General features: G+C 37.0%; 4 protein-coding genes and 2 long non-coding RNA genes across 7 annotated transcripts; 4 read left to right on the plus strand and 2 right to left on the minus strand.

The window, feature by feature from the left end:
* The first annotated feature begins 44696 nt into the window (after positions 1-44696).
* Positions 44697-151074, plus strand: LOC141614364 (uncharacterized). 2 transcript variants are annotated; one of them, XR_012529333.1, is made up of 5 exons: positions 44697-44764; positions 149126-149201; positions 149590-149669; positions 149761-149843; positions 150751-151074. It is a non-coding gene; the product is annotated as an uncharacterized LOC141614364 (long non-coding RNA). The 2 variants fall into 2 exon arrangements; XR_012529334.1 differs by lacking the exon at positions 44697-44764 and adding an exon at positions 148722-148788.
* Positions 136884-138434, plus strand: LOC141614308 (expansin-A23-like). The gene is made up of 2 exons (XM_074433083.1): positions 136884-137066; positions 137679-138434. Exons 1-2 carry the CDS (start codon positions 136922-136924, stop codon positions 138296-138298), a joined length of 765 nt encoding a protein of 254 aa, XP_074289184.1. The 5' UTR covers positions 136884-136921; the 3' UTR covers positions 138299-138434.
* Positions 151075-239819: 88745 nt separating the features above from the next.
* On the plus strand, positions 239820-241345 carry LOC141614419 (expansin-A23-like). The gene is made up of 2 exons (XM_074433182.1): positions 239820-240002; positions 240626-241345. The coding sequence occupies exons 1-2, from the start codon at positions 239858-239860 to the stop codon at positions 241243-241245; spliced, it is 765 nt and encodes a 254-aa protein (XP_074289283.1). The 5' UTR covers positions 239820-239857; the 3' UTR covers positions 241246-241345.
* Positions 241346-255247: 13902 nt separating this feature from the next.
* Positions 255248-256324, minus strand: LOC141613215 (B-box zinc finger protein 32). The gene has a single exon (XM_074431957.1). The coding sequence runs from the start codon at positions 256129-256131 to the stop codon at positions 255394-255396; it is 738 nt and encodes a 245-aa protein (XP_074288058.1). The 5' UTR covers positions 256132-256324; the 3' UTR covers positions 255248-255393.
* Positions 256325-262846: 6522 nt separating this feature from the next.
* Positions 262847-263860, plus strand: LOC141588657 (uncharacterized). Its single transcript, XM_074410091.1, has 3 exons — positions 262847-263221; positions 263321-263539; positions 263606-263860. Exons 1-3 carry the CDS (start codon positions 262847-262849, stop codon positions 263858-263860), a joined length of 849 nt encoding a protein of 282 aa, XP_074266192.1.
* Positions 263861-282221: 18361 nt separating this feature from the next.
* LOC141614469 (uncharacterized) lies at positions 282222-283610 on the minus strand. The gene is made up of 4 exons (XR_012529340.1): positions 283508-283610; positions 283296-283418; positions 282558-282656; positions 282222-282457 (listed from the first exon to the last, which is right to left on the minus strand). It is a non-coding gene; the product is annotated as an uncharacterized LOC141614469 (long non-coding RNA).
* Between the last annotated feature and the right edge of the window lie 4748 nt (positions 283611-288358).

The following is a 288358-nucleotide window of genomic DNA, read 5'->3' on the forward strand; positions in this document are numbered from 1 at the left end:
CGATCGAGTGCCTGACTACTCGATCGAGTACCCAACAGGTCAAAAACTATTTTATTTCGCCACTTGCCCTTACTCGACAGATTAAGGGCTACTCGATAGAGTACCCCCAAGACTATAAATACGGAGTATTACAAAGACAGCTAGGAAGAAAGACCCCATGTGGCCCGTCACTTGTAATACGGTTTCTGAAAAGAAATCTTATTTTATACTTCCTGATATGCCTGTCTCTATTCCTACTTCTATTGTGACACCTCCGCCCCAGATTGGGAGCAAAGTGGAGGAAGATTCTTCTGTTTTAGATATTGCAGGAGCTGGTTTGGGGAAGGGAGAGCCATATGTTTCTCCAGCTGTGAAGGAGCCGATCGTTCAAAGAGGTGGTCTAGGATGCCTTAGCTATGGCACTAATGAGGAGCCCGAGGATGAGCCAGTCAAAGAAATGGAGTCCGATTTAGATTCCGATGAGTCAGAGGAGGTCATTGAGTGGGAAGATATCCGACATATTGATCCGCGGAGTTCTGCAGATGCTGGAGTTGAGAAGAGTGCAGCTGAGAAGATGAGCACTGTTGAGGCTACCTCTTGTAGCCAGAAGCCGGCCAAGTGGGCTATTCCGTGGCCGTTCTTGATCAACTATTAGTTGATTGAGACTTTTTTCAAAACATTTACATTTTATTGCTTTCGTTGAACCTTTTATTTTATTGTTTTGTGTGCGCGAGACTTCGCAGTTTAAGTTTGCTTAGGATTTTTAGCACTTTATACCGTTACTTTGGGTTTTGCGCAATTTTGGGCGCGTTATTATGTGTGTTTGCAGGTTTATAGACCTTGATAGCTCAAGTTCTCGAGCTAATTAAAGAAATCAGAAAGTTACAGCAGTATTTCCAGTCGATCGACCGCCTGACCTAGTCGATCGACTAAGGTGCGACTTCCAGGAGCTTCTGTTCCTGTTCATTCCGGTCGATCAACTGCGTGCTATGGTCGATCGACCGCAGCCGCTACTGTACTTGTTTTTGATCATTCCCCTGCTGAGTTTGATCGTTTTGCGGGATTGAGGGAGTCTTTTCTCCTCTTTAATTTCCGACATATTTCTGTTTTCTTCCATTTTTCATCTTATGCACATAATTACCGCTTCCACATTGCTTTATCTGTTTTATGCGTGGTATTGTTGTCTTTTCAGGTACCTATTAGTAGCACTGCTGGCTACTGAAACCTCCTAGCTCACGCTGGTTTGGGGAGGTTTCCTTTTGCTGCGCTTAAAGTATTGTGAGTTCCTGTCCTTGCTTCATGTCTTGTTTACTTAATTTTCTCGCAAATTCCCGTTATCTCTTTTCCTTCATTACATGATTTTGCACAATGGGGACATTGTGCGATTTGGTTTGGGGAAGGGTTTTGCGTTGCATTTCATTTGCTTGCATTCACATTTTGTCTTGCATTGTTGTTTAATTTCTCCATATATACAAAAATTCAAAAAAAAAATTGAAAAAATTGAAAAAATTTCAAAAAAAATGCACATTTATTTTAGCATATAGGTCGAGTCGGAACGGTAGTATTTCAATGATGACATTGCATTTGCATCTGTTTTATCGCCTAAGCCTTGCTAACTGACATGTTATTAGTAGAATCATAAATGCATATCTACGAGTTTTCGTTAATTTCTTGCTGGACTTGAGACTTGACTTAGAAATTTGGCAAACTACTTATATTTTCTGAGTATTAGAGCCTTATAACTGGTGTCATTCATGACCAGTTTATCTAGGATGTGAGTAGTACTCCTTATGAGACATGTTACATAAATATGCATAAATATGAACTTAATCTGCTTAATACATGTGTGCATTCGGTCTGTGGTTAGTTGACACATGTGGAAGAGGTCCCCCTTTTCCCATTTTACCCATAAGCTCCACACTGCCAAAAATAGCCTTTTGTCCTATTAACTACGTCCTACATTTAGCCTGCCCTTGTCAAGCTAGTAGTTTAGTTTTGGGATTGTTACTTCGTTTTTGGTAGCTATGCTCATTTCGAGGTGTCGTTGGGAAGATGAAAAAGGAAAGAAAGAGACAAAAGGAAAAAAAAAAAAGAAAATAATTCGAAAAGAAGGGAAAAAGAGAGAGTGTTGTACTGTAGAGGCAGTCGATCGACTGCTCTACGTGGTCGATCGACCGAAGCCCAAGAAAGAAAAGAAATCAATTCGCATGATTCAAGTTTTTACTATATAGCGATTTTTGCTCCCATGTTGCATTTATATCATATGGGGAGTTGATTTATTACGGAGAGTTTTGTGCTTGCTATAGCACCGTTTATTGTTGAAGATTTTGAGCGAGAATTGGATGTTGTCATATGGTTTTGTTACGGTACTAGCTTGATCACCTGTACCCTCACGTTCCCATAAATGTTTTGCCGCTTCCTACCCATTACCTCACATATCCCATATATACCTCGGCATGTGTCATGGCCATTTGTTTGGTTGGAATGCATATGTACGGTTGTAGAGATTACTTTCATATTATATTGCAGGCATGTTCTTATAGGTCGTAGTTAGGTGAGTGTCACTAACAAAAATTACTTCTTTCTATCTTTCACATATATTCACCTGTATTTATTGAGTGATTTGAGCGACCCGTGAGAGTCCAATTTAATAAGTCTCTATAGTTGACGGTTCAGCAGTTTTTGACGACTTCATAACTCGTTTGCATGATTCACATTACTAATTGATTGTTAGTTGCATTAAATTGGTTTAGGCTATTCAGTGTGCATTTCGCTCTGAGATTGAACTCGTTCCATTTGGTTTTAGGATCGAGTCTAGTTCTTACTTGGGGACAAGCAAGGGTTTGGTTTGGGGAAGTTTGATGCGTGTCCTAAATATGATGTTTTACACCCCATTTTACACGCATTTCAGAGCTCATTTATGTAGTTTAAGGCTACTATTTTCCCCATTTCGTCTACTTTCGTATTTCTATATAATATTGCAGATTTATGCTGAAATGAGTAGATATTGAGCTAAATCCGTCCCCGAGTATCTTGCATTGCATTTGACGTGAAGTATTTGCTCAAGGAACGAGCTTGGTGCGCATTTCGAGGCCCGAAAGACAAATTCACGAGAATTTAGAATTCAAGTATCAGCTACTTCAGTCGATCGACTGGCCTCCATGGTCGATCGACCAGCCTACGAGTTCCAGTAGCCACTGTTCAGCATTGACCAGTCGATCGACCGCCTTGCATGGTCGATCGACCAAAACGCTCTTTCAGACGTGAATTAAAAGATCGAGAATAAGCAAGCCCATGGTAGTTAGGTTTTGGCAATAAGAACTACGTTGTATTCTATATAACGTACGCTAGGTTTTGAGAACATTGATTCAGTTTTCATCAGTGTTAGATCACGAAATTAGTTAGGGTTCTTTAGTTTATAATCTTTCCATTCAATAAAAGTCACTTTGGCATTCGGGTTCTTGGATCTTTATTCTCTGCAATTTTCGTTCGGTATCCTCCTACTCTTATTCAGTTTCATTACTTATATTTCGTTAATAGTATAGAATTGCTAGTTAGTTTCCCGAAGCCGATTATTGTTTATTGTTATTCGTTATTTAACGATTTCAAGCATGAATCCAGTAGTTTCATTCATTAATTTTGTTGTTGTTTTTATCAATATCATGAGTAGCTAAATTCATCGTGCTAGGATGTAGGGAATCTGTAGGTTAGGCGGCATTAAAATTGGTACGACCTAAATCGCATGCCGGTCGATCGACTGGGTTCCCTAGCCGATCGACTGGCCACGTGAGCTGTGTTTCGTTTTAATTGTTTTAATTGTTACTTTTGACGAATCGAATGCATGCGACTAGTTGAATGCTTAGTATATGACTGACCCATTAGATCGAAAGATAGGGAAAGTTGTTAGACTACCAATTAAAATGACTAAATTATGCTAAGATCGAAAGATAGGTAAAGTTTAGAATCTTTAGTCACTTTTCAGGACGAGAGTCAGTACTAGTGATATTAGGGACCCGTAGCGAGATTGAAAGATGCTACTTGTTAGGAGTGGACCGAGAGGACCTCTTATCTTCCCGACTCACGTGATTTGTTTTAGACCTACCTAGCCGTTGCCGCCGAAACTACAATGAACCGACCATCTTAGTGCCCCTTTTTATATTTGATTTTATACATTTCTTTAGTTTATTTCTCATTAGTTATAGACCAATTCAATCAAACCCCCACATCATTGTTACCTTGGACTGAATTTAGACAACTAATAATTACATATGTCTCTCTGTGGTTCGACCATGTTACCACTAGCTTCTGTTAGTCTTAATAGGTTTTATAAATATTATTTTTGGTACTCACAACGATGGGTATCAGGTGCGGTGGTAGTAGTTTCTTAATTTGATTTTTTAAAATTAGGGTTTCTAATTTGGGTTTTTTTAATTGATTTTTAATTGTTGTATTATAGGGTTTTTTTGTGTATCTAGATCCTATGTTTGTGTGTCTAGAATAATGTTTTTTGTATCTAGATATTTTTTTTTTATATTATATGTTTGGAAAAATTGTATCTAGCAAGAAAAAAGATGTATCTGCAGTGCTATAGAATGTATCTAAATTTTTGTAAAAAATGTATCTAGATTGACAAAAAATGTATCTAGAATTATGAAAAAAAGTGTATCTACGATAAATTTTAGTGTACCTGAAAATTTGTTAAAAGACAAAAAAAAGTGTATCTAACATATATTTGATGTATCTACTTCGTTCTCACCGAATGATCGTTCTCACCTGATCTTGACTATATATGTGTGTGTGTGTGTGTGTGTGTGTGTGTGTGTGTGTGTGTGTGTGTGTGTGTGTGTGTGTGTGTGTGTGTGTGTGTGTGTGTGTGTGTGTGTGTGTGTGTGTGTGTGTGTGTGTGTGTGTGTTAGGCCCGATTTAGCCTGGTGTGACTCTAGTTTAGCCTGACTTTATTAGGCTGACTGGGGCAACCAGGGTTCAGACAATTGCAGCTATTATTTGACAGGAAAAGAATATCAGAGGATGATAAAGCTGCTGGAGAAGCCTGATAGCAATATTAGAATAGCCTGACGGAACTCTCCAACAGGATATTTAACCAACAGATCAGCAAAGCAGTTACTTGCACACCCTATTCTTACGGAAGACCAAGTCCAACCACAAGAACATATAATCTCCACAAACATCAATGTGCAAGAGGAGAAGGAGGGGAGGTTGTTGAGTTTGAATAAGTCAGCCGGATTAATAGGAAATGTGCCATATTAATCAGGAGACGGTTCCAACGGTTAAAACATTTGTGTAATTGATCGTAACGTTAGGAGAAAAAGACCATAAATAGAGAAGAAGAATATTTGTAAAAGGGACGAAATCATAGACAAACATTCTTATACAATTAGCTTATTATTCTTCCATTGTATTCTTATTTTTCTTTACCAGTTAATTGATCCAGGATACAAAAACATCACTATTCTCCCATAAATTATTCCATCCGTCACTCAATATTTTCTCAATAATATTAGAACTAGATACCCACACAACTTAATCTTTAGGCCGGATCCTTTCAGGAGAATTCAGGCCAAAACAATTGGCGCCCCACCGTGGGGCATCTAGTTCATTAATCGAAACAATCTTCCTCATCACTTTCTCATTCAATTCTTACACACGAAAATGACAGAACCTACTCCAGTACAACAATTGGCAGCCGCCTTGGCCAAGATCAAAGAATTGGAAACAATTCAAGAGCAGGCGGCAAGAGCAGAGGCTGAGATCACAAGACTTAAGAAATATGAGTCTAACCTGAGAAAGAAATTGGAAAGTCAGGCCTCAGGCTCCAAAACCAGATTCGAGCCAGGAACCCCATTCTCATCAATCATCAAACACATTGACTTCTACAGTTTTGGAACCTCAGAGAAAGACACCTCATCCAGTACACAAATCATTCCCAACAATGAAAAAAACAAAACTGAGGCAGCAATAATGATGGCTATGCTTTAGGAAATTCAAAAACTTCATAACAAGATAGAAAATATACCTGGAGTGCCAGGTCCTGTGGTTGAGGTGGAAGTTGATAGCTTCGCCGACTCACCCTTTGCAGATGAGATTGCAAAGATTGATCTCCCCAAGAAATTCACCGTCCCTTCCATTAGAACTTATGATGGGACCTCTGATTCACAAAATCACGTTGCTATATTCAAACAGAAGATGTTAGCCGCCTCAATACCCAGTGAACTCAGGTAGGTTTGCATGCGTAAAGGTTTTGGTACAACCCTAACTGGAGCAACATTGCAATGGTTCATCAACCTCCCAAATGGAAGTATCAAGAACTTTGCAGACCTGGTCAATGCCTTTAATCAACAATTTGCAAGCAGCAGAGACACGGCTAAGAGACCCAGTAACTTGTTCAGGGTAAAACAGCTCCCTGAAGAATCTCTCAAATAATTCCTGGCAAGATTTGTCAAAGAGAAGGTAGTCATTCCCAGGTGCGATGAAGAAACAGCGGTAGAAGCCTTCAGGCAAGGAGTCCTGCTTGACAGTGACATCTACGCAGACTTAACCAAAAAAAGCCTGCCTAACCTATGCCACTGTTCAATCCATTGCCTTCGAACATGTCAGATTGGAAGAAGACCTCAACTTCAGAATAAACTCATCAGGAGGAAAGCTAGGCTACGGACACACTATCAGGAAAAGCTCCTACCAGAAAGGAGGCAACCCCAGATCAGCACCCTATTCCAGACCTGAACGATCTCAAGTCAACATGGCACAGAACAAACGGTAACCTTTCTAGCCTACCAACTGTTCTGAATATAACTTTTCTATAAATATCGTAGGATTAATCAAACGCCGGAAAGCTTGGGAGACATGGTCGATGGCCCAAGAAATCGAAACCCCAGGAAAGATCCAACAAGATGGTGTGACTTCCATCGGGATATCGGACACACCACGAGAAGAATGCATCCAACTCGGGAAACAAGTGGCGTACCTCCTAAAGAAGGGCCATCCGAAAGACTTAATCCAAAGGCCAAAGAACAAAGATGAAGGGCCAAGCAAGAGAGATCCAGAAACAAAGCAGAGATCCTCCTCCTCCTCCCCCATCTATGAAGTCAAGTTCATAAACGGAGGCTCGTAAATCGTGGCTTAACCAGCTCGGCTGCCAAAAGAATCTCCAGGGAGTCTAAACTTCAACCCCTTTTTAGGTCTAAGTCATTACCTGCTGTTAATTTTGATGACTCAGACTTGCAGGGAATATCAGATCTACACCATGACAGCCTGGTAATTACCATGCAAATTGGCACGGCTAAGGTATCAAGAATCTTGATAGACAGAGGCAGTTCAATCAACTTGGTGATGCTCGGCGTCCTCAAAGCTATGAAGATAGATGAAGGGAAAATCATCAAGAAATCCAGCGTCCTAGTCGGATTCAGCGGAGAAACAAAGAACACCCTGGGGGAAATTAGTCTGCTAACCTATGTGGAAGGCGTAGCTTCCTATGAAAGATTCGGGGTAATGGATTGCCTATCCTCGTATAACGTAATCCTGGGCAGACCATGGATCCACAACGTCAAAGCAATCCCGTCAACATATCATCAATGTGTGAAAATACCAACCGAATTGGGGATAACCACCATTAGGGGAGAACAGAGGATGGCCCAGAAATGCTACACCCAGGCTTTGAAACCTTCAAAGTCAGGTAAGTCCCTCGCATAGCAACTAAAGTCGCCTGTCAGGAAAGAATATATTGCACAATCACAAATGGAAACAGGAGAGGTCATTCTGGACCCAGAATTCCCTGACAGGAAGGTACTTGTAGGGTCAGACGCACCTGACTCAGTCAGACCCAATCTGGTCAGCTTTCTCAAAACTAAAATATCTTGTTTTTCTTGGTCACATTTTGATATGACTGATATAGATGCTGATATTATAACCCATAAGTTAAATATTGACAAATCCTTTAAGCCTGTACAGCAAAAGAGGAGGAAATTTAATGCAGAAAGAAATGAAATCATCAACCAAGAAGTCGACAAGCTATTGGACATGGGAATGATCAGGGAAGTGATGTACCCCTACTTGCTTGCAAATGTAGTAGTTGTTCAGAAGAAAAATGGCAAGTGGAGAGTCTGTGTAGACTACACTTACCTGAACAAGGCCTGCCCTAAAGATCCATTTCCCCTGCCACATATCGATGCAATGGTGGACGCCGCTACAGGCCACGAGATGTTAACATTCATGGATGCCTCCAGCGGATTCAACCAAATAAAGATGCACCCCGCAGATCAGAAAAATACAGCCTTCATTACTGAAAGAGGAGTATATTGTTACACTGTCATGCCCTTTGGATTAAAAAATACAGGTGCAACCTATCAAAGGTTAGTCAACATGATGTTCAAAGATAAAATTGGAGACATCATGAAAGTCTACATTGACGACATGGTAGTCAAGTCAAAAAAAGGCAGAAGACCATGTCAGAGACCTGGAAGTAGCATTCCAAATACTGGAGAAATTCAACATGAAGCTAAACCCACAGAAGTATCACTTTGGAGTCTCAGCAGGCAAATTCTTAGGCTACATGGTGACAAAAAGAGGAATAGAAGCCAGTCCTGAACAGATCAAAGCCATCCTGGAGCTAGAACCACCAAAAACGGTCAAAGACATACAAAAGCTGACAGGAAGAATAGCAGCCCTGAACAGGTTCATTTCAAGGTCATCGGAGAGGTGCAAATCATTCTACAACCTGCTCAGGAAAAATAAAGACTTCCACTGGACCCCTGATCACCAAGCTGCCTTTGAAGATTTGAAAGCATATCTATCTTCTCCACCCATGTTGGCAAAACCAATCAAAGATTTAACGCCCGACAAAGATAATTCGATCCACGGAAATCTTTGTCAGCATAGATTCAGTCAAAGAAGTGGATGGGCAACAACACCCTGTCTATTACATAAGTAAAAGTCTACTAGATGCAGAGATCAGGTATGGCCTACTTGAAAAATACGTTTTAGCTTTAATTATGAGTTGTACCAAGTTAAGACCATACTTTGAAAGCCACCCTATAATAGTCAGAACCAATCTTCCTATCAAGTCTGTAATTAGGAAACCAGAACTATCCGGACGAATGTGCAAGTGGTCAGTCCAGCTAAGCACCTACAACATAACATTTGACCCAAGGACAGCAATTAAGTCACAAGCACTAGCAGACTTTGTGGCTGATTTTAGTTCAGTCCTAGAACACGACCTGATAAAAGAAGTAAACAGACTGACCAGTGACCAAACAGACCTAGAATGGACCCTGTTCGTCGATGGTGCAGCCAACATGAGGGGCACCGGTCTAGGGGTAGTACTAAAATCGCCACAGGAGGATAAGATAGTACAAGCTATAAGTTGCGCATTCGAAGCTACCAACAATGAGGTTGAATATGAAGCCCTAATAGCTGGATTAAAGGTATGTATTGACCTTGGTGTACAAAACCTAAAGGTACGTACTGATTCCCTTCTTATTTCAAACCAAGTAAGTGGAGTATATACTGCAAAAGACTCAAAAATTATGCTCTATTTGGAAGTTGTCCAAAATTTAAAGACCAAATTTCGCAATTTTAATATTGACCAAATACCTAAGGATTTAAATACCCAGGCCGATGCCCTAGCCGGCCTAGGATCCAACTTCAGTTCCCCTGATTTTGATAAAATCCCAATCGTACATTTATTAGAACCTGCAATAAACAAACAAGACGAAAGTTTCCCAATATATATTGCCAATTCATGGACAAAACCTTACTATGATTAGCTTCAACAAGGAATCCTCCCTCTGAATAAGCAAGATGCTAGAGCACTCAAAATAAAATCTGCTTCATATACTATTATTAACAACGTGCTTTTTAAGAAATCGCAGGCAGGACCATACCTCAGATGCCTGGAACCACAAGAAACTAAACAGATACTATCAGAAATCCATGGAGGATACTGTGGAAATCATAAAGGCGGAAGGAGCCTGGCAAGCAAGGTACTCAGAACAGGTTATTATTCGCCCACTCTAAGGGCCGATTGCCTGGAATTCAGCTCTAAATACGAAGCCTGCCAGATTCATGGACCATATATCCACTAGCCATCTGAGGAACTACATTCCATATCCGCCCCCTGGCCATTTATGAAGTGGGCCATGGATATAGTAGGAAAACTACCTCAAGCACCCGGGTAAAAAGTTTTCATGCCAACAATGACCGACTACTTCTCCAAATGGATAGAAGCTGATTCGTACAGGCGAGTCAAAGAAAAGGATGTCATAGCATTCATCAAACGCAACATCATATGTAGATATGGCATTCCTTCTGAAATAGTATGCGACAACGGCACACAATTCGTGGGAAAAAGAAAAGCAGCTTTCTGTGCTCAATGGAACATCAACCTGGTGACCTCCACACCAGGATATCCAAAAGCTAACGGCCAGGCAGAATCTAGCAACAAAGTAATAATCAGTTGTCTAAAGAAGAAGCTAGAAAGAAGGAAAGGAAGATGGGCTGAAGAACTTCCCTTGGTTCTCTGGGCTGGCCGAACCACGCCTAAAACATCCACAGGCCAAACCCCCTACTCCTTGGTCTATGGATGTGAAGCAGTAATCCCAGCAGAGGTCGACATCCCATCAGCCAGTTGCAGCCTGAATACAATAACGAGCAATATACCCCTAATGGAGAATAGCCTGGACTTAACAGAAGAACTAAGAGATGCAGCCAGCATTAGGATGGCAGCCTATCATCAAAAAGTAGCCAAAAGCTACAACAAGACTGTCAAAGCTAGAGTATTTGGGGTAGGAGACCTTGTTCTCAGAAAAGTTTTTCAAAACACAAAGGAGAAAAACGCAGGAAAATTGGCCCCAACCTGGGAAGGTCCCTATCTGATTGACTCGATAGTCGGCCAGGGTGCTTATAGGCTACAAACCCTGGACGGCGAAATGATCCCCAGAGCTTGGAATATTACACACTTAAAACTATTTCACATATAAAATGTATCCCCCAGCCCAGGTATAATCTTTACCTTACCATTTTCTGCCTGACCTAATATGCAACTAAATGTATGATACTTGCCATTATATGAATAAATGCCTTATATGATTCTTTTCAATATGTGCCTAAATACTTGTTAATATTCTCGTCTTTCTATTTAACAAGTAGAATCTTCAATATTTGTTTTGAATATTGTACCTTACTTAAAACAAATTTTTAAGATTGAGGGCCACTCCACTAATATCCAACTTTCAGTTGCAAAAATAGGCCTTAAAATATTGAGCTCAATTTAATATACAAACCTGGGAAAACTTTTCCTGGATTGTATGTCATAAATGGGTCATAAGCCCTCCAGACAGGCAGGGGACATAAGCCCTCCAGACAGGCAATAACCCCACCCATGACACAAAGAACTAGCCAGATCCAGCGCAAAAAAGTCTGGCCGATCGATCGAATAAGCGGCGGATCCAAGACACATCCAACACTACAAATATGCCTTATCAAAACACAAAAAGAAACCATCAAAGATCAATTATTTAAAAACCGAAACAAAATGTTCATTCAAAAAATATCAGCCCTACCACACACCTAACAAGTATTCATTCCAGGAACATCCCCCCTGGATGGGCCAAAACAAAAAACAAAAACACAAATCTAAACAGGTTTCGAATCAGAAACCGACTCACAACCTTCCACCATTTCCCGATCAGCAGATTTCTCCTTGGAAGGAGGAGAATCCACTTCTTCTTCATGACCCATGATGGGGCATATTCTGCACCCGCTGACCGAGTCAACATATTGAGCAAGGTCAAAGATATCCACAGCAAGTGAACATATTAGACAACTTAACCCTAAAGCGCGACCTATCGGCTGTCACTTGGGTCTCGGTGGCAACTAGCGCCCGGGAGGCATATCCGCGTACTCACATCCAAGTCCCCTCGGCATGGATTCAACCAGGCCAGCCGGTCTGCCATGGGTCCCTCGGCCGAGGGTAGAACAGTCTTTCCACCTGCTCTGCCACTTGGCCACTTGGCCACTACGTTACAAAAGGTGAAAGTCTATAAATACTCCTGAATCCTCATTGAGAAAACGATCAAATAATCCACAATTCATCCATAAGCTCACTATTAATCTGGTATAAACTCCCTTATCTCTCTACAATATACTTTGCCAAGTAACACACAACTTAATCTCTTTAAGTTTACTGACTTGAGCGTCGGAGTGAGTACGCTCGGTACCAAGCCGAGCCCTCAGTTTGTTCATCTTTACAGGAGAGACCGAGAGGAAGAGACGAGCAAAGACACCATTCAACAAGCTTACGTGGTAACAAATCCTGCTCCGGAATTACACTCGGAACAATTTGCGCCGTCTGTGGGAAACCATACCAAAAGCTGGTCACCTACCTTACAAAAAAAAACCAAAAAACCATTCAAAGAGCTAAGAAAATGTCAAAACAGCCAGAGCCTGTGAGTGTAGAAACTGAATTCTACCAGGACAACACGTTCCCTAATTCTGAGATCGGGCAGTCCCCCACCGGCCGAATCACTGAGCCGGTAAAGTACGGGATTCCAAGAGAGCCAGAAACACCGCTGCCCACCGGCCAGGTCACTGTCATGGGACATGTGGTCGATGCAGCCAAACTGAAGCTATTCCTGGAGCTGATGGGCGGTACGCCGGTCACCCCTGTCACGACGACGGTGACGGCAGCGCCTCCACTGGTGACCAGGGCCCACAAAGTAACTCCGAACAACTTGACCGGAGTAATACAAGGAGCTGGGCATGCAGGACGCGGCGGTGCCCGTGGTGCCGGTGAGACCAAAGTCCTTCCCCACTCGCGGAAGGACGGCGTCGCCACGGCAAACAACGAGGCCACCCCGAAGAAATGAAGAAAGAAGTCCGACTCTCCAAAGTCGGACAACAAGAAGCCCTTCCCGCCACGGGGAGAGAAGCCGGACTAGGATTGCGAGGAGCCGATCGCCGCGTGTCATTCGGCACGTGGTCAGACAGCCCCTCAATGCCATTGTCCTCGAAGTCCCGGTGCCGTCCAAACTGAAGTTGCCGCCCCTATCATACAAAGGAGATAGCGACCCAACCGACCACGCCGAGGCTTTCGAGTCGTACATGTCGGTATGGGAGCAGCCTGATGAGGTGTGGTGCCGAGTCTTCCCAACGACCCTCCATGGCATGTCTCAGAGTTGGTACAAGGGGCTACCTAATGGCTCGGTGTACTGTTATGCCGACCTAAGGGACAATTTCATAGCCCAATACGCTTGCAACAAGCAAAGGGCCGTGGAGACATCAGATCTCCTGACTATCCGACAGGGGGAGGACGAGTCCCTTCGGAGCTACGTCAAGAGATTCGACGCTAAGGTTCAGTAGATTCGTGAGCTGAACACCGAATCGGCGGCTTCGGCCTTCGAGGCGATGAAAGGCCTGCCGAAAGGCGAGTTCAAAAATGAGCTCATCAAGTGCGAGGACTTCAACTTAGACTCCGCCAGAAAGATGGCCGACCGAGCCATAAAGGTGGAGGACTATCACAAGACCTGGGTAGGCCACAGTGAAGCTGGGCACCCAGAAAGGAGGGGCCGCCGGGACAACGTAGACGAAGGACGCCGTGACATGAATAGGTCACGGCCTGAGAGATTTAATAGGAAACAGAACTCGGCGGGCGCCGGGGGGAGTTCGGGACCATACACCCCGAAGCGGTGCAGCGGTCTCACCCCCTGGTTAAATCACCGGCCGAAGTCTTCGCCCTAAGCAAGAACGAAGGGCAGAAATGGGCAAGGCCCCCCAAGGCGAGGGGGGACGGCGACCTTAGCCAGTTCTGCGACTACCACGTCCAACCCGGCCATAAGACCGAAAACTGTCGGCATCTGAGGAACGTCATCGAGGAGCTGATCCGAAAGGGGGCCCTCAGCAAGTATGTAGCTGGAGGCCCGAAACAAGCTCCGACGGGCGAATAGAAAATCGTATTCCGAGAGGATGGGAGTGATCCAGGTTGTAACCGGAGGAAACGAGAACGGTGGGTCTGCTAATGGGCACAAACGGCACCTGAACGAGCTATACCAAGCCATCAACTTTGTGCCCAAAATAGCGATCGCCGCTTCCACCGTCCCCGATATAACCATCGGAAAGAAGGACTACGAAGGAGTCATCGCTCCGCACAGCGACCCGCCCGTAGTCCACTTAGACATAGCCAACCACTTGGTCAAAAGGTGCCTGATTGACACAGGCGCCTACACAAACATCATGTTCAGGGAGTGCTTTCTCAATCTCGGTCTGAAGATTGAAGACCTGAGCCCCTGCACCAACCCGCTATATAGCTTCTCCGGGGCCGGCCTGGTACCCCTGGGGTCAATCAGACTGCCGGTGATGTTTGGCCAAGCCGATGCGGCCAAGAATGTTTTATCCGAGTTCGTGGTCATCGATGGTTCGTCTGCCTACAATGTTCTCATAGGCCGAGTCACTTTGAGCGAGGCCGATGCAGTGATGTCCATCCGGGCCCTGACATTGATGTATGTCTTGGACCGGGGGGAAGCGCAAAAGCTCGTCTCAAAGGACGAAAGAGACGAAATTGTCAATGTCCAAATATCTGCCAGAGGGTGCAACATGCAATCCCTTAAAGTGGCAAAGAAGTCAGAGAAAGGGAAGAGCCCATCCTTACAACAGGAGGGTGATCCGATGAACACCAACAACGTCGGCATGGTCGAAGGAGCCCAGACCGAGGAAGTGGAAATTGACCCAGGGCGCACCGTAACTGTCGGTGTCGGCCTGGAGTCAGAGCCGATCTCCTAGACCTGCTGAGGAAGAACAAAGACGTGTTCGCGAACTCAGCCGCCGAGATGCCAGGCGTGAGCCGGGAGGTGATCGTTCACAAGCTGAACGTACTCTCCAACGCTCGCCCTGTCAAGCAGAAGATGAGGAACTCCTCGGCCGAAAAGGACGAGGCCATCAAGGCCGAGGTAGACAAACTATTAGAGGCGGGCTTTATCATGCCTTGTACTTACCCTGAGTGGCTAGCAAATGTTGTAATAGTAAAGAAGTCATCAGGGGGGTGGAGGATGTGTGTTGATTTTACAAATCTTAATAAAGCATGCCCCAAAGATTGTTATCCCTTGCCTCGAATAGATAGTTTAATTGACGCAACGGCAGGCTACACTATGATGAGCCTGCTAGATGCCTTCTCAGGATACCATCAGGTATTCATGGCCGAGGAAGACATGCCTAAGTGTGCATTCATCACCATACACGGCACATACATGTATAAAATGATGCCGTTCGGTTTGAAAAACGATGGCGCAACTTACACTAGGCTGGTGGACAAAGTGTTTCAAGATAAAAAAGGGCGAAACATCGAGGCTTACGTCGACGATGCTATTGTAAAAAGCAAGTCTGACAGCGAGCACTTGGCCGACTTGAGCGAAATATTTTGTTCACTAAGGAAATATAAGATGAAGCTTAACCCAATGAAATGCAACTTCGGTGTCCGGGCCGGCAAGTTCCTCGGTGTGCTTGTCAGCGCCAGGGGAATTGATGCCAATCCAGAGAAAGTCCAAGCAATACTAGACCTGCCGGAGCCGAGGAATCGAAAAGAGGTTATGATGCTGACCGGGAGGATGGCGGCTCTCGCCCGCTTCATCTCTCGGTCGGCCGACAAGAGCACCCCATTCTTCAAAGTGTTGAAGGGGAATAAAGACTTTTTCTTTGGGGAGGAGCAGAGTGCGGCTTTCAAACAACCGAAAGCCCACCTACTAACTCTCCCGACCCTGTCCAGCCGACGCCGGGGGAGACGCTATACCTATACTTAGCAGTTACCTCGGCCACGGTCGGTCGTAATCGTCGAGAAGAAGAAAACAAGCAAAGCAACACCCAATCTACTTTATCACCATACACTCGCCGCCCGCCGAAAGGAATTACCCACGATTGAAAAAGCGGCCTTCGCCGTCGTCGTTCGTAAGGAAGTTAAAACCCTACTTCGACGCACATCCCGTGTGACGGTCTTTTAACCGACCAGCCATTGGAGAAAGCCTTAGAAAAATTCGAAAAATCAGGCAGACTTATCAAATGGGCAGTGGAGCTATCCGGCTTCGGCATTCAGTACAAACCAAGGCCTTCGATAAAGGGGCAAGCACTTGCAGACTTCCTAGCCGAGTGCACATACCAAGAAGATTCACATCCTGGTGTGTGGGAAGTATACACCGACGGGTCCTCCACGGCAAACAGCTCAGGAGCCGCCATCCTTATCTCCAGCCCTAACGGGGACGAGTTTGAGTACGCCTTGAAGTTTACCTTCTCGGCCTCAAACAACGAATCCGAATATGAGGCGGTGATAACTGGAGTCGAGTTACCTAGAGCTGCCAGGGCGGAGCATATTGTGTTGAAGACAGATTCACTCCTAGTGACCAATCAAATCAGAGGAGAGTATGAGGCTCGAGACGACGGGATGGTGAGATACGTGGAAAGGGTCAAAGCTGACACTGCAAAATTGAAATCTTTCCAAATACAGTGCATCCCCAGGTCTAAGAACAACCGAGCCGATGCTCTCTCAAAACTTGCCAGTTCAAGTATCAAGAATGTCAGTCGAACCGTGCTGGTGGATATCAGGAATGCTAAAAGCATCACTGAGACCGTCGGCATGGTGGGCGACATCGAAGCCGAGACGACGTAGATGACTCCGATAATGAAATACAAACTGACAAAAGAGTTACCGGAGGACCGCAGTCTCTCTCAGAAGATAAAAAGAATCGCCGCAAGGTACTTGGTGTTCGAAGGAGAACTATACAGAAGGTCCATGATAAGCCTACTTTTGAAATGTGTCGGCCCAGCCGACGCGGAGCTCATACTGACAGAGATTCACGAAGGCATCTGTGGACATCACATGGGGGCAAGAACGCTAGCCCACAAAGCTCTCCGAGCCGGCTACTTCTGGCCCACCATGCTTGAGGATTCCAGAGCAAAGACCAAGAAGTGCAAGAATTGTCAGATGCATGCTCCAGTGATACATGCTCCTTCCCGAGACCTGCAACCGGTGCTTAGTCCCCTTCCATTTTCACAGTGGGGGATGGATTTATTAAGGCCATTTCCGACGGCCTCCGGAGGAAGGAAGTACCTAATCTTCGCCGTTGACTACTTCATCTAATGGGTCGAGGCTGTCGCGGTACCTGCCAAGACCACGGCGGCCGTAAGAAAAGTGATTTGGGAGAACGTCATAACTCGATTTGGGTTGCCCCAAGTCATGGTATTTGACCACGGCCGGGAGTTTTGGAGCGACATGGTAATGAACTGGTTGGAGGAGCTCGGTATCAAATTTGCATACTCCTCCGTCTGCCACCCTCAGAGCAACGGGCAGGTGGAAGCAGCCAATAAAACAATCCTAAACGGGCTGAAAAAGAAGGTTGAAGATCTAAAGGGAAGGTGGGCTGTTGAACTACCCGGCGTCCTGTGGTCACTTCGAACCACGGAAAAAGAAGCAACGGGCGATCCATTCCACCTTGTCTATGGGTCCGAGGCGGTCCCGCCAATTGAAGCAGCGGTGCCGACATTCAGAACGCAAACCTTTGACCCAGTTGAAAATGAGGAAGGCCTGAGAGCCTCCCTAGACCTGGTCGAAGAAAGTCGAGACACGGCACGGCTCAACTTGGCAGTCTATCAAAACCGAATGAGAAGAGCATACAACCGAAGGGTCCACAAAAGGGACTTAAGAGTAGGAGATCTAGTCCTAAAAAAGTCGGCCGCAACAAACAAAGGAAACATCCATGGTAAAATGACGGCTAACTGGAAAGGACCCTACAAAGTGGTTGAAGAAATGAGGCCGGGGACATACCGGCTGACAGACATGGAGGGTGTTCCTCTAATGAGCCATTGGAACACAGACAACCTAAGGAAATGCTTCGTATAGCGGCGGAGGTGTCCGAGACTATTGTGGGCACCCCAACGCTTGATTATACCTTATGAAGAGTAATCCAAGTTTTCCATCAAAATACTTGTCCCCTCCATAGTCATGCCAGAATAGACGCCACGGCCAAAGCCGGGCAGTCACGCCAAATGCAGTTGATACTCGCGAAAGCGACCAACATGCTTAGGAACGTATGAGTACAGTTGAGACGCAATTCTAGCCACCTCGGCCAACCGAAGGCCCGGCAGAGGAAGCGATCAATATGTCTACAGATACGAACGCTGTCGAAGCCGTAACCTCGATTGCCTCGGCCAAAACCGGGAGTGACGGGGACACAACGACCGATACGCTAATAGGAACGTATAAGTACAGTTGAGACGCAAATCTCGCCGCCTCGGCCGACCGAAGGCCCGGCAGAGGAAGCGATCAATATGTCTACAGATACGAACACTGTCGAGCCGTAACCTCGTTTTACCTCGGCCAAAGCCGGGGGCGACGGGGACACAACGACCGATACGCTAACATGTTCACAACGGTGGTTGGGAAGCGCAAATCTGACCGCCTCGGCTAAGACCGGGGGTGGTGGAGGAAGCGACCGACATGCCAACATGTTTAAACGTTTAAGTACAATTGAGATGCGCCTTCTAACTGCCTCGGCCAAGCCGGAAGTAAAAACGAAAAAGCACTCAATATGTTGAAACGTAAGAAGACAACTTAATGGAGGCAAAATAAAGAAACTTTATTAAAAATGTTTACAGGATGAGGCAAAACAAAGTCGACGGTCGTCCCCATAGGGATAGCCTAAACACAACCTACCAAAAGTTTAACAAAAACAAAAAGTACAACAAAAGGTTACAGACATAAGACTTGAAGCGCCAAAAGGATGGCAGGGAGGAAAGGCTCAATAGTTGGCCCCCGAACACCTGAAGCTGTCTGAAGGACCGGGTGAATCTAGTGACGACCGCCCGTCTCCCTATGCTCGTTTTCGCTCACCACCGCATCGATGCAGCAAAGACATCACCATCAGTGGGCGACCCAGAAGCCGACTTGGCAGCTTCACCTGCCTTTGCCCTCTCAGCTTCCTCCCTGGCCGCCTTCACCTTTTCAGCATGGGCCGCCTTGGCCTCAGCCTCCTCAGCGGCCTTCGCCGCCTTTGCCTTCTCCGCCGCCTTTGCCTCCGCAGCAGCCGCCTTCTCATCAAGAAGCCGGTCAAAATCTTTCCACGGGAAGGGGCCTTCAGGAAAGAGCTCTTTAATTACATCCCTGGTAGCATCTTCAGCCTGGTCCCGGTACTGGGCACACATGTCAGGGATGATGACAGTTTGGAGCGTCTCAATGTCCTTCTCCCTACGAGCAAGGATGGCCTTTGTGTTCTGTGCTCCTTCGCCTCGGTCGGATGCGGGGACTTCCATTTTTCCCTCTCGCTCAACCATAGCATCATAATCGCCCTAAAGCTTCTCTCTCTCCTCCCAGACTTAGCGGCGTCGGCCAACGCACCTCAACCTTGGCTCTCTCGGCTAGGACCCGCTTCTCGCCTTCCTCCTTAAGCTTTCGCCGAGTGAGGAGGTTCTCCATGGTGGCGACGAAGTCCTTCTTCGCCTTCTCGGCCTCTTCCTTAGAAGCGCGCAAGCTTAAGCCTAAGTCGTTCGAGTGCGGTGAGGCGCCTCGGCCATGAGCTTTTCTTGCTCCATAATGTGAGCTGGCTATTTGATCCACTTCGCCATGACCTCTTGGACAACCTTGCACCCTCCGCCGCAATCTGAGCGGGGGAAACCTTCAGAGATGAGGAGTCGACGGTGACATTTTGATTGCCCGTCTGCACAGGCCGCTTCTCCAGTTGTCGTTCAGTGGGACCGGCAGCCGGCGGTGGTTGATCTACAAAAAATTCAGACAAAGCATCCATGTCAACATTCAATGACATGTCAGAGAGCCTGTCATCAGGAATGCCTAAAGAGCCCGCTAAATCCGAGCCGTAGGTTAGATCCGTACCAGCCTTGGCCTTCTTGGTTGGACGGCCGGCTGACCCCTTTTCTTTCCCCGGCATCGGTAACAGCAGCGGCGAAAGGCGTTGCCTCTTTTCTCTTGTTTGAAGGAGGAGGACCCTCCGCAACGGTGACCTCCTCTTCAACATCAACGATGACCACCTGCTTCTTTTGGGTTACGGGTATTGAAGGTTGAGCTGGAGCTGACGCCATTGTCGCCGTAGACGTTGTCTTCGGTTTCTGGCGCGGCACGTTACCGGCAATCTGCGCTTGAGCCGCCGCCACATCCAGTGCCTTCAACTGTTGCTCCATAAGTTCGTGAGGGGCCGGTCTGCGATCACGTGGCGCGACCTTAGGATGAAGCTCAACAACTCTCCCGTTCTCGTCAAGTCCCAACCTCTTGAGGACGGAGTCAGGCAGTTCCGGGCCAAATCGGTCTGCAAAAGAAACGAAGCAGGAGTTAAGTAAAAGAAATAAATCAAGGTTCAAATACAGAAACATAAAAAGCAAAGATGGGCCTCATACCGACCCCACTCACCCTGGCTGAGGGCCGGTATGAGGCCGACGTGGCAGAGCAAAGCGACTCATCCTCGAAGAACGATCTGCGTCGGGGCATCCATCCCTTCGGCGTGCCATCCTTCTCACCTCAAATGCCTCATTGCCCGCTTTTCGTCCTCATTAAGATAGACCTGTGGCGTTCATCTTAAGCTTACTCCGGGAGACATATTTGTTATGCTCCCCTTGGTTCTCACACCGCAAATTGACGCGGCTCACGAAAGGACCTGGGCATGAGTAGTCCTCCGGAACCTCAACGTATACCCACCGCCCCTTCCGGTCCTTACAAGACGTCGGCTTGGAAACAGTGTGACGGCTCGGCTCGGTCGTATGTTGTACCACCCGGGCCGCCTAGGGTAGTCTGCTTAAGATGGTGGAGCCGGCGAAAGAGGTTCACCATTGGGGCCTCCCCTTTAAAGAGACATAACCATACAAAGCCAATAATCGTCCTGATGGCCAACGGATGCAGTTGAGCCACGGCGACATTCATGGCTTTAATTATGGCCACGACGTATTCATTCAGAGGAAACTGGAGCCCATACTCCAGGTGTCTGATGTATACGCCGATACAACCCTCGGGAGGGCAACAGACGGCCTGACCCACCTCAGGGATAACAATTTTATACCCCTCGCCGAAGGAGTAATGATCTTCAAAAAGTTCAGAACCGGAACAACTAGCGAACTTGTTCGTCCAGGCACGATCAGGACTGATCGAGCAGGCATCACCGTGCCACGAAATAAGCGGCCTCTTTACGACAGAAGGGGTCGCCTCATCATTGTCATCATCAAAACCCTCCAAAAATTGAGGATCAATTCCCGGAGAAGGCGACTTGGGACCCCCAAACCCTATCGGGGTGACAACCAGTGCCTCCTCTTCATCAGGATGCGACGGTTCGCCCCCCGGCGCAGAGGTACTGGGTCGAGCATCCGCAGAAGACATAGTGACAACAAAAACTTAACAATTAAAAGTTGGAAAAAAAATTTTGTTTACCTTGGAAAGAGTGCTACGCCGAGTAACGCTTTGAAGAATAGAGAGAAATTTCTTCGAAAAAACTAAGAGAGGGAATTTTTTTTTTTTTTGAGAAAATGAAGTTTGATGGCCAAAAAACGGGGCACACTGCTCTATTTATAGAGCAAAGCCCATGAAGCGGACCAATCAGGGCAAAGCCCATGAAACATCGACCAATCAATGCCAAGCCACGTGTCAAGCATGCAGCCATGGAATGTCAATCGACATACAGTTACAAATCTTCTTCAACACGCTCCTTGGTATTACTTGCTAATGGCCAGCTAATCAACAAAGCAAAGACAGCACCGGCCGGGGGCAATCAAAAGCACAAACGGCACTCTCAACCTTGGTCTCGGCCAGCGCCACTTTCTTTTCCACATAGGATGTCCATTACACATCCATGTGGAGGGGGGATATGGTACGGCCTGAACAGAACCAAGCCGAGGAAGAAGAAGCCGGGGAAGAAATTCAACTTGCGCAGAATACGCTCAACACTCATCGAAGGTCCATACCACGGCATAGACTACGCTGGGGGCATATTCTGCACCCGCTGACCGAGTCAACATATTGAGCAAGGTCAAAGATATCCACAGCAAGTGAACATATTAGACAGCCTAACCGACGCAGCCTGTCGGCCTGTCACTTGGGTCTCGGCTGGGCAACTAGCCAGCCGGGAGGCATATCCGCGTACTCACATCCAAGTCCCCTCGGTATGGATTCAACCAAGCCAGCCGGTCTGCCATGGGTCCCTCGGCCGAGGGTAGAACAGTCTTTCCACCTACTCTGCCACTTGGCCACTTGGCCACTACGTGACAAAAGGTGAAAGTCTATAAATACTCCTCAATCCTCATTGAGAAAACGATCCAATAATCCACAATTCATCCATAAGCTCACTATTAATCTGGTATAAACTCCCTTATCTCTCTACAATATACTTTGCCAAGTAACACACAACTTAATCTCTTTAAGTTTACTGAATTGAGCGTCGGAGTGAGTACGCTCGGTACCAAGCCGAGCCCTCAGTTTGTTCATCTTTACAGGAGAGACCAAGAGGAAGAGACGAGCAAAGACACCATTCAACAAGCTTACGTGGTAACAAATCCTGCTCCGGAATTACACTCGGAACAACCCATATTGGCCAAATCAGGATACTGGGTGTCCAGAGCTGTCTCATCCCGATCCGGATCCCACTTAGCCCGGTCAGATTCCGGATCCCTCATAGCATCAACCCGTCCATTCCCAAAGAAGTACTGAGCAGCATCAGCAAGCCGCGCTTCCACCAGCTCCTTCTCAGTACCAAGATCTTTATTCTTCCTCAGCTGATCCTGCATTGCCTGCTTCTCGGCAGCCAACTCTTTCTTGACGACTTCCAACTCTTCCCTTACAGCCTCGAGTTCTTGCCTGTCAACTTTTTCAGCATTTTTTGCAGTCACCTCACAAACCAAAGCAGCCCTAGATGCCTCCCTGGCCGACCCCAGCTAAGATTGAAGTACTACCTCATTACCCTTGGACGTGTGTAAATCATGGTTAACTTTATCCAATTTCTCTTCCAAGACAGTAGTTCTAGCCCGGGCATCCTTGAGCTGACAAGCAGTAGCCAACCCAGCATCCAAGCCCTTTAGAAAAATGAAAGAAGATCAATTAACCAAACCTAAAAAAAAGGTAACACAAGGATACACAATAATAAAGCCCTTTGTAACTAACCTCCTTAGCTTGAGAAGCAAGAGCGGCAGCCCTTGTCACAAGAGAAGACAAGATAGACACTACTTTAGTAGAAGATTCAAGGGCATTGTCAGATAAGAGTTGGCCGCTGATATTGGCAGAAAAATAATTTATCTGTCCCCGGGCAGCATCCATATCATCCAACCGAGTAGCCACTTCCTTGACACTCCTGATTGGTTGAGCCTAAATGGGCTCTTTCTCTCTCCCTTTTTCTTCAGAAATGACAGCTTCTCTCCTCCTTTTAGAAGGCTGAACAACCTTTGGGGACACTAGCCTGGGCGGTTCCTGGGGAGGCTGGACATCAGAAACTAAAATGTCAAGAGTCTTGTCGCTCCCACTAGTCTCTTGACTCTTGGGACTGCTCAGCCAATCCTAGCAACCCCAGCTTTCAAGTCGGCAGCACTAAAACTAGCCAATCTAGCAGAGGATCTGTATACTAAATGTATAAAAAATACATATAAGTGTCAGGAAAGAAGTAGCAGAAAGACAACAATCAGCACAAAGACATAAAGAAGACATACAGGAAAGAGCAGTGGAACTAGGCTTGCCTTTAGGTACTTTGACCACACTCAGCTTAGGCTTCATATACCGGGGCAACAAATCCCTACCCAGACTAGCAGGCCAAGTCCTCTCTTCCTCAGGAAGAGCGAGAAAGGCCTCTATCCTTGAAATAGATTCCTCGTCAAGAGGATCAGAGTTCCAGTCAGGAGCTGCATATATCCCCAAAATACACAGGTAAAAATTAAATATTCCAAATTCATACAATATAAAATGCAAACTGAGAATACAGGAAACCTACCACTCTCCAGAGGAGGATATCTCAGATAATCCAAACCTGACCCCAGAGTGTCAGTCCGGACAAACAGGTAAGTCTTCACCCAGCCTTTATCCTCTCCAGAATCCAGGTTAGTAATTAATGGAGACATTTTTGATTTAATTTTCAAATTGAAACGACCAGTAGAAGGATTTTTCAGATGATATACTGCCTTGATGTCATTAACAGTAATCACCAGTCATCAATAGAGTGGACAAGTTTCCAAAGCATTGGCATAATTTAGAAAGGTGATACTTCCATGGCGCGAATAGTATCAATCATTAAAGGAGTAAAAGGCAACTTACAACCTGCCTTGAATGCCCATTCGTAGATGCAGAACCAACCAGGTGACACCCAGTTAGCCCTGACTGGACAAAATTCAGGAATCCAAACTTCAGCTGAGTCAGGGATCAGCTTTTTCTCCCTTAAAACCCCATCATAGTTCGTTTTCAACAGATTTTCTTCAAGGAAAGAAGAATCGAGAGACCGGAGAGCGGAGAAAATAGAATCTCGGTATTTAAACGCTATAGCATGAGCAGGAGGATCAACTTCAACAACCTCCTCTTCATGGATGTCTGTTGGTTCAGGCTCAGCCGCAGCCTTCTGTGAAGCAGGATGTTTTTTGGCCCCCATATCCTTTGTTATTTTATTAATTTTTGTGGTGAACTAATAGAATTTAGTAAGAAATCACAAGTAGCAGACTAAAATTCCTGGGAAATAGGAAAGAATTTCAGAGAAAATATAGCAAGAGAAGTAGAAGAATTTTGGTGAAGAATGAACTTATCACAATTACCGTATTTATAGGGGAAGAATAACGGTGCAAAAACCCTAGAAAATGCAAAACTGTCAGCATGACATCATGTAGTTAGCCGTTGCAGTGATTAACGGTCACTAGAAGTCTAAGAGTCATTGAGTAAATGTGATTCTTTTTTTATTTTTGAAGCCCGGTAAATTGACATCTCACCCATGGCCTGATCCAGCACGGGTAAAATGTCAAGGGGCAATTGTTAGGCCCGATTTAGCCTGGTCCGACTCTAGTTTAGCCTGACTTTATTAGGCTGACTGGGGCAACCAGGGTTCGGATAATTGCAGCTATTATTTGACAGGAAAAGAATATCAGAGGATGATAAAGCTACTGGAGAAGCCTGATAGCAATATTAGAATAGCCTGACGGAACTCTCCAACAGGATATTTAATCAACAGATCAGCAAAGCAGTTACTTGCACACCTTATTCTTACGGAAGACCAAGTCCAACCACAAGAACATATAATCTCCACAAACAACAACGTGCAAGAGGAGAAGGAGGGGAGGTTGTTGAGTTTAAATAAGTCAGCCGGATTAATAGGGAATGTGCCCTATTAATCAGGAGACGGTTCCAACGGTTAAAACATTTGTGTAATTGATTGTAACGTTAGGAGAAAAAGACTATAAATAGAGAAGAAGAACATTTGTAAAAGGGACGAAATCATAGACAAACATTCTTATACAATTAGCTTATTATTCTTCCATTGTATTCTTATTTTTCTTTACCAGTTAATTGATCCAGGATACGAAAACATCACTATTCTACCATAAATTATTTCATCCGTCACTCAATATTTTCTCAATAATATTAGAACTAGATACCCACACAACTTAATCTTCAGGCCGGATCCTTTCAAGAGAATTCAGGCGAAAACAATATATATATATATATATATATATATATATATATATATATATATATATATATATATATATATATATATATATATATATATATATATATATATAGAAAGGATCATGTAAGTCCACCTATTTTGGTTGAGTCCATAAGTCCCAATCTAAGCCTTTAGATCTAAGAGATGAGTGGTGAGGATTAAAATAAAATGGAAGGCTAAGATTAAAAGCTCCCAAATCCCACCCAAACCCTAATCACTCTCACAAATCCTTCCACCCCTCTCTCTCTCTCTCTTCATTCTCTCTCAACTTCTCTCTCAATCCCTCTCTGCCGCCGCCACCCTCCACGCCGTCCTCTCACAAATCCTTCCACCCCCTCTCTGTCTTCATTCCCTTGCCTCCATTTTGCCGCCGCCGTCCTCCTCCCCTTCTCCTTTCTCTCTTTTTTTTGTCAGATCTGAAAAATTGAAGCCATGGTTTTTTTATGGTGGTGCCGTGGTGGGTTTGTGCTGGTGATTTTTTTTTTTTTACTGATGACGCGGGGGCTGGAGATGGGGATGGTGGTGGTGGTGGCGGCGGTGGTTATGGTGTTGGGGTGCACGCGTGGTGGGTATGCCGTCTCCTCTCCTTTTTTTTTATTTTTTTATTTTTTCAGATTTGATCATAAGTGATTGGTGTTGTTGTTTGTTGTGGTTTGGAGGTGGTGGTGGGACTGGTGGTCATGTTGTGGTGGTTGGGTTAGGAGGTCGTAGGATGGTGATGGTGGTGGGGTTGAGAAAGAAGAGTTATTACTATGAAGTTACATTTTCCGTGACTAAAGTTACAAATTCAAGGATTAGAGTTACAATCGTAAGACAATAAAATTACACCTCTAATGACAAAACTTCCTCCACGCTAAGTTACACTTTTGAAGGACAGAAGTTACACTTAAAAGGACTAAAGTTACAGTAGTAAAGTTTATTAATTTAAATTTTTACATACAAACCACTATACGACTAAAGTTACGACTCCAACGACTAAAGTTACACTTAAAAGGGGTAAAGTTACACTCGTAATAGTATATAAATTCAAATAAGCCATCATACGACTAAAGTTACACCTAAAACGACTAAAGTTACATCTAATATGACTAAAGTTATACTCGTTAAACAATAAAGTTACATTTACTTTTGTTAAAATTATATAAATTCAATTTTATAAATTCAATTTTTCATATACACAATGACGTTAAAATGAAAAAAATACACTCATGAAGCTAAAATTACACTCCTAAATCAATAAATGAATAAAATTACACTCATACAGTAGTAAAGTTACACTCAGAAAATGATTGGCTAAGAATAGGACTTACGGACTCAACCAAATTTGTGGGGTTCTTATGAGTCCTCCATATTTTTTGAGTCCTTACGTCCAATCTTCTACCACTAGATCTTCCAATATGGATGATTGAGATTGAAGACAATAAATACACTTAACACTAATGAGTTTCTTATGCTCTAATTAATCTCACTTTCTCTCTCTAGCTTTAATTATACATTTTGCAAAAGCTATATCCAATTGGGAATACAACAAGAGATGGCCATTAAAAATTAGCCAACACTAGCTACTTAGCTGCTTATACTTAGAAGAATATGGCTTTGATCCACCTTATATGATTTCATGAGCAGGCTAACAGCCACTATGTACTTAATCCTTCTTATAACCACCTCTAAACTATTGTTGCGCTGCCTGAAAATTCGGCCATTCCGTTCCTGCCAAATCTGGTAAACAACTGCAGCTAATGTAATGAAAAACCAGTCTCATCTCCAACCTGCAGTAAGAGGAGCATGTATGGTAGACCATTCCTGCATAAGATTGTTTCCTGACCTCTGCAACTCCATCCAGACTAGCATTGCAGGCCAAGTAGCAGCAGTATAAGAGAAATTGAAAAACAAATGAGCATGAGACTCCTCCTGTTTTTCACAGAAAACACAGCGATTTGCCAACTGGAACCCCCTAGTCTTGAGATTATCCACAGTAGCCAGCTATATCTATCTATCTACGAAGCGGTTTTGACGGATATTATTTTGACATTTGTAATTTTGAAGAAAGTTTACGACAATTTTGCGTTTTTACGAGTTTAACTTTACTCTTTTTCGAGTGATTTTGACGAATAATATTTTGAATTTTCGTAATTTTATCATAACTTATTGTAACTTTAGTCTTTTACGAGTGTAATTTTAACAACAAAAAGTGCAACTTTATATTTTTAGAAGTGTAACTTTAGTCCGTCGAAAGTTTAACTTTAGTCCAATGAGAGTATAACCTAGTCCATTGAGAGTGTATCTTTAGTCCATATAAAAAGTGTAACTTTAGTCCACTGAGAGTGTAACTTTAATCCTTTGAGAGTGTAATTTTAGTCCATTGAGAATGTAACTTTAGTCCATATTAAAAATGTAACTTTAGTCCATTGGAGTATAACTTTAGTCATTGAGAAGGTAACCTTAATAGAGATAAGTATAACTTTAATGGAGAAAAGTGTAACTTTAATAGAGAAAAGCGTAACTTTACTAGGAAGAATTATAACTTTAATAGAGAAAAATGTAACTTTAATAGAGAAAACTGTAACTTTAATAAAGATAAGTGTAACTTTAATAATAGAGAAAAATGTAACTTTAACAAAGAAAAGTGTAACTTTAATAGAAAAAAGTGTAACTTTAGTAGAGAAAACTGAAACTTTAATAATAGAGAAAAATGTAACTTTAATAGAGATAAGTGTAACTTTAATAGAGAAAAATGTAACTTTAATAGAGAAAACTGTAACTTTAATAAGGATAAAGATAAGTGTAACTTCAATAAAAATAAGGGTAACTTTAATAGAGAAAAATGTAACTTTAACCGAAATAAGTGTAACTTTAATAGAGAAAATTGTAACTTCAATGGAGAAAACTGTAATGTTAATAAAGAAAAAGATAAGTGTAATTTTAATAAACATAAGTGTAACTTTAATAGAGATAAGTGTAACTTTAATAGAGATAAGTGTAATATTAACTTTACTTGAAGATAAAAATCAACAAATAAAGAGAAATCTGAAAAAAAAAAAAAAAAAAAAAAAAAAAAAAATAGATCTAGGTTTAATTTTTCAAAACTAGATCTAAAAACTAAATCGTAATTTCATTTCAAAAAATAAATCTAAAACAAAAATCACAATTTATTTTTAAAAACCTAGATCTAAAATTTTAAAAATATATCTAATGTCATACTAACACCTGAAAAAAAAAATTGCATGTAACAAGACAAAAAAATATAAACAAGATTTAAGAATAAAAAATATAAAAAAAATTAGAAAAAAAATATAAACAAAAAAAATACATGTAACAAGATAAAACTACAAAGATTTAAAGGAAAAGAAAATATATAAAAAAATATACATGTAACAAGATAAAACTACAAGAGATTTAAGTTAAAAAAAATTAGAAGAATACAAACAACCAGATCTGAAACTTAAAAAAAAAAAAAAAAATATGTCCGATAGCCGTCTTTGGAGGTGTCGGCGTCGATGCGTGCAGTGGAGGAGTGGAGGTGTGTTGGTTGTGGTGGCGGGGGAGGTGGTCGTGAGGGGTGAATGAGGGTGGTGGCCGTCGGAGGTAGAGATGGTGGTGGGTTGGTGAGTGAGGAAGAGGAGATTTATTTGGTTTTTTGGAATTTTGATTTATTTGGTTTTTTGAAATTTTGATTTATTTGGTTTTTTGGGGATTTTGATTTATTTGGTTTTTTTAGAGATTTGAGTTTTAGAGAGATGAGAGGATTGAAATTATGTGAGATGAGAGAGAAATGGGTGAGTGGAAAAGTATATGTATTAAATTAGTGGTTAATTAGGATGTTGTTAATTAGTGTGGGTAGAGAGAGAGAGAGAGGTGGTTAAATTAGCTCATTAATCATCCTTTTTTGCTTTTGATCTTAGCCAACCATCTTCCCCATCCAATGGCTTGGATGAAGACTTGTGAACTCACACTTAGAAGGTGGACTTACATGATCCTATTACTATTACTATTACTATTACTATTACTATTACTATTACTATTACTATTACTATTACAATATATATATATATATATATATATATATATATATATATATATATATATATATATATATAGAGAGAGAGAGAGAGAGAGAGAAAAAAAGGGATATTCTCACTTGTACCCCTTAGGTATAAACTAATCCCACTTATACCCCTACTTTTCCGCAAAACCCACTTGTACCCCTCAACTATCTAATTATACATAATCTGTGACCATTACCTTACACCGTTAATATTGACGTTAAGTCACACTTGGGTAATTAAAAGAACATTCTCTATTTTACACTCCAAAGTCCAAACCCTTACTCACCCATACTCTGCTTCAGAATTTCGAAAACCCTTCAGCTTCCTTATTCCTCCTTCTCACTTATAATCATCCTATCATCTAACAATCTGCCAAATTAGTAGTCAAGTTGCTCTTGTTGTTCCTTTTTTGCTATATTATGTAAGTAATCTCTTCTTTTACGTTTTTTCCCCAATTTCATATGATATATCGTTCATGACTGCAAGATATTATGAATTTATTCGGTTAAAAATCAATTAAATCAGAGTATTTTTTGTTTATATATTGTTGTGTAGTCGTAAAGTTTGAATCTTTTTTCATATTTGTAATGAATATCTTATAGTGAATCCCAAGTTTGTATGATCAATTTTGGCTGTTCATTTTCTCGTATTTTTGGGTGAACTTTTTGTCACTTTTTATTGATGATTTATACTTTAAATTGTGTGTATTACCTGTTTTTTTTTTTTTTTTTTTGCAGAATGGAATCAATTCATATCAATATGAATTTTGCTGGTAAAAGTGTTGTAATTAGGGTAGAGGACACTGATAAGAGTCTTCTAATGGATGTGATAAATGACTTGTATGATGAGGCGGAGAAAGCGGATATTCGTCTGCCAAAACATTCATCTCTATGGTATGATTATAAAAATAGTTCCGTGATTTTGTTGGATGATAGGGGTTTAATGGAGATGTTTAGAAGGTTTGAGGATGAGGGCAAGAATGAAATTGATATTTGGATAGGTGAAACCCCTACCCCGTCCCATGTTCTTACAATGGCTAGACAACTTAGAAATAATAGTATGAACAATGACAAAAGCATGGCTGAACCAAATATCCACAATACCATTTCTTCACAAGTTATGTTGGGCTCTCTGACATTTAATGGTGTTATCGGTAGGCAAACGTTACAAGTTAGGAGAAATCAAGTTAGTGTTAAAGGTGCTGGTAGTAGTGATGTTAGTGTGACTCAATCAATTGTCAATCATGAGAGGTATAAATTGCCCAAGGCTACAGCAAAATTGAAGGGAATTTATGTTCCTAAGACCAAATTGTCAGAAAACAGAGAAGGGAGTGATACAAGGGTAGCAAGGAGCGTAAGAGTATCTTATCAACATGAAGAGGATGGTGATTCTGATGAAACAGATCGACATTATGAGCCGTCAGATAGTGATGATGTAGAAGAGGAGGACAACATGAATGATTTAGTGGAGGAAGATGGGTGTATTTTGTCTTCTTTGAATTATATAGATGACGGATATGTTCCTTTTCAACAGAATGAGTGGATAACTGAGGATGAAGGTGAGTGTTCTCGAGTTTATGCAAATGGTGCAGGGAATAAATGATGTTAGTGGAAGGGGATGAGAACAAATATACCAGCTAACAGTGTAACTTAACGTCAATATTGACAGTGTAAGGTATAATGGTCATGGATTATGTATAATTAGATAGTTGAGGGGTATAAGTGGGTTTTGCGGAAAAGTAAGGGTATAAATGGGATTAGTTTATACATAAGGGGTACAAGTGAGAATATCCCAAAAAAAAAAAGAGAAAGAGAGAGATAGAGAGATGAGATCTCATAAGTCCACCCTTTAGTAGTGAGTCCATAAGTCCTCTTAGAGGCCCCCTCTTAGATTGAATGGATGAGATCAAAGCAAAAAATGGTGTTTAATTACACACTCTCTCTCTACCCACCCTAATTAATCACTAAACCCCCCTAAATAATCACTCCCTTCCCTCATTACTCAGAATCCCTCACACACTCTATATTTCACTTCTCTCTCCATTCTCACATCTCTCATTCATTCCCTTCTCCTTCCTCTCTCTTTCTTCACTCCCAACCTCTCTTCTTCCCGCTCTTATCCCGTCTCACAAACCCCAGTCCACCAACACCACCGTCATTCCATCCCTATCACGACCAGCCTACACCACCACTCACCTTTCACCACAACCTCACGACATCACCACTACAAAACAATTCCAGATCTGAAAAAAACCTACCACCACCAATAAAAAATAACCACCAAATCTCGAAAAAAAAAAGATCCGTTGGGTTAGGTGGGTCTAGCGGTGGAGGAGGTCCGTGGGTCGTGGTGAGGGAGGAAGAGATCTGTTTGGTTTTTATTCACTTTTTTTTTTTTGGTTTGAAGTAGTGGGTGTACAGTGTATGTTGCTTGTTCTTCTTTTGATTTTTTTTTAAAGATTTGCTTATTTAAAATCATGTCTTAATATCTGTTTGTTTTCAGATCTACTTCCTCCTCTTTGTTTTTTTTTATTTCAAATATCGTCTATTTTATATTTTTTCTAATCTCGTCTTGTTAAAATATGTTTTGTTATATAGTTTTTTTTTTTATATTTAGTATTTAAACTTATAACTTCAGTGACATTATGGGCAACTTCAATAACCATTATATGTAACTTCAGATTTCGTATTTTAAATCTCATCTTATTATTTATTTTTTCAAATATCGTCTTGTTAATTCGTCTTGTTATATATTTTTTTAGACCTTTGATTTAATAAATGTTAGATCTATCAAATAGATTTGGTGTTATTAATATGAAGTTGCACTATTTAGGACAAAAGTTATACCATTATGAACTGAAGTTACACTCATAAAATACAAAAGTAATCGGTTTATTTTATATAACTCAATTTGTTTATTTTTATTTTATTTTCTTGTTTTAGTATTTATTTTCTCGTTTTAGTATTAAATTTCGTATTTTAAATCTCGTCTTAGTATTTATTTTTTCAAATATCGTATTTATTGACGAAGTACAGTTGTTTAAGATCTTTTTGGTAATTTTTTTTAGATTTCCTTTCTTTTGTATTTCAAATATAGTTTTGTTTTATAGTTTTCAAATCTCTTATTGTTTAAATTTGTCTAGTTGTACATATTTTTAGATCTAGTGTTTTTAGATCTACAAAATTTGAACTTTATGCTACTTCAATGGCATTATGTGTAATTTTATTACACATTTTATGTAACTTTAATGGCATTATGTGTAATTTTAATGGCATTATGTGCAATTTCAATGCCCAATATCCGCAACTTCAGTGCCATTATGTGCAACTTTAATGCCCAATATGCACAACTTCAGTAGCATTATGTGCAATTTCAATGCCTATTATGCGCAACTCTAATGCCTATTATGCGCAACTCGAATGACATTATGTGACTTCAATGACCATTGTACACAACTTCAATGGCATTATGTGCAACTTATATAAACTTGTTATACAATTTTGGACTAAATTTACATGATTTTGGACTAAAGTTACACAATTTTGGACTAAAGTTATACAAAAATGACTAAAGTTACCGTAGGACAAATTATATAAACTTGTCTTAAGATTAAATAAATTTCAAGTAATTTTTAACTAAAGTTACACAAATTTGGACTAAAGTTGCAGAATTTTGAACAAAAGTTATACAAAAATGACTAAAATTACAATATGACTAAACTATATAAACTTGACTTAAAATTCAATAAATTCCATTAATTTATCAAAAAATACTAAAGTTACATAAATTTGGTTAAAGTTATACTCGTAAAACACAGAAGTTATACTCTAAAAATTACTAAAATATCGTAAACTTGTCTTAAAATTACAAAAAGTAAAAAAAAAATATACTTCAAAATCATTTTTTAGTATAAAGTTGCACTATTTTGGATTAAAGTTATACTCGTAAAACAAAGAAGTTATACTCTTAAAAATAATGAAATGTCGTAAACTTGTCTTATAATTACAAAAAGTCAAAAAATATCTGTCAAAATCTCTTTTTAGTATAAAGTTGCACTATTTTTTATTAAAGTTATACTCGTAAAACACAGAAGTTATACTCTAAAAAAGTCTAAATTGTCGTAAACTTGTCTTAAAATTACAAAAAGTCAAAAAAGTATACTTCAAAATCACTTTATAGTATAAAGTTGCACTATTTTGGATTAAAGTTATACTCGTAAAACATAGAAGTTATACTCTAAAAAATACTGAAATGTCGTAAACTTGTCTTAAAATTACAAAAAGTCAGAAAAATATATTTCAAAATCACTTTTTGTATAAAGTTGCACTATATTGGATTAAAGTTATACTCGTAAAACACAGAAGTTATACTCTAAAAAATACTAAAATGTCGTAAACTTGTCTTAAAATTACAAAAAGTCAAAAAATATCCTTCAAAATCTCTTTTTAGTATAAAGTTACACTATTTTTTATTAAAGTTATACTCGTAAAACACAAAAGTTATACTCTAAAAAAGTCTAAAATGTCGTAAACTTGTCTTAAAATTACAAAAAGTAAAAAAATATCCTTCAAAATCTCTTTTTAGTACAAAGTTGCACTATTTTTTATTAAAGTTATACTCGTAAAACACAGAAGTTATACTATAAAAAAGTCTAAAATGTCGTAAACTTGTCTTAAAATTACAAAAAGTCAAAAAATATCCGTCAAAATCACTTTTAAGTATAAAGTTGCACTAATTTGGATTAAAATTATACTCGTAAAACACATAAGTTACACGATTGAATATTAAAGTTACACTCGTAAAAGTGTCATAAATTTTGTAAAAAGTTGAAAGCATAAGAAGACAAAATTTTAGTTTTAAGTGGGTAGAATAATAGATTATTGCATGTTTAATTAAGTCTAGAGAGAGAAAATGCAATTAATTAGTGTTAAGTGTGTTTTTGTGTTTCAATCTCAACCATGCATTTCCAAGATCCAATGGCTTGAATAAGGACTTATGGACTCAATTTCTCTCTCTCTCTCTCTCTCTCTCTCTCTCCCTCCCTCCCTCCCTCCCTCCCTCCCTCCCTCCCTCCCTCTCTCTCTCTCTCTCTCTCTCTATATATATATATATATATATATATATATATATATATATATATATATATATATATATATATATATATATATAGGGTCAAGATCCGGTGAGAACCACCAAGATAATGAGAACCGTGAAAACCTGTTAAATAACAAGAACCCTCAGATCAAACTTGATCCAACGACGGATATTTATTATCATGCTCTATGAAACAGACGCGTATTAAGTTAGACTATTTTATCTAATTTTGTTTCTCTCTCCTCGCTTTCTTGTTCCCCAAATTCTCTTTAATCTCCAGAAAATGACTATGCTACAAGAACACACCGCCTTCGAGCACGGTGATTTCCTGCGACAAATTCGTAGATAATCTTCTCCATTCAATGAGGTTTGTGTTCTATTCAACTCATATTTTCGTTTGCTTTATTATTTCCCCAAAATATGAATGATTAATGTTGAGATTTTCGGTTTTATGTGCAAATTTTTGGAAAAAGACTTTGATTTGTATCCTAATTTAATGAAAAAAAAGCTTTGATTTGTATCCTAATTCATTAATCTATGAAAAATTTGGGTTTAGGTACATTAGAATCTGAACATGGATTTTGACTTAATAGATAAGTGTTTCTCTTTGTAACAGTACTCTAGTCGAATTCAATTTTTTGTTGAATCATGTAATGTTGACGTTGATATAGTTTTTTATTGAAGCTATACAATGGAGTTGGACGATTTGATTTTTAATTGTGACCTCTATTCGATTTTTGTTGTTATTTAAAGTGTTCAAGAGTAAACATGCTCTTATAGCTGAGAGATATGCCACACTATAACCTGAATACGATATTTAACCTCGCACATGCACCATTTTATAGCTTAGATGCACCAAATTAACCTCGCACATGCACCATTTTATAGCTTAGATGCACCAAATTATAGCTTTCTCACATAAACGCCAAATTATAGCTCATACACACTATTTAATTGAATTTATTATTTTGTGTATTTACGAGGTGCACTAGCGCATTTGAGTTATAATTTGGTGTATATTTAAGGTGAAGTCGTACATCTGAGCTATGTTTTGGTGTATCTACAAGGTGAACTAGTGAAGAGAACTCATGTAATTGAGCTATATTTTTGTGTTCCTATGAGGTGAAATAGTATATCTGAGCTATAATTTAGTGCATTTGTGAGGTGAAATAGTGTATCTAAGGTATAAAGTGGTATATATTTAAGGTGAATTCGTGTGTACGAGTTATGTTTTGGTGGATCTTCAAGATGAACTATGAAGAGAATTGATGTACCTAAGCTACAGTTTGGTGTTCCTGGGAAGTGAAATAGTGTATATGAGCTATAATTTAGTGCATTTGTGAGGTGTGATAATGTATCTATGCTACAGAGGTGGTCTTAACCAATTTTTGCATCCTATACCGCGGTGTGGTCTTAACCAATTTTTGCATTCTACACTGCTCTAGGAAATAGGAATACTTCTCGTTGTTGATAACTATCTGTACTCAATGGGGCTCTTGTATCTTTCAACCTCTGCATATTCTCTCATTTGCGCTGCCCAATTGGTTTTCAATGCCATCTTTGCTTTCTTTATCAATTCACACAAGTTTACTCCATTGATTCTTATTGCTGTGGTTGTTCTTTCAATTTCTGCTACTCTACTCGGGGTATACGAGGATTCTAATGCACCTGAAGGAGTAACTAAGTCACAGTACGTTGTAGGATTTATGTGCACTCTTGGGGCATCGGCTATATATTTGATGTTGCTTTCAGTAATGCAGCTTACGTTTGAAAAGGCACTCAAGAAAGAAACATTTGGTGTAGTCCTAGAGATGCAAATCTACACTTCAATAGTTGCTAGTGTAGCTTCTTCGTCGGGGGCTCCTTGTGAGTGGACAGTTGAGTAGTTTGTTGGGAGGAATGGATAATTTTCATGCCGGGAAAGTTTCATATGTGATGACTCTAAACGGGACAGTGTATCTTTGGCGGGTGGCCTCCGTTCTTATTCCATCGTTCTTTACAATTCTAACTTGGCTCTCCTGTCTGCTTCATATGTAAAAAAAGAATCCAAAAATATTTTGCTCGCTGTCACTTTCTTGAAGTCGTTGCTTTTCAAGTAAAATACATGAGATCTTCTTTCTTCTACGTTTTACTTATTTCGAAAGCCAATTAGCTCAAACGGCAGAGCATTGTGCAATGCACAAGATGTGGGTTCAATTCCCACATTGGCTAGGAAATACCGATGCTTCTTTTATATTCTTTTACATTGTGATTGCCAAGGACCGGTAGTTTCTATGTATAAGCCTAAAATCCCTTGAAAAGGCCGATAAATACATCAAATCTCCTTCACAGTCATTTCCCTTATTTCATGCACATAGAACCTTATTTCATGCACAAAGAACTTTATTTCATGCACATATTATGAAAATTAATGTCCTTAACCAACAGTAATTAATAACATAATATAACGAACTAGTGCAACTGAAGAACTTTTTAATGTACATAGAACCTTATTTCATGCATATAGAACCTTATTTCATGCACATAGAACCTTATTTTATTGCACATAGAACCTTATTTCATGCCCATTTAACACTTATTTCATGCACATAGAACCTTATTTCATGCACATAGACTCTTATTTCATGTCCATATAAAATTAACGTCCTTAACAAACAGTGATTAGCGACTTCTTTTCATCTTCTTCATCACTCTCGTCCTCATCAGATGAGTCGTCAAAACTGTTGCTTTTCTTTGAATCATTTGCCTTTTTAACAGGCTGAGCCTTAGCAGGCTCATCAGAGTCATCATCAGAGCTCTCCTCAGAGGAGCTGCTGTCAGCCTTCACTTGTTTTGCAACCGGCTTTACCGCAGGGGTACCATTTGCTTTTTTAGCTTTTGGCTCATCCTCGTCACTATCAGAGCTATCTTCTTCCTCAGAAGAACTGTCACTTGATGATTCAGCTTTCTTTTTAGTGGCAGCAACAGGGTGCAGTTTTGACGACTGTCTTCACATCTTCGTCTGAGCTCTCATCATCAGAAGAATCGCTAGATTCAGCAAGTTTCTTTTCGACCATCTTAACATCCTTAATAACCTTTTCAGCTTTCTTTTTATTGGCAGCAACAGGTGCAGTTTTGACGACCGTGTTCACATCTTCGTCTGAGCTCTCATCATCAGAAGAATCGCTAGATTCAGCAGGTTTCTTTTCGACCATCTTAACATCCTTAACCCTTCAAACTTTAGGGTTTTGCAAATCTTTGGCCCTAATGGCCTAATATCCTAATAAATCTACCTTGTTCTATTCGCATGTTTTCATGAAATGCAACTACTACCTACACTAATCAACTTCCATGTTGTACAATTCACGTTCAGTTGGCCCATCCTCGAATTGAAACACCCTGCAGGAACGGAGTTCGTACAGAACTAGGTCGCCAAAGTGATTTATACTTGAATCCAACAACCTGCTATGAAAACGATCCCGTCCCAACTAATGTTGCTTGCTTAATCGTAATTGTAGTCTATTGCTTGCTTTTTGACAAGTTCCAATCATGTGATTTGCTATTTAATAGGCTATATGGGACTCGAACCCATACCTTTGTGCAAAAATTGCACATCGCTCTACCATTGAGCTAATAGCCTTTAAAATACGCTAAAATAAATACGAGTATCAAATAAGGGGCGTATCATTTGTTTATTGAACAGAGCAAATTCTCTTTTATAACATTAGCCCTTTTATACCAAACCACTATAACATTGCAAAAATAATAAAAAGCTTTGTCTCTGCAGTAAGAGTAGAGTTAGTTCACTCATGCAGAAAACATAGCTAATTGACCACCAAGACATTTAGTTCCTCAACTTAAAACATGTAGTCAAAGGTGTAGCAGGTGCAAATATCAGTTCATATAAAAGAGGTTAACTATCAGATCTGTGAGAAGCTTAATTTATGGCACAAATTAGAAATATGATCAGAAATTCACCATTCTAATAAAAATTAATCACACATATCTGGACATAGTTGACACACCTTATGAAGAATAGAGTTTAATAAGACAATGAAATAGGCATTACAAAAATCACACATTTCCCAAAATCATATAATCCACTTTGCCAACTTACTATATATGAGACGTATCTTCCATAATAACATCGTTCTAAAGGCTAAAACCAAACCGATCAGCAATAAATCAACTACTATTATAAAAGGAAACTCGAATGAATAGATGACATCTAAGTACACTCACTATTCTACAAAAGGCTGACGCTAAACCTGTTTAACAAATTGGGTAGGAGAACAACAGTCCAAACTAAATACAGAGGGAAGCCAGAGCAGGCTCTCGCAATGAACATTAACAAATTTATCGCATTTTTCAGGTTTCTTTAATTGCCTAATATATGCACTAAATAGCGTTATATGTGCATGAAATAAGCTTGTACATGCACGACATAATGACGCCAAGAAAACTCGCGTTTTACATTCTATAAATCCAAAATAACATTTTGATCTTCCGTGCTCAGGCCATCAATTCTACAATCTGTACTAGTCCAAAAAACCAGAGAACTCACTTTACATTCTTTAAATCCAGGAAAAAAAGTGTTGTTCAAATGATCGAGTCGAGAAGCGCTAGATCTACCAAGTTCAGCCTGCATTAAGCCTTAAATACAGTACCAACCTTTAACAAAACGGAGGGAAAAAAATAGCTTATTCGTTTGTACTCTCTACTCCCTACGTCACAAATATTTGTTTACCTTTTTTTATTTCTTGTGATTGGTATTATAACTAAGGTAAACAAATGATTGATGGAGGGAGTAACAAACAAATGTAATCTACGCTACCTCACACTTGCAAGAATATCAGGTCGCCCTATCTTGATTGTTGCTTAACCGTTTGCCTATCATAGATTCAGTGGCAAAAACAAAGACCAACTTGTACCCCAATTATACAGTAATACAACTAACTAACTGACTTCACCCCTAAAAACTAAACTCTTTCCCTTATTATCGGAACGGGTTTAATACACATAGAACCTTATTTCATGCATATAGAACCCTATTTCAGGCACATAGAACCTTATTTCATGCACATAGAATTAAAATTAATGTCCTTAACCAACAGGAATTAGTAACACAAGATAACCAACTGATCCTATTGAAGAACGTTTTAATGCACATAGAACCTTATTTCATACACATAAGACCTTATGTCATGCACATAGAACCTTATTTAATGCCCATTTAATACTTATTCCATGCACATAGAACCTTATTTCATGCACATCGAACATTATTTCATGCACATATAATGTTAAAATGCAAATGCTTGCTATTGAAATTAGAACTCAGTTGCGGATAAAATGGCTAAATCTATAATTGTTTTACAGTCAGAGGCCACCGACATAGACGGAGTCTCGTGCTATATGCCTTTCTGTTACATTTTACTTTGAAGACGAAAGATGAGAGACTAAAATAATAAACGCACAAAGCAAGATAATCAGTGTACAGAACGCAACTACAGAGAAACAGAGATAAAATTAGCAAAATGTGAACGAATTGAGACTTGAATCAATACTCACAGTTGAGAAAGTGAAAATGCTATCTGAGAATCATTGAAGAACATAATCATTCATTAATAATGATACTGAGAATTTTAAATTACTGATGTCAATAATGATACTGATAATTTTAAATTACTACAATAAAATCCTAGTGTCCAATTTTAGCATTGCTCGATATTGCAAACAACATAGCCAAGTATTCAACAGGAATCCAATCATAATAATTACGAAACACAAAATTAGAACTAGGATTCTAAATAAAGAAATCGAACTCAGCAATGAACACAAGAGATTATAGTAATCGTGCAATACTTCAATGATTAACTACATAAATTGAAGTAATTAATAGGTAAATACAGTGGAATGCAAGTAAGAATCTGAACGGCATTTGAAAGCAGCGAAAACAACATAAAAGTAGAACAAATCAGAAATGCAACTCTAATCAAATTAATTTGTATAATTAAAATCGTAAAATTGGGGAATAAAAGAGAAATATGGGAAATCAATAAATTACCTAAGTTGTAATCTACTCAAAATCAAAGAAATCATAGTTGAAATCAGCGAGAACAAATTAGGGGAAGTATGGAGTATAATAGCCATTACCTAAATCAGCAGAAAATGGTGGTGATCGATGAACTCAACCCTAATTTGTGAAGCGGTTTGAGAAGAGTCGAAAACATGGTGATCGGAGAGTGATAGGATCAGAGAGTGATAGGATCGAGAGGATGATTGGAGGGGATGGTCGAAGAGATAGAAAAAAGTATTGTGAAAGTGACCGAGTTTGGAGGATTTGAGGGACGACGATGACTCTGAATTTTCGGGAACATATTATTACCAACAATCAATCGTCAAATTTCAATTACAAAGGCTATAAATGATTCTCATGGTTCTCATTATCTTGATGGTTCTCATAGGGTCCCGAATCTATATATATATATATATATATATATATATATATATATATATATATATATATATATATATATATATATATATATATATAGAGAGAGAGAGAGAGAGAGAGAGAGAGAGGAGTTCTAATGAGTCCAACATGTGTCATTGAGTCCATAAGTCCCTCTAAGGGCCATTGGATGGCCTCAATGGATGGTTGAGATGAATTTGATTAAAGGCCATTAAAAAGAAAAGGAAAAAAATGTGGATGGTTGGATTGAGATGGGTGGTTGAGATTGAAAATTACCAAAAAAATTTACCACTAATCAAATTTCTATACACTAATTAATTTTTCTTTCTCTCTCTAGCCCCTAATTAATCAGTTTTGAGTTTCAGATTTCAAAAGTGTAAATGTAATGTTGTATGAGTTTTACATGTGTAAATGTGATGTTTTACGAGTGTAAATGTAACATTTTAAGAGTGTAAATTTGTTTTTTGTGACGAAAATTTTGAATTTATATAATTTTAACATTTTACAAGTGTAAATGTGATGTTTTACGAGTGCAAATGTAACATTTTTAGAGTGTAAATTTGATTTTGTGTGACGGAAATTTTGAATTTATATAATTTTAACATTTTACAAGTGTAAATGTGATGTTTTACGAGTGTAAATGTAACATTTTAAGATGTAAATTTGTTTTTTGTGACGGAAATTTTGAATTTATATAATTTTAACATTTTACAAGTGTAAATGTGATGTTTTACGAGTGTAAATGTAACATTTTTAGAGTGTAAATTTGATTTTTTGTGACGAAAATTTTGAATTTATATAATTTTAACATTTTACAAGTGTAAATTTGATGTTTTACGAGTGTAAATGTAACATTTTAATAGTGTAAATTTGATTTATTGTGACGGAAATTTTGAATTTATATAATTTAAACATTTCACAAGTGTAAATGTGATGTTTTACGAGTGTAAATGTAACATTTTAAGAGTGTAAATTTGATTTTTTGTGACGGAAATTTTGAATTTATATAATTTTAACATTTTACAAGTGTAAATGGGATGTTTTCCGAGTGTAAATGTAGTATTTTAAGTGTAAATTTGAAGGTTTAAGAGTGTAAATTTGGTCCTTTGAGTGTGACTTTGGTCCTTTATAAGTGTAACGTTGGTCCTTTGCGAGTAAATTTTAGTCCGACTACCAACAAACACCACTACCGTCGTCCTCCACCACCAACTCATATCCACAAAAATATATTAGTGCAAATCTATATAAATTTAACGAGTGTAAATGTACAAATATACGAGTGTAAATGTAAAGAAATATGAGTGTAAATGTAAAAATTATGAGTGTAAATGTAAAGAAATACGAGTGTAAATGTAAAGAAATATGAGTGTAAATGTAAACAAATACAAGTGTAAATGTACAGAAATGTGAGTGTAAATGTAAATAAATATGAGTGTAAATGTAAAGAAATGTGAGTGTAAATGTAAATAAATATAAGTGTAAATCTATATAATTTTAACGAGTGTAAATGTACAGATATACGAGTTTAAATGTAAAGAAATATGAGTGTAAATGTAAAAAATATGAGTGTAAATGTGAAGAAATACGAGTGTAACTGTAAAGAAATACGAGTGCAAATTTATATAATTTTAACGAGTGTAAATGTTAAGAAATACGAGTGTAAATGTAAAGAAAAACGAGTGTAAATGTAAAGAATATGACTATAATAAATATATTTGTTAGATCTAAGATTAAAAATCATCATTATACGATTTTTTTTCAAAAATCTAGTATATATTAATTAGATCTACGAATGTAGATTTAATAAAATACGAGTGTAACTATAAAGAAATACGAGTGCAAATCTATATAATTTTAACGAGTGTAAATGTACAGATATACGAGTGTAAATGTAAATAAATATAAGTGTAAATGTAAAAAATACGAGTGTAAATGTAAAGAAATACGAGTGTAAATCTGAAAAATGCGTGTAAATGTAAAGAAAATATGAGTGTAAATATATAGACATACGAGTGTAAATGTAAAGAAATTAAATATAAGTGTAAATGTAAAGAAATACAAGTGTAAATGTAAAGAAATATAAGTGTAAATGTAAAGAAATAAGAGTGTAAATGTAAAGAAATATGAGTATAATAAATATAATTTATTAGATCTAACCATAAAAATCATGATAATACGATTTTAAATATATAGACGATATTTGAAATCATCAAAAAAAAAAAAAAAAGATCAGACACATTCACGTGAATGTTAAACCCCACCCACCAACCACTTCACATTTCCAAAAATAAAGAAAAGGATAAAAAAAATAGAAACAAACACTACCCACATTCACGTGAATGTTGAACGCCAACCACCATCTACTTCTTATTTCAAAATCACAGAGAAAAAAAAAGAGGAAAAGAGGAGGAACGGCAGTGGTAGCCGTGAGTGGTGAGTGGAGGAGCGGCAGTGGTGGCCTGAGATCCGGTTTAATGGAGGAAGAGAGGCAGATCTGGTGAGGCATTGGGGTATCGTGGTGTTAGTCGTTGTGGTGGTGGACAGGTGATGGTGGTGCGTGGGGTTGGCGTCGTGAGGCAGATCTGGTTGTCGGGGAGTAGTAGTGGACGGGTGGTGGTGGTGTTGTGGTCGTCGGGAGAAGGTGTCGTGAGTTGTGGGTCGTGGGTCGTGGGGTTTTTGTGGTGGTTGTCGGTCGCGGGGTTGTCGTGGATCTGGAAAGAGGGGGACTGCAGTTTTTTTGGGTGGTGGTGGTGGCGGCGGTGGATCGGGTTGATGACGGCGGCAGTGGTCGGGTTTGGGCGGTGGTGGGTCGTGGTGGTGGCGGGTGTGTGAGTGAATGAGGGGGAAATTTTTTTTTTGATTTTTTTGAATTATTTGGTTTTTGATTTTTGTTGGATTTTTGAGAGGAATTGATTGTTCTTGATTTTTAGAGAGATGAGAGGAATGATAATTGTGTGAGATGAGAGGGAAGTGAGTGGAAAATAAATGTTATATAGTAAAATTAGTGGTTGATTAGTGGAGGTAGTGAGGGAAAGTGATTAATTAGCTTCAATCCCCTCCATTTAGCATTAATCCCTCCCTTTTCCCCTTCAATCTCAACCCTCCATCATATCTTTTCAATGGCTCCTAAGAGGACTTAGGGACTCAATGCTTTTTGGTGGACTCACTTGATCCTTCTTATATATATATATATATATATATATATATATATATATATATATATATATATATATATTATCAGCATACTTGCCAAATTTATCAGCTGAAATTTGATTCGATTTTTAAAAATTTCTGAATCTTTCCTAGTTCAATTTGATACTTGAGAAGTATCATCGTACTTGGTGTCATTTGATTTTCTTAAACTTTCCTTACTTTTTTTAATTTAAGCTGTTTCTTAAGAACAAGTCATGATATTTAATGCGATTGGATTTTGATATTTCCTTGTCAACCTGAAGGTAAAATCAAGGATGGTAGCAATGGAGACTTGCTGCAGATTTTTATCACCGCTACAAACCTACAAGGTATACAGTTAATACTGCATACAACTTAAGCGAATGCACCCAAATATCAGGGAAGTGAGCCATCTGAATGAGTCTATTCAGCCTTTTCCGTGGCATATACTCCAATCCCTTCGTCCTAATTATGTGTGTACCTTTAATTAAAATACCCCTCACGAAGAATAAAAAAGGTAAACAAATGACTGGGACGGAGGGAATATTACCCTCTTTGTCTGATTTCTATTCTGAAGTAACTGAACCCAATAATGTCGATATTTATAAACTATATAGTGCATTGTTAACTACAGAGTATTAAATTTGAGTATCCTGATCTGATATCTGCATCCCTTGATCGTTATTACAGGAAGATGTAAATATTATCAAAGAAATGGGATTAAATGCTTATAGGATTTCATTTTCATGGTCAAGAATATTGCCAAGTAAGAGCTTATCTGGCAAGTAATACTGCTATAATCTTAATTCTTGATTTGATGCGCGCAGCATTAAAGGATTGCACAACTAAGGAAATAAGCTTCTTGATAAACCCATGATTAATGATTTTCAATTGTCATCTCTTATCGTCAATTGATATTTGGATGAACTCTTAATACAGTTGTCTTGAATGAGTGTACATTTTCATTTTAGTTTATCAGTAAATTGTATAATCGTGTTGGAAGCCACTCGAAACGGCGATTGTAATAGTGTACAACGGTTTTATTCAGTTATTATTTATCAACAATCACTGGACTACGGCAATCTTAGTTCTCTGGACAAAATTTTTCGGCATTAATATTTTTCCTAGTGGTTGCGAACAATTTTGTTTTTCAGAAGGCAAGCTAAGAGCACGTGCTAACTGAACGGAATCAGATACTACAACCACCTCGTCGTCAAAGATGAAAGTTGTTAGACTTACAAGTCCAACCCAAAAGCTCCATAGAACAAAATCCCATCAAAGTTTCAGATGATCCCTTACGAGATCCCAACGACTCTTTTTCAAGAACCCAAATTGCTCAACCTTGAGTCTAAATCGCCTCACTAAGACGCAAAAACAAATGTAAGTTTGTCTTGAGGATCCATTAGCTTGACCTGGAGAGTAGCAAGCTCCACCTTACCATCAACACTACCATCCTTGCACAAACTCACCAAACCCAAAAGTATGTCAACTTTCAAAATATTCGCTCCCCCCATCTTTCCACCCATAATTCAACAAACCCAAACTAACGCCTAAAAGACAATTACAGCAGAAGCAAATTCCAAATCAGAACTCTAACTCTGGTGCCAATTGTTGTAACGGAGGCGTCCCGTTACGCAATAGTTAATTGATTTGGGTGATAAGAACAAAATATATCGAATGTAAATAAAGATGACACACATATATACGTAGTTCACCAGTCAAATAACTGGCTACGTCCACCCTGAAGGAGAGCAATTTTACTATTGTGGAGATAATAGTACAACAGTAGATCGGTACGCACGCGCTCAATAAGAGCCAAAAGTATACCCTATTCTACCAACAAAATAGTAATCTCAAAGGGACAAAAGAGACTAACCAATGAGATGAAGGACAAACGATCGTGTGGCCACCAAGATCCGAACAGACTTCTTCGATCTCCAAATTCAGACGAACGCCAATTTACTTGTGTCCGGAACAAACGGAAGCTTCCTCCCGGAGGGAATCTCACAAATCGACTCTCATAAGATTGTACTCACAAATATTATCTCTCTCTCCTAATTAACCTAGACTAATACAAAGGTCTTTATATAGATTTATTCCACCCTAAATAAGAGATCTAAACTAATTATGAAACAAAGATTATTAGAAAATTAAATAATTAATTCCATAAAACAACCGAACTACCGAAACTTACCAAAGAACCCAAACCTACGTGAAAGACGATTAACATGGAAGATTAGCTAAATGCAAGTAGGGCCCAAAACCACTTACTTCCAAGATAACAAATCATGTAGCAATTCACGCATACATGCACTAAGACAACTCCAAGGATGACTCGGACCACACACGGACCGGTCTTCCTTTGTTCTTTGATTCGTTTCTTCGTCTCGTTGTAGCTTAATCTGTCTCTGACACAAATTCAAGGCACAAATTCCTAACATTACCTTGGATAACAATATGTACTAATCACAGTATTTTTACACACCTCTTCTATTAATCCTCAAAGCTTTTTATATAACATTACAATGAAAAAGTTTGACGGGAATTGTCTTGAGCATCGGATATCATAAAAAAAATGGTAAGAAAAATGGAATCTCGATAGAGAAAAAAAATAGTAGACATTTCTTTCGCAATTGAGATGGTAAACCCACTAGCAGTCTCTGATTTGTGCCAAGTTAGTTTTCTTGACGAACTTTGTATATAACATCTACGACCTACGGTAGTTTATTCGCCCAAAAGTTGCTACGAGTTTAAGTCTGATTGGAATTCAATTTGTCCATGAACTAGCGTGAATAACAATGACGGAGCTAGGATTTTAAGTCTGTGGCTGGGGGTGAAAGGGCAATACTATATGGGGTCTTAAAAATTTTTCGAAAATTTTAATTAAAAATTTCGAAAATTTCAAAAATCAACGGGGACAGAGGCCCTGCTAGCCCCCTAGCTCAACATGCGTGACTATGTTAGATATGGACCTTACCCATTTTACTATTGTTTTATGAATGTGGATTGAAGTTTGCAAACTTGTACGAGATGTTGACAGCACCGATTTTTTCATTTACTCTCGGATTTGAATATATGGATATTCTATCCCATAAATTATGAACCAAATAATCCTTTAAGATTTCTATTGATTGTGACGATTATGTAAACATTTGAATTATCTCCTTGGATTTTCATATTCTAGCACACGAGGCAACATAGGCACATCGTAACCTATCAATATAGTCCTAGTTTTCTTATCATAAAAACTCTGATCCTAAATAAACCTCATTTATGGTTGTACTTACTATGTGTTCGTAATCTTGGTGTCAGAGCCATGTATTAGAGAATAGTATTAGAGAATAGTCTAAACCTTGGCTCTTATCTTCCAAAAAAGTATTAGAGAATAATGGGTTATCTGTAACGCCTCGTAAACAACGGGAGTACAAAATAGTATATTTTTTTAATAACAACGGAAATTACAGAGCGTTACCGCCGTATTTCCCAATACAGAGAAATACAAGGCTTACATTACTTCTTAGTACAACGCACAACATACTTCTGTGTAGAAGCATCATTGTATAGCTTAACTTCTATTCTTAGGAATAGGCGCACTGAATATTATGTTTAAACTCATTTCCTCTCTCTTTTCCTTTATACATTATCACTCTATATAACATATTTTATTGAGTGTATAAATAGACTGTCTACTTATTTACGATTCCACCGACACTTACTGTTCACTGACGCAACAGTACCCACTGACGCTACAGTAGTACAGTACCCACAGACACTTTTTTTATTATTATTTTTTTCTATAAAAACCACAAAATTAATCATTTTATCCACTCACTTTTCATTTACTTCTAATCCTAAATCTCATAAAAAAATATTCTCTCTAAATTATGGATAAATCATCCGATAATTCATCCAATAAATCACCCGATATCTCCTCCGATGAACTTTATAATCCCGTTACAAAGTCTCTTAGTGAAGTGAAGACACTTATTAGCTTGCTAATGATATTAATATGTGTATTAGTAGCAGTATTTGCAATAATTATAGTTTATCTTACGAAATAAATAACTTTTGCTTGTAATCCTCTCTTTGTTATTATTAATCATGTTACTAATCTAGTGATTTGTATATTCTTAGAAGTTTTATTATCGCCTTAATAACTTGTTAATAAATAAACACATGTGAATCATGTTTAAAAAGATAAAAATTGGATTTTTTTTATTTTTTATTTTTTGCTTTTATTAGAAATCGAACCTCGGATTTCTTAAACGATCTGAGATTCTCGGACCACTTAGGCTCCTTTCCCAAGTTGACATCTCAACTACAAAATATTACGATATTGTTTATGCTAAAACTGTTTCAACACCGATACTTTAAAACGGTAAATGACCATCTCATCTCAACTGGACTCTTTCAATTTGGGCTTTATGAAATGTTCAAATATTCCCCAATTAAAACATCATAACTCTAATCCTCAACATTCCACTAATCCACTATTATTCTTAGTAATCCACATTAATTATGTTTACAACACCACAAACCCCTTATATACTTAATCAGGCCTACTACTTTACAATCCATGGAATAATGTAATCACTTAATATCATGATCTTATTATCTTAATCGCAAATAACTTACAAAAATGTGCATTCACTAATCTAATACTTTCTTTGAAACAAAACTCTATAATCCAAATTTCACCATCACCAGCATATTTCCTAATTACTACCTAATTATTATTAACAGCCAACAACTTCCAAATTTCAATCCCTACAAAAATCAAGATTATTCACCAAATACAAATTATCCGGCCAAGACATGAAAATATTTTTTTTTTCTCCTTTCCTTTACCCTCTAATTAACTCAATATCAATCTCATTAGCATAACTCAAACGACTTATGTACAGCTCTATTAGTCATAAGTCCCTTTATAATAGCATTCATATCCTCAATCCACAATTATCTTCAAAACTCTAATAAGACTATGTGACACTCACTGATTACCTCCAAAGATATTCATCCAACTGATTACCTTTAAAGATCAGATTCATCCAACTTTATCCATAACTGTTATAACTATTTGACTTAACATATACAACTATACAAGTCCCTAAAGGCTAAAACCCAAGTTTTCTAACCTTCAATCTCTCTTTTCACTAATATCCTCAATTTATAAAATTGAAACCACAGTATTCAAATCCAAACTTTAAAATTCTCCCTCCTTCACTCCTTGTGTCTACTATATATAAATGCTTCTAAAATTCTAACTTCATAAATTTACTCAACTTAAGTTCCAACTCGCTTCTTATTTGTTTTCTCCCCTTTTCCTATATGCCTCCAACGATAAACTTGTCCTCGAACCGTAAATAAAATTCGCATTATTCACTTCCTTTCTGTACTCCTAACCCTTGCCTCTCCTTCCTCCACAAAGTTAGGCAAAACCTTCTTCTTCTGTAACAAATACGACAAACTCCTTTTCTTTTCCTTTACAAGTCAGGAATTCGAAAATCGTGACAGTCACTTAACTCAGTTTATCTATATCCTACATATATCACACCTTCTTAGTTAATATAAACTACAAAAAAACCATCATTTTCTCGAACTCGTTCAGACATAATATTTCACCATTTCTTTATTGAAAAACATCGACATTTGCTACGTTGCTGTCGTTAAGTGAATCTAGTGCACTCTACTTTGGACTATATCATCAATATTGGGCAATAAAATAAATTTATTATACCTCTATAATATTGTATATTTCATGGTTTGGGAGTCTAAATGACTAAGGTATAGTACTTCTATTTCACTCTGCATTTATGGAATTAGACTCTATTTCTCACACATCCTCTAATGTCTCTAACCCAGTGACATGACAGTATGTCTGAACCTAGTAGTTCTTTATACTTTTTTTTTCTTTTGTAAGCTATGATCTTAAAATTGTGCACATATATAGAAAGATATGTCATCAGGACCATATCAAATAGTACACTAACGATAAAGACTAAATGGACACATAAATAATATCATTAAGACAAATAACGTAATCACATAGGTTAACAAGCAGATAAATAAGATAAAATCTTATACGCTACCCATGATTCCTATGACGTCTACCCATCTCTCATTCAATTTATGTTTTTTTTATCCATATAATTTATTAAATAATTTCTTTTTTTTTTTCATTCTTTAGCCTAAGCTCTGATACCACTTTTGTAACGCTCCGTAAACAACGGGAGTACAAAATAGTATATTTTATTAATAGCAGCGGAAATTACAGAGCGTTACCGCCGTATTTCCCAATACAGAGAAATACAAGGCTTACATTATTTCTTAATACAACCGAATAACTAGTAGCAGATCTTATTGATTATATTTTAATATTATGATACATTATTCTTATTCCATTTTCTTGCGTCAACCTCACTCATGCCCTTCTCTGTTTCCTGTACCTGAAAAAGATTAATAAAATAAAGGTCAACCAACCACAGGTTGAGTATATTTCCCATAACCTCCAACGCAAATTAATATAATTCGGCTCATTATTATTGAACAGGGCCACATTACGGAGTCGAGACTCCCTTAGGCTATGCCCTCCTCCGTGTATACAGGATAACAATCTTTTCCTCTTTTTCTCTTTTTTTCTTTTTCTTTCTTTTTATCCGGATATAACGGGGCGGAGCCAATTGCCGAGCCCCCTGCCGAGCTTACTTCAGAGCTCACGTCCATGTACACGGGATAAAATAATAATGTGGTCCGGTCCCTTCCAATAATAATGTCCCCGGATGATACATTGGCCAAATGTACATCTTAGCAGTGGTATTTTAGCATTAACATTATCGTGTTAGCATTATAACATCAATTATTAACACAAACAGTACCACAGTCATATCTCACGTAAACCACATTACGTAAATTATACAAGTATAACATAACTTTATCACATAAACAATCATTCACGTACATTATAATATCAGTTGAGTAATTATAACGATAATAAACTTACTCATTATATTAACTTAAGACGAAGGGGTAGGAAATATCTTATATATATATATATATATATATATAACTGGGTTGAAACGTTGTGGATGCGCCACGTGTTAACCCAGCCTTAAATACACGTATTAATTACAGCTGAAATTAAATACAAACATGATAAATGCTGTATAAATCTCAGCAAAATATTAATTATAGTTTAATAAATTTTATTATAAAATTATATTAAATAATTATGATGATTTGATTCTAAATTTACTAAAAAGTTATTTTGATACAAATTCTAAAATGTAAATAATTACGTTCATTGTGAAAAATGCTTTCAATTGAGTATAATTTTCATTATATTTATTGAAATATTTATTTTGATATGTAGAGATGATTAAAGTGAGTGTCTCACAATATTTTACATTTACGTAAAAAAATATTTTGAGAAAGTTACAAAACTTAGACTATTAAATCCATGAAGAAAATATATTTGAAAGCGTCATTGTTTATATTAAAAATACAACTTTAAAAAAACTACTAAGAAGTTAAATACTTCGTATTACTTTTAGTTAAATATTTAATATGTTATCTTTTAAATACTTTGAAATTAAACATCAAAAAATAATATTTGTGAAAGTTCAACCTATTATATTTACATGTAATAAACTCTTAAACATCATTATATATAATTGTTTAAAAAAACAAAAGGTGCAAATTTCTCATAGATACGTTTGACACGCACATATCACATGTAAGACACAATCATAACATTTGAATAAGTTGAGTTTGAACTCTATATATATGTTTGATAGATAAATGTCACATGTTATACATCAAAAATTAAAAATTACATAGAATTATGTTCACATCATTTTGAATAAATATTAACTGATCTGAGACATAAAGTATCGTGAAATGATATAATTTGATAACTTATTGTTGATTGTTGTATAATTCGAATAAATTTTATTTTGATTAGTATGATATTTCACCAGTCACACATTTATTTATAAAACGTTGATCATGCATAATTAATTATCATTTATTAGTTTTAATTAAAACTCTTATCTATTTTATTTTAAAACATTGAAGTTAAACCTAAAAATATTAAATTTGAAAAAAAATTATTTATTAGAGAAAATATTAAAGGTCATATATGAATTATATATTTTTCTTCCATTATAATCATAAAATATTAAAACAGATCGCGCGAAGCGCGGGATACTACGTACCTAGTACCTTATAAATCTCACGGCCTAGTTAATTAACTGTATCGTAACTTGATGGCTTAGTTCCCTCCTACATTTATTTTTTAACTAGCTATTTGCCTTCGTTTTCTTGTTCGAGTGTAAATAAAATGAGCATGTATCCCTCGCTATTTATAGTTTTCTTATGTCGATTTGAAACACTAGCCTACATTCTCTATGTTTGTACGTGGCGTTCTTACCACCAAAAATGTCAATCCCTCCCCCCTAGGTTTACACGTGGTTAGTTAATTACCATGTTTTTTTTTTCAATTTTAACATGTGATACAAAAGAATAAAATACATTAAAGTTTGTAAAATATCTAGATATTTCTTTTTACGGGTTATTTTCTTTTAGATAGGTCTGGTAAAAATTCTACGGGTAAAGTTATTATTGAGTCGGATTCCAACCGAACTATTTTATTCTTAATATAGAGTCTTACTTTTACTAGATTATCATGTCTTTTGAATATTAGTAGGTCAATATATCTCCCTCTAGGATGGATTCATTTCACTTGTATACCTTTTTCGACTCTACTTGATAAAAATTCTTTTCCCTTTCAGCGAATAATTTACTTAAATCTATTAAATAATACTTTTATTCGGGGTATCACATTCTACCCCCCTTAAAATAAGTTTCGTCCTCGAAACTTGGATTATTACCTTATTGGAACAAATAAGGATATCGGCTTCGCATTTCTTGTTTTGTTTCCCAAGCTGCTTCCGTGTCATCGTGATGTGACCATGAAACCCTTACTAGTGGAATAAACTTATTCCGAAGAGCCTTTTCCTTATGATCTAAAATTTGAATCGGTTTCTCTTTGTAGGTTAGGTCATCCTTAACTTTAACTTGAACTGGAAGTAAGTTAATGAAGTGACTATGGTTAGGGATATACTTTCTTCGGAGTGACGCATGAAAAACGTCATGAATTCTAGAAAGTTCTGTTGGAAGGGATAGTCTATATGCAACATTTCCAACTCACTCTACTATCTCAAATGGTCCTATATATCTTAGACTCAATTTTCTCTATTTCTCGAATCTACTAAACCCCTTTGTAGAGGAGACCTCAAGGAAAACGAAATCACCTACTTGACATTCCACTAGTCGTCTCTTAAGTCCAGCATAATTCTTTTGACAACTTTGAGCAGCTCTCATTTTCTACATGGCATGGTTTTCACTTTATCCATGGGTTATTGAATCAAATATGGTGCAATGCCCGTTGATTCATCAATATTACTCCAACATATTGGAGATCTACTGTTTCTCCCATACAAAGCCTCAAAATGAGTCATTCAATGCTAGCATGATAACTATTATATGAAACTCGATCAAGGGCAAATGTTGTTCTCAAGACCCCTAGAATTTCAGAACACATACTCCTAACAAATGTAGGTTACTTCTCCAAGTAATCTTGTTACTTACACACTAACAAATATAGGTTAGGTTTTTGTTCCATAAAGAGCTTATTTGGTGGTATTCACGGGAACCATAAACATTGCCAAATTTGTAAAAGTAATCAACCCATTTTTGGTAAGTGTCTTTTTGTGTAAGAAAACTCTTTTCCAAAAAAATCAAAAGCTTCCTTCTCAATTTAAATGAGCAAATCATTTTTTTATTGAAGTGTATAAGATTTGTTGAAAGTTTGTAAAGCCATTTTCAAGAGTTGAAATATTTTTGAAATGTTTCTTTCAAAGACGGGTCTTCTTAAGTCACAGTGAACTACACAGTTGTTTTTTTGTAGTTAGACAATAACCCAAATTTAATGATCTCTTATAACACCCTGACTCAATCTATGACATTCTTCATCTTTGATCATCCTTGTGCAATCTTCTTTGACAATTAGAGCTCTTGAACTATAAGGTTAAAACTTAAGAGGCCCACAATTCAATAAACAATGAGATTAATTTGACTTAAGGCGTCATCAACACTTAAATAATTAAATTGGGTCTCAACATCTCTGTTTGTCCATCGATTGTAGGTGAAAAGAAGTGCTAAAGTTCAAATGAATTTCTAGGGCATTTTGAAAACTTTTCCAAAATTTCTCTAAAACTTTTCCAAAATTTCTCTAAAACTTTGTGTCACGATATGACGATATGACACAATGGTCTGGGAACTTCGTGTAATCTGACAATTTCTTTTAGGTATTTCTTTGCTAACTGTTCATATTTCCACCTGGTCTTGGTTGCTAAAGGTGTGTACTCTTGGTTGGTTGGTCTAAATCATAATATCTCGTTCATTCATTTGTGTCAAAGCCAATATTGTCACAAAGTTCACTCTTATTGACTCCCATTTCCATGATGAAATGTCCAAAGGCTGTAAACTTCCTCCTAGCCTTTAATGTTCATTTTCACTTGCTGACAGGTTATACATTTTGTGACAAATTCTAACATCTCGTACTTTCCTATGATGCCATCACTAATGTCAAATGTTTTTATACTAATTCCCGTAAAGGGTGTACTAATATAAGGTACATGAGTATTATCTTCTCCTTCTTTCAAAATTTTCACTATTAGGTACACTCATTGCTCTCACAATCATAAAACCCGTCATCATACATAATAAGTCAAACTATTTTTTTTCTAATCCCGTATCTTTTAAAATCTTCTAAACATACAATACTATTTAACTAAACCTAATTTCCTTTATCATCATATTAATCACGAATTTTCTAACTACGGGTTGGTAAACTATAAAATAGTTACCACTAAGTGCCTCTACTACCACATATGTCCTACAAATGGGATATTGAATACCTATATTACAATTCATGAGAAACTTCGACTATTTTACCTCGTCTTATGAGAACCTCTTTTTTTATTTTATCTATATGAAAATCTAATAGCCTTTCCTAGTTTGTCCAACGCACAACATACTTCTGTGTAGAAGCGTCACTGTATAGCTTAACTTCTATACTTGGGAATAAGCGCACTGAATATTATGTTTAAACTCATTTCCTCTCCCTTTTCCTTTATACATTATCACTCTATATAACTTATTTTATTGAGTGTATGAATAGACTGTCTACTTATTTACGATTCCACCGACACCTACTGTTCACTGACGCAACAGTACCCACTGACGCTACAGTAGTACAGTACCCACCGACACTTTTTTTTTATTATTATTTTTTTCAATAAAAACCACAAAATTAACCATTTTATCCACTCACTTTTCATTTACTTCTTATCCTAACTCTCATACAAAAATACTCTCTAAATTATGGATAAATCATCCGATAATTCATCCAATAAATCACCCGATATCTCCCCCGATGAGCTTTATAATTCCGTTACAAAGTCTCTTAGTGAAGTGAAGACACTCATTAGCTTGCTAATGATATTAATATGTGTATTAGTAGCAGTATTTGCAATAATTATAGTTTATCTTACGAAATAAATAACTATTGCTTGTAATCCTCTCTTTGTTATTATTAATCATGTTACTAATCTAGTGATTTGTATATTTTTAGAAGTTTTATTATCGCCTTAATAACTTGTTAATAAATAAACTACACATGTGAATCATGTTTAAAAAGATAAAAATTGGATTTTTTATATTTTTTTTTGCTTTTATTAGAAATCGAACCTCGGATTTCTTAAACGATCTGAGATTCTCGGACCACTTAGACTCATTTCCCAAGTTGACATCTCAACTACAAAACATTACGATATTGTTTATGCTAATACTGTTTCAACATCGATACTTTAAAACAGTAAATGACCATCTCATCTCAACTGGGCTCTTTCAATATGGGCTTTATGAAATGTTCAAATATTCCCCAATTAAAACATCATAACTCTAATCCTCAACATTCCACTAATCCACAATTATTCTTAGTAATCCACATTAATTATGTTTACAACACCACAAACCCCTTATATACTTAATCAGGCCTACTACTTTATAATCCATAGAATAATGTAATCACTTGATATCATGATCTTATCATCTTAATCGCAAATAACTTACAAAAATGTGCATTCACTAATCTAATACTTTCTTTGAAACAAAACTCTATAATCCAAATTTCACCATCACCAGCATATTTCCTAATTACTACCTAATTATTATTAACAGCCAACAACTTCCAAATTTCAATCCCTACAAAAATCAAGATTATTCACCAAATACAAATTATCCGGCCAAGAAATGGAAATATTTTTTTTTTCTCCTTTCCTTTACCCTCTAATTAACTCAATATCAATCTCATTAGCATAACTCAAACGACTTATGTACAGCTCTATTAGTCATAAGTCCCTTTATAATAGCATTCATATCCTCAATCCACAATTATCTTCAAAACTCTAATAAGACTATGTGACACTCACTGATTACCTCCAAAGATATTCATCCAACTGATTACCTTTAAAGATCAGATTCATCCAACTTTATCCATAACTGTAATAACTATTTGACTTAACATATACAACTATACAAGTCCCTAAAGGCTAAAACCCAAGTTTTCTAACCTTCAATCTTTCTTTTCCCTAATATCCTCAATTTATAAAATTGAAACCACGGTATTCTCATCCAAACTTTAAAATTCTCCCTCCTTCACTCCTTGTGTCTACTATATATAAATGCTTCTAAAATTCTAACTTCATAAATTTACTCAACTTAAGTTCCAACTCGCTTCTTATTTGTTTTCTCTCCTTTTCCTATATGCCTCCAACGATAAGCTTGTCCTCGAACCGTAAAGAAAATTCGCATTATTCACTTCCTTTCTATACTCCAAACCCTTGCCTTTCCTTCCTCCACAAAGTTAGGCAAAACCTTCTTCTTCTGTAACAAATACGACAAACTCCTTTTCTTTTCCTTTACAAGTCAGGAATTCGAAAATCGTGGCAGTCACTTAACTCAGTTTATCTATATCCTACATATATCACACCTTCTTAGTTAATATAAACTACAAAAAAAAAACCATCATTTTCTCGAACTCGCTCAGACATAATATTTCACCATTTCTTTATTGAAAAACATCGACATTTGCTACGTTGCTGCCGTTAAGTGAATCTAGTGCACTCTACTTTTGACTATATCATCAATATTGGGCAATAAAATAAATTTATTATACCTCTATAGTATTGTATTTTTCATGGTTTGGGAGTCTAAATGACTAAGGTATAGTACTTCTATTTCACTCTGCATTTATGGAATTAGACTCTGTTTCTCACATATCCTCTAATGTCTCTAACCTGGTGACATGACAGTAAGTCTGAACCTAGTAGTTCTTTATACTTTTTTTTTTCTTTTGTAAGCTATGATCTTAAAAGTGTGCACATATATAGAAAGATATGTCATCAGGACCATATCAAATAGTGCACTAACGATAAAGACTAAAAGGACACATAAATAATATCATTAAGACAAATAAGGTAATCACATAGGTTAACAAGCAGATAAATAAGATAAAATCTTATACCTACCTATGATTCCTATGACGTCTACCCATCTCTCATTCAATTTATGTTTTTTTTATCCATATAATTTATTAAATAATTTTATTTTTCATTCTTTATCCTAAGCTCTGATACCACTTTTGTAACGCCCTGTAATCAACGGCAGTACAAAATAGTATATTTTATTAATGGCAGCGGAAATTACAGAGCGTTACCGCCGTATTTCCCAATACAGAGAAATACAAGGCTTACATTATTTCTTAGTACAACCGAATAATTAGTTGCAGGTCTTATTGATTATATTTTAATATTATGATACATTATTCTTACTCCATTTTCTTGCGTCAATCTCACTCATGCCCTTCTCTGTTTCCTGTACCTGAAAAAGATTAATAAAATAAAGGTCAACCAACCACAGGTTGAGTATATTTCCCATAACCTCCAACTCAAATTAATATAATTCGGCTCATTATTATTGAACAGGGCCACATTACGGAGCCGAGACTCCTTTAGGCTATGCCCTCCTCCGTGTACACAGGATAACAATCTTTTCCTCTTTTTTTCTTTTTCTTTTTTCTCTTTTTCTTTCTTTTTATCCGGATATAACGGGGCGGAGCCAATTGCCGAGCCCCCTGCCGAGCTTACTTCAGAGCTCACGTCCATGTACACGGGATAAAATAATAATGTGGTCTGGTCCCTTCCAATAATAATGTCCCCGGATGATACATTGGCCAAATGTACATCTTAGCAGTGGTATTTTAACATTAACATTATCATGTTAGCATTATAACGTCAATTATTAGCAGAAACAGTACCACAGTCATATCTCACGTAAACCACATTACGTAAATTATACAAGTATAACATAACTTTATCACATAAACAATCATTAACGTACATTATAATATCAGTTGAGTAATTATAACGATAATAAACTTACTCATTATTTAAACTTAAGACGAAGGGGTAGTAAATATACCTTATAAATCTCACGGCCTAGTTAATTAAGTGTATCGTAACTTGATGGCTTAGTTCCCTCATACCTTTATTTTTTAACTAGCTATTTGCCTTCGTTTTCTTGTTCGAGTGTAAATAAAATGAGCATGTATCCCTCGCTATTTATAATTTTCTTATGTCGGTTTGATACACTAGCCTACATTCTCTATGTTTGTACGTGGCGTTCTTACCACCAAAAATGTCAACCCCTCCCCCCTATGTTTATACGTGGTTAGTTAATTACCATGTTTTTTTTTGTTTTTTTGTTTTTTTTTAAATTTTAACATGTGATACAAAAGAATAAAATACAGTAAAGTTTGTAAAATATCTAGATATTTCTTTTTACGGGTTATTTTCTTTTAGATAGGTCTACGAACTATTTTATTCTTATTATAGAGTCTTACTTTTACTAGATTCATGTCTTTTGAATATTACTAGGTCAATATATCTCCCTCTAGGATGGATTCATTTCACTTGTGTACCTTTTTCGACTCTACTTGATAAAAATTATTTTCCCTTTTAGCGAATAATTTACTTAAATCTATTAAATAATACTTTTATTCGGGGTATCACATTATCCCTTCTACTAATACCCTAAGTATGGATAAGTATGCTCTTTGGTTGCCATTCTATGGATCCTCCACATCAGAAAATTCTTACTCTGTGAAATAAGGTGTAAAGAATTAAACTATGATGTTTTTAAAAGCTTGTACCTTGAGATAAAAGTTAAGGTTATATGTTTTCTCGGTTTAGTAATTTAAGAACAAAAAAGTTAATCATTTATCCCTTCATGTTTATAAAAAAGGGAGGATAACTCATTACAATTTAAAACTTTGAAGGATAAATAAGAAATAAGGCATTCTGTTATGGTTTCGGATCTCATATCAAAAATATGGAAAATAATTCTAATATCTTACCACGAACGTCTTCTTCTCCTTTTCGCAAATCAAATGCTTGTAAATAGATTATCTTTATGAAGTAGAGTATGTAAACGAAAATAATAAAGTCCCTATTACCCAATTTCCTTTGTTAAATCCATATCGAGCCTTTACGAAACCAAATTCCACATTTCCAAAAGTTATCAAACAAGCACTTGGCACACATAAAAATACAGTTAGAGAAATTATTCTGGCCTCACAGTTAGAGGAACATTTTGTCCCAGCTACGGAAACAGAACAAATGATTCCCCTCCGACTCAATGAAGCCATGCTTCACACATGGAAAACAAGTGGTTACACCCACCTTCATTATGGAGCAGTACATTTAGCACTAGCTCTCCATGGTAGGAAGGGTCTTTCTGTTGTAGCACGAATAGCTCTACTTGATATAAGGTACAAAGAATACCAACATGCTTGTATTGCAACCACCCAGACAACACTCAATGCAGGTACTGTATTTGTCACCCTATTTCCAAATTTTAACATGGCATTAGAAGATCCGCAAATTCTTCAAAATCTTCAAATCCAGCTACAAATAACCGGAACTCCGCAAGTTGCAAATACATATGCTAAAACTCTTCACCGCCAAATGGCATATAGGGTCCAAAACCATGCAATGGATCTTAGTATTCCAAGAGATACAAATGATGCTCTCTTTATTCAACTAGAATCATAACATTGCCCATCTTGTATTCATATCCCTAGACAAATTCCTAAAAATGAACTCATTAAACTCCTCCTAGAGTCTTGGATTACCAATTATGAAAAAAAATACATGACACTAACACTCCTCTACAATCCCTAGACTCCAAAATTACCAAACAAAAACATGGCACCATTGAAATATTTTTTAAAAAAGAACTAAGTAAAAATTCTTGTGCATCAGTTTTCTGTACCGAAATAAATACTATCACTCCACTTTTCATCCCAATGAAACAAAATGAGAGTTATCTTAATATTCCTATACATTCTTTTAACTCTCTTGGAGACCCGGTATACGTATTTAAAGACAAATCAGGACACAAATTCTTTGATGTATGTGACTGTGAGAACTGCCTGATGACAGACTCAGATGAATATGACTATCCAAGGAAAAGAAATAGAAACAAAAAATCCTTTCAACAAATCCTTAAAGAAAAATATGGTCAGGAGATCCTAGTGTTGGCCTCTTAGGAGAACCAATTGGGAAAACTTTTGAATATTATGTACAATATTCAAAACAAGAAAAGTCTGCCAATTCAGAAAAAGATACCCCTACATGTTACATGTTTGATCCATACTCTTCTCAAGACACAAATTTTCCACCAACAGAGTTTAAGGAAGAAAATTCAAAACATTCTTGAAAAATCAAAAATCCAGTCATCAAAAATCCATATGGTTCAACAAAGCAAATAAGTGCTGCAGAAGCAACATTAAACTGGCAGTCGAAAAATGCACGAGCCCAAAGTAATCTGTTGCAACAAAAAGATCAGAAGATGACAATCATGGATCTTGTAGTAAAAGAGATACATCAAAAAATCTCTTCATTACATCAAGAACTCCTGCGACTTGCAACAACAGCTTCTATAGCCTCTCCACTCATTTTCCAAAAGGAGTCCAAATTAAAATTCTTAAAAGCACAATTATGCTCCTTACAAAATCCGTCAAAAACACCACCAAATATGTCATGCGGCATATTTACCCCATACCCAGTTTATACACCACCCTTTGAAAAATATCCACAACCCCTTCCTGAGCTCCGTCCAGAATCAAGCCCTTTTGGAGCATCGTCATTCCTTCCAACAAAAATTCTTGAGGAAAGACCTATAACAAAAAAGAGGCAATCTACATCAAAATATGAAAGAAAGACATCAACAATAACTCAAGTTAAACCTCCTACAACTCAAAATCCAGAACATGCCTCACAATTCATGCTCGAACATCATAATCCCATCTCCTCACTTTTAACCGGTCTGGCTAAACCAAAATCAAAAAAGCCTATGTCTCAAAGTTCAGTAGACGAGGTTTTAATGCCAGAATTTATGATGACTGAACCAACTTAAGTTGAGGAAGTTGTTGAAAGTGAGACAGAAAATCCAGAAGAACAAGACAAACCTGATACTCATCCTTTACCCGGTTAGAACCCTAAAGGTCAAGATATACCAGGTCATGGTTTCTCTTTTGACAACATTCCTCCTTCAAAATAGAGAGACAAAATATATGAAATACATGTCTGGTGTACCAAACAGCTTCTTTATCCCGGAGCTAAACTTACAACGGTAATAGATAGATTAGTATCAAGATTTTATGACCGTCTACGACAATGGTGGATTAGTCTTGGAGCTTATCGACAACTGCAAATCCGCCAAGCCTCTTCAGTTGACGCCTTCATTGGCAACATCCATAATGAATTTCTTGGTACTTGGGAGCATTACACAACCCAAGCAAGAAAAGAATTCCTTAGAATGAAATGTTGTTCATTTATGCGGAAAGACCTTGAACGACATTATGAAAGGATGTCCAAGCGGTTTTATGCTTTTGGAGGTATGGATGATGTAAATCTCAAACAAACCTATTTAAATTCCCTCCCAGAACCACTGGGAAATGAAACATCTAGGCATTTCTCTCTCAAAAACACACCTCTGAATACTGCTACATTTAGAGAACTCTATCAAATATCCCTTGCAGCTCTGAAAAAACTATGTGGCCATCAGAAGTTTTTCAAGCAACTACATGAACAAGGAAAGCTTTTAGGAAGAGCATGTGATCATCCAGAACTCTCCATCAAGTGCAGACCTAAAAAATATAGATGCACGTCCTCAGAAGGAAGGAAAAATAAGATCTACAAAAAGAAATGGAAGAAAAGGTTCCCGCAGTTATCTGAAAACAAAAAATGGAAATTTTTCAGGAAGAAAAAACAAAAAGGATTCAAAAAGTCTTATCGATGCTATATTTGCAAAAAGAAGGGGCATTATGCATTGTCAAAACAAAAAGAAAAAAGATAATCTTGTGGGATATTTGGCACAAATTGAAGATATTGATGATGCCGATATTGAGTCCCTCTTCTCCAATGATGATGAACCAACAGTTAAAACCATTTTAGTAATGGGAATGGAATTTGAAGAAGATTCATCTGGAGACTTGGACCAAGATTCTAAAGAAGATAAAGGTATTACTGACCAATTTAACAGGTTTGATCTTTGCTCCATAGAAGCCTGTAAAGCAGAACCACAAGATGATATTATTCCAACTTACCCTCTTCAGTCTTCCCCAAATACAAAAATCTACATTTTCCCAAATAAATATGACAAACCCATACATGTCATTGCATATTTTGATACTGGTGCTGCATCCTCCATAATCAAACCAAATATTCTCCCGGCATCACACTGGGAAGAATGTTTTGTGGGATTTAAAGCAGCAAATGGGCAGGTTTTTTATATATCTCTTAAGAGTAAGCCAATTTACATTCAACTATTTCCTGGTTACATACTAAAAACTAGAGTATATGGGTCTGATCTTCCTGGAAAAGACTTTATACTTGGTTTTGATGTCTTACACAGTCTCAAAAGATGTCTTGGCATCCAAAAGGCCTAAAACACAAAAATCATTTGTTACCATTGACATTAACCCCTCACTTTTATTCTTATGTAATCCTTCATTGCATAAGAGATAACATAGCCAAAACCTCATGTGCTGAGTCCCACTCTGAATTTCTCAGAAAATGCTCCTCTCCATTATGGCAAAACCCTGATTTCTTTATCACCTTGCCATTTAAAAAGAATGAAGACGTTAATCAAATAAAAACCAGCCATATGGAAATGAACCTAGATCATTACACTCTAGCTCTTCAAGAAGTTGACCAGCTACAAAAAGAAGACTTAACTGAGCCAACAACCTCCCCCCGACCTTGTAAAGCATTTTATGTCAACAAGAGAGCAGAACAAGTACGTGGAAGGCTAAGGCTAGTTATCAATTACCAACTTCTTAACCATTTCCTTACAGACGACAAATTTCCACTACCAAAACGAGAAGTCCTTTTCCAAAAACTACCCCAAGCACAAGTATTCTCAAAATTTGATCTTGAGGCGGGATTTTGGCAATTAGGAATCAAACCAGGAGAAAGGCCAAAAACAGGTTTCTGCATTCCTGATCGACATTACCAATGGAAGGTTATGCCATTTGGGTTAAAAATAGCTCCATCCTTATTCCAGAAAGCAATGATCAAGATATTTAAACCAATTCTCACAAATGCCCTGGTATACATAGATGATATTCTCTTATTTTCCACGGATATTGATTCACACTCTGCCCTGATAACAAAGTTTCATGATATCGTCCAACAATATGGGATAATGCTTTCAGAAAAGAAGATGGCCGTTGGAGAAATAAAAATTGATTTTCTTGGAATGCAAATTCCAGAGGTCAATACTATCTCCAACCTCATATCGCTACCCAACTTGAAGAGTTCGCAGATGAAAAACTCTTGTACAAGCAAATCCATCAATTTCTTGGTATTGTCAATTATATGGCAGATTTTATTCATGACCTAGCAAAGTATAGGTCAATATTATCAGCCCAGTTAAAGAAAGACGTTGCTCCATAGAACCAGAAATGCACAGAGGTAATAAGAGAGTTGAAACACATTACAAAAACTCTCCCGGCATTAAAAATCCCATCTAAAGGAAAGAGAATTCTACAGACAGATTCAAGTGATTGCTATTGGGGTGCTGCTCTACATGAAGAAGATGAGAAAGACAATAGACAGATATGTGGCTATAAGAGCGGAGCTTTCAAAGAAAGCGGGAAACACTACCACTCTACTTACAAGGAGATCCTTGCAGTTAAAAGAGGTATTGAAAAATTTGAGTTCCATCTTATCGAGCAACATTTCCTGATAGAAATGGACATGTCATCATTTCCAAAAATGATACACTTTAAGCAGAAGACTCTCCCCCAGGCACAGCTAATCCGTTGAACAAGTTGGTTTTCTCAATGGAAGTTTGATGTCAAGCACATAAAAGGAAAAGATAATTTTCTTCCATATTTAATATCAAGAACACAGCGTCAAATTTCATCAATCATCCCTATGGTTTATATGCTCAATCTTGCACAACCGGAAAAGGAGTCAATAAAATCTTTGGTAAGTCATATGCCTCAAGTTTTACAAGAAAACCTTCTCAAAAGAGCCATAACCACCAGGGGCATCGAAACTCTTCATAAACTCCTCATCTTGTACGTCCATAGATATGGATTAGATCAAGCCCCCCCCCCCTTTCTTGGTCTACCTTTCCATCCAACGTATCCATTCCTCACCACTATCAACCTAAATCCAAGACATTATGGAAGATTTCCTCGTGAAGCCTATCTCCTACTTTGGTATTTTGCTGAATTATATACTATTGGGGTGCTCATAGAGAAAGGTCAAATGTTACAGTATTTGGCAAAATGTCTTCTAACCAGAAGGAAGCCTCATTACAAACTACTGTACAAATGGTTAACATTGTTTCAAAATCCAACTCGGTGGCAAGAAAGTATCCGGGAAAAAGAAGGCCATACAATATTTATCACCTTCAAGATCACTGTCTTCCAAATCCAAGAAGGCGATGAAATCCAAGTACATCGAAGACATGACCCTCAAATTGTGGCAGGTTATAAATGATCATCATGTAAAGAAAATCATTTCCACATACGAACATGTGAACTAGCGACTCTCAATGGAGTGAAAGAATCTACCGTTGATGGAAGATTATTTTGCTCACTCACAACAAATTTGCATCATATAGACACACGTATCCTCAAGACTTTGTTCAAGAAATCAGAGAAACACTATATGGCTTTCATAGCTAGTACTCCTGGCCCAGAAGTGACTACGACCACCCAAGATACAGAGTTAATGGACATCCACGTATAATTAAAAAATATATTCCGGGTCTAAAAATATATGCCGATGAATATATGTCCAGAAGTGAAGAATGTGATTCTGATGACAGTGACAACTCAATGTGAATACCGCCCTTTTCTGGAGACAGGGGGAATAAGACAAGGAAATGTTAATAAATAAGCAAATTTACCATTAAGATAAATGGTTTGTACTAATCATGTATGCTAGGTGTAGGTGTAAGCAATATATAAGTGTTAGGTGTAAGATAAATAGGCTACAAAAGTATCTTAGGAAAAGTGCAAAGTGTAACACCAAGGTGTATAAGGTGTATGATGCATGCTTATCCTTGTGCAATGTGTATGATGCATGCTTATCCTATGCCCTTATAAAAGTAGTATAAATAGGGAATCTTGGTATCTTATGTATTCAAGCTAAGTTCAATCAAGAAAATACTTCTCTTATAAAATTATTCCCTTGTACAACTTTCTTGTTAATAATCAAAGTCCTAGTTTTCTTATCATAAAAACTCTGATCCTAATTAAACCTCCTTTGTGGTTGTACTTGTTATGTGTTCGTAATTATGAAATTCACCTTATAAAGTGAATTACTTGTGACTTGTCTCATACAATATGGTGTGACGAAGTATTACTGCTGGTTGATCCTTTAAAATAGACACAATGTAACCTATCAATATAACGGACTGTTTACTTGCGTTATCGACCTTTTTTCATCTATTTTACCAACCCCTCTATGCCATTCTATCTTCTCTCTTCATCTTTAAGTTCTTTAAAAAAAATTCAAATACTACAAATTAAATACAAGACTAAGGTTGATCAATCTAAATAATGAAATTAACTTTTGAAGTCACGATGAGAAACACGGTTAAATTTTTATGCTAACTTGATGACTTGAATTTTGCTTTTGCAGCCCATTGAATAAGCTAAATCGTACATTAAAATGAGGTATGACTGATTTTATTTTTATTTTTTCGTGGAACAAAAAAAACCAGATAAGTGCGCTTGGAAGAAACCATCACCCCTTAGGCGACTTCCTCCTAATTCATGTGAAATGTATAATCCTAGGAATTTCGTTTTCCCAGAAACTGCAATTTCTTTGATGAGCCAAACAACCTTTATAATAAATGCAGTTATTTTACTAGAAAAATGAAAGTCCTGTTATGAAATATTATTATATGGATGTCCATATCTTATAATACTCTAGAATATATTATTTTATGGAAACTCTATTTCATTGTATTGTATATATATACCCTTCATAATGGAATAAGAACATAGTTTATCTCTCTTAATATTCTCTCTAATTCTCTCATTTCTTTATTTCATAGCACGTTATCAGCACGAATCTAACCGACTGGGCGAATGAAAATAATTATTTAGATCTGATAATGAGGAGGTTCATATCAGATCTATCTCTATTATATTACTTTCACTTAACCAGGTACGCTTTTCGCAACTATTATCTATGAGTAATTAACAATGTAATTTAAGAATAATACTTCTACTAAATTGGATAATAACGCTTCGCTATGTCGCGGTAGTTTACGTAATATCACTTTTATTTATTAGTCTATTGTTGTGCATGTGATTGTAAATCTTGTACCTTTTGTCTATAACATATATAAAAGAACAAAAATTTTTGAAGCATAGCGTTAATCCAAGATTGTTAAATATTTTCGAATTTCATATGCACATCGATGATCATGGTAAAATCTTAATGAATCCTAATTCTCAATTTCTATGTTTGATTCCAATTATGTATTAAAATACTCCGTACACCGTGTTGGTTATCTTTAATCTCTTACCATGAGTTACATGCTATGCAATATCGGCCTTAATGATTGAACTTAGGTCTTAGGACCGTGATTTGAAAAATTCTAATTGTGCCTTATAAATTTACGAAATTAAAACCGTTACATGTAATGTATGTTTCAAGTGTTATGTCATCACATGTAAATTTTTAATCGCTTTATATTTTTAATATACAAATAATTTCTTTGGATGCATTTATGATATTTATAAATTAGTTTTACATATCTGTTATTATTCTACTATATAGTTAATTACTTAGAATCTTGACAATAATGGATATATGGTCAACAAGTTTTAAGAAATGACATATCACATAATTTTGGGCCTGAAGTTCCAAAAATTTATTTTACAAAGATGAGGCTTATATAATGACTTTAGTCTGACGTTCAAAGTTTTAAAGGTGTGTAATACTTTAATATCGTCTCATTAATATAATATATTCATATTTATATTGTTAAATGTAAGTGGCCAGAAGTCTACATATAAATGCTAGTGGCCCGAAGTTCAATTGAGTTTAAAGCGGTCTTTATTAAGGACAAATTTATTTGTGAATTGATTCTTGTTCACCTGAAGTTGAACAATATACTGAATCTGAATTTGGATCCATTCTTGAGAGTAAATGTGACATCTAATACAAACTCTGTCGGTAACAGAGATCGAGAACATGACATTTTGATAAGCCTAATGTTACGGCATTAATTGAGCCTAATAATATTGGCATTTGGTGAGCCAAGTAAAGAAGACTTAATTGAGCTTAATGATGTGGCCTTATTAAGCCAAAATTTATTCATTGAAAGAAATGTCAATATCGCAAAAAAGTGAATATCTCATGAAAATCCCCGTGAGACTCGTATATGCTCGAAGTTTGGTATGAGAAAGGGAAAATTATTTATGGGTGTAGATACCTTATTTATACACCTCCCGCCAACCACCCAGTGATGATTGGGCCGCATGTTTGATACGCAGAGCGATTTATGACAGTCCGTAAGTTCATCGTCAAGTGATATCTCAAACACTCAAGTCAACCCCTGGGTCGTCATCTACGCACCGATACGGTCATTTTGACAGTAATTAGAGTTCATTTGGACTCCGGGTCAAAAACCGCTTCATTTTATAAAAACCGTTTAAATGCTGAGTCGGAATATTCCGGAATGTTCTAGAATTCTCTGAATATTTATTCCTAATTAAAATCAATATTATAAGGAAATATCTTCCGTAATATTGTGTTTCACGGAATAAGGAAGTGTATATCTACCGAAATTCCATAAAACAAACGCAGAAATCTTTCTTGCTGAAGAAGAAACATCTAGGGAAATGACGCAGCAGGTGCTGCGCCTCTTCTCCAGCATTCTTTTCGCATTTTTCAGAATATTTCCGTGATTTTTTTCCAAATCCGTGTCATTCCTAAACTCCTCCATATGTTTAGAATAAATAGAGGTCTCCGACCTCCATATTTAGGATGTGAGTGTCCGCCCTTCTCTTATGCCTTTACATTCTAAAACCACGCTATTGCTTCTCAACGCCTACGTGCTTGATCAATCGACCACGTAAGCTCAAATCATTGTGAGTACCAGTCACATTTGCACGACCGACCAATTTGACCACTACACAATCAATTAAATCAATTTGTTCTAAATCCTTTTTCAAGGGCACTTTCATATTTTCATAGATCGAGTCGAGTTACCACCAAAAACCGACCTAGTTAAATCTCGCGACGCTAACAAGTAAGTCTGAGGGTGTAAAATCCCAATTTTCTTTATTTTATTTCTGTATTATAATTAACGTATGATTTTATATCATAAATATGCTCAACTGTTTTGAAAAGTCAAGTTTCAAACCGTTTTAATAAAAACAACAACGATGTGACGTCGAGAGGAAACGCATCAACTGATGCGCCTTCTGGAATGATCGCAGTGTAACACCCCCATGCTCCAAGTGCCTTACTAGGACCACTTAAAGCATGAGAATGCTACCATCTCGGTTACCCGAGGCAATGTATATCAAATAGACAATAAAGAAGCGTACTTAAATAAAGAAGTTTAAAGTGATACAAGTGCAAATCCCAAAACTGATAACGTAAATACAACTGTTCCTCAAAACTGTCAAACCAACTAAAGTAAAAAATGTTTATGAAACGGCGGAAGACTTCTAGACATCTCGTGGTGACTCAACCCAGGTATCACATGCGCATCAACTCATACCTACTCAATAACTGCTCACCATCCCCGAATGGATCACCATAGTTTTCAAAACATTTAAACCGGGGTCAGTTACTGTTAACAAAAGTCAAATCAATGAAACAAAACAATACAACAATCCAATCCAACCAACCAATCTCCATCATATCACCACATACCTGACTACACACCGAAGTGTGTAGTCCTGCCAGAATACTCTTCGCAACAAGTATTCCACACCGCCACAGGGGGACCGCAGCCGTTCCCACCTAAGCCCCGCTCATCTCACCGAGCGATAAACCCAAGTTCCTAAATGTGCACATCCCCTCCGTGGCGGGTTCCACAGAAGGCGAATGATGGGCGTGAATACACTCCCGCAAGTGACTCCACTCAGCCGAGGACGCACCTCGCAAACCACAGACAGTTACACAATCCAACCACATTATACCACAACAATTATCAATTACCAAATCCGATATGATATCACTTAACAACAATGATCAACCACCAACAATAAAATGTAAACAATAACCGAGTAGGGAAACCCTACCTGGAATAACAACCACAAGACCGTCACTGCAGCTGATCAGTAATGTTCCTCTACGAATCCTCCTCCTATAACACATATTCACATAATTATCACCTAATCATCATAACACACCCAAAACCCTCAAATCTACCCAATTAAGGTTTTAACCAAACTCAATAAAACATTATAGAAATTATACAAGAATCTTACCCTTGACACAACGATCTCAACGGCGTAAAGAACAAGACAATCCGAGGATCCTAGCCCTTGGAATTTTCTAATAACGCGATGGAAGAGAACTACGTAACTTATTTTCTTTTGAAAGGTCTTAGAAAGGTGAAAAGGTGATTAAAGAGAATGACGGAAACCTTTTATAGTAATCACGCGTTATTAACAAAACCCGGCTAAAATAACTCGTAAGACCGACTTACTCGATCGAGTGACCCTTACTCGATCGAGTGTCACACATACTCGATCGAATACCCATCAAGCAGAATACTGTTTTGCATAAATACATACTTACTCGACAGAGTAAGCCCCACTCGATAGAGTACCCATATACATAGAAAATCGTAGTATTACACGCAGCATCTGCTGAGCCTCTTCCAGGGGTTGCTTATCCGTTGCTACTCTTCTTCTTCTTCTTCTTCTTCCTCGTGCCACTATTTGTTTTCATCTTTCGTTTTTTCTTCTTTATTTCTTCAAACCTTTGCTGTTTTCAGTTTCCATTTATTTCATAAAATCCTTGTCAATAATTTTCGACTTAAATCCCTTATAATTCAATATTTGCGGATTTTTGTCATCTTATTCAAACCCGTATTTAAGAGACTCGATTCATTCATATCAAGTCCCTGAAATTCTTCTTTTGTACATATTTCTCTTTATTCTTCAGACTCTGTTCTTTTTGCTTTCAACCGTCTTTAATTCAAGATTTGTATATAAATCGATTCCGACATCATAAATAACCATAATTTATAAACCTTCGTTTTAATTCGTTTTCCTTTCACTTTACAACAATATTAGATGCATTTAATCTGATTAAAACACTTCTACTTAAGTCATATGCTAATGATCAACGTAAATCAACCAACGAATAATAACTAACCCGCGGGTCTGACTTTCACTGTCATAACCCAACTCAACAACAGACGCAACAAGTGATACGCCTCTTCCAGTGGACGCAGTTGTTGCTGCGCCTATTCTGGGATGGCTTCTGCCTCTGAACTCGTCTCGTTTTTACATAGGTTTTCTAATTAGGATTTTAATTAACTATTATTCTTATTATCACCATAATTCGGCATAATTCGACATATTTTCCATAATTCGATTGTTTTCCATATAATTCATATTTTTCATATTTTCTATTTTTATTTTTTTATTTTCTTAAATTTATTTCCTTATTTCTTCTATTTCCTTTTATCTCTTTTATTTTCTTTTGTTTTCAAATTATTTTGAGCATATTTATGATGTAAATTCAAGTTTATCAATTGTAATTTATTTATTTATTTGTTTGTTCTTTACTTATTATCCTGTATGATTTATTTACTTGGCATTCGCATGTAATTAAACTAACTTCCAACCTCGACCCAATTGAGTGCTAAATTGTTTGTTCACCGGCTTACTCTAATCTCACATGCTAGGATTAACCTACTCGATGTTGCATTGCATGCATACAAATTTATAACATATCGAGTATAAACCACTTCTCTGATCATTAGTAGAGGCCGCTATCGAGACGGGCGGGATTTGGTGTTCAAATAAATGAGCTTTCTAATACGTACCCTCATCCCTTACTCAAGATCTCTGTGAACATCCGTGTTCATCGGAATCACGAGAGTCGTTCTAGACATAGAATGCTAAGGGTAACGAATTTCTTAGTGTTCATGTCACTAATTTGTGTCTTGACATGGCAGAAAGTATTCGAACGGTTTTCAATTTTCCATTAAAATTGGTGGCGACTCCACAAATGCAGTCTTATTCAACCTTTCACCGGTTTCAATGCCTTTCAAATCGGTAACGGCCTATGACGTGCCTCGGCCTGGCGCCGGAGTTCCTTGGGAGAAGTGTCGTCGCCTTGAAATCAACGCGCGGGTGCGCGCGGCGCGGGTGGCCCATGTCCACAGTTTGGCGACCCCGCTGGGCATGATACACTTACGTGTTACCATAGGTGAAACTTGAACAAGGTCAGGGAATATTTTATACGAGACAGTTGTCGATTTTCTTTACTCGACCTTCTTAGGCCGTTTCATTTGGTCTTCCTAGGTCCTAAACAGGCCCATTCGACCAAACGCCCGTCCGGACGGTCCAAATTCTTATATGGGCCTAAAGATGGATAGCGATTGACGTCAACCATACTGCTTTACATACTCATGTTTGTATCGAGAGCTTTCACTACTCGAGGAAATAGACTAGGAACCGACCTTACTCATGTTTGGCACGGATCTCCGCACAGACCAAGGTTTGATCTCTTGGTATGGCAACCCACCTTTTTTAAGCCAAAGCCCTTTAAATGCACTCAGCATACCGTTATAATGCCCATATGTATGTTTGTATCATATACGTGATCACCATTTGTAAACAAAATCGTGACGAAATTTTGTAAAATACAATCCATTTCAAATATTAACATTTTCAAAAATGGCCTAAAACAGCTCAAAATAAGCCGGATCTCTGTCCAAATATCGAGTCAAACTTCGGGCCTCAAACCCATTTCAAAACTCACTTCGAGTCAGCACTCTTACAACTACACTATAGTTGTCTGGGACAAACATTTCAAAATTTGTCATTTTCAAATCCCACTTGACATATTGGCACACACCCACTTCACGAATCGAGTCTTTTTTGAGTAAGTGTGAAAAAAAAAAACCCAAAAGACGTTTTAAATTAAAATATTTTCAGACAATGTAAATATAAATATGTAAATTCAATTGGCCTAAGTTAGAGTCAAAAATCCAAACCGACCATGTCCTAGTCGGAACTCTGTCGAGTTATAAACCCTTGTTCCTTTACATTTTGGGTCTTTTCAAATTCAAGTCAAGTCCTAAGGCGTCACGCCGTCATTTTGGACCCCATACCCCAATTCAGTTAGGATCTACATATTTTCGACACCTCATGTCACACGTGCCCGAGTCATACACAAAAGACTTAATGGGGCTCACCTTTTAAATCCATTTTATTTCAAAGCCATGTTTTTAAAACCTCCGTAATGACACGTCCCGAGGCTCAACACACGAGTCTCAATAGGCCTCACATTTGAGTCTAAAATGCAGCCGTCTTCTTAACACCTATAAGCACACCTCGGGTATCAACACTTATACCCGAGTCTAGAATCAACATGTATCATCAATCCTGTCAATAAGGTCAAGCATATAAGTGTCACTCCGTCAAAGTCAACACTCGAGTCTAAAATTAAAGTCAAGCACCGTGAATTCAAACATGAGAAGCCGCTCACGACATTTCACGAATTCACAAGTCTAGATTTGTCATCTTATCCTCGTGGTTACTTGTCCCTTCTGGTGTTCGTTGCTTATTGCCTTAGTATCCGTGATCCCATGTCGAATCGAGTTGTAATGCGCGTCATTTCTGTCGAGTAGGAATCCAGCAAATTCTACCAGTCAGGAAAGTCACGAAGCAGCTCAAGCCACAATCACCGTGTCTCTCCAAGACGTTTATGCCATGGTCCTACGAGTTCAAGCTACAGTGGAAAATTTGAGCATTCGCGTCCTCACCCTTGAAAATGGGATGGTGGAAAAGAACACGCCACCTAGAGAAACCTCTAGTCTAGGTCGTCCAAAGCTTATCTCTTACATTAACTGTCGTCCTAGAAAGCCGAAAACAACCGAAAGGAAACCTGGGAGGCATCAAAGGGTGGTTTCTGATTTAGGCATGTCTTATGCCGATGCTTTGAAGAGACTCTCTGCCCAAGGTAAGCTACATCCAATAGGTCCAACTCCGAATCCACCTTTAGAGAAGCAGGTGAACCTTTGGAAGGGCAGCAAATACTGCTTATATCACCAAGGTAAAGGCCATGATATTGAAGTGTGTTTTTTCTTGAAACACTCCGTCCAAGATATGATCGAAGAGGGCAAGATTCCAGTGCCACCTTCTGTCAAGTAATTCAAGAGGATCAACCCTCTTGGATCTAACAACACTAAACATGATGAAGAATCATCCCTAGATTGTTCTCATCTCCTCGATCCTCATCACACTGAAGTGATCAACGTGCTTGAGGAAGAAGATATCCAAAGTGGAATGCTCATGCTTTCCATTGCCTTCAACAATAAATTTTTCATGTTAAAAGGAGCCATCGATAACCTAAACTCTCGGCTTTCCAACATGGAGAACCAGTTTGATGAAATGGGTAAGAAGCTTGAGGCCCAACCTCTCAAGATGAAAAGTATCCAGACAAACCCTCAACCTGTCAGTCCTGAGAAGAATGCAACAAATGAGCAACTTATCTCTAGTTCGTCTCATCCAGGAATCAAAATCAACAAAGGCAACCTCATGGAGCCTTCGTCAAAGAAACCTAACAACTTTCCTAGGTCATTCACAAGTCTAGGCATACCTTATGCCCTAGACTTGAACAAATTATCCTCTGTATGTCTTCTTCAACCAATAGGGCCTAGCCCAAACCCAGAAAACAAATCTAAATTTTGGGATAGCAACTCGTATTGTCAATACCATAGGGGTAGGGGGCATGCTACCGAAGATTACTATAAACTCAAGCATATCATACAAGATGGGATTAAGGATGGTAGGACTTCTGTCTCGCTCCTAACTAGTTCGGATACAGAAACTAAGCAACATTATAGGGAGTTCAATCATGCGGATGATCAAGAAGATGAACGATCCACCAATCATTTGGTGTAAAGAAGGAAAACAGACTCACAAATACCCGACTAGTCAAAGGAGGCAATATTGGTTGAAGACGTTATTGACTGTCTGCACCCAGTTTACACCTCTCATTTGAAATGTGGCACCAAGATCGTCGAAAACTTATCAGCAGAGATTGTTCGTATCGATGAAATCATCCAAGGAGTTTCACCGTCCACATCTACACCCAACAATAAAAAAATCCACATTACCGACGTAAAGGTTATAGAACCTTCACCAGAAAGAGGAACTCCGCCTCAAAGGTCATTCTCCAATTTAGGCATGCCTTATGCGATCGCTTTGAAAGACTATTTACTAAACGACTGGTCCAGCCAATCAGTCCAACCCCAGATCCTGAGTACAACAGGAGAGGTCGCTTCTGGGACGGTTCTCAATATTGTTTATTCCATAGGGGTAATGAACATGACGTTGAAACATATTCCAACTCAAATATACCATTCACAATATGCTCAATCGCGGCAAGATATCTTTATCGACCCTCGGTCCATTAAGAGAAAAGAATGACCCTCATGGGAGTCTTACTTTTCAAAGACAAGAAGGTCTCTTGGGCCTTTACCTTTCTAGTACCCCAAACAACGAGAACAGGGTGCTCAAATTGTTAAATGATCAAGATCGGACATTCAAGCTACCAGATGCTGAAAGAGGATTCCCCGAAGATAACAATGATGATTAGGAGTCTAGATTTAGGATCGAATCAAATTCTGCGTCCGAGTTTTAGGCTTTCTTTCCCATAAGTTTTTTTCTAGTATCTTTCTCTGCGTCCATTTCCATTTCTAGTGACAACCTGGGGGTTGTCCCACCAGTCACATGTCTTCTCGAGTCTATGTTAAATACATTTATTACTCATTTCAATAAAAGTACAATTTTCAATCCACTTACTTTTCTTTTCCTTTACCTTTTCCTGTGACAACAAGAATTGATTTGAGACATTTTAAAACGAATAATCAACAACACATCCCAAGTCGATGTGAGTACACTTAAATGACTGTCCATTCCAAGTTGTAGAAGACCTGAAACTCCATGTTTATTCCTTACCTATTCCATGTCTAGCAATAGAAACCTCTCTCTATACCCTATTTTAGGACGAGCGTATGTCAAGAGATTCTAGGACGAATCCAAACCATCTCCCTTGTTGACGATCCAAGACGGAAGACAAGCCCATTCCCCAAAATAAACAACCTGTTTACTAAAGACCAACCCATTTCACACCAAAGGTGCTAGTCTGACTCAAATCCATGGTAGAAAGCAAATTCAAGACAATACGAGCCATGATCAAAGAAAAAAGGCTCAATCAAGAGAATTTGGTGCCAATATCCAAGGCCGTAGTTATGCCCGTAATCCAAAAGAATCAAAAGAAGAAGACTCAATCAGGAAAGTCAATGTCAATATCCAAAGTCAAAGTTATCTTCAAAAAATCTGAATCAAGAATCTGAGCAAAAGCCGAGATATATTCCAGACCAAGAATCTGAGTCTGAATCAAGAACGAGTATGCAATCAAATGCGGAACGGAATGCTCCTGAAGTCTATATAGAATCAAGACATCGATGAAGATGGTCAGCTACCACCCTCACTTAGCCTTTCATACTTCACACACCCTAAATCCTTCTCGAGACCGTTACATGGAGATAGATAGGAATTTTGAGAATCTTGTCAAGCTTGTCAAGTATACCCATCCTTTTGAGCCAAGACCTGGAAACTTGATCCCACGTCATTTTAGCCTACCTTTATGTGCTCAGGCTACATCAAGCCAGGAGACTCCATTTTCCAAGCCATATTACAAGCCATAACCCCCCATAAAGCCTTAACTCCACAAAATCAAGCTCCATAGATTTGCTCATCAGGGCCTCTTATTTCCGAGCCCCATATTCCAAATATCCAATCCAGTTTCACCTTGACCCAGACACGGAGTTTTAGGATTCTTTGCTACTAATAACGGAACATAGCCAATTCATCCTTAGAGTCCACTACTGAGTGTGCTTACATGACAAGGAAATTTTTACAAACTTAATTATACCTCTTTGGTCTATGATCAGGGAGGGTAATTATCTCAAATCAATTCTTCGAGTCACCAAAAGAATATGCCCTTGTGATCCATGCACTTTAAGGCTCTAACAACATAGCTTAGGCACACACTCAGAACTACGACCTGGTTTGATTTCACTTCACGTGAATACGTAGGCAGTCCTTAAGGACACAATCATCCCAACTTTTAACCCAAAATTCTCAAAGTCAGCTCAGAACTATGACCTGGTTGGAAGTGAATACGTAGGCAGTCCTCAACGACACAACCATCCCCACTTTTAACTTCCAACCTCAATTATCAACCACACCCACCATCAAATTTTATCCTCAATTATCGACACCCATTTTACAACCATACCTTTCCATTTTCATAACCTTCCAACCACAATTTCCATTTTTACCTCTTTACCGAGGGCTCCTTCTTGTCGCCCAGTCTCCCTTTTAACCAAATTCCCGAGCCATCTTCTCATTCTGAGGGCTTCTCTTCCGAGATGCCACCCTTCCTTCATCCTTCCTTTTACCCTTCAAGTCTCATTCGAGTCGAGATAGTGCTTGGTCCGGACAATGACAAAGGTTTTAGATCAATTCTCCAAGTTATCGTGCCTCAAGAGGGGTCTCTTTTACAATAAACAAAGTCAAAGGATGTCCAAAGAAGACAACTGGTCCATGGCTTATGCCTTGCCTTTATATGTCTCCATCATTCTTGCAATTCTTCTACCTTTGGAACTGATACGCTTTGTCGCCCATACTTGGCTAGGGGTTGCGCATGCTTAACAAAGTCTGTCAAGGTCATCCCTGTGTCGTGTCAAATCTAAGTTAGTTTTGCGCCAGTCTGTCGTCTTACGTCCGTATTAGGTCTACGTCGCATCAGTCAAGCGTCTAAATCTCATTGGATATGCATAACGCATTACAAGCAACAAATTACACCTATATTTAAACAATTTTATAAAAAAAGAGCTTTCAAATTTGTGTGTTTTCTCATGTGCTATGTGATATTTACCTATTAGATTGCGTTCTTGTGTGGCTACTAACCATGTAGGTAAGTATCAGAAGCAGTGCTCGCTCCAACTGGGGGCTTCACCCAAGTCTTCATTCTCCCCAGCGACAGTCAAAATTTTTCCCAGCAGTATTCGCGGTATTGCTCAAGGTTTCTTCCATGACGATCAAGATGTTACTAATCGTCAATGGGTTCCCCACTAAATACAGTTAATGGGTTTCTTCTCTCTATCGGAATTTTGCTTGCGACGATCCGAGCGGATTTTCTCCTCAGCGGTGCTAAGGGCGCGCCATTGTCAATCAAACGACTTTATTTTCCTCAGCGGTGCCAAGGACGCGTCGTTGTCGATCCTTTATTTTCTCCTCAGTGGTGCCAAGGACTCGCCGTCGTCAACACACAATATGATTCTTCCCAATGGAGTTCGAGAGAAACAACTCCCGAAGAGTTCTGTACCTTCAGATCTTTCAGAAAGTTGCCTTAATCCTTCAGACAACTTTTGAAACAACCTTCATATGTTTTTTCGTTCATACAACTTTCAGGATAATCCTTCATATATTCTTCTTTCAGAGTTATTCTTTCAGGATAGACCTTTAGTAACCTTCAGATAATCCCTTCAGTAATTTCCAGAAGTTCTTTTCAGCTAAGTCCTCATGTTCAGTCCTTCAGAGAATTATCCTTCAGCCTTTCTTTTAGAGATAGCCTGTAGAGTTAGCCTTCAGAAGTGTTAAGAGAAGTTTCTTCAAAATCCCTGTAACCCCTAATGCCTTCAGACACCAAGTTATCTTCAGACCAAAGAGTTTTGTCGAAGCGCCTTCAGTCTTGTTTCACCCAGGGGTGTCTCAGGTATGGTTTCTTCATATGGCTGACGAGCTTCCTTACGTAGTCTAATGGAATTTAAATGACCCTCCCCGATAGTCGACAGACTCTAAAATTTTCCCGAAGACAGGTCCTTGGTTCAGATCCCTTCAGCCGCCTCGCGTCGCCAGAGTCCTCAAGTTGTAATCTTCGATTGACCTGATGGCTATAATGTGACTTTCGCCTTGTCCAATCCTCAGTCAAAGTACGGGATCTGTAGATGCCTCATTTCTACACCTCCCGTCAACCACCCACTGAGGATTGGGTCGCATGTTTGATACGCGGAGCGATTTATGACAGTCTGTAAGTTCATCGTCAAGTGACAGCTCAAACACTCAAGTCAACCCCTGGGTCGTCATCTACGCACCGATACAGTAATTTGAGTTCATTTGGAGCCCGTGTCAAAAAACCGCTTCATTTTGTAAAAACCGTTTAAATGCCGAGTCGGAATGTTCCGTAATGTTTTAGAATTCTCTAGATATTTATTCCTAATTAAAATCAATATTTTATGGAAATATCTTCCGTAATATTGTGTTTCACGGAATATGGAAGTGTATATCTACCGAAATTACATAAAAAAAATGCGGAAATCTTTCTTGCTGAGGAGGAAACCTCTAGGGAAATGACGCAGCAGGTGCTGCGCTTCTTCGAAGGATCGCAGCTCGTGATGCGCCTCTTCTCCAGCCCTGTTTTCGCATTTTTCATAATATTTTTCGTGATTTGTTTCCTAATCCGTGTCATTCCTAAACTCTTCCATATGTTTAGTATAAATAGAGGTCTTCGGCCGCCATATTTGGGACGCGAGTGTCCGCCCTTCTCTTCTCCCTTTGCATTCTAAGACCACGCTATTGCTTCTCGACGCCTACGTGCTTGATCAATCGACCACGTAAGCTCAGATCATTTTGAGTACCAGTCACGTTTGCAGGACCGACCAATTTGACCACTACATAATGAATTAAATCAATTTGTTCTAAATGCTTTGTTAAGGGCACTTTCATATTTGCATAGATCGAGTCGAGTTACCACTAAAAACCGATTTAGTTAAATCTCGCGACGCTAAGATGTAAGTCTGAGGGTGTAAAATCCCAATTTTCTTTATTTTATTTCTGTATTATAATTAACGTAAGATTTTATATCATAAATATGCTTACACTGTTTTCAAAATTCAAGTTTCAAACCATTTTAATAAAAACAGCAGCGATATGACGTCGAGAAGAAACGCATCAACTGACGCGCCTTCTGGAATGGTCGCAGCATTTGTTGCGCCTCTTCCAGGGCCTGCTTATCCGTTGCTGCTCTTTTTTTTCTTCCTCGTGCCACTGCTTGTTTTCATCTTTCGTTTTTTCTTCTTTATTTCTTCAAACCTTTGTTGTTTTTAGTGAAAATTTATTTCATAAAATCCTTTTCAATAATGTTTGACTTAAATCCCTTATAATTCAATATTTGCGGATTTTCGTCATCTTATTCAAACCCGGGTTTAAGAGACTCGATCCATTCATATCAAGTCCCTGAAATTCTCCTTTTATACATAATTCTCATTATTCTTCAGTCTTTGTTCTTTTTGCTTTCAACCGTCTTTAATTCAAGTCTTGTATATAAATCGATTCCGACATCGTAAATAACCATAATTTATAAACCTTCATTTTAATTCGTTTTTCTTTCACTTTACGACAATCTTAGATGCATATAATCTGATTAAAACACTTCTACTTGAGTCATATGCTAAGAATCGACGTAAATAGACCAACGAACAATAACTAACCCGCGGGTCGGACTTTCGCAGTCATAACCCAACTCAAGAACAGACGCAACAAGTGATGCGCCTCTTCCATAGGACGCAGTTGTTGCTGCGCCTCATCTGGGATGGTTTTTGCCTCTAAACTCGTCTCGTTTTGAAATCACTTTTCTAATTAGGAATTTTTCATAATTTGACTGTTTACCATATAATTCATATTTTCCATATTTTCTATATAATTTTTTTTTATTTTCCTAAATTTATTTCCTTATTTCTTCTATTTCTTTTTATCTCTTTTCTTTTCTTTTCTTTTCAAATTATTTTCAGCATGTTTATGATGTAAATTCAAGTTTATCAATTGGAATTTATTTATTTTTTGTTTGCTCTTTACTTATTATCCTGTATGATTTATTTACTTGGCATTCGCATGTAATTAATCTTACTTCCAACTTCGATCCAATTGAGTGCTAAATTGTTTGTTCACCGACTTAGTCTAATCTTACATGCTAGGATTAACCTACTGATGTTGCATTGCATGCATATAAATTGACAAGATATCGGGTATAAACCACTTTCCTGATCATTAGTAGAGGCCATTATCGAGGCGGGCGGGATTAGGTGTTCATATAAACGAGCTTCCTAATACGTACCCTCGCCCCTTACTCAAGATCTCTATGAACATTCGTGTTCATTGGCATTACGAGAGTCATTCTAGACAGAGAATGCTAAGGGTAATGAATTTCTTAGTGTTCATGTCACTACTTTGTGTCTTGACATGGCGCAAAGTATTCGAATGGTTTTCAATTTTCCATAAAAATTGGTGGCGACTCCACAAATTCAGGCTTATTCAACCTTTCACCGGTTTCAATGCCTTTCAAATCGGTAATGGCCCATGACATGCTTAGGCCTTGCGCCGGAGTTCCGTGGGAGAAGTGCCGCCGCCTCGAAATCAACGCGTGGATGGGTGCGGCGCGGGTGGCCCATGTCCACAATGGGTAAGAAATTTTGACATTTACACTATGACGTGAAGTTCATAGTGCTTGCAAATAATGAAACTATGACCCGAAATTCATAGTATTTATATATACAGGATTATGACATGAAATTCATAATGTTTATAGATATTATAACTGTGGCCTGAAGTTCACAATGTTTGCAGTTCACATTTTTCATACGGTGAATATATTTTGAATATTAAAACTACAACCAGCAGTTTAAAGCGTATGACCAATGTATATAAGACTTTACGAGTCACTCATACTATACTTTACAAAATTATTGGAAGACTCATGGTGATGCGTCAAAATTATAGATCAATTCTTAGTTAGTTCGACCATAAATTATTATAGCATCTCCAATGGTTAAGCAAAAGGACTTGCTTGCAAATAATTTTTTTTTTCAAGCTACTTGCTTAACCATTGGAGCACTTTACATGTACTAGCTTAAATTGAGCTAGTAGCTCCATGGAGCTAGTAGCTCAAATGGGCCTACAAGAAAAAATCTACCAATTAAAACAACACTTAAATATTATTAATTTTTATTTTCTAGGTAAAATAAGTAAATGTATTAATTAAAAGAGTGTTGTGGAAGCTAGTTGACATATGGTGCATTTAAGCTACAACACTAAGCTAGTAGCTTACCATTGTAGTAGTTTGTAGATTAAAAATACTCTAGCTTGAAAATCTTATGTGGCAAAGGTAAGCTAGTAGCAACTAGCTTACCATTGTAGATGCTCTTAAATGCTCACTGTTTTTGTGTACTAGCTATTAGATTATTTAGGTTGGTGCATTGGTGCATATATGTCAGAGAATAAGGTTTAAATCTATCTTGATAAACTATAAACCATTACTTGATCGGCATTCTATGGTAGAAGTACTCATAAATTGATAGCATGATCATCATCCCTTGTTTGCTTACTTCTTTTTTAATTAATTAATTATTTAGTACCCTCGCATACTAATTGTATTATAATGTTCAAATAGATATTATTCAGTGGTCTTAATTTTGTTGTCTGGGCGCTATTAACGCGATGGGAGTTATCATATATATTTGCTTATCATTTTATCAATCTTGCATAATTATGTCTTTGAGTTGTGCACGTTAGAATTATACGTTATTTTTCTCAAGAATTGACTTATGTTGGTTATGGTTTTTATATGATAAGCCGTTATTAGTAACTATAAAACATTCTTAATGAAACTAGGTTAATTTAATTATGTTCCGTTTTCTTAGTATATGAACATGTATATCATCATTATAAATATTAATAATTATAATTATTTATCTTATGATATAATAGTAAGTTAAAATACTCAAAGAGTAATATATAATCATGTTCCCTGAAGGAACGATGAGTCTTGCCTACATATATGAAACACCTGTTGTGTTTCATAGTCAACTATATTAAGTGGCGTGTGATAAGAGAATTTTCGAAACACGACCAATGTTTATGAAAATTTGCCATGGATTGTGGGCAAATTAAGAAAGTTGACATGAAATGGTTAAAATGTGAGGCCATCCGGGTTCTTATTATATCCGTTTTGATAAACCTGAAGTTTATCCTAAGGAAAATATAAGTGCTGAAACTCTCCCGTGTAAATTTATTAAAGGCAAGACATTACATGAAGATTATGATATGGAATTATTAGTCTTCAAATTGGGCATTGTGATTCAGCACATTGAAAAACCAACTGCATAAGATAATTAAGGTGGATATAATGATCTATTGCCCATTAAATCTATCTGATATAGATAGCTTTTACCACCTTAGGGAGAGAATGATAAGGGAAAGCTGGTAAAAACAAACATGTTGTCCCCAACTAGACCTGAAGTTCAGAGGTTTGTTTTCAAAATGAAATACATCAAATAGATGTTCATGGAATTGAAAATGATGATATTCATTTGGTTATGAAGATATATTATAATACTAGTTTGATCACCTTATCAAATTGTGATATGTTACATTAAAATCTGTGATTTAGTTATAAACAGTTTAGCCCTATATGTGCTATATTGAGTTATACATTAGTCATGGAAAATATATGTAATGAAAAAAATAAATTCTTGCCAATTTGAACAATAACCACACGTGGAATGTAGTGTGAGAGTCATATCGGTTCATATATTTCAAGTAATAAGAAAACCGCAAGCATTGGCAGTTGGTACTCCTATAGAGTAAAGAAATTTGGATGTCCTGGAAGTGACATAAATATCTGAATAATAACAGATGACCTATATGGAAATGGAATGGTACCATATATATTCAGATATCACTAATTCAGTACTGACAATATCACGAGTTGTTGCAATTATATCGATATGGTTAAGGAACTGATATGCATTTGCGCGCAGAATTTAATGGACTAGAAAATGGGGATTTTATATGTAAGTCCAATTTTATATGAGCTCATAGACCTGAAGTCCATTCATTGACCTGAAGTCAATCCAAATTATGAATATTGAAAAAAGAAACTGTACAGTTTGCATTATTGAGTCATCATCATGTGCATTTAGAGATTAAGTTCATCATTTGCATCTTAGTTTTAATATATATACATTACTGCATTGTTTTAGATTGTTGTTTAGAATTAGTTACATATCATATGCATGCACATGATTAATTATATTGTTACATTTTGATAAATGTTTAAAAGGAGAAATGTATCTTATGAGATATTTCAACGAGGATAGCTCCCTATAGGACCCTCTTATAAACGATCATCAAATGATGATATTTTATTAATTGAGTTCTGGGAACTCATGATTATATATGAACCTCTACGACACGTTTGAAAGGTTATCGTGATTATTTCCGAAATGGAAAATTTAAACTCCTGTAAAGTTTACTTAAAGGAAATTATTATTATTTCAACCCGAAGTTTGACACTACAAAAAAAACGCGGCTTAGTGACGGGCATACCGACGGAAAAAAGAGGCCGTCAGAAAACACGGGTTACTGACAGGTTTTTGACGGAATTTCCGTCGGTATCATTTCCTGACGGAAATTCCGTCAGTTGTAATTGGCGCGTTGACAAAGTCAATGGCGCTAAAAAACATGTAACGGAATATCCGTCAGTAATTCTAAAAAACTGACGGAATTTCCGTCATTGGCATTCACACGCAACAGTGGATGGCACCTGGTGATAATTTAGGATATCTGACGGAAAATCCGTCAGTAAAATAAAAAAGTGACGGAAATTCTGTCAAATGTATTAGATATTTGAATCCAGTGTGTATTACAGGTTGTCACAATAATTGACCCACTGACGAAATTTCCGTCAGTATTCTGAAAAAACTGACGGAAATTCCGTCAGTGTATCAATTATTGTGACGTGTACATTCACTTCCATTATTATTCTGATAAAGTTGGTTATGACGGATTTTCCGTCAGTAAAATAGGAATACTAACGGAATTTCCGTCAGGATTTCTATTTAACCGACGGAATTTCCGTCACATATCCCTATTAACTGAAACACGCGACCTCTTTATCCTCACTTTACCAAAATTCCCCCTAATCAATTAAAAATCGTCCCAACCCTAACCTCCTTAAAACCCGACACCACCACCACCCTCCTCCACTTCCGGCGCCACCGCCACCACTACCATCACCACCACGCCGTCGCCGTCACAATAAGGTAATTATCTTTATCTTTTCTTCTCTTCTCCTTTATCTTTTTCCTTCTCTTCTCCTTTTCTTGTTTTTAATTTTTTTTGTCCACAGCCTCGCCGCCGCTGCCCGCCGCCCATGTCGCCTCCCTTGATCTATTTAATCTTCCTTTTCATTTTTTTCCTTTGTCAAGTTAATTACATATTTCTCCTTTTAATTTTTTTTAATTAGTTTAATTAATTTAGATTATTAGTTATTGTTTTAATTGTTGTTGAATTATTGTTGGTGTTGATGCATGTTGACTTAGGATAAAAGCCTTTTGTTTAAATTTATGTTGTTAAATTTTAATGTATGCATGTTGACTTAAGATAGCTATGTAATTTTATTGTTAAACATTTGAATTATTGTTAATAATATTTTTAAAAATTGGAATTTTTGTAAATTAGATTATTGTTAAATTTTGTTAAATGTTAATTAGAATATATATGAATTAGACTAGATATGTAAAATGAAAAATAAGTCATGTTAGTTTTTATTAATTGAAAAAGTAGTAATTGTTGTATGTTTTGTTTTTAATATTATTAAAATTATTGTTCATATTGACCTAGTACCCGTTCAAAAATTACTCACTAGGGGTAATTTTTAAATAGTCCCTGTTTTGGGACTGTCTTTGTACGTTTTAAGTCACTTAGGTAGTAAACATGTGTTTGTGATTTGTTAATGAGGAAAGAGTTTGGTGACAATTTCTTTAATGTTCTCTAAATGCATATGTGGAATAATGATTTATTCTACATTGTGTATTTGGAGAACGGATGGGAATTGCTGCCGAATTTTTTTCCTCATTAATAAATCACAAGTACATGTTTGCTAGTGACTTGAAACGTACATTGATGGGTTTAGGTTGGAGTGATAAAGACCCAATTCAAAGAAATACAATATTGATATTGGTTAAAATGTTAAATTATTATGTATTATTCTTGATTGTGATTGTTGTTAGGTTATTATCTTTTTTAATGACATATATAAATGTGTAGATACATAATAACATGAAAAGATTAGAACGGCAGTGAATGTATGAAAGATTAGACGAAAAAAAGAAAACCAAGGAAGCATTTGCAGAGGGGGTGAAAGAGTTTATTAAATTTGCGGAAGAAAGTAGTGAGTACAAGAATTTAGGTGAAATGAGGTGTCCGTGTAAAAAATGCAAAAACCTAGGTTTTAAAAGGAAAGAAGATGTTCAAATTCATCATTGGTCAAATGTTTCGCCGATAATTATTATGTATGAACATATCACGGTGAGAAACTACCTAGTACAAATGCTAGTGAGAATCTTTACCGTGAGTTCGTGAAAAATGCATTGCGTGATACTGTTGACCAAATTTTGGAGGATCGACTTAATCCTGATGATCTTAATGATGAAGAAGTGCGTTATGAAACCCCGAACCCCCAAGTTTCTTCGTTCTTTAAAATGTTAGAGCAAGCCGAACAACCGGTGTTTGAGGGAAGTGATATGAGTTTGGTGCAAGCAGCTTCTAGGTTGTTATCACTCAAATGTGATAACAACATATATCTTAGATGCACTAATGGTTTTGTGTCGTTCGTTGGTGACATAATTCCAAAGGAAAATCAAATGGCGCACAATTTAATGAGATTAAAAAAGTTCTAAAGGGACTCCAACTAACCCATAAAAAGATTGATGCATGTCTCAATTGATGCATGCTTTTCTGGGAGGAAAATTCTAATCTTGAAGAATGTACAAAGTGTCGTGCATCTCGGTATAAAGGTAAAAAGAATTCAAGTGGGAGGCGAATTCCATGTAAACCAGTAACTTATTTCCCGCTTGCGCCAAGGTTACAATGACTATATGCAACCAAGCACATAGCAGGTGAGATGAGTTGGCACTACAAAAACTCTCGATTAAGAGAAAGGGGGACAATGGCACATCCAAGTGATGGAGAAGCGTGGAAGCGTTTTGATAGAGAGCATCCAGATTTTGCAAGTGAACCCCGGAATGTTAGGCTAGGTTTGTGTACGGGTGGATTTCAACCTTTTGGTTAGTTTGGGACGAAATACTCGTGTTGGCCCGTGATTGTGACTCCGTACAACTTACCTCCTTGGTTATGCATGAAGAGACAATTTTTGTTCTTATCTGTGCTAGTTCCCGGTCCTAAGAACCCTAAGTCAAATTTAGATGTTTTCCTCCAACCATTGATCAAAGAGTTGAAATAACTTTGGGAAACCGGCGTGGACACCTACGATATCTCTAAGAAACAAAATTTTCAATTAAAGGCTGCATTAATTTGGACGATCAACGATTTCCCGGCATATAACATGCTTTCTGGTTGGTCCACAAGTGGATATCGTGCCTATCCTTATTGTCCAGAAAATGATCATAGATCTTTTTGGCTTAAAAATATCAAAAAGGTTTGTTGGTTTGATTGTCACCATGAGTTCTTAAGACCTGACCATCCTCTCCGCGACAATTGTAAGCATTTTCTTAAAAACAAAAAAACTCAGAATCGCATAGCCGCATCGAAACTAACGGATGATAAAGTGTGAGATTCCGTAAAAGACTTGCCTAAAATAGTTGATGCTTCTGATCAAGAATTGAAAAGATTGAAAGATCGGAATGAAGGTTAGTGGAAACAAAGCATATTCTGGGAACTTCCCTACTGGAAAACGTTGTTGATTCGACACAACTTGGACGTTATGCACATTGAGAAAAAAAATTTGAACAACTTATCAACACCATGAAGGATGTACCAGGTAAAACTTAATTTGGCCCTAAGGGTAAAGAAGACTTTAATGAACTTTGTTATAAACGGCCCATATCATCTAGGTTTGTTTTATCAACCGCGGAGAAAAAGGCTCTATGTGACTGGGTTGCTAATTTAAAATTCTCGAATGGTTATGATTCAGATTTGAGTCGGTGTGTTGACCATAAAAAGATGGTGTTACATTCCATGAAAAGTCATGATTGTCATGTCTTTATGGAACGACTACGCCCTGTTGCCTTGAAAGAGTTGCTCCCGACAGGTTCTTGGAATGGAATAACTGAGATAAGCCAATTTTTTAGAGACCTGTGTACTTCTACGATTAGAGTTGATTCTATGGAACATCTGGATTCAAACATTGCGGAGATAATATGCAAGTTAGAGAAGATATCTCCCCCATCTTTTTTCAGTTCCATGGAGCATTTGCCTCTTCGCCTACCTTTGTTGGGGCTGGTGTCCTTTACAGTTAGTGCAAGGACTTATAAATCTCTAAAAGGATCAAAGGGTATACTTTTGTATTATAATCAGTTGATCCACGTTTATCAATAACGGTTGGCTTGCTAGATAAGTTTGACGTTATTGTCATACAGATGGCGGTGATCAACTGGTCCCTAAAAGTCACACCTATAGGATACGTTTGAGAGATATGACGGTATGAAAATACAGTCATGTTGATGCCAAAGTTGACTAAGCAGTTAGTCGGAGTTATTGACTAATAATTAGTCAAAACGCGATGTTGAGATAATTATTTAATACGGATTAAATAAAAATGGCTAAGACGAATTAAGCAGTTAATTCGTAAATTAAATATATGCGATTATATTTGATTAATGTATATTGAATAAATTAATTATACGATATTGTCTTTGTCGGACATGTATTAATATTTCGACTAAGTCAAGTTACTAGTTGATATTTTAATAACCGATAACCGATGACGATTTATAATTAAAAACCCGTCTTATACATTTAGCAAATTTCGAGTCGGACCACGAGTTAAAAATAAGAGGAAGTGGAAGCCCACTTCCCCATGTGGATCTCGGTTTGGCCGAATGAAAGGACAAAAGGAGAGCCTCTCCTCCTTGTTAACCTAATCATTTTTCATTTGCAAAAACATTAGGGTTTTGGAGGCATTCTTCCTCTGAAATTTCTAGATCTCACATCGTAAAATTCACAAAAATTCTCTCAATATTGCAAGGCAATTAGAGAATACATTTCTAGCACAAGGGCATAGTCTCAGACGGTCTTGGGTGCAACAATTAGGAGGAAATCTACGTTGATTTCTATTCATTTTGCCGAATTGCACTAGGACCCGAGGTTGATTCTTTACCTTTATCGTTTCTATTGTATTTTCGTTTATGACCATAAATCACATGTTAATTTTGCGTTATAGTCCTAAAATTTAAGGGTTTTATACGGATATTACCCCACAAGTGGTATCAGAGCAAGGCCACGTAAAATTTTCTTTGTGATTTTCATAAAACGATTTGAATCGATATTTTTAGCCTTGAAAACCGTGACCTGTTCTTCACGGCTGCTTTCTTTTTTTTGTGTGCTTTGAAAACCGTGACCTGCTGTACACGGCTCTTTAATTTTTTTTTTTTCTCGTGCTGTTGTAAACAGTCAGCCGGACTGTTCAGGTCTGATCAGTCGATCGAGGACTGTTAGTGTCTCGATCGATTGGTCTTGTTTTTGATTTGATTTTGCATATTGTTATTATCATTGATCTTTTTAGCAATATGTTATGGTTTTGACAATTGTAGATTTAATTTTATACGGATAATGTCTAAATTACAATTGTGTTTTTTGTCAAATCGATTTTTGGGGTTTGTTGCTCTCGGTTTGAGCTTCTATAAAATAAAATAAAAAAATTTCCCCTTGCCGTGCTGAAAAGAAAGAAAAAAAAAAATTTCGTGTTTTTATTTTCTTTTTCGGCCATAATGTGCATAATACGGATTTTGTGCATTTGCTTGATAGTGAAACGGTTCACTCACGTACCATTTAGTTACTTTAAAGCGATTTTAAAGTAACGGATTGTAATGAATTAAAATTAAGTTGATTAAAGCGGTTTTATCACATAATTTTAATTATCTTTGGTGGTTTGGATAAATATAACATAATTACGGAATTATGTCACGAATAAATTTTATTTTAGTTGATGCATTTTATTTATCGTTATTTTGAATGTTTTGAATGCTTACATAACGTATTTATTTATTTTACAAACGGTTGTAACTTAGTGTGGCCTTAGTAGAACGTGTTACCGTAATGATGGAACACGGTCTTGGTTGTATTTTGAGATCTCGTATCTCCATTTTGATTTTTTCCTTGTAATTACAGTTCTTATTTAGAATGTGAATAGGTTTATTTTTGTAAATTTTAATTGTAATTTTGAGAAGACCAAAGATGGAGATCGGATGCTCACTCCCGCTACATGGACAAAGATGGAACATCAAGACAAGCTTCTCGGGTCCAACGGTGGATTCCAAAGTTGTATTATGTTCTTTTTACTAGGATAGGCCACACTAGGAATTTTTATTTACGTTTTGCATTTTTTTTATTTATTTTATCGTAACGATAGATTGCATCATATTCCGCCTAAAAACCAAACCACCTAATATTTGCATGAAAACTGACTCATATAGAGGTCACGCGTTAGTTTTCTATGACATTCTTATGTCACACGATCTTTTTTAAGCCATCACCTAAGTTAATTCATTCACGTAATGCTAGTTATTCGTTCACTTAAAATGAATTAAAACTAAGTTGATGGGATCTTCCTCGTATAACCAAAAATTGAGAATAGTCTTTATAGGTCAAACTCCAATGAATCCCTTCTTCGTCGGTAGGCATAATATGACCCCTTCTACGTCGGGTAAGTTGGAACTGATTGACCTATTTTATCTCAACACTATGGTCACTCGTACGATCCTGTGATTATGGTGGACTATAGATAGGATTTACAGAAATCTATCGACCAGGAGTTCTTGCGGAAGAACTAGCTAAACAGTTGGTTTATCAATTTACGGAAATTGAGTCTTGGGATCACTTGTATCATTCTTGAGGAAGATCAATTATGCAAGTGCTATGAGTCTACACGATTAAAATGAATTTTAAATAGACTTAAATCACCTCGATGAGTTGCTTATTTCGTTTTTGTTTTCCTTTTTTTTCGGTGTAGATCACGAACTTTTAAACCGCTAATAACAATATGGCTGGTCCTACTAACGACCCAATGCCAAGTGCCACATTGGACCGTGAGTCCCGGCTTCGGATCTTCATGAATCGGATGAATCGGTCTACTCGATCGAAGAATGATGGATCAAACTTCGCGGACCGGGAGGCGGCATTACGGAATCTTTGCCGCCGCGACGGGAAGCTCAAATATCTAATAGAGCCCATCCCGCCAAACCCAGGTCCCACGGCTAGAGCTAACGAGATCGCCAAGTTTAACGATTTCTGTATGGAAGCGGGTGCGGTAAAGAACGTACTCATTTTTGCAATGGAACCCAATTTGCAGAAACGCTTCATAGCCCAAGGTGCAAACAAGATTTTCACCACGCTCACTAAGGAATTCTCGAAAGCACCGAGAATCGTGACCTATGAGCATACCACTCGCTTCTTTGATGCGAGACTCCAGAAGGGCCAACCGGTTAGCCCACACATTCTCAGCATGATTGAGAATGTCGAGAAACTGGAGACGCTTGATTGTAAAATCAGCGAGAATATCGTGATTGACCGCATGCTTCATTCACTCCACGATGGTTTTGCGCTCTTTAGAGCGAATTACTATATGTATGATTTGAAGAAAAGTCCCCATGAACTACACTCCCTACTCGTACAGACCGAGAAGGACATGAAGTTCAGTGGGAGCTTAAAACAGGATGTTCTCGTTGTGACAAATAAGGGCAAGGGTAAGGGCAAAGCTCAGGCAAACCTAACAGTAGGTAAACCGAAGTTTAAAAAGTCGGGATCAGGTAAGAGTGGACCTGGTGAGTCGAGCACCTCATCAGGCACGACAAAGAGCAAAACCGATAACATGGAATGCCATCATTGCCACAAGACTGGGCATTGGAGGCGTACATGTCCTGTTTACCATGAGGACATAAAAGGAGGTCGCGTTAAACCTGTTGGTATGTCTTCATCCTTTTCTACTTTTATTCATATGATTGAGATTAACCACGCAAGTTACGGAACTTGGGTACTAGATACTGGTTGTGGTTCTCATCTGTGTAATCATGTGCAGGGGCTCCGGAACATCGAACCCCTCGTAAAGGGTGAGGTGGACCTGCGTATTGGGAATGGAGCACGATTGGCTGCCGTCTCGAGGGGAACATACGTGATCCAGCTTCCTAGCGGATTTGAGTTATTTTTATATAACTGCTATTATGTACCCAGTCTTTCTAAAACATTATTTCAGTTTCTGCACTTGACAAACTTGTTTTTCATTTATAATAGAGAATAATAATTGCATTTTCTCATTACACGATATGATTTTTGGCAAGGCAGTCTCCATGAATGGAATTTATGTTTTAGATCAGACCACCGAAATATTACACGTAATGAATAAGAAGTTAAAGGTTGGTGACAAAGATCAAACGTATCTATGGCACTGCCGTATGGGACACATTAATGAGAAACGCGTTAAACAGCTCATACAGAATGGAGCTATCTCGGCTTTTGATTTTCAATCATTTGGCACGTGTGAATCATGTCTCATCGGTAAGATGACTCGGATTTCCTTCAAAGGTGTTGGAATGCGCTGCTGCGACCTATTAGGACTCATACACACGGATGTATGTGGCCCTATGTCAATCACCGCACGAGAAGGCTATAGGTATTTCATCACTTTCACGGACGATTTAAGTAGATATGGCTATGTCTACTTAATGAAGCATAAAAGTGAGTCCTTTGAGAAATTCAAAGAATACCAGAATCGGGTACAGAACCAACTGGGTAGAAAGATTAAAACACTACGTTCAGATCGTGGTGGCGAGTATCTTTCTCACGAGTTTGATCAACGACTTAAAGATCGTGGGATTGCCTTACGATTAACTCCACTGGAACACCTCGGTTGAATGGTGTGTCCGAACGGAGAAATCGAACACTACTTGATATGGTTCGATCTATGATGAGTCACACGGTATTACTTGATTCATTATAGGGTTATGCTCTTCTGTCAGCTGCTCTAATACTTAACCGAAGTCCGTCTAAAGCTGTTGACAAGACTCCATATGAACTATGGAAGGGAACGGTCCCTAACTTGTCCTTTATACGGGTTTGGGGCTGCGAGGCTTATGTCAAGTGGAGACACGAGGATAAGCTCGGCCCGCGATCGGTCAAGACATACTTTATAGGTTATCCTAATGGAACACTTGGTCATTACTTCTATTCGCCAACCGAACAACGTGTATTTGTTGCGGCTAGTGCGACATTCTTAGAGAAGGAGTTTCTCGAGAATGCAAAGAGTGATAGAACCTTCGACCTGTCGGAGATTCCAGAACCAAATACCGAGCAACCATTGGAGGAACCAGCTTCTTCAATCCCGGCTGCGGTTAATATTCCTGGGGAACCTAGGAGGTCGGGTAGAGTCTCTATTCCTCCGGACAGATACATTGGTATGGTCGAGGAACATGACATAGATGACATTCTACTCTTAACGAGTAGTAAACCCGCAACCTATAAAGGTGCCATGACTAGTTCCGACTCAAAGCTTTGGCTTGAGGCCATGAAATCCGAGGTGGACTCCATTTATGGACTTAAGCAAGCTTCTAGGAGTTGGAATCATCGTTTCGACCAAGTGATAAAAGACGATGGATTTACTCGATCAGTCGAGGAACCATGTCTATATATCAAGTCAAGTGGGAGAAAGATTGTCTTCCTAATATTGTATGTCGATGACATACTCCTGATTGGGAATGACATACCTCTCTTAACTTCGGTAAAAGTATGGTTGAAGAACCATTTCCAGATGAAAGATCTGGGTGAGGCACAAAGAATTTTGGGCATCCGTATCTATCGAGATAGATCACGTCGGATGTTATCTCTCGATCGGGAGTCTTACATAGACAAGATCCTAGAGAGATTCAGCATGACTAACTCCAAAAAGGGGTTTTCTTCCTATGGCTCCAGGGGTGCATTTGAGCAAGTCTCACGCACCAGAGACACCGGAAGAGAAAGAGCGCATGACACGGATTCCTTATGCCTCAGCTATAGGATCAATCATGTATGCCATGATATGCACACGTCCCGACGTGGCATATGCATTGAGTATGACAAGTCGATTCTAACAGCATCCAGGTGTATCACATTGGATGGCTGTCAAGAACATTCTTAAGTACCTACGGAGGACTAAAGATTGGGCATTGACTTATGGATCGAGATGACTCGAAATCTCAGTCTGGATTCGTTTTTACTCTTAATGGCGCTACGGTCGGTGGAAGAGTTCCAAACAAAGTGTTACAAGCAGATTCTACGATTGACTCGAGTACTATGTCGCGTCTAGACATGTACAACGGAAAGCTCATCTAATCCGAGATTACGTGGAGCAAAAGGAAGTAGTGATAGAAAAGATTGCTACACATGATAATATAGCAGATCCTCTCACTAAACCATTGCGACAAGATAAGCATGAAGAGCATGTTAATTCCATGGGAATTAAACGTGTTCCTGAGTTGTAGTACTCTTTTATGGATTGGATTCATTTTCTTGTGTACTCTATACGACATCATCGTTTTGATATTTATATATATTATGTTTTTCATGTGGAATTGTACGACAATTTTGAACACCACAAAGTGAACTGAACAAACATTATATTTTTAGTCCTTAATTGCCCACATGAGTGATAACTCGGCAATTATTTTGTGACGTTGGTTGATGGTGGGTTCAACGAGCCATAAGTCAAACAGTTGGTGACCAATCACGAGAGGCGATTTATACGGATATCTCGTAGGACACAATTGTGACATCGACGTGGAGTCCTAAATGTTTTATAACATTCGGTGCCGGTCGTGGATAGGACCTCCATGGTGATCCTAAGAGTCGATTCTTTTGACTATCGACTGTCTCTTGAGACTAAGGCAGATTTTGGGTGACTTTGGTTTCTTTCTCACGGTCATCCGTAACAGGGGGCCAAGTAGTTTTTTTCTGGGTCATTTCATGCTGTGCTTAGATCGGAAGGAGTCGAGTTGAAGGAAATATTCAGCCTTTATCAGGTACTCGATATTTCTCAGGGCCACTCGAGGAGCTGTAACTAAAATGCATGGCCATGCTCGAATACGAATTCGTTTTATCAGTTGAGTTACTCTCTAGTCGGGGAAACCACTCTAGATACAGATCGATTGTAAAATACGACCTTTGCGGATCCGGATCTGCAAATTGTTTTACATTGAGTGTGAGAAATTTTAAATGAATATGAGAATCGGTTATCGCACATACACTTGTACGGACAAGTGGGAGTTTGTTGTTTGTGTCCTCCAGTTAGTGCGGATAACGTCATTGCACATACACTTGTACGGACAAGTGGGAGCTTGTTGGGGCTGGTGTCCTTTACAGTTAGTGTAAGGACTTATAAATCTCTAAAAGGATCAAAGGGTATACTTTTGTATTATAATCAGTTGATCCACGTTTATCAATAACGGTTGGCTTGCTAGATAAGTTTGACGTTATTGTCATACAGATGGCGGTGATCAACTGGTCCCTAAAAGTCACACCTATAGGATACGTTTGAGAGATATGACGGTATGAAAATACAGTCATGTTGATGCCAAAGTTGTCTAAGCAGTTAGTCGGAGTTATTGACTAATAATTAGTCAAAACGCGATGTTGAGATAATTATTTAATACGGATTAAATAAAAATGGCTAAGACGAATTAAGCAGTTAATTCGTAAATTAAATATATGCGATTATATTTGATTAATGTATATTGAATAAATTAATTATACGATATTGTCTTTGTCGGACATGTATTAATATTTCGACTAAGTCAAGTTACTAGTTGATATTTTAATAACCGATAACCGATGACGATTTATAATTAAAAACCCGTCGTATACATTTAGCAAATTTTGAGTCGGACCACGAGTTAAAAATAAGAGGAAGTGGAAGCCCACTTCCCCATGTGGATCTCGGTTTGGCCGAATGAAAGGACAAAAGGAGAGCCTCTCCTCCTTGTTAACCTAATCATTTTTCATTTGCAAAAACATTAGGGTTTTGGAGGCATTCTTCCTCTGAAATTTCTAGATCTCACATCGTAAAATTCACAACAATTCTCTCAATATTGCAAGGCAATTAGAGAATACATTTCTAGCACAAGGGCATAGTCTCAGACGGTCTTGGGTGCAACAATTAGGAGGAAATCTACGTTGATTTCTATTCATTTTGCCGAATTGCACTAGGACCCGAGGTTGATTCTTTACCTTTATCGTTTCTATTGTATTTTCGTTTATGACCATAAATCACATGTTAATTTTGCGTTATAGTCCTAAAATTTAAGGGTTTTATACGGATATTACCCCACAACCTTATGAAGCGAAAGTTGGAGAACCTGTTCAATATCGATGGATGTATCCATTTGAAAGATTTCTTAATCATTTAAAAAAAAGATTGGCAACAAAGCTCCGGTGGAGGGTTCAATATGCAACGCTTTTTGGTTAGAGGAAATTTCAAATTTCTGTTCTTTTTATTTCGAAGATCAGATTGACACAAAAGCAAAAGACTTAGATGTTGGTGTAAATTCCGATGACAAGTTGAAATCTAAGTTATCTGAGTTATTCAATGATGACATGGGAACTACAACCGGGAAATGTATACAGAGGTACTTAACTGAGAAAGAGTATGAAGAAGCTCATTTTTAGGTGCTAAGGAACTGTGGAGATTTTTTAGAGACTTATGAAAAGTAAGGTAATACTTCATCATTACTCAATTGTTTTTTAATTATCAAATTAGATCGAATTTATAGGTAATACATAACTAAAACATGCTTTCCCTACTTATAGGGAATTTGAGACACATATCAAAATCAATTTTCCCGATGTCACGTCCTCTGATGATGTTTGGGCATCACATGACAAAAGTTTTCCGAAATCAAGTAAGTGATGATATATTTTCTTTCAAATTGAACTACACATTTAGATTTCTTATTAGATATTGAAAAAAAATATAACAACTTAATTAACATTTTTTTTATTCATAGGTTCATAGATTGAAGGATCATCTAATAATAGCTTTAGCATTGGGTCCTAGTAACATGGTGAAGTCTTGGAGACGGTATTCCATCAATGTCTATAAGTTTCGAACTTTTAAGGAGGGAGTTGATGTTTCGAAGTCTACGTTAAGCAATGGGGTTTCTGTGAATTCAACTGAAGGGTTGGACTACTATGGAACCCTAAATGAAGTAATTGAGCTTTCTTATTATGTCGGGCAAAGAGTTTATAGAGTTATATTTAAATGTGATTGGTTTGATAATTCCACACAGGGACTTAGTATCCATAAGGTTTATGGAATTGTAGATGTAAACGAGAAAAAGAAACTTCGTGGACATAACCCGTTTGTGGCAGCTTTTCAAGTCGATCAAGTTTGTTATGCTTCTTATCCAACCATTAAGAAAGGTAATCAAGGTATTCAGTGGTCCGTGGTTTTTAAAACCAAGGCAAGATCACAAATTGATGCTCCTATTGAAAAAAGTGTCTTTCAAGAAGATGTGGTTGTGAATGATCACTCAATTTCACCGATTTTGTTGGAAGATATAGAGGACGAAGTGGCAGTGGAAAGAGGTCAAGGGGAATATGACAAAGACGTCGGAGAAGAAGGGGATGAAGATGAAGTTGAAGAACTTATTAGATATGAAAATGAGGAATCAGAGGAAGAAGTAGGAGTGCTTTTTTCAGATGATGAACCTGTTTTGATTTGTAGTGACAGTGATAGTGAGGAGGACTAGTTGTAATTGTACAATTATTAATACATTTGTAAAAAAGTTTAAATTTTAAACATTCAATAAAATTTGCATTGTTTAAAATTATACTCCCTCCGTTTTTTATTACTTGTCGTTCTAGCCTATTTAATTTTTTGTTTTATACATGTCGTTTTAGCTTAACATCAATATTGTGTTTCAATTTCCAAGGTTTGGTTATAAGAAACCTCTCAATTCAGCCAATAAAATGCATTAAAGAAGAGGCAAGTGGTAATTAGTTCACAGTTTTCCATAGGACACATGAACACCAAATAAAACAATAATGATAAAAAGTAGTATAGTTGCAAATCTTAATTTGTGTGAATCAAGTTAAAACGACATATACCATATTTTCCATAGTTAGTGTTTGTTTCAATTGTTTATATATACCCTGCAGAAATGGTTGATTTAATGGTTGATTTGAACTAATGATTTTTTCTTTGAACTAACAATTTGAATTGTTTTCAAGCAGTGATTATACCGAACATTTTTCGCCGTGTTTTTGGGAGCAATAGTAATGCATCTTAACATGATCGGGAGGACGAGGAGGTTGAGGATGAGGTCGATCCTGAACCTCCATCACGAAGACAGGACGGCATGCAGGTGATTCTCTCATCAGCCCGTGCTCGGCCAGATCATTTTTGGTAAGTTTATGTTAATTTTTTTATTTTTAAAACTTAACATTTACAGTTTTAATTTCAAATATTTATGTGTTTTTCAGGTGGGATGACGAACCAATCAAGAAATATGTTACTTGGTCGTTCACCCGTAACACAAGAGATGAGTACTTCACTAGGTGGGGTGAAGCGAGTAACGCACAACGCCAGAAGATGTGGAATTACTTTGCGGTAATTATGTTTTTCAATAATAATTTTCTTAAATTTATAATAATTTTCTTAAGTTTTATATAACTAATTTCACACTTGTTTTTGAAACAGACTCATGTAAGATCCATCGATCATGGCTATGATCCTGTGCCTGAGTGGCAGTCGAGGGTAACGAAGCGGATTTCCACTCTTATTAATGGACTAAAATATAATAAGAAAAAGCCAAAGTGGGTGCCTGTTACTTGGTGGGAGAACCTTAAGACTAGGCCACAAGATCCTACTTTTGCCAAACATTCGAAAATCAACACGGCAAATAGGAAGTCGGGTGGTAAAGATGGGAAAGCCTTTTTCCCCCATATTGTGCCAAGGTATCAAAAGGATAATATCCATAGAAGAATGGGGAATAACTCCATCTACTTCCAAAACTTTGACCCTCACTAAACCTTCTTATTTTATGTTGATAGGTATAAAAACCATCTTAAAATAATAACACATCCATGGTTTAATATATAACTTAATCAAGTGTTGTCATAATTCAACAAAGGATTTAGCCTATTAGGCTCATCCTTAGAGTCTAGATATATAAATTAAAAACAAAATTAAAAACAATAAAACTTACAAACTTAGGTTGTGCTCAGAATGGAAGACAAACGGTTGACGAGATTTTATTAATTAAGAAAGAAGATTTACAAGGGGGAGAGAGAGAAAACTAGAGAGAGGGGTAGGAGAAGCCTGCCCTAAACTAAAACAAATGCCTGTTTATATAGGCAAAAATAAAAACTATTCACAAAACAGTAATTGTTACTGTAAGCTTTTATAAAAGCTTTTGAAATTAGTGCTTAAGACTATTGACACTTTATTAGTGCTTATTGCTAGTGCTCCATTTGCTAGTGCTCTATTATTACGGCATGCGCTTTGACAGTGGTATTTCTATTCCACTATTTTCCCTTTGTCTTTTGGTTTGACATCTCTGGCCTTTTTATTGGTTAGTTCTTCTTCTATTAATAATTGAACTTCTATCTCTGCTTCCATTTCCTGAGCATCTTGAAGAATGTCAAATTTATTCTTGCTATTGGATGCTGTAGATATTGCCATTGATACATCGCTTGTCTGGGATTTACTATCCTCATGCATTTGTCTTTGAGCTAAAGCCCTTTCTGCCAATCTAGAAAAATGGCTAAGAATTTCAGCTTCAGATTTATTTTCTACCTGAAATAATTCTTTAGATAACTGGTGTTCTTCCAATTCACCGGATTCTTCAGCATTGAAGATAATCAGACTATCAATCTTGTCTTGAATTAAATTGATTGTGTAAATACACTTTAACTCATTTGTATCTTTATCTTGTCTCATCATTGCTTCCCAAAAGCGAGAATAAGATTCTCTTTTTAAACAAAATAATTTGAGATCATTATATCCTGTTTTGGGGATAAATTTCCAAATCCAGGGAATAGAAAATTCAATAAAGAAATTCAATTGAATAATTCCAAGAATATCATCCTGATCAGTTTTTGGAAGCAAATCTTTCCATTCATTATAAAGATTTTTGAACATTTGTGGCAGAATGTCTTCATTAGTTCCATAAAATTGCCACCATTTGATTAACCAATTTGGTAAATTTTGGTCAAAAACTTCCGGGTAAATTTTTATTAGCCATGTGTGGCTCTTTGTAGGGTTTTCATATAGGAAAACTTTGTCGAAAGCCTGGATATAATCCCAGTAATTGTACTCAACTTTGACATTATTTTTGTTTATCAAAGTTTTGGAAGTAGATGGAGTTATTCCCCATTCTTCTATGGATATTATCCTTTTGATATTAATTTTTGAAAATTTCCAGAAATTACCTGGATCTTCCCAATGAGAAAAATTGCATTCATTTTCAGAAAGAATTCCTTCATAAAAACCCCGACTTTTATAAGTCTCCATAGGGTACTGGTTATTTGTTAAATAGCGGTTATATAATAACCAGGGATTATCTTCCCATTTTTTGTTAGAATTCTGGAGTATAATAATCTCCCTTTCCTCTAGTGATTTCACCATTTTCTCTTTTTCATCAAGAGAATCTTTCATAATTTTTTTGAAAGATGGAGAACTTATATTAAGTTCTTTTTGTTTCCATATTTGGAATTCATCAAATTCTTCTTTTGTGATATTATCACATAAATTTTTGGCTATTAGCCTTTTTCCCCCATATTGTGCCAAGGTATTACTTGGTCTTATATAACCAGATGATGAACCTGGTTCTGGGTTATTCCCAGCTTTGATAATTTCGGATGATTGTCCTGGGTTATTCCCATATCCGATAATTGAGGATGATTGTCCTGGGTTATTCCCATATTTGATAATTGAGGATGATTGTCTTCCTCTCCCTCTATTAGAAGGATGCATAAAGCGGCCACGACCACGGCCTCGACCAAAATCCATTCCTGAAACAAATAACAAACTCTTATAGAGTTAAATACTCCCTTGTTAAAAAATCAGGGAGATGATTATCAGATCCTTTTTTATAATGTATTTCAAAATCAAAAGGGGCTAAATGAGCTTGCCACCTTGCAAACATTTGTTTGGAAACATCATGTTTAAAATCTTTTTGAAACATAAATTTCGCAGAACTACAATCTGTTCTTATTGTAAATTTTTGGTTATATAAATCATTTTGAAATTTTAAAACACATCTGACTATGGCTAAAACTTCTTTAGCAACAGTTGTATAATGAGATTGTGCAGAATTCCATTTCCCTGAATAGAAACGGACTAAAAATTCCTGTTTATTATTGGGATCAATTTGTTTAAGAATCCCTCCATAACCAATATTTGAAGCATCAGTTTCTACTATTTTTTCCCAATGAGGATTTGCCAAACTAAGGCATGGTAAAGATATAACTTTACTCTTAATTTTTCTAACAGCTTTCGTGTGATCATTAGACCAAGCACATGGATTCTTCTTCAACCTGTCATATAAAATAGCTGTATCTTTTGCCAAATCATTATAATAAGGTGAAATATAATTCAAACTTCCTAAGAATCTTTGAAGTTGAGTTTTGTCAATAATTTCATCTGGTAATTTAGACCCAAATTCAATACTTCTATTAATAGGAATAATTTGGCCTTTCTCAATATTATGACCTAAAAATCTGACTTTAGTCTGAAATAAAGACATTTTAGTTTTAGAAATTACTAAACCATTAGATATGATAATTTTTTTGAAAATATCTAAATGCTTAAAATGTTCTTCTATATTCATAGAGAAGATGAGAATGTCATCAATATAAACTATGATAAAATGACTATAATTGTTAAAAATATCATTCATAATTTTCTGAAATTCCGATGGAGCATTTTTTAAACCAAAAGGCATAACATGCCATTCATATTGTCCAAAAGGAACATTAAAAGCAGTTTTGTATCTGTCTGCTGGGTCAATTTGAATCTGCCAATATCCAGATTTTAAATCAAATTTAGAGAATATGAGAGTTTTATACAAACGATCTAATAAATCTTTTTTATTAGGTATTGGATATCTAATCCATTTTAAAACTTTATTTAAAGATTTATAATTAATAACTAATCTAGGAACTCCTCGTTCCTTTTCAGCATTTTTGTTAACATAAAAAGCTGTACATGACCATGGTGATTTGGATGGTCCAATAAGTTTTTTCTCTATAAGAGAACTTATTTCTTTTTTGCAAAATTCCAAATATTCTGAATTCATTTGACAAGGTCTAGCCTTGGTAGGAACATTTTCTTCTTTAAAATCTTCTTCATAAGGAAGATTTACTATATGCTTTTTTCTATTCCAAAAAGCATTAGGATGATCATTGCAAATAGATAGAGAAAATTGGTTTTCAATATCAATAATTTTTTGTTTTAATTTAGGATTATTAAGCTTTTGATCTAATGTCAAAATATTAACTTCATGTTTTAAAAAACTTAATTGATTTTCTTTTAAAGAAATTTTTCTATAAATTTCATTTATCGCCTTCATAAAAGGTTTCATAATAAAATTAAAAGTAATAGTTTTTCCTTGATAATTTGCAGTTAAATTCTTATTATCTGCAGTAAAAGGATAAATTTTTGTTATGAAAGGTGTTCCAAGAATAATAGGAACTGAGAGTTTATTCTTGACTAAAAGAAAGCTTAAAGGAATGCAGGTGTTATTAACACATATATCAGCTTTTGGGAGTTTAAATTCAATATCTAATTTATCTCCTCCTGCTTGAGATAAACTATGAGTAGTTTTGACAAAATACATGGAGTCAATTTCTCCTTCTTGTATAACATTTAAGTCTGCTCCAGTGTCAATTAAAGCAATAAATTCTTTAGAAAATTGATTATTAATCCTGAGTAAGATCTTAACATACCATTTTTGGCCAAAGAACCATATTTATGGTTTGGAGAAATTTTTATTTCTCTCTAATTGGGGTGTATTAACAAGTTGCATAGCTTGATCTTTACCATCTAAATTAGGGATAAAGTCAGGGATAATAATATCATGGTTATCAACCTTTTTACCTTTAGTTTCCTGATCATTATTTATCAAATCATGTTGAAAAATAAAAAGTTTCTCAAGATTAGAAATTCTTATATCATTTCTTTGTTCTTCAATTTTAAGATGTTTAATTTCAGATTTTAAATTATCCATCTCTTTCAAAATATCTTGTAAAGAAGAAGGACTAGAAGTTGTATTTTTATTTTGGAGACATTTATAAACTTCATTTAAAGAATAAGGTTTTTCTTCTGTAAAATTCTTATTGCTGTTATAATCAAAATTATTATGAGAAGTGCTAGGTATATTTTCAATAATTTGAGACCTTAATTCTGCATTTGGGATAGCTTTTAACATATCCAACCAATTATTATTGGTGAGAACTTGTATTTTTGCATCTTGAAAATTGGATAAAAGATTAAATAATTCATCTTTTTTTGGGATTAATACAAACTTTTCCCTGTCCACATGGTTCACATTCTGAACTAGTAGTTGCAGAACTAATATCTGTATAGAAAAAAATCATCTTTAAGAATTTTTAAATTATTACTGGAATTACTAGAATCATCTGACAAAGTTTCAGTTCCACTTTGTAGATTTTGTTCATTAAGAAATAATTTTGAAATCTTGTCTTTAAGATCATCATCTATATCCAAATTATTAATTTGTTTTTGGGTCCAGCAATTGTTTGCCATATGACCTTTTTTATTACATTTGAAACATCTTATTTCCTTTGGAGGTACATAATCTCCTTTTCTGTAATGTTTTTTATGAAACTTTCTCTGATTTTTTCGATGAGTTTTTCCTTCTAATTTTTCTTTAGAATATCTTCTCTTCTTATATCTAGGATAATAAGTTTTATCCTTACCTTTGTGTTGTTTTCTACGAGAAGTAGAAGGCATATCCATGCCAAATTGTTCACAAAATTCTCCTAATTGATTTCTTTCAATAATATTTTGGTGCTTGAGTCATTTATTTAATTTAATCTCATTACAGAGGTTTATACCTTCTGATGTACATGCTTTAATAAGGTGACCATAATTATATTGTTCATAATTAATAGAAGGATTATCTCCACGAAGAATCTTTCTGATTCTTTCTGCAAATAAATGTGGTAAACCATCAATAAATTTGGCTTTCCAATGAGAGCTATTGCATTCAGGTAAAAGCATGACTCTACTAAGAAAGGTGTCTTTGTACCACCTAAAATCAGTTAAAGTTTTACATCTAAAATTTTGTAAAAGAGTTCTTGTGGAATCATAATTATTCCCATATTGACCAGTAAAATGTTCAAGTATATTAACAAGTAAAGTGTAAACCGCAGTTTCTGTGATTACTTCATTTTTAATTTCTGTAGTTGTCAGAATAGCTACCTTTTGTTCTTTAGCGAGGTAATTATCCCACCATCCTTTAAGTTGACCTGTAAATCCTGATATTATCATTTTAGCAACATTAGAATCGCTATTATTTGCATTTTTACAACATTGAGAATACATTAGCATTCTATGACAATGGTTATGAATTTGCTTTTCAGCAAAATAATCTATATTCCATTCGTAGATATCAGTTCCACGATAATCGTTACCAATAATCTCAAAGCATTTTCTTCCGCATAATATCTACGGTGAAGGTCGTTTATTATAATACAAAGTATTAATAGGTTTTTGGCCCCATTTATTTCTTGTGACAACATTCAAATCATCTTTGAAATCTGGATACAATTCTTCATTTAAAGTATTTAAATTTAATTTTGAAATCTTTTCAGCTAACTTACTTATTAGCTGTTCATTTTTAATATCCGATAAAAAATTAAAATTCTTTATTTCAGGAGGACTTTTGATAATAGGAACCAACTCTTGTGAAGAAGAATTTTCTTCAGCTTTGGTATACTGGATGACTTGATTAAGAAGATTAATGACTTTATTAGTTTTATGATGTAAATCTGTAATATGTTCACCAAGAATTTTTAAAGATATATTAGCATAATTATTCTGCTCAATTAAAAAATTTAAATGTTTAGTAGTTGTTGTAATAGTCTCATTTTCATAAATTTTTGAAAGGGGCATGAAAGAACACCCGTCTAATTTAAATTTTTTAAGGCGAGGATAAACCCCTTTAACTTCATTTCCATTGAGAAGTTCAAAATTTCTTTCAAGGATAGTCAAATGATTATATAAATAAGTTGAACAATACCAAGGAACAAAATAAATAATTTCATTCTTCGACTTGCAGTAATCATAAAACTCATTTTGCAAAATATCTTCTTTGTTCTTCATCAAAATTATGAAAAAACCAATTTCTAAATTTCTCCCAACTGGGAGATTGAAATTCATTACTAATTAATTTTCTGGTTGTTGAACCAGGAGAAAAATCTAGTAAGGCCTTATTAATCATCAGTATAACTCATTTGGGACAATGTGTCCGCTTCTTTTTTAAAATGTCGTCTTAAAATTTTATCAGAATGCATTCTTAAAACATCTTCATTTGTTTCAATAAAATCTTCATCTCTTAATTGAGAAGTTGAACACCTAGATGTACTAGGTATGTCTAAATCTTGATCAAGGGCTGAAATAAAAGTCCTATTAGAAAAAGATCTAGTCATTTTTGAAGTACTACTTCTTGGTCGAAAATGATTATTACCAAAATTTAAAGTAACAGCTCCTTCAGGAGTTTGCTGTACATCAAGTAAATTAGTCTCCATAATGGGTTGAGGAGGCATAGCACGAGTAATTGTCCAATTTTCGGAAAAGATATTTCTTCCCATTTAATAGCCTTTCTAGTAGTGATATTAGATCTGTTACAATTGGTTTCAATAATAATAGTCTCATTTATAGCTTTATCAGCTAATCTACAGTGAGGATTTAAAGTATATAAAGGTTTATAATAAATCATGTAGCAAATACAAATTAATTCAGATCCTTTAGCATAATTGTAACCATGAGTTTTAACATTCAAAGTTAAAGCATCTAATATATTAGCATCTGTTAAAGATAATTGTAAATTTGGGTAAACATCAAAATAGACTGGACCATGAGCCGATCGATTTAACAACTCCAATAATTGACTTTTGCCAATTCAAATTTTCGCCATCTCTTAAGGCCGCAATAAAACTTTTCGGTAATCCTTCCGAGTTAGTGGTTTAAAAGCCACTTGGACTAAACCAATATGAATAAATTGATGCTTAGATTTTCTTAGTGGTTCTAAGTCACTATTGTTTAAAAGTTGAAGATACATTTCTTCATTATTTAGAGAAATAGATTCCTCTATGGTTTTAACTCTGTGTTTTAACCCAATATATTCAAAAAAACCCATAATTGTAAATAGTTCTTTTGCTAACTTCTGGAATTGTCCATTTGTTTAGCAACTCTAAATTCTGAGGATATTCAACCTCTTCAGTCATACTGTTTTTCACAGTAGACTTACCCGTATTAAGTACGCGTAAACTCATAAGATGAGAAAGTGTTAAATTATGACTTAACTCTCATAAATTATATATACTTCCATGGCTCTGATACCAAGTTAAGCGGATCTTTTTACAGTACCAACATAGTATAAGAACGAGGTCGCACACCCAAGTGCTCATTACAAGTGATTGGGATATTACCACGATAGTGTTAAATCTGACCTGATAACAACTCGGAGATGACAAAAAACGCCTAGCGCCTATCCACGGCATAACGGCAAAACGGTGCCTCTCCTTCCATGTTATCAATTCAGATTGAACAAAATGTATACCCTCACTAAACCTTCTTATTTTAGAAATTTTTAGAAATTATTATTGCACTAGTAAGATAAAAGCTTAGCCTTCATAATTCTAGAGAGATGAGAGAGAAAAAAGCTCTGAAATTCTAACCTAAAATTCTGTGAGGATGACGGCTGTTAAGGCAACTCAAAACCGTTTTTCGCCATTAATGGCCTCTTCAAAAACTGCAACACCTGTTAAACACTCAATAATACGTCCTTCTACTTCAAATACTACTCAAAACAAAACTAAAGATGCTACCTTTCAGGGTCCCTCATCTGTTGATACTGGTAGAACGAGGTCTGTTAATGAAATTAATGGAATCCCGGTTCTGAACCTCAGTGAAGGAGCTCCTGAACAGCTTAATGATGGGTGGATACTGAAACACCAAGGAAAAAATGTCCCTATCATGGAAACTATCTCAGAGGAGGAAGAGCTCTCAGACTTACTTCAATTTACACATGAGGATGTTAAACAAGAGGTAGACTTTTGGAACAACTCTGTTTTTTGCTATATTTTGGGTGCTAACCCTCCTGCTGAGATTATTGAGAATTTTGTGTATCGTATTTGGGATCAATTTGGGATAGATAGAGTTTCTTTCTTGGACAATGGAATCTTCCTTGTTCGTTTTACTAAGTTTGAAAACAGGGAAGCTTTATTAAACTCAGGGTATTACTTGTTTGATAATAAGCCTGTGGTTATTCGTCCCTGGCTTCCTGAAACTGAGTTGACAAAGGAGAAAGTTGATATTGTTCCGATGTGGGCAAGATTATCTGGTATACCCTTGAGATTTTGGGGGGCTTGTTTGCCTAAGATAGCTGGATTGGTGGGGAATTTTATTCGTATGGATGATGCTACTAAGGATAAGATTCGTTTGAGTTATGCAAGAGTGATGGTTGAAGTGCCTTTTAACCAGAAGCTTATTGATAAAGTTAGGTTCTTGGATGAGTCTGGGCATGTAGTTGTTGTTAATGTGGAGTTTGAATGGAATCCTATCTCATGTTCTAGCTGTAATGGGATAGGACATGACATGTCCCAGTGCAGGAAGCCTAAGAATCAGAGGTTGAAAGTCCAGCAATCTAAGCCTAAGCCTAAACAAGTTTGGAGGCCTGTTCAGAAAACCCAACCTGCTGAGACTTCTGAGCCCCCCCTTACCTTTACTCCTGAAGTGTTTCCCCCCTTGTCAATGGTGAGGGCCACTCCTGCTGTCAAAGCTACACCTGCAAAACAAATTATGTGGGTCGAGTAGACGGGGAGAATATGGTGGGAGTAAGGCTCTGGTAAGTTCAGTCAAGTACACTTTTCTGGATGCTTTGAATGGTTCTGCTACACCTAGACTCAGGGTAGAGAACAGTGGTAAGGACCCTCCTCATCAAGTTAATCATGCATAGTATAGGTTTTTGGAATGTCAGGGGTCTTAATGACCTGAATAAACAGAAGGTTGTTAAGTGGTTCATGCATAATAATGGTGTAGGTCTTTTTGCATTATTAGAAACTAAGCTTAAACCTAGTACTTTGTTGAATAAGGCAACTACAATTTGTGATGGCTGGAGTATTTCTACCAACTGTAGTTGGCATAAAGGGGGAAGGATTTGGTTGCTTTGGAATCCTACTTGCTTTGATGTGCAATTTCTGAACTATGGCTCTCAGTATATCCATATGTTAGTTCAATCTAAAGTGGATAACAAGAAATTTTCTCTTGTGATTTATGCTTTTAATGATCGATGGAGAGAACTATTCTTTGGAAGTTTCAAAGATACGACTTCTACTTGCAATTTGCCTTGGTTGTGGGTAGGAGATTTTAATACTGTGTTATCTCCAATTGAAAGATTGGGGGGTAATACTACGAGATGCGAGAGATGGAACACTTCCAGGAATGTGTATCTTTATGTGAAATGGAGGATATTAAAGCTATTGGGGCTTTGTTTACTTGGTCTAACAAGCAAGCTCCTCTTGTGAGTTTATAGTAGGCTAGATAGAGCAATGGGAAACCCTGAATGGATGAGTCATTATGGAGAGTACATGGCACATTTCCATCCTGAGGGTATGTTTGATCACTGCCCTTGCACCATTGTAGATAGGAAAGTTGAATTCAATGGAAAAAAGTCCTTCAAATACTTTAATATGTGGGGATCTCCGAGTATTTCGGTGCTCTGTGGATGGTGTTTGGAAGCAGTCCTACAAAGGGACTAAAATGTTTAATGTGGTGAAGAAATTGAAGGCTCTTAAACCTGTTCTCAAGAGCTTGAATAAAAATTGTTTTTCTGATATTGAAAACAGTACTAACATTCTGGTACTTATCTGCAACAAATTCAAAAGAAGTTGGTTGATTCTCCTGGGGATTTGGACATGATTCAGCAGGAGTATGACCTGGCTAATGAACTCAAGGAACTTATTTTGGCCGGGGATAGTTTCCTCTCTCAGAAAGCAAAAATTCGGTGGTCCATTTCGGGGGACCTCAACACTTCCTATTTTCACCAAGTTATCAAGAAGAGAGTGATGTTGAATAAGGTTATGCAGATTGAAGACATGAATGGTAATGTTTGTACCACTGGTGATGCTATACAAAAAGCTTTTCTAGATTATTATCGAAACCTGCTAGGCTCTCACATCGATACTTTGGCTGTCCAACAAGCATGTAGTCACCAGGGGACCTTGCTGACAAAGAAAGACACTGGACTATTTTAGACACTCCCATCACGATGTGGAAGTCAAGCAGAGTATCTTTGTATACCTAAGGACAAATCACCAGGTCCGGATGGTTATACTAGCCGAGTTTTATAGAGATGCATGGAGTATTGTGGGTGATGATGTGTGTAGTCTTTGTTAGAAACTTTTTGATATCTGGCAAGTTACTAACTCAGATCAATGCTACAACAATAACACTCATTCCTAAACTGGACAGACCTACAAGTGTGAAGCATTTTCGTCCAATCTCCTGTTGTAATGTTCTATACAAAGCTATCTCAAAAATCATGTGCAATAGGTTGGCTGCCATACTTCCTGACATCATTAGTAAGAACCAAGGGGCTTTTGTTAAGGGTAGAAGTATTCTGGAGAATATCCTGATTTGCCAAGATCTAGTAAGGCTCTACAATAGAAGTATGGTGTCCCCTAGATGCTTATTCAAATTAGACTTGCAAAAGGCTTATGACTCAATTGAGTGGCAGTTTGTGGAACAAATGATGGATGCTTTGAATTTTCCTAGCAAGTTTAAGAATTGGGTGATGTGTTGCATTTCTTCTCCTACCTACTCTTTAAGTTTGAATGGTGCACAATTTGGCTATTTTGAGGGAAAGAGGGGGCTTAGGCAGGGTGACCCTATCTCTCCCCTTATCTTCTGTGTTTGTATGGAATACTTATCAAGGGTTCTGGATTATGCTACTAATAGATGGTACTTTAGATACCATCCTCTTTGTAAAAGCCTGAAACTGACTCACCTACTTTTTGCTGATGACCTTCTTATGTTTTGTAAAGGGGATGTGCAATCTATTATGTTACTTCTTAGGGCTTTATCTACCTTCTCTGCCTCATCTGGACTGAGGGTTAATGCTTCAAAATCTGAAGTTGTGTTCAATGGTGTAGCAGATTCTCTCAAGTTGGATATTATTCAAGTCTCAGGATTTCAGGAAGGCTCCTTGCCTTTCAAATACCTGGGTATTCAGTCTGGCAGTGAGTGAGGTTAAAAAAGGAGTGATTTGCAAGGTTTTGATTGAGAAAATTGTTTGCGAGAATTAGGGGCTTGGTGCTAGGAAATTAAGCTATGCGGGAAGACTTATTCTTATTAATTCTGTGCTTAACACTTTGCATAATTATCGGGCCTCAATATTTTCGATTCCTAAAGGAGTTATAAGTAGGATTGAAATGATCTGTAGGAATTTTTATGGTGGTGATCTTTGAATATCATAGGGTTCCTCTTGTAGCATGGCAGAAAGTTTCTTTGCAGCAAGAAGGAAGATGGTTTAGGTGTGAAAGATGCTAGGGTGTGGAATATTGCAACAGTGGGTAAGCTTGTCAATTGGATTTATACTAAAGCTGATCGTCTATGGGTTCTTTGGGTTGACCATGTGTATATGAAAGGGATGATTGGAACAGTTATCAACCTCCTCCGATTCAAACTGAACTGGAGGAATATCTGTAAGGTTAGGACAATGTTAGCTACTGGTTTTCAGGGCAATCAGTGGTTAGCAAGTCCAAGTGGTTATCTTGTCACTTACGGTTACCGGTGGATGCGGGGAACACACCCCCATCCCCTTTGGTATAAGGATGTTTGGGATGGCTGGGCTATTCCTAAGCATTCTCTCATAGGCTGGATGATCAAGCATGAAGCATTGAACACAAGAGTTAAGTTGTTCTCACTAGGCTTGTGTACTACTAACAGGTGTGTTCTCTGTGAAAAGGAAGAAGAAAGGCATAGCCATCTCTTTGGGAGCTGTGAGTATAGCTCTAAGGTTGCTGCTGTGCTAGGGGACTGGTTGCATATTAATTTGAGCACTGTTACTGGTATTTCAAAGACACAGAAGAAGGTTTATAGAGTGATCAGACTGGCTTGCTGGTATGCAGTCTGGATGGAGAGAAACAGTTGTCGTGTTGATTTCAAGCTGAGGAGACCTGATATTGTTGCAGCTGAGATTAAAGCTACTGTGAAGGCAAGACTAATACAGGTAGTTACTAGGCCTGTGTTAGTAAGGGATAAGGAATGGCTTGCATGCTTAGGGATTATTATATGATGTTTTGTAAAAGCCTAATTGTATTATTAAAAGTGGACTACATGTAATTTCTGTTTATTGTTTAATCAAAGCTCACATTTCACCAAAAAAAAACCTTCTTATTTTATTTTGATAGGTATAAAAACCATCTTAAAATAATAACACATCCATGGTTTAATATATATATATATATATATATATATATATATATATATATATATATATATATATATATATATATATATATATATATAGGTGTTCAGTAATCGCTTTAACGTCTGAACCGTTTAACTAGCTTAATTAGGTAGTTTTTTTTTTTTTTTTTTTTCAGATACACTTTATCTACTTGCTATATACACCTCTTATTCAGATCCATCTTATAACATATCTAGATACACTTTTTCCACACTAAAATTTTTACATATTTTTTTTTATAAGTTTTAAGACCAACTCCGAGATAAATTTTATACTATTTGCGGATACATTTTATGCTATTAGCGGATACACTTTGTGGAAATTGTTACAAATTTTAACACTAACTCTCGGAGATACGTTTTTTTTTTTTTGCGGATACATTTTATATTTTTTTGCGGATACACATGACATTAAAGCCAGATACACATTATAATACTTCTGGATACACAAGTTCATACTTCCGGATACACATCATATTAATACCAGATACATATGGTTATATTGTCGGATACACATGTATCCCGTATTAATACGGTGTGTATCTGGGTGGATATTTTGTGTATCCACTGCCCAGTGCCCACCATCTTATTTTTGCGGATACACATGTCATCAAAGCCAGATACACATCTTATATTATTTGCGGATACGTTTTATACTATTTGCGGATACACCTTATATTATTTGCGGATACGTTTTATACTACCTCCAGATACACACATTGACTTGTGTATCTAGAAACAGTGGGTTGTGTATCTAGCAGCATTGCTTTATGCACCCACCTCCAACCACCACCGCTGCCACCAACGCGCACCCCAACTCCGACCACCACCACCAACACTGACCCCAACACCACCAGACTACCAGCTAAACCGAATCATCCACTCCCCACCACCACTCATTACTCCGGCTACCTTCAGACGACATCACCGGCGACACCATAGATACACAAAGGGAATGCTCCGGATACATAAATATACAAGTGTATCTGACAATACCGGCGAACACACCACCAACAACAGTCTCCCCACACAACCATCACTTCCTCTCACTAACACCATTTCCCAACCCATGACCTACCACTACATACAACCACCGCATCAGTACCGACCAACCACCACTCCCCACAGCTGCGAAGTCTGTAAACAACCACCAGATCCACAATCACTCATTTTATGAGATCTCAATTTTGACAAACAAGATCTTCATCTACAAAAGGTAAACAAGTGATTGAGACGGAGGGAAAATCTAAAAGAAAGATAAGAAGAACATACAAGGATAAGATCGAAAAGAGTAGCCTGATCAACTTTGACAAACTCATTATCCCAGTTCTTAAGCTCATCATCACCAGCAGAAAAGAAATGACAGTGGTGGTTTCGGCAGACTTACTCGCCTCAGAATCGACATGTTTCTTGCAGTACTCAATAACCTTAGCGAGAATCTTGCTAGTAACATTAGGACGAGGAATAACATTATCAGCACAATCATCTTCAACCATGTGCTTTATGGTCTGAGACTCCATAGCTACTATCTCCTCCACCTCAAAGGTCTCGCCATCGGAGCTACGAAGAGTGATCTTCTTCTCTGACGCCATTGATTTTGATTATTTTGATTTCACACCGTGTCCCCGTCATTCCACCTCAATTCGAGTAGATCTTCAATTTAAATTGTATTATCTACAAAAAATAACAATAAATTTCGAGAACTAATCCTAGCAATCACTTAATCGGAAAATCCGACCCATAAAACAGTATTTACTGGCCAGAAAATGACGGGGACACAGTGTGAAATCTACGGTGAAAATCTCGTGGTGGAGGATGAGATCTTTACAAGAGAGAAAATGGAACTATGGAAGGAGGAGAGATATCGAACTCCAGCGATGAAGATCTTACTCTCTTCCTCGCCTGTTATAAATGGAACTAATTTATAAGCAGGGTGCGGATCTGGGTGGTCGTCGTTGAGTTAGTAATGGTGGTCGGCGACGAAAGTGAGAATTAAGTATTGAATTTCTTTATATATGTCTTTTTCATGGGATATTGGTGGTCAAAAAATGGTACTGATATCGAAATGGGGAAAAGGAAGCAGAGGTGTGTTGCGAACCGCCGTCGACGAGATCGGCGATTAAGAAGTTCAAGTGATGGCTCGCCGGAGAGGTTGTTGCCGGAGCTCTGCCGGTGATAATGTAGTGGTGGTGGTTTGGTAGATAAGGATGATGGACGAAGTAAGATTGGGGATTTGGAGTTTGAGTTGGAGGGATAACAACTTAACAGTATAAGACGTATAAAGTAGTTGAGAATCCTAACCTTTAATTAATGTAATCTAAGGGTTGTGAAGGAGTTCGTACGGTTAGTAACTTAATTGAGTTCGTACAGGATCCCGATTTTTTTATATATATATATATATATATATATATATATATATATATATATATATATATATATATATATATATATATATATATATATATATATATATATATATATAGTAATAAGATCATCTAAGTCCAAGTCTTACACTTGAGTCCATGAGTTCTATTGTCATCCCTTAGATCATGTTATTGAATGGCTTAGATTAAAAGTAAAAAGCAACTAATAATATTATTCTAATGGCTAAAATAATTACCTCTCTCCTCCTACCACTCATAGGGTATTAGCATGCATGCAGGTTGTCAATCAAAGCCATCACTCACACACGTCCTACAAACTTCCCCCACTTATTATCTCTCTATTATTCAAAATTAATTTTCCCCCAAAACAATTCCCCCCAATTAAACGCCATTCATTTCAAGAAGAAATCGCTCTAAAAATCCCCCAAAATTATCGGTTTTTGCTACCTTATTATCGTTTTTTCTCCATTTTCTTTGCTCACTTGCAAACTGCCATTGTCGTCCATTCAATCACTTCAGAAGGTAATTTTTTTGGGGGTTTTTATAGTTTTATGATTTTTTACGGGTTTTTACGGTTTTATTATTTGTTCTCTTCATTTATTTAGACGTTTTTTTTTAATTTATTGGACATTGTTATGCTATTGATGTATTTGATCACAGATACTTTGTCACCATTGTTGATGTCTTTGTTCTATTTGATCACTTGTTTTTGGTTTCTTCATTTTGATTAGCCGATTATTTTTAGCACATTTAGGACATGAGCGCCGGTTATTTTTTATCATGTTGTATTTTGTCAACTAACGTTTTGAGTATATATGTTCATATTCATTAAGATTAGTCATATTTTTTGGAGAAATCCTACTTTTGTTGCTTACAATTACTCTTTCTTTGTTAAAATTACAGTTTATCCATTTTTTGTTGGAGAAATCCCACTTTTGATTACCCTTTTGTTAGAATTACACTTTTGATGCTAAAATAACACTTTATCTTTTTGCAATCACACTTTTCTTTGCTAAAATTACAATGTAGTATGTTAAAATAACACTTTATCTTGTTAGAATTACACTTTTCTCAGCTAAAATCACACTTTTCTTTGCTAAAATTACAATGTAGTCTGTTAAAATAACACTGTATTTTGTTAGAATTACACTTTTGTAAGCTAAAATAACACTTTATTCTGCTACAAATCCCACTTTTGACCCTTTGGTAGAATCACACTTTTGTTGCTAAAATAACACTTTATCTTTGCTACAATTAGACTTTTTTGTCTGCTAAAATCACACTTTTTTTCGTTAAAATGTCTTTGTTACTGTTAAAATAACCCTTTATTTTGTTAGAATTACACTTTCCTCTGCTACAATTACACTTATGTTAGTTAAAATAACACTTTGTCTTTGCTACAATCACACTTTTCTTTTCTTTGATAGTTTTCTTTCCTGTTAAAATAACCATTTATTTTATTAGAATTACACTTGTGGCTGCTATAATTACACTTTATGCTTTGCTACAATTTTAAATGTCACTGTTGCCTGTTAAAATAACACTGTATTTTGTTAGAATCACACTTTTGTTGCTAAAATAACACTTTATCTTTGCTACAATTAGACTTTTAATGACTAAAATCACACTTTTTCTTTTAAAATGTCACATTTACTGTTAAAATAACACTTTATTTTGTTAAATTACACTTTCCTCTGCTACAATTACACTTTTGTTAGTTAAAATAACACTTTGTCTTTGCTACAATCACACTTTTGTTTTTCTTGATAGTTTTCATTTGCTGTTAAAATAACCATTTATTTTATTAGAATTACACTTGTGGCTGCTATAATTACACTTTATCTTTGCTACAATTTTTAATTTTCTTTTTGTCTTATTTTTTTGTATTTAACAATTAATTTTGAGTAATGTTAATGATTTCGAGGTGGAAATGAGGGTAAATCGAGGCAAGTCCAAAAAAGCAAAGGTGCTGTTAAGTCGAGTAAGGAGCTTGTTGTTGCCAAACCAGCCAAACCAAATAAAAACCAGACACGAAGAAAATAGCAAAGGTGGTCATCAAGTGCCGGCCAAGAAGCATTTGGTTGAGCTCCTTGAAAAGCTTAATGATGCACAGCGAGATGCGGTACGGAGGATTGGTTTCGGTGGTATTCTGGAGCTTAAGCTCAAAACATATCCGATGGGGTACGTTAAAGATTTTTTCGAAAGCATTCGGTGATGAATCGTATATTTTTCGGGCCAAGGATAAGGAGTTCATGGTCACCAAGCATGACGTGTATGACTGTTTTATGTTACCACTTGGTCCTAAAACTCTTGATCTAGTACCTACGGGCCGCCAAAAGGATTCTCAAGCGCCGGAGAACAGGCAATTGAAAGATAAATGGCGAAAAGCGTACAACATAAAAGGGGTTAATGAAGGCATTAATTTAGGAATTGTCTTCCAAGATATTTTAAAAAAAAATACAAAAAAGGAGGTCCGCAATTCTGCAGGCTGTTTGTTTTGCTCGCAATGTCATCATTCCTAACTCCAACGTCATACAGTGGGGTTAACTTCAAGCTTTTGAGAGCTGTTGAAGATGTGGACTCGATTACGCAGTACGATTGGTGTACTTATGTGCTGGAAAATTTGGTGAAGGCTGCGCAGATCATTGGTGAAAATAAAAGTATTTCTTGGGGTGTATCCCCTTCTTAATGATTACGTACTTTCAACGTTTCGATTTCCGTGGTGAGAGTTGTCGCCACACCCTGCCCCTCATTAAGCACTGGGACCGGCAGACGCTTTTTGACATACTACATGGTGAGCTTGACAAGAGCCGTTTGGGTCGGCTAACTTGGTCCGTGGTTAAGTATCCTCGGTGCCTACAAAAAGAACTGTTAAGCATTGGTGGGGTGCCTGATGACAGCCAAGTGTTGGTCATTGGAAATGTGGTTAGGGATACGGCATTACAAGTGACTTCAACTTCAGACAGGAAGAAGTTCATCGAGATTGAACTCCCTTCTGGTGTTGATGATGACGAGGAGTTGAAAGCTCGGGCTGTAGATGTAAGTGCTGTTTTAATGTTTTAAAGATACTTTTTCTTTCACTACAATTACACTACAATTGTAATTGCGATATTAATCAGTAATTGCTTAAATTACAAGGTTGTCAGTAAAAATTATACTTTTTAAAGTTAAAATTATAGTGTAGTATGTTACAATTACACTTTTGTCCGTTAAAATAATACTTTTTAAAATTAATATTATACTTTTGTATGTTACAATTACACTTTTGTCCGTTAAAAAAATACTTTTGTCAGTTAAAATTATACAAGGTTGTCAGTTAAAATTATACAAGGTTGTCAGTTTAAATTATACTTTTTACAGTTAAAATTTTAACTTTGTATGTTACAATTACACTTTTGTCCATTAAAATAATACTTTTTAAAGTTAATATTTTACTGTTGTAGCTTACAATTACACTTTCGTCCGTTGGAATTATACTTTTGGACCTTAGAATTACAGTTGTTAAGGTTAAAATTATACTTTTGAATGAACACTTTTGGTGAACAATTGTCCAATTATCTCGTATTTTAATGTAGGATGTGCATGAGCTTTACTTGAAGATGCAAAGGAATGCTACTGTCTTCTATTCATGGTATGCGAGATGCGACCATGACGCTCAAAAGGTTAACGGGAGGGATGAACCATCCTAGTGACCCTGTCGCTACACAATGCACGCAATCATTCTTTCAAAGCCAAAGGATGAAGGATTATGTGGAAATGCAGGAGATAGCTGAACGAATAAATCATTCCGTGAAATCAAGACTGTTCGCAACAAATTCCAGGTGACCGAGATCGAATGATGAGGTAGATGACGACGGGTACGAGCAGCATGTTGGTGACGATGATGAAGAGGAGGACAATGGTGATGAGGACGAGGGAGATGACGAGGATGTTGATAATGTCGGCGATGAGGAGGACGGTGATGATATGGAGGATGATGGATCCGATAATGAGAAAGAGGTGATTGCAGATCTTGGTAGAGACCGTGAAGGCCGGCGGGCGCGTCAATTGTTTCGGATGACGCAGCTAGTGAGAAAGCACTGGAGGTGTCTACACAACAGATAATGGAGGCCGTGCAATATTACGGCTCCGCTGAATTTACGGACACTGCTCACAGAGATGAGTACAGTAAGGACACCGACATGGATGTTGGTAGTACTCGTGAGATTTCCGTTTATATACGAAGGAGGAAGGCGGATGGAAAGCGGGTGGTGTTAAAGAACCACCAAAATTTGACCGGGAAGCTCGGAAGATATATATTCAAAAGAAGAGCTTGATGAGGTGAGAAGAAGTTCTATGCGAATGCTGCAGTGCAAAGGAAGAAAGAGCAGACGATGGATCCGGACGTGCATGTGGCGGGGATAATGAGATAGCGGACAAAAAAATGAGGACGATGGGCCCACCGACGCTGTTCCACCCGTCACTCAACTCGCGATTTCGGCTGCGGAGATTATTGAAGACGGCACCGCCGAGTGAAAGGTCGGCCGAGAGAAGACCAAGGAATTGGAGACGTAAGAGAATTGGTGAATGTGGCCTCCGACGCTACGGGAGCCGGTGTGTATGTGAGTGAAGCTACGAACGCCGAGGCGGAAAAGGATGATGACAAGATTGGGAAGGGTAATGCTGAACCTAGTCTCCAATGTTCAAGTTCAATTGTGGTTTCTGCAACACTACACGATCTTTGTACAAGTGGACTCTAAATCTTTGGAATTTAGAGGGCCTCGATCGGGAGACCGAGAAGGCGGATAATGCTTTGGCGGAAGTTCGAACTCGTTCCCCCCCCGCCACTCGGTTGATGTTCTCTCATCTTTGAGATATGCGAAGCGAGCGCGCACCGAACAACATTATCAAGAGGGTGCGGGGAAACGGCGGAGGCGAAACCACTCACGAACGGGTGTTGAAGGAAAACGAGCGGCTGAATATGTATATGCGTTGCAGGCAAAGGAATTTATGGACGTAGAATGGACAAGCTTTGTATATTCTTCTGCGGAAGTAAACGCTATTTGTTCGAGGAGCACCCAATATCTGTGCCGATTGTAAATGAGGACGAGTTGGAATAATGAGGAGCCAAATTTGGAGATAAGTTCTCGAGACGGTGGTAGAGAAGGTAGTGGATGGGGTGCAGATGAAGGATCACGGAGGTATGCCGTGGATGAAGTTATTTAGTTAGAATTACATTTTTCTATTTTAAAGTTACACTTTTGTTATTTCTGATAACACTTTTTTGCCTTAGAATGACACTTTTCTCTCAATTTGCAATTAGACAATTTGTTAGTTAAAATCACACTTTATTCAGTTAGAATTACATTTTTCTCTACTAAAACTACACTTTTTAAGTTAAAATTATACTTTTGTAGCTTACAATTACACTTTTGTCTTCTACAATTACACTATTTGTAGTTAAAATTACGATTATTTGTGATAAAATAACACTAAATTTTGTTTGAATTATAATCTTGTCTACTGAATTATACTTTCTTCTCTGCCACAGTTACACTTACTTACTGATGATGAAATAACACTATTTTTATTACAGATGCGGCAGTTGAGGATGTTGCCGGGAAGTCTTCGGAAGGGACTGTCGAGAGAAGAGAGGTATCAGCTGACGTAGTTCCAGAGGCAGAGAACGTTGACATTCCTATCCGGTCCCCGTCGTCCCTCACGGTGATCTGAGCTACCATCCTTTTTTACTTCACTCGAGTGAGCCCTTACCATGCATGGATCACGTCATTGAGAACCTTGGGTGTTCTCTTGATTGTGGGGCACCTAATCCTGATTTGTGCTTTGCGACGAAAAACCTAGCATTCAGTCAGGAGCTCCTAGTTCCAATGTTCAAGTGTGGAAATATGTGATTGACTATGCGTTCAATCGATCAGACGCGTTTAACGAGTTGTAAGTGTATTATTCTTTACAAGAGCCTCTTAACATTGCTAATTATATATATATTTGTTGGCTAATTTCATTTTTTCGTTGTAGGGAACAATTGGTCCAATTCAGCGAGTTTTATTTCATTACCCGGGAAGATATTGCAACTTTGAACCCTGGGCAGCAAATCATGACCAGTGTTATTGATGGTTGGTGCTTGCTACTCAACCACATCATGAAACCTTCGGACATATCCCGTTCTTTCTTTGGACTAAGTCACACTGTAAGTTAAAATGTTACCTTTGTGTGTTAAAATTACACATTTGTCGTTAGAATTATACTTTTTAAAGTTAAAAAGTTGGTTTTGTATTTTAAAATTGCACATTTGTCCGTTAAAATGATACTTTTTGCCGTTAGAATTACACTTTTGATTGTTTAAATTATACTTTTAACATCTCCCTTCTGAGTTAATTCTAACACATTTTTTGGTTAAAGGTTCACTTTATTTGTATAAAATAGTTCTTTTAATTATCATTCACGCATTTAACACTTTTCAAATTACATTCCCCTGCAATTATGATTTGGGACGCTCAAAAGCTTGGGAAAGTGTTGAACAAAGACGAAGACATTTATGGGTGGGATTCATGGGCTGAAATGTGTCGTGCACCATTCCGACTTGATACGGACATGGTAGGTAACAAAACATGTAATCTTGTCTCATGGTTTTTAAGTTTTAATTGTTCTGATCTTAGCAACACACGGTGCAGATCTTTCTCCCCGTTTTTATCGGCGACGGTGATCACTACGGTGCGTGTGCATCAACTTTCTCACCGAGCAGATTGACTACCTCGACAACCGCAAGTACGATGACCCAATAGAAACGCTCCCTTACGGAGGGATAGCGCGTATTTCCGTAAGTGGCCGATATCTACAATTACTCTTTCTTTGTTAAAATTACAGTTTATCCATTTTTGGTTGGAGAAATCCCACTTTTGATTACCCTTTTGTTAGAATTACACTTTTGATGCAAAAATAACACTTTATGCTGCTGCAATCACACTTTTCTTTGCTAAAATTACAATGTAGTATGTTAAAATAACACTTTATCTTGTTAGAATTACACTTTTCTCAGCTAAAATCACACTTTTCTTTGCTAAAATTACAATGTAGTCTGTTAAAATAACACTGTATTTTGTAATAATTACACTTTTGTAAGCTAAAATAACACTTTATTCTGCTACAAATCCCACTTTTGACCCTTTGGTAGAATCACACTTTTGTTGCTAAAATAACACTTTATCTTTGCTACAATTAGACTTTTGTCACTAAAATCACACTTTTTTTGTTAAAATGTCACATTGTTGCACTGTTAAAATAACCCTTTATTTTGTTAGAATTACACTTTCCTCTGCTACAATTACACTTATGTTAGTTAAAATAACACTTTGTCTTTGCTACAATCACACTTTTCTTTTCTTTGATATCTTAAAAGTCAACGAATTTTAGTGGGTCGTACTACGTTAACTCAATGACGTTTTTTTTGTGTCCAGGCAAATATAATGGGGAAGTATTTGGTGTCTAAAGGGCTGTCTAAGGGGGCAAAGGTCGGGTTCAAGATTGTCAACATTGAGTTAATTTGGCAAGGTCAAGGGTATTCGAGAAATGATTGTGGTGTTTTCATGATGCTACATATGATGTTCTACCGCGGAAACCCTTTTCAATGTGACCTCGGGAAAGAGGATGCTATGAGTTTGTACCGTCTTTGAGATTGCTTTGCAACACTCGTCCTCTGTGACATTAATGATGATCGAGAGAAGATATCCTGACGAGGGTTGGTTTTTTCAAACGATTGCTTTGGACATCCGTTGAGAAGAAAGTTGAATCTTTGTTAAGAGGAAAACAGATGGTGACATAGGGCGGAGTCCACAAAACGTGCTCGCGAATCGAATTTGAAAAGCCCGTTATGGAGGTGACGCGGTTGCCATGCGCATTCCATCCGGTCAAGCGCTATCAGCCGTCAAGAGCCATCCCCGTGGAAAGGGGGACGGGTTGGGCTGCTCTCTCGACTGTGGTAGAGGTGGTCTCAACACAAATGTGGTGTCGAAGCTGCTCCGGGGCAATCAGGCGTTAATCAAGGATATTAAAAACAGGAGGAAGCATGTAGCCGACTATTGCTTGTTAGATGACCACACTTATGATGAACGGTCATCACGCCGGCTTAATTAACGCCTTCTTTATTCAAGGATACTCAGATTATTTTTGACATTTATTTTACTTTAATTAACGACTTCTTTAATATTACGGAGTGCGGTGAACAATTTGATCAGTACACCCGTCACGCAACGCCGGAGAAAAGACATTATGTCCTTGATGCCTGAAAACTGATGTCGTTAAATGTGATCGAGTCTTTGGTCGATTTTGATGAACCATTTGGAGAAGGAGGAATATGGCGACCATATGAGGATGTCATTCTTTGGTATACGTCACATGGTAATTCCATTTATCATTGCATAATATTTATGTCCACTTGTATTACACCTTTGTTACTTAGAATGTCACTTTTCTTAGTTACAGCGTTTTAATGTGAATGTTTCACTTTAGTTCTTTTAATCCACAAAAGTGTCATTCTAACCGTGTGAAGTGTAATTTTAAGGGACAATAGTGTAATTTTGGGTGACAATGTAAAAACAGTAATCATGTTCACTATTGCCTTTTCAAGGATTTCCATTGCGTATGCTCGGGACGTTTGAGCAACCAGGCACATAATCGACAAAGAACTATGACGCACTGCACAGATCCGGGACACCTTCATCGTCGACAATGCGACCGCACCGCTTAACTTGAAAACAGACTTGCTATTTGTCCCGTTCGCATTGACGACCATTTTGCATGCGTTTGTATCAATCACAAATCAAATACGATCGACTTCTTGGACGGGCAAAGGCATTTCGACTTGAAGAAGTCGCGATTTGGCAAAGCGGCGCGTTTAATTGTAAGTTATTTTCGATCGCTTTCTTTCGAATGCTATCTTTTTTGTTCAATCAGTTTTTATAGGGTAATTATGTACATTTGCAGTCTAGCGCAGTGAGTGATTATTTAGAATCACGGGATAAGGAAAAGAAGAACACTAGGGCACGGGAAATTCCAAATTATGTGTTGCGCCAGATACCTTTCAGCGGGATGTCACCCACTCTCAACCAACCAGAGTCGGGTCTGTTCACCATGATGGCGATGCTCTTATACGAGGGTCTTCCTTTTCAGCATGAAGATCTCGAAAAGAAGAAATCACGGCGCTATTTGGTGATCCAGTGTAGTAGCTACCCTCGTTCGCGCAGACATGAACATTTTGTGCGAAGGTGTGCTCGAGAAGGTCAAAGCTTTTGTTAGCACGAAGGACAAACTGTGGAAGGTATTACAACGAAGCGTGACGACCTCGTCCCAATGTGAAAAAATAACAACCTTAATTTAGTAGTTTTTTTTTGTTGGAATATTCCCTTGGCTATGTAAACACTTATTTCATATTTTGTATTATTTTGCATTTGTTAGCAAACTTAATGTAGACAGTTAGTTTTTGTGTAAATAATCTTACGACATTCTATAAAAGAATGCCTTTTCCTCTCAAGCAAGACGCAGCCACAATTGTCTTTCAACGTATCTACTTCAACAATATAGAGTAATATGTTAGCTAAATCGATAGGAGGAAGAAAGTGTGTTGTAATACACAAAATTGTAATTGTAACCTTGAAGTGTAATTCTAACAGGCCATATCGTGATGATTTACCTTACATTACATAAAATATAAATGTAATTTTAAAAGACAAAAGTGTCATTTTAGTAGTTTTATTTATGAAAAGATAGTAATGTTGTTTTACCTATCGGAAGATGTTGCGAGTAATAACTGTGTACTTTGAAGAACATAATTTGTCATGATAGTCAAGCGTTACATATTTTAACTTAAAAAAAAGTGTTCTTGTAAATAACAAATTATTTAGTTAGAATTACATTTTTTAACTTAAAATTACATACTTTGAAGAACATATTTTAACTTAATAAAGTGTAGTTTTAGTAGAGAAAATTGTAATTCTAACTGAATAAAGTGTGATTTTAACTAACAAATTGTCTAATTCGTGCAGAGAAAAGTGTCATTCTAAGGCAAAAAGTGTTATGTAAATAACAAAAGTGTAACTTTAAAATAGAAAAATGTAATTCTAACTAAATAACTTCATCAAGATACATTGTAATACCAACGGCGACAGTTGTCTTCTCGGCTTTGATGTCTAAACACAATACGAAACATCATGTTGTACCTCGTATTTTGTGTAGACATCCCAAAAAATTGCACTACTTATTACGTCTTAAATTGATTATTCTAAGATGCCTGCTTCTTCATCTTCTTCGTCTTCTTCTCCTTCTTCTTCGTCTTCTCCATCTTCTTCTTCTTCCGATGAGGTTTCTGACGATTGCGAGACTGGCGGGTGCTCTGCGAATGGGTTAGGGCAGTTCCTTTTGTCATGGTTAGCTAATCGCTTGCAATTTTTACACATACGTTTTGGCTTCCTTGCCAAAGCAACTGCTTTTTCCTTCTTCGACAACATTCTCTTTCCGCTCCCTTTGTTCTTGGATTTCTTGGGCGGCAAAATGGTTATCTCCTCAGTAGGAGAACATCCAAGAATTTTCTCCAATTGTTGACGTTTATTCAATGGTGATCCTAATGGTGAGAGTTTCTCCTTAAACTGTCTAATTAGACACGAGAAGTTCTCGACATCATTCTTCAATTTGCCCATGAGCAACCCAACTGTCTGATGAATCTCCGACCACATTACACGACATCGCAATCTGTTTTCCATCTATTATATCAATGTCCTCAGTTGCTTCACCATTACAATCGAACATTGTAGACAACCTTGCATCTTTACACCATCTTTTAACAATACATTGTTCTGGAATAATCTTCACTCCGTTCGATGAGTAAATCTATATGACATGCCGGCAAATGATGCCTTTCCTCTCAAGCATTCTGCAGCTACAAGTGGCTTTCAGTGTATCTAGTTCAACATTATAAAGTAATATGTTAGTTAAATCAGTCAGACGAAAGTGTGACCGTAGTAATACACAAAAGTAGCATTTTAACCAATAAAAGTGTGATTCTAACGGATAAAAGTATAACTTTAATCAATTTGCAATTTTAACTACCCAAAGTGTAATACTAATCAGTAAAAGTGTAATTCTAACGGATTAAAGTATAACTTTAGCAACCCAACGTATAATTTTAGTAAAAGTAATCAATAAACGTATTATCTAATCAACAAAAGTATAATTTTAACGGATAAAAGTATAATTTTAGTAAACAAAATGCTGAGAATGATACCAGGCAGAATGTGACCTCATAATTTCTCTCCCCGCTTGCATCTCTTACGGTGGTCACTTCTAAAGAGCCACACTCGGTGAATCCTCTACTTTTACAAGTACCAATTGAGCACTTGGCCTCTTCTTTAAATTCCTCGAATACTTTATGATTGTACACTTCCGCCCCGTGCACTTCAATAGCTAGATGCGTTGATATTTCAGGGAAAGCGTATCCATTACGATTTGTCAACTGTTTCGTGTGTGTCTTTCTTTGGTCCATCGCTGTCAAAACGCATCGTAAACTCAACTAATGTTCCGACTTACTCTCAAATCTCTTAAAAAAACTATTTTCGCTCTCTGATCTTTGGGTTGTCCTCATAACACCTCCCATATCTAGGTCCCTACAATGAGCCATAACCCCGCCTCCTTTTACCGTACATTTCTTGGAACAGTCAATGTTATTAACATTGTGTTCCCCGCCAATTTCTTCCCATTTTGTATCGAACTCTCCCGGTTCAATGTCTTCATCCCATATTATGGCATTCAATTTCTTTAGAAACACTGAATAATCATCTCTCGCCATTTCATACTTGCTTGGAACCTTGTTCATGATATGCCACATACAATAGCGGTGGCGCGCTGTCTTGAACACCAATGGCACCGCTTTAAGAATACCAGCATCCTGATCGGTGATAATGTACTTAGGCTCTTTGCCACCCATCGCACCCAGGAAACGGGTGAACACCCATTTAAACGAGTCTGCATCTTCATGAGCAACAAGCGCTCCACAGAAAGTGACTGACCGTTTATGATTATCAACCCCCGTGAAAGGTGTGAATGACATGTCATACTTATTGGTGGAATACGTCGGATCGAATGACACTGCATCCCCAAAAGCGAGTAGTTCCTTCTAGAGATCCCGTCCGCCCATATAGCTTTACTAAGGCTACCGTCAGAATCAACATCATAGTCAAAGAAGAACCCTGGTCTAGTAATGTGACCAATTCCTTAAAGTGGTCCACGAACATCTCGACCGTCCCGTTCATGAATGTAGCATTTCACATCCCCCGTGAAAGTTCTTAAAAGAATTCAAACTAGCACCGATGTTTTCAAACCCATTAACATGTTCCTTCAGAATTTTGTACGTCTTCGTAGCTCCTATCTTCAGCTGTTGATTAATGACAATCATTTAGATGTACAGATTTTATTCATCAAAAACATAATTAAAACAGATACAAATATATCAGTTCAAAAAAAGAAAAGTGTTGTTTTAACAATAGAAAATGTAATAGCAGACTCAAAAAGTGTAATTTTAGATCACAAAAGTGTAATTCTAACAAAATAAAGTGTAATTTTAATCAAGAAAAGTGTAATTCCAATTAACTCACCCTTGAATTATAAAGGATTATCATTTTGTGATAGTCTGTTATGTTGCATGCCAACTTTTGGAACTCTCTATCTCTGGCTGATACGAGTTCATGGTTGTGCCCACTGTGGAATCTGTCAATTCGTAATTCCCCCTTCATCAAGAATGACCTAATCCTCGCTTTGCAACCAACACGCCCGACTTTGTGTCTCCTACCCGAGTCCCGGCCGCCACTACACTCCAATTGTCCCTTCTGTTTGAACCCCTCCCGGTTGCAAACCAACAGTTTAGATTTGATCTCCCCTCCACGCCATCTCTTAGTTGTGTACTTACGCACATCAAAACCACAAGCAAAAAGCATAAATTCTATAAAATGTCACTTTGCTTCCTCTATTTCCAGGAATTTCGACCAACATACGGGGTGAACTTAGCTTCAACATCTTTGCAAAATTCTTCTTCGTTCGGCTTTTGTTTTCCATTGTGCTCAATATTATCTGACAATAGCGTAATAATTATCAATTGTTTTCATAACAACTTAAAGTAACCTATATATTTGTTCAAATTATATATTTCTTAAAATTAGACTTTTCTTTCTTACAATTAGACTTGTTTCTATTAGAATTACAGTTTCAATCTGTTAGAATTATACTTTTTATTATGACAATTATAGTTTATAAAGTTGCAGCTTTTCTGTTACAATCAACCCTTTGGTTGTTAAAATTACACTTTTCTTTCTTACAATTATACTTGTTTCTATTAGAATTACAGTTTCAAAACTTACGTAAATTGTCTTTTGCAATCACACTTTTGCTGTTAAAATTACAGTCCAACTGTTAGAATTATACTTTTTATTATTACAATTATAGTTTATAAAGTTGCACTTTTCTCTGTTACAATAAACCATTTGGTTGTTATAATTACACTTTTGTACGTTACAATTATACTTGTAATTATTACAATTACAGTTTGAACACTGACATATTATGTCTATTACAATAACACTTTTACCTGTTAAAATTATACTTTTATCACATATAATTACAGTTTTATAAGTTATACAAATATTACACTTTTGAAAATCAATTCTACCATAATAATTACAATAATACTTTTGTGGCTTACATTCACACCTTTTGCAGTTAAGATTACAATTTCATCGAATTCATTGTTATAAATTTCAAGCCCCGACACTATGATGTTGAACTTATTATTCACAGAGTTTAACTTCCATCATGGAGAAGTTTAACAGATTTTGCATAATAAAAAACAATCTTCAAAAATAACCTAAAATACACTTCCTCGTCATATTTAAAGAACTGTTAATATCTAACCTAATGTTTTCATAACAATATTATATATAAACTAACATGAAGAAAATAAAATAAAAAAACAATCCAATCATTACCATGGCCAAATGGAACCATTTGCAAATCCGTCATTTTTTACGTTGGACGTTGGTATTGTTGTTTGTTTCTCAGCTTCGACGATAATAATGGAAGATGCTCAAGGATAATAATGGAAGATGATCAAGAAAGCTGATAAAGGAAGATGGGAGATGAAGAAAGTAGGATTTGCGCTCAATTTTCGCCAGTCTGATGAGTATTTTTTTTTTTCAAATTGTGTTTTGGTGGAGTATGTCTAAGAAATGTGTTGAGGAAGGTTGTTGAGTGATTATACATGTGTTTGTGTGTGCACAGTGGGTAATAGCAAGTTGTCCGACATGACCCTTCTCTCTCCCGCTCACCCTATTTCCTTTTTTTTTTCACGCCTATAATGGGCTTAAAGTAGGCAAATCTCAACTCTCCATTCTTCTAATCCAAGGGCCCTAATAAAGACTTAGGGACTCAAAAGATATTAAGAACTTAGAAGAACTTATCACTATATATATATATATATATATATATATATATATATATATATATATATATATATATATAGTGTCAAGTTCAAATAAGTCCTTCATATCTTTTGAGTCCATAAGTTCCTCCCATATCCCTTAGATCATGCTTGGTGGATGCTTGAGATTGAAAGTAAGAAACACACTTAACACTAATTAATTCACTTCTCTCTCTAGTTTTAATAATACATTTACTAATTCATTATCATACACAATTAACACCACCATTTATCTTATACTTCAAAGTTTATGAAAATTTTGTTAACACTTTTCCAGTTTCAGTTTTTTTTTCGTTTTTTTTTTTTTTGAGACAAGTTTTCGACATTTTAGGATTTTACGAGTGTAATTCTAACAGCAAAAAGTGTAACTTTAATCTACGAAGCGGTTTTGACGGATATTATTTTGAAATTTGTAATTTTAAGGAATGTTTACGAGAATTTTGCGTCTTACGAGTTTAACTTGAGTCGTTTTTGACTGATTTTGACGAATAATATTTTAAATTTTTGTAATTTTATCACAACTTATTGTAATTTTAGCATTTTACGAGTGTTATTTTAACGACAAAAAGTGTTATTTTAGTCAAGGAAAGTGTAATTTCAGTCCAAGGAGAGTGTTATTTTAGTCCAGGAGAGTATTATTTTAGTCCAGACAAATGTAATTTCAGTCCAATGAGAGTGTTATTTTAGTCCAGAAAAGTGTAATTTTAGTCCAGAAAAGTATAATTTCAGTCCACTGAGAATGTAATTTTAGTCCATTGAGAGTGTAACATTAGTCCAATGAGAATATGAGAATATGACCAAGTCAATGGAGAGTGCAACATTAGTCCAATAGTAGTAAGTGTAATTCTAGCAGAAAAAGTGTAATTTTAGCGGAGAAAAGTGTAATTTTAACAAAAAAAAGTGTAATTCTAACAAAAACAAAAAGTGTAATTTTAGCAGAAAAAGTGTTATTCTAGCAAAAAAAAGTATAATTTTAATAGAAAAGTGTAATTTTAACAGAAAAAAGTGTAATTTTAACAGAAAAAAATGTAATTCTAACAACAAAAAGTGTAATTTTAGCCGAAAAAAGTGTTATTCTAGCAAAAAAAAGTATAATTTTAATAGAAAAAAGTGTAATTTTAAGAAGAAAAGTGTAATTTTAACAAAAAAAAAGCGTAATTCTAACAGAAAAAAGTGTAATTCTAACAACAAAAAGTATAATTTTATTAGTAAAAAGTGTTATTCTAGCAGAAAAAAGTGTAATTTTAACAGAAAAAAGTGTAATTCTAACAACAAAAAGTGTAATTTTAGCCGAAAAAATTGTTATTCTAGCAGAAAAAAGTATAATTTTAACAGAAAAAAGTGTAATTTTAATGGAGAAAAGTGTAATTTTAACAGAAAAAGTGTAATTCTAATAGAGAAAAATGTAACTTTAACAAAGCAAAAAATAACTTTAGCGAAGGAAATCTAGAAAAAAACAAAAAAAAAAAAAAACACCAAAAATAAGAGAGGGAGGAGGGACACGTGATTTTAGAAGAAGAAGAAATAAAAAAAAAACAAAGAGAAGCAATAAAAAACGAGATCTGGCGGAAATCGAAATAATAACAAAAGTCACAAAACCAAAACCAAAGTCGCAAAAACTGAAATAATAATATAAAAAAAAAAGCAAAAACGAAATAGGAGAAGAAGAAAAGGGAGGTGTGTGTGCGTTTCCAGATAAATAACCACCACCAAACAATAAGTGATTCAAGACAAAATTTGGGAGAAAAAAATGCAATTTCCAGATTTGAAAAAAATAGTATAAATTGCAGATCTGAAAAATGTAAATAACCACCACCAGTCGTTCAAACCAACCACCAACACCAACCATAGCAACCCACCTATTCCCCAGATCTGAAAAAAAGGAGAAGAAAAGGGAGGCTACGACGTGGTGGCGAGGGTGTCAGGGTGCGGTGGTTTCGGTGTGGTGGGTGAGGACGTGGTGGCGAGGGTGTCGGGGTGAGGTGGTTTCGGTGTGGTGGGTGAGGGTGTCGGGGTGAGGTGGTTTCGGTGTGGTGGGGTGAGGGTGTCGGTGTCGGGGTGAAAGTGAGGGTGGTGGTGTGTCGGGTTGTGAGGTGGTGGGTGGGACGGTGGTGAGGGTAGGTTGTTTTAGGATTTGATTTTTTTTTTTTTTTTTGAAAGTGAGGAAGAGTGATTTTTGTTTTTCAGGAATTTTGATTTATTTGGGATTTTAGAGAGGGGAGAGGATGATATTATGAGGGATGAGGGAGAAGTGTGTTTGAGAAAGAATCTTATATAGTGGATTAATTTTTAATTAATATGGATTAGTAAAGTAGAGAGGGAGAGTGTTTAATTATGCATTAATCCCCTCCTTTTTGCTTCCAATCTCAACCCTCCATCTTCCTCATCCAAAGGCTCTAAGGAAGACTTATGGACTCACATGTAAGAGGTGGACTTACATGATCCTAATACTATATATATATATATATATATATATATATATATATATATATATATATATATATATATATATATATATATATATATATATATATATATAGAATTAGGATCACATGAGTCCACCCTATCTTTTTGAGTCCGTGAGTCCATGATACAATATCACACTTTATATTAAACAATATCACAGTTTATATTCAAAAAAAAAAAAATCGAAAAAAAAATTTGAAAAAAAAAAAATTCCAAAAAAAAGTCGTGATATTGTTTTGTAATACAATATCACACGTTACACTAAACAATATCACAGCTTACATAAAAAAAAAAAAAAAAAAAAAAAAAAAAAAAATTTGAAACAAAAAATCGTGATATTGTTTTGTAATACAATATCACACGTTATACTAAACAATATCACATCTTACATAAAAAAAAAAAAAAAAAACTTTTTCGAAAAAAAATGAAAAAAAAAATCGTGATATTGTTTTGTAATATAATATCACACGTTATACTAAACAATATCACAGTTTTAAAAAAAAAAAAAAAAAAAAAAAATATAACAAACTTTTTCGAAAAAAAAAATTTCCGAAAAAAAAAATTGAAAAAAAAAATTTCGAAAAAAAATTTGAAAAAAAAATTCGTGATATTGTTTTGTATAGTGCGTGATATTGTTTTATGGACTCATGGACTCAAATATATAGGTGGACTCACCGGATCTTGTCTATATATATATATATATATATATATATATATATATATATATATATATATATATATATATATATATATATATATATATATATATATATATATATATATATCATTTCTGACGATTTTGTCTCTTTTTTCAAAGATGATTACCATGAGGAGATGATCAACCATTGCCACACGGACAGTCTTCCGACGAGATCCGGGCGTACTACAAGGTCAGTAGGAGGCTTTGACGGGAAGAACCGGATGTTTGGGACCGGAGATAAAGGGGCCGAAATATGGTATGATCTTCCTACTAACAAAGCTGGCCGATGGTCTTTCTCTTATGCTCCTAGCATGATTTCACAGCTTTCCACCCAAATGAATGATGAGCGAGCCGCTCGAATTGCTCTTGAAAAAAGCGTTCGTGAACAGGCTGAACAAATGGCGGCAATGCAAAAGGCTTGGGTTGATATGCAAGCATCTCAACCCCCAAACACGTGTTCACAATTTACTCCACATAGGCGGGATGACTTTTCGGATGGTGGACACGGGTTTGGAGATGGTAGTTTTATTGAGCCTCTACGTTAGAGCCTTTAGGTTAGATTAGTGTTGTCGTCTAGTATGGACTATGAAAAAACATTGGTGATTTGTGTTTAATTAGTAAGACAATGTATAAATTTGACCGACTTTTTATGTAAAAAATTTGCGTTCAATTCTCTTTTGTTGTCTATTGATTCCCGTAATAGCGGTCGACGTGAAAATGGATTCCCGCTTGGCGGTCGACGATTTTATGTGTTTTTCAGGTTTTGGTTGTATTTGAAACGATGCAAATAGACATCGTGGCTGTATTTGAAACGATGCAAAAAACGCATCGTGGCTGGGCAGTAGGCTGCTGTTTCCAGGCCTGAATTTTAATAGAACTGACGGAAATTCCTCAGTAATTCTAAAATACCGACGGAAGTTCCGTCACGACTTTCCCTCCCTATATTTCCCAGAAATAACCAGAACATGCCACGTGTCCTAACAACTGACGGAAATTCCGCCGGTAATTCCAAAAAACTGACGGAATTTCCGTCATTTCCAACTTTTTTATGTGTTTCAACCGGGTGTCAAAAAACTGCCACGTGTCATTTTGTGACGGAAATTCCGTCAGTATTACCATTTCCTGACGGAATTTCCGTCACTTTCCAGCCACAAGTAGGGACGGTTTTCCCGTCAGTGTTCCGTCAGTTTTTTCATTTACTGACGGAAATTCCGTCAGGATAGGTTTTTTACTGACGAAATAAGCTGACCCTAATTCCTGACGGAATTTCCGTCAGTAAATGAAAAAACTGACGGAAAAACCGTCAGTATGGCCTGATTTTTTTCGTCGGTATCCCGCGTTTTCGTTGTAGTGTGAGCTTATGAGAATAATGATTTAAATGAGCCTAGTGCTAAACATGTGAAATGGTCCAGAAGTATCATAACGATTGGAAAATAATGTAGTCAAAGTCTACAATGAGAATGTCAATCAACACATATGTGGTTTAGCAAAGAAAATTACTCAATGGTATTGGATGATTTATTCAATAATAATCGGATTGAATTTCTTAAGACAAGGAATTAAGGAATGATGGCTACACTCTTTTTCCCTTTGGCTATGTTTTTTTTTTTTTTTATCCCAACAGGTTTTTCCTAGCAAGGTTTTTAATGAGGTAGCACTATAAGCGCACTACTACGCTATAGTCATGTCATCATGGTTGTTGAGATGACAATTTGTTCAGAATTCTATAATATTATATATCATCTATTGAGGAAACTCTATCATAATTATGAAGGTATTATTTGAAATGAAGATTCAAGAGTTATTATGAAATGATTATAACTAGACTGTGAGTTTTCAAAGAATTATGATATCGAAGCTGTCATGGATTTCTATTGATCGAAGATTCAAGTTTATTAACCACAATGGGTACTACTTTAACGATCGAGAAGTTATGTCAAATCATGGATCATTTCAAGATTTATCAAGTTATGTAATCATCAGGGGGAGTAGCACGCGTTGTACTCTTTTTCCTTAGCCATGGGTTTGTCCCACTAAGTTTTCCGTGGAAAGGTTTTAACGAGACAGCTTGTTATGCGTGTTTGAAGATTAGTGTACTCTTTTCCTTCACTATCGTTTTTCCCATGGGGTTTTTCTAGGAAGTTTTTTAACGAGACATCTTCTTCAGTAATGGACATCCAAGTGGGAGTGTTATGAAATATTAATATATGGATGTCTATATCTTAGAATACTCTAGAATATATTATTTTATGGAAATTCTATTTCATTGTATTGTATATATATATATATATATACCCTTCATAATAGAATAAGAACATAGTTTATATCTCTTATATTCTCTCTACAATTCTCTCATCTCTTTATTTCATAACAAGTCCCTAGTTATATGACTTATTTCGAAAACCTATCTTAAAGGACAAAAAAACTCAAATAAGAGAGTGTATCGTAAAGTGATATAATGGCGCTCTTCGGTTTTATGCACTAAATCATCATTTTAGGGGTTTTTTTATAACTTATACCTTGAATAATTCATTCTTATACCTAAGATAACTTTCTTTAAAATTTTATACCTAAAATAACATTTTGTTCCAAACTCGATACCAAATAATCTTAAAAAGGCATTGAATTGACGATCTTGCCCTTATTAATTAAACTTCATCATTCTTTCCCCCACCTATTAACCAACTCATCCACGATTACCACCACTAAAACCAACAAATTAGTAAGGGTAAAATCGTCAATTTAGGGCTTTTTAAAAAGATTTATTATCAAATTTGGAAGAAAATGTTATTTTAGATTTAAGATTTTAAAGAAGGTTAACTTAGGTATAAGATTTGAAAAAGTGAATTATTCAAGGTATAATTTATGAAAAAACAAAATGTTGCTACAAAATTGAGGCTCGTATTTTTAATTTGTTCTACCTAAAGCTGTGATTGCCAGAATTGAGGCTACTTGCAGATCTTTTCTCTGGCATGGCAATGAACAAAAAGAAAACCCTGCATTGGTCTCCTGGGACACGATCTGTCAACCTAAAAGGCAAGGTGGACTTGGGATTAGGAAGTTCCATGAATGGAATCTCGCTGCCATAGCCAAATATGCCTGGTGGGTTGCTACAAAAGCTGATCATTTATGGGTTCGCTGGGTTCATGCAATTTATATCAAAAGTAGTAATTGGTCTGATTATGAACCTTCACCTACCTCAAGTTGGGCTTGGCGCAAAATTTGCCAAGTCAAGAACCTTTTCAAAAATTTCTTATTTCAACAAGTATGGAATGACTCTGGACAAAGGTACATGATTGAAAAAGGCTACCAATGGCTGTTACCAGTGAGAGCTCAAGTTAGTTGGTTTCCATGGATGAACCAGAGGTGGATTCTTCCCAAACATAGTTTCTGCAGTTGGCTCATTGTTCAGCAGCGCTTATTAACACTTGATAGGTTACTGCGAATGCATATAGTGAGTCATAACTGCTGCTACTTATGTGGACTGCAAGAGGAGTCTCATGATCATTTATTTTTTGAATGTGTGTATAGCCAGCAATGCAGGGATCTTATCTCAGCTTGGTGTCAGATACAGTTCCCTGTCAAGAACAGTATTATTTGGAGGCTAAAATGGAGGAATAAAGTTGTTGGGAGAAAGCAAGGCATTGCTGTGATTCTTGCAGGCCTGATGTATTGGATTTGTTTTTTTTGGTAAAATGTGAGTCTTTCCATTAATAATAAAAGTGGCATTTTACAAGTACAATCATTATCCAACCCAACATTCAACATAATCAGAGTAATCAACTTAACATTTGATATCTATGCTACTTAACCATTGAGAATCAGTGGAATTGATCCTAGGCGGCAGTAGACTTTGTATCCTTCCACGAACAATCTGTAATGTATTGGATTTGGTATGCTTGGAATCATTGTCGGATTGAAGGAGCTCTATGGAGGCCTGAGTATTTGGTCCAGCATGTTAGGAATGAAGCATGTATGAGGTTAAGAGTAATTAGGAGTCAAAATGTGAAATATGTGAATTGGATTGATAGCATTTTGTAAAAGTCAGAGATACGGTTATAAGTCTCTAAAAAGTTTGTAATTGGGAATCTTTTATATATTAATGAGATCAGCTTACTTGCCCAAAAAAAAAAAAAAAAAAAAACTCATTTTAATGATACTTTTAAGTAACCATCACATTATAGAAAAATTCATTGAACTTAATATGATACTACTAATTCTTATCCATTAGAAGAAAAATACAATAAGAATTAAAAACCTTTTAGAAAATGAAAAGATGCCATAAATCAATGTTACCAAAACTTATATAATAAATAGAAAAACATTACTACAGATTATGATACATTGCCTAAACGATTTCTTTCAAGAATTTTCTTCCATTTTTTCACGATTCTAATGCTTGATTGCTTAAATCATCTTAATTTAATTTTAATAAGGTTTATTATTTCAATATCCTTATTATTATAGTGAATAATCAAATTCAATGTATTATTTTGCTTTCAAAAAAAAAATTCAATGTATTATTCCAAAATTTTATTACCAAAATATTTAAAGAATGAAATTATTTGTTTGCTTAAATGTAAATGCAAAACAATATAAATATACATGTTTGCAAGCAATTACAATCATACTTTCATATTTCATAAATTTCATAAATCTTGTGTTTAAGAAATATAAACCATTGAAATTATAATATGGGTAGGGTTTCGTTATGCATAACCTATGGTTTACTAATTACATTAGTAACTCTTTTGGTGTCTTGCAAAGGTGCTAATGATGGTTGGGATTCTGATGCACATGCTACATTTTATGGTGATATACATGGGGGCGATACTATGTGTAAGTCTTTCTCACTTTTCTTATTCCTAAATTCTCATATAAGACGGTCTTATACAAAAAATTGCGAAAAGGAGCTTCGATTTTATATAGTTTTTGTACAATTTATAGACTATATCACTATTGTAGTGCACGTAGTGATTTAGATTTTGAGCTTTTAATAAAGTTTTCGAGTTTTGTTTTGTTTTGTTTTAAAGATTATGGGACTTATCATAAATTTTAAGAGCTCATCAAATTAACATTAAAAAAAATATTAAAGTTAAGAGAAAAATACGCATAAACTCGGTTAGATTTAGCTAAGTTGGTTGTAGGTTTATTTCTATTTGTAGTTCTTATAACCATCTCGGTTTCACAATATATCAACGTAAAACCATCATAGAGGTGATCGCCTGTTTCTTATATTTATTGTTTTCTCTTAACTAGACAATTTTATATGTAAGAATAACAAAACATTAATGAACGGGGTAATAACTATAGAATGCTTGTACAAGATTAATAAGTTTAAGCTCTAAACAATAAACACGATAGGATACCATGATTGTAACCCGTATAAGACATTGGGGTAATATCGTTGTTGTTTCCATATAAAGCTAATAACTTTACTTGAATGTGCAGTTGGTGCTTGCGGATACAAAAACCTATTCGAACAAGGATATGGACTTGAAACAGCAGCATTAAGCACAGCTTTATTCAACAATGGGAGTACTTGTGGAGCATGCTTTGAATTAGCATGTATTAATTCCCCTAATTGCAAGCCTAACGCCGGAACAATTAAGATCACGGCGACAAACTTTTGCCCACCTAATTATACAAAAACTCACGATATTTGGTGCAATCCTCCTCAAAAACACTTCGATTTAGCCGAAGTCATGTTTCTCAAGCTTGCTGAATACAAGGCCGGAGTTGTCCCAGTGAAATTCAGACGTGTCCCTTGTGTCAAGCGCGGTGGTCTCAAGTTCCAAATCCAAGGGAACAAGTTTTGGGTGTACGTATTAGTGTTTAACGTTGGAGGAGTCGGAGATGTGGTTAATATGAAGGTTAAGGGTTCAAGTTCGACCAATTGGGTACAAATGACACGTAGTTGGGGGCAAAATTGGCATATTCCGATGGATTTATCAGGACAAAGTTTGTCATTTGAAGTTACTACTAGTGATGGTCGGACGTTACAAGCTCTTGGTGTTGCTGCACATAATTGGCAATTGGGTCAAACCTTTGAAGCTAAAGTCAACTTTTAGAAAGTATAGTAAAATGAGGCTTGATCACATGTTCACTTGGCTAATAGCCTAATATATATTTATAATATTATACTATGAAATACATGATTGTGCATTTTTATTTGAGCTAAAATTCATAGAGCTCTTTTGATTATTATTCTTATTATAGAACTTTAAACTAAAATTTTGAAAATGCTTTTATGATTTTTAATGGTTTTAACATTAATGAGTGTTAAATCTCGTTGTTGGAGACGTCCCAATAATGGGTTTTCTCATTTATTGGTGTAGAAATATTTTTATATCTTGATATGAATATGGATGTTCTTGTCTGATCAACAAGAGTATCACCGTTTCATTGAAAAGATACCTATATTTTCTTATAACTATATTATTAAGATGTTGTATACTAAAAATTCTCCTTCTAAGTTTCGAGGACGAAACTTTTTAAAAGGAGGGGTGATTGTAACGCCCGTAATTTGGACCGATTAATATATTTCGGAAGTAATTTATTAATCAAATAAAATTTGATATTAATGTAATTAAAGTAAAAATAATTCAAAGAAATATAATTTTATTATATTTTGAGGTAAAGTATTTATTTTGATAGTTTCGAGATGTTTAAAAATAGTTTAAACCGTGTAAAATCTTTTATTTCGAAATAAGGGCGTATCGGGGGGAAAATGACAATTCTTTTGAACGTTGGGTAAACGAATTTGGAAATGGGTCGTATGAGTATTCAATTTTCTTGTAATCTCGTGTTTAAAAACTTTGGTCTTGTCGGATTTTGCATTTGACCTACGGTTTTAATTATTATCGAAACGAGCCAAAACCAACTCGTAAAATCCCGACTCAAACCCGACTCCCTCCTTTCCTTTCTCCCTTTCCCGCGGACCAGTCCCCCTTCCTTTCTTTTTTCTGATTTTCTTTCCTTCCTTCATCTTCTTCATTGTTCTAAATAAACCAAAACACCATTTTTATACATTTCAAGCTAAAAATCGTCACAACTTCCTCATTTCTTATCGGATTTTCACGAAATTTACATTTCCGGAATCCTCTCGTCGAGATCTGCAACCTAGTATGTTTTAATTTCAGTTTTCTTGAAGTTGTTTTAAGACGAATTTTGATAAATTTCGGTATTTATACTTATATATTGTGTTTTTATTGTTTAATTAGGTGAAGAATTGGAGGACGAGTTTGGGGACTCGTATATTGTCGAGGATAGCGGCTAGTGCTTGTTAGGGTTTGGTTTTTAAGGTGCTAATTGCTCATTTTCTAGCTTAAGGTAACATATTTCGAGTTACTCGACGAAAAATCGTCACATGCTTTGATTTTTGTATGTTTTTGTGATTTTTAATTAAGTGGTTAATTTCACATGTTAAAATAATTGCATGCATGTTTAATCCATGTATTTTTGTTAGTTTTAGTTAACATATTAGTATTGGGAACGATTAATTATGTTTGAGACGGTCTTATCTTGAACAAAAATGGAAAAATGGTGGTGTAGGGGTGTGACGTGAAGCGAGCCCCCACGGCAGCAGCCACGGCAGCAGCCTTGGGGTTGGCCGGGTTGGTCCGTTGCTTGTTTCGCGGTTTTTCGTACAATATTGGTCATTACGGGTTAATTAATGTTAGAGTTGTATAAGTCACATATGAGTACACTTTAAAATTGAATCATACTAGTAGTAGAGATTATTCTTATATTGGTAGTTAGCATATGTTAGTATAGGTTATAAAATGAAATGGTAATAAAAAGGCTTAAAATGAATAATGTTAGTAGTAAAGATAATGAGGTTGGTAAAATTAAGCTTATATTGATAGTTATCACATGTTAGCATAGTTTATAAGATGAAATTGTAATGATTAGGCTCAAGGTAAATTTTATAGCAATAATTGCCATGTTTTGATGATTGTCGAAAAAACCGAGCCTTAGTCCCTTTGATCGATTCGATGTCGATTAATTGAGTGATTGGTCACCGCAATTTAACTGCACTGCCGCAGGTGGGGTTGCGGGTAAAAATTCGATTGGATGAAATTTTATATGAATTAGATAATCGGCCTTTTTCTTGTTTTAGGCCATTTATCAAGTTTTTGTTCACATGTATAGTTGATTGTATTTAATAGTATCTTATATTGTAGAAATGGCCTAGATTCTCCTAAAGCCTTTAACATGGTTAATATTGTTAGAATTGGAAATTAGTATTGAATACTTATTGAGGATATTGTTGGATTGTTTGCTGAATAGACATTTATATAGCCTTTCACATGATAGAATGTTAGCATTTATGTTAGTAAGTTGGACTCTTTGCCCTCTTATGGTTAAGTGGGTGTCTTACTTGTCTTGTGTGGTGTGGGCTAAAGTATTCAAGCTGGGACTAGCTGGGACTAGGTCCTAGGTGAGTATTTCGGCCTTCATCATAGATAGGTCTTTATAGTCTTTGAGGAGTATATGTTCACTGCTTGATAGCCTTTGCGTTCCTGACTAGTGGATTTATATCCAAGTTGGGGCATGACCTCGTTACTTATTTTGATAGTAAGTGGTCAGCTTAAGTACTAGCCAACCCTTTGGTGGACTCCTTAGGGTACTCACTTTGTTTTAGAAAAATTGTGGGTCTTGGGTGCGGTGGTGTGTATCCGCATGTCTAGGTCTGCGCAGATTTTAGGCTAGGGTTGTGTTGTGTCTTGGCCATGTTTTATTAATATTAACCGCTGAGCCAAGATAGCGGTTCGATTACCTTCCCTACCTCGTGGTATAGACTCGAGTTACAAAGTGACTATTGACCGTACTAAGAACTTATGCCTGTCTTTGATATATTGCCCTTTCTTGTATGGTGATTTTATGAATCGTAATAGGTGAGATGTAAGCGGATTCTGATTGATAAAGTTTGGATTACTGTTTGTTATATGTTTCACATGATAGTTTATTTTGGTCAGTTAGGGGGTCATAGGTTAGAATACTTGATAATTAAATTGTTTATCATGTTGTTTACATGTTACATTAAATATGACGATTCGTGGCTGGGAGGACTCGAAGTTACTCCCCACTGAATTGTGGCTTTCGTGTTTGTATAAAATGCGATTGACAGGTTGTTGATGCTTTGTTGGGGTCACAGACGAGCTAGCAAGCATAAGGAACCTTGGACCTAGTTTGGCTATTCTTATAGTAAACCTTTTAACTTTTGGTTTTGTATATAATTTGAAGGGACATATGTCTCCCTTTTCTATTTTTGGTTTGTATCATTCTATTTTCTTATTTAGCTATGGCATGTAAAGTAGTTCGTTAGCATTGCAGGTTTTGGCACCCGCCTCTTGGGAATGTTGGAAATGTTTGTGATTGGTTTAGAATTTTTTTTGAAATTACAGGTTTTGTCTAGTTGAACCAATTACAAACATATCCTGTCAGTTTTTCTGTAGAATTTACGTATTTAATTAAGGCTAGATTTAAGGGTGTCACAGCTTGGCCCAAAGCGGACAATATCGTACTATTATGGACAGTGGACACCGACGCAGCAGAGGCCCGACTCGTCAAGGAAGATTCGAAGACCCTCTTATGGATGAAAGCCTTGATAGATGAACCAACTCAACCAAAACCTTAAGGTGATGGTTGAGGCCCAACTATTGTAAATATTCCTATTACGCTCCCTCACTCAAATGCCCGTCGGGCTTGAAGAGTGGTTGGTTGTGCACCGGCTCCCCCGTATCGTGTGCTGGTTTCCACTTCGAGTTTTTGAGGTGTTTAGAGGTTGCCAGGATTTGAACCAGTGACCTTCGGTCACACTGGCTCTGATACCATGATAGATGAACCAACTCAACCAAAACCTTAAGGTGATGGTTGAGGCCCAACTATTATAAATATTCCTATTAAGCCTTTTGCGGCGAATCAATGATATAGACTCTGTTGCAGTGTTTCATTCTTTGAACAAGAACTTATTTCCTATGGTTGTAATCGATTTGTATCCGATTGAGCTTGGCATATGTTGTAGATGTCGTATGACTTTTTATTAATGATAATGATCTTTTCTCAAAAAAAGAAAAGAAAATATAATAATACGAGGCCTTTTGGGAAGGAGCCCAAGAGTAAATCCGTGAGGGCTTGGCCCAAAGCGGACAATATCGTACTATTATGGACAGTGGACACCGACACAGCAGAGGCCCGACACGAGATATTCACGCTTCTGCACAAATGGTATCGTACTATTATTGCTGTAACGGAGGCGTCCCGTTACCTAATAGTTAATTGATTAGGGTGATAAGAACAAAATATAGCGAATGTAAATAAAGATGACATACAGATATATGTGGTTCACCAGTCAAATAACTGGCTACGTCCACCCTGAAGAAGAGCAATTTTACTATTGTGGAGATAATAGTACAACAGTAGATCGGTATGCACGCGGTCAATAAGAACCAAAAGTATACCCTATTCTATTAACAAAATAGTAATCTCAAAGAGATAAAGAGACTACCCAAATGAGATGAAGGACAAACGATCTTGTGGCCACCAAGATCCGAACAGACTTCTTCGATCTCCAAATTCAGACGAACGCCAATCTACTTGAGTCCGGAACAAACTGAAGCTTCCTCCCGAATGGAATCTCACAAATCGACTCTCATAAGATTGTTCTCACAAATATTATCTCCCTTTCCTTAATTAACCTAGACTAATAAAAGGGTCTTTATATAGATTTATTCCACCCTAAATAATAGATCTAAACTAATTAGGAAATAAAGATTATTAGAAAATTAAATAATTAATTCTCTAAAACAACCGAACTACCGAAACTTACCAAAGAACCCAAACCTACGTGAAAGACTACTATTAACATGGAAGATTAGGAAAATGCACGTGGGGCCCACACCGACCACTAACTTCCAAGATAACAAATCATGTAGCAATTCACACATATATGCACTGAGGCAGCTCCAAGGTCGACTCGCACCACACACGTACCCGTCTTCCTTTGTTCTTTGATTCGTTTCTTCGTCTCGACTTAGCTTAATCCGTCTCCGACACAAATTCAAGGCATAAATTCCTAACAATCTCCACCTTGACTTGAATTATCCGAAAACGAACCAAACCCAAATCAGCTTCAATTGAGTCGATTCTCAAGTCACTACTTGTCCCAATAATCTCCACATTGACTTGAACACAATCCACAAAATGGACAAACGAATCAAGTGTGCAACAAACATGACCAAATATATAAAGTACCCAATGTAGTAAGGTGAAACTACCAATTGTACTAAGTACCGAACATATCTTCATACCAACGGGAAGGCCAAACGTAGCAAACTCCGAAGAGGACAAAAGCTACCAACACCAATACAAATATATGTGTAATACCCGCTAGGTTTAAGGACACTTTGACCGACCTTTTGACCACGGAAGACCCTAAAAGGGGATAGGTGAGAGGATAAGTGAGGATACATGACTTATGCGGTTGTTTACTCGACCTAGTATGGACTAATCGGCCCAGTGGTGGTAACACTCGACCGAGTAGGGCTTACTCGGCCGAGTATGAGAGTACTCGACCGAGTATAGCCGTTGTTGGCGCGTTATTATAAAACGCAAGTTCACAAGTCTTATTTCATTTTCGACGACTCCATTCCCTCTAACCCTAATATATCTCTCTCTCACCTATCACCCACCTTTCCCTACACTCACATCTAGCCTAGACACTAACCATGGAAGGGGATTGGGTTACATAGAAAGGATGCTAGGGAGGATGGCGTCGTTGTCGCCGTCGGTTCGCATCGCTAGGTAAGTCGTTGTTTTGTTGTCGTCTTTCAGTAGGTTTTTGGGGCAGTCTTGTAATAAGATGTGGTTACCGTTTTTAGGAATGCGTCTCGGGGTCTTGCTTGGCTAATTGTTGGATGAATTTTCATGGATTGGCGATAAGGTAGGGTTCCCTACTCAGTTATCGTTAATTGATTTAAGATTATGTTTGTATTGTGTACGATTGATTGTCTGCTGATCATTGTTGGAGCGTTGGAGTTGGTGTAGTTGTTGTGGTGGTTGTTGAGTTGAGTCACTTGCGGGAGTGACTTCACGCCCTACGTTCGCCCTCTGTGGAACCCGCCACAGAAGGGGATGTGCACATTAATGAACAGGGTGATCACTCGTTGATGAGCGGGGCTTAGTTGGGGATTGGCTGCGGTCCCCCACTGGCGGCGAGGATTACCTGTTGCGATGAGTAATCTGGCAGGGCTACACATTTCGGTGTGTAGTCGGTTACTATGTGAGATCGGGAGTTTGGAGGTGGATGATGATCAGCTGGTTGCCTCGTGTACTTGTCTTACTTTGATTATACAGTAACTGACCCTGTGTTGTATTTTCAAAACTGTGGTGATCCATTCGGGGATGTTGAGCAGTTGGTTTAGCAGGTACAGTTGGTCTTGTTGCTTGCTGGCTTGGAGGGGAATCGAGTCACCATGCTACCGGAGTAGATGTCCTGGACGCATGAGTTTAGTAGCTATCATAGTTATCTTTCTGTACCTAGTTATGCGGATGTATGTTGTAAAGACTTAAAGTATTTTAATAAATGTTCTTCTATTGTTTATTTGATCTACTACCTCGGGCAACCGAGATGGTAACATCTTCTTACATTGAAGTGGTCCTTGGTAAGGCACCTTGGTGTATGGAGGTATTACAAAGTGGTATCAGAGCGACGATTTTGAAATCTGAACCAATGAACCAAATGAACATAGGGTGTCAAATTAAAATGAACCTGATGTATGTGTGATGGGAGCCCCTTATATTGGTTTTGGGTGAGAAGGCACCCTCATCTCAAAATCCCGGCCCCACTCATGCTTAAGCCAGCCACCGTGGTAGGGTAGACGGTAGGAGTATTCTGTGTTAATAAGTGTGTGAGTCGTATGTATATGTTTGCAGCAACTGGTGCGATAATGTGTGCTTAATACTATGGGTGTAATACTTGTGAATGGGTAAGTTTTTGAGTTGTTGGATGAATGAAAATAAGGCGACATGATTTGAGGAAGGTAACATGTGACCATGAAACTTCGTAGATGAGTATGATAGACCTTGTATTTGAAAAGCGTTTGTAGGTGATCTTCCTAGGAGTAATGAAGTGTCGAATGTGTGTAGAATTGCATGATAAAATGTGTCAACGTAAGTTCATAGCTTAGACGTATATATTGTGTAGTCAAAATTAACAGTATGCATTCTTGATGACTTGGATTGTTTACTACGGTTTTGTGCAAGCAACATGGATTACCCGTAAATAACTTAATAACGTTTATGATGCGTGATGTATCTTGTTGTGATAGAATAAGGGTTTAACGGTGACTAGCTCGATTATATGGAGGTCCGAACGTCTTTATTTTTTTTGCAGGTTTGATAATTTGAAATTTCGCTCCTGTTCTGTTGAACTCGACCGAGTGGGCCACACTCGGCCGAATAAAGTGGCACTCGACCGAGTACCTAGAAAGGCAGTTTATACGTGCTACTGACCTCTGGATACTCGACCGAGCAGACCGAATACTCGACCGAGTAGACCATACTCGGCCGAGTAAACCCAATACTCAACCGAGTGCCCGGTTATCGAGACTCAACTCGGTTACTCTAAAAACCTTATAACTCCTTCTTTCTTCTTATTGCCGCCCCATATCTCCTTCTTTACCTCATAAATCTTTAAAACTCTTTCTCTCTCAAGACTTTTGGGTGATTGTTGTTGGTAATTGCTTGTGCATTTTCACTCTTGTTTGCTCAAAACCTCAATCAAGATAAAGAATCTTAACAATTTTTTCAATTTGTTATCAATTTATGATAGAACGTGTACAAAATTTCGAATGCCTAGTTTGTAAAATCCTAATCTAGTATTTCTATTTCGATATTTTGGGTCTTAATCACTCTCAAACATCGCTTATACATTCCTTTCAACGATTGTATGCTTGAAATCGCTCAGCTTGAGTTGCCGAAAATTCTAGGGTTTGTTCTAAGTTTGATTTTGAGCCCTTAGATTGTCTTAGGATGCTCCTTAAAGGATTACTTGATGATAAACATGCCTTCCTTGAATAGTATGATTTGTGTTTGTAAGAAAAATACGTCTTAAGACTTCGTCTTAAAAGTGTATGGTTTGAAAAATAGTCCGCACTATGGTAATTTTTTTTGGAAATACCCTTGTTAAAATTCATATTTTTGCAGCATGCCGAAAGCAAAACCCCAGCCAATAAGCGGACTCGTGCCAATGTTCTATTGGAAACTGGTCAATCTAGCCAAGAACCCGTGGTTCCTCCGGTGGAAGAATATCTATCGGTAATCTTTTCTGACTTCAAGCAGCGTAATGCCTTTGTAGCTCTGAGGAGTCGGACCATGAGACCAACCCGATGTGTGAACCCTGACATCTTGGAGACTTTGGGGGCTAAGCCGGATATAGTGCATATCTTTGAGACCTTCGGGATGGAGGGGCTTTACCACTTACGAAAGAAGTCCTACCCCTATTTAACCTTGGAATTCTAAAGCTCCTTTGTGTATGACGTGAAAGGGAAGATTGTTTCTTTCCGTCTTATGAATGAGGACCATGAGTTGACCCTTGACGAGTTTGTCGGCCACCTGGGCCTATAGGCGGAGGAGGATGGATACCTTAGTGATGTAGCAAAGAATAGTGGGGCACTTCTTTACCTACCTTACCTGACCGGCCGACCTGCTCCTAGTGCTAGTGCCATGCTGATCAATGATATTCAGCATGTATCCCTCCGGATGTTTCTTAGGATGATAACCTGGTTTTTTATTCATGAGGGATGGTGTGAGTAAGCTGAATTCTCATGAGGTCATGTTGTTGATGTCTTACCTTAACCTTCTTCCAGAGAAGCCTTTCTACTATAGTGCTCCGGAGGTGGTATGCTCTAGTTTGGAACATATGGCACGGTCTCCGAACCGTCACATTTCATGTGGGGCCATAGTGACCCGTTTAGTCCAGAGACTGACTGACTTTGAGGCTCCGCCTCCATCGGGGGGATGAGTTGTTTGAGACCGTACCTACCATGAACGTGAAGTATCGGTGTAACAACAAATGGCTTAGGAAGTTGGATGATGGGTCATATGCTTGGAGAGTGAGAGGATCCCCGTGGATCGTACTCCCTGATCCTGATCGCCTACCCGTGATTGACCATTTGGCTGCGTATGACCCAAGTAGTGGTGCACCTAGACCCGGGCCTCAGTATTACTTGATTGACCCCATCATCCTCCTAGACCTACCTGAGCCTACTACAGTGTCAGAGAGACAGCCGGTTCCTCCCCCACCACGTGAGCGTCGTAGAGGGAGCTACACACTAACGCCCTAAGTGGTTGTTACAATTTCGAATTACGCAACCCGAGACGGGTTTTTACTTGTTGAATTTTACTGCCTGTGTCTGACAAACTTCGCTGCTTTGCGAGTTTTGATTTATCGTCCAAATTAAGAAGCAAGGATAACCTGTTTATGTTGTACTTGCTATTTTGTTTTTCCAGTTGCGTAAATTGGGACTTTTTGTCGTTCACATAGAATTATTTTGAATGTCTCAAATTAGTTGTGCTAAGTCCCATATGTATTCGTGCTACACTGCTGTTTATGATACTCGGGTTGATATTTTCGAATTATGCTGTTGATATCCCAGTTGAAGGACCGTGGCCAGTAATTTTGGTTGGCTGCTTTTTTGGGATTAATTGCCCTCATTTGATTTCATTTGAGTTGTCCACTTGAATTCATCCCATGCCCATCATATATATGTTTCCGTTATTCGTTTGAACCATATACCTATTTGCAGGTCATGGAAAGTGCAGGTAAGAGACGGAAACTAGCTGAGCCGGGTAATGGAAGCACGCTGACCGAGGCCGCAGGTGGGTCTCGTGTGGGTCAGCCCACTCCAGCAAGTCGTACTAATGAGCTAAAACATTCTAAACTTGCCCCGTGATAGAATTTTGCTATATTGAACCTCTATGAAGACAACAATCAATATTTTTGTTGACATTTGGGGCAGCTTCAATAGCCTCACAGCTCACTCTACTCGTTGATTATCCAACTAATAACACGGTTCTCTTAATAGCCTTAATGAAATATTTATCCTTTTGTATTTACTGATTCTGGATTTTTTTCCTCTTTTTTGTGACGGAGGACGGTAGAAGTCCAAGTGTAAGGGACACTTATACTCATAAATATGGGACAATTATGCTCATAAATATCCAGGTTTTTGTCTTCGCTTATATATATATATATATATATATATATTATCAACAGACTTGTCAAATTTATCAGCTGAAATTTGATTCGATTTTTTAAAAATTTCCGAATCTTTCCTAGTTCAATTTGATACTTGAGAAGTATCATCGTAATTGGTGTCATTTGATTTTCTTAAACTTTCCTTACTTTTTTTTAATTTAAGCTGTTTCTTAAGAACAAGTCATGATATTTAATGCGATTGGATTTTGATATTTCCTTGTCAACCTGAAGGTAAAATCAAGGATTGTAGCAATGGAGACTTGCTGCAGATTTTTATCACCGCTACAAACCTACAAGGTATACAGTTAATACTGTATACAACTTAAGCGAATGCACCCAAGTATCAGGGAAGTGAGCCATTTGAATGAGACTATTCAGCCTTTTCCGTGGCATATACTCCAATCCCTTCGTCCTAAAATGTGTGTAACTTTAATTAAAATACCCCTCACAAAGAATAAAAAAGGTAAACAAATGACTGGGACGGAGGGAATATTACCCTCTTTGTCTGATTTCTATTCTGAAGTAACTGAACCCAATAATGTCGATATTTATAAATTATATAGTGCATTGTTAACTAGAGTATTAAATTTGAGTATCCTGATCTGATATCTGCATCCCTTGATCGTTATTGCAGGAAGATGTAAATATTATCAAAGAAATGGGATTAGATGCTTATAGGATTTCATTTTCATGGTCTAGAATATTGCCAAGTAAGAGCTTATATGGCAAGTAATACTGCTATAATCTTAATTCTTGATTCGATGCGCGCAGCATTAAAGGATTGCACAACTAAGGAAATAAGCTTCTCGATAAACCCATGATTAATGATTTTCAATTGTCATCTCTTATCGTCAATTGATATTAGGATGAACTCTTAATACAGTTGTCTTGAATGAGTGTACATTTTCATTTTAGCTTATCAGTAAATTGTAGAATCGTGTTGGAAACCACTCGAAACGGCGATTGTAATAGTGTACAACGGTTTTATTCAGTTATTATTTATCAACAATCACTGGACTACGGCAATCTTAGTTCTCTGGAAAAAAAATTTCGGCATTAATATTTTTCCTTGTGGATGCGAACAATTTTGTTTTTCAGAAGGCAAGCTAAGAGCACGTGCTAACTGAAAGGAATCAGATACTACAACCACCTCGTCGTTAATGAGCTGATGCATAATGGTTCTCACTCTAACCAGACTCGAACCTGCTGTATGTATAACATATTCTTTTGCATACTCCATGACTTAATATAGCTTGATAACCTGTACAGGCATCCTTTGTTACTCTACTGCACGGTGATCTGCCTCAAGCTTTAGAAGATGACTATGGAGGCTTCTTAAGTACAAATATCATGTAAGTACGGAGTATATAAATTCACAAAAGCTGTATACCATTAAGGATTACCCAAAAAAAACATTTTGTAGCGCCAACCGCTATATACCGAATTCATGACACTCAAGACTGGATTCCATATTCCACGTACTACTCTGACAAATGTGACAATTGCCCTAGAACTCGAGAAGTGCCAAAAAGGAGGCATAGTAGTTAGAGGAAGAGTCAGGGTATGAACTATGGACCATTAGTATGATATTTCAATGACCCATTTACTATAACTTTGTTTTGACACAGCCCCCTGGGCCATGTCTAACAATGGAGTCATGCCAAATCCGACACATGGAAATGTACCCGTGTTTGGCACCTGTAACCAAGTCCGAGTAATATAGGCTACCGCCCTTTCGCTTTAAAATTGGAAGGTTGGGCTGAGACGGTAAGTTGAGGCAAACTATTACTCTTTTCATCCCAGTCGTTTGTTTACCTTCTATATTCATTGTGAGGGGTGCTATTATCAAAGGTAAATAAATGATTGGGACAAACAGAGTACAAGAAAATATTTAATTTGAAGGACCCTGGTAATGAAGGGTACATTTTACTGTGTTGGGTAATTTGGAAATAGACTCTAGTTCGCAGAGGACGCAGACTCATTAAGGAGGCCTTTTTGGTACCATTAGATCTAAGTTTTGTCAAGGGTAATGTTTTTTTTGAAGGTAAAGGTCTTTTTACAACAGTGTTCTTATTTCAATTGTTCATTTCTTAATAGTATTTATAATTGTAGGTGCTTTAAAAAATGGTTTTGAGGCTTAGAGGGAGGCATCTTTGTAGAAGGTATATGATTATGACATGCTTTGCTACACTAGGTTATCAGAGAAATGGTTGCAGGTTTGCTTATGCTTAGATTTGAGAACCTGGAATCATGCCATAGGAAATAAAAAAGAACACGCAACAAAGAGTTCAGAGTTCAGATGGAGCTCGCTTGCAAAAGTGAGTGTTGCACCTGGTTGCTTCAGCTCGTGTTAATGACATATGTGTATTTAAGTTAGCTTTATTACTCAGTCATTTGTAATCTAGACACAGGTAATATATTTTTATGTAAGTTAACTAGATGTTTAGAGAACATTTAGCCTAGATTAGCTTAGTAAGTAAGACGTTTGTGGGATTATTTGTACTTTTGGATTGTTTTGGAACGTTGTTGGATTGAATAAGATGTAATGTTATTTTACATGTGATGTATTAGTGGTTGGTTGGATTTCTTATAGCGGGTTTTTAAGTTGCTATTCGGATTATGAGTTTTATGTAATTTCGGCAGCAACTTTTTATATAAAAAAAAGCATTAATAAATTGCGTCGATTCTTGAAACAAATGATGCAAGTGAGAAAAATGAGTTGGCCCTAAAGCAAAATATCAATTGCATCAGTTATGATAACAAATGACACAAAAAATAAAGAAAATACATCGGTTCTAATAGAACCGACGCAAAAAATATAAGCAAATACATCAGTTATGATATCAATTGCGTCGGTTTTAAAACATAACTGATGCAAATGGTAGACTTTTGCGCCAGGTTTATAAAAACAACTGACGCAAATGGTAGACTTTTTGCGTCAGTTCCACAACTGACGCATATTAAATACGACCCCTAGATATACGTCAGGCCACAACTGACGCAAAAGGGCCTCTACAACTGACGCAATAGAGGTTTTTTCCATTAGTGCTAGAGCGTCTAGGATGGGCGAGGTTGAGACTGAGCCCTGTTACTCCACACCGAGCTTCTACCCACCGCAGTACTCGCCCTACCCCACTGTTCATGACCCCAGGATGCAGGTTAGTGACTTGACGGAGCGGATCTCCACTACCTTGGTGCTCCGGAACATGCATGAGATGATTTATAACTAGGGTATATGGACCGAGTTGGCACAACCCATTTGGTGGAGGGGACCCAGAGTTGACACGGGCGTCTTCCACAGTTATGGAGTTGATCCTGGCTTTTGGAGGCCACCAATGGAGACCGAGTTTGGCTGTCTCGCGGGACCATGAGGATCCAAGGGCGGGGGAGGCTACTCAGTTGGAGGCTTTCAGGAAGACGGTACATCAGAAGCTGGTACATCCGGCACAAGTGGTAAGGAGATGGAGGAGGGTTCGGATATGTGATTCCGTTGTTGTTGTGGGTTTCTTTTCAGTTTGTCGTTGGATACTTGTTTTTCTTTTACCGTACTCTTTTATTTTAGATGACTGTAACTGGCCATAAGGCCACTACTCGTTTTTTTTACATACTATGTGTGAGACCTCGTAGACATAACCTTTTAGTTGGTAACGGAGTATGTGACTTTGTGCAGGTATGATCATTGGCAAATTTGTGTTTAATGTCGAAAAGTTTGGTTTCTGACACGACCAAGTGCTCTAGTATACTCGGCCAAGCACCCGAATATTACACTCTCGTTGTTGGAAAATTGTTATAGACTTAAAAGGGTAACTCTTTCGTGCTGTGTATGCTTCAATACTCTACTAATGTAATATGAGTCTAAGGCACAACAGTGGAAGTAATATGAGATGTGATTGGGGGTAGTAGTGGTAGCCTTAGTTGGGCATGGGCAGTGGCGTCTTCATAATCTATAATGTATTTTCTACGTATGTTGTGTGTATCGTTTCCTTGACTTGCACTTATAAGGTGGTTGTTTATATATGTGCGGAGATGTTGTGTTTGCTTTGTAATGGAGTATATGTTGTTTACATAATCATTGTTACCTTACTTTCGGTTGACCTTGGTGAATAGGTAGAACGAACTTTGGGGACGAAGTTCCTTTTTATAGGGGTAGATAACATCGCGATATAAAGGCTCTAAGAGTCCTAACAAGTTGACTAAAATTCCTTTATGCTTCACCTTTTCCTTCTATGTTTTATTTTCACCAGTTTGATTTTCATTAAGTGAGTCGTCCTGAACTTAGATTTTGCACCCAATGTTATAATGGGGTGGTGGTGACACTTTGTAGTGGTCGGAGTCTTGTGCATCTTACATTGTAGTGGTTGGAGTCTTGTGTATCTTATGTGTCTTATTGTGAAACGAAAGATTTTCTTATGTTGCTGTCTTGGCGGTTGGGAAGCATGGGTTGAACTTCGAGGACGAAGTTCCTTTTAAGAGGGGAAGACTGTAATACCCGGTAGGTTTAAGGACTCTCTGACCGACCTTTTGACCACGGAAGACCCTAGGAGGGGATAGGTGAGAGGATAAGTGAGGATAAGTGACTTATGCGGTTGTTTACTCGACCTAGTATGGACTACTCGGCCGAGTGGTGGTAACACTCGACCGAGTAGGGCTTACTCAGCCGAGTATGAGAGTACTCGACCGAGTATAGCCGTTGTTGACGCGTTATTATAAATTGCAAGTTCGCAAGTCTTATTTCATTTTCGACGGTTCCATTCCCTCTAACCCTAATATCCCCCCCCTCTCTCTCTCACCTATCACCCACCTTTCCCTACACTCTCATCTAGCCTAGACACTAACCACGGAAGAGGATTGGGTTACATAGGAAGGATGCTAGTGAGGATGGCGTCGTTGTCGTCGTCGGTTCGCATCGCTAGGTAGGTCTTTATTTTATTGTCGTCTTTCAGTAGGTTTCTGAGGTAGTCTTGTAATAGGATGTGGTTATCGTTTGTAAGAATGGGTCTCGGGGTCTTGCCTGGCGAATTGTTGAATGCATTTTCATGGATTGGCGATAATGTAGGGTTTCCCTACTCAGTTACCGTTAATAGATTTAAGATTATGTTTGTATTGTGTACGATTGATTGTCTGTTGATCATTGTTGGAGCGTTGGAGTTGGTGTGGTTGTTGTGGTAGTTATTGAGTGGAGTCACTTGCGGGAGTGGCTTCACGCCCTAGTTTTGCCATCTGTGGAACCCGCCATAGAAGGGGATGTGCACATTAATGAACAGGGTTATCTCTCGTTGATGAGCAGGGCTTAGGTGGGGATTGGCTGCGGTCTCCCACTGGCGGCGAGGATTACCTATTGCGATGGGTAATCTAGCAGGGCTACATATTTCGGTATGCAGCCGGTTACTATGTGAGATCGGGAGTTTGGAGGTGGATGATGATCAGCTGGTTGCCTAGTGTACTTGTCTTACTTTGATTATATAGTAACGGACCCCGTGTTGTGTTTTCAAAACTGTGGTGATCCATTCGGGGATGGTGAGCAGTTGGTTTAGCAGGTACAATTGGTCTTGTTGCTTGCGGGCTTGGAGTTGAGTCACCATGCTACCAGAGTAGATGTCCTGGACGCATGAGTTTAGTAGCTATCATAGTTATCTTTCTGTACCTAGTTACGCGGATGTATGTTGTAAACACTTAAAAGTATTTAAATAAATGTTCTTCTATTGTTTATTTGATCTATTGCCTCAGGCAACTGAGATGGTAACACCTTCTTATTACTGAAGTGCTCCTTGGTAAGACACCTTGGTGTATGGGGGTAGTAACACCCCATATACCAAGGAGCCTTAACAAGACCTTCCCTAGCATATAAGGGCATTACCATCTCGGTTGCCCGAGGACAGTAATCATGAAAAGTCGATAAAAGAACAAATATAGTTTATTACAAGATTAACAAAACTACTGATGTATAAAAAACAACTCAAAACCACTATGTGAACTATTCTGTCATGACTCGTAAAGGACTCATCCCACCAAGACTCCAGCTACCATCCAGGACATCACCTGCTAAGACTAACTGCTTACCATAAGGGATCACGGCAGACACAACAGAAACAACAAGAAGACAAACCACACAAGGTCAGTAACCGAGGAAAGGCACAACATCAACAACCAACATACTACAGACGCAACCAAGCACGCACACAAGCCACAACTACTCCAACCAAATCCCCGATCATCATATCGAGGGATAAACCCAAGTTTCCTTAATGTGCACATTCCCTCCTGTGGCGGGTTCCACAGAGGGCGAATCAAGGGCGTGCAGCTAGTCCCGCAAGTGACCACACTCAGCCAGGGACGCGCCCCGAAGATCACAGACAGCTATACCATAACCACATCAACCAAAACAACACAACATCAACCGATTATCACAATCTATCAATCACACCAACATGACATTAACCAACACATATCAAAAGACACACTAGACACCCAACAGTACTGAGTAGGCGAACCTACCTCTATCCAACCGCAGCGATTCTGAGTCCAACCACAAGATATCAACCAACCAATCAACACACCTATACAAGCAGTACAAACACCTATTACTATCACTACAACCCTAAAAGAAACAACAATGATGACGATGATAACATACCTACGCACAGCATACCGGCGTCAAGACCGCTACCCGACTAAAGCAACCCATCCCTATGGCACAAGCATCCTCAGAGGCCTCCATGGAAGGAACTAGGGTGAAAGGGAGAAGGAGAGACGATTTTTAGGTTTTTAAAAAGAGGCGAAAATGATGTGCGATTCTACCAAAACACGATTATAAATCCCCGATGAAAAGACGCTACTCGATCTAGTAACTCACTTACTCGATCGAGTGGCCTCTACTCGATCGAGCCTCCCTTTTACTCGATCTAGTGGCCTCGACTGTATCGAGTACCACACCCCCAACGCTTACCATGACACAAGATATCTCTCGAAGGCTTCCCAAAAACCAAGACATGCCACTAAGGTCGGTCAACGTCAGTCAACGGGTCCCCAGAAGGACGGGTATTACAGTCTTCCCCCCTTAAAAAGAACTTCGTCCCCGAAGTTCTACTCATCCTCTCCCGAACCGCACGGTAAGGAACTAATGTCGACACCACCGTTTACCCGATACAGGTCATCAAAACTGTTTAGAAATATTATCCCCATACGTATGACCATCAAACATCATCATCGTCAACCACCTAAGACACGTCACCCACTCAAACCTCAACGAACTGCTTATTTCCTTTTGAATTACTGAACGCATACTATGCACCAATATGATCAACTCGACTATCACTTATACTACTACATCGAATTACTCAGACATGCATCAACACAACTACGAGCCTATACTTTCATTCATCACCGATCAACAATTACCACTTACAAAACGCACAAGCCAACGGGTTTTTCACAAGTTCACCACAACACATGTTTCTGACTTACACCACATATGTTTCATTATCCTCGATTACCCTGACCTTACAACACAATTCCGCTAATAACATTAAAGTCTCAAGTCATCATAGTGAATACTACGGAAATAAAGTATACAACATGTTATATCATTCGACAATTATTAATTCTTACTCAATTGCACTAAGACCGCCATGAAGTTATCCAGAACAATCATATGAGACTTATTCAAACAGTCATTCACATACTTTAAAATGTCACAAAAATACCGCAACATTGTTATAATTACATTATTTTTCTTTTGCGTCATTACTCTTCCCCTCTTAAAAGGAACTTCGTGCCCGAAGTTCACCATCAAACAACTTCCTTGTCCCTCAGACTGACACAAACGACACTACTTTGACATTACTCATAAACCACCAAAACAACATTGATTCATGCTAACAAAACTTATTCCTTGACATTACTTAATTACAACTCATACAACATAAACCACAGATATCATGTAACATATCGCGGATATATTGTTACAACTAGTAGCAAATTCAACAATTATTTGTTAGACGACCTTTTCGAACAAATGACAATATTATAATTATAGTATTCAATTAAACCACGACAGATGGTACCCGCATGAAGAATACAAGGTGATACAAATACCACTAAAACTAGGTGAAGTGATCAAAATCCATATCCGACTCATGACAGAAACAACACTCTCTTGACATTACTTAACCACGACTCACAAGATATAGATATATATACAAATATGAACTTAAACAACATCACTTGCACACTAAGTTCCTGCAACAACATGTCCTATCATTCCGACGCACCTATATTGCATAAAACTTCACTCATAACTCAACCACAAGCCAATACAAGACCAACGGTGAAGCTAAAACATGTTACTAAACGCGAACAACCATGACCAATATAAAAACATCCAAAAATATGAGAATTCAAACAATTCAAACATTGAAATGTGCCTGTAATGGTGACACTCGATCGAGCTTGGTCTACTCGATCGAGTTCATCAGCTACTCGATTGAGTAGCCTGAGATCATAATACTTCTCCAACTGATACACCTGCAGCTACTCGATCGAGTGAGGGGCACTCGATCGAGTTGCCACAAGTGAAAATCCTGCATGAGACATATAATCACATAAATACGAGTCGGAATGCTAACGCGACCCACAAATCCTGCATGAAAGTGTAACAGTATTCAAAATACGGCCTTATGGCCCAACATACAAACCAAGTCCAAAAAGTACCAACCGAAAACGAACTAATATCCACCATAACTATAAAACGTAAAAGAACGAAATGAAGTATCATCACTCCTGATGCTGCTCATCCATCACTGCATCCTCATCACCACCGCCACCCGAAGTGCCTGCTGCCGACGCACCAAGACCCGCATCACCACCAGCTCCAGCATCTTCTCTCACGTGCCAAGGGGTCAAACCACCATAGGGGTACGACTGAGGCTCTCCCCAAGTAGACATATCCACACCATAAGAGTGGAAAACCCCACTGCTGTCCCCGACTCCCCTCCACCAAACCGGATGAGGTCCCGTGGTCCCAATACCCTGAACGTAAGCCATCTCATGTAGGTTCCGGAGTGTCAAGGTAGAAGACACTCTCTCAGCAAGGTAGCTCTCTCGCATCTTCGGGCTATCAAAAGAAGGGTATCTGGGGAACGGGTACTCTGGTGGCACTGGCTGCTCTGGCTGAGTCTTAGCCATCCTCTCCCGAACTCGACGTGGCCCCCTCCTCACTCTAGGTTGGTCCTCCTCCGCTCCCTCATTCTCCCCTTTCCTTGGCTCGGGCATAACCTGAAGAATATCAGGGTCAATGAGGTACGTCTGCCTCGCAAGACTTCCCTCCTCATCCTCGTCAGAGTTGGCAAACACCACTGCCGCGGGTAAAGGCTCTGCCACTGGGAGGTGCTCAGGAGCTGGTATCCGCATCCAACTCATATCCCGCACTCTCCATGCCAAACTACCATCCCCTAAGGTTCTCAACCATTTCTGGTCGAGGAAGTAGGCTCGGTCCAAGGTAGGCACCGTGGTGGTCAAAGGAGTATAGGCCGAGGAGGCCTCAAAGGATGTCAGTCTCTCTGCCAACCGAGTGGCAATGGCCCCACAACTCAGGAAGCGGGTGTCGGAAGAAGCCATGAGCGCTAAACTGCCACACACCATGGCAGGGGCACTTAAGGTCACTCTCTGAGGCCGCTCGGGGTTAAGGTACGCCAACAACAACATCAACTCGCGTGAGTTCAACTTACTCATATTCTTTCTCATAAAGAAGACAAGTCAAAGCACGAAGGAAGATCTTCAAAGGGACATGTTGAACATCATTAATCAACATGTTACTTGAAGTAGGAGCTGATTTCCCGGTAAGACAAGGCATGAGACTACTAACCCCACACTCCGTGGGTATGTCCCGAAGAGCTCCCTTGGCGGGTTTACCAAGGCCAAGGTGAGAAGCAAACAGGTCCATGGTCAAGATAAAGCTTGTGTTCATGAGGCGGAACTCCACAGTTTGTTCCACCGCTTCGTATTTAAACAAGCTCATGAACTCAAGCGTCAAAAAGGCATAGGAGTGCTTACGTAGGTGGTATAACCCAGTCATCCCCAAAGTCTCAAAGATGTGTCTGACATTAGTCTCAATACTCAGGTCATCCAAAAGGGTCGTGTCTATCCAGCGGGTAGGTCTCATCTTACGGCTCTGCAAAGCCACAAATCTCTTCCTTTGTGTGAAATCCACAAAGACTACCGACAGGTATTCGGGTACAGCCGGGACTACCGATCCACTCCCCTCTCCTACCTCGGGCTCAGAAGCCCTTCCTCTCTTGCTCTGTCGGGTTCCCACTGTTGGTCTCGGTATCTGTTTCAACGTATAACTTAAATATACAACCACATATATGTGAAAAACATACAAGGCATTCATGTATGGTCATATAAAGAAGCATCTAGGTACACACTATCACCAACAATCCCAAAAATCATAAGCATGAACTTTCAATTTCACTCTCAGACGGTCTCATAGCTGTAAAAATTTTGACATGTAAAGCACCAATTATCATTATCACTACCACTTTTGAGAATCATAATTTCAAAATAACTTCATAAACAACTAAATTTCACAATAATACGAAACGAATTTCAGTTTGGGGCACTTTTAAGACGGAGTTTTAAGGCAATTTTTTGGGTGAAAATCACAAAAATCAACTCTAAAGATGATATGTATGACATATATTACTCAATTTTCTCCTTTTTATACCCAAAAGGCAATCAAAATTCAATTTAAATTCTCAAACCCTAGAAAATCCGGGTCTTATAAACTCCCAATTTAATTCGATTTTTGCATAGCTAACAACAAATCAACAAAGGAAAGCATCTAGTTCATATTACAACCATTACAAACAAGATTTGGCACATATAAACCAATTTTTCAGCAATCATCAACACCCTACATGCTTCTAATTAATCAAAAACATCCAAAATAGGATAAGCATTCATACCTTGGTTGATGGATAAGCAAAAGAACAGATTAAGCAAATAAAATACCAAGATTTAGGCACAAAATCACAAGGTTTTGAGAGCACAAGAGTGATAGAGGATGTTAGGGTTTTGGTTGAATGAATGAATACGAAGAAAAGAATTAAGGAAAGGAGGTATAAGATTCCGCGGTATAGCGGTACTGTAGCAACTTACTCGATCGAGTAAGTAGGCTACTCGATTGAGTTGGAGCTACTCGGTCGAGTTTTTGCAGTAAATTCCAACTTTCTCGACGTAATAGCTTCCTAACTAGATCGAATGAGGTCTACTCGGTCTAGTAGGCACTCGTACTCGGTCAAGTAAGGTTAGACACGTGTCGGAAATATAAGATTAACTAAAAATTCCTGCAAAACAGCAACGTGTGTCGATTCCAAAATGAATTCGGACATCGGCACAAATTAACATACTCATTCACATCGTATCACTACTAAACAAGTATAACGTATCAATCCAACAAATACATTACTTCATTCAACTCTTCATTCTTATTGTATAACCGTTATTTCGCAACCAAGTGACCAACTTTAAATTTTCTCATGCACACTTTTAACACATTTCGTTCACTTATAGGCATACAATTGTGACTTCAACAAAATAATTTATAACCATATTACTTTAATCATACATCTAGCACTTACAACACACCAGTTTGATTACTCAATTACACCACACGCGAAAGCATTCAATCATTCATCTATCACATTTACTCTCATACTATTTTGATGACCATTACTACAAATTTACAACTTACTAACTATCACCATTGCTACCACATACAAGGCTCACAAACCTTTATATCAATTACTATTATCAACCATATAAAACAAGCATTACCGGCACCACATCATGCACTCTATATCGTATTTCAACCTTGTCACCCCTCCCGTTACTACTCAACTATAGACTTTCGTAGTTCTAATCACAACCGTACGCATTTAGCATCCATAAAGACTCCGCTACAAACATCTCTACATCACTATCATACACACTCTAAGCACATAATTCCCGACTCAATATCCCCATAACCAGTGACTGGATTAAGCATAAGGGGGCCATGATTTTGAAATGAGGCGCCTACTCACCCAAAATCTAGCATCAGCTGGGGCTCCCAATATACATACACCAGGTTCATTTTATTAGACTCACTACATTCATTAGGATCATTTGTTACAGGTTCCCAAATCGCCGCTCTGATACCACTTTGTAACACCCCCATATACCAAGGAGCCTTAACAAGACCTTCCCTAGCATATAAGGGCATTACCATCTCAGTTGCCCGAGGACAGTAATCATCAAAAGTCAATAAAAGAACAATTATAATTTATTACAAGATTAACAAAACTACTGATGTGAAAGATACAACTCAAAACCACTATGTGAACTATTCTTAGGTGACTCGTGAAGGACTCATCCCGCCAAGACTCCAGCTATCATCCAGGACATCACCTGCTAAGACTAACTGCTTACCATAAAGGATCACGGCAGACACAACAGAAACAACAAGAAGATAAACCACACAAGGTCAGTAACCGAGGAAAGGCACAACATCAACAGCCAACATACTACAGACGCAACCAAGCACACACACAAGCCACAAATACACCAACCAATCACCGTCACCGACTGTCCACTGGACCAGCCCTACCAGTGGTGGACCGCAGCCGTACCCACCAAATCCCCGCTCATCATATCGAGCGATAAACCCAAGTTTTCTTAATGTGCACATCCCCTCCTGTGGCGGGTTCCACAGAGGGTGAATCAAGGGCATGCAACCACTCCCGCAAGTGACCACACTCAGCTAGGGACGCACCCCGAAGATCACAGATAGCTATACCATAACCACATCAACCGAAATAACACAACATCAACCGATTATCACAATCTATCAATCACACCAACACGACATTAACCAACACATATAAAAAGAAACACTTGACACCCAACAGTACTGAGTAGGCGAACCTACCTCTATCCAACCGCAGCGATTCCGAGTCCAACCACAAGATATCAACCAACCAATCAACACACCTATACAAGCAGTACAAACACCTATTACTATAACTACAACCCTAAAAGAAAAAACAACGACAATGATGACGATGATGACATACCTACGCACAGCATACCGGCGTCAAGACCGCTACCCGACTCGAGCAACCCATCCCTATGGCACAAGCATCCTTAAAGGCCTCCATGGAAGGAACTAGGGTGAAAGGGAGAAGGAGAGACGATTTTAGGTTTTTGGAAAGAGGCAGAAATGATGTGCGATTCTACCAAAAAACGATTATAAATCCCCGCTATAAAGACGCTACTCGATCGAGTAACTAACTTACTCGATCGAGTGGCCTCTACTCGATCGAGCCTCCCTTTTACTCGATCGAGTGGCCTCGATTAGATCGAGCACCACACCCCCAACGCTTACCATGACACAAGATATCTCTCGTAAGGCTTCATAAAGACCAAGACATGCCACTAAGGTCGGTCAACGTCAGTCAACGGGTCCCCAAAAGGACGGGTATTACAGGGGGTGTTATAATATGAGATACCAAATGTCACTATGATGGAACTGTGTACCAAAATAACACAGACACAAGACTCCAAAAACAAAATCTCCTCGAAAATATTATGGCCAAACGTATCATCGCACCAAATTGCCTATTAAAGGACACATACGCCATGACCAAAACAGATGTTTCACCTGGTACAAAAGAGTGTCGCGAACACCACCAACATGTCTACACCAAGACAACAAATATCCAGTCGAAACCAAAAACAACATTCTATTCGAGCACAAATCACGTCCATCAAAGATGAAAGTTTTTAGACTTACAAGTCCAACCCAAAAGCTCCATAGAACAAAATCCCGTCAAAGTTTCAGATGATCCCTTACGAGATCCCAACGACTCTTTTTCAAGAACCCAAATTGCTCAACCATGAGTCTAAATCGCCTCACTAAGACGCAAAAACAAATGTAAGTTTGTCTTGAGGATCCATTAGCTTGACCTGTAGAGTAGCAAGCTCCACCTTACCATCAACACTACCATCTTTGCACAAACTCACCAAACCCAAAAGTATGTCAACTTTCAAAATATTCGCTCCCCCCATCTTTCCACCCATAATTCAACAAACCCAAACTAACGCCTAAAAGACAATTACAGCAGAAGCAAATTCCAAATCAGAACTCTAACTCTGGTGCCAATTGTTGTAAAGGAGGCGCCCCGTTACGCAATAGTTAATTGATTAGGGTGATAAGAACAAAATACATCGAATGTAAATAAAGATGACACACATATATACGTAGTTCACCAGTCAAATAACTGGCTACGTCCACCCTGAAGGATAGCAATTTTACTATTGTGGAGATAATAGTACAACAGTAGATCGGTACGCACGCGCTCAATAAGAGCCAAAAGTATACCCTATTCTACCAACAAAATACTAATCTCAAAGGGACAAAAGAGACTAACCAATGAGATGAAGGACAAACGATCGTGTGGCCACCAAGATCTGAACAGACTTCTTCGATCTCCAAATTCAGACGAACGCCAATCTACTTGAGTCCGGAACAAACTGAAGCTTCCTCCCGGAGGGAATCTCACAAATCGACTCTCATAAGATTGTACTCACAAATATTATCTCCCTCTCCTAATTAACCTAGACTAATACAAGGGTCTTTATATAGATTTATTCCACCCTAAATAAGAGATCTAACCTAATTATGAAACAAAGATTATTAGAAAATTAAATAATTAATTCCATAAAACAACCGAACTACCGAAACTTATCAAAGAACCCAAACCTACGTGAAAGACGATTAACATGGAAGATTAGCTAAATGCAAGTAGGGCCCAAAACCACTTACTTCCAAGATAACAAATCATGTAGCAATTCACGCATACATGCACTAAGACAACTCCAAGGACGACTCGGACCACACACGGACCGGTCTTCCTTTGTTCTTTGATTCGTTTCTTCGTCTCGTTGTAGCTTAATCCGTCTCTGACACAAATTCAAGGCACAAATTCCTAACATTACCTTGCATAACAATATGTACTATTCACAGTATTTTTACACACCACTTCTATTAATCCTCAAAGCTTTTTATATAACATTACAATGAAAAAGTTTAACGGGAATTGTCTTGAGTATCGGATATCATAAAAAAAAATGGTTAGAAAAATGGAATCTCCATAGAGAAAAAAAAAGTAGACATTTCTTTCGCAATTGAGATGGTAAACCCACTAGCAGTCTCTGATTTGTGCCAAGTTAGTTTTCTTGACGAACTTTGTATATAACATCTACGACCTACGGTAGTTTATTCGCCCAAAAGTTGCTACGAGTTTAAGTCTGATTGGAATTCAATTTGTCCATGAACTAGCGTGAATAACAGTGACGGAGCTAGGATTTTAAGTCAGTGGCTGGGGGTGAAAGGGCAATACTATATGGGGTCCTAAAAAATTTTCGAAAATTTTAATTAAAAATTTCAAAAATTTCAAAAATCAACGGGGACAGGGGCCCTGCTAGCCCCCTAGCTCCACATGCGTGACTATGTTAGATATGGACCTTACCCATTTTACTATTGTTTTATGAATGTGGATTGAAGTTTGCAAAGTTGTACGAAATGTTGACAGCACCGATTTTTTCATTTACTCTCGGATTTGAATATATGGATATTCTATCCCATAAATTATGAACCAAATAATCCTTTAAGATTTCTATTGATTGTGACGATTATGTAAACATTTGAATTATCTCCTTGGATTTTCCTATTCTAGCACACGAGGCAACATAGGCACATCGTAACCTATCAATATAGTCCTAGTTTTCTTATCATAAAAACTCTGATCCTAAATAAACCTCATTTATGGTTGTACTTACTATGTGTTCGTAATCTTGGTGTCAGAGCCATGGCAGTCTAAACCTTGGCTCTTATCTTCCAAAAAGTATTAGAGAATAATGGGTTATCTGTAACGCCTCGTAAACAACGGGAGTACAAAATAGTAGATTTTTTTAATAACAGCGGAAATTACAGAGCGTTACCGCCGTATTTCCCAATACAGAGAAATACAAGGCTTACATTACTTCTTAGTACAACGCACAACATACATCTTTGTAGAAGCGTCACTGTATAGCTTAACTTCTATTTTTAGGAATAGGCGCACTGAATATTATGTTTAAACTCATTTCCTCTCTCTTTTCCTTTATATATTATCACGCTATATAACTTATTTTATTGAGTGTATAAATAGACTGTCTACTTATTTACGATTCCACCGACACTTACTGTTCACTGACGCAACAGTACCCACTGACGCTATAGTAGTACAGTACCCACCGACACTTTTTTATTATTATTTTTTTCTATAAAAACCACAAAATTAACCATTTTATCCACTCACTTTTCATTTACTTCTAATCCTAAATCTCATAAAAAAATATTCTCTCTAAATTATGGATAAATCATCCGATAATTCATCCAATAAATCACCCGATATCTCCTCCGATGAGCTTTATAATTCCGTTACAAAGTCTCTTAGTGAAGTGAAGACACTTATTAGCTTGCTAATGATATTAATATATGTATTAGTAGTAGTATTTGCAATAATTATAGTTTATCTTACGAAATAAATAACTTTTGCTTGTAATCCTCTCTTTGTTATTATTAATCATGTTACTAATCTAGTGATTTGTATATTCTTAGAAGTTTTATTATCGCCTTAATAACTTGTTAATAAATAAACACATGTGAATCATGTTTAAAAAGATAAAAATTGGATTTTTTTTTTTTTTTTTTTGCTTTTATTAGAAATCTAACCTCGGATTTCTTAAACGATCTGAGATTCTCGGACCACTTAGGCTCCTTTCCCAAATTGACATCTCAACTACAAAATATTACGATATTGTTTATGCTAATACTGTTTCAACACCGATACTTTAAAACGGTAAATGACCATCTCATCTCAACTGGGCTCTTTCAATTTGGGCTTTATGAAATGTTCAAATATTCCCCAATTAAAACATCATAACTCTAATCCTCAACATTCCACTAATCCACTATTATTCTTAGTAATCCACATTAATTATGTTTACAACACCACAAACCCCTTATATACTTAATCAGGCCTACTACTTTATAATCCGTGGAATAATGTAATCACTTGATATCATGATCTTATTATCTTAATCGCAAATAACTTACAAAAATGTGCATTCACTAATCTAATACTTTCTTTGAAACAAAACTCTATAATCCAAATTTCACCATCACCAGCATATTTCCTAATTACTACCTAATTATTATTAACAGCCAACAACTTCCAAATTTCAATCCCTACAAAAATCAAGATTATTCACCAAATACAAATTATCCGGCCAAGACATGGAAATATTTTTTTTTTCTCCTTTCCTTTACCCTCTAATTAACTCAATATCAATCTCATTAGCATAACTCAAACGACTTATGTACAGCTCTATTAGTCATAAGTCCCTTTATAATAGCATTCATATCCTCAATCCACAATTATCTTCAAAACTCTAATAAGACTATGTGACACTCACTGATTACCTCCAAAGATATTCATCCAACTGATTACCTTTAAAGATCAGATTCATCCAACTTTATCCATAACTGTAATAACTATTTGACTTAACATATACAACTATACAAGTCCCTAAAGGCTAAAACCCAAGTTTTCTAACCTTCAATCTCTCTTTTCCCTAATATCCTCAATTTATAAAATTGAAACCACGGTATTCTCATCCAAACTTTAAAATTCTCCCTCCTTCACTCCTTGTGTCTACTATATATAAATGCTTCTAAAATTCTAACTTCATAAATTTACTCAACTTAAGTTCCAACTCGCTTCTTATTTGTTTTCTCTCCTTTTCCTATATGCCTCCAACGATAAGCTTGTCCTCGAACCGTAAAGAAAATTCGCATTATTCACTTCCTTTCTATACTCCTAACCCTTGCCTCTCCTTCCTCCACAAAGTTAGGCAAAACCTTCTTCTTCTGTAACAAATACGACAAACTCCTTTTCTTTTCCTTTACAAGTCAGGAATTCGAAAATCGTGACAGTAACTTAACTCAGTTTATCTATATCCTACATATATCACACCTTCTTAGTTAATATAAACTACAAAAAAACCATCATTTTCTCGAACTCGCTCAGACATAATATTTCACCATTTCTTTATTGAAAAACATCGACATTTGCTACGTTGCTGTCGTTAAGTGAATCTAGTGCACTCTACTTTTGACTATATCATCAATATTGGGCAATAAAATAAATTTATTATACCTCTATAATATTGTATTTTTCATGGTTTGGGAGTCTAAATGACTAAGGTATAGTACTTCTATTTCACTCTGCATTTATGGAATTGGACTCTGTTTCTCACACATCCTCTAATGTCTCTAACCTGGTGACATGACAGTAAGTCTGAACCTAGTAGTTCTTTATACTTTTTTTTCTTTTGTAAGTTATGATCTTAAAAGTGTGCACATATATAGAAAGATATGTCATCAGGACCATATCAAATAGTGCACTAACGATAAAGACTAAAAGGACACATAAATAATATCATTAAGACAAATAAGGTAATCACATAGGTTAACAAGCAGATAAATAAGATAAAATCTTATACGCTACCCATGATTCCTATGACGTCTACCCATCTCTCATTCAATTTATGTTTTTTTTATCCATATAATTTATTAAATAATTTTATTTTTCATTCTTTATCCTAAGCTCTGATACCACTTTTGTAACGCCCCGTAAACAACGTGAGTACAAAATAGTATATTTTATTAATGGCAGCGAAAATTACAGAGCGTTACCGCCGTATTTCCCAATACAGAGAAATACATGGCTTACATTATTTCTTAGTACAACCGAATAACTAGTAGCAGGTCTTATTGATTATATTTTAATATTATGATACATTATTCTTACTCCATTTTCTTGCATCAATCTCACTCATGCCCTTCTCTATTTCCTGTACCTGAAAAAGATTAATAAAATAAAGGTCAACCAACCACAGGATGAGTATATTTCCCATAACCTCCAACTCAAATTAATATAATTCGGCTCATTATTATTGAACAGGGCCACATTACGGAGCCGAGACTCCCTTAGGCTATGCCCTCCTCCGTGTACACAGGATAACAATCTTTTCCTCTTTTTTTCTTTTTCTTTTTTCTCTTTTTCTTTCTTTTTATCTGGATATAACGGGGCGGAGCCAATTGCCGAGCCCCCTGCCGAGCTTACTTCAGAGCACACGTCCATGTACACGGGATAAAATAATAATGTGGTCTGGTCCCTTCCAATAATAATGTCCCCGGATGATACATTGGCCAAATGTACATCTTAGCAGTGGTATTTTAACATTAACATTATCATGTTAGCATTATAACGTCAATTATTAGCACAAACAGTACCACAGTCATATCTCACGTAAACCACATTACGTAAATTATACACGTATAACATAACTTTATCACATAAAAAATCATTCACGTGAATTATAATATCAGTTGAGTAATTATAACGATAATAAACTTACTCATTATATTAACTTAAGACGAAGGGGTAGGAAATATACCTTATAAATCTCACGGCCTAGTTAATTAAGTGTATCGTAACTTGATGGCTTAGTTCCCTCATACCTTTATTTTTTAACTAGCTATTTGCCTTCGTTTTCTTGTTCGAGTGTAACTAAAATGAGCATGTATCCCTCGCTATTTATAGTTTTCTTATGTCGGTTTGATACACTAGCCTACATTCTCTATGTTTGTACGTGGCGTTCTTACCACCAAAAATGTCAACCCCTCCCCCCTATGTTTATACGTGGTTAGTTAATTACCATTTTTTTTTGTTTTTTTTTTAATTTTAACATGTGATACAAAAGAATAAAATACAGTAAAGTTTGTAAAATATCTAGATATTTCTTTTTACGGGTTATTTTCTTTTAGATAGGTCTAGTAAAAATTCTACGGGTAAAGTTTTTATTGAGTCGGATTCCAACCGAACTATTTTATTCTTATTATAGAGTCTTACTTTTACTAGATTCATGTCTTTTGAATATTACTAGGTCAATATATCTCCCTCTAGGATGGATTCATTTCACTTGTATACCTTTTTCGACTCTACTTGATAAAAATTATTTTCCCTTTTAGCGAATAATTTACTTAAATCTATTAAATAATACTTTTATTCGGGGTATCACATTATCCCTTCTACTAATACCCTAAGTATGGATAAGTATGCTCTGTGGTTGCCATTCTATGGATCCTCCACATCAGAAAATTCTTACTCTGTGAAATAAGGTGTAAAGAATTAAACTATGATGTTTTTAAAAGCTTGTACCTTGAGATAAAAGTTAAGGTTATATGTTTTCTCGGTTTAGTAATTTAAGAACAAAAAAGTTAATCATTTATCCCTTCATGTTTATAAAAAAGGGAGGATAACTCATTACAATTTACAACTTTGAAGGATAAATAAGAAATAAGGCATTCTGTTATGGTTTCGGGTCTCATATCAAAAATATGGAAAATAATTCTAATATCTTACCACGAACGTCTTCTTCTCCTTTTCGCAAATCAAATGCTTGTAAAATAGATTATCTTTATGAAGTAGAGTATGTAAACGAAAATAATAAAGTCTCTATTACCCAATTTCCTTTGTTAAATCCATATCGAGCCTTTACGAAACGAAATTCCACATTTCCAAACGTTATCAAACAAGCACTTGGCACACATAAAAATACAGTTAGAGAAATTATTCTGGCCTCACAGTTAGAGGAACATTTTGTCCCAGCTACGGAAGCAGAATAAATGATTCCCCTCCGACTCAATGAAGCCATGCTTCACACATGGAAACCAAGTGGTTACACCCACCTTCATTATGGAGCAGTACATTTAGCACTAGCTCTCCATGGTAGGAAGGGTCTTTCTGTTGTAGCACGAATAGCTCTACTTGATACAAGGTACAAAGAATACCAACATGCTTGTATTGCAACCACCCAGACAACACTCAATGCAGGTACTGTATTTGTCACCCTATTTCCAAATTTTAACATGGCATTAGAAGATCCGCAAATTCTTCAAAATCTTCAAATCCAGCTACAAATAACCGGAACTCCACAAGTTGCAAATACATATGGTAAAACTCTTCACCACCAAATGGCATATAGGGTCCAAAACCATGCAATGGATCTTAGTATTCCAAGAGATACAAATGATGCTCTCTTTATTCAACTGGAATCACAACATTACCCATCTTGTATTCATATCCCTAGACAAATTCCTAAAAATGAACTCATTAAACTCCTCCTAGAGTCTTGGATTACCAATTATGAAAAAAAATACATGACACTAACACTCCTCTACAATCCCTAGACTCCAAAATTACCAAACAAAAAGATGGCACCATTGAAATATTTTTTAAAAAAGAACTAAGTAAAAATTCTTGTGCATCAGTTTTCTGTACCGAAATAAATACTATCACTCCACTTTTCATCCCAATGAAACAAAATGAGAGTTATCTTAATATTCCTATACATTCTTTTAACTCTCTTGGAGACCCGGTATACGTATTTAAAGATAAATCAGGACACAAATTCTTTGATGTCTGTGACTGTGAGAACTGCCTGATGACAGACTCAGATGAATATGACTATCCAAGGAAAAGAAATAGAAACAAAAAATCCTTTCAACAAATCCTTAAAGAAAAATATGGTCAGGAGATCCTAGTGTTGGCCTCTTAGGAGAACCAATTGGGAAAACTTTTGAATATTATGTACAATATTCAAAACAAGAAAAGTCTGCCAATTCAGAAAAAGATACCCCTACATGTTACATGTTTGATCCATACTCTTCTCAAGACACAAATTTTCCACCAACAGAGTTTAAGGAAGAAAATTCAAAACATTCTTGAAAAATCAAAAATCCAGTCATCAAAAATCCATATGGTTCAACAAAGCAAATAAGTGCTGCAGAAGCAACATTAAACTGGCAGTCGAAAAATGCACGAGCCCAAAATAATCTGTTGCAACAAAAAGATCAGAAGATGACAATCATGGATCTTGTAGTAAAAGAGATACATCAAAAAATCTCTTCATTACATCAAGAACTCCTGCGACTTCCAACAACAGCTTCTATAGCCTCTCCACTCATTTTCCAAAAGGAGTCCAAATTAAAATTCTTAAAAGCACAATTATGCTCCTTACAAAATCCGTCAAAAACATCACCAAATATGTCATGCGGCATATTTACCCCATACCCAGTTTATACACCACCCTTTGAAAAATATCCACAACCCCTTCCTGAGCTCCGTCCAGAATCAAGCCCTTTTGGAGCATCGTCATTCCTTCCAACAAAAATTCTTGAGGAAAGACCTATAACAAAAAAGAGGCAATCTACATCAAAATATGAAAGAAAGACATCAACAATAACTCAAGTTGAACCTCCTACAACTCAAAATCCAGAAGATGCTTCACAATTCATGCTCGAACATCATAATCCCATCTCCTCACTTTTAACCGGTTTGGCTAAACCAAAATAAAAAAAGCCTATGTCTCAAAGTTCAGTAGACGAGGTTTTAATGCCAGAATTTATGATGACTGAACCAACTTAAGTTGAGGAAGTTGTTGAAAGTGAGACAGAAAATCCAGAAGAACAAGACAAACCTGATACTCATCCTCTACCCGGTTAGAACCCTAAAGGTCAAGATATACCAGGTCATGGTTTCTCTTTTGACAACATTCCTCCTTCAAAATAGAGAGACAAAATATATGAAATACATGCCTGGTGTACCGAATAGCTTCTTTATCCTGGAGCTAAACTTACAACGGTAATAGATAGATTAATATCAAGATTTTATGACCGTCTACGACAATCGTGGATTAGTCTTGGAGCTTATCGACAACTGCAAATCCGCCAAGCCTCTTCAGTTGACGCCTTCATTGGCAACATCCATAATGAAATTCTTGGTACTTGGGATCATTACACAACCCAAGCAAGAGAAGAATTCCTTAGAATGAAATGTTGTTCATTTATGCGGAAAGACCTTGAACGACATTATGAAAGGATGTCCAAGCGGTTTTATGCTTTTAGAGGTATGGATGATGTAAATCTCAAACAAACCTATTTAAATTCCCTCCCAGAACCACTAGGAAATGAAACATCTAGGCATTTCTCTCTCAAAAAGACACCTCTGAATACTGCTACATTTAGAGAACTCTATCAAACATCCCTTGCAGCTCTGAAAATCTATGTGGCCATCAAAAGTTTTTCAAGCAACTACATGAACAAGGAAAGCTTTTAGGAAGAGCATGTGATCATCCAGAACTCTCCATCAAGTGCGGACCTAAAAAATATAGATGCACGTCCTCAGAAGGAAGGAAAAATAAGATCTACAAAAATAAATGGAAGAAAAGGTTCCTGCAGTTATCTGAAAACAAAAAATGGAAATTTTTCAGGAAGAAAAAACAAAAAGGATTCAAAAAGTCTTATCGATGCTATATTTGCAAAAAGAAGGGGCATTATGCATTGTCAAAACAAAAAGAAAAAAGATAATCTTGTGGGATATTTGGCACAAATTGAAGATATTGATGATGCAGATATTGAGTCCCTCTTCTCCAATGATGATGAACCAACAGTTAAAACCATTTTAGTAATGGGAATGTCATTTGAAGAAGATTAATCTGGAGACTTGGACCAAGATTCTAAAGAAGATAAAGGTATTACTGACCAATTTCACAGGTTTGATCTTTGCCCCATAGAAGCCTGTAAAGCAGAACCACAAGATGATATTATTCCAACTTACCCTCTTCAGTCTTCCCCAAATACAAAAATCTACATTTTCCCAAATAAATATGACAAACCCATACATGTCATTGTATATTTTGATACTGGTGCTGCATCCTCCATAATCAAACCAAATATTCTCCCGGCATCACACTGGGAAGAATGTTTTGTGGCATTTAAAGCAGCAAATGGGCAGGTTTTTTATATATCTCTTAAGAGTAAGCCAATTTACATTTAACTATTTCCTGGTTACATACTAAAAACTAGAGTATATGGGTCTGATCTTCCTGAAAAAGACTTTATACTTGGTTTTGATGTCTTACACAGTCTCAAAAGAGTGTCTTGGCATCCAAAAGGCCTAAAACACAAAAATCATTTGTTACCATGGACATTAACCCCTCACTTTTATTCTTATGTAATCCTTCATTGCATAAGAGATAACATAGCCAAAACCTCATGTGCTGAGTCCCACTCTGAATTTCTCAGAAAATGCTCCTCTCCATTATGGCAAAACCCTGATTTCTTTATCACCTTGCCATTTAAAAAGAATGAAGACGTTAATCCAATAAAAACCAGCCATATGGAAATGAACCTAGATCATTACACTCTAGCTCTTCAAGAAGTTGACCAGCTACAAAAAGAAGACTTAACTGAGCCAACAACCTCCCCCCGGCCTTGTAAAGCATTTTATGTCAACAAGAGAGCAGAACAAGTACGTGGAAGGCTAAGGCTAGTTATCAATTACCAACTTCTTAACCATTTCCTTACAGACGACAAATTTCCACTACCAAAACGAGAAGTCCTTTTCCAAAAACTACCCCAAGCACAAGTATTCTCAAAATTTGATCTTAAGGCGGGATTTTGGCAATTAGGAATCAAACCAGGAGAAAGGCCAAAAACAGATTTCTGCATTCCTGATCGACATTACCAATAGAAGGTTATGCCATTTGGGTTAAAAATAGCTCCATCCTTATTCCAGAAAGCAATGATCAAGATATTTAAACCAATTCTCACAAATACCCTGGTATACATAGATGATATTCTCTTATTTTCCACGGATATTGATTCACACTCTGCCCTGATAACAAAGTTTCATGATATCGTCCAACAATATGGGATAATTCTTTCAGAAAAGAAGATGGCCGTTGGAGAAATAAAAATTGATTTTCTTGGAATGCAAATTTCCAAAGGTCAATACTATCTCCAACCTCATATCGCTACCCAACTTGAAGAGTTCGCAGATGAAAAACTCTTGTACAAGCAAATCCATCAATTTCTTGGTATTGTCAATTATATGACAGATTTTATTCATGACCTAGCAAAGTATAGGTCAATATTATCAGCCCAGTTAAAGAAAGACGTTGCTCCATAGAACCAGAAATGCACAGAGGTAATAAGAGAGTTGAAACACATTACAAAAACTCTCCCGGCATTAAAAATCCCATCTAAAGGAAAGAGAATTCTACAGACAGATTCAAGTGATTGCTATTGGGGTGCTGCTCTACATGAAGAAGATGAGAAAGACAATAGACAGATATGTGGCTATAAGAGTGGAGCTTTCAAAGAAAGCGGGAAACACTACCACTCTACTTACAAGGAGATCCTTGCAGTTAAAAGAGGTATTGAAAAATTTGAGTTTTATCTTATCGAGCAACATTTCCTGATAGAAATGGACATGTCATCATTTCCAAAAATGATACAGTTTAAGCAGAAGACTCTCCCCCAGGCACATCTAATCCGTTGAACAAGTTGGTTTTCTCAATGGAAGTTTGATGTCAAGCACATAAAAGGAAAAGATAATTTTCTTCCATATTTAATATCAAGAACACAGCGTCAAATTTCATCAATCATCCCTATGGTTTATATGCTCAATCTTGCACAACCGGAAAAGGAGTCAATAAAATCTTTGGTAAGTCATATGCCTCAAGTTTTACAAGAAAACCTTCTCAAAAGAGCCATAACCACCAGGGGCATCGAAACTCTTCATAAACTCCTCATCTTGTACGTCCATAGATATGGATTAGATCAACCCCCCCCCCCCCCTCTTTCTTTGTCTACCTTTCCATTCAACGTATCCATTCCTCACCACTATCAACCTAAATCCAAGACATTATGGAAGATTTCCTCGTGAAGCCTATCTCCTACTTTGGTATTTTGCTGAATTATATACTATTGGGGTGCTCATAGAGAAAGGTCAAATGTTACAGTATTTGGCAAAATGTCTTCTAACCAGAAGGAAGCCTCATTACAAACTACTGTACAAATGGTTAACATTGTTTCAAAATCCCACTCGGTGGCAAGAAAGTATCCGGGAAAAAGAAGGCCATACAATATTTATCACCTTCAAGATCACTGTCTTCCAAATCCAAGAAGGCGATGAAATCCAAGTACATCGAAGACATGACCCTCAAGTTGTGGCAGGTTATAAATGATCATCATGTAAAGAAAATCATTTCCACATACGAACATGTGAACTAGCGACCCTCAATGGAGTGAAAGAATCTACTGTTGATGGAAGATTATTTTGCTCACTCACAGCAAATTGGCATCATATAGACACATATCCTCAAGACTTTGTTCAAGAAATCAGAGAAACACTATATAGCTTTCATAGCTAGTACTTCTGGCCCAGAAGTGACTACGACCACCCAAGATACAGAGTTAATGGACATCCACGTATGATTAAAAAATATATTCCGGGACTAAAAATATATGCCGATGAATATATGTCCAGAAGTGAAGAATGTGATTCTGATGACAGTGACAACTCAATGTGAACACCGCCCTTTTCTGGAGACAGGGGGAATAAGACAAGGAAATGTTAATAAATAAGCAAATTTACCATTAAGATAAATGGTTTGTACTAATCATGTATGCTAGGTGTAGGTGTAAGCAATATATAATTGTTAGGTGTAAGATAAATAGGCTACAAAAGTATCTTAGGAAAAGTGCAAAGTGTAACACCAAGGTGTATAAGGTGTATGATGCATGCTTATCCTTGTGCAAGGTGTATGATGCATGCTTATCCTATGCCCTTATAAAAGTAGTATAAATAGGGAATCTTGGTACCTTATGTATTCAAGCTAAGTTCAATCAAGAAAATACTTCTCTTATAAAACTATTCCCTTGTACAACTTTCTTGTTAATAATCAAAGTCCTAGTTTTCTTATCATAAAAACTCTGATCCTAATTAAACCTCCTTTGTGGTTGTACTTGCTATGTGTTCGTAATTATGGAATTCACCTTATAAAGTGAATTACTTGTGACTTGTCTCATACAATATGGTGTGACGAAGTATTACTGCTGGTTGATCCTTTAAAATAGACACAATGTAACCTATCAATATAACGGACTATTTACTTGCGTTATCGACCTTTTTTCATCTCTTTTACCAACCCCTCTATGCCATTCTATCTTCTCTCTTCATCTTTAAGTTCTTTAAAAAAAATTCAAATACTACAAATTAAATACAAGACTAAGGTTGATCAATCTAAATAATGAAATTAACTTTTGAAGTCACGATGAGAAACACGGTTAAATTTTTATGCTAACTTGATGACTTGAATTTTGCTTTTGCAGCCCATTGAATAAGCTAAATCGTACATTAAAATGAGGTATGACTGATTTTATTTTTGTTTTTTCGTGGAACAAAAAAAACCAGATAAGTGCGCTTAGAATAAACCATCACCCCTTAGGCGACTTCCTCCTAATTCATGTGAAATGTATAACCCTAGAAATTTCGTTTTCCCAGAAACTGCAATTTCTTTGATGAGCCAAACAACCTTTATAATAAATGCAGTTATTTTACTAGAAAAATGAAAGTCCTGTTATGAAATATTATTATATGGATGTCCATATCTTATAATACTCTAGAATATATTATTTTATGGAAACTCTATTTCATTGTATTGTATATATATACCCTTCATAATGGAATAAGAACATAGTTTATCTCTCTTAATATTCTCTCTATTTCTCTCTACAATTCTCTCATTTCTTTATTTCATAGCACGTTATCAGCACGAATCTAACCGACTGGGCGAATGAAAATAATTATTTAGATCTGATAATGAGGAGGTTCATATCAGATCTATCTCTATTATATTACTTTCACTTAACCAGGTACGCTTTTCGCAACTATTATCTATGAGTAATTAACAATGTAATTTAAGAATAATACTTCTACTAAATTGGATAATAACGCTTCGCTATGTCGCGGTAGTTTACGTAATATCACTTTTATTTATTAGTCTATTGTTGTGCATGTGATTGTAAATCTTGTACCTTTTGTCTATAACATATATAAAAGAACAAAAATTTGTGAAGCATAGCGTTAATCCAAGATTGTTAAAAATTTTCGAATTTCATATGCACATCGATGATCATTGTAAAATCTTAATGAATCCTAATTCTCAATTTCTATGTTTGATTCCAATTATGTATTAAAATACTCCGTACACCATGTTGGTTATCTTTAATCTCTTACCATGAGTCACATGCTATGCAATATCGGCCTTAATGATTGAACTTAGGTCTTAGGACCGTGATTTGAAAAATTCTGATTGTGCCTTATAAATTTACGAAATTAAAACCGTTACATGTAATGTATGTTTCAAGTGTTATGTCATCACATGTAAATTTTTAATCGCTTTATATTTTTAATATACAAATAATTGCTTTGGATGCATTTATGATATTTATAAATTAGTTTTACATATGTGTTATTATTCTACTATATAGTTAATTACTTAGAATCTTGACAATAATGGATATATGGTCAACAAGTTTTAAGAAATGACATATCACATAATTTTGGGCCTGAAGTTCCAAAAATTTATTTTACAAAGATGAGGTTTATATAATGACTTTAGTCTGAAGTTCAAAGTTTTAAAGGTGCGTAATACTTTAATATCGTCTCATTAATATAATATATTCATATTTATATTGTTAAATGTAAGTGGCCAGAAGTCTACATATAAATGCTAGTGGCCCGAAGTTCAATTGAGTTTAAAGCGGTCTTTATTAAGGAAAAATTTATTTGTGAATTGATTCTTGTTCACCTGAAGTTGAACAATATAATGAATCTGAATTTGGATCCATTCTTGAGAGTAAATGTGACATCTAATACAAACTCTGTCGGTAACAGAGATCGAGAACATGGCATTTTGATAAGCGTAATGTTACGGCATTAATTGAGCCTAATAATATTGACATTTGGTGAGCCAAGTAAAGAAGACTTAATTGAGCTTAATGATGTGGCCTTATTAAGCTAAAATTTATTCATTGAAAGAAATGTCAATATCGCAAAAAAGTGAATATCTCATGAAAATCCCCGTGAGACTCGTATATGCTCGAAGTTTGGTATGAAAAAGGGAAAATTATTTATGGGTGTAGATGTTGGAGCCAGTGTCCTCCAGTTAGTGCGGATAACGTTATTGCACATACACTTGTACGGACAAGTGGGAGTTTGTTGGGGCTGGTGTCCTCCACAGTTAGTGCAATGACATATAAATCTCTAAAAGGATCAAAGGGTATACTTTTGTATTATTATCAGTTGGTCCACGTTTATCAATAACGGTTGGCTTGCTAGATAAGTTTGACGTTATTGTCATACAGATGGCGGTGATCAACTGGTCCCTAAAAGTCACACCTATAGGATACGTTTGAGAGATGTGACGGTATGAAAATACAGTCATGTTGATGCCTAATATGACTAAGCAGTTAGTCGGAGTTACTGACTAATAATTAGTCGAACGCTATGTTGAGATAATTATTTAATACGGATTAAATAATGCTGGCTAATGTGAATTAAGCGGTTAATTCATAAATTGAATATAAACGATTATATTTAATTAATGTATATTGAATTAATTAATTATACAATATTGTCATTGTCGGACAAGTAGTAATATATCGACTGAGTCATGTTACTGGTTGATATTTTAATAACTGATAACCGATGACGATTTATAATAAAATCCCGTCATATACATTTAGCGAAAATCGAGTCGGACCACGAGTTAAAAATAAGGAGAAAGTGGAAAGCCCACTTCCCCCTTCATGCAAACTCACGGCCGAATGAACACAAAAGGGGAGCTTCTCTCTTTTTGACCTAAGCTTTTGTCATTTGCACAAAAATTAGGGTTTCGGGGCAATTTTCTCTGAAATTCTAGATCTCACATCGAAAACCTCACAAAAACTCTCTCAATATTGCAAGGCAATTAGAGAGTAGTTTCTAGCACAAGGGGCATAGTCTCAGACGGGCTTGGGTGCAACGATTAGGAGGAAATCTACATTGATTTCTGTTCATTAGGCCAAATTGCACAGGACCCGAGGTTGATTCTTATTCTTCATCGTTTCTCTTGTATTTTTCGTTTATGACATTTAATCACATGTTAATTTACGTTATAGTCCTAAAATTTAAGGGAATTTTACGGATATTTCCCTACAAGTGGTATCAGAGCGAGGCCACGTAAATTTTTCATTGTGATTTTCATAAAACGATTTGAATCGATAATTATTTTGCATTAAAAAAAACCGTACGGCCGAATTTATTTTACACGGCTGGTTTTAAATTTTTTTTTGCATTGGAAGCCGTGCCACACGACTTTATGCTGATCAGACGATAGTCTCGTTTTGCTTTCGTTTTGTCTTTGCATGTTGTTTTTGTAATTGATTTTCATTGCAATATGTTAAAGTTTTATCAATTGTAGATTCAATTCTATACGGATTAGGTTTAAATTGCAATTGATTTCTATCAAATCGATTTTGGTTGATTGTTGATGCTCACGGTTTTGAGCAGCTGAAAAAAAAAAAAAATTGATGTTTTGTCACGGTTCAGCCGTGAAAGAAAAAGAAAAAAAAAATTTCGTGTTTTATTTTTTTTTTCGGCCATATCATGTGCATAATACGGATTTTGTGCATTCGCTTGATAGTGAAACGGTTCACTCACGTACCATTTAGTCATTTTAAAGAATTTAAAGTAACGGATTATCATGAATTAAAATTAAGTTGATAGAAGCGGTTTTGTCACATAATTTTAATTGTTAAAAGGTGGTTTGGATAAATTTAACATAATTACGGAATTATGTCACGAATAAATTTGTTTTAGTTGATGCATTTTTTATTTATCGTTACTTTTGAATGCCTTGAATGTTTTATTACGTATTTAATTTTGCAAACGGTTGTAACTTAGTGTGGCCTTAGTAGAACGTGTTACCGTAATGATGGAACACGGTCTTGGTTGTATTTTGAGATCTCGCATCTCCGTTTTGGTTTTTCCTTGTAATTACAGTTTTTATTTAGAATGTAAATAGGTTTATATTTTGTAAATTTTAAATTGTAATTTTGAGAAGACCAAAGATGGAGAATCGGATGCTCACTCCCGCTGCATGGACCAAGATGGAACATCAAGACAAGCTTCTCGGGTCCAACGGTGGATTCCAAAGTTGTATTTTGTTTATCTTGCTAGGATAGGCCACACTAGGACTTTTATTTACGTTTTGCATTTATTTTTATGTTTTCATCGTAACGATAGTTTGCATCATATTCCGCCTAAAAACCAAACCACCTAATATTTGCATGAAAACTGACTCATATAGAGGTCACGCGTTAGTTTTCTATGACATACAGATGTCACACGAATTTATTAGCCATCACCTAAGTTAATTCATTCACGTAATGCTAGTTTTTCGTTCACTTAAAATGAATTAAAACTAAGTTGATGGGATCTTCCTCGTATAACCAAAAATTGAGAATAGTCTTTATAGGCCAAACTCCAATGAATCCCTTCTACGTCGGTAGGCATAATATGACCCCTTCTACGTCGGGTAAGTTGGAACTGATTGACCTATTTTATCTCAACACTATGGTCACTCGTACGATTCTGTGATTATGGTGGACTAAAGATAGGATTTACGGAAATCTATCGACCAAGAGTTCTAACGGTAGAACTAGCTAAACAGTTGGCTTATCAATTTACGGAAATTGAGTCTTGGGATCACTTGTATTATTCTTGAGGGAGATCAATTATGCAAGTGAAATGAGTCTACACGTTAAAATGAATTTTAAATAGACTTAAATCACCTCGATGAGTTGCTTATTTCGTTTTGTTTTTCCTTTCTTTTTCAGTGTAGATCACGATTACTTAAACTGCTAATAACAAAATGGCTGGCCGTGCTGACGACCCAATGCTAAGTGCCACATTGGACCGTGAGTCCTGGTTTCGGATCTTCATGAATCAAATGAATCAGTCTACTCGACTGAAGAATGATGGATCAAACTTCGCGGAATGGGAGGCGGCATTACGGAATGCTGCCATTGCTGACGGGAAGCTCAAATATCTGGTTGAGCCTATCCCGTCAAACCCAGGCCCCACGGCTGGAGCTAACGAGATCGCCAAGTATAGCGATTTCGTCATGGAAGCGGGTGCGATTAAAAACGTACTCATTTTTGCAATGGAATCCAATTTGCAGAAACGCTTCATAGCCCAAGGTGCAAACAAGATTTTCACCACGCTCACTAAGGAATTCTCGAAAGCACCGAGAATCGTGACCTATGAGCACACCTGTCGCTTCTTTGAGGCAAAACTCCAGAAGGGCCAACCGGTTAGCCCACACATTCTCAGCATGATTGAGAATGTCGAGAAACTGGAGGCGCTTGATTGTAAGATCAGCGAGAACATCGTGATTGACCGCATGCTTCATTCACTCCACGATGGTTTTGCGCTCTTTAGAGCCAATTAATATATGAATGATTTGAAGAAAAGTCCTCACGCACTACACTCCCTTCTCGTACAGACCGAGAAGGACATGAAGTTTAGTGGGAGCCTGAAACAGGATGTTCTCATTGTGTCAAACAAGGGTAAGGGTAAGGGCAAAGCTCAGGCAGACCTAGCAGTAGGTAAACCGAAGTTTAAGAAGTCGGGATCAGGTAAGAGTGGGCCTGGTGAGTCGAGCACCATATCAGGCGCGACAAAGAGCAAGACCGGTAACATGGAATGCCATCATTGCCACAAGACTGGGCATTGGAGGCGTACATGTCCTGTATACCATGAGGACATAAAAGCAGGTCGCGTTAATCCTGTTGGTATGTCTTCTTCTTCTTCTTTTATTCATATGATTGAGATTAACCACGCAAGTTACGGAACTTGGGTACTAGATACTGGTTGTGGTTCTCATTTGTGCAATCATGTGCGGGGCCTCGAAACATCGAACCCCTCGTAAAGGGTGAGGTGGACCTGCGTGTCGGGAATGGAGCACGAGTGGCTGCCGTCTCGAGGGGAACATATGTGATCCAGCTTCCTAGCGGATTTGAGTTATTTTTATATAAATGCTATTATGTACCCAGTCTATCCAAAAACATTATTTCAGTTTCTGCACTTGACAAACTTGGTTTTTCATTTGTAATAGAGAATAATAGCTGCATTTTCTCATTACACGATATGATTTATGGCAAGGCAGTCTCCATGAACGGAATTTATGTTTTTAATCAGACCACCGAAATATTGCACGTAATGAATAAGAAGTTAAAGGTTGGTGAAAAAGATCAAACATATCTATGGCACTGCCGTATGGGACACATTAATGAGAAACGCGTTAAACAGCTCATACAGAATGGAGCTATCTCGGCCTTTGATTTTCAATCATTTGGCACGTGTGAATCATGTCTCATTGGTAAGATGACTCGAATTTCCTTCAAAGGTGTTGGAATGCGCGCTGCTGACCTATTAGGTCTCATACATACGGATGTGTGTGGACCTATGCCAATCACCGCACGAGAAGGCTATAGGTATTTCATCACTTTCACGGACGATTTAAGTAGATATGGCTATGTTTACTTAATGAAGCACAAAAGTGAATCCTTTGAGAAATTCAAAGAATACCAGAATCGGGTACAGAACCAACTGGGTAGAAAGATTAAAACACTACGATCAGATCGTGGTGGCGAGTATCTTTCTCACGAGTTTGATCAACACCTTAAGGACTGTGGGATTGCCTTACAGTTAACTCCACCTGGAACACCTCAATTGAATGGTGTGTCCGAACGGAGAAATCGAACACTACTTGATATGGTTCGATCCATGATGAGTCACACCGTGTTGCCTGATTTATTGTGGGGTTATGCTCTTCTGTCAGCTGCTCTAATACTTAACCGAAGTCCGTCTAAAGCTGTTGGCAAGACTCCATATGAACTATGGAAGGGAACGGTCCCTAACTTGTCCTTTATACGGGTTTGCGGCTGCGAGGCTTATGTCAAGTGGAGACACGAGGATAAGCTCGGCCCGCAATCGGTCAAAACATACTTTATAGGTTATCCAAAAGGAACATTTGGTCATTACTTCTATTCGCCAACCGAACAACGTGTATTTGTTGCGGCTAGTGCGACATTCTTAGAGAAGGAATTTCTCGAGAATGCGAAGAGTAATAGAACCTTCGAACTGTCGGAGATTCCAGAACCAAATGCCGAGCAACCATTGGAGGAACCAGTTCCTTCAATCCCGGCTGCGGTTAATATTCCTGAGGAACCTAGAAGGTCGGGAAGAGTCTATATTCCTCCGGACAGATACATTGGTATGGTCGAGGAACATGACATAGATGACATTCTACTCTTAACGAGTAGTGAACCCGCAACCTATAAAGGTGCCATGACTAGTTCCGACTCAAAGCTATGGCTTGAGGCCATGCAATCCGAGATGGACTCCATGTATGAGAACAACGTATGGGATCTTGTTGACTTGCCTGCTAAGGTTCGTCCCCTTCAATGCAAATGGCTTTACAAGATAAAGCATTATGTGGAAGGTCAACAAGATATCAATAAAGCACGACTAGTTGCTAAAGGTTTCACCCAAGTGCCAGGTTTGCACTACGATGAAATTTTTGCACCCGTAGTCATGCTGCATTCCATTCGGATTATCTTAGCGATTGCCGCTTTTCATGACTATGAAATTTGGCAGATGGATGTGAAAACCGCCTTCTTAAACGGTTATTTGGAGGAAGAGTTGTACATGGTACAACCCGAAGGTTTCATCGATCCTGAACATCCTAAGAAAGTGTGCAAGCTTAAGCGTTCCATTTATGGACTTAAACAAGCTTCTCGGAGTTGGAATCATCGTTTAGACCAGGTGATAAAAGAGAATGGATTTACTCGATCGGTCGAGGAACCATGTCTATATATCAAGTCGAGTGGGAGCAAGATTGTCTTCCTAATATTGTATATTGATGACATACTCCTGATTGGGAATGACATACCTCTCTTAACTTCGGTAAAAGTATGGTTGAAGAACCATTTCCAGATGAAAGATCTGGGTGAGGCACAAAGAATTTTGGGCATCCGTATCTATCGAGATAGATCACGTCGGATATTATCTCTCAGTCAGGAGTCTTACATAGACAAGATCCTAGAGAGATTCAGCATGACTAACTCCAAAAAGGGGTTTCTTCATATGGCTCCAGGGGTGCATTTGAGCAAGTCTCAGGCACCAGAGACACCGGAAGAGAAAGAGCGCATGACAAGGATTCCTTATGCCTCGGCTATAGGATCAATCATGTATGCCATGATATGCACACGTCCGGACGTGGCATATGCATTGAGTATGACAAGTCGATTCCAACGGCATCCAGGTGAATCACATTGGATGGCTGTCAAGAACATTCTTAAGTACCTAAGGAGGACAAAAGATTGGGCATTGACTTATGGAGGCGTACAAAAGCTATGCGCAACCGGTTACGCAGATTCTAGCTTCCAAACGGATCGAGATGACTCGAAATCTCAGTTTGGATTCGTTTTTACTCTTAATGGCGCTGCAGTCAGCTGGAAGAGTTCCAAACAAAGTGTTACAGAAGATTCTACGACTGATTCCGAGTACTATGCCGCGTCTGAAGCTGCAAAGGAAGCGATATGGATGCGTCAATTCTTACAAGGACTATCTGTAGTGCCTAGTTCGAATGACCCAATCACCATCTATTGCGACAATAGAGGTGCCATCTTCCAAGCTAAGGAGCCTAAGTCTAGCAACAAGTCTAGACATGTACAACGGAAAGCTCATCTAATCCGAGATTACGTGGAGCAAAAGGAGGTAGTGATAGAAAAGATTGCTACAGATGATAATATAGCAGATCCTCTCACTAAACCATTACGACAAGATAAGCATGAAGGGCATGTTAATTCCATGGGAATTAAACGTGTTCCTGAGTTGTAGTACTCTTTTATGGATTAGATTCATTTTCTTGTGTACTCTATACGACATCATCGTTTTGATATTTATATATTTTGCTTTTCATGTGGTTTTGTACGACAATTTTGAACACCACAAAGTGAACTGAACAAACATTATATTTTTGGTCCTTAATTGCCCACATGAGCTGATAACTCTGGCAATTATTTTGTGACGTTGGTTGATGGTGGGTTCAACGAGCCATAAGTCAAACGGTTGAGTGACCAATCACAGATGCGAGTTATACGGATATCTCGTAGGACACAATTGTGACAACGACGTGGAGTCCTAAATGTTTTATAACATTCGGTGCCAGGTCGTGGATAGGACCTCCATGGTGATCCTAAGAGTCGATTCTTTTGACTATCGACTGTCTCTTGAGATTAAGGCAGATTTTGGGTGACTTTGGTTTCTTTCTCACGGTCATCCGTAATAGGGGGCCAAGTAGTTTTTTTTCGGGTCATTTCATCGTGCTTAGATCGGAAGGAGTCGAGTTGAAGGAAATATTCAGCCTTTATCGGTACTCAATATTTCTCGGGGCCACTCGAGGAGTCAGAATCGAAATGCATGGCCATGCTCGAATACGAATTCGTTTTATCAGTTAAGTTACTCTCTAGTCGGGGAAACCACTCTTGATACTGGATCGATTGTAACATACGACCTTTGCGGATCCGGATGCAAATTGTTTTACATTGAGTGGGAGAAATTTTAAATGGATATGAGAATCGGTTATCGCACATACACTTGTACGGACAAGTGGGAGTTTGTTGGAGCCAGTGTCCTCCAGTTAGTGCGGATAACGTTATTGCACGTACACTTGTACGGACAAGTGGGAGTTTGTTGGGGCGGTGTCCTCCCGTTAGTTAGTGCAATGACATATAAATCTCTAAAAGGATCAAAGGGTATACTTTTGTATTATTATCAGTTGGTCCACGTTTATCAATAACGATTGGCTTGCTAGATAAGTTTGACGTTATTGTCATACAGATGGCGGTGATCAACTGGTCCCTAAAAGTCACACCTATAGGATACGTTTGAGAGATGTGACGGTATGAAAATACAGACATGTTGATGCCTAATATGACTAAGCGACTAGTCGGAGTTCTTGACTAATAATTAGTCGAACGCGATGTTGAGATAATTATTTAATACGGATTAAATAATGCTGGCTAATGTGAATTAAGCGGTTAATTCATAAATTGAATATAAACGATTATATTTAATTAATGTATATTGAATTAATTAATTATACAATATTGTCATTGTCGGACAAGTATTAATATATCGACTGAGTCATGTTACTGGTTGATATTTTAATAACCGATAACCGATGACGATTTATAATAAAATCCCGTCATATACATTTAGCGAAAATCGAGTCGGACCACGAGTTAAAAATAAGGAGAAAGTGGAAAGCCCACTTCCCCCTTCATGCAAACTCACGGCCGAATGAACACAAAAGGGGAGCTTCTCTCTTTTTGACCTAAGCTTTTGTCATTTGCACAAAAATTAGGGTTTCGGGGCAATTTTCTCTGAAATTCTAGATCTCACATCGAAAACCTCACAAAAACTCTCTCAATATTGCAAGGCAATTAGAGAGTAATTTCTAGCACAAGGGGCATAGTCTCAGACGGGCTTGGGTGCAACGATTAGGAGGAAATCTACATTGATTTCTGTTCATTAGGCCAAATTGCACAGGACCCGAGGTTGATTCTTATTCTTTATCGTTTCTCTTGTATTTTTCGTTTATGACATTTAATCACATGTTAATTTACGTTATAGTCCTAAAATTTAAGGGAATTTTACGGATATTTCCCTACAGTAGATACCTTATTTATACACCCCCCGCCAACCACCCAGTGATGATTGGGCCGCATGTTTGATACGCAGAGCGATTTATGACAGTCCGTAAGTTCATCGTCAAGTGATATCTCAAACACTCAATTCAACCCCTGGGTCGTCATCTACGCACCGATACGGTCATTTTGACAGTAATTAGAGTTCATTTGGACTCCGGGTCAAAAAACCGCTTCATTTTCTAAAAACCGTTTAAATGCCGAGTCGGAATATTCCGGAATGTTCTAGAATTCTCTAGATTTTTATTCCTAATTAAAATCAATATTATAAGGAAATATCTTCCTGAAAGAAATGTAGATCTTTATACATACTAACATACTCATATATGTGAAATTAATTTGTCATAAAATTAAATACGGATTTTATGCATGCAAACAATATAATAAAATAGAGAAGAAATCATATCCTTACATAGGTATTTCGGTTTAATGGGGCACAAAAGAAATCTCCTTTTCTTTTGTTCTTGAGCTTTCCTTTAATGGAAGAACAAGATCCAAGTGTAGGATCTCTCCTTAGGAATAATACCCAAAGCTAACTCTTAATCTAATTAATATTATTTGAGCTAGTATAATATTAATCTAGTGAAAAATTGAACCAAAAATTGTTTGGTTTTTGGGTTCTCAAAACCGGTTGAGAGATAGGGATTTTGGAGGGTTTTTATCTTTCTAAAACTTAATCCATTTGGAGAGATAGATGAATGAATAATCTCACACTATTACATGTAGTGTATGTAAAAAAATAAAAGACAAAACCTTTTGCCCTTTTCTTTTGTGAACCGTGTAAGAGGAGAGGAGAGGGGAAGAAAAAGACCCAATGCATGCATTAGTTTGCCTTCACAAGGTAAATAAGGTTGCATGGCTACTAAAGCATATAATTATTGTGTTTTCCACTAATAATACAATCACAATATTTAGCTTATTTCTCCTCCAATTTTCGGCACATTGGATAATATGGTATCCATTTTATTTTTGTCAATTTTGTCTTATGTCACATGTCATATGTCACACAAATTTGTTATGTATTTTTAACGTATTAAAAATCAACGTATTAGTAAAAATACGTCATATACAAAATCGACTTAATAATTCATAATTACTTGTACCAAAATATTTTACCGTTTATAAATCGCATTTATAATAATTCATTCAAATTTAATTGTTTCCTTAAACAATAATTTCATCCGAGTAATGATACAATTAAATTACTCAGACCGTATCTCTTTTAATCACATTTCAATTTGATACGTAAATTTTACTTCCAAAATCGTCCGTCAATTTTTCAAGTAATTTAATTAACTCGTAACATTATACGATTAATTAAATGATCAATTAAGAGTATTTCCCTATAGGTATGACCTAGGGGTCAATCGATCACCACCGTCACACGACAAGTAATGTCAAACTCTAGTCACCAATCATTACCGATATATGTTGACGTTGTTGACAAGAATAACAAAATTACTTCCCAATTGTATTCTTTAAAATGAGATTTAATAATGATATTTAAATAACATAATCGCACTATTGTTGAGAACACATTTCCCAACAATCTCCCACTTGTCCTCGACAAGTGTGCGTCACCAATTCTCTTGTCCTATTACTATCTCCCACTCAATGCAAGGTGTCTTTCAGGTCGTACTTGCAAGTGATCATATCGAGAGTGGTTTCCTCGATCTGGAGAATAACTGATTGACCAGACTTATCTATCATAGATACTTTCCGAGCGTGGCCACGCATTTCCAGTTCATTACTCCTCGAGTGGCCCTGAGATATTGTTATAACCCTGACTGGGGGTGGACAATTCCTATCGCACTCATTCCTTTCGACTAGCCACAGCCATCATAACCCAAAATATGCCCATTTGACCCCATTTACGAAGGTCGTAGTAACACAAATCAAAGTTAATCTGAAACTGTGCCATCTCAGGCGAATAGTCTTTAGTCAAAAGAATCGACTCATTAGAACACTATAGTAGCTCTCGCCACAACCAGGCTATATAAATTTGCCAGAACTCTATAAGCGGTCATAAGGTCCGACAAAATGTTCCTAACAGTCTGCCTATGTGATCGACTAGTCATCTCACATGACTCTATGGCACTTGAACTTGCCATCAATCGCCTCACACTCTAGTCACTTCGAGACGTCACCTCATACAAGTGACTATGGGCAAATACTATGTTAATCCGTGTTCACTTTAACGGGGTTCAATTGTCTCTACTGAAGGAAATGTAGATTCATATACATACTAACATACTCATGTATGTCTAAATTAATTTGTCATAAAATTAAAACGGATTTTATGCATGCAAACAAATAATATAATAGAAGAGAAATCATGTCCTTACATTGTTGATTTCGGATTTAAGGGCACAAAAGAGATCACATTTCTCTTTTGATCTTGAGCTTTTCCTTATGGATGAACAAGATCTAAGTATAAGATCTCTCCCTAAGCTTTATACCCAAGGCTCCTCTTAATTTTAATTAATATTACAAATACTAGTATAATATTAATCAAGTAGAAAATTGACCCAAAAATAATGTAAACACTTGATTATTTTCGGTTTTGTGGAGGGAGAAGAAGAGAGCTTTTTAACTCTCTAGATATCTTATTTTTGGATGATGGAATAATAGAATGATACACTAACTAAATCAAAGTAGTGTATGTAGAAAAATAAGACAAAACTCTTGCCTTGCTCTCTTGGAAAACCGGGTAGGAGGAGAAGAGGAGGGAAGAACACCCACCCAATGCATGCCCTTGTTTGTCTTAACAATGCACACTAGGGTTGCATGCCTACTCTTATTAGTAATCATTATGTTTACTAATTATAATATAAACACAATATGTAGCTAAAACTCCTCCAATTTTCGGCACTTTACATAATATGGATTCCATATTATTTTTGTCAATTGTCTATATGTTACATGTCATATGTCACATATATTTGTTATGTATTTTTAACATATTAAAAATCAACGTATTAATAAAAATACGTCACATACAAAAATTGATTTAGTAATTTCATAATTACTTGTGCCAAAATATTTTACCACTTTATAAATCGTATTTACAAAAATTCATTCAATTCCGATTGTTTCCTTAAACAATAATTTCATCCGAGTAATGAAACAATTCGATTACTCAGACCGTATCTCATTTAATCACATTTCAATATGATACGTAAATTTTACTTCCAAAATCGTCCGTCAATTTTCAAGTAATTTAATTAACTCGTAACGTTATACGATTAATTAAATAATCAATTAAGAGTGTTGCCCTATAGGTATGACCTAGGGGTCAATCGATCACCACCGTCGTGCACGACGTAATGTCAAACTCTAGTCACCAATCATTACCGATATATGTTGACCAGTTGATGAGTATAAATACTTCCCAATTGTATTCTTTAAAATGAGATTTAATAATGATATTTAAATCATGTGATCGCACTATTGTTGTGGACACATTTCCCAACAATCTCCCACTTGTCCTCGACAAGTGTGCGTCACCAATTCTCTTGTCCTATTACTATCTTCCACTCAATGCAAGGTGTCTTTCAGGTCGTACTTGCGAGTGATCATATCGAGAGTGGTTTCCTTGATCTGGAGAATAACTGATTGACCGGACTTATCTATCATAGATACTTTCCGAGCGTGGCCACGCATTTCCAGTTCATTACTCCTCGAGTGGCCCTGAGATATTGTTATAACCCTGACAAGGGGTGGACAATTCCTATCGCACTCATTCCCTTCGACTAGCCACAGCCATCATAACCCAAAATATGCCCATTTGACCCCATTTACGAAGGTCGTAGTAACACAAATCAAAGTTAATCTGAAACTGTGCCATCTTAGGCGAATAGTCTTTAGTCAAAAGAATAGACTCATTAGAATACTATAGTAGCTCTCGCCACGACCAGGCTATATAAATTTGCCAGAACTCTATAAGCGGTCATTAGGCCCGACAAAATGTTCCTAATGATGCCTATGTGATCGACTAGCCATCTCACATGACTCTATGGCACTTGAACTTGCCATCAATCGCATCACACTCTAGTCACTTCGAGACGTCACCTCATACAAGTAACTATGGGCAAATACAATGTTAATCCGTGTTCACTTTAACGGGGTTCAATTGTCTCTACAACCCGTTTGGATGTAACAAAGTATAAATTAAAGATAAAAGACAAATGTGATTATGAACATGAACAAAAACAACACTTTTATTTCATTTCAAAATCTAACAAAAACTTGGTACACGTTTAAGTCCCATGGACGTAACATGTCCATCATGCTTAGCCTGCGATAAAGGCTTGGTGAGCGGATCGGCTATGTTGTCATCCGTCCCAACCTTACAAATCGCAATATCCTTTCTTTCAATGAAATCTCTTATTACATGATATTTTCTAAGTACATGTCTAGATCTATTACTAGACTTTGGCTCCTTAGCTTGGAAGATCGTCCCACTATTATCACAATAGAGAGTGATGGGATCATTGGCGGTAGGTACTACTTTTCGACCTTCCGTGAATTGCTTGATCCACATAGCTTCCTTGGCGAGCTTCCCGATCTTGCTATGTACTCGACCTCCGTTGTCGAATCCATGATTCTGACTTCCTTGAAGCTTCTCCATTTTTTACGGCACCACCATTGAGCATGAAAACAAAACCGACTTGTGATTTCATGTCATCTTTATCTGTTTGAAAACTTGAGTCCGTGTATCCATTAACACGCAACTCAGTGTCTCCTCCAAACACTAGGATAGAGTCCTTAGTTCTTCTCAAGTACTTAAGGATGTTCTTGACAGCAATCCAGTGACTCTCACCTGGATTTCCTTGATATCTACTCGTCATGCTCAAGGCATACGAGACATCAGGACGTGTACATATCATGGCATACATGATTGATCCAACAGCGGAAGCGTAAGGGATCAACTTCATGCGTTCAACATCATGGGGTTCGGAGGGACATTGAGTCTTGCTCAATATCGTTCCGGTTACCATAGGTACCAAACCCCTTTTGGATTTGTCCATGCTGAATCGTCGAAGAATCTTATCAACATAAGACTCTTGACTTAGTGCCAATATCCTCTTGGGTCTATCTCTATAGATCCGGATACCTAATATGCGTTGTGCCTCTCCTAAATCCTTCATTTGGAAGTGGTTACCTAACCACTTCTTAACGAAAGACAACATTGGAATATCATTTCCAATGAGTAGTATGTCATCGACATACAAGATTAGGAACACAACATTGCTCCCACTGAATTTCATATATAAACATGGTTCCTCAACATTTCGAGTGAAACCATTTTCCTTTATAACATGATTGAATCGATGATTCCAACTTCTAGATGCTTGCTTAAGACCATAAATGGATCTCTTAAGCTTGCACACTTTGTTAGGATTTTCAGAATCAACAAAACCTTCGGGTTGTATCATGTACACCTCCTCTTCTAAATGCCCATTTAGAAAAGCGGTTTTGACATCCATTTGCCATATTTCATAATCATGAAATGCGGCGATCGCTAAAAAAATCCGTATGGATCTTAGCATGGCTACGGGGGCAAATGTCTCATCATAATGGAGACCTTGGACTTGGGTAAATCCTTTTGCCACTAGCCTAGCTTTGTAGACATCATCATGTCCTTCTATTCCATTCTTGACTTTGAATATCCATTTGCATTGAAGGGGTCTTGCCCCTTTAGGCAAATCTACCAAGTCCCAAACTTGGTTTTCAAGCATAGAATCCATTTCGGACTTCATGGCTTCAAGCCATAAGGTGGAATTAGGACTAGAGATTGCGGCCTTGTAGGTGGCGGGCTCGTCACTTTCCATAAGCAATACATCGAGTGTTCCATCTTCCTCGATAAGTCCCACATATCGATCGGGATGGCGAATTACTCGGCCCGTCCTTCTTAGTGGAGGAGGTACAACCGCGTTAGACGACGAAGGAACATCTTCTTGCGTCTCTACCTCGGTTTGTGGCTCTTGAACTTCATCAAGTTCAAAATTTCTCCCACTCTGTCTCTTAGAAATAAACTGGCTTTCTAAGAAGACAGCCTCGGAAGACACAAACACTTTGTTATCTTGAGGTTTGTAGAAGTAGTAACCTCGAGAGGTCAAAGGATAGCCTACAAAGATGCATTTTTCGGATCTTGGGGCAAGCTTATTGTCGGGTTTAGCCTTGACGTAAGCATCACATCCCCAAATTTTCATATAGGATAGATTAGGAACTCTTCTTTTCCATGTCTCAAATGGAGTCTTTTCGGTGGCTTTAGTGGGACTATTATTCAAAGATAGAATTGCAGTTTGGATTGCAAATCCCCAAAACGAGTTCGGTAACTCGGTTTGACTCATCATGGATCGAACCATATCAAGTAGGGTTCGATTTCTCCTTCGGCAACACCATTCAGTTGTGGTGTTCGGGTGGAGAAAGTTGTGATATAATACCACAACCTTTCAAGTGTGAATCAAATTCAAGACTAAGGTATTCACCACCACGATCGGATCGTAGTGCCTTAATTCTTTTGTTCAATTGGTTCTCTACTTCGTTTTGGAATTCCTTGAATTTCTCAAATGCTTCACTCTTGTGTTTCATTAAATAGATATACCCATATCTACTCAAGTCATCGGTGAAGGTTATAAAGTAGTCATAACTACCACGAGCGGTGATACTCATTGGTCCGCATACATCGGTGTGTATGAGTCCCAATAGCTCACTAGCTCGTGTCCTTTTACCACTAAAAGGATTACGAGTCATTTTGCCAAGTAGGCAATATTCGCATGTACCAAATGATTGATAATCAAATGGTGTAATCACATTAGTTGAAATTAATCTTTTGATGCGATTCTCGTTTATGTGACCTAATCGACAATGCCAAATGAACGCTTCACTTGGGTCACTTGATTTGAGTTTCTTTGATTGAATGTTATAAATATCATTCGTTGGATTTGAGGTCTCTAAAATGTAAATGCCATTAATGGAAGAAGCTTGGCCAATAACCAAATCATTCCTAGAAATAGTACAACGATTGTTCTTAATGACAAAACAAAAACCGTCCATGTCTAGCATGGCGATTGAAATAATGTTTTTAGAGAGCGTAGGTACATAAAAACAATTATGCAAATACAACTCAAATCCATTAGGCAAAGCTAAAACATAAGTTCCCTTGGATTCGGCCGCTACCCGAGCTCCATTTCCAAGGCGTAGATCCACATCTCCCTTGCTAAGCCTCTCCACATCTCTTAAACCCTGTAAATGATTACAAAGGTGAGAACCACAACCGGTATCTAGTACCCATGTCGTAGTGGAAGTATAATTTATATCAATAACATAAATTTCTTTAGGAATTGTACCTTTTGGAGTAATGAGTCCTTCCCTTATATTTCGCAAATACATAGGGCAATTCCTAAGCCAATGTCCCATGCCATAGCAATAATGGCACTCATCATTAACTTGCTTGAAGTTTTTGACTTTCTTTCCTTTCTTCTTGAACCTCTTTCCTTTTGACGCAAGAACTTGATTGCTAGAGCTCCCACTAGCTTTGGCATCTTTATCTTCCAGAGACAAAGACCCTATAGATCGTATGAGGTAGTCTTCCTGAGACGGACTCACACGAGGTCTAGTAGTAGTGGGTGGTTTAGAAGAAGTGATGAAGTTAAGGTTTCCATCCGAACCTATCCCGAAATGAAGTTCTCTAGTTGTATCGAAATCGTTGTTGGAGCAAATGTCGTCAAGAACATTGTGGTAAGATTCAATAGTAATTGGTGCGGTAGCATTTGATGGATTCATTGTTTTAGAACTACAAATATGGAGGAAAAGGAAATATTAACATTTGTCTTTTTAAAATCATACTTGTAAAATATTAACAAGATATGAACATTTATATAGTGACCTCTACCCAACTATAATAAATGATTCCAAGACCCAAATTCATATCAATTTAGGCACGGGGTAGCCAATGAAACCTTCATCAATATAACTCGGTGGATTAACGTTTAATCGATTCTACTTTTAGAACTCTTGGTCGATAAAATTACTCTAATGTTTATCTATAGCCCAAAACACATCAACAAGGGCACGGGGTAGCCGATGAAACCCTTATCAATTACTTTTGTTGAGTTCAATCCAAATTTCGAATAAATGTGTCCATTATCCAAACCCACATCAACTTAGGCACGGGGTAGCCGATGAAACCCTCATCAACATGAATTCGGTGGATTAGACATTTATCACCCACTTCCCCTACGTAACAAGGTTTGTACCCCGGGGTAGCCGAGTGCACTCCCTCGCGAAATAGGTTTTCATGGTTTCTACTATTTGGTAAGGCTATGTCTCAATTAATTGTTTTAGCGAGAGGTCAAGTCAATTTATTATCTATCACGTTTTAAGTGAACTAAAGCGGTGAACTACGATAATTCTAATTGACACGGTCGATAAACTCGATAAGACAATGCATGTTTAGTTATGGCGATTTAGCGATGCATGTGACATAAAATAAAATGCAAGCATAAAGATAAATAAATCCTAGTATGGCCTTTCCTAAAATATAAAAACTATTTAACTATTACATATTCGGAAACCAACTCCATTGGTTCCTTGAACTTCGGTTGTGGCACGCATCTCGAGGTAACACCGTCTTTATGTATCGCCATTCTTGAAGAAATCCGTCTTTGGGAACTCCGGAATGAATAAAATTACATAATAAATTACATAATTTCCTATTATACATTTGTAACTAAAATAAAATAAATCTATTAAATTACAAAACGGTGATACGAGATCACAATAAAAATTACAACCGAATCGATATTCCCATACATTTCGGGAAATACCAATTAAAATCTAAGGCCATACTAAGTAAAATTACATAATTCAAAAATTACATAAATTAAAATTATGACAATCATAAAGAAAATGCAGCATTATAATATGTATGAACATGCTCAATTTTTATGCTAAATCGCCTTTTAATTAGCCAATATAGTATATTACTCGGTTTTTACGGATTTGCGTGATTTCAACATTTTATAATCACAAAAATACATAAACTCATATTTATGCATAAGTTAACTACCCTAACCTCTTAGGACTCAAAATTTAGTCTTCACTAATAATTTGACCATAATTAACCCATATTTTATAAAATTGTTCATAAATGGACCAAAAATTACAAAAATAAGCTATTAAACTTCAAATAAATCACAAAAATACAAATAAATTCAAAATTTGAAATTTAAACTCATGAAAATTCTGGAAAAATTCCATGACACTCATAATATTCAAAATCTTAGGTTAAAAATTTCAAAAATTTACCGGAAAAACAATGTTGCGGTTTATCGTTTTTTAATAAAATAATCATAAAAACATGGAAAAAATATTTTCACTAACTTTTCAATTTTAGATCTGAAAAAGATAATAAAATGCAACATTAGACGTTTTTCCTAAGTCATAGATTATGTTTTATTAATTTTCACTAATAATGTCACTATTTATGCTATTTTTCTTCAAAAATTCATAAATCATGCAAAAAGACTTCTTTATAGCCAATTATTTTACATACATCTTGTAAAATTTCATGTGACAACATATTAATTTTCTATGACCATATTCGAAATTTAACTCATATTAACCTATTTTTCACTCAAATCCGAATTTAATAATGAGAAATTCATTTTTCGAGCATAACAAGTCCAAAAATTATGAAACTTTACAGGTTATCTCAAAATAATATATGTGACAACATATCCAAAAACCAAGTGAAAATTCGAAGTATAGCTAATTTTAGACCAAAAATGACATTTTTACTCATAAAATCATATTTAAATGCCATTATTGTAAATTATGAACAATAAAAATCCGAAAAATTAACCAAAATATCCTAAAACATTTTAGGACCAGAAATATTAACATGCATGTAATAATTTCGTGATATATCATAATAACACAAATTTTACATGTTTTATTTGTTATTCTTATAACTCGGAAAAACTTTTAACCAATTTGCATGCAAACAACCGTGGCTCTGATACCAATTGAAGGAAATGTAGATTCATATACATACTAACATACTCATGTATGTCTAAATTAATTTGTCATAAAATTAAAACGGATTTTATGCATGCAAACAAATAATATAATAGAAGAGAAATCATGTCCTTACATTGTTGATTTCGGATTTAAGGGCACAAAAGAGATCACCTTTCTCTTTTGATCTTGAGCTTTTCCTTATGGATGAACAAGATCTAAGTATAAGATCTCTCCCTAAGCTTTATACCCAAGGCTCCTCTTAATTTTAATTAATATTACAAATACTAGTATAATATTAATCAAGTAGAAAATTGACCCAAAAATAATGTAAACACTTGATTATTTTCGGTTTTGTGGAGGGAGAAGAAGAGAGCTTTTTATCTCTCTAGATATCTTATTTTTGGATGATGGAATAATAGAATGATACACTAACTAAATCAAAGTAGTGTATGTAGAAAAATAAGACAAAACTCTTGCCTTGCTCTCTTGGAAAACCGGGTAGGAGGAGAAGAGGAGGGAAGAACACCCACCCAAAGCATGCCCTTGTTTGTCTTAACAATGCACACTAGGGTTGCATGCCTACTCTTATTAGTAATCATTATGTTTACTAATTATAATATAAACACAATATGTAGCTAAAACTCCTCCAATTTTCGGCACTTTACATAATATGGATTCCATATTATTTTTGTCAATTGTCTATATGTTACATGTCATATGTCACATATATTTGTTATGTATTTTTAACATATTAAAAATCAACGTATTAATAAAAATACGTCACATACAAAAATTGATTTAGTAATTTCATAATTACTTGTGCCAAAATATTTTACCACTTTATAAATCGTATTTACAAAAATTCATTCAATTCCGATTGTTTCCTTAAACAATAATTTCATCCGAGTAATGAAACAATTCGATTACTCAGACCGTATCTCATTTAATCACATTTCAATATGATACGTAAATTTTACTTCCAAAATCGTCCGTCAATTTTCAAGTAATTTAATTAACTCGTAACGTTATACGATTAATTAAATAATCAATTAAGAGTGTTGCCCTATAGGTATGACCTAGGGGTCAATCGATCACCACCGTCGTACGACGGTAATGTCAAACTCTAGTCAGCCAATCATTACCGATATATGTTGACCAGTTGACAGTATAAATACTTCCCAATTGTATTCTTTAAAATGAGATTTAATAATGATATTTAAATCATGTGATCGCACTATTGTTGAGGACACATATCCCAACATCTACAACCCGTTTGGATGTAACAAAGTATAAATTAAAGATAAAAGACAAATGTGATTATGAACATGAACAAAAACAACACTTTTATTTCATTTCAAAATCTAACAAAAACTTGGTACACGTTTAAGTCCCATGGACGTAACATGTCCATCATGCTTAGCCTGCGATAAAGGCTTGGTGAGCGGATCGGCTATGTTGTCATCCGTCCCAACCTTACAAATCGCAATTTCCTTTCTTTCAATGAAATCTCTTATTACATGATACTTTCTAAGTACATGTCTAGATCTATTACTAGACTTTGGCTCTTTAGCTTGGAAGATCGTCCCACTATTATCACAATAGAAAGTGATGGGATCATTGGCGGTAGGTACTACTTTTAGACCTTCCGTGAATTGCTTGATCCACATACCTTCCTTGGCAGCTTCCGATCTTTGCTATGTACTCACCTCCGTTGTCGAATCCGATTCTGACTTCCTTGAAGCTTCTCCACTACGGCACCACCATTGAGCATGAAAACAAAACCAGCTTGTGATTTCATGTCATCTCTATCTGTTTGAAAACTTGAGTCCGTGTATCCATTAACACGCAACTCGGTGTCTCCTCCAAACACAAGGATAGAGTCCTTAGTTCTTCTTAAGTACTTAAGGATGTTCTTAACAAACAATCCAGTGACTCTCACCTGGATTTCCTTGATATCTACTCGTCATGCTCAAGGCATACGAGACATCAGGACGTGTGCATATCATGGCATACATGATTGATCCTACAGCGGAAGCATAAGGGATCAACTTCATGCGTTCAACATCATGGGGTTCGGAGGGACATTGAGTCTTCCCGGTTACCATAGGTACCAAACCCCTTTTGGATTTGTCCATGCTGAACCGTCGAAGAATCTTATCAACATAAGACTCTTGACTTAGTGCCAATATCCTCTTGGATCTATCTCTATAGATCCGGATACCTAATATGCGTTGTGCCTCTCCTAAATCCTTCATTTGGAAGTGGTTACCTAACCACTTCTTAACAGAAGACAACATTGGAATATCATTTCCAATGAGTAGTATGTCATCGACATACAAAATTAGGAACACAACATTGCTCCCACTGAATTTCATGTATAAACATGGTTCCTCAATATTTCGAGTGAAACCATTTTCCTTTATAACATGATTGAATCGATGATTCCAACTTCTAGATGCTTGCTTAAGACCAGAAATGGATCTCTTAAGCTTGCAAACTTTGTTAGAATTTTTAGAATCAACAAAACCTTCGGGTTGTATCATGTACACCTCCTCTTCTAAATGCCCATTTAGAAAAGCGGTTTTGACATCCATTTGCCATATTTCATAATCATGAAATGCGGCGATCGCTAACAAAATCCGTATGGATCTTAGCATGGCTACGGGGGCGAAGGTCTCATCATAATGGAGACTTTGGACTTGGGTAAATCCTTTTGCCACTAGCCTAGCTTTGTAGACATCGTCATGTCCTTCTATGCCATTTTTGACCTTGAATATCCATTTGCATTGGAGGGGTCTTGCCCCTTTAGGCAAATCTACCAAGTCCCAAACTTGGTTTTCATGCATAGAATCTATTTCGGACTTAATGGCTTCAAGCCATAAGGAGGAATTTGGACTAGAGATTGCGGCCTTGTAGGTGGCGGGCTCATCACTTTCCATAAGCAATACATCGAGTGTTCCATCTTCCTCGATAAGTCCCACATATCGATCGGGATGGCGAATTACTCGGCCCGTCCTTCTTAGTGGAGGAGGTACAACCGCGTTAGACGACGAAGGAACATCTTCTTGCGTCTCTTCCTCGGTTTGTGGCTCTTGAACTTCGTCAAGTTCAAAATTTCTCCCACTCTGTCTCTTAGAAATAAATTGACTTTCTAAGAAGACAGCCTCACTAGACACAAACACTTTGTTTTCTTGAGGTTTGTAGAAGTAGTATCCTCGACAATGCGAGGGGTAACCTACAAAGGTGCATTTTTCGGATCTTGGGGCAAGCTTATTGTCGGCTTTAGTCTTGACGTAAGCATCGCATCCCCAAATCCTCATATAGGATATATTGGGAACCTTTCCCGTCCACATCTCATATGGAGTCTTTTCGGTGGATTTAGTGGGACTATTGTTCAAAGATCTAATTGCAGTTTGAATCGCAAATCCCCAAAACGAGTTCGGTAACTCGGTTTGACTCATCATGGATCGAACCATATCAAGTAGGGTTCGATTCCTCCTTTCGGCAACACCATTGAGTTGTGGTGTTCCGGGTGGAGAGAGTTGTGATATAATACCACAACCTTTCAAGTGTGAATCAAATTCAAGGCTAAGGTATTCACCACCACGATCGGAACGTAGTGCTTTTACCTTTTTGTTCAATTGGTTCTCTACTTTGTTTTGAAATTCCTTGAATTTCTCAAACGCTTCACTCTTATGTTTCATTAAATAGACATGCCCATGTCTACTTAAGTCATCGGTGAAGGTTATAAAGTAGTCATAATTACCACGAGCGGTGATACTCATTGGTCCACACACATCGGTGTGTATGAGTCCCAATAGTTCACTAGCTCGTGTCCCTTTACCACTAAAAGGATTACGAGTCATTTTGCCAAGTAGGCAATATTCGCATGTACCAAATGATTGATAATCAAATGGTGTAATCACATTAGTAGAAATTAATCTTTTGATGCGATTCTCGTTTATGTGACCTAATCGACAATGCCAAATGAACGCTTCACTTGGGTCACTTGTTTTGAGTTTCTTTGATTGAATGTTATAAATATCATTAGTCGGATTTGAGGTCTCTAAAATGTAAATGCCATTGATAGAGGAAGCTTGGCCTATAACCAAGTCGTTCATAGAAATAGTACAACGATTGTTCTTAATGACAAAATAAAAACCGTCCACGTCTAGCATGGCGATTGAAATAATGTTTTTAGAGAGTGTAGGTACATAAAAACAATTATGCAAATACAACTCAAATCCATTTGGCAAAGCTAAAACATAAGTTCCCTTGGATTCGGCCGCTACCCGAGCTCCATTTCCAAGGCGTAGATCCACATCTCCCTTGCTAAGCCTCTCCACATCTCTTAAACCCTGTAAATGATTACAAAGGTGAGAACCACAACCGGTATCTAGTACCCATGTCGTAGTGGAAGTATAATTTATATCAATAACATAAATTTCTTTAGGAATTGTACCTTTTGGAGCAATGAGTCCTTCCCTTATATTTCGCAAATACATGGGACAATTCCTAAACAATGTCCCATGCCATAGCAATAATGGCACTCATCATTAACTTGCTTGAAGTTTTTGATTTTATTTCCTTTCTTCTTGAACCTCTTGCCCTTTGAAGCAAGAACTTGATTGCTAGAGCTCCCACTAGCTTTGGCATCTTTATCTTCCAGAGACAAAGACCCTATAGATTGTATGAGGTAGTCTTCCTGAGACGGACTCACACGAGGTCTAGTAGTAGTAGGTGGTTTAGAAGAAGTGATGAAGTTAAGGTTTCCATCCGAACCTATCCCGAAATGAAGTTCTCTAGTAGTATCGAAATTGTTGTTGGAGCAAACGTCGTTAAGAACATTGTGATATGACTCAATAGTTATCGGTGTGGTAGCATTTGGTGGATTGATTGTAAAGAACTACAAATATGGAGGAAAAGGAAATATTAACACTTGTCTTTTTAAATCATACTTGCAAATTAACAAGATATGAGCATTTATATAGTGACCTCTACCCAACTATAGTAAATGATTCCAAGATCCAAATTCATATTAACTTGGGCACGGTATGGCCGATGAAACCCTTATCAATATAACTCGGTGGATTAACGTTTTAATCGATTCTACTTTCAGGACTCTTGGTCGATAAAATTACTCTAATATTTATCTATAGCCCGGAACACATGCAACTACGGTCGCGAATACTTCCGTTGAGCTCAATCCAAATTTCGAATAAATGTGTCCATGATCCAAGTCCATATCAACTTGGGCACGGTATGGCCGATGAAACCCTCATTAACATGAACTCGGTGGATTAACATTCATCACCCACTTCCCCTACGTAACAAGGTTTGTACCCCGGTAGGGCCGAGTGCACTCCCTCGCGAAATAGGTTTTCATGGTTTCTACTATTTGGTAAGGCTATGTCTCAATTGTTTGTTTTAGCGAGAGGTCATGTCAATTTATTATCTATCACGTTTTAAGTGAACTAAAGCGGTGAACTACGATAATTCTAATTGACACGGTCGATAAACTCGATAAGACAATGCATGTTTAGTTATGGCGATTTAGCGATGCATGTGACATAAAATAAAATGCAAGCATAAAGATAAATAAATCCTAGTATGGCCTTTCCTAAAATATAAAAACTATTTAACTATTACATATTCGGAAACCAACTCCATTGGTTCCTTGAACTTCGGTTGTGGCACGCATCTCGAGGTAACACCGTCTTTATGTATCGCCATTCTTGAAGAAATCCGTCTTTGGGAACTCCGGAATGAATAAAATTACATAATAAATTACATAATTTCCTATTATACATTTGTAACTAAAATAAAATAAATCTATTAAATTACAAAACGGTGATACGAGATCACAATAAAAATTACAACCGAATCGATATTCCCATACATTTCGGGAAATACCAATTAAAATCTAAGGCCATACTAAGTAAAATTACATAATTCAAAAATTACATAAATTAAAATTATGACAATCATAAAGAAAATGCAGCATTATAATATGTAAGAACATGCTCAATTTTATGCTAAATCGCCTTTTAATTAGCCAATATCGTATATTACTCGGTTTTTACGGATTTGCGTGATTTCAACATTTTATAATCACAAAAATACATAAACTCATATTTATGCATAATTTAATTACCCTAACCTTTTAGGACTCAAAATTTAGTCTTCACTAATAATTTGACCATAATTAACCCATATTTACAAAATTGTTCATAAATGGACCAAAAATTACAAAAATAAGCTATTAATCTTCAAATAAATCACAAAATTTCAAATAAATTTGAAATTTGAAATTTAAACTCATGAACATTCTGGAAAAATTCCATGACACTCATAATGTTCAAAATCTTAGGTTAAAAATTTCGAAAATTTACCGGAAAAACAATGTTGCGGTTTATCGATTTTTAATAAAATAATCATAAAAACATGGAAAAATTATTTTCATTAACTTTTCAATTTTATATCTGAAAATGATAATAAAATGCAACATTAGACGTTTTCCCTAAGTCATATATTATGTTTTATTAATTTTCCACTAATAATGTCACTATTTATGCTATTTTTCTTCAAAAATCCATAAATCATGCAAAAAGACTTCTTTATAGCCAATTATTTTACACACATCTTGTAAAATTTCATGTGACAACATATTAATTTTCTATGACCAGATTCGAAATTTAACTCATATTAACCTATTTTTCACCTAAATCCGAATTTAATAATGAAAAATTCATTTTTCGAGCATAACAAGTCCAAAAATTATGAAAATTTACAGGTTATCTCAAAATAATATATGTGACAACATATCCAAAAATAAACTTAAAATTCGAAGTATAGCTAATTTTAGACCAAAAATGACATTTTTACTCATAAAATCACATTTAAATGCCATTATTGTAAATTATGAACAATAAAAATCCGTAAAATTAACCAAAATATCCTAAAACATTTTAGGACCAGAAATATTAACATGCATGGATTAATTTCGTGATATCTCATAATAACACAAATTTTACAAGTTTTATTTGTTATTTTTATAACTCGGAAAAACTTTTAACCGATTTGCATGCAAACAACCGTGGCTCTTGATACCGATTGAAAGAAATGTAGATCTTTATACATACTAACATACTCATATATGTGAAATTAATTTGTCATAAAATTAAATACGGATTTTATGCATGCAAACAATATAATAAAATAGAGAAGAAATCATATCCTTACATAGGTATTTCGGTTTAATGGGGCACAAAAGAAATCTCCTTTTCTTTTGTTCTTGAGCTTTCCTTTAATGGAAGAACAAGATCCAAGTGTAGGATCTCTCCTTAGGAATAATACCCAAAGCTAACTCTTAATCTAATTAATATTATTTGAGCTAGTATAATATTAATCTAGTGAAAAATTGAACCAAAAATTGTTTGGTTTTTGGGTTCTCAAAACCGGTTGAGAGAGAGGGATTTTGGAGGATTTTTATCTTTCTAAAACTTAATCTTTTTGGAGAGATAGATGAATGAATAATCTCACACTATTACATGTAGTGTATGTTAAAAAATAAAAGACAAAACCTTTTGCCCTTTTCTTTTGTGAACCGTGTAAGAGGAGAGGAGAGGGGAAGAAAAAGACCCAATGCATGCATTAGTTTGCCTTCACAAGGTAAATAGGGTTGCATGGCTACTAAAGCATATAATTATTGTGTTTTCCACTAATAATACAAACACAATATTTAGCTTATTTCTCCTCCAATTTTCGGCACATTGGATAATATGGTATCCATTTTATTTTTGTCAATTTTGTCTTATGTCACATGTCATATGTCACACAAATTTGTTATGTATTTTTAACGTATTAAAAATCAACGTATTAGTAAAAATACGTCATATACAAAATCGACTTAGTAATTCATAATTACTTGTACCAAAATATTTTACCGTTTATAAATCGCATTTATAATAATTCATTCAAATTTAATTGTTTCCTTAAACAATAATTTCATCCGAGTAATGATACAATTCAATTACTCAGACCGTATCTCTTTTAATCACATTTCAATTTGATACGTAAATTTTACTTCCAAAATCGTCCGTCAATTTTTCAAGTAATTTAATTAACTCGTAACATTATACGATTAATTAAATGATCAATTAAGAGTATTGCCCTATAGGTATGACCTAGGGGTCAATCGATCACCACCGTCACACGACAAGTAATGTCAAACTCTAGTCACCAATCATTACCGATATATGTTGACCGATGTTTGATGAATAACAAAATTACTTCCCAATTGTATTCTTTAAAATGAGATTTAATAATGATATTTAAATCACATGATCGCACTATTGTTGAGGACACATTTCCCAACACTTCCATAATATTGTGTTTCACGGAATAAGGAAGTGTATATCTACCGAAATTCCATAAAACAAACGCATAAATCTTTCTTGCTGAGGAGGAAACCTCTAGGGAAATGACGCAGCAGGTGCTGCGCCTCTTCTCCAGCATTCTTTTCGCATTTTTCAGAATATTTCCGTGATTTGTTTCCAAATCCGTGTCATTCCTAAACTCCTCCATATATTTAGAATAAATAGAGGTCTCCGACCTCCATATTTAGGATGTGAGTGTCCGCCCTTCTCTTCTCCCTTTACATTCTAAGACCATGCTATTGCTTCTCGACACCTACGTGCTTGATCAATCGACCACGTAAGCTCAGATCATTGTGAGTACCAGTCACATTTGCACGACCGACCAATTTGACCACTACACAATCAATTAAATCAATTTGTTCTAAATCCTTTTTCAAGGGCACTTTCATATTTTCATAGATCGAGTCGAGTTACCACTAAAAACCGACCTAGTTAAATCTCACGACGCTAACAAGTAAGTTTGAGGGTGTAAAATCCCAATTTTCTTTATTTTATTTATGAATTATAATTAACGTATGATTTTATATCATAAATACGCTCAACTGTTTTGAAAAGTCAAGTTTCAAACCGTTTTAATAAAAACAACAGCGATGTGACGTCGAGAGGAAACGCATCAACTGATGCGCCTTCTGGAATGATCGCAGTGTAACACCCCCATGCTCCAAGTGCCTTACCAGGACCACTTAAAGTATGAGAATGCTACCATCTCGGTTACCCGAGGCAATGTATATCAAATAGACAATAAAGAAACGTACTTAAATAAATAAGTTTAAAGTGATACAAGTGCAAATCCCAAAACTGATAACGTAAATACAACTGTTCCTCAAAACTGTCAAACCAACTAAAGTAAAAAAATGTTTATGAAACAGCGGAAGACTTCTAGACATCTCGTGGTGACTCAACCCAGGTATCACATGCGCATCAACTCATACCTACTCAATAACTGCTCACTATCCCCGAATGGATCACCATAGTTTTCAAAACATTTAAACCGGGGTCAGTTACTGTGAACAAAAGTCAAATCAATAAAACAAAACAATACAACAATCCAATCCAACCAACCAATCTCCATCATATCACCACATACCTGACTACACACCGAAGTGTGTAGTCCTGCCAGAATACTCATCGCAACAAGTATTTCACACCGCCAGAGGGGGATCGCAGCCATTCCCACCTAAGCCCCGCTCATCTCATCGAGCGATAAACCCAAGTTCCTAAATGTGCACATCCCCTCCGTGGCGGGTTCCACAGAGGGCGAATGATGGGCGTGAATCCACTCCCGCAAGTGACTCCACTCAGCCGAGGACGCACCTCGCAAACCACAGACAGTTACACAATCCAACCACATTATACCACAACAATTATCAATTACCAAATCCGATATGATATCACTTAACAACAATGATCAACCACCAACAATAAAATGTAAACAATAACCGAGTAGGGAAACCCTACCTGGAATAACAACCACAAGACCGTCACTGCAGCTGATCAGTAATGTTCCTCTACGAATCCTCCTCCTATAACACATATTCACATAATTATCACCTAATCATCATAACACACCCAAAACCCCCAAATCTACCCAATTAGGGTTTTAACCAAACTCAATAAAACATCATAGAAATTATACAAGAATCTTACCCTTGACACAACGATCTCAACGGCGTAAAGAACAAGACAATCCGAGGATCCTAGCCCTTGGGATTTTCTAATAACGCGATGGAAGAGAACTACGTAACTTATTTTCTTTTGAAAGGTCTTAGAAAGGTGAAAAGGTGATTAAAGAGAATGACGGAAACCTTTTATAGTAATCACGCGTTATTAACAAAACCCGGCTAAAATAACTCGTAAGACCGACTTACTCGATCGAGTGACCCTTACTCGATCGAGTGTCACACATACTCGATCGAATACCCATCAAGCAGAATACTGTTTTGCATAAATACATACTTACTCGACAGAGTAAGCCCCACTCGATAGAGTACCCATATACATAGAAAATCGTAGTATTACACATAGCATCTGCTGAGCCTCTTCCAGGGGTTGCTTATCCGTTGCTGCTCTTCTTCTTCTTCTTCTTCTTCTTCCTCGTGCCACTATTTGTTTTCATCTTTTGTTTTTTCTTCTTTATTTCTTCAAACCTTTGCTGTTTTCAGTTTCCATTTATTTCATAAAATCCTTGTCAATAATTTTTGACTTAAATCCCTTATAAGTCAATATTTGCGGATTTTTGTCATCTTATTCAAACCCGTATTTAAGAGACTCGATTCATTCATATCAAGTCCCTGAAATTCTTCTTTTGTACATATTTCTCTTTATTCTTCAGACTCTGTTCTTTTTGCTTTCAACCGTCTTTAATTCAATATTTGTATATAAATCGATTCCGACATCATAAATAACCATAATTTATAAACCTTCGTTTTAATTCGTTTTCCTTTCACTTTACGACAATATTAGATGCATTTAATCTGATTAAAACACTTCTACTTAAGTCATATGCTAATGATCAACGTAAATCAACCAACGAATAATAACTAACCCGCGGGTCTGACTTTCACTGTCATAACCCAACTCAAGAACAGACGCAACAAGTGATACGCCTCTTCCAGTGGACGCAGTTGTTGCTGCGCCTATTCTGGGATGGCTTCTGCCTCTGAACTCGTCTCGTTTTTACATAGGTTTTCTAATTAGGATTTTAATTAACTATTATTCTTATTATCACCATAATTCGACATATTTTCCATAATTCGATTGTTTTCCATATACTTCATATTTTTCATATTTTCTTTTTTTATTTTTTTATTTTCTTAAATTTATTTCCTTATTTCTTCTATTTCCTTTTATCTCTTTTATTTTCTTTTGTTTTCAAATTATTTTGAGCATATTTATGATGTAAATTCAAGTTTATCAATTGTAATTTATTTATTTATTTGTTTGTTCTTTACTTATTATCCTATATGATTTATTTACTTGGCATTCGCATGTAATTAAACTAACTTCCAACCTCGACCCAATTGAGTGCTAAATTGTTTGTTCACCGGCTTACTCTAATCTCTCATGCTAGGATTAACCTACTCGATGTTGCATTGCATGCATACAAATTTATAACATATCGAGTATAAACCACTTCTCTGATCATTAGTAGAGGCCGCTATCGAGACGGGCGGGATTAGGTGTTCAAATAAATGAGCTTTCTAATACGTACCCTCATCCCTTACTCAAGATCTCTGTGAATATCCGTGTTCATTGGCATCACGAGAGTCGTTCTAGACATAGAATGCTAAGGGTAACGAATTTCTTAGTGTTCATGTCACTAATTTGTGTCTTGACATGGCGGAAAGTATTCGAACGGTTTCCAATTTTCCATTAAAATTGGTGGCGACTCCAAAAATGCAGTCTTATTCAACCTTTCACCGGTTCCAATGCCTTTCAAATCGGTAACGGCCTATGACGTGCCTCGGCTTGGCGCCAGAGTTCCTTGGGAGAAGTGTCGTCGCCTTGAAATCAACGCACGGGTGCGCGCAGCGCGGGTGGCCCATGTCCACAGTTTGGCGACCCCGCTGGGGATGATACACTTACGTGTTACCATGGGTGAAACTTGAACAAGGTCAGGGAATAGTTTATACGAGACAGTTGTCGATTTTCTTTACTCGGCCTTCTTAGGCCGTTTCATTTGGTCTTCCTAGGTCCTAAACAGACCCATTCGACCAAACGCCCGTCCGGACGGTCCAAATTCTTATATGGGCCTAAAGATGGATAGCGATTGACGTCAACCATACTGCTTTACATACTCATGTTTGTATCGAGAGCTTTCACTACTCGAGGAAATGGACTAGGAACCGACCTTACTCATGTTTGGCACGGATCTCCCCACAGAACAGGGTTTGATTTCTTGGTATGGCAACCCACCTTTTTTAAGCCAAAGCCCTTTAAATGCACTCAGCATACCGTTATAATGCCCATATGTATGTTTGTATCATATACGTGATCACCATTTGTAAACAAAACCGTGACGAAATTTTGTAAAATACAATCCATTTCAAAATATTAACATTTTCAAAAATGGCGTAAACAGCTCAAAATAAGCCGAATCTCTGTCCAAATATCGAGTCAAACTTCAGGCCTCAAACCCATTTCAAAACTCACTTCGAGTCAGCACTCTTACAACTACACTATAGTTGTCTGGGACAAACATTTCAAAATTTGTCATTTTCAAATCCCACTTGACATATTGGCACACACCCACTTCACGAGTCGAGTCTTTTTTGAGTAAGTGTGGAAAAAAAAACCCAAAAGACGTTTTAAATTAAAATATTTTCAGACAATGTAAATATAAATATGTAAATTCAATTGGCCTAAGTTAGAGTCAAAAATCCAAACCGACCATGTCCTAGTCGGAACTCTGTCGAGTTATAAACCCGTGTTCCTTTACATTTTGGGTCTTTTCAAATTCAAGTCAAGTCCTAAGGCGTCACACCGTCATTTTGGACCCCATACCCCAATTCAGTTAGGATCTAAATATTTTCGACACCTCATGTCACACATGCCCGAGTCTTACACAAAAGACTTAATGGGGCTCACCTTTTAAATCCATTTGATTTCAAAGCCATGTTTTTAAAACCTCCCTAATGACACGTCCCGAGGCTCAACACACGAGTCTCAATAGGCCTCACATTTGAGTCTAAAATGAAGCCGTCTTCTTAACACCTATAAGCACACCTCGCGTATCAACACTTATACCCGAGTCTAGAATCAACACGTATCATCAATCCGTCAATAAGGTCAACCATATAAGTGTCACTCCGTCAAAGTCAACACTCGAGTCTAAAATTAAAGTCAAGCAACGTGAATTCAAACATGAGAAGCCGCTCACGACATTTCACGAATTCACAAGTCTAGATTTGTCATCTTATCCTCGTGGTTACTTGTCCCTTTCGGTGTTCGTTGCTTATTGCCTTAGTATCCGTGATCCCATGTCGAATCGAGTTGTAATGCGCGTCATTTCTGTCGAGTAGGAATCCAGCAAATTCTACCAGTCAGGAGAGTCACGAAGCAGCTGAAGCCACAATCACCATGTCTCTCTAAGACGTTTATGCCATGGTCCTATGAGTTCAAGCTACAGTGGAAAATTTGAGCATTCGCGTCCTCACCCTTGAAAATGGGATGGTGGAAAAGAACACGCCACCTAGAGAAACCTCTAGTCAAGGTCGTCCAAAGCTTATCTCTTACATTAACTGTCGTCCTAGAAAGCCGAAAACAACCGAAAGGAAACCTGGGAGGCATCAAAAGGTGGTTTCTGATTTAGTTATGTCTTATGTTGATGCTTTGAAGAGACTCTCTGCCCAAGGTAAGCTACATCCAATAGGTCCAACTCCGAATCCACCTTTAGAGAAGCAGGTGAACCTTTGGAAGGGCAGCAAATACTGCCTATATCACCAAGGTAGAGGCCATGATATTGAAGTGTGTTTTTTCTTGAAACACTCCATCCAAGATATGATCGAAGAGGGCAAGATTCCAGTGCCACCTTCTGTCAAGTAATTCAAGAGGATCAAACCTCTTGGGTCTAACAGCACTAAACATGATGAAGAATCATCCCTAGACTGTTCTCATCTCCTCGATCCTCATCACACTGAAGTGATCAACGTGCTTGAGGAATAAGATATCCAAAGTGGAATGCTCATGCTTTCCATTGCCTTCAACAATAAATTTTCCAAGTTAAAAGGAGCCATCGATAACCTAAACTCTCGGCTTTCCAACATGGAGAACCAGTTTGCTGAAATGGGTAAGAAGCTTGAGGCCCAACCTCTCAAGATGAAAAGTATCCAGACAAACCCTCAACCTGACAGTCCTAAGAAGAACGCAACAAATGAGCAACTTATCTCTAGTTCGTCTCATCCAGGAATCAAAATCAACAAAGGCAACCTCATGGAGCCTTCGTCAAAGAAACCTAACAACTTTCCTACGTCATTCACAAGTCTAGGCATATACCTTATTCCCTAGACTTGAACAAATTATCCTCTCTATGTCTTCTTCAACCAATAGGGCCTAGCCCAGACCCAGAAAACAAATCTAAATTTTGGGATAGCAACTCGTATTGTCAATACCATAGGGGTAGGGGGCATGATACCGAAGATTACTATAAACTCAAGCATATCATACAAGATGGGATTAAGGATGGTAGGACTTCTGTCTCGCTCCTAACTAGTTCGGATACAGAAACTAAGCGACCTTATAGGGAGTTCAATCATGCGGATGATCAAGAAGATGAACGATCCACCAATCATTTGGTGTAAAGAAGGAAAACAGACTCACAAATACCCGACTAGTCAAAGGAGGCAATATTGGTTGAAGACGTTATTGACTGTCTGCACCCAGTTTACACCTCTCATTTGAAATGTGGCACCAAGATCGTCGAAAACTTATCAGCAGAGATTGTTCGTATCGATGAAATCATCCAAGGAGTTTCACCGTCCACATCTACACCCAACAATCAAACAATCCACATTACCGATGTAAAGGTTATAGAACCTTCACCAGAAAGAGGAACTCCGCCTCAAAGGTCATTCTCCAATTTAGGCATGCCTTATGCGATCGCTTTGAAAGACTATTTACTAAACGACAGGTCCAGCCAATCAGTCCAACCCCAGATCCTGAGTACAGCAGAAGAGGTCGCTTCTGGGACGGTTCTCAATATTGTTTATTCCATAGGGGCAATGAACATGACGTTGAAACATGTTCCAACTCAAATATACCATTCACAATATGCTCAATCGCGGCAAGATGTCTTTATCGACCCTCGGTCCATTAAGAGAAAAGAATGACCCTCATGGGCGTCTTACTTTTCAAAGATAGGAAGGTCTCTTGGGCCTTTACCCTTCTAGTACCCCAAACAACGAGAACAGGGTGCTCAAATCGTTAAATGATCAAGATCGGACATTCAAGCTACCAGATGCTGAAAGAGGATTCCCCGAAGATAACAATGATGATTAGGAGTCTAGATTTAGGATCGAATCAAATTCTGCGTCCGAGTCTTAGGCTTTCTTTCCCATAAGTTTTTTTCTAGTTTCTTTCTTTGCGTCCATTTCCATTTCTAGTGACAACCTGGGGGCTGTCCCACCAGTCACATGTCTTCTCGAGTCTATGTTAAATACATTTATTACTCATTTCAATAAAAGTACAATTTTCAATCCACTTACTTTTCTTTTCCTTTACCTTTTCCTGTGACAACAAGAATTGATTTGAGACATTTTAAAACGAACAATCAACAACACATCCCAAGTCGATGTGAGTACACTTAAATGACAGTCCATTCCAAGTTGTAGAAGACCTGAAACTCCGTGTTTATTCCTTACCTATTCCATGTCTGGCAATAGAAACCTCTCTCTATACCCTATTTTAGGACGAGCGTATGTCAAGAGATTCTAGGACGAATCCAAACCATCTCCCTTGTTGACTATCCAAGACGGAAGACAAGCCCATTCCCCAAAATAAACAACCTGTTTACTAAAGACCAACCCATTTCACACCAAAGGTGCTAGTCTGACTCAAATCCATGGTAGAAAGCAAATTCAAGACAATAAGAGCCATAATCAAAGAAAAAAGGTTCAATCAAGAGAAATTGGTGCCAATATCCAAGGCCGTAGTTATGCCCGTAATCCAAAAGAATCAAAAGAAGAAGGCTCAATCAGGAAAGTCAATGTCAATATCCAAAGTCAAAGTTATCTTCAAAATCTGAATCAAGAATCTGAGCAAAAGCCGAGATATATTCCAGACCAAGAATCTAAGTTTGAATCAAGAACGAGTATGCAATCAAATGCTGAACGGAATGCTCCTGAAGTCTATATAGAATCAAGACATCGATGAAGATGGTCAGCTACCACCCTCACTTAGCCTTTCATACTTCACACACCCTAAATCCTTCTCGAGACCGTTACATGGAGATAGATAGGAATTTTGAGAATCTTGTCAAGCTTGTCAAGTATACCCATCCTTTTGAGCCAAGACCTGGAAACTTGATCCCACGTCATTTTAACCTACCTTTATGTGCTCAGGCTACATCAAGCCAGGAGACTCCATTTTCCAAGCCATATTACAAGCCATAACCCCCCATAAAGCCTTAACTCCACAAAATCAAGCTCCATATATTTGCTCATCATGGCCTCTTATTTCCGAGCCCCATATTCCAAATATCCAATCCAGTTTCACCTTGACCCAGACACGGAGTTTTCATATTCTTTGCTACTAATAACGGAACATAGCCAATTCATCCTTAGAGTCCACTACTGAGTGTGCTTACATGACAAGGAAATTTTTACAAACTTAATTATACCTCTTTGGTCTATGATCAGGGAGGGTAATTATCTCAAATCAATTCTTCGAGTCACCAAAAGAATATGCCCTTGTGATCCATGCACTTTAAGGCTCTAACAACATAGCTTAGGCACACACTCAGAACTACGACCTGGTTTGATTTCACTTCACGTGAATACGTAGGCAGTCCTTAAGGACACAGCCATCCCAACTTTTAACCCAAAATTCTCAAAGTCAGCTCAGAACTACGACCTGGTTGGAAGTGAATACGTAGGCAGTCCTCAAGGACACAACCATCCCCACTTTTAACTTCCAACCTCAATTATCAACTACACCCACCATCAACTTTTAACCTCAATTATCGACACCCATTTTACAACCATACCTTTCCATTTTCATAACCTTCCAACCACAATTTCCATTTTTACCTCTTTACCGAGGGCTCCTTCTTGTCGCCCAGTCTCTCTTTTAACCAAATTCCCGAGCCATCTTCTCATTCTGAGGGCTTCTCTTCCGAGATGCCACCCTTCCTTCATCCTTCCTTTTACCCTTCAAGTCTCATTTGAGTCGAGATAGTGCTTGGTTCGGACAATGACAAAGGTTTTAGATCAATTCTCCAAGTTATCGTGCCTCAAGAGGGGTCTCTTTTACAATAAACAAAGTCAAAGGATGTCCAAAGAAGACAACTGATCCATGGCTTATGCCTTGCGTTTATATGTCTCCATCATTCTTGCAATTCTTCTACCTTTGGAACAGATACGCTTTGTCGCCCATACTTGGCTAGGGGTTGCGCATGCTTAACAAAGTCTGTCAAGGTCATCCCTGTGTCGTGTCAAATCTAAGTTAGTTTTGCGTCAGTCTGTCGTCTTACGTCCGTATAAGTTCTACGTCGCATCAGTCAAGCGTCTAAATCTCATTGGATATGCATAACGCATTACAAGCAACAAATTCCACCTTTATTTAAACAGTTTTATAAAGAAAAGAGCTTTCAAATTTGTGTGTTTTCTCATGTGCTATGTGCTATTTACCTATTAGATTGCGTTCTTGTGTGGCTACTAACCATGTAGGTAAGTATCAGAAGCAGTGCTCGCTCCAAATGGGGGCTTCACCCAAGTCTTCATTCTCCCCAGCGACAGTCAAAATTTTTCCCAGCAGTATTCGCGGTATTGCTCAAGGTTTCTTCCATGACGATCAAGATGTTACTAATCGTCAATGGGTTCCCCAGCAAGAATTTATGATCACTAAATACAGTTAATGGGTTTCTTCTCTCTAACGGAGTTTCGCTTGCGACGATCCGAGCGGATTTTCTCCTCAGCGGTGCCAAGGGCGCGCCGTTGTCAATCAAACGGCTTTATTTTCCTCAGCGGTGCCAAGGACGCGTCGTTGTCGATCCTTTATTTTATCCTCAGCAGTGCCAAGGACTCGCCGTCGTCAACACAACATATGATTCTTCCCGATGGAGTTCGAGAGAAACAACTCCCGAAGAGTTCTGTACCTTCAGATCTTTCAGAAACTTGCCTTAATCCTTCAGACAACTTTCGAAATAACCTTCATATGTTTTTTCGTTCATACAACTTTCAGGATAATCCTTCATATATTCTTCTTTCAGAGTTATTCTTTCAGGATAGACCTTTAGTAACCTTCAGATAATCCCTTCAGTAATTTCCAGAAGTTCTTTTCAGCTAAGTCCTCATGTTCAGTCCTTCAGAGAATTATCCTTCAGCCTTTCTTTTAGAGATAGCCTTTAGAGTTAGCCTTCAGAAGTGTTAAGAGAAGTTTCTTCAAAATCCCTGTAACCCCTAATGCCTTCAGACACCAAGTTATCTTCAGACCAAAGAGTTTTGTCGAAGCGCCTTCAGTCCTGTTTCACCCAGGGGTGTCTCAGGTATGGTTTCTTCATATGGCTGACGAGCTTCCTTACGTAGTCTAATGGAATTTAAATGACCCTCCCCGATAGTCGACAGACTCTAAAATTTTCCCGAAGACAGGTCCTTGGTTCAGATCCCTTGAGCCGCCTCGCGTCGCCAGAGTCCTCAAGTTGTAATCTTCGATTGACCTGATGGCTATAATGTGACTTTCGCCTTGTCCAATCCTCAGTCAAAGTACGGGATCTGTAGATGCCTCATTTCTACACCTCCCGTCAACCACCCACTGATGATTGGGCCGCATATTTGATACGCGGAGCGATTTATGACAGTCCGTAAGTTCATCGTCAAGTGACAGCTCAAACACTCAAGTCAACCCCTGGGTCGTCATCTACGCACCGATACAGTCATTTGAGTTCATTTGGAGTCCGTGTCAAAAAACCGCTTCATTTTGTAAAAACCGTTTAAATGCCGAGTCGGAATGTTCCGTAATGTTTTAGAATTCTCTAGATATTTATTCCTAATTAAAATCAATATTTTATGGAAATATCTTCCGTAATATTGTGTTTCACGGAATATGGAAGTGTATATCTACCGAAATTCCATAAAAAAAACGCGGAAATCTTTCTTACTGAGGAGGAAACCTCTAGGGAAATGACGCAGCAGGTGCTGCGCCTCTTCGAAGGATCGCAGCTCGTGATGCGCCTCTTCTCCAGCCCTCTTTTCGCATTTTTCATAATATTTCCGTGATTTGTTTCCTAATCCGTCTCATTCCTAAACTCTTCCATATGTTTAGTATAAATAGAGGTCTTCGGCCTCCATATTTGGGACGCGAGTGTCCGCCCTTCTCTTCTCCCTTTGCGTTCTAAGACCACATTATTGCTTCTCGACGCCTACGTGCTTGATCAATCGACCACGTAAGCTCAGATCATTTTGAGTACCAGTCACGTTTGCAGGACCGACCAATTTGACCACTACATAATGAATTAAATCAATTTGTTCTAAATCCTTTGTCAAGGGCACTTTCATATTTGCATAGATCGAGTCGAGTTACCACTAAAAACCGATTTAGTTAAATCTCGCGACGCTAAGATGTAAGTCTGAGGGTGTAAAATCCCAATTTTCTTTATTTTATTTCTGTATTATAATTAACGTAAGATTTTATATCATAAATATGCTTACACTGTTTTCAAAATTCAAGTTTCAAACCGTTTTAATAAAAACAGCAGCGATATGACGTCGAGAAGAAACGCATCAACTGACGCGCCTTCTGGAATGGTCGCAGCATTTGCTGCGCCTCTTCCAGGGCCTGCTTATCCGTTGCTACTCTTTTTTTTTCTTCCTCGTGCCACTGCTTGTTTTCATCTTTCGTTTTTTCATCTTTATTTCTTCAAACCTTTGCTGTTTTCAGTTTCCATTTATTTAATAAAATCCTTTTCAATAATGTTCGACTTAAATCCCTTATAATTCAATATTTGCGGATTTTCGTCATCTTATTCAAACCCGGGTTTAAGAGACTCGATTCATTCATATCAAGTCCCTGAAATTCTTCTTTTATACATAATTCTCATTATTCTTCAGTCTTTGTTCCTTTTGCTTTCAACCGTCTTTAATTCAAGTCTTGTATATAAATCGATTCCGACATCGTAAATAATCATAATTTATAAACCTTCGTTTTAATTCGTTTTTCTTTCACTTTACGACAATCTTAGATGCATATAATCTGATTAAAACACTTCTACTTGAGTCATATACTAAGAATCGACGTAAATAGACCAACGAACAATAACTAACCCGCGGGTCGGACTTTCACAGTCAGAACCCAACTCAAGAACAGATGCAACAAGTGATGCGCCTCTTCCATAGGACGCAGTTGTTGCTGCGCCTCGTCTCGGATGGTTTTTGCCTCTAAACTCGTCTCGTTTTGAAATCACTTTTCTAATTAGGATTTCAATTAACTATTATTCTTATTATCACCATAATTCGACATATTTTTCATAATTTGACTGTTTACCATATAATTCATATTTTCCATATTTTCTATATAATTTTTTTTTATTTTCCTAAATTTATTTCCTTATTTCTTCTATTTCTTTTTATCTCTTTTCTTTTCTTTTCTTTTCAAATTATTTTGAGCATGTTTATGATGTAAATTTAAGTTTATCAATTGGAATTTATTTATTTTTTGTTTGTTCTTTACTTATTATCCTGTATGATTTATTTACTTGGCATTCGCATGTAATTAATCTAACTTCCAACTTCGACCCAATTGAGTGCTAAATTGTTTGTTCACCGACTTAGTCTAATCTCACATGCTAGGATTAACCTACTGATGTTGCATTGCATGCATATAAATTGACAACATATCGGGTATAAACCACTTTCCTGATTATTAGTAGAGGCCGTTATCGAGGCGGGCGGGATTAGGTGTTCATATAAACGAGCTTCCTAATACGTACCCTCACCCCTTAGTCAAGATCTCTGTGAACATTCGTGTTCATTGGCATTACGAGAGTCATTCTAGACAGAGAAGGCTAAGGGTAACGAATTTCTTAGTGTTCATGTCACTACTTTGTGTCTTGACATGGCGCAAAGTATTCGAACGGTTTTCAATTTTCCATAAAAATTGGTGGCGACTCCACAAATTCAGGCTTATTCAACCTTTCACCAGTTTCAATGCTTTTCAAATCGGTAACGGCCCATGACGTGCTTAGGCCATGCGCCGGAGTTCCGTGGGAGAAGTGCCGCCGCCTCAAAATCAACGCGTGGATGGGTGCGGCGCGGGTGGCCCATGTCCACAATGGGTAAGAAATTTTGACATTTACACTATGACGTGAAGTTCATAGTGCTTGCAAATAATGAAACTATGACCCGAAATTCATAGTATTTATATATACAGGATTATGACATGAAATTCATAATGTTTATAGATATTATAACTGTGGCCTGAAGTTCACAATGTTTGCAGTTCACATTTTTCATACGGTGAATATATTTTGAATATTAAAACTACAACCAGCAGTTTAAAGCGTATGACCAATGTATATAAGACTTTACGAGTCACTCATACTATACTTTACAAAATTATTGGAAGACTCATGGTGATGCGTCAAAATTATAGATCAATTCTTAGTTAGTTCGGCCATAAATTATTAGAGCATCTCCAATGGTTAAGCAAAAGGACTTGCTTGCAAATAAATTTTTTTTCAAGCTACTTGCTTAACCATTGGAGCACTTTACATGTACTAGCTTAAATTGAGCTAGTAGCTCCATGGAGCTAGTAGCTCAAATGGGCCTACAAGAAAAAATCTACCAATTAAAACAACACTTAAATATTTTTAATTTTTATTTTCTAGGTAAAATAAGTAAATGCATTAATTAAAAGAGTGTTGTGGAAGCTAGTTGACATATGGTGCATTTAAGCTACAACACTAAGCTAGTAGCTTACCATTGTAGTAGTTTGTAGCTTAAAAATACTCTAGATTGAAAATCTTATGTGGCAAAGGTAAGCTAGTAGCAACTAGCTTACCATTGTAGATGCTCTTAAATGCTCACTGTTTTTGTGTACTACCTATTAGATTATTTAGGTTGGTGCATTGGTGCATATATGTCAGAGAATAAGGTTTAAATCTATCTTGATAAACTATAAACCATTACTTGTTCGGCATTCTATGGTAGAAGTACTCATAAATTGATAGCATGATCATCATCCCTTGTTTGCTTACTTCTTTTTTAATTAATTAATTATTTAGTACCCTCGCATACTAATTGTATTATAATGTTCAAATAGATATTATTCAGTGGTCTTAATTTTGTTGTTTGGGCGCTATTAACGCGATGGGAGTTATCATATATATTTGCTTATCATTTTATCAATCTTGCATAATTATGTCTTTGAGTTGTGCACGTTAGAATTATACGTTATTTTTCTCAAGAATTGACTTATGTTGGTTATGGTTTTTATATGATAAGCCGTTATTAGTAACTATAAAACATTCTTAATGAAACTAGATTAATTTAATTATGTTCCTTTTTCTTAGTATATGAACATGTATATCATCATTATAAATATTAATAATTATAATTATTTATCTTATGATATAATAGTAAGTTAAAATACTCAAAGAGTAATATATAATCATGTTCCCTGAAGGAACGATGAGTCTTGCCTACATATATGAAACACCTGTTGTGTTTCATAGTCAACTATATTAAGTGGCGTGTGATAAGAGAATTTTCGAAACACGGCCAATGTTTATGAAAATTTGCCATGGATTGTGGGCAAATTAAGAAAGTTGACATGAAATGGTTAAAATGTGAGGCCATTCGGGTTCTTATTATACCCGTTTTGATAAACCTGAAGTTTATCCTAAGGAAAATATAAGTGCTGAAACTCTCCCGTGTAAATTTATTAAAGGCAAGACATTACATGAAGATTATTATATGGAATTGTTAGTCTTCAAATTGGGCATTGTGATTCAGCACATTGAAAAACCAACTACATAAGATAATTAAGGTGGATATAATGATCTATTGCCCATTAAATCTATCTGATATAGATAGCTTTTACCACCGTAGGGAGAGAATGATAAGGGAAAGCTGGTAAAAACAAACATGTTGTCCCCAACTAGACCTGAAGTTCAGAGGTTTGTTTTCAAAATGAAATACATCAAATAGATGTTCATGGAATTGGAAATGATGGTATTCATTTGGTTATGAAGATATATTATAATACTAGTTTGATCACCTTATCAAATTGTGATATGTTACATTAAAATCTGTGATTTAGTTATAAACAGTTTAGCCCTATATGTGCTATATTGAGCTATACATTAGTCATGGAAAATATATGTAATGAAAAAAATAAATTCTTGCCAATTTGAACAATAACCACACGTGGAATGTAGTGTGAGAGTCATATCGGTTCATATATTTCAAGTAATAAGAAAACCGCAAGCATTGGCAGTTGGTACTCCTATAGAGTAAAGAAATTTGGATGTCCTGGAAGTGACATAAATATCTGAATAATAACAGATGACCTATATGGAAATGGAATGGTACCATATATATTCAGATATCACTAATTCAGTACTGACAATATCACGAGTTGTTGCAATTATATCGATATGGTTAAGGAACTGATATGCATTTGCGCGCAGAATTTAATGGACTAGAAAATAGGGATTTTATATGTAAGTCCAATTTTATATGAGCTCATAGACCTGAAGTCCATTCATTGACCTGAAGTCAATCCAAATTATGAATATTGAAAAAAGAAACTGTACAGTTTGCATTATCGAGTCATCATCATGTGCATTTAGAGATTAAGTTCATCATTTGCATCTTAGTTTTAATATATATACATTACTGCATTGTTTTAGATTGTTGTTTAGAATTAGTTACATATCATATGCATGCACATGATTAATTATATTGTTATATTTTGATAAATGTTTAAAAGGAGAAATGTATCTTATGACATATTTCAACGAGGATAGCTCCCTATAGGACCCTCTTATAAACGATCATCAAATGATGATATTTTATTAATTGAGTTCTGGGAACTCATGATTATATATGAACCTCTACGACACGTTTGAAAGGTTATCGTGATTATTTCCGAAATGGAAAATTTAAACTCCTGTAAAGTTTACTTAAAGGAAATTATTATTATCTCAACCCGAAGTTTGACACTACAAAAAAAACGCAGCTTAGTGACGGGCATACCGACGGAAAAAAGAGGCCGTCAGAAAACACTGGTTACTGACGGGTTTTTGACGGAATTTCCGTCGGTATCATTTCCTGACGAAAATTCCGTCAGTTGTAATTGGCGCGTTGACAAAGTCAATGGCGCTAAAAAACATGTAACGGAATATCCGTCAGTAATTCTAAAAAACTGACGGAATTTCCGTCATTGGCATTCACACGCAACAGCGGATGGCAGCTGGTGATAATTTAGGATATCTGACGGAAAACCCGTCAGTAAAATAAAAAAGTGACGGAAATTCCGTCAGATGTATTAGATATTTGAATCCAGTGTGTGTTACAGGTTGTCACAATAATTGACCCACTGACTAAATTTCCGTCAGTATTCTGAAAAAACTGACGATTGTGACGTGTACATTCACTTCCATTATTATTCTGATAAAGTTGGTTATGACGGATTTTCCGTCAGTAAAATAGGAATACTAACGGAATTTCCGTCAGGATTTCTATTTAACCGACGGAATTTCCGTCACATATCCCTATTAACTGAAACACGCGACCTCTTTATCCCCACTTTACCAAAATTCCCCCTAATCAATTAAAAATTGTCCCAACCCTAACCTCCTTAAAATCCGACACCACCACCACTCTCCTCCACTTCCGGCGCCACCGCCACCACTACCATCACCACCACGCCGGCGCCGTCACAATAAGGTAATTATCTTTATCTTTTATTCTCTTCTCCTTTATCTTTTTCCTTCTCTTCTTCTTTTCTTGTTTTTAATTTTTTTTGTCCACAGCCTCGCCGCCGCTTCTCCTGCCGCCGCTGCCCGCCGCCCATGTCGCCTCCCTTGTTCTATTTAATCTTCATTTTCATTTTTTTCCTTTGTCAAGTTAATTAGGTATTTCTCCTTTTATTTTTTTTTTAATTAGTTTAATTAATTTAGATTATTAGTTATTGTTTTAATTGTTGTTGAATTATTGTTGGTGTTGATGCTTGTTGACTTAGGATAGAAGCCTTTTGTTTAAATTTATGTTGTTAAATTTTAATGTATGCATGTTGACTTAAGATAGCTATGTAATTTTATTGTTAAACATTTGAATTATTGTTAATAATATTTTTAAAAATTGGAATTTTTGTAAATTAGATTATTGTTAAATTTTGTTAAATGTTAATTAGAATAGATATGAATTAGACTAGATATGTAAAATGAAAAATAAGTCATGTTAGTTTTTGTTAATTGAAAAAGTAGTAATTGTTGTATGTTTTGTTTTTAATATTATTAAAATTATTGTTCATATTGACCTAGTACCCGTTCAAAAATTACTCATTAGGGGTAATTTTTAAATAATCCCTGTTTTGGGACTGTCTTTGTACGTTTTAAGTCACTTAGGTAGTAAACATGTGTTTGTGATTTGTTAATGAGGAAAGAGTTTGGTGACAATTCCTTTAATGTTCTCTAAATGCATATGTGGAATAATTATTTATTCTACATTGTGTATTTGGAGAACGGATGGGAATTGCTGCCGAATTTTTTTCCTCATTAATAAATCACAAGTACATGTTTGCTAGTGACTTGAAACGTACATTGATGGGTTTAGGTTGGAGTGATAAAGACCCAATTCAAAGAAATACAATATTGATATTGGTTAAAATGTTAAATTATTATGTATTATTCTTGATTGTGATTGTTGTTAGGTTATTATCTTTTTTAATGACATATATAAATGTGTAGATACATAATAACATGAAAAGATTAGAACGGCAGTGGATGTATGAAAGATTAGACGAAAAAAAGAAAACCAAGGAAGCATTTGCAGAGGGGGGTAAAAGAGTTTATTAAATTCGCGGAAGAAAGTAGTGAGTACAAGAATTTAGGTGAAATGAGGTGTCCGTGTAAGAAATGCAAAAACCTAGGTTTTAAAAGGAAAGAAGATGTTCAAATTCATCTTTGGTCAAATGGTTTCGCCGATAATTATTATGTATGAACATATCACGGTGAGAAACTACCTAGTACAAATGCTAGTGAGAATCCTTACCGTGAGTTCGTGAAAAATGCATTGCGTGATACTGTTGACCAAATTTTGGAGGATCGACTTAATCCTGATGACCTTAACGATGAAGAAGTGCGTTATGAAACCCCGAACCCCCAAGTTTCTTCGTTCTTTAAAATGTTAGAGCAAGCCGAACAACCGGTGTTTGAGGGAAGTGATATGAGTTTGGTGCAAGCAGCTGCTAGGTTGTTATCACTCAAATGTGATAACAACATATATCTTAGATGTGCTAATGGTTTTGTGTCGTTCGTTGGTGACATAATTCCAAAGGAAAATCAAATGGCGCGCAATTTTAATGAGATTAAAAAAGTTCTGAAGGGACTCCAACTACCCCATAAAAAGATTGATGCATGTCTCAATGGATGCATGCTTTTCTGGGAGGAAAATTCTAATCTTGAAGAATGTACAAAGTGTCGTGCATCTCGGTATAAAGGTAAAAAGAATTCAAGTGAGAGGCGAATTCTATGTAAACCAGTAAATTATTTCCCGCTTGCGCCAAGATTACAATGACTATATGCAACCAAGCACATAGCAGGTGAGATGAGTTGGCACTACAAAAACTCTCGATTAAGAGAAAGGGGGACAATGGCACATCCAAGTGATGGAGAAGCGTGGAAGCATTTCGATAGAGAGCATCCAAATTTTGCAAGTGAACCCCGGAATGTTAGGCTAGGTTTGTGTACGGGTGGATTTTAACCTTTTGGGCAGTTTGGGACGAAATACTCGTGTTGGCCCATGATTGTGACTCCGTACAACTTACCTCCTTGGTTATGCATGAAGAGACAATTTTTGTTCTTATCTGTGCTAGTTCCCGGTCCTAAGAACCCTAAGTCAAATTTAGATGTTTTCCTCCAACCGTTGATCAAAGAGTTGAAATAACTTTGGGAAACCGGCGTGGACACCTACGATATCTCTAAGAAACAAAATTTTCAATTAAAGGCTGCATTAATGTGGACGATCAACGATTTCCCGGCATATGGCATGCTTTCTGGTTGGTCCACAAGTGGATATCGTGCCTATCCTTATTGTCCAGAAAATGATCATAGATCTTTTTGGCTTAAAAATATCAAAAAGGTTTGTTGGTTTGATTGTCACCATGAGTTCTTAAGACCTGACCATCCTCTCCGCGACAATTGTAAGCATTTTCTTAAAAACAAAAAAACTCAGAATCGCATAGCCGCATCGAAACTAACGGGTGATGAAGTGTGGGATTCCGTAAAAGACTTGCCTAAAATAGTTGATGCTTTTGATCAAGAATTGAAAAGATTGAAAGATCGGAATGAAGGTTAGTGGAAACAAAGCATATTCTGGGAACTTCCCTACTGGAAAACGTTGCTGATTCGACTCAACTTGGACATTATGCACATTGAGAAAAAAAAATTTGAACAACTTATCAACACCATGATGGATGTACCAGGTAAACCTAAATTTGGCCCTAAGGGTAAAGAAGACTTTAATGAACTTTGTTATAAACGGCCCATATCATCTAGGTTTGTTTTATCAACCGCGGAGAAAAAGGCTCTATGTGACTGGGTTGCTAATTTAAAATTCTCGGATGGTTATGATTCAGATTTGAGTCGGTGTGTTGACCATAAAAAGATGGTGTTACATTCCATGAAAAGTCATGATTGTCATGTCTTTATGGAACGACTACGCCCTGTTGCCTTGAAAGAGTTGTTCCCGACAGGTTCTTGGAATACAATAACTGAGATAAGCCAATTTTTTAGAGACCTGTGTACTTCTACGATTAGAGTTGATTCTATGGAACGTCTGGATTCAAACATTGCGGAGATAATATGCAAGTTAGAGAATATATTTCCCCCGTCTTTTTTCAGTTCCATGGAGCATTTGCCTCTTCGCCTACCTTATGAAGCGAAAGTTGGAGAACCTGTTCAATATCGATGGATGTATCCATTTGAAAGATTTCTTAATCATTTAAAAAAAAGATTGGCAACAAAGCTCGGGTGGAGGGTTCAATATGCAACGCTTTTTTGTTAGAGGAAATTTCAAATTTCTGTTCTTTTTATTTCGAAGATCACATTGACACAAAAGCAAAAGACTTAGATGTTGGTGTAAATTCCGATGACCAGTTGAAATCTAAGTTACCTGAGTTATTCAATGATGACATGGGAACTACAACCGGGAAATGTATACGAGAGGTACTTAATCGAGAAAGAGTATGAAGAAGCTCATTTTTATGTGCTAAGGAACTGTGGAGATTTTTTAGAGACTTATGAAAAGTAAGTTAATACTTCATCATTACTCAATTGTTTTTTAATTATCAAATTAGATCGAATTTATAGGTAATACATAACTAAAACATGCTTTCCCTACTTATAGGGAATTTGAGACACATATCAAAATCAATTTTCCCGATGTCACATCCTCTGATGATGTTTGGGCATCACATGACAAAAGTTTTCCGAAATCAAGTAAGTGATGATATATTTTCTTTCAAATTGAACTACACATTTAGATTTCCTATTAGATATTGAAAAAAATATAACAACTTAATTAACATTTTTTTTATTCATAGGTTCATAGATTGAAGGATCATCTAATAATAGCTTTAGCATTGGGTCCTAGTAACATGGTGAAGTCTTGGAGACGGTATTCCATCAATGTCTATAAGTTTCAAACTTTTAAGGAGGGAGTTGATGTTTCGAAGTCTACGTTAAGCAATGGGGTTTCTGTGAATTCAACTGAAGGGTTGGACTACTATGGAACCCTAAATGAAGTAATTGAGCTTTCTTATTATGCCGAGCAAAGGGTTTATAGAGTTATATTTAAATGTGATTGGTTTGATAATTCCACACAGGGACTTAGTATCCATAAGGTTTATGGAATTGTAGATGTAAACGAGAAAAAAGAAACTTCGTGGACATAACCCATTTGTGGCAGCTTTTCAAGTCGATCAAGTTTGTTATGCTCCTTATCCAACCATTAAGAAAGGTAATCAAGGTATTCAGTGGTCCGTGGTTTTTAAACCCAAGGCAAGATCACAAGTTGATGCTCCTATTGAAAAAAGTGTCTTTCAAGAAGATGTGGTTGTGAATGATCACTCAATTTCACCGATTTTGTTGGAAGATATAGAGGACGAAGTAGCAGTGGAAAGAGGTCAAGGGGAATATGACAAAGACGTCGGAGAAGAAGGGGATGAAGATGAAGTTGAAGAACTTTTTAGATATGAAAATGAGGAATCAGAGGAAGAAGTAGGAGTGCCTTTTTCAGATGATGAACCTGTTTTGATTTGTAGTGACAGTGATAGTGAGGAGGACTAGTTGTAATTGTACAATTATTAATACATTTGTAAAAAAGTTTAAATTTTAAACATTCAATAAAATTTGCATTGTTTAAAATTATACTCCCTCCGTTTTTTATTACTTGTCGTTCTAGCCTATTTAATTTTTTGTTTTATACATATCGTTTTAGCTTAACATCAATATTGTGTTTCAATTTCCAAGGTTTGGTTATAAAAAACCTCTCAATTCAGCCAATAAAATGCATTAAAGAATAGGCAAGTGGTAATTAGTTCACAGTTTTCCATAGGACACATGAACACCAAATAAAACAATAATGATAAAAAGTAGTATAGTTGCAAATCTTAATTTGTGTGAATCAAGTTAAAACGACATATACCATATTTTCCATAGTTAGTGTTTGTTTCAATTATTTATATATACCCTGCAGAAATGGTTGATTTAATGGTTGATTTGAACTAATGATTTTTTCTTTGAACTAACAATTTGAATTGTTTTCAAGCAGTGATTATACCAAACATTTTTCGCCGTGTTTTTGGGAGCAATAGTAATGCATCTCAACATGATCGGGAGGACGAGGAGGTTGAAGATGAGGTCGATCCTGAACCTCCATCACGAAGACAGGACGGCATGCAGGTGATTCTCTCATCAGCCCGTGCTCGGCCAGATCATTTTTGGTAAGTTTATGTTTATTTTTTTATTTTTAAAACTTAACATTTACAGTTTTAATTTCAAATATTTATGTGTTTTTCAGGTGGGATGACGAACCAATAAAGAAATATGTTACTTGGTCGTTCACCCGTAACACAGGAGATGAGTACTTCACTAGGTGGGGTGAAGCGAGTAACGCAAAACGCCAGAAGATGTGGAATTACTTTGCGGTAATTATGTTTTTCAATAATAATTTTCTTAAGTTTATAATAATTTTCTTAAGTTTTATATAACTAATTTCACACTTGTTTTTAAAACAGACTCATGTAAGATCCATCGATCATGGCTATGATCTTGTGCCTGAGTGGCAGTCGAGGGTAACGAAGCGGATTTCCACTCTTATTAATGGACTAAAATATAATAAGAAAAAGCCAAAGTGGGTGTCTGTTACTTGGTGGGAGAACCTTAAGACTAGGCCACAAGATCCTACTTTTGCCAAACATTCGAAAATCAACACGGCAAATAGGAAGTCGGGTGGTAAAGATGGGAAAGCATTGGGCACCCACACTCTTGGTCGGAAGAGTTGTTCCGATGCTTTTAAGGAATTGGTAAGTATTATTTATATTGCTTTTAAAAAGTGGTTAATATATATGATTGACAAATATATACTTGATTTTACTTGTTTCCATACTAATTTCAGGGTCAAGAGGCCACTCCCTACAAGTTGTTTACGAAGACGAAGAAAAATAAGAAGGGCGAGTGGGTTAATCCTCGAGCTTCTGAGATTGACGTAAGTTTTTGTATTCAATTTAATATTTATTTTATTACAAAGAACGGTAATATCTTTCTTAGAAAGAACGATAATATATTTCTTATAAAGAAAGGTATATATATATATATATATATAGTGTTGAGATCAAATGAGTCTCCTTCCTAAGTGTGAGTCCATAAGTCCTCCTTAGAGCCCTTGGATGAGCACTATGGAAGGCTGAGATTGAAGACCAAAAACAAGGGATTAATGCCTAATTAAGCCCACTCTCTCACTACCTTACTAATCCACATTAATCAAACACTAATCAACTATATATAATTTATTTTTCCACCCACTTATCTCTCATTCACACAATTCATTCACCACCCCTCTCAAAAACCCAATTTAATTCTCTCAAAAAAAAACCCAAATAATTCCCCTCTCCTCCCACAAAAACCAAAAAAATTCAAAATCCAAAAAATCAAAAAATTTCCCTCCTTCAACCTCCATGTTCCCATACCCGCCTGCCACCAGTCCTACCACCCTACAACAACCCCACCGACACCATCATCCCCCACATCTACCACCACACCGAAACCACCGCACACCCACTCCCACCACCACCCTCGCCAACACCACTCACCTCCTCCGCCTCCCTCCTCCCTCCTATTTCTGCCACCTCCCTCAACAAACACCGTCCACGACACCACCTCACCCCTCATCACCACCCACAACAAACAACACCACTCACGGCCCGTCACCGTCACTTTCTACCACCAGATATGCCACCACCTACCACTGTCGCAGCACCCACCGCACACATGCGCCACCACAATAGCCCCACAACCACCTCAACCCCCGACCTCGACTCCCTCCTTTCTCACCGCCTCCCTCTTTCACGCCGACTGCCGCCATCTCCTTCCACTTTTCATTTTTTTCTTTGATTTTTTTGATTTTGTTTTGTTTTTTTGTAGATCTACTTTTCAATAATTGTTGGTGTTGTTGTCACTGTGTTTGTCGTTGTTGTTTTGTTTTTTTTTTTTTTTTTTTTTTTTTGTTTCTGATTTATTGTGTGTCGTTGTTTTTTTTTTTTTATTTATTAATTCTTCATATTTCTTTTTTTAAATATCGTATTGTTTTATATTTGTTCGAATCTCGTTTCTTATATGTCGTTTTTTCTTCAAATTTCATTTTTAAAATATCGTCTTGTCATTTATTTTCACAAATCTCGTCTTACACATTTTCTTTTTTTCCGATTTTTGTTCTTCTCATTTTCACTCTTTTTTTTTGTTCTTCTCATTTTATTGTGTTTTGTTCTTATCATTTCACTCTTTTTTTTTTGTTTTTTCAGAATTTTGTTTTGCTCTTCTCAATTTTTATTCTCATTTCATTTCATTGTCTTGTTATTTTTTTTAGACCTAGATCTATTAAAAGTACAATTATCTTTATTAAAGTTACATTTTTTTCTATTAAAATTACACATTTTTCGATTAAAATTACACTTATATCTATTAAAGTTAAAGTTACACTTTTTTCTGTTAAAATTACACTTTTCTCCATTAAAATTACACTTTTTTCTGTTAAAATTATACTTTTTTCTGCTAGAATAACACTTGTTTCGGCTAAAATTACACTTTTTGTTGTTAGAATTACACTTTTTTCTGTTAGAATTACACTTTTTTTCTGTTAGAATTACACTTTTTTTTGTTAGAATAACACTTTTTTCGGCTAAAATTACACTTTTTGTTGTTAGAATTACACTTTTTTCTGTTAGAATTGCATTTTTTTCTGTTAAAATTACACTTTTCTTCATTAAAATTACACTTTTTTCTGTTAAAATTACACTTTTTTCTATTAGAATTACACTTTTTTCTGTTAGAATTACACTTTTTGTTAGAATTACACTTTTTTCTGTTAGAATTACACTTTTTTCTGTTAGAATTACACTTTTTTTTGTTAGAATTACACTTTTTGTTAGAATTACACTTTTTGTTATTAGAATTACACTTTTTTCTGTTAGAATTACACTTTTTTCTGTTAAAATTACACTTTTTTCTATTGGACTAATGTTACACTCTCAATGGACTTGGTCATATTCTCATATTCTCATTGGACTAATGTTACACTCTCAATGGACTAAAATTACATTCTCAAAGTGGGATTTGAAATTATACTTTTTCAGATCGAAATTACATTTGCCTGGACTAAAAAAATACTTTCCTAGACTAAAATAACACTCTCATTGACCGAAATTACACTTTCCTTGACTAAAATAACACTTTTTGTCGTTAAAATAACACTCGAAAAATGCTAAAATTACAATAAGTTGTGATAAAATTACAAAAAATTAAAACATTCCTTAAAATTACACTTTTTGTTGTAAGAATTACACTCGTAAAATCCTAAAATGTCGAAAACTTGTCTCGAAAAAAAAAAAAATTAAAAAAAAAAAAACGAAACAGAAAAATGTTAACAAATTTTTCATAAACTTCAAAATTTTTTCCGTTGAAATTTCAAAATAAAATCCGTCAAACCGTAATTTTTTTCGTTGAAATTACACTTTTTTCCGTTGGAATTACACTTTTAAAACAGTGAAAGTGTAGTAACATTTGTATAAAAGTTTCAGTCCAAAAAAAAAAAAATTATGCTCAAAAATTTTTTTTGGTGTATAATTAATCCATTAGTGAATGTATAATTAAAGCTAGAGAGATAAAGTGGATTAATTAGTGTATAGGAAACTCATTAGTGTTAAGTATACTTTTTTGCTTTCAATCTCAACCATCCTTAGTGGGATATCCAAGGGATGTAGTGAGGACTTAGGGACTCAAAATATATGGTGGACTCATTATAACTTTACTCTATATATATATATATATATATATATATATATATAGGGTCGAGATCCGGTGAGAACCACCCATATAATGAGAACCGTGAGAACCACTTACAGCCTTTAGATCTTAAACAAATGAATGTCTGAGATCCTACCAATGTCATTTAAACAAATTTCGTCCAACCTTGTGTCATTTAACCAAATTACGTTCATTCTCTCTCCAATTAATCTCTATATCCCCATCATCAAACTGCTTCCTAGAATCGAACTATACTTCACTGTACATCAAAATTCAATGAGGTTTGTTTAATTTCTCTTAATTTCCCTTAATTTTGACTTTATATGTTTCGAATTTGTTAATTCGTCAACAAATTAGGGTTGACGAATTGTTGATTCGAGTTTGTACACATATAATTGGGGTTTTGAATTGAAATTGGTGTTGTAGATTAAGAAATTGGGTTGCGAATGAGTTAATCTTTTGTGTTTGGCTCTTTGCCTTCTCATGATTTCATCATCCAACTAGTATATGATCTGAAAATTATGCGCAGTTGCAGCTAGCTTGTTAGTATTAAAAGCGGACTGCCCTCTGTCTGGCTGTCCTCTGGAATTTGATAATTTCCGTGATCAAATGATTACTAAACTTTGTTAACTTAAGATGGAGTACAAGAGAACAAGTTCTGCACTCTGCCAATATTATTAGCTAGTCATTTCTCTTGCTCTAGATTAATTAAGTGTTCAATTATTGAGCATTGTCCATGTCTCATGCATGTTGCAGTTATTTGCTGATATTGGATCGCACAAATTGGAAGACGAATATTCTGACAGGATTGTTGATGCCTTACCTCTTCTTTAGTCTTCCATTGGTGTTGTTTGCCTTCTTCAGGTACGGGTTTTGGTTCACCTTAGAATTCCTACTTTCCTAGTAATCAGAAGCTAGCTACATTCTACTCGAATAATTTCTGTAATCCCGTACTGGTTGCTTTGAAATGCAGGGGACAGTTCGGAATGTGGGTTGCTTTCATAGCAGTTGTACTGCGCCTTTTCTTCCCACGTTAATTCCCTGGTATGCATCTTCCCGTCCATATTTCTAGTCATCTTAGGCTAGGCTAAGTGAGATTGCGAGTTTTGAACTAGATGGACCATATCACTTTTGAGTATGCCTGAGACTTATTATCTTTGTGCTGCAGATTGGCTAGAATTGCCAGGTGCGATAATTCTGATAATAGTGGTGGCTCCTGATTGGATTGCCGACACTCTTCGAGATAACGTGGTTGGGACAGCAGTGTGTTTAGCAATGAATACATCAGATGTTAGGTAGCTTAGCTCATACGTAGTCATTTTTTGCAGTCTTTTCTAGGTATGCTAACTTTACTTGTTCATAAACATTCTGATTTCTGAAATTTCATACGAAATTTCAGCAACTATATCATCTATCTAGAATGTCGCAAGCATGTATGTTTGAACAGTTGCTATGTGTGTGTCTAGAATGTGAAGCTTGAAGATGTGGTTACCACTTTGTTTGGCTCTGTCAATGTTTGTTCTTTCCTTTCGATCTTAATATTCTTTCCAACTTTGACTTATTCCTGAATGATGAGCTAGAATGAGGCCAAGAGTTAGCTAGAGGTGAAAGACTGTTGTGTCAGCTCATCTTTGGACATTATCAATGGAGCTAGAAGATCTTGATATTAAATTTTCGGTGATTTTATATTGCAACTGCATATAACTGTGGTGGACCCCCTGCAAAATTGTTTGCAATGCACCATGAAAATTTGTAAGTAATTATATACAAGTTGGATTTTAATATTTTTGCAACTCTATGATTTTCAAAATGCATAAAAGTTTTTGCTCTCTGTAGTCCTAGGACCATATGAATACTCGTGGGTTTTGAACTAGATGGACCATATACTTTGAGTATGCCTGAGACTTATTATCTTTGTGCTGCAGATTGGCTAGAATTGCCAGGTGCGATAATTCTGATAATAGTGGTGGCTCCTGATTGGATTGCCGACACTCTTCGAGATAATGTGGTTGGGACAGCAGTGTGTTTAGTGATCGGGTGTTACTTGTTGCAAGAGCACCTTCGAGCTTCTAGTGGATTCAGATATTCATTCACAAGGGCAAATGGCATATCAAACTCATTCGGCATTGTTCTTTTACTGGTTTTTCCAGGGATTGTATGCTAATAATGTTCGACAGTGACTCTGAGACCGACCTTGAGAGATGGTTGTGGGTGAGATTCAGGTCCAGTAAGGATCTCAGCTTATCAAGATCAGGTATTGGGCCCGAAAGAGAGTTGCTAATGAGATCCAATAGGACTGGAAGTTGATTCAAGTTACTGAGCTCTGTCGGTATCTGTCCAGATAAGTCGTCGTGACTCAAGTTCAAGCTCAATAAGTTGCCACAATTCCCCAGAACTACAGGTATACTTCCTGACGAATTGTTGGCGGATAAATCAAGAAACTGTAAAGACTTTAACTTGCTTATCCAAGCAGGAATGCTACCATCTAAGTGATTATTTCCCATGTCGAGGTTAAATAACAGCTTCAAATTCTCATTCTTATTCCATCGTTCTTTGCAATTCTAACTTGGCTCTTCTGTCTGCTTCATATGTAAAAAAAGAATCCAAAAATATTTTGCTGTCACTTTCTTGATGTCGTTGCTTTTCGAGTAAAACACCCGAGCTCTTAATTCTTCTACGTTTTACTTATTTTGAAAGCCAATTAGCTCAAATGGAAGAGCATTGTGCAATTCACAAGATGTGGGTTCGACTCCCATATTGGCCATGAAATATCAAATCTTTCTTTTACTCTTAAGAATGAAAAATAGTGTAATTGGTAATCCCATTTAATTCAAGTATGGCATATATGGTAATAATTTTGGTATATATAATAGTCTTTGAAATGCTTGTATTAAACTTTTGATAATTGCAAAGCTATTTCACGAGCTCAATGCCATTGTTGCTGCTCGCCATCGTCATTGCCCGAATATGATTATATCCTACTAAATAATTGTATTGTATTGCTTGCATCATGAAATGTTCCTATCGTTGGATTTGCGATTTAATAGGCTATATGGGACTCGAACCCATACCTTTGTGCACAATTTGCACATTGCTCTACCATTGAGCTAATAGCCTTTAAAATACGCCATACAAATACGATTATGAAATAACGGGCGTTTCATATTATGGCGACCTAAATAAGCGATATAAGGACACGAAATGTTTCTCACATAGTAAGATATGTAAGAGATACACTAAAATGCCTTGTAGTTACATAAAAAGACCGGTAAATACATTAAATCTCTTCCACCGTCATTTCCCTTATTTTATGTATATAGAACCTTATTTCATGCACATAGGATCTATTCATGCCCATATAAAATTAATGTCCTTAACTAACAGTAATTAGTATCATAATATAACCAACTAATGCAACTGAAGAATTTTTTAATGCACATAGAACCTTTTTTCATGCACATAGAACCTTATTTCATGCACATATAATTTTATTTCGTGCACATAGAACACTTATTTCATGCGCATATAATTTTATTTCATGCACATAGAACACTTATTTCATGCGCATATAATTTTATTTCATGCACATAGAACCTTATTTCATGCACATAGAATCTTATTTCATGCCCATAAAATTAACGTCCTTAACCAAAAGTAATTAGTATCATAATATAACCAACTGTAAACTGAACAACTTTTTCATGCACATAGAACCTTATTTAATGCATATAGAACCTTATTTCATGCATATAGAACCTTATTTCATGCACATATAATTTTATTTATGCCCATTTAACACTTATTTCATGCACATAGAACCTTATTTCATGAACATAGAACCTTATTTCATGCACATAGAATCTTATTTCATGAAAATAAAATGTCTTAAAAAAACTACTCTATAAAAGAGCACGTCCAAAAATACTTGGAAGAAACTCAAATCACAACTGAACTGATGCTGGAAGTTTACTTATTGTATTGATCCTGAAGTTTTCTACAGTGAGGATTAAATAATGTATATAGCAACAACAAGTCCAAACATTTAAAACAGAATGTTCTGAAGCAACCTGAACAATGCTCACCCCTTATTGTCCTTCCCATTTTGAACTTCAAGCATATTGTCAATGCCATTGTATGATATTCCAGTGACGATTCCTATTGGTTTCGACTCGTCACTTGAAGCATGCCATTATCCAATACTATTTTACCTCATAGGAACACAAAAATAAAGCTGAGGTGCATCGATTATCTTCACGAGCTCACCTCACAAATAGACCAACACATAGCTCGGATCCACGAGTTCACCTTAAAAATACAGCAAATTATACCTCAGATATACGCTTTTCACCTCACATGAACACAAAAATATAGCATTAATTCCTGAACACTTTAAAAAAACAACAGAAATCGAATAGAAGTCACAATTATATTCGAATCTTCCAATTCATTTGTATAGCTCCAATAATAAGAACATCAAGTTATATGATTGAACATAAAATTTGAATTCATCTCGATTATTGTTATAAAGAGAAGCACTTATTTATTAGTCAAACCCTATTTTCAGATTCTAATGTACCTAAACCCAGATTTTTAATAGATTCATGTAAAAATATTGGACATAACATTAATTTATGATACAAATCAAAGTTTTTTTTCCAAAAATTTGCACATAAACAAGTAATTACAATATGAACTATTGAGTTTTTCGGAAAAATACATGGAAATAAGACTTGAATTAAATACAAACCTCATTGAATGGACAAGATTTGATCCACGACATTGTTGCTGACTCGCAGGAAATCGCAATGGCCGAAGTCGCTGTATTCTTTTAGGATGGTTATTTTTGGGAAATTACAGAGAATTTGGGGAAAAAGAAAAATAGTAGGAGGGTGAGGAGAGAGAAACGTAATACGATCCAATAAACCAAATTATTTTGTGCCCTGCCATATAACATGAAAATAAATTTCGGCCCACGAATAAATTTGATACGAGTCTTCCTTATTATTCCAAAGGTTCTCATGGTTCTCATTATCTTGATGGTTCTCATAGGATCCCGAATCTATATATATATATATATATATATATATATATATATATATATATATATATATATATATATATATATATATATATATATATATATATATATATATATATATATATATATATATATATATATATATATATATCATTTCTGACGATTTTGTCTCTTTTTTCAGCATGATTACCATGAGGAGATGATCAACCATTGCCACCTGGACAGTCTTCCGACGAGATCCGGGCGTACTACAAGGCTGTAGGAGGCTTTGACGGGAAGAACCGGATGTTTGGGACCGGAGATAAAGGGGCCGAAATATGGTATGATCTTCCTACTAACAAAGCTGGCCGATGGTCTTTCTCTTATGCTCCTAGCATGATTTCACAGCTTTCCACCCAAATGAATGATGAGCGAGCCGCTCGAATTGCTCTTGAAAAAAGCGTTCGTGAACAGGCTGAACAAATGGCGGCAATGCAAAAGGCTTGGGTTGATATGCAAGCATCTCAACCCCCAAACACGTGTTCACAATTTACTCCACATAGGCGGGATGACTTTCCGGATGGTGGACACGGGTTTGGAGATGGTAGTTTTATTGAGCCTCTACGTTAGAGCCTTTAGGTTAGATTAGTGTTGTCGTCTAGTATGGACTATGAAAAAACATTGGTGATTTGTGTTTAACTAGTAAGACAATGTATAAATTTGACCGACTTTTTATGTAAAAAATTTGCGTTCAATTCTCTTTTGTTGTCTATTGATTCTCGTAATAGCGGTCGACGTGAAAATGGATTCCCGCTTGGCGGTCGACGATTTTATGTGTTTTGCAGGTTTTGGTTGTATTTGAAACGATGCAAATAGGCATCGTGGTTGTATTTGAAACGATGCAAAAAACGCATCGTGGCTGGGCAGTAGGCTGCTGTTTCCAGGCCTGAATTTTAATAGAACCGACGGAAATTCCTCAGTAATTCTAAAATACCGACGGAAGTTCCGTCACGACTTTCCCTCCCTATATTTCCCAGAAATAACCAGAACATGCCACGTGTCCTAACAGCTGACGGAAATTCCGTCGGTAATTCCAAAAAACTGACGGAATTTCCGTCATTTCCCACTTTTTTATGTGTTTCAACTGGGTGTCAAAAAACTGCCACGTGTCATTTTGTGACGGAAATTCCGTCAGTATTACCATTTCCTGACGGAATTTCCGTCACTTTTCAGCCACAAGTAGGGACGGTTTTCCCGTCAGTGTTCCGTCAGTTTTTTCATTTACTGACGGAAATTCCGTCAGGATAGGTTTTTTACTGACGAAATAAGCTGACCCTGATTCCTGACGGAATTTCCGTCAGTAAATGAAAAAACTGACGGAAAAACCGTCAGTATGGCCTGATTTTTTTCGTCGGTATCCCGCGTTTTCGTTGTAGTGTGAGCTTATGAGAATAATGATTTAAATGAGCCTAGTGCTAAACATGTGAAATGGTCCAGAAGTACCATAACGATTGGAAAATAATGTAGTCAAAGTCTACAATGAGAATGTCAATCAACACATATGTGGTTTAGCAAAGAAAATTACTCAATGGTATTGGATGATTTATTCAATAATAATCGGATTGAATTTCTTAAGACAAGGAATTAAGGAATGATGGCTACACTCTTTTTCCCTTTGGCTATGTTTTTTTTTTAACCCAACGGGTTTTTCCTAGCAAGGTTTTTAATGAGGTAGCACTATAAGCGCACTACTACGCTATAGTCATGTCATCATGGTTGTTGAGATGACAATTTGTTCAGAATTCTATAATATTATATATCATCTATTGAGGAAACTCTATCATAATTATGAAGGTATTATTTGAAATGAAGATTCAAGAGTTATTATGAAATAATTATAACTAGACTGTGAGTTTTCAAAGAATTATGATATTGAAGCTGTCATGGATTTCTATTGATCGAAGATTCAAGTTTATTAACCACAATGGGTACTACTTTAACGATCGAGAAGTTATGTCAAATCATGGATCATTTCAAGCTTTATCAAGTTATGTAATCATCAGGGGGAGTAGCACGCGTTGTACTCTTTTTCCTTAGCCATGGGTTTGTCCCACTGAGTTTTCCGTGGAAAGGTTTTAACGAGACAGCTTGTTATGCGTGTTTGAAGATTAGTGTACTCTTTTCCTTCACTATCGTTTTTCCCATGGGGTTTTTCTAGGAAGTTTTTTAACGAGACAACTTTTTCAGTAATGGACATCCAAGTGGGAGTGTTATGAAATATTAATATATGGATGTCTATATCTTAGAATACTCTAGACTATATTATTTTATGGAAATTCTATTTCATTGTATTGTATATATATACCCTTCATAATAGAATAAGAACATAGTTTATATCTCTTATATTCTCTCTACAATTCTCTCATCTCTTTATTTCATAACAAGTCCCTAGTTATATGACTTATTTCGAAAACCCATCTTAAAGGACAAAAAAACTCAAATAAGAGAGTGTATCGTAAAGTGATATAATGGCGCTCTTCGGTTTTATGCACTAAATCATCATTTTAGGGGTTTTTTTTATAACTTATACCTTGAATAATTCATTCTTATACCTAAGATAACTTTCTTTAAAATTCTATACCTAAAATAACATTTTGTTCCAAACTCGATACCAAATAATCTTAAAAAGGCATTGAATTGACGATCTTGCCCTTATTAATTAAACTTCATCATTCTTTCCCCCACCTATTAACCAACACATCCACGATTACCACCACTAAAACCAACAAATTAGTAAGGGCAAAATCGTCAATTTAGGGCTTTTTAAAAAGATTTATTATCAAATTTGGAAGAAAATGTTATTTTAGATTTAAGATTTTAAAGAAAGTTAACTTAGGTATAAGATTTGAAAAAGTGAATTATTCAAGGTATAAGTTATGAAAAAACAAAATGTTGCTACAAAATTGAGGCTCGTTTTTTTAATTTGTTCTACCTAAAGCTGTGATTGCCAGAATTGAGGCTACTTGCAGATCTTTTCTCTGGCATGGCAATGAACAAAAAGAAAACCCTGCATTGGTCTCTTGGGACACGATCTGTCAACCTAAAAGGCAAGGTGGACTTGGGATTAGGAAGTTCCATGAATGGAATCTCGCTGCCATAGCCAAATATGCTTGGTGGGTTGCTACAAAAGTTGATCATTTATGGGTTCGCTGGGTTCATGCAATTTATATCAAAAGTAGTAATTGGTCTGATTATGAACCTTCACCTACCCCAAGTTGGGCTTGGCGCAAAATTTGCCAAGTCAAGAAACTTTTCAAAAATTTCTTATTTCAACAAGTATGGAATGACTCTGGACAAAGGTACATGATTGAAGAAGGCTACCAATGGTTGTTACCAGTGAGAGCTCAAGTTAGTTGGTTTCCATGGATGAACCAGAAGTGGATTCTTCCCAAACATAGTTTCTGCAGTTGGCTCATTGTTCAGCAGCGCTTATTAACACAGGATAGGTTACTGCGAATGCATATAGTGAGTCATAACTGCTGCTACTTATGTGGACTGCAAGAGGAGTCTCATGATCATTTATTTTTTGAATGTGTGTATAGCCAGCAATGCAGGGATCTTATCTCAGCCTGGTGTCAGATACAGTTCCCTGTCAAGAACAGTATTATTTGGTGGCTAAAATGGAGGAATAAAGTTGTTGGGAGAAAGCAAGGCATTGCTGTGATTCTTGTAGGCCTGATGTATTGGATTTGGTATGCAAGGAATCATTGTCGGATTGAAGGAGCTCTATGGAGGCCTGAGTATTTGGTCCAGCATGTTAGGAATGAAGCATGTATGAGGTTAAGAGTAATTAGGAGTCAAAATGTGAAATATGCGAATTGGATTGATAGCATTTTGTAAAAGTCAGAGATACGGTTATAAGTCTCTAAAAAGTTTGTAATTGGGAATCTTTTATATATTAATGAGATCAGCTTACTTGCCCAAAAAAAAAAAAAAACACTCATTTTAATGATACTTTTAAGTAACCATCACATTATAGAAAACTTCATTGAACTTAATATATGATACTACTAATTATTATCCATTAGAAGAAAAATACAATAAGAATTAAAAACCTTTTAGAAAATGAAAAGATGCCATAAATCAATGTTACCAAAACTTATAATAAATAGAAAAATATTACTGCAGATTATGATACATTGCCTAAACGATTTCTTTCAAGAATTTTCTTCCATTTTTTCACGATTCTAATGCTTAATTGCTTAAATCATCTTAATTTAATTTTAATAAGTTTTATTATTTCAATCTCCTTATTATTATAGTGAATAATCAAATTCAATGTATTATTTTGCTTTCAAAAAAAATTCAATGTATTATTCCAAAATTTTATTACCAAAATATTTAAAGAATGAAATTATTTGTTTGCTTAAATGTAAATGCAAAACAATATAAATATACATGTTTGCAAGCAATTACAATCATACTTTCATATTTCATAAATTTCATAAATCTTGTGTTTAAGAAATATAAACCATTGAAATTATAATATGGGTAGGGTTTCGTTATGCATAACCTATGGTTTACTAATTACATTAGTAACTCTTTTGGTGTCTTGCAAAGGTGCTAATGATGGTTGGGATTCTGATGCACATGCTACATTTTATGGTGATATACATGGGGGCGATACTATGTGTAAGTCTTTCTCACTTTTCTTATTCCTAAATTCTCATATAAAACGGTCTTACACAACAAATTGCGAAAAGGAGCTTCGATTTTATATAGTTTTTGTACAATTTATAGACTATATCACTATTGTAGTGCACGTAGTGATTTAGATTTTGAGCTTTTAATAAAGTTTTCGAGTTTTGTTTTGTTTTGTTTTGTTTTGTTTTAAAGATTATGGGACTTATCATAAATTTTAAGAGCTCATCAAATTAACATTAAAAAAAAATATTAAAGTTAAGAGAAAAATACGCATAAACTCGGTTAGATTTAGCTAAGTTGGTTGTAGGTTTATTTCTATTTGTAGTTCTTATAACCATCTCGGTTTCACAATATATCAACGTAAAACCATCATAGAGGTGATCGCCTGTTTCTTATATTTATTGTTTTCTCTTAACTAGACAATTTTATATGTAAGAATAACAAAACATTAATGAACGGGGTAATAACTATAGAATGCTTGTACAAGATTAATAAGTTTAAGCTCTAAACAATAAACACGATAGGATACCATGATTGTAACCCGTATAAGACATTGGGGTAATATCGTTGTTGTTTCCATATAAAGCTAATAACTTTACTTGAATGTGCAGTTGGTGCTTGCGGATACAAAAACCTATTCGAACAAGGATATGGACTTGAAACAGCAGCATTAAGCACAGCTTTATTCAACAATGGGAGTACTTGTGGAGCATGCTTTGAATTAGCATGTATTAATTCCCCTAATTGCAAGCCTAACGCCGGAACAATTAAGATCACGGCGACAAACTTTTGCCCACCTAATTATACAAAAACTCACGATATTTGGTGCAATCCTCCTCAAAAACACTTCGATTTAGCCGAAGTCATGTTTCTCAAGCTTGCTGAATACAAGGCCGGAGTTGTCCCAGTGAAATTCAGACGTGTCCCTTGTGTCAAGCGCGGTGGTCTCAAGTTCCAAATCCAAGGGAACAAGTTTTGGGTGTACGTATTAGTGTTTAACGTTGGAGGAGTCGGAGATGTGGTTAATATGAAGGTTAAGGGTTCAAGTTCGACCAATTGGGTACAAATGACACGTAGTTGGGGGCAAAATTGGCATATTCCGATGGATTTATCAGGACAAAGTTTGTCATTTGAAGTTACTACTAGTGATGGTCGGACGTTACAAGCTCTTGGTGTTGCTGCACATAATTGGCAATTGGGTCAAACCTTTGAAGCTAAAGTCAACTTTTAGAAAGTATAGTAAAATGAGGCTTGATCACATGTTCACTTGGCTAATAGCCTAATATATATTTATAATATTATACTATGAAATACATGATTGTGCATTTTTATTTGAGCTTTTATGTTATGGTAGTGTCTTGTTTTTAAAGGTTTTGATCGAATTAATAATGCATCATCTCTTATAATAAATTGTTGTTCGATTTGTCTAACACACTTATGCGCATGTTCACCGGGTTTTATAAGATCATTGTGATCAAATCTCACGTAGTCATATATAGAGCAACAATGTAAACCTCTAACAATAGACTATTTATAGTTTAGCGCACGATATCTTATAATTCTTAATTGACGTAGTCGATCCATTAAGATCATTCAGTATTTCCGAAAAACTCATATGGTCACTCTTTTCTTCCTCTTTACAAAGTCACTTCTCTTATTTCGCTATGTACATACGCTTAGCGCCTTATCGGCATAAGGTTTAAGTTTGAATAATATGTCCGCGAGTTTAGCTGGTCATGAAGGGTGATAATTATAATTTGGATTCTAATTCGATCAACATCATATTTACCCTTGTGGCTTCGCTCTTTCTGATGCATATTTCATATTTTATATGTACTTTTATATGCTCTCATCATTAATTAACTCACAAATGTAATTTGCTAGTAATAAAATTAAATTAATTAGACTTAGGACTGCAAAATGGACTATCTAACAAAACAAGCTTCCACTTAATACAAGTTCGTTCTATTACATGCATACATTAACTAGCCGTTAGAAATTAATCATATTACCTTACATAACACTATGTAAATATCATTGTATTTTTACACTCCACTTCTATTAATCCTCAAAAAGCTTCCTTAATTAATCTTGCATATTTAAAATTACTAGCCGTTAAAAAATATTACCCATATTAGCATTTTACAAACTTAGCTCGCCAAAAATCTTACACTCATATATAATACAAGATCATGAAATCTTATAATTATATGAATAATCTTATCAAAGATTTATACATAGATTTATTACAATAAAAAAAAAATATGTCAAATAATAATAATTCAACAAGATGTGCTGCGTGCAAATCTATGAGAAGAAGATGTCCTAAAGATTGCATATTTGCACCTTATTTCCCTTCAAATGATCTTGAGAGATTCACATTTGTTCATCAAATCTTTGGAGCTAGCAAAGCTGCTAAAATGTTAGAGGTATTCTTATTATTCTACTATTTTTTTTATTCCACAATATCTAATAAAATATATTTCATATAGTAATCACATGTTAGAAAAACCGATTATATATTTCCGTACTTTGAAGTTATAATTTTGCATATGAATGATTGAATGCAAGTAGTATCCTCATGCATGAGTGGAAAAATAAAATATTTTGTGAAGAAATATTTTAAATATAATTAAATTGTAATGACAAAATAATTTTTTGAGTTTTCAACTTGAAAAGATATACATAATATAGAGATTTTCAAAAATTTGATCATAATATAAGAGAACCACCAATCAAATAAAATTTGATAATTCCTATCGATTATTTGATTACTTAATGCATTCCCTTACGAGAATGTTTCTAAGCTTGAAGAGTGGATGATACACACGTATATTGGTGTAAAATCTCTCTTTTGAAGTAATAAGCTTACACGAATTTAACTCGAGATTTCAAGATCATTAAAACTGTACTCGAAACTAATGATTTTATAATTTAACATTAAGTGGAATAAGTGAACAAATTAATGAAGATTATTAACTAAAACAATTTTGTAAACAATTATTAATGACATATCGAAGATTATTTATGATTATTAATTAATAAATCCGTTGATTAATGACGAAATGCAGCAAGTTCCTGAGGGCAAAAGGGAAGATGCAGCAGAGAACATGGTAGTAGAAGCGAGATCGCGAGTTCGAGACCCGGTATATGGAAGTGTGGGAATATTAACCCAATTGAAGCAACAAATTATGGAAGCTGAATATGAGTTAGCCAAGACAAGAGGATTAATTGCATTGTGTCAAGCACAAGTTAATCATCAAAACGAATTAATTATACAAGAATGTACTCCGAGTACTAGTAGCTTAACTCATGATGATCAATTTAATAATTGTTTAGAGTTTGATGATCCTTTATTATTTGGCTACCATAGGCCTCTCTAGATATACACGCACCCTCACAATTATGGCGTTTCGCGATATTGTGTAGAATCGTACTTCCTCCGGAATTACATGATGTACCCGTCTGACTTTTTACATTCTTTTAATACGGAGTATATTATATTTTTATGATACCTCGATTTTTTTATAATAAATGTAAGTAACTCCATACTTTATTGTAATGTTTCACGGTTTCTAAATATTTACCGCCAAAGTTTACGAAATTGTCCGTAAGGTGGAGTTCAGTGGTTAAAATTTGGGTAAAATTTCCAGAAAACTCAGGTTCAAGTCTTCCAAGAGCAAAATTTTGTAGAGCATTCTTCGCATGAACCCATGCCTAATAGACTTCGAGCCTGTCATCTTTGGTGACTTACCTACTAATGCTATAAGTTCATGTACACCCGAGAGTTTACCCAGTGCGAACCGAAGGTAGTGGTTGCGCTCCCTCGTCACAAAAAAAATACAAAATTTGAACTTAAAATGTCAAATGGGAACAACACAACGTTACAAAGGAAGTATTTATTAATTGAGTCAAGATTCTCTAAATTTTCTAAAAAGAAATGGAATGACCATTTTCTAATAATGGTTCGGATCGCATTCTGCCAATATCTAACGGTTCTCAATTTACGCATAAAAATAAAGAAAAAATGCTAGTGAAAGGAAAAATCATTATTGAAAGGGATTGAGTGTGGAAATAGACTCTCTATTTCCTAAAAGAAATTTTCATTATAGACGGCGCATCACCGTCTATAGCTATAGACGGGCCAAATATTCACCCGGCCAGTTTAAGCAAAATGGGCCAAATGCTACCACCTTAACGCCAAATGTCACCAGTGCCATTTCCTAAGCTATAACAGGTAGTTTATCACATGGAAATAGTGTTGGAATAAAATTGCAGTAACAATGAAAAAGAGAAGAGATAACCAGTTTTGTAGTGACGTGGTAAGAGAGCCACTGCCTTGAAAACTATATTTCCGGTACGACCGTGGTGGCGATCAGCAGATGACCGGTAGTTCCCCAAGGATTTACACTACTGCACTCAGACACGCCCACTCGAGACTGAGAGCATTGGAACGACTGAATTTTTCTTTACCCAGAAATTATGTAGAAAATGAGAAGAGAAGAAGATAGAACTGTGAGATGTGTGTTTCGGAATGAGAATAGCTGGACTATTTATACACGAAAATAGTCAGCTGAGGAGCCAAAAACGCAGCAGTCAAAGATCGCAATTAAGGAGAATAAAAACACGCAGCTCTGGCCCAAAAAGATAGGCACTGACCCGCCGCAGCGAATCCGAATCCCGAATCACGGATCCGGATCCGGCCGGGCGGGCTCGGGCACGGCACGCGCGCGTGTGCGAGCTGAATTAAGCACCTCGCAAGGCTTCCACAAAAGCCTCCCATGACCCACTAGTGATATGGCATGAGAAGGTTTGTTATATAAACACAAGAAACAAGCCTTTCACTACCAATGTGGGACAAATGAAAAATACTCAAGGCATAAAAAGCCCCTATTTTCCAACAATCCCCACTAGGGCGCACAGAAAGAGAAAGAAGAATTCGGGTAAAAGAAGGATTGGATACTTAGGTATCAATATCTTTCGATTTGAATTGACACTTTAGTGAGATGAGGAAACAACTTACTTACAACGAGAGAATATCTTGCGATTTGAATTCCTAGCGAGCTTGGTCGATACCCCCACAACACATATCATACCTTGAATTATGATCGTTCCGCGATTTCAAAGTGCAACGCGCTCTTTTTAGAGCATTGCGTTTACCTCGGTACTAATAGATGTGTTCAGAAGACTTCTCATAGTCTTTATAATCAACACACCTACGTAGGTGGCTCAAGTGCTTCTCAATAGCACTTCTCGCATGAGCCATTAAGGACATAAGTCCAACCTTATGTATGATTCATCAAGTGCGTCTCAAAAGCACCACCAGTTAAGGCTATGAATCATATAACGCCATAGGAATAGAAACTTTAGGCCTAGTCACTCTTGACTTAAGGACTTAAGTCCCATCCCCCTCGACGTTTCAACGACTAGTCTCCTATTTAATCCTTTAGTAAAAGGATCAGCCAGGTTGCTTTCGGACTTCACATAGTCCAAAGCGATAACTCCATTATCAAGGAGTTGTCTAACTGCAGCGTGCCTGATTCGAATGTGTCGTTTCTTAGCATTATAGACACTATTCTTAGCAGCACCAATAGCTGCTTGTGAATCACAATGTAAGGAGACCGGAATATTTTGTCCCCCCCACATTGGTACATCTGCCAACAGGTTTTTCAACCAATCAGCCTCTTGACCTGCCAGCTCAAGAGCTATGAACTCCGACTCCATGGTAGAGCGTGCAATACAAGTCTGTTTAGAAGACTTCCAAGATATAGCACCTCCACCCATGGTGAAGACATAACCACTAGTAGAACAGATCTCATCGTTACCTGAAACCCAATTTGCATCACAATATCCTTCTAACACAGCAGGAAATTTACTATAATGCAAGCAAAGGTCAACTGTTCCTTTTAGGTATTTTAGTAAACGACGAAGAGCATTCCAATGTTCACTACTAGGGTTATGTGTGTAACGACTCAGTCTACTAACTGCATAGGCAATATCTGGTCGAGTACAGTTCATAAGAAACATCACACTACCTAGGATTTTAGCATACTCTTCTTGGGATACACTCTTACCCAAGTTTTTACATAAGTGTATACTAGCATCGTAGGGTGTCCTAGAGCACAACATCAAAGCGATTAAACTTTTTCAACACTTTTTCCACATAATGAGATTGACTTAAAGAAATTCCTTTAGAGTTTCGAATAACCTTAACTCCTAGGATTACATCAGCTTCTCCTAAGTCCTTCATCTCAAATTGTGATGACAAAAATTCTTTGGTTTTAATTATTACCTCCAAATTATTACCAAGTATTAACATGTCATCAACATAAAGGCATATAAGCACACAATCAGATTCTATTACTTTTGAATAAACACATGAATCAGAATTGTTTACCATAAAGCCATTACTTACCAAAGTGTTGTTAAATTTCTCATACCCTTTGTTTAGGTGCTTGTTTCAGACCATATAGTGATTTATTCAGTTTACACACCTTATTCTCTTGACCCTCTACCACAAACCCTTCAGGTTGCGACATATAAATCTCTTCCCTTAGCTCACCATTCAAAAAAGCAGTTTTGACATCCATCTGATGTATAAAAAGGTTATGAATAGCAGCTAAGGCGACAAGAGTTCTAATAGTCGATATTTTGGTCACGGGTGAATAAGTATCAAAATAATCAATATCTTTCTTTTGTGTAAAACCTCTAACCACAAGTCTAGCTTTAAATCTTTCTATTGTACCGCCAGGTCTCATTTTCTTTTTGAAAATCCATTTACTCGTAATGGGTTTACTTCCTTTAGGTAAATCAGTCAACTCCCATGTCTGATTAGACACAATAGAATCAAGCTCACTTTTAATAGCATCTTTCCAAAAATTAGCATCAATGGATTTCATAGCCTCATTGTATGTTTTCGGATCATCTTCTATTAAAAATCTTTGAAACAAACTCATCACTAGCACAAACAAAGTGTAACCATGTTGACAGACAATGAATGTTGAAACAAAATCGGTCCAAAGTTTTTAGGACATCTAGGTCTCTTAGTCCTTCTAGGTTCAAAGAACATGATCAATAGAAGTGCTACTACTAGCATGTGAAGAGATATCAACAGATGTAACAGGCAAACTAGGAGATGAATCAACATTCTTCTGTAATGGAAAAACATGCTCAAAAAACACAGCATCTCTAGCTTCAGATATAGAACGATCACTCAAAGACATGAATCTATATGCAGAACTATTTTGAGCATAACCTATAAAAACACAATCATAGGTTTTAGGTCCAACTGTAGGTCTTCTAAAGTCAGGTAAACCCACTTTAGCTAAACACCCCCATACCCTTAGGAAGCTCAGGTTAGGAGGATAGCCTTTCCATATCTCGTAGGGTGTCTTGTCTAACTTCTTATGAGGTACACGGTTAAGAATGTGACAAGCCGATAGAATTGCTTCCCCCCACATATCCTCAGAAAGGCCAGAACTTAAAAGCATAGAATTCATCATTTCTTTCAAAGTTCTATTTTTTCGTTCAGCTACTCCATTGGATTGAGGTAAGTACGGTGGACTAGTCTCATGTATTAGACCGTTTTTCTCACAAAACTCGGCTAAATAGTTTGATTTATACTCGCCTCCTCGTCGGACCTTACCCTTTTGATTTTCCTATCAAGTTGGTTTTCGACCTCATTCTTAAAACTTATAAACGAATGTTCTGCTTCATCTTTTGTCTTAAGCAAATAAACACGGGTGTACCTTGAACAGTCGTCTATAAAAGTGACATAATAATTTTTACCACCTCTACTTGTAACATTTTTGAAGTCAGCTAGGTCGGTGTGAATTAACTCAAGAAGACTCGTTTTCCTAGTGGTAACTGGTTTACTAGGTTTCTTTGTGAATTTAGCCTCAACACAGCTAGCACATTTAGAGAATTCTTGACTCGTCAAACTTGGAATTAAACTCATAGTTCTAAGTTTTTTAATATAGTCAACATTCACATGACCTAATCTACCATGCCAAACATCAATAGACTCAGCGATATAAGCAGAAGTAGAAGCAATATTATTAGAAACTGAATCAGTGTTCAATACAAAAAGACCCCCGGAAAGATAACCCTTGCCCACAAATTCCCCATTACGCGACATTACCACCTTGTCAGCCTCAAAAACAAGTTTCAACCTGACTTTGTTTAATAAGGCACCGGACACAAGGTTTCGACGTAACGAGGGTACATACAAAACATTATTTAGAGCAAGTGTTTTCCCAGAGGTGAGTTTGAGAAAGATCTTGCCTTTGCCTTTGATCGGAGCGGATGAAGAGTTACCCATGAAAACGCATTCCCCATCAGCTACCTCCTCGAACTCAGCAAATAACCCCTTATCAGCACATAGGTGTCTAGAAGCGCCAGTGTCCAAGACCCATTCAGCAACATTACCCACCACATTAGCTTCCACAACCACAGCAGCAATGATGTCATCGATTCTGACATTGGCTTCAGCAGATTTTTTCGGAGCATTGGTAGGCTTTGTGACCAGCTTTTCCACAGACATAGCAAACAATTTGGCCCTTTGGTTTCTAAATTTTCGCCACTGGTTTGGTATGCTTCCCTGGACCATTTTTCTTAGCAGGACCCTGGTTCTTCCCCTGACCAACCTTGGCCTTACCCTTACCCTTGAATTTTTCAACACTGGATGGACCACTCGACTCAACCAGATTAGCCTTGACAGAAGCATTAGAAGCATTTACAGACACACTAATGGTTTTGTCTTTGAGACGATTTGCCTCCTCGGTACTCATGTGACTCACTAATTCTTGGAGGGGAATGTCTTTTTTCTTATGTTTCAGACGGTTCCTATAGTCAGACCAGGAAGGGGGGAATTTTTCCAGTAACACATTTGCTAGAAAAATCTCATCTAGTTTCATCCCTTCATTAACTAAAAGACAGAAATTCTCATAGACATGAACTTGTTCCATTATAGGTTTGTCATCTACCATCCGGAACCTGACCATTTCCCAACGACATACTTCTTTTTACCCGCATCATCAGCCCCATATTTTTTCTCAAGTAATTCCCATATGGTTTTAGCAGATTTATGAACCATAAACAAGTCAAATAGGGTATTAGTCATAAGATTAAGGAGGTGAAACCTAACTGTTTTGTTATCCTTATCATGTTTTTTAATAGCCTCTTCATTTGACTTAACAGCAGAAATTACAGGAGGGGTTGTCTCTCTGAGACGACTTAGCGATTTCGATGATTCTGAGCAGGAGGGTCAGAAAATAAAACGTAATCAATTTCATATTGCTCAAAAAACATCAGTAACTTTTGAGACCAACGTTTATAGTTCTGACCATCTAAGGGTTCGACTTTTGACAAATCAGGAGCATTCTTTGACATGATCGACATTGTTACAGCAAGACAATATAGTTTTCAAATTGTTGGAATAAAATTGCAGTAACAATGAAAAAGAGAAGAGATAACCAGTTTTGTAGTGACGTGGTAAGAGAGCAACTGCCTTGAAAACTATATTTCCGGTACGACCGTGGTGGCGATCAGCAGATGACAGTTAGTTCCCCAAGGATTTACACTACTGCACTCAGACACGCCCACTCGAGACTGAGAGCATTGGAACGACTGAATTTTTCTTTACCCAGAAATTATGTAGAAAATGAGAAGAGAAGAAGATAGAACTGTGAGATGTGTGTTTCGGAATGAGAATAGTTGGACTATTTATACACGAAAATAGTCAGCTGAGGAGCCAAAAACGCAGCAGTCAAAGATCGCAATTAAGGAGAATAAAAACACGCAGCTCTGGCCCAAAAAGATAGGCACAACCCGCCGCAGGCGAATCCCGAATCCCGAATCACGGATCCGGATCCGGGCCGGGCCGGGCTCGGGCACGGGCACGCGCGCGTGTGCGAGCTGAATTAAGCACCTCGCAAGGCTTCCACAAAAGCCTCCCATGACCCACTAGTGATATGGCATGAGAAGGTTTGTTATATAAACACAAGAAACAAGCCTTTCACTACCAATGTGGGACAAATGAAAAATACTCAAGGCATAAAAAGCCCCTATTTTCCAACAAATAGTACTGGTGACATTTGGCGTTAAGGTGGTGATATATTTAGACCGTTTTGTTAAAGTGGGTGGATATTTGGCCCGTTTATAGCTATAGACGGATATCCTCTATTTATAAGAGAAAAAGGAACATACATCGGATGTATTACATCCAACTTTTTTGTTTTTTGAGCATATATGTATTTTTTTTGAGCTTATTACCTTAAACTTTATTTATTTTTGAGCATGTGTATTTTTTTGAGTATAATAAAGTTTATAAGTTAGATTTTAATATTTTTTCCGTCAAAAATTAAATTTAACTAAACTTATATGTAATGTTTTTGAGTTTTATTGTAATTTTTTAGAGTAATGTTTAAGTGAATAAGCTCAGAAACTTCATATTGAAACTCAGAAACTTTAAAACAAAATTCAAAAACTTTATTATAATGCTCAGAAACTATAAAATTGGAGGTAGTACATCAGATGTATAATCCTCTTACTGCTGTTTATAATGGGACGCTTTGAATAAATAGAGAGGATCCTAATCCTTATTAATTATCAAGATTATTGGAATTATTACGAACTCATTTATGAGCAATTACCAAGATAAGTCGAGATGAGACCTGATCCACTCTTGAACTTATAATACATATTATTACGATTACAGTAGTGATCCTCGAAGCTTTTGCTTAAATAGGGTTGAAACCCAAGCTATTTAATAAAATAGGATGGATTTCAAACTATTTACCAAAAATGGGTCTACGTCATCATTTCTTAAATTTTCTTTTTTTTTCTTGAAAATTAGAACTAGTCGCTCTCATGATGCTCTCAGATTCAGGTTCTTGACAAGCTACATTTGTTGTCTCCGTTCTCCTTACTCCCACCACCAAATGATGAAATACTACCACTATTCTCTTCTTCTCACTTTCCTAATTGTATTCACATCATTCTTTGAGTTATTAGCTCCATGGTTTGCGTAAAAAATGACTCGCAATATTGACGTTCAATAACAATTTTGCTTTCAAGAAATCCATTTATTTTGATAGTGAGATAGTGATATGCTGTAGGAATTATGGTGATAGTGATATACTGATATATCATTAGGATTTAAGAAAGGGTTTTTCTAACGTGTGCCCTTAGGGCACACATTAAGAGGCTAATATAGAAAGAATTAAAAGAATATTTCACTAAATATGGAATAAATGAGTTGATTCTTACATTTCTCATGATATATTCCTTTGATTCTTTCTATATTTAGCCTCTTAATATATGCCATAAGGGCACACGTTAGAAAAACCCTTTAAGAATTATAGTCAGCTTTTAAAGATACAACTTTGTTTCATGGGAAGCTTACAAAACAGCAAATAAACAGCTTCTTGGAAGCTCGCAGCTCAAAATAGCATTACAACATGTATAATTTCGTTGAGAGGAATCCACAAATATGAGAACTCTACATAAAATGGGCCTCCTACAGAAAATGTTCAACCGTGATCATTTGAGCCAAATTATCTAAGTATTGCTTGTATCCTTTACTTCACTAATCAACTTTCGACCAAAGTTTCCGAAGAAATAATGAATCCCTCTCATCAATCCCGCATCATACTCCTACCAATGGAGACGTTCGAAACACATTGTTACCCGCAAATCCATTCTCCATTGAGCCACAAACTCTAACTGACATGATCGATGATGGAGAAAACCTTGAATCATTGACTTGTCAATTGTCACGGTGGTGGTAATTTAACTTCAGTTCAGCCAAAGCAGACAAATGTCATTGCTAGAAAATTGATCCCCAAACTTGTTAGGGTGCAAACCCATGTCCTACATCGGTAGAATAAAGATGGAATATCATTAAGTGTCTAGAAAATATAATAATACGAGGCCTTTTGGGAAGGAGCCCAAAAGTAAATCCGTGAGGGGTTGGCCCAAAGCGAACAATATCGTACTATTATAGACGGTGGACACCGATAAAGGAGAGGCCCAACAGAAGGATATTCACGCTTCCGCATAGCAAGTGTTATCAGAGCCCAAAGTTAAACTTGGGCCTAGGCCCCATGACGTACAAATGGTGGAGAGCTTGGAGTACAGAACAGATAACATTCGCGAGTTATGGACGCATAAGCTCGATCTGGCAGACTGTTTACAAAGCTCAAGTCCATGGGAGGTTCGTTGGTGAAGCATAGAGACAAAACTTGAAGGTGATGTACACTGTAAGGCGCGGAGCTCCGACATTGGTCTCACGGTAGTTACCGTGAGACGGCAGGCCATCTCAGAGAAGATCGTCAGCGAGCGCCGGTGGGTTGAAGCTTAGTGGAGGCAACATTGGTCTCACAGTTGTGAGATGGCAAGCCATCCAAGAGAAGATCGCCAGCGATCCCGGCGAGGTAGGGCTGAGACTTAGTGGAGGCAACATTTGGTCTCACAGCTGTGAGACGGCTGGTCATCCAAGAGAAGATATTCAGCGACAGGTTGAGGTTTAGTAGAAGCAACCAATGTTGTCAGGATCGGGATTCTACTTTTTATCGATGAGGAGAGTAGGATCGAATCGGTAGAATCGGATTGTAGAATCGCAAGATTCTACAAACTCCCTAAATATAATTTTTTATTTGGTAAAAACATATAATTGAAAATTAAAACACTTATTCATTAATATTTATTCATAAAATGTTGGTAAGTAATGATTTTAGTGTCATTGTATGAAGATGTTTCTACAAATTACACGAGATTTGAGTTTACGATGTCATTATATAAAAATATATATTAATTTTTTTATTATGGAATCGGATCGTAAAATCGTAAAATCGTAGGATCGTATTATTATTCCATCTCTAGAAATTTTCAAATTAACAGGATCGTAAGATTCTACAACTATGATGGAATCGTAGGATTCAGGATCGGTCAAGCATTTTTGGATCGTAAAATCGTATAATCGTTGGATCGAATCGGGATTCTGACAACAATGGAAGCAACATTGGTCTCACAGTTGTGAGACGGCAGGCCACCCAAGAGAAGATCGTCAGCGACCCAGTGGGGTGGGCTGAGGCTTAGTGGAGGCAATTGAGGGACAGTAGACCCCTGGGGAGTTTGGATGCAGAGGAGTTTGGTATGCAAGTGTAGCACAGAGTCCCATGGAGGGACAGTAGACCCCTGGGAAGACACATGGTGTGTCGGTTAAGGAGAGGTTAAGTCTTGGTGATGCTAAGGAGGTGTCTAGAAGAAAGTTGGAGCTGTAGGGTGTGGGAAGTTGAAGTTCCCCATGGAGGTCAAGGTACGAGTCAAGATGACAGTCCTTGGTTTGAGGGAAGGATTTGTTAGGGTGCAAACCCATGTCCCACATCGGTAGAATAATAAAGATGGAAGATCATCTTTATAAGTGTCTAGAAAATATAATAGTACGAGGCCTTTTGGGAAGGAGCCCAAAAGTAAATCCGTGAAGGGTTGGCCCAAAGCGGACAATATCGTACTATTATAGACAGTGGACACCAATGCAGGAGAGGCCCAACAGAGGGATATTCACGCTTCCGCATAACAAAACTAATCAGCACCGATCAATGTCATTGCTCAAAATATCCAGATTGATTTTCTTCATTATAAGGTAAATCAATAGTGATCATACAATATTCAGCCATTTCGGTTTTGGTTTCGCAGCTATCCATTTACATGAGTTATTAATTTAATACGTATAAATTGATTGTTTTTGTGCAAACCATGGAGCTAATAACTCAAGCAATGATGTGCATACGGTAAGGGAAGTGAGAAGAAGAGAATGGTACGTAGTCGTATTTCATCATTTGATGGTCGGAGTAAGGAGCGGAGACGACGAAAATAGCTTGTCAAGAACCTGAATATGAGAGCAACATACTAGTTCCAATTTTCAAAAAAAAAAAGAAAGGAAATGATAGACACAGGGACGAAACTACGGTGAAGTTATGACCGGGGCTGGTTTCTCCTTCGTCTCATTTCTACACTCATTTATAATAAATTTCATATCATTATTGTACCATTTTTTATATATATAAATTTTCAGATTATTTTTCTTTTTTTTTTGGTAAAAAAAATTTCAGATTAGATTATTTACAAAACATACAAATTAATATTTATTTTTATGTAATTACTAAGTTATACATTGGTGTTTTTAACAGCCTTACTCCATATTTATATATAAAGCGTTTTTTATCAATACGATGAAACAAATCGAAAACACAAATGATATTAAATCTTTTAAGACGGTTCTATTATAAAGACTGTTCTATAATAAATTAAGGTGAAATTAAAGTCGTAAAACAATCACTTGGTGTAATGATAATAAGACTATATTGTTTACTAAATTAGTAAATTAGGACTATTCCCGATTCCCCGTGATAGAATTGGTTCCCCACTTTTTAATTATAAAAATTCTGGTCGACATTAAAAAAAGGGTTTTTTCTAACATGTGCCCTAAGGGCACATGATAAGAAGTTAAGTAGGGAAAGATTTTCAACATTATATCACTAATTATGGTAAGTATAAGTTTTAACTCTAGTTTGTAATGACATATTTTCAACAAACTTTCCCTACTTAATTTCTTATAATGTGCCCTTAGGGCACATGTTCGAAAATTCGAAAAAAATATAATAGGTCGAGTCGTCGAGGGATAGAGTATAGTCAACGCTAAATAAGAGGAATGTTTAACAAAAATAAAAATAAAAAACAACGCTTCAAATGAGTAGAAGTACTCCACACTTATGTGAAATGTTCACCATTTTGCTATTACGAAACTACGAAGGATGGATCCTCTTCATTACCCCTTCTCTCCATTTCCTTTCATTTCCTCTAATACAACAATATAAAATTATTATTCCTTCTACACCTCTTCAAAACAGCGAACCGTTAGATCGTTCTGAAATAAAATCCGGACCCTTAAAAGACACTGGAAGGTACTGGAGAGGGTGAAGTACTGGAGAAAATCTTTTTGCGAAACTACGGATCCACTTATTACCATTTATTACTAAGATTTGAAACGTTACCCGGGCCATGGCCCATTCTGCCAGACTTGAGCTTCGTTGGATAGATATAGATTCATTTTTGGTAAATAGTTTGAAACCCCCATATTTTGTTAAATAGTTTGGGTTTCAACCTCATGTAAGCAAAAAACTTCCAGTGGTCCTCTATAGGTTTTTCTAACGTATGCGGAACACGACACAAAAGGGTAAAATTGTCATTTTACCTATTCACCGGAACTTAAAAAATTAACATCATAATTTATCCTTAGATATTTCAATTACATCTCAATTTTAACTAAAAAACCTAGACTTCCACATTCATTCATTAAAAATAAGAAAACAAAAATCTAATAGCTCTCAGCCCAGCCTTCCTCGTGATCCTCACGCGGTTGTCTGCGTTTGATAACACGCGCCATCCGATGTTCTGTTGCTATGATCAGCTTAGCTGGCACTCCCGAGATCTGCTCCAACCTCCTTAGTGTTTGACAATTGGAGGTTTCGCCATAACATAGCCTCATTGCCAACCAAAATACCGTTGCCAACGAGACACGAAGGGGTAAAATTGTCATTTTATCCGTACACCTGCTTAATATCTCGGCCGCAGTTTGAACCACCCTTGGGTCCTCCACCCCCAAGGTTCTACTCCAATTCACCAAAATACCCCCGACCTTCGCGTCGACACTTATAGTGGTCATTCCACCATTAGTGCTCCTTCTGTCTCGCCTCTTCCTCCTCGACGAAGCAGAAGAGGATGAGGTCACCCCAACCTCAGCCTCTTCTCCCGTGCTAGACACGCACGAGGAGGAAGAGGATAGACAATCCTCATCTTCCTCCACATGCAGGGAACGTGACTGTTGACAGACTCTCCTCACGTTCCCTGCAAAAGAAACATCCCTTCCTGAAAACTCCCTTTCAGGAAGGGCTTGACACTGAGGGCAAACACACACCCTCACGTGTCGTGCGACGAGAAAGTTCGCACAGTGAACTTTCTCGTCGCACACCTGGCATAAAAATGCCGCGTCTGATGGACAATACACAGACGCCTCCTCGCCACACAACTCACAATTTCTCCTTAACTCCGCCATTGCTCTATATATTAAGCTAAAATAACTTTTCTTAAATTTGAGAGAAATAATGTATATGGTGATTTTGAAAGGGAAGATACAAAAAATGTAAGTGTTAGGTTATATATGGAGGTTTGTGGTGCTGTGTTACAAGTGTATTGACCACAAAAAACTCGTGTATATGAGGACCTTGTGATATTATTATAGAGGGTAGGAGAGTTGTCACGCAATCTATGGTTTTAAATTAAAAAATGTGATGATAGTGTATTTTAGCCACAATATTCTTTTACGTACTAATGTGGGACCATGCAATGAACGGTGGATTTTTCTGAGTTTGAAATTTTCAAATCTAATTATGTGGTTTATTTTGGTTTAGGTTAAAGGTTTTGGAATGTGTACAACTTTATAATCACGCATAAACAATAGTTAATCAAGGTGTAATGCTAACCACAATTTTATTGTTAGCTTTTGTTTATTTTTTTATTTTTTGTCAAGATACCTTTGATAGGAAAATGGTAGAAAAATTCTTATTTCAGACGGATATCTCAGTCTTAAATTTAACACGGTTCAAATATACTCGATTATGTGGGGTGAATAAGATAAAATCAGAATAAATAATAAAAAAACAAAATATTTATCTTATATACCCGTATGGTATGATATTTGACCTGTTTGAAGCTATTTAATCAAGATGTAATGCTAAGTGCTAACCACAATTTTATTGTTAGCTTTTGTTTATTTATTTTAGGGTTATTTTATGAGAATAATCCAAACTATGCCTCCCCTTCTCGTATTAATCCATACCATTGTTTAACTCAGAAAAATCTGAATTATTGCATCATTTATCTTGTATTGAATCTGTCCCAAATTTGACCTGAAATAGCCGATTTGCTCTCGGTAATTAGACTGTAAGTAATATTTTTTATTTTATTATTATTTCTTCTTATTCTTCCTGGATTTCTTTCTTCTCTTCCCCTTATTTGCTCTTCATTTACCATCCTCCATTAATTATCCATACCTTCACTCCCTTACCTACCTCCTTCAGTCCTCCATAACCAACCACCAAAACTGCTCTCACTACCACACTAACACATGCATTACTACCAACACCAACACCAACACCACACTTGCCTGACCAAAGCATCAATTAAACCCAACTCCTACTTCTTGGATTTCGAATTTTTCACACTAACACCTTCATCCTGGATTTCGACCTTTTTCACATATATAAACCCAACTTCATCACCAATTCACCATGTTTGATTCACCTTGAGCTAATCCCACAAATAATACCAATACAAAAACCCAATTAAAGCTCTTCCTCAACCATCATTCAAAATCGACCAACCTTAAACCCTTGATTTCAATTCACTAATCTAATTCCTCCCAACCCGATTCCTCCTCAATTTATCAAATTTTCACAAAAATGAACACTACCCAAATGACAAAAATTACCCAGTACTCCTCAATTTACCCAACATCCAACCAAGAACAACCCTACTCTTTTGAAACCATTACCAAACTTCTATGGACCTTTAGTTGGTGGTCGAAAAGGAGGTGTAGATCTAGTCGGAAAGAGGCGAATAAGTGAGTGTTGGTGGTGGACTCGGGGGTGTCAGTGGTGGCGTAGTGCGGTGTTCGTTGGTGGGGGGATCAGAGAGGAGGTTGGGTGGGCATATGAATTGGGGGTACTGTCGTACTGGGATAGTAATAGAAGTGGTAATTATTATATTTTTTTTTTTTTAGAAAAAGAGGTTAATAACCCGATAAACAGGTAGCAGGTCATGTAGTTTAATTTGAGAACATCATAGTTAAAGTTAGGTTTATTATGAGTTAAAATGTTGTTCAGATTATTATGAGAAGGGGAACGTTAGTTTGGATTATTCACGTGAAATAACCCTTTATTTTATTGTCTAGATACTTTTGATAGAATGGGAGACCATGTATAATGTACTTGGACCTTTGCAATTAGTACATTATACAACCAGTTGTATATGGTTGTATAATGTAGAATCCGAGCTGTACACTAAAGTTTTCGAGTTTTGTTAAAAAGAATCTGAGCTATGTTTTAAAGTTTTTGAACTCACACACTTAAACATAAAAAAAATAAACTCTTACAAACTCGATAAAATTGCACATAAGCTCGGATTAATGTATAGGGTTGTACAATGCTTATTATACAACTGGTTGTATAGTAATATTTGTGGGACCCTTGTTCCATTCAACTTGGAGTTTTTTATTATTTTTGTCAAATCAAATGTACAATTGATAATAGGAATTTGTCAATGTAAACAATTGGTTCATTTTTAGGGGAATATTTATTTATTTTGGATGAAATTGTAAAAATAATAATGTGAGTGAAAATAGTGTTTGAATGATATCCTAAATTGGATAATAATGTTTATTTATAAAGTCGTATGTGATCCTTCGCTTGAATAAAATATGAATATGTGATTAAAATATTTGATGAACAAATAATAGTGAGATAATGTTGTATTAGAGTAATTATTTAATGAACAAATATTTAAAACAGTTATTTTAATCTTAAGATTAAGACAGGTCAAATATACTTATGTAAGATGAATAAGGCAAAAATAGAATGAATAGGGAATAATAAAACATTTATCCTATATACCCGTGTGGTATGATATTTGACCCGTTTAAACAATGTAATCAAGGTGTAATGCTAACCACAATTTTATTGTTAGCTTTTGTTTATTTATATTGTTTTTGGCAAGATACTTTTGAAATTGTAGAGTGGTAGACTATGTAATTGGACCTTTTGTTCCATTCAACTTGGAGTTTTTAATTATTTTTGTCAAATCAAATGTACAATTGATAGCAATTTGTCAATGCAAGCAGTAAATTGCTTCATTTTTTGAGGAATATTTATTTTTTTCGAAATCGTAAAAGGAATAATGTTGGGAACGGTATTCCAAAACGCAAATTTCATTTTAGACGGTTGCATTCGTCTGAATTTAAGATGGATAAATGTAATCATTTTACGATAAAATGTGAAAATTTCCTGGTGAAAAGATACGATTAATTTATTGTTAGAATGCGGCAATTTTAATTATTATAATTGTTTATCATTAAATGGGCCGGCATTATTGTTAAATGTTGATATTTTTCTCCTTTTAAGTTAAGACTGTCTTAAGAGAGATTTGTTGATTCCATGACTAAATAATGTTTACTTATAGAATTGTGATCCTTAGCTTGAGTAAAATATGAATATGTGATTCTAATATTTGATGAACATGCAATAGTGAGGTCATGTAGTATTAGAGTAATTATTTTTGTTAAATATGGATGCATGATAATGTATAATTATGTAACATTTATCTCAGAAATAATATAGTTATCAAGTCTCTGTCACAACACCATTTCTTATTTAAAACGGTCTTAATTTAAAAACAGCTTTTAACGGCCTTAAGCAAGATCAACTGCTATCACCGATAGTTACTCATATAAATAAAATAATGGATATGTATTCAACCTATTTACATTTTCTAATACAAAATAAATAATACACCGTACAAGATAAGTATACCAGTTCCCAATAGTAAACTCTTTTGAAAAATAAAAGTCAATTATTTGATTCAATGAGTCCATAGACTTTAATAAAATACCGTCAATGAGGGACAAGTGGAGCATGAAGGTGTGGTCTCATATATTCCTTATATTTACGAGTACCATTTATGAACCTCACATTAAAAAGCTAACTTTATTGGTCGATGACAATTGAGCAAACACATATTATCATCTGTCTCGAATAATTTAGCAGGTTAAATAGATAAATAAGATAAAATTAGAATATCTAAGAATGAAATGACAAACTTAGTTATATCATTTACCTATACAATTTAAGACTGTGTTTGATCTGTTTTAACTTAAAAGAAATATGTATGTGATGTGACATAAGTGGTTACAATTGGGCAAGAATGTGACATAAGTGGTTTAATTTCCTTGAATATATTGACCATGGAAGCCGGTTAGGTAGCTACACAAATTTGTGATTGAAAATGATACATTTGTTTTTAAACAACTCCATTCGATTTGTTTGTTACACAACATGATGTGTAGACGTAGTCGTCCTTGAAATGAAAGCATGACAATTAACCATATAATCGTATAAATATCTAACAATGAGTCATGTTCAAGTTCTATCTTATCGTCAACCTTCTCATTTACTACGAAATAATCGATGTCCTCAGCTCATTTTTAGTTGTTCAAGATGTATCACTCCGAAACCTAATTTTCGCCGTTGTTTTCATACGAGTATCTAAATAAGTAGGACTAAGTAAACGGGTCATTTTGCTCACTTTGAGATGATGAGATTATGGCGCAGTTTTGCTTCGATTTCACTTGGATAAATATTGAATTTGTTGTTGTTTGGATTGGATTATTTTAAGTTGAAGTGAATGGATATAGTCAAATACATAATACTTCTTAGTTCTCAATACAAAATTTTTTGTCTAATATTTCAAAAATTATTTTTTTAGCCAATGATCAATGATCCAAACCACACAATGAGAAGGCGTCAACGAATAATTTATCCTTAAAATGGGGTTTTAAATCAGTTTAAACTTAAATAAGTTGAGATAAATTAATCTGGGTTTGAGTTGCATTACTCCGGTACATCAATTTCTGTTAATTTTAATTCGATTCAGGTTCAATCAAATATGTAATGTTATACGTCCCTACGTATAAATTACTCTAGGTCTTAGAATTAATAATATTTTTCTATAATCTAATCGATTTTAAATTTTAATTTATTTTGCAGCATCTATAAATAAGTAATTTAGGCGAACACTAACTATTTCACCAGGGTTGAGCATCGGTCCAAGACTGGAAAGGACCGGACCAAAGACCAAAAAATACAATTTTCATGGACCGAAGACCTGACCTAAAACTTTCGGTTTTAGACCGGACCGAACCCGAAATATTCGGTCAGGTTCGATCTTAGACCGAAAAGGACCCAAAACTAATTTTTTTCACTAATTTGTACTCCCTCCTATTCTCTATGTTCTTACACAATTGTTTTTGGGTAGAATTTAGTGGGAGGATGATATGTGGATGTAAATGAAAATATATAAGAGAGAGAATGTGGGGTCATAAAATGTTATAACTACAAAAGATAGATAAATAAGAAAAATGGAAGATCTTTGTGAATTTGTCGTTTTAGGAAATGTAGAAGATGCTAGTGAATAGGAGGGAATACTATATATATAATTACTTTAAGTTTCACTAAATCATATGCCGTTAAATAATTAGACGATTGTTTTTATGAAAACAATTGTTAATATTAATTTATAATGTTTTGCGGGGATAAAATGATCATTTACTTTATAGTATTCTAATTATCTTCGGTCGAGACCTAAATTATCCGGTTTTGGTCCAGATCAGACTGAAGACTAAAACTTTAAAAAAGGAGGACCGCGGACTTGACCTAAATATATTCGATCCGAGTTCAGTCCAAACCAAATGATCTTATCTGATCCATTTTCCGGTTCGAGCCTAAACTTATGTTATTCGTCCCTACTTCACCTTATGGGAGGACGATATCAATCATAATAACATGAAGTAGTTTTTACTCGATGCGTAGATGTTTTCTTAAGGCTTTGACCATGTCCACACGTCCAACATTTCGAACATATCCATGGATGGTAGAATACTAGAATGTCACGAATCACAATTCACAAATATGCAATATTAATATCGATCCTTTTTTATTTTTTCTTGCATTGAAATATGTAGATCAACTTTTAGTGGTTATAGTTACTTCATTGAATAGATGTTTAAATATTCTAATAAAATACATGCATGCAAAGAAGTTTTGAAATATATATATATAGAGACAAAGAGAGAGTCAAGTTCAAATGAGTACTTCATATGCTTTGAGTCCATGAGTTCTTTCCACAACCCTTGAATCATGCATGGTGGAAGGTTGAGATTGAAAACTGTTGGAAATAGGGGCTTTATTGAGCAAGTTCATTTTTCCATAGTGTCCCACATTGGTGAGGAAAAGAAAGATGTATGTGTTTATATATCTCCTCTTACCTTACACTATCACTAGTGGGTCAATGGAGGCTTTTGTGGAAGCCTTACGAGGTGCTTAATTAGCTCGCACACGCGCGCGCGCGCCGTGCCCGAGCCAGATCCGGATTCGTGATTCGGCAATCGCCTGCGGCGGGCTATGCCTATCTTTTTGGGCCAGTCCAGAGTGTGTGTTTTTGCTGCTTCTGTTTTGATGTCAAAACAGAATAAAAAATAGTCAATCCGACTGTTAGTGGGTGAGCAAAGGGCTCATGTTCTTCAGGCCTTGACTGCTGCAGTTTAGGGGCACGTTTTTAGCTTCTGGACTGCTCAAGTTCTGCTATAAATAAGACCATGCCTTCAGCTTCAAAAAAAAACATTCATTCACACTCTTCTTCCTCTCTTCTCTTCTGTTCTCTAAATTATTTCTGGGTATTGCTTAAAATCGTTCCAAGTCTCTCTGTCACGAGTGGGCGTGACAGTGAGGAGGTTGTAGTGTGATCCTTGGGGAACTACCGGCACTAGCTGATCGCCACCACGGTCGTACCGGGCAAATAGTTTTCAAGGCAGTGGCATCCTACCACGGCACTACTTCTTACAGTTCTATCTTTCTGCTCTATTTCGTTTGTTTTCGATTCTAGTTCTTCTCTGTTACCGCAATTAAACCAACAATTTGAAAACTATTTTTGTTGCTGTAACCATGTCTGTGATTTCGAAAATTGCTCCTGAATTGGCGAAACTAGAGTCGTTGGATGGTCACAATTATAAGCGTTGGTCCCAGAAATTATTGATGTATTTTGAGCAGTTAGAAATTGATTATGTTTTATTTAATGACCCGCCTAAACCTATCATCCCTACTGATGTTGAGACGACCCCTCCTGTTGCTAAAGATGTTAAGTCCAATGAAGAGGATATTGCTAAATTTGTGAAGGACAACAAAACTGCTAGGTGGCACATTTTGAATAATATGACAAACACCATGTTCGACTTATTTGCTGTGAATAAGTCCGCTAAGTTTATTTGGGAAGCTTTAGAAACTAAGTATGGGGCTGATGACGCGGGGAAAAAGAAATATGTTGTGGGAAAATGGTTGGGATTTCAAATGGCTGACGGGAAACCTATCATGGATCAAGTCCATGTCTATGAAAACTTATGTGCTGATGTTGTGAATAAGGGCATGAAACTTGATGATATCTTTGTAGCTAATGTTCTACTAGAGAAATTCCCTCCCTCCTGGTCTGATTACCGAAACCAACTTAAGCACAAAAAGAAAGACATGTCCCTTAAAGAATTTATAGGACATATGAGGACCGAGGAGGCTAATCGCCTCAAAGACCTTCCTGCTAGTCAATCTGTGACTGTTCCTGATGTTGCTGCTGTTAAAGCTAATTTGGTTGAGTCTGGTGGTCCGTCTTATGCTGAGAAATATAAGGGTAAGGGTAAGGCCAATGTTGGTCAGGGTAAGAACCAGGGTCCTGCAAAGAAGAATGGTCCAACGAAGCATACCAAACCGGTTCCTAAGATTCAGAAAGCTGCTAAGGGTCCTATTGTCTGCTATGTTTGTGGAAAACCTGGGCACAAAGCCTACCAATGTTCTGAGAAGAAATCTGCTGAGGCCAATGTTGCTGTGACTGATAATGTTATTGCAGCTGTGGTTGTGGAAGCAAATCTGGTGGGTAATGTTGCCGAATGGGTCTTGATCTTTGGAGCTTGAGACACCTCTGTCTTTGATAGGGGTTTATTTGCTGAGTTCGAGGAAGTTGCTGATGGGGAATGCGTCTACATGGGTAATTCTTCGTCTGCAAAGATCACAGGCAAAGGCAAGATCTTTTTCAAACTCACCTCGGGGAAAACACTTGCTCTCAGTAATGTTTTATTTGTACCCTCATTGCGTCGAAACCTTGTGTCTGGTGCCTTGTTAAACAAAGCTGGTTTGAAACTTGTTTTTGAGGCTGACAAGGTGGTAATGTCGCGTAATGGGGAATTTGTGGGCAAGGGTTATCTTTCTGGGGGTCTTTTTGTATTGAACTCTGATTCTGCTTTTAATAATATTGCATCTTCTTCTATTTATATCGCTGAGTCTATTGATGTTTGGCATGGTAGATTAGGTCATGTGAATGTGGATTACATTAAAAAACTTAGAATTATGAGTTTAATTCAAGGTTTGACGAGTCAAGAATTCTCTAAATGTGCTAGCTGTGTTGAGGCTAAGTTTACAAAGAAGCCTAATAAACCTGTGACTACTAGGATCACAAGTCTTCTTGAGTTAATTCACACCGACCTAGCTGACTTCAAAAATGTTGCAAGTAGAGGTGGCAAGAATTATTATGTTAAGTTTATAGATGACTGTTCTAGATACACCCGTGTCTATTTGCTTAAGACTAAAGATGAAGCAGAACAATCTTTTATAAACTTTAAGAATGAAGTTGAGAACCAACTTGACAGGAAAATTAAAAGGGTAAGGTCTGATAGAGGTGGTGAGTATAAATCCAGTTATCTAGCTGACTTTTGTGCTGCAAACGGTTTAATACATGAGACTAGTCCACCTTACTTACCCCAATCCAATGGTGTAGTTGAACGTAAAAATAGAACCTTAAAAGAAATGATGAATGCTATGCTTTTAAGTTCTGGCCTATCTGACGATATGTGGGGGGAAGCTATTCTTTCAGCTTGTCACATTCTTAACCGTGTACCTCATAAGAAAATTGACAAGACACTCTACGAGATTTGGAAGGGCTATCCTCCTAACCTTAGCTTCCTTAGGGTATGGAGGTGTTTAGCTAATGTGGGTTTACCTGATTTTAGGAGACCTACCGTTGGACCTAAGACCTATGATTGTGTGTTCATAGGTTATGCTCAAAATAGCTCTGCTTATCGATTTATGTCTTTGAGTGACCGTTCTATATCTGAGGCTAGAGATGCCGAATTTTTTGAGCATGTTTTTCCTTTTCGGAAAACTGTTGTAACATCTCCTAGTTTATCTATTGCATCTCCTGGTTTATCTTCACATGCTAGTGCTAGCACTTCTATTGATGTCTCTGTTGAACCTAGAAGAAGTAAAAGACCTAGATGCCCAAAGAACTTTGGTGATGATTGATGCGTGTCTTTTATATGATGTTTTACATCCCATTTTACACGCATTTCAGAGCTCATTCATGTAGTTTATGCTACATTTCTCTCTATTTCCGTCTACTTCCGTATTTTTGTACATTATTGCAGAAATGTGAAGAATCCAGCGGAAATCGAGCTAAATCCGTCCCCGAGTATCCTGCATTGCATATGACGTGAAGTATTCAGCCGAGGAACGAGCTTGGTGCGCAATTAAAGGCCTAAAAGACAAGTCCACGAGTTTATAGAAGTCAAGTAGCAGCTCAAGCAGTCGATCAACCACTTCCATCAGTCGATCGACCAACCATCGGGTTCCAGAAGCTACTGTTGACTGAAGACCAGTCGATCGACCAGTCCTAGCAGTCGATCGACCAATATGCTATTCCAGAGGAGAATTAAAAGACCGTGAATCTTGAAGCCCAAAGTTATGTTAGGTTTAGGAAATAAAGCTACGTTAGTTGCTATATAACGTAACCTAGAAACATCAGTTTAGCATTCAGTTTTCGACATCCAGTTTTTATCTATGTTTCACATTCAATTTTAGAATATCATAGTTAGGGTTTGGGAAATTGATTGCATCGGATTTTTATTCATACTTCTAATCATTCCGTTACTGTTCTCCTGCGATTTTCGGTATTCTTCCTGTTCTACTTTCAGTTCGTCTTATTTCGTTATTAGCATAGAATTGCTAGTTAGATTCCCGAAACCGTCTTATTGTTGCATGTTAATTGTTTGTTCTATCGCTTTAATTATGAATTCAATGCTTTTATGCCCTATTATTATTGTTGTTATCACTTTCAGCATGAGTAGCTAAATAGTTTGTGCTAGGATGTAGGCGAATTATGGCGTAGGCGGCGTAGTATTAAATTGGACTGAATTCGCGTGTCAGTCGATCGACTGACATACTTGGTCGATCGACTGACCACGTGAGGTTACCCTTCGTTTTAATTGATTTTAATGTTGTATTTAACGAATCGAATGCATGCGACCAGTTAGATGCTTAATTTATGACTGACCCATTAGATCGAAAGATAGGGAAAGTTATTTGATCACCAATTAAGATGACTAAACTGTGCTGAGGTCGAAAGATAGGTATAGTTTAGACCGTTAGTCACTTTTCAGGGCGAGAGTCAGTATTAGTGATATTAGGGACCTATAGCGAGATCGAAAGATGCTATTTGTTAAGAGTGGACCGAGAGGACCTCTTGTTTCCCGCCTCACTTGTGTTTGATTCAGACCGACTTAGTATGCCGCCGAAGCTGTAATGAACCGACCATCCTAGTACCCCTTCTTTATCTGTTTAAGCCGTCTTTTTAGTTTACTGTCTTTATTTATTCTTAGCTATAGACCAAATCAACTCAACCCCCACACTCGTTACTTTAGACTAGAATTAGACAGCTAGAAATTACGTCTGCCTCCTTGCGGTTCGACCTTGTTACCACTAGCCTAGGTTAGTCTTAATAGGAAATTATAAATCTTATTTTTGGTACTCACAACGACGGGTATCAAATTTTGGCGCCGTTGCCGGGGAGGCAATAGTTCTAATTTTTAGTTGTTCTATTTTTAGTCTTTCTTAGTTTAAGGGATTTCTGTTCCTTAAACTTTTCTTATATTCTTTTTGTAGTTTCTTCTTATGCGCAGGTCACAGGGTGGTGAACTAGTACCATTCGATCCTGAGATAGAGAAATCTTTGCGCGAGTTGAGACGATCACAAAGGGTATTACCGACAGAGGAAGAGCTGAGTACTCTGTCAAGCTATCATGAGAACGAGCTGTTCGAGCAAGACCCACAGTCTTCACCCGTTTTCACCTCTTCAGCCGAGATAGTCACTTCTCCAGAGATCCCAGTCATGGCCGAGGAAGCGAGTATAGTTAGTCATTCTGAGCCGACAGCTGCAGACTTATATAAGGGATTCGAATTACCAGGAGATGCCAGGAAGTTCGAACCAAAGCCTTCATACATTAATATGGTTGAGAGAAACCAGTTCGGGGGAGCTGCAAATGAAGATGCAGCTAAGCATATGGAAACCTTTATTGACTACTGCTGTTCCATACCCCCACCAGCCGGCGTGACCCAAGACCAGATCAAGGAGACCATGTTCATCTTCTCCCTTCGTGATGCTGCAAGGGAGTGGTATAGAGATCTTGACCGAGCCGCTCATGGGATCACCGACTGGAATTCCTTGGCATTGGCATTCTACAAGAAGTACTTTTCTGCTTCAAAGACGATTGCTATTAGAGCCCAAATCACGAGTTTCAAACAAGGGCCAGATGAGAACTTCCACGAGGCATGGGTCCGATTTAAGAAGCTGGTGCGAACCATACCGCACCATGGTTTCGAAAAATGGAGCTTGTGCAATCATTTCTATAATAGGTTGTATGGCGATCAGAGGGCTATTTTGGATGCTGCAGCCAATGGCCGATTTGCTGAGAACTTGGGAGAGACTAAGGGGTGGAAGATCATCGACGATCTAGCCACCCACAAGGCTGAGTATGGGAATTCCAGAGGGAACCAGAGGAGAGCTGCTGAATCTTTCTCTGTTCTTTGCACTTGAAGCTCTCACTGCGAGATTTGACAAATATGAATTGGGAGGAGCTTCTAAAGGTGGGATGTACCAAGTAAATCTTTGTGTCGACGGTCCTTTCGTGCGTGAAAGGTGTGGAGCCGAGGGACACGTTTCAAGAATTGCCCTAGTCCCTTTGAGTCTTGTCGCCTTTCAACACTATAGGCAGACAAACACCTACTATGAGCCCAATGTTCATCCCAACCTGAGGTGGAGTAGCCAGAATGTCCTAAATCCAACTCCACCTCCGCAGCAGCAACCCTATGTGCCCCCTCATCAAAAGCAACAACAATATCAAAAACCTCCTTATGTGCCGCAGCAGCAACAACAATCCCATAGTTCTGATTTTAGTGAGTTTAAGAACTTGTTGATGAAGGAGTCCCAAGCAAGAAAGGCCGGGATGAAGCTACTTGAGAGCCAAATTGCTCAATTGGCTAGTAAGAGTACCTCTCGAGCTCCGGGACACTTACCGACTCAAACCGACCAAAAGGAGACCTTAAACGCCATCACATTGAGGAGTGGGTCCACCCTGGAGGGGCCTGCCATGGTCGAGGACACTGTTGAAAAGAATGAGGCGGATCCGAGTCCAAAGAAAGCTGAAACGAATAATTCAAAGAAAAAGGCGTCTACCAGGTATATCGGTCGATCGATGATACACCCGGTCGATCGACTGATACGCGAGTTACAGCAGCTTCTGGAACTGTGCACCTTGGTCGATCGACTGAGGATAGTGGTCGATCGACCAAGATCACTGCTGATAGCGAGTTTGTTCGTCCTCCGATGCCCGATAACTTAAGGTACCATTTGTTTTGAGGCACGACAACTCCGAGAATGTTAGGGCCAGACCCGAGTGCTGATGGTTCCGTCCCAATTCCGAAGTTCGATCCGATGACGGTTAATGGCTCACATTTGAGACGGTCTGAGGAGGATTCGAGCCTTAACAAGGAGAAAGCAGTGGACTTCCAGCCTAAGTCCACGGATGCCGGCATGCGCAACTTAGAGGAGAGGGCTAAGGTACTTCTTACAGCCCCATATCCGGAGAGACTAGTGCCGACAAAGGAACATGTATCTTTTAGTAAGTTTGAAAAAGTTATTCGTAGCTTGAATGTACAGGTACCCTTCCTTGAGTTAGTTAACCAAGTGTCAGCATACACTAAATTCATGAAACAACTCCTGTCTAAGAAAAAGTCGCTTGAGCATGTTCACACTGTCGCATTAACTAAAGAGTCATGCTCTTACGTGTCTCACACTGCACCCCATAAGCTAGAGGACCCGGGTAGCTTTTCTGTTCCTTGCAATATAGGTACCTTCTCTATTGAGAAGGCATTATGTGACTTAGGAGCTAGTATAAGCGTCATGCCCTTGAGTCTAGCTAGGAAGCTCAAATTGACTAGGTTCGCAGTGACAGATATGACAGTTCAGATGGCTGACCGATCTGCGGTCCAGCCAATAGGAGTCTTAGAGGACATCCCTGTCCAAATAGGGAAGTTCTTCTTTCCCGTCGACTTTGTTGTACTTGACATGCCTGAGGATGCTCATATACCCATCATTTTGGGTAGGCCATTTCTGCACACTGCTGGTGCAGTCATAGATGTTGGTCTAGGAACCTTGACTTTCAAAGTGGGAAAGCATTCTATTGTCTTTGCCCAACCTGCTAAGAAAAAGGACCCCATGTGGCCTGTGACTTGTAATACGGTTTCTGAAAAGAAATCGTACTTTGTGCTTCCTGAATTGCCTGTCTCTATTACTACTACGTGTTAACCCCTCCGCCCCGCATCGGGAGCAAAAAGGAGGAAGAATCTGTTGTTTTAGATGTTGCAGGAGCTGGTTTGGGGAAGGAAGTGCTGCAAGTTGCTCCAACTGTAAAGAAGCCGATCATTCAAAGAGGAGGTCTTGGTTGCCTGAGCTATGGAATTGATGAGGTTGTTGATGACGAGCCGGTCAAAGCCAGAAAGTCTGATTTGGATTCTGATAAGCCCGAAGAGATCCTTGACTGGGGATATGATGAGAGTGTCGATCCGTTGAGCCATACGGACGTGGAAGCTAAGAAGGGTGCAGCTGCTCAAATAAGCACCGTTGAGGCTACCTCTAGTAGCCAGAAGCCGACGAAATGGGCCATACCGTGGTCATTCTTGATCAATTATTAGTTGATCGAGCTCTTTATAAACTTCATTTTATTTGCTTTTGTTACACTTTTTATTGCTTTTGTGTGCGCGAAAACTTCGCATTTTTATTTTGCTTGCTTAGGATTTCATACGTTTGAGACTTTATTTTGGGTTTTGCGCAATTTTGGGCGCGTATTATTGTGCACTTGCAGGTTTTAGACCTCATTAGCTCAAGTTATTGAGCAAATACGACGAAATCAGAAGTTACAGCAGTATTTTCAGTCGATCGACTGCCCATTATGGTCGATCGACTGGCTGCACAGTTCCAGGAGCTTCTGTTCCTGTTCAATCTGGTCGATCGACTACCTACTACGGTCGATCGACCGCCCTGGACTGCTGTACCTGTTCACGACCTCTCCCCTGCTGTGTTTGGTCGATTTGCGGACTTAAGGGAGTTTTCTACTCCACTTTTCTCTCCGTCAAATTATTTATTTCTTCTAATTTTCTCAATTGTGCACATATTTACCGCTTCAAATTGTCTTCTCGATTTTATGCGTGGGTTTTGTTTGTCTTTTCAGGTATTTATTAGTAGCACTACTGGCTACTGAAACCTCCTAGCTCACGCTGGTTTGGGGAGGTTTCCTTTGCTGCGCTTAAAGTCTTGTAAGTTCCCGATTTTCACTTCATGTCATTTTTCTTCATTTTCCCGCAAATTCCCATTTCTCTTTTCTTCATTACATGATTTTGCACAATGGGGACATTGTGCGATTTGGTTTGGGGAAGGGTTTTGCGTCACATATCATTTGCTTGCATTCACGTTTACATTCTGCTTTGCATTGCTCATTTCATTCCTATATTCAAAAAAAAAAAAAAAAAAAAAATTCAAAAAAAAATTGATAAAATTTCAAAAATTTTCATAAAATGCACGTTTATTTTAGCATATAGGTCGAGTCGGAACGGTAGTATTTCAAGGATGATATTGCATTTTGCACCTGTTTTGCCTGAACCTTGCTAGATTGACATGTTATTAGTAGAATCATATATGCATAGTCTACGAGTTTTCGTTAATTTCCTTGCTGAACTTGAGACTTGACTTTGAAAATTGGCAAGTTACATCATATTTCTGAGATTTAGAGCTTATAACTGGTGACATTTATGACCAGTTCATTTAGGATGTGAGTAGTACTCCTTATGAGACATGTCACATAAATGTGCATAAATATGAACTTAATCTGCTTAATACCTGTACGCATTTGGTCTGTGGTTAGTCGACACATGTGGTAGAGGTTTCCCCTTATTCGTTTTGCCCATAAGCTCCACACTGCCAAAAATATCCTTTTTTGTCCCATTTACTACATCCTACATTTAGCCTGCCTTTGTCAAGCTAGTAGCCTGTGTTCTTGGGGTTGTTACTCATTTTTGGTGGCATATGCTCTGTTGAGACGTTATTGGGAAGATAAAATAAAGGAAGGAAAGAAACAAAGAAAGAAATAGAAAAGAAAAAAGAAAAAAAAAGATGAAAAAAATGATTCGAAAAGAAAAGAAAAAAAAAGAGTTCTGTACTGTTCGTGAAGTCGATCGACTGCCTCTTTTGGTCGATCGACTGAGGTTCGAGAAAGAGAAAGAAATCAAATTCGCATAATTCAAGCCTTTATCTTTTGGCGATTTTTGCTCCCATGTTTTATTCATATTTTATGGGGAGTTAGTTGATTACTTTTATACCTGGAGACTGTGAGATTTGTGCTTGCTATAGCACCGTTTCGATTGATTTTGAGCAAGAAGTTGGATGTTGCCATATGGTTCCGTTTTGGTACTAGCTTGATCACCTGTACCTCCACTTTCCATAACTGTTTTGCCTCTTCTTACCCATACCTCACATATCCACATTTATACCTAGGCATGTGTCATGATCTTTTGTTGGTTGGAATGCGTATGTACGGTTGTAGAGATTGCTTTCATATTAGACTGCAGACATGTTCTGATAGGTCGTAGTTAGGTGAGCGTCATTACATTTACTTCTTTCTATCTTACATATATTCACCTGTACTTATTGAGTGATTTGAGCGACCCGTGAGAGTCCAATTTGATAAGTCTCTGATTGATGGTTCGATAGTTTTAACGGCTCCATAACTCGTTTGCATGATTCATTTGCTAATTGATTGTTGGTTGTGCATTAAATTGGTTTAGGCTTTACATGTTGCATTTCGCTCTGAGATTGAACTCGTTCCATTAGGTCATTAGATCGAGTCTAGTTCTTGCTTGGGGACAAGCAAGGGTTTGGTTTGAGGAAGTTTGATGCGTTTCTTTTATATGATGTTTTACATCCCATTTTACACGCATTTCAGAGCTCATTCATGTAGTTTATGCTACATTTCTCTCTATTTCCGTCTACTTCCGTATTTTTGTACATTATTGCAGAAATGTGAAGAATCCAGCGGAAATCGAGCTAAATCCGTCCCCGAGTATCCTGCATTGCATATGACGTGAAGTATTCACCCGAGGAACGAGCTTGGTACGCAATTCAAGGCGTAAAAGACAAGTCCACGAATTTATAGAAGTCAAGTAGCAGCTCAAGCAGTCGATCGACCACTTCCATCAGTCGATCGACCAACCATCGGGTTCCAGAAGCTACTGTTGACTGAAGACCAGTCGATCGACCAGTCCTAGCAGCCGATCGACCAATATGCTATTCCAGACGAGAATTAAAAGACCGTGAATCTTGAAGCCCAAAGTTATGTTAGGTTTAGGAAATAAAGCTACGTTAGTTGCTATATAACGTAACCTAGAAACATCAGTTTAGCATTCAGTTTTCGACATCTAGTTTTTATCTAAGTTTCACATTCAATTTTAGAATATCATAGTTAGGGTTTGGGAAATTGATTGCATCGGATTTTTATTCATACTTCTAATCATTCCGTTACTGTTCTCCTGCGATTTTTGGTATTCTTCCTGTTCTACTTTCAGTTCGTCTTATTTCGTTATTAGCATAGAATTGCTTGTTAGATTCCCGAAACCGTCTTATTGTTGCATGTTAATTGTTTGTTCTATCGCTTTAATTATGAATTCAATGCTTTTATGCCCTATTATTATTGTTGTTATCACTTTCAGCATGAGTAGCTAAATAGTTTGTGCTAGGATGTAGGCGAATTATGGCGTAGGCGGTGTAGTATTAAATTGATGATTCGCGTGTCGGTCGATCGACTGACATACTTGGTCGATCGACTGACCACGTGAGGTTACCCTTCGTTTTAATTGATTTTAATGTTGTATTTAACGAATCGAATGCATGCGACCAGTTAGATGCTTAATTTATGACTGACCCATTAGATCGAAAGATAGGGAAAGTTATTTGATCACCAATTAAGATGACTAAACTGTGCTGAGGTCGAAAGATAGGTATAGTTTAGACCGTTAGTCACTTTTCAGGGCGAGAGTCAGTATTAGTGATATTAGGGACCTTTAGCGAGATCGAAAGATGCTATTTGTTAAGAGTGGACCGAGAGGACCTCTTGTTTCCCGCCTCACCGTGTTTGATTGACCGACTTAGTATGCCGCGCCTTGAAGAAATTTGTAATGAACCGACCATCCTAGTACCCCTTCTTTATCTGTTTAAGCCGTCTTTTTAGTTTACTGTCTTTATTTATTCTTAGCTATAGACCAAATCAACTCAACCCCCACACTCGTTACTTTAGACTAGAATTAGACAGCTAGAAATTACGTCTGCCTCCTTGCGGTTCGACCCTGTTACCACTAGCCTAGGTTAGTCTTAATAGGAAATTATAAATCTTATTTTTGGTACTCACAACGACGGGTATCAATGATTATGATACAACGATGTTGTCTGAACTTGGATACACTGTTTGTGCTAGTGATGAGTTTGTTTCAGCTTTTTTAATAGAATATGACCCAAAAACCTATAGTGAGGCAATGAAATCCATTGATGCTAATTTTTTGAAATATGCTATTAAAAGTGAACTTGACTCTATTGTGTCAAATCAGACTTGGGAGTTGACTGATTTACCTAAAGGTAGCAAACCCATTACAAGTAAATGGATCTTTAAAAAGAAAATGAGACCTGGTGGTACAATAGAGAGGTTCAAAGCTAGACTTGTAGTTAGAGGCTTTACACAAAAGAAGGGTATTGATTACTTTGATACTTACTCTCCTGTGACAAAAATTTCGACTATTAGGACTCTTGTCGCCTTAGCTGCTATTCATAACCTTATTATATATCAGATGAATGTTAAAACTGCTTTTTTGAATGGTGAACTAAGGGAAGAGATCTATATGTCTCAACCTGAAGGTTTTGTGATTGAGGGTCAAGAGAGTAAAGTGTGTAAACTGAACAAATCACTTTATTGACTGAAACAAGCACCTAAACAGTGGTATGAGAAATTTAACAACACTTTGATAACTAATGGCTATGTGGTTAACAATTCTGATTCATGTGTTTATTCAAAAATGATGGGATATGATTGTGTAATTATATGCATGTATGTTGATGACATGTTAATACTTGGTAATAATTTGGAGGTCATAATTAGAACCAAAGATTTTTTGTCATCACAATTTGAGATGAAGGACTTAGGAGAAGCTGATGTTATCCTAGGAGTTAAGGTCATCCGAAACCCCAATGGAATCTGTCTAAGTCAATCTCATTATGTTGAAAAAGTGTTGAGAAAGTTTAACTGCTTTGATGATGTGCCTGCTAGAACACCCTATGATCCTAGTGTACCTTTGTGTAAAAACTTGGGTAAGAGTGTTTCCAAGAAGAGTATGCTAAAATCCTAGGTAGTGTGATGTTCTTAATGAACTGTACTCGACCAGATATTGCTTATGCAGTTAGTAGACTGAGTCGTTATACACATAACCCTAGTAATGAACACTGGAATGCTCTTCGTCGTTTACTAAAATACCTAAAAGGAACAGTTGACTTATGTTTGCATTATAGTAAATTTCCTGTTGTGTTAGAGGGATATTGTGATGCGAACTGGGTTGCAGGTAACGATGAGATCTGTTCTACTAGTGGTTCTGTCTTTACCATGGGTGGAGGTGCTATATCGTGGAAGTCCTCTAAACAGACTTGTATCGCACGCTCTACCATGGAATCTGAGTTCATAGCTCTTGAGTTGGCAGGACAAGAGGCTGAATGGTTGAGAAACCTTTTAGCTGATATACCAGTATGGGGCGGACGGTTAACACCGGTCTCCCTGCACTGTGACTCGCAGGCTGCTATTGGTGTTGCAAAGAATAGTGTTTACAATTCGAAAAAGAGACACATTCGAATAAGGCACGCTGTAGTCAGACAACTCCTAGACAATGGAGAGATTGCTTTGGACTATGTGAAGTCTGAAAACAATCTCGCAGATCCCTTTACTAAAGGGCTGGCTAGGAGACTAGTCGTTGATACGTCGAGGGGAACGGGGCTTAAGTCCTTAGGTCAAGAGTGAGACTTGACTAGGTCTAAAGCTTCTATTCCTATGGCGTTGTATGATTCATAGCCTCTATGGTGGTGCTTTTGAGACGCACTTGATGAATCATACACGAAGTTGCACTTAGGTCCTTAATGACTCATGTGAGAAGTGCTATTGAGAAGCACTTGAGTCACCTACGTAGGTGTAACGATCATTAGACTATGAGAAGTCTTCTGATCACATCTATTAGTACCGAGGCAAACGCATAACTCTAAAAGAGCGTGTTGCACTTTCGCGGAACGATCTTAATCTGAAGGTATGATATATGTTGTGGGGGGTATCGACCGAAGCTCAGCTAGGAATTCAAATCGCAAGATATTCTCCCGCTGTAAGTAAGTTGTTTCCTCATTATACTAAAGTGTCAATTCAAATCGAAAGATATTGATACCTAAGTATCCAATCCTTCCTTTACCCAGGAATTCTTTTTCTTTGTCTCTGGCGCCCCTAGTGGGGGATTGTTGGAAATAGGGGCTTTATTGAGCAAGTTCATTTTTCCAAATTGTCCCACATTGGTGAGGAAAAGAAAGATGTATGTGTTTATATATCTCCTCTTACCTTACACTATCACTAGTGGGTCAAGGGAGGCTTTTGTGGAAGCCTTGCGAGGTGCTTAATTCAGCTCGCACACGCGCGCGCGCGCGCGCCTTGCCTGTGCCCGAGCCCGGCCCGGATCCGGATTCGTGATTCGGGATTTGGCAATCGCCTGCGGCGGGCTATGCCTATCTTTTTGGGCCAGTCCAGAGTGTGTGTTTTTGCTGCTTCTGTTTTGATGTCAAAACAGAATAAGAAACAGTCAATCCGACTGTTAGTGGGTGAGCAAAGGGCTCCTGTTCTTCAGGCCTTGACTGCTGCAGTTTAGGGGCACATTTTTAGCTTCTGGACTGCTCCAGTTCTGCTATAAATAAGACCCTGCCTCCAACTTCAAAAAAAACATTCATTTACACTCTTCTTCCTCTCTTCTCTTCTGTTCTCTAAATTATTTCTGGGTATTGCTTAAAATCGTTCCAAGTCTCTCTGTCACGAGTGGGCGTGACAGTGAGGAGCCTGTAGTGTGATCCTTGAGGAACTACCGGCACTAGCTGATCGCCACCACGGTCGTACCAGGCAAATAGTTTTCAAGGCAGTGGCATCCTACCACGGCACTACTTCTTACGGTTCTATCTTTCTGCTCTATTTCGTTTGTTTTCGATTCTAGTTCTTCTCTGTTACCGCAATTAAACCAACAAAAACAAGAAACACACTTAACACTAATTAATTCACTTCTCTCTCTAGTTTTAGTAATACATTCACTAATTCATTATCATACACAATTAACACCATCTTTTGTCTTATACTTCAAATTAAAGTTTATGAAAATTTTGTTAACATTTTTCCTGTTTCATTTTTTTCGTTTTTTTTTCGAGACAAGTTTTCGAAATTTTAGGATTTTACTAGTGTAATTCTAACAGCAAAAAGTGTAATTTTAAGGAATGTTTACGAGAATTTTGTGTTTTACAAGTTTAACTTCGGTCTTTTTCGATCGAGTGATTTTGACGAATAATATTTTGAATTTTTGTAATTTTATCACAAGTTATCGTAATTTTAGCATTTTACGAGTGCTATTTTAACGACAAAAAGTGTTATTTTAGTCCAGATAAGTGTAATTTCAGTCCAATGAGATTGTTATTTTAGTCGAGAAGAATGTAATTTTAGTCCAGAAAAGTGTAATTTTAGTCCAGAAAAGTATCAGTTCAGTCCACTAAGAACAAAATTTTAGTCCATTGAGAATGTAACATTAGTCCAGGTAAGTGTAATTTCAGTCCAATGAGATTATTATTTTAGTCCAGGAGAATGTAATTTTAGTCCACGAAAGTGTTATTTTAGTCCAAGAAAGTATAATTTCAGTCCACTGAGAATGTAATTTTAGTCCATTGAGAATATAACCAAGTCCATTGAGAGTGTAACATTAGTCCAATAGAAGTAAGTGTAATTCCAGCAGAAAAAGTGTAATTTTAGCAGAAAAAAGAGTAATTCTATTAGAAAAAAGAATAATTTTAGCAAAAAAAAGGACTAATTCTAACAGAAAGTGTAATTTCAGTAGAAAAAAGAGTAATTCTAGCAGGAAAAAGAGTAATTTTAGCAGAAAGTGTAATTTCAGCAGAAAAAAGAGTAATTCTAGAGTAATTCTAGCAGAAAAAGGACTAATTCTAGCAGCAAAAAGAGTAATTCTAGCAAAAAAAAAAAGAGTAATTCTAGCAGAAAAAGTGTAATTATAGCAAAAAAAAAGTGTAATTTCAGCAGAAAAAAAAGTAATTGTAATTCTAGTAGAAAAAAGTGTAATTCTAAGATGAAAAAAAGTGTAATTCTAACAGAAAAAAGAGTAATTCTAGCAGAAAAAAAGTAATTCTAGGAGAAAAAAATGCACATCTAAGATGAAAATCAACAAATAACCTTAGATCTATTTATTAGATCTAAGACTAAAATAAAACGATCTAATATAACAACAATTGAAGAAAAATGAGGAGACGACATTTTAAATATATCTAAGCTTAAAATTAAAAGATCTCACAAAATTAAACAACTTATGCGAGATCTTTTTTTCCAATCTATTTCAAAAACCTAGATCTAAAATTTAAAAAATAATGAGAAGCCAACAATCAGAAAAAAAAAACACAGAAAAACAAAACGAAACATAGATCTAAAACAATCGACTTTTACTAAAACAATACTAGGAGATAAATCTCCACCATCACACACAAAAGAACGAAAGAAATAAATTTTAAAAAAATGAGAAGATCTCGTTTTCCTCAGAGATCTCATTTTTTGAGCCCAAGTAAACAAAATGAGAAGATCTGATTTTTTGTTTGTTTGTTTGATGACGGGATTTAATGTGGTCGTGTGGTGGTGGAGTTGTTTTGGAGGCCGAGTTGATTTAGATCCGTGGTGGTGGTGGGGTTGTTGTCGGGATCCGGTATTGCTGTTGTTGTTGCTGTCGTGGGTGTGGTGTCGGGTGGTGTCGTGTGCGCTGGAGGTGTCGGGTGAAGGTGTGTTCGCTGGTGGTGGTGTCGGCTGGTGGGTGTGGGTGGTGGTGCGTCATTGGGTTGTGAGTAGGTGGTGTGGTGGGGGATGATGGTGTCGGTGTAAGCAGGTGGCGGCAGGGGAGAGGTGGGCGACAGATCTGGTTTGTGGGTGGTAGTGGGGGCGGTTGTGGGTGTGGGTGGTAGAAGAGGTGGTGCGGTGGATGGCGAGAGCGGGTTCTGGTGGGGCGTGGTGGACGGGGGAGCGGCAAATAGGAGAGGAGGGTGGTGGTTGCAGAGGTGTCGGAGGTGTCTGTGCGGTGTGGTGGTTGAGGGAAGGTGCCACATGCGGCAGATCTGGGGTGGGGAAGGGTGGTGGGGTGGTTTCGTTGTGGTAGTGCGGTGGATGGTGAGAGCAGGTTCGGCGTGGTGGATGGCGGGAGCTGCAAAATAGAAGAAGAGGGTGGTGTCGGTGGTAGGTGGGTGGTGTCGGGTGGTGGTATTTTTTGGTTAGTGGTGGTGTGCGTGTGGTGGTTGGGTAGGAGGTGGTGGTGATGTCGGGGTGGGGGTGGGAGTTTTATTGGTTTATTTGGGATTTTTGGGAGGTGATTTTTTTAGGTTTTCAGAGAGATTGTATTGTGAAATGAGGGGAAAGTGAGTCAAAGAGAGAGAAAAGGAGGTATATATATTAAATTAGTGAGGAATTAGTGATTAATTAGGAATAGTAGAGAGAGAGAGAGCTAAAACATCTTATTAATCACCATTTTTTTGTTCTAATCTCAGCCACCCATTTTTTTCATCTAATGGTCTATAAGAGGACTTATGGACTCACGCCTTGAAGGAGGACTCTCTTGATCTTAACACACTCTCTCTCTCTCTCTATATATATATATTCATTAGTTTTCTGTATCTACTTTCTACAATTATTTAAATTAATTTAAGGGTAAATTGATAACTTATATCTACTATAAGTCAATTTTTCAAATCTTATACCTCGGATAATTTTCTTTCAAAACTTATACCGAAAATCCTCATTTTTTTTATACTCAATACCAAATCTCAAAAACAGACTTGATTTGACTGTTTTGCCCTTATTGTTTAAGCTACCATCCCTCTTTCCCCACACCATTAATCCTTACCTCCCTCTCTCACTCACCACATATACCCACCACCACCACAACATGTCCCTCCTCTGCCAGCGCCACCACGGGTGTCGGTCTGTCACCGTCGCAAATGCTACCCTCTGCCGACTGGCCCTTATAGTGTCATCCAATTAAATACCCACAACCCCCAAACTCAAACCCACTTACCCAAACTCAGCAAGGGAATAAAGGTACGTTGTTTTCGTTCCAATTCTTCCCTATATAGGGAACAAATGATCGGGGAGTAGGAAGTAACAAAGATTCAGACTCCCAATTCAATCAAGAACTACCCCTCTCTTCTATGGCAGTGACTAATCAATCCAATTCAATCAAGAACTACCCCCAATCAAGTTCGTCCAACATTATTAAATGATTTTTTTTGGTGAACAACATCAAATGATCAGTGGCTATGGCAATCAATGCAATTCAATCAAGAAAACAATGAATCAAGTAAAAAAAAAGGTGCTGGTCGTGAGGTTTGGGGGTTATTGGTATTTAATTGCGTGACATTAGGAGGGTCAGTCAGCCGATGGTAGCATTTGCAGCGGCGGCGACGACGACGGCGACAGCGACAGCTTGACACTGGTGGTGGCGCTGGCAGAGGAGGGACAGGTCATGGGGTGGTGGGTATATGTGGTGGATGAGAGAGGGAGGTAAGGATCAATGTTGTGGGGAAAGACGGATGATAGCTTAAATAATAAGGGCAAAACCGTCAGTTTTAGTCTGTTTTTGAGATTTGGTATTGAGTATAAAAAAATGAGGATTTTCGGTATAAGTTTTGAAATAAAATTATCTAAGGTATAAGATTTAAAAAATTGACTTATAGTAGGTATAAGTTATCAATTTACCCTTAATTTAATGTTTTTATCCTTTATCAAATATATTCTGAGTTTTGTGTGTAAAACTAAGTGGTAAGGTTTCTATCTCATGCAAATGAAAAACTGAACATGTGAAAGAGTTAAATCTATTGAATTGTCTTCACAACTACGACGAAAAAACCGTCCCATTTAACAACATAGAGGATACTCAACCCATAAAAAAGAAAATGTGTGTGGTCCGAAATTACGGTTATTTAAATCACACATTTGTTATTTGTAGGTCCATAAGTACAAGTATAATACTCCTACACAATGACATATTGACATGCATGGTTATTGGCAAGACAAGTGCGTAGATTAAGGAAATACTCCGTACTCGTTTTTTTTATTGCTTGGAATAACAGATCACATGAGAAAGCAACTCCCAAAACAACCACACAAGTACACAACTACACAACCTATAAGAAAGTGTGCGTTTCTTCTAGAATGAAAAGACTCAAAAATTACGTAAAGAATCACTACAAAATCGACACGTTCTAAATTAATTACTACTCGTATGTACGTAGGTTTTTAAGTTGTTTTGCAAGCTTACCACGAAAATAATCATGTCAGCGGTTGGTAACAGAATTATATGGAGTACAAAGAGAGAAAGCTCAGTCACTATATCACGCGTTCACGATGCTTCCATGAGACCATGACTTTGGTACTTTGGTATGATAAGGTTTAGAAAATAAGGGAAGACGTTTTATTAAGTTAAGAATTGTATGATTATTTATGATTCATGAATACAATTTATATATTAGAGTATTAGTTTGAAAGCCCGTACTTTTTACAGGTCAATGACCTTGATTATTTTAAAACTAAGGTATAAAACAGTATCGAATAGGTGTTTTGAAGTTCAAATTCGGGTGTCACATAATTCTAAAAAAAAATGAAATATCATAATCCCTAATGGTCTTTTTATACGTACTTGATTCTAGAATTAAGTAGCCTCTAAAGCTTTGTTATCTCGAATTCTAGCAAAATTTATTAAGTACTAATTATCATAAGTGTAAGGGAATCAAGACTTTTTTTTTTGCAACCGATAAGAAAAGGTTTCTACATTCGCATGACCCTACATGCCAGGCCATGAGCCCGTTTATTCATACCCCTAGGAATATAACTAAAGTATAAACAATAAAGAACTTAGAGATATCCCTTATGATTAATATAAAGATATGTGTGAAATTAATGAATAGTTTACATTTGCTGTATTTTGTGAGGGGGAATAAAGTAAATGTAAATTATTGACTGAGACGGAGGGAGTATATATTTTGTTTGAACCATATACCTACCCTTCAAATATGGACAATTTACTAAAAGTCATGCTTTTAAATTAGTCAATTCAAATTTTTTTGTTCAATTAATAAGACTGTCTTACATAATAATAATAATAATAATCACTAGTACAGAAACTGCATTTGGCTACGGTTAAAAAACACTTTTGGCCACGGTTCCACAACCGTAGTAAATCGGGGCGTTGCCTTAGATCAAGAACCAACGGCTACGGTCATCAGCCGTAGCCAAATGTTGGTTTTTGGCTACGGTTACTAGCCTAAACCGTTGCCATATGTATATATAAAGCTACGGTTATATCTGTTAACCCTTGCCATATGTGTATATTAGGCTACGGTTGTTTCATAATAGCCGTTGCCATATGTTTATATAAGGCTACGGTTTTATCTTTTAACCGTAGCCGTAAATCATATTAATTTTTTTTTAAAATTTTGTACAGGCTATATATATTATAGATGGTCATAATAGATGTCATATTGCAATATGCTAAACCTCATTCAACTCAAAATTAATCTAATAACCTAGACAATATAATAATGATTTTCGTGCCAATACATAATTTCTAAAGAAGATTTTCCGCTAAAATTTCAAAAATAACCGTACAGGAGTAATTCTTGTGCCATTATCCGCTACAAATTCAAAACAACACCAATAACGATTTTCGTGCCAATACATAATTACTAAAGAAGATTGTCCATAAAGTAAGTAGCCCACAAGTCTCGAACCTCGTTGATCTCTTCAATCGTATATGAAGCTTTTGATCCAAATCACTATTAATAAATCAAAGTGCTTATTAGAATTTTAAAAAAAAAGTTTAATATTTAATCCTATATTTTGACTAGTACCTTAGCTAGATAGAATGAAAAATACCTTCTTATGATCTTTAATGTTCTGGTAGCGTCTCACTATATCTAACATGTACCGCATCACATAATAGCCACACTCCGTGCTTCGAGTTTGTTGTTGACACTGTACATGTACCGAAAACATTTATTAAAAAAAGAGTAAACAAAACCAAAATCACCATAATCAAATAAACTACCACCAACAACAACACGTATTTAACTAGAATCAACGCAAAAAGGAACTAATTAATATAAGGAAAGTATCAACAATAATGTTAAGACAAATAATATTTTATAATTGATATGGACTTACAACAATGTTACTCCACTTCATTGATAAGCCTGATTTCAATGTGGAACTTACCTGAGCCCTAAAAGATCGGAAAGCACTGCGTCTCGAAAGAGCAAAAATATATAAAAAAAAGTATTAGTTAGTCATTAGCCATTATCACTCGTTCATCTCATTCTTTTTTCAATCATCAACTAACCAAATATAGGAAAAAATCGACAAAGTATTTTGAATCTTTTACGTCCTTAAAATCTGATGAAATATACTCCTAAGCAATCACTACACACCCTGACGAAAAATACTCCTTAAAATATGACCCCAACCATTATCTTTTCTACTCATGAGTATCTCTCTTTTCTTACACCGTAATCATGAATACTACCTACCAGTACATGCAAAATTCTTCGTCAAACCAGAACCATTGATCACTGAACAATGAACAAAAAAAAAAAAAGATAATGTGTAAATACTTACATCTGTATCAAGTGCTTAAAAGAGACATCTCACTTTGACGTTGCCTTTGGATCACAGAAATAGGCCTCATTTTTTCTACTCATGAGTATCTCTGTTTTCTTACACCGTAATCATGCATACTACCTACCAGTACATGAAAAATTCTTCGTCAAACCAGAACCATTGATCACTGAACAATGAACAAAAAAAAAAGATAATGAGTAAATACTTACATCTGTATCAAGTGCTTAAAAGAGACATCTCGCTTTGACATTGCCTTTGGATCACAGAATTAGTCCTCATGAATCAACGGACAAATAACTGCTAGAAACCAGTGATCTCTGTCCAATAAAGGAAAAAAAATACTCCACAAAGTTAGTCCTAACAGTCCAGGAGAAGAGGTTAGCTTGATGCAGACTGAATTACAGTATGTCAGGAACTCCACACTCTAAGCAAAAAAACAGACATGAAAAAGGTTCGTTCTATGACCATTCAGTGGGCAGACCTTTGTGGATAGCAAATTAACCACCAATCAGAAATTCTAGTTCTCTACAGCTGCGCAACTCAGTTGTTCAACATCAACGAATTTACTGGTCAAAACAAGACATATTTATATACCCTTTCAAACTTGCTAAAGATCTCAAAATAAACCTGGGAATCATCCCTTTTAAACTTGCTAAATAGTTGATTGTGAATCAACAGGGGGAGTTTTACCAGATTCAACAACACAATTGGTGCCCATTAATCAATTGCTAAAAACAAAACTAACAGACAAAAAAGATAAGACTAACCCTTGACAAAACGGAGCAAATATGATACGAACACCATGCATCTTAAGCAAACTGCACTCCACGTAATTCATTACTTCATCGTTGACTATTTTATCTGTTCCCATTTGAGACATGATTGTAGGGCACAAAAATCCAACACCTGACATCCCTTCATGATTCTGCTCCTCACAAAGCTTTTGTAAAAACCTTTGTACACATGAAAGCAACCCCTCAAATATCAGGCTCAACAAAATATATATTATTATGTAAAATAAATTCATATATAACTTACAACATCCACACTTGAATAGATGACACATTTAAAAAGGCCATTCGAAAAAGTTGCATGATATCTTCTTCGGTGACAGTCAAAGATTTATACTCCTTGAAATGAAATATCTTCGACTGGAGTACAACTTCAAACACCTTTGTCTCAGGCCGCATTAAGGCTAGGTAATCATGTAACTTCTGACATTCTATACCCATACGTGATATATACTCATCAGAGTTGGGCCTGATTGGTGATTTGATGCCAGAACTTTTCGACACTTGTTTTCTCTTACTAGCGACTGATAGATTACCACTAGTAGAAGACTCCTATTTTAAAAATGTCATTGACTGGGATGGAGGGAGTATATATTTTGTTTGAATCATATACCTACCCTTCAAATATGGACAATTTACTAAAAGTCATGCTTTTAAATTAGTCAATTCAAATTTTTTTGTTCAATTAATAAGACCGTCTTACATAATAATAATAATAATAATAATAATAATAATAATAATAATAATAATAATTAATCTTAATTATTGATACACAGAGTTCATTTTTATATTTTTTTTCTTTCACAAAGCACATGTAATGTATACTCCTATGATCATCTTATTCCTATCATTTTACCGTAAAGGCGTAAAAGATAAACCCATCTATGTTTTTGGCCACTATAAGCAAACATACAATTTAGTGACAATAAAATTATAGTTTGTTAAATTTTAATTTTAACCGTTAATAATAGAAACTCTTAAGAGCTCTTTTTCACAATAGTTAAGTGACTCAAAAGATTTTGGATCGATTCTCAAGTTTCAAGGATAACTTCTATTTATAATCATAAGATCACCCTACCTTATGCTAATATTTCAATGTGTGACAACTCTACTTTTTATACGTAGTATATTCACAACACCTCCATTATTTTTCAATGTGGGAAAAATAACATACTAAGAAATACACCATCTTTTTCACACCTAGCTTGACATCCAACTCGAATCCCGAAATACGGACAATTGCTACTCATTATATCTAATAGTAGTTATATTTAATAATTTGAGCAAATACTTTATGTTAATATTCGTACGTTCAACATCCAATCTGATTAATAATGAGCAAATATTAACAAACTAATCTTATCTAGAGTCTACAGTTTTTCGCACGAAGATAGGTAACATTTGTGCAATTTTATCTTATTGCTAACAAACTAATTTTATCTAAAGTCCAAAGTTTGTCTTACGTATAAAATTATCATTTTTTTCTTATAAACATTAAGTAGTTTTTACGGGTGTGGGCATGGGCCACGGGGGCGCTTGGGAACAAGCATTTGCATTTGTGGAGTCGTCACCAATTTTTATGGGAAATTGGAACCGTTCGAATACCTCGTGTCATGTCAAGACACAAAGTAGTGACATGAACACTAAGAACTCGTTACCTTTAGCATTCTATGTCTAGAATGACTCTCGTGGATGCCAATGAACACGGATGTTCACAGAGATCTGGAGTAAGGGGTGAGAGTACGTATTAGGAAGTCCTTTTACTGAACACCTAATCCCGCCCGCCTCGATAGTGGCCTCTACTAATGATTAGGGAAGTTATTCATATTCGATACGTCGTCGATTATATGCATGCAATGCAACATCCACAGATTAATCTTAGCATGTGAATTAAACTATGTCGGTGAACAAATAATTAGGCAATCAATTGAGTCGAATTAGGAAGTTAGATTAATTACATGTGAATGACAGATAATTAAACCATACAATATGAAATAAAGAAATAAATTACAATGGATATTTTGAATTTATGTCATAAACATGCCCAAAAGAGTTTTAGAAATAAAAGAAAAGAAAAGAATAAATGAAATAAGGAAAATTGGAAAATTGGAAAAATAAGGAATTTGGAAAATAAGGAAAATTTGGAAAATAAGGAAATTTGGAAAATAAGGAAATTTGGAAAATAAGGAAAATTGAAAAATAAGGAAATTTGGAAAATAAGGAAAATTAGAAAATAAGGAAAATTGGAAAATAAGGAAAATTGGAAAATAAGGAAATTAAAATAAATTAGGAAATAAAATAAATTAGGAAAATAAAAATAAAGAAATAAAATATAGAATATGGAAAATATGAATTATATGGAAAATATGTCGAATTATGGTGATAATAGGAATAATAGTTGATTAAAATCCTAATTAGAAACCCTACGTCAAAACAAGACGAGTTCAGAGGCAGAAACCACCTCAGAACAAGCGCAGCATCTGCTGCGTCCTCTAGAAGAGCCGCAGCACTTCATGCGTCTGTTCTTGAGTTGAGTTGTGACTGTGAAAGTCAGACTCGCGGTTTATTAATGTTCGTTGGTAAATTTAAGGCCGATTATTGATATTAGAACTCGAGTTGAAGTGATTAACATATTACATGCATACTTAATATTGTTATAAAACGAATTAAAAGTGAGAATACATCGGTTTACATGGTTAGCATTGATACGATGTCAGAAACGGGTTTATATACAAACTCGAAGTTAATGGTAGAAACAAAAGATTACGAATTGGTGAAGAAAACAGATTTAAAACATGTATCAAAGACGAATTCAAGAGACTTGATATGAACGAATCGAGCCTCTTAAATCCGGGTTCGAATAAGATGACGAAAACCCGCAAATATCGATTATAAGGGATTTAAGTCGAGATTAAACGTTATAATTTGAAAGGAATTAATAAAATATGATTATATACTAAAACGAACAAAGGAAACGAAAGAAATAAGAAAAATAGAAAAGTTGCAGAAAGATCGAGGAAGAAGAAGAAGAGCAGGAGCAGCGGCAGCCTCTGGAAGAGGCGCAACATATGTTGCGACTCTTCGAAGAGGCGCAGCTGCTGCTGCGTTTCTTCTCGACGTCAGATCTCAACAGATTTGTAAATACGGTTTTAAAAGAATGGTTTTTAAAGACGGTTTGAACATGCTTATGACATAAACTCGTACATTAATTACAATAAAACAAAATACATTAAACAAAATAGGATTTATACCCTCAGACTTACATGTTAGCGTCACGAGATTTAACTAAATCGGTTTTTAGTGGTACCTCGACTCGATCTATGCAAATATGAAAGTGCCCTTGAAAAAGGAATTAAAAAATTGATTAATTATGGTGTAGTGGTCAAATTGGTAGGTCATGCAACGTGACTGGTACTCACAATGATCTGAGCTTACGTGGTCGATTGATCAAGCACGTAGGCGTCGAAAGCTTAGAGCAAGGACTTAGAATGGAAAGGGAGAAGAGAAGGGTGGACACTCGCGTGAAAAATATGTGAAGCCAAAGGTCTCTATTTATACTAAACACACGGAGGAAGGGTTTAGGAAAGGAAATAGGAAAGATAGATCCTTCCCCAAGCAAGCGCGTAGATGCGGAGCTTGCGTCAGCTAAAAGCTACCCTGGAGAAGAGGCGCAACAAGTACTGCGGCTCTTGGAAGAGGCGCAGCACCTGCTGCGTCATTTCCCCAGCGGTTTCCTCCTGCGCGAGAAAACGCGTTTGACAGCCTGTCGTATTTTAGGCATAAATTTCTCTACAAGACTCATATTAAGGTGATTTCGGTGGCGTTGGAAAGCTAAAAGAAAGATATAGAGCTTTATGTGAAATAGGCCTGACCCAAAAATGTCGTTTTCAACTCGTAAAACGGGCCTAAAAGTCGGGTTATCATTTTAGCTAAATGAAATGCACATTTTGTAATGTAAACTTTAACTTTAGCCCAAAGAAGTGACATCACATGAGACTCAAAATGAGATATACCCATAACATTTTATGACATCCTAACCTTAGGTAGACAAACACATTGTTTTTGACTCGGGATTTGACGGTTTTAGGAAATGAAGACGGTTTTTGACCCGGACTCCAAATGCACTCTAATTACTACCAAAATGACCGTAATGACACCTAGATGACAACCATGAGGTAGACAAGAGTGTATGAGTTACCTTTTATTAACCGATTTACGAAACGTCATAAAATCGCGACATATGCTAAACATGCGGCCCAATCATCAATG

This window comes from Silene latifolia, chromosome 1 (assembly GCF_048544455.1).
Source record: "Silene latifolia isolate original U9 population chromosome 1, ASM4854445v1, whole genome shotgun sequence".
NCBI classification, from domain to species: domain Eukaryota; kingdom Viridiplantae; phylum Streptophyta; class Magnoliopsida; order Caryophyllales; family Caryophyllaceae; genus Silene; species Silene latifolia.

What these genes read in the sequence shown, in the direction of transcription:
- LOC141614308 (XM_074433083.1), top strand. Translation starts at nt 136,922, where the DNA reads ATGGGTAGGGTTTCGTTATGCATAACCTATGGTTTACTAATTACATTA. An exon ending in ACATGGGGGCGATACTATGT is followed by an intron (nt 137,067 to 137,678) that starts GTAAGTCTTTCT and finishes TTGAATGTGCAG; the next exon opens with TTGGTGCTTGCGGATACAAA.
- LOC141613215 (XM_074431957.1), bottom strand. Translation starts at nt 256,131, where the DNA reads ATGGCGGAGTTAAGGAGAAATTGTGAGTTGTGTGGCGAGGAGGCGTCT.
- LOC141588657 (XM_074410091.1), top strand. Translation starts at nt 262,847, where the DNA reads ATGTCTGTGATTTCGAAAATTGCTCCTGAATTGGCGAAACTAGAGTCG. An exon ending in ACGCGGGGAAAAAGAAATAT is followed by an intron (nt 263,222 to 263,320) that starts GTTGTGGGAAAA and finishes GTTGTGAATAAG; the next exon opens with GGCATGAAACTTGATGATAT. An exon ending in CTGCTGTTAAAGCTAATTTG is followed by an intron (nt 263,540 to 263,605) that starts GTTGAGTCTGGT and finishes AATGTTGGTCAG; the next exon opens with GGTAAGAACCAGGGTCCTGC.
- LOC141614419 (XM_074433182.1), top strand. Translation starts at nt 239,858, where the DNA reads ATGGGTAGGGTTTCGTTATGCATAACCTATGGTTTACTAATTACATTA. An exon ending in ACATGGGGGCGATACTATGT is followed by an intron (nt 240,003 to 240,625) that starts GTAAGTCTTTCT and finishes TTGAATGTGCAG; the next exon opens with TTGGTGCTTGCGGATACAAA.